The 288358-nt window shown below is 39.1% G+C and overlaps 2 protein-coding genes across 2 annotated transcripts; one reads left to right on the top strand and one right to left on the bottom strand.

Moving 5' to 3' along the window:
- Positions 1-89301: 89301 nt before the first annotated feature.
- On the bottom strand, positions 89302-93333 carry LOC149181895 (uncharacterized). The gene is made up of 2 exons (XM_089414364.1): positions 91970-93333; positions 89302-91222 (listed from the first exon to the last, which is right to left on the bottom strand). The coding sequence occupies exons 1-2, from the start codon at positions 93331-93333 to the stop codon at positions 89302-89304; spliced, it is 3285 nt and encodes a 1094-aa protein (XP_089270490.1).
- A 13374-nt stretch (positions 93334-106707) lies between these two features.
- On the top strand, positions 106708-276700 carry SIS3 (SUGAR-INSENSITIVE 3). Its single transcript, XM_089416711.1, has 10 exons — positions 106708-107113; positions 108258-108296; positions 111330-111396; positions 111560-111633; positions 167591-167729; positions 167929-168021; positions 215341-215403; positions 216002-216121; positions 275511-275624; positions 275766-276700. Exons 1-10 carry the CDS (start codon positions 107085-107087, stop codon positions 276318-276320), a joined length of 1293 nt encoding a protein of 430 aa, XP_089272837.1. The 5' UTR covers positions 106708-107084; the 3' UTR covers positions 276321-276700.
- The last annotated feature ends 11658 nt before the right edge of the window (positions 276701-288358 follow it).

The raw sequence follows: 288358 nt of genomic DNA, 5'->3' as shown, positions 1-288358 counted from the left end.
TTCTAGCAAGAAATATGAGATTGAAATCAAACATAGGCCAGCCATTCCTGATAACATAAAAAGTTGCTTGGTATTTGACAATGATAAACAAGTCAATAATTTCCTGGAATTGAAAGAAGAGTTTGAAACTACTCAAGTTGACCAGCAGGATATGTTTGTTGAAACCAAAGCCAGTACAGAAGTCATCCAACTGAAAAACTATTGTATTCCTAAGGGATTGATTCCTCTTGAAAAATTGTTTGACGAGAATGATGTAGCCAGGAATCCTAAGCTAAAATCTAATGATGAAGAGGTCAAAACTTGTAATCCTAGTATTGAATAAAATCCTAAGTGTGTCAAGCTATTAAAGTACCTTTCTTCTGAGGTAAAACAGAAATATGTTGATTTGATGAAAAGATACATAGATGTCTTTGCATGGAGTTATGTAGATTTGAAAAGTTATGATCCTACTATCATCCAACATACAATACCAATAAAGCAAAATGAAAATTCTTTCAAACAAAAGCTGAGGAGGATTAATCCACTACTTTTGCCATTGATTGAAAGGGAGATTAAAAATTTGTTTGAAGCAAAGATCATAGTTCCATTGAGGTTTCCAATTGGTTGGCTAACTTGGTACCTGTAAGGAAGAAAAATGGAGAGATCGAGATATGTATTGATTTCATAAACTTGAATAAAGACTCACTAAAGGATAATTATCCTCTTCCCAAGATGGATCACATACTGCAAAACATTGTATGATCACAAAGGATGTCAATGTTAGATGGTTTCTCATGTTATAATCAGATATTGGTGCATCCTGATGACCAAGAGAAGACAACTTTTACCACACCCTGGGGAACATTTATGTATGCCAAGATTCCCTTTGGACTCATGAATGCAGGAGAAACCTTTTAGAGGGCCATGGATATTGCATTTGCAGAAGAAAAAGACAAATTTGTGGTTGTATATTTGGATGACATCACTGTGTTCTCAAAGAAAGAAGAGGAACATCTCAAGCACTTGGAAAAGATTCTTCAAAAATGCAGAAAATTTGGTATTTCTTTGAACCCCACGAAAAGTGTTTTTTCTTTGACAACTGGAAAGTTATTGGGTCATATAATATCAAAGGAAGAGATTAAAATTGATCCAAGTAGAGTTGTTGTTATTCAAAAGCTAGACTTGCCCAGAAACAGAAAAGAAATTCAATCTTTTTTAGGCAAGCTGGATTTTGTTAGATTATTTATTCCTAACTTTGCATAAATTGCGAAGCATATCACCAAGATGCTTAAGAAGGACTATAATATTAAGTGGACAACAAAAGCTAAACATTCTTTTGAAGAGATCAAGAAGGATATTAATCAAGCTCCAGTACTCATAAACCCTGATTTTTCAAAAGAATTTTTGGTTTTTACATTTGCTTCAGAACATACAATTGGAGGAGTATTGTTGTAGAGAAAACAACAAGGTAATGAACAACCTATTTTCTTTTTCAGTAGGACACTTGGAAATTTTGAATTGAAGTACAACATTCTGGAAAAAAAAGCTTATGCTTTGGTAAAGGCACTCAAAGATTTTAGGGTATATGTCATCCATTCACACATCGTTGGTTTCGTAGCTAATGTTGTAGTAAAAGATATATTAATCCAAGATGATCTAGATGGTAAGAGGAGTAAGTGGATTGCCACTTTGTTGGAGTATGATTTGGGGATCATGCCTACAAAATTGGTGAAAGGACAAGGATTGGAAAAGCTGATGACTCAATCAAATTTTGATTGTCTATACATTAATTTTATAGTAGAAATTTCAGATGTGATTGCAGATGAAGAGCTGATACCTGTTGAAGAAAAATTCATTATGTCAGACTGGTATAAGAATGTCATTTTTGTTTTACAGCATCATAGAGCTCCTCCTGAATTATCAAAATCAAAAGCCAGATTTGTCAAGCTGAAATCTATGAGGTATTGTATCTTGAACAAAAGTCTGTATTGGAAAGACACAGGTGGAATACTTCTTAACTGTCTACTAGAAGATGAAGTTGAGAAAGTGATTGAAGAGTTTCATAAGGGTGATTGTGGGGGTCATCATTATTGGAAAGCAATAGTGAATAAAATACTCAGAGCAGGATTTTATTGGCCTTCAATGTTCCAAGATATATATAAGAAGATTGTTGCTTTTCATGAATGTCAAATATTTGATGGAAAGAGAAAGTTGCTCCCATTACCTCTGAAACCCATATTTGTAGAAGCTCCTTTCCACTGTGGGGGTTGGATTTTATAGGTGAGATACATCCTGCATCTTTAGGCCAGCATCGGTGGATCCTAATAGCTACTAATTATTTTACAAAGTGGATTGAAGTAGTTCCTATAAGACAAGTCACAAACTCAGTAATCATACAATTTATGGAAAATAACATCTTTTCTAGATTTGGTTGTCCAATGAAGATCATCACTCCCAATGCTCAGGCTTTCAAATCAAAGAAGCTGGTAAGTTTTTGCAACCAGTACAATATCACCCTTGGTCACTCTACAGCCTATTACCCTCAAGGTAATGGCCTAGCTGAGTCATCAAACAAGAGTCTAGTCAGAATTATCAAGAGAATTTTGCAGGAAAACAAGAGGTCATGGCACTTGAAACTTAATTTTTTTTTATGGGATGACAAAATTTGTACTAAAATATCCATAGGGGTTTCTCCTTATTAATTGGTTTATGGAACTAAAGTTGTGTTTCCTAGCTCTCTTGGAGTTCTAGTGATGAAATTATTACAAGGATTGGAGGAAGAACCAAATGCAATTCAAAGGAGGATCAATCAGTTGATTGTTTTGCAGGAAAAAAGAGAAGAAGTATACACCAATTATCAACAATCTCAAAACAAAGTTAAAAGGACATTTGACAGAAAGACAAAAGAAGAAAATTTCAATATTCATGATGTGGTTTTGAAGTGGGAGGCTCGGATTGAAGACAAAGGAAAACATGGAAAGTTTGAGAACCTCTGGAAAGGGCCATATAAGATCTCAGCTTACCATGGGAATAACACATTTATACTGTAAGAGATGGATGGTCAACTGTGTAGTGGAGGACTTGCCAATGGAAGGTTTCTCAAGCATTATTGCCATTGTATATATTCCATTTTCCATTTTCAAATTTGCAGGTGTGGATGATCTCTTCAACAAGTTTGAGCCCGAAGTGAAGGCCATAAAAACTTGGAAATGATATCATCAGTTTTGAGTTTTCAATAAGGCAACTGGTTTGTTGGTTCTTTGTTACACCATAGGGGCATAGCATCCCCATTGGAGCCACTGTTATCCACTATAACACTTAGGAATACTTTTTGAAGTCTGTTGGTCAAATTAACTTGGGTTTTCAAGTTTTTTAAAAATAAAGTTCATTATCTTATGCCCTTTTTGGTCATCATGTCATGATGTGGGGTCCATATAAGTTCAGACAGGGCCAATCATAAAAGTTCAATTCCAAACTTCCATGTGTGTTAGACTTATTTGTTCATGATTATAATTTTGTTAGTTTACAAAAATCCATAGCAACTCCAGTTAGGTAAACCGAGGGTTTGCTACGAAAGTTCCTGACACTTCCATAGCGAATCTATCTCTTCGAATACCTATCCCACTATGGAATTGCGATGAAGTACACAGTTGTGCTTAACGGTGAAGTAACGGTTCTTTTTGTTTAAAAAGTGTGATTGGTCAGTCTTATGGTGGGTCACGAATGCACTTTACCAGTCTTTTGTCCATTTTCCCTACATATTGACACCACGTAGCTTCTTGCTGCTAACTTGTTCTTTTGTATTTAGCTTTGCTGCCATAAGCTTCACACTGTCATAGGAGTTGGTTTTTTGTCTCTCACATAGGTCTTGTTGTCTCTAGGTTAGAGTCCACTGTTGTCTAGTTGTCTCTAGGTTGATTTATAGGTGGCAAGAAGGTGACAAGGAGGAGCTCTACGCGTTGCAGCTATGGCACACAGAAAACAATATAAAGGATGTTCAGTGCTGCGTTATGAGCCCATTTACATGAAATTGCTGGAAGAAGACCCTACCTTTGTTCAAGTGTTTGCCAACGTGGGATGTCTGCACTTTTGCCAAAAGATACAGGGTTTCCATGCGTACATTGTCAAATACTTTGCTGTAAAATTCACTGAACATAAACAAAAGTTGGTCTTCCTAACTTTGCAATGTCCCCTGACACAATTGCCCATGCTACAAAGATCCCTAAGTCAGGAGAAATGTGGTTTAAAGTCCAGAATATCAAGCTGTAAAATTGTGATGAATTTCACAATGGGGAACAAAAAAGGATTGACATGATTGCAACCATTCCTAGAACTTGCCTTAAAGAACATTTTTCCAATCTCTTAATGGTCATCCATAAATATTTCACATGTGAAGGCAGATTTAACATGGTGTATGAGTATCATTTTAGATTGCTACTTAATTTCACAGGTAAGAAGCCTCTAGACATTCCTTTTTATTTGTTTAGAAGTTTGAGAAAGATGGCAAACAAGGTCCAAGCCAAACCTGATGCAAGTGACACCTATGTTTTTCACCATGGCCTCATTAAACTACTGGTTGTAAAAGAGCTAAATAGTTTAAACAAAGATTAGATTACTTTCTTATTCTTGAGTGGCTATGAGTTGGATATTGCCACCCACTCTAGGAGAACTCCAAAGTCTAAATCAATAACCCCTAGAGAAGAGCAGCAACCAAAGGCAGAGCAACAACTAGAGATAGAGCAACCTATAGTAGAGGCTTCCACAAGAACCAAAAGGAGGATGACCAAAAGATAGAGTAAATAATAGAGTAAAAGGAAGGGTAAGCTAGCTGATATCCTAGAGGTTATTGAGATTGAAGAAAACCCAATTGAGCAGCCTACAGAAGTGACTAAGATTGAAACTAAGAAGAAGAGCAAGAGGGCTAAGAAGATAGAATTCTCACAAGAAAAACATAGTTTCATCTTTAGGCCAAGGAAACTTGTTACAAGGTCAATGCAACAAGCTAAAAAGATGCCAGAAGTGCCTTTGGAAAAAACAAAGCCAGCAAAGAAAAAGAAAGGCAAGGAGGTTGTACAAGGAAAAAGTGAAATAGAAGTTTTGCAAGAACAATTGAGAAAGGTTAGACAAGAAGTCATTAATTCCAAACTTGAGTTTGAGGAGTGGCAAAGGGACGTGTCAAAGCAAATAGATTTCAATGATGAAACTGCAAATAAATCCAAAAAGATGATAAAGACGACTTTGCCTTTGCACAGGATGTTGAAACACATGTATAGAAGGAACAAATGGCTACAAGCAGACATGAAGAACTTACAGGGACAAGTCATAGCATTCGAAACTCAAATTGAAATGATCAAAACTGAACTCAAAGAGAGAAATCTCAAGATTATTGTTCAAACAAATGCTACTCCTTGAATATGGTAAAACTTTCAATTTTGTCTTTACTATGCTTAACCAGTAAATTTATCCTTATGTATAGTTGAACAAGGTATTAGGAGTAATAAGGAAGCACTAGAAACCATGAAAAATAAAAAAAACTCGGAATTTTGAAATTTCGTAGTAACTCCCCATAGTGAAGCTGAAAATTTGCTATGAAACTGTTGTAGCTTTTCATGGAGGAGAAGGCAAACTAAAAACACAGCAAAGGGAGTTCTAAGGGCATGTATTTAGCTTAAAAACATCAAGGAAAACCTCAGAACTTGCAAAAAGAACAAAGGGGTAGCAAAAAGGTGTTTTTTGAATTTTTAATGAAGTTTGCTACGAAACTGTTAAAGACTCTGTTTTTTCTGCTACGAAACTGTCAAAAATCTGTTTGTTTGCGTTTTTGAAGTTTTTGGACATCAAACATCGAGGCAGCTAGATGGATTACAGGTCATGAAAGGTGTCCACATCAACTCCTATATTTCAGGGAGACAGGTCAACAAGTCAACCAGGTCAACATCCACGTGGCATGAGACACATCATCAACTTGAACGCATTTAGAAAATAAGTTTTGTTCAATAAGCTTTATCAACACAATTCAGTGGAGTTCATTAATGTTGGAAGAGTCCTACTTGTATTCAAATTGTTCAAAAAATAAAACCCTAGATTTCTTAATAGGTGACAAGTAGGATAAGGTCTTTAAACTGTTTGATTAAATCTAGCCCCAAGTGGATTTTTTTTGTAATTAATGATATAATGATGGTCTTAGTCTATATATTGGTAGTTTCTTGACTCATGAAGGGGTTGATCCATAATGTGAGAAGTTGATCGTATGTAATAATTTAATCCAGTTAATATATATATGTTGCAACTCTGTTTTTATACCTAAGATTCATGTTATGGCTTTATGTGTTTTTACCATGTTTTCTATGTTGCTATCAGTGTTCATAGTATTTTGATTACTTGGAATTCCTGTCAAGTGCTCCAATTTCCTTCACTTACTATGTATGACTGTGAATGTTTATTTGATATTAGTTTTAAAGCTAGAAATGCCTCAGCTTCCATTAAACATTGTTGTTTTCCATGATTTTCTTTTATTTGACTCCGTGCCTAATGGTGGCAGCCATCACATTTTCCTTCACCTGTAAAACCACATAAAAAGAAATCAGAGTTAGTCATTTGTAGTAGTTTGAGTTGATTAAATTGAACTTGATAAGTGTTTTGAGAGAGCCCTCTCAGATTGGAAGGGCTAACTTCCAGTCAAAGTGGTTTGAAATAGTTATGTTGGGCTGAAGTTTGACAAAACCCAACTCTTTTAGCTCAGTGATAACAGTTATTATGTCCCTATTATGTTGGTTACGTATATGTTTTATGACAACAACTATGTATGCCTCTCATCATGTTTTTACTTATATGTGAATGAACAATGTATCTCTGGTCTAATGGATGAAACTGCAACTAAAGTGATAAGGAAACAAGGCCTCATAATGAATCTCAGATAAGTATTTGACCCCTATGTTCATATCTGTTATTTACACCTATAGATTACATATTCGTGATATATTTGGTAAAATGCCTGTCATGGCTCGTACGTGTCGAGTTAAGATATTATTGAAGTGATGGCATTAGTACTGCTATTTCCATGTTATCTTATTGTTCTAAAGGTGTCACTCAATTTTGGGTAGTGACCTGGGCTCTGGGCCTGAAAATGTGGCTTAATTCATGGGGACACTAGCACATAACTCACAAAAAGAGTCCCTGAACTCTAGCAGGCAAGCCTGTGGGAGCGTCTAGAGGTCCCTAGACGTTATCATGCCCATATCATGAGAGAGACTGGGGGTTAAGTTGTCCAAAAGTTCAGTGGGACCCAAGGGAAAGTTGCTTGAATTGTTGGATTGGTTCCTGATGATCCTGAGGCTAATGTTGAATGTTTGTATGGTGTTTTTCCGTCAGTTCCACTTCCTTAACATGAATTAGGAGGTTGAATCATATCAAAGTGGCCTCTCGCCACATGTTTACATCAGATAGTCGGTTGCTTTGGTAGATGTGGGAGGAGGGGGTTACAGAGTGGTATCAGAGCGTGGTTACGCTCTCCATGGACTGTGTGTTGATCATGCTTTCATGTTGGTTGCATGTGTGTTCCTTATGCATGTAGTCCATGTGATTGTTGCATTTGCATGGTGTTGATCATGGTTGTGGTGATGTCGCCATGTGAAGGTTGAAGGTGTTGTCGTGGAGTATGCCTTCATGTGTGTATGGTTGATTATGCATTGTTATGCACGTTAGTGTTCACATGTTATCAAGTGCACGTGATGTGGTTGTCATTGTCATGCATGAGGTCATGGCTTGTGTAGTTGATCTAGTCATGCATTGATGACTGGACTCTCTTGAATGATGTGTATATGGTTTTGTACTCATGTGTTACATGTCTATATGCAATTGTTATGCATGTGTGGTCTTGGTTATAGTTTTGTATGAATAGTACGTTAAACATTCCTTGTGAAGTCATTGTATGCAATTTGGGCATCATGGTGCTATTGGTTTTATGATGCTAATGTGTTGGCTGAGATAGAGTAGAAGATGCAAATCATCGTAATGAGGTTGCAACATTAGAATTTGGGATAAGAGCAGATTGTCATACAAGTATTGTATGTTTGGCATGCAGGTATGTAAGTTAAGGATTGTTATATGCATTAGGTTTATATACATTATGGTTATGTGTTTGCCTTTCATTATATTGATGTTATGGTTACATACATGATACATGCTAGTTGATTACTGTAGTTATATGCACATGTGTTAGATAGTCATGAATGATAGTAACTTGTGATGGTATGCATTAGTATTGTTGTTTTATGTTAGATAACTTGATGATAATGTTATATGTTGTTGTTGAGTATGTTATAGGTTAACTTTTTGATGTTTTATGATAGTTAGCTTGATGAGTAGGGTTATTAAAATAAGATATTGATGTTATATGTATCATACTAAGTTGGATTGGCCTATGCAGATGGCTATGGTTACGATATTCAGGTATGAGTTGACATATTTGTAATATGGTGTTGTACCAATATAGATTGATTATGCATATGTGTGAATGATAATTGTGTGTGAGTTATGATGCAAATATGTTAGCTAGTGACTATTTTGAATATAATGACCTTATTTATGTTGAGTTGATATATTGTGAAGTTATATCATGCTAACTAGATTGATTATGCAGACAATATAGCCTCCTCTGAGATACACTAAGGTATGATTTTTCTTACGTAGTTTACTTGCTGCTTCATTGTTTATTATGTCCTCTATTTGGTGTTTGAGTGTTTGGTGCCTATTATGTTGTATAGTTGATTTATCTGACATGGTATGTTTATATTTTGTTGAATGTTTGATTTATTACATGATATGAGTATGTGTCTGTAAGGTTGCATGAAGAAATGATCTTGTTTTAAGATGATTGTACTAATACATATGTGTTGAGACAATTGATATGTACTTGAGTGTAGTAGGTGACAGTTGTAGCATTATGTCTAATGTCTATGAGTTGACTATGGATTATGAAATGATTGTTAGTCTTTGTAAAGGTTGATTTCAAATTGACTGATATGATTGTCTTGATGTTTGGAACATGTGGTTGACATGTGTGAGCAACTGCAGGATAACATGTTCGATATTAGAATTACAAGGTAATAATTGATGTGTTTATATAACTAACAGCTAGGTGATGTGACAATGCATAGTAAGACTCAACTACAACGAGGTAAAAATGTAACAGAAAGGAATTGGGCAAGAATTCCTTTGACTATGTTTGGAAACCCTAATTCCAAACGAATGAGTGTTTTGCATACAAGAAGTATTCTTAACCTTAATCTTGTCTAACATTATGTGGATATGTGCTAGATTCATGAACATGTACTTGGACAAGTATATTAGTTAGTCTTTAGTTATAGGTAGATCTATCAAGGGAGTTAGAGCCCCTTGAGAGATGGCATGGATGTGTTTAGTTGCAAGGCAGCTTGCTAGGCACAACAAGATGAGGTAATTGATGTATTGTTATGCTTATTTATGCATTGACAATTATGCCTTCATGGCAAAATTATGCAAGGGATTGCATGGCAAAGAGACTACGATGAAATCTTGAAGAAGGCTCAGGTTGAGCTTTCCCTTGGAAGCACTGCGAACCATGGGGATTGATTCATGGTTTCTGTTGTTCGTCTTGTGCTTTTGGTCTTTTGTGATTTGCTTGCACTTGATTGCAATTTTGTTATGTCTAGTGCATGATCATGTTACTTTGTTTGTGGGGTCGTATTGTTGTTGGTTTTCTCTTGCTCACTTCTTGGTATTGCCATTGATTGTCTTGAGGGTCTTTAGAATTGGTTGGGGAAAAAGGAAGTTAATGGATATCGGGAAGAGATGTGTGGTACACAACAGGTAATGTAAGACACCGATGGAGCTCAGTGCATGAATAAGCACATCAGAAGGTAAGACTATGATAGTTGGTTGTAATGGTTGGGTCCATTATGGTAAATGGATGGAGGCAGTACAAACATGAGAAAGGTAACTAGAAAAAGTAAAGTAAATGGGTCTAAGGTGTCAGATGCCTTGGCTATGTTGGGAACTCTTGTTCTCAATGTTGTGCATATTGTGCATGAATAAAGGAAGTTCTCTTAACCTAGACCTTATGATATATGGCAATTATGTTGTGATCGTGATTATACTAATGTTTATATGGATACATGTATGTATGTATGTATATCGTTGTTTGGTAGGATCATGATTGTTTTATGCTAATATTTATGTATATGTATCTATGTATCTATGTCGCTGTCCGACAGGGTTGTCAGGGATCATTCTTGTGGAGGAATGATTGCTTATGCAGGTGAATGGCATGAAGAGGTTCCTAGCTATGAGGAATCAAGTGGGCAGAGCAGTCATTACAAATATATGAGGTCAGTATCATGTGGATATGAATTGATATTATATGATTGTATTATGCCTATGCTTATATTTGACAGGTAATTCTTAGGGATACATCAACGAAATGAAGCAGTGTGGTTTACGACATGCTGGAATAAGCATGGGTAAGACACTGGAAGCAAGATTACCTTGTAAAGACATTGTGGTTATGGATGTGTGGTACTATTGTTGTGCATATGTTGTACATGTTGCATCTGTGAGACTGTGTGCATACAGTGTGGGGTACATATTGTATATTTTCCTATAGATTCACAACACATGTAATGTACTAAAACACAAGAGAAGAATCTACTCTACCTTCAAACAACGAAAACCAATAGACTAGTGAAAACAATAATCGACAAGAGGAAAATAATCAATGACACATAACACAATATTTCTCTGGGGAAAGCCACTGCACAAAACCCCAACTATCTGTATTGCATTAATTAGAAATATGAATGAAAATACAAAACTTGTCCTCACTAGAACAATTCTTGCATAAGTATGATCAACTCTCTGCCTCACAAGCTCGCTCTAGCCAACATTTAGCCAATTATGTTGCCTGCCAAGCCCCTATTTCCTTGTGCAATTCCTGTAAGGATCAACCCATATTTAATTGGGAAATCCTTCCTCCATAACTGCACAATCCAAAACTAGGTCCTTCTCTCATTACATGCATGATTTGTACAACTCGGAAAATCATATAACTGATAGTACATTGTCCCTGCACTCTAGACCCAACTGCTCTTTCTTTGAAATAACATGCATGAGTTTCTCATGATTGAATCTTCAGTTAGCTGGAGTAACACTGAGGATGCATGAGTGCACCAACTCACTACTAGACCTCTATTAGTTCCTCCAACACTTAGAACTAGTTTAACTGTCTATAACTAAGTCAAACCAAGTTATCTAGTTACAACTCAAATAAAGTCATCCTGGAGCCCTAAAATTTAGCGATCACACATACATGACTATAGAAAGACTTCCAACTCGAAATTCCTAAGTTAATTAAGCCAATTAAACTTAATTAACTATTTCCAAGTTTCTTTGAGAATAGAATTCGATTTTAATTCACAGTTTAAATTCAAGGACAGATTAAACTGGAATTTATTGTTGCCATTTCTCAACACTCCCTCTTAATAAGAAAGGGATTATCAGATACCCTGATATTGTCTTTGTGAAACTCGAATTTATATCTTGACAATTCATGTGTCAAAATGTCAACATCTTTCTTCTATGTGGGAATGTACTCCAACAACATAATCTGCCTCAATACACAATCTCAAAGATGATGATATCGAATAACAATATGCTTGGACCGATCATGAAAAACTAGATTTTCAGAGAGTTTGATACAACTATGATTATCACAGTAAATCACATTTAGATCCATCTGCTGACCAAACAAACCAACCAAAATTTTCCTCATCCATATGGCCTCACATACTACTTGACTTGAAACCATGTACTCTGCTTCTCCCGAACTGAGTGCAACTGAACTTTGTTTCCTATTGTAAAAAGAAACAATTGTTGACCCAATACTGAAGATCCCTCCTGATGTTCTCTTCCTATCAGATGGACTCCCTTCCCAATCTGCATCGATGAAGCCATGAAGCTCCACTCCCTCTGTCTGTATGTACCACAGTCCATATTGAGTAGTGCATATGAGGTATCTCAACACATGCTTTGTCGCCTTCCAATACAGCTTGGTAGGCCTAATCATCGCTTGACTAAGTTGGTTAATTGCATAGCACATATCTGGTCGTGTGTTCACCAAATACATGAGTGAACCCACAAGTTGTCTGTAAATAGTAGCTTCCACTACTTCCCCTGAAGTAACATCCTCCTTCCTCCAATTTCTTGCTAGAGGAGTCTCCATGGGTTTGTTGCTCTCCATGCAGAACCTCCTGAGTATCTCATTGGCATACTTTCCTTGAGACACAAACAGTTCCCCATCACCTTTCCATACTTCCATGCCCAAAAAGTAATGCATGAGCCCCATGTCCTTCATCTCAAACTCTCTTGCAAGATCCTCCTTGCAAGACTTGATCAACTAATAATCACATGTCAGAATCAACTCGTTGACATATAAAACAATGATCAACAATTTACCTTCCACCACTATGTGGTACAAGTTTGCATCCACTTCATTTTTGGTGAAGTCCAACTCGGTGAAGTGGTTATTGATCCTAGTGTACAAGCACGGGGTGCTTGCTTCAGCCCATACAATTCTCTCTTGAGTTGGCACACATGCAACTCACGGTCAAAGGTCTCAAAACCTTCAAAATAATCAATATACACCTCTTCCTCAATGATGCCATTAAGGAAGGTTGTATTTACATCCATCTGATGTATCTTCAAACCCATCTGCACTAACAGTGCCAATATGGATCTAATCAATGAGTACCTTGCAACAGGAGAAAAGGTCTCATCATAGTCAATCCCCTCTACCTGTGAAAAGACACGGGCCAAAAACCTCGCCTTATGCTTCTCCACACTACCATCTACAGCTTGCTTTACCTTGTAAATCCATTGGGAGCTCACCACTGACTTGTTTGTCGGTCTTGGGACCACATCCCAAACATTGTTACGAACTATGGAGTCATACTCCTCCACCATGGCATCAACCCAAACTAGTTGTTGTATTGCCTCCTCAAAGGAAGATGGTTTTTTCTCAACACATCTACTCATAAGAGCCATGTATCTAATGTACCTCTCATGTGACCTCCTATGCCTACGTTGTGATGTGGGTGCTCCCACATTATCTCTCGCATCATGCAATAACTTGTTAGCCTCTCTGGTGTGCTTTCTCCCATATCTGGAAGACTTTGCCTAAGTGGATGTCTCCACTCCCAGATCCTCTGCATGTGGCTACTCCAGATCAATCTGAGGCTCCTCAACCTTAGTAGCTAAAATCTCCTGAGCCGCATGTAGTTGAAGCTCCTTCTCAAGGGAACATCGCATGGCCTTCTCCTCATCGAACATGACATCCCTACGAACCACTATCATCTTGTTGGTCGGCAGGTACAACCGATAGTTGTGAGGTGTATCAGTGTACCCCACAAATATCCCCAACTCTGTTGTTGTCTCAAGCTTCTTCTGTGCATCTTTGGTCAATATACCGACAACCCAAAAATCTGGAAGTGAGCAACATCTGGCCTCTTTCCGAAGAAATCCTCCTCTGGTGTACTCATGCCAAGTATCTTATGCAAGCTTCTATTATGCAAATAAACAGTTGTGTTGCATGACTCGACCCATGAGCGTAGTGTTATGCCCTAATCATGCAACATTTCTCGTGTTGTCCCTACTATGCTTATGTTCTTCCTTTCAACTACCCCATTATGCTATGGGTTATGGGGTGTCATCAACTCTTGTTTAATCCCTTCTCCCACACAGAAGTTCTTAAACTCATTTGAGACATATTCACCACCATTATCATTCTACAGAGCTTTAAGCTTCTTACCAGGCTCTTTCTCGACCAATGCTTTAAATTCACAATTTTTTTTGCTTAAGTTTGATCTTTCTTCTGCATGAAAAAAGATCCAACATTTACGAGAAAAATTGTCAACAAATATAATATAATACATGTGTTTGGCGATGGATGCTGTCGAGAATGGTCCACACAATCTGAATGGACTCGCTCTAGAATCGCCTCTACTCGACTGTCTCTGTTTTTAAAGGAAGCCTTGGTGTATTTTTCCAAAGTACACCCCTTCCATGTATCAACTTGCTCTATCGTACCTTTGGGAAGACTGGTAGAAATATGTTGCATGATTTTCAAAGCCCCATGATTCAAGTGACCCAATCGCATGTGCCACAACTTGCCAACATCTTAGCTCTACACCACCTTTGCTTTTGTGCTCAAAGCAACACAATCCTCTACCTCCAACTTATAGAGATTCTTCACTCGAATCCCTATCTTCATTACCTAACCCATTGTTATGTGTTGAAGGAACGCCTTTCCTTTGTTAAAGGCCACATCATAGCCTTTATCCTCCAAAATGGCCATCGATACCAAGTTCTTCTTCAATCCTGTAACATACATAAGATCTCTCAAGGTGAGAGGAGCACCCTACTCCCTCTGAAAGGTAACCATACCCAATCCAGTAGCAATATACTTCACGTCGCCACCCATCTCGATATGCATATGGAAATCCTTCTCCTAAGGTCACTGAACAACTCCTTGTCACCAGTCATGTGGAATGAAGCTCCACTGCCTAAGTACCATACATTACCCATCATTGATGACACCATGCATGCAATGAGGGTAAATTTCAATTCGAATTGAGAGGCAAGAGCCTCACCCGCCGCTCCTCCTAAGGACTTCTTCTTAGACTTCTTGAGCGGAAAATTTGTAGCAAAATGTCTAAGCTCGTGACAATCAAAGCACTTAACTTTCGACATGTCTTTCTTCTTTCCTCCACGACAAGAATCCAATTTGGAATGGGATGCCTTCCCTTTCCATTTCTTTGCCTTACTTGCTAAGGCACAATTTTCCTCATCATCAGTCTTTGATGAGGAACCGTCTCTGGTGTTCCTTCTGATCTCCTCTTGCATCAAATCCGATGACATTCGTTTCCAATCTGGTAGCTTCTCCCTCCCATTGAAAAAGTCCTCATAACTATTCCAACTCTTGGGAAGGCCTAAAAGAGTTAGTCTCACCATATTATCCTCTACAACGGTTATTCCAACACTTCCAAGCTCATCACGACAGTGAGTGAACTTGGTTAAGTATTTCGAAATTGTGTCGCCCTTCTCCATCTTGATTTTTCGAAGTTTGTCTTTCAGTGCTAACTTCCTATTGTCACTGTTGTTCTGAAACAGGTCCATCAATGCTTTCCACATAGCATACAGAGTTTCCTTGCCATGGAGACTCAAGACAATGTGGTCTCAAACTCCCTAAAGGATTATCTGCCTCACCTTCACCACACACTTCTTCCATTCAGCCAGATTCTGAGCATCCGATGCTGGTGGCTTAGGAATGTCTTGATCAATGAATTCCTTGAGGCCATTATCCTCCATCTTGTCCTTCAATACTATGTAATTCGAGTTGCCCTCCAAGGCATACTCAAGTCTCAAACCATAGAAATCCATTTTTCGATCCTAAAGTATGAATTACAAATTCAAATTTCACTTGTAACCCCAAACTCAAACTAGAAGTCTCCTCTAGCATATTGTCTTCAACTCCAATACCATGTAGATTTTCTTGTAGATTCACAACTCATGTAATGTACTAAAACACAAGACAATAATCTACTCCACCTTCAAACAACAGAAACTAATAGATCGATGAAAACAATAATTGACAAGAGGAAGATAATAAATGACACATAACACAATATTTCTCTAGGGAAAGCCACAGCTCAAAACCCTAACTATCTATATTGAAGTAATCATAAATCTGAGTGAAAATACAAAGCTTGTTCCCACTAAAACAATTCCTGCACAAATATTATCAACTCTCTGCCTGACAAGCCCATTCTAGCCAACATGTAGCCAATTTTGTTGCCTACCAAGCCCCTATTTTCTTGCGCAATTCCTATCAGGATCAACCCATATTTAATTGGGAAATCATTTCTCCATAACTACGCAATCCAAAACAAGGTCCTTCTTTGATTGCATGCATGATCTGTACAACTAAGAAAATCATACAACTAAAAATACATTGTCCCTGCACTCTAGACTCAACTGGGTCTTTCTCCAAACTGACATGCACGAGTTTCTCATGAGTGAATATTCAGTTAGCTGGAGTAGCACTGAGGGTGCACCAGTGCACCAACTCACCACTAGACCTCTACTAGTTCCTCCAACAGTTTGAACTAGTTTAATTGTCTATAACTCAGTCACACTGAGTTATCTAATTACAACTCAACTAAACTCATCCTGGACTACTAAAATTTAGGGATCACACATACATGATTACAGAAAGACTTCCAACTCAAAATTCCTAAACTAATTAAGTCAATTAAACTTAATTGACTATTTACAAGTTGTTATGAGAATAGAATTCAATTTTAATTGACAGTTTAAATTCAAGGGAAAATTAAACTGGAATTTCTTGTTGCCATTTCTCAACATATACAGTGTGTGTACATGTTGTTTACACAATGTTATGTACAGGGTGGTACATATAGTGTTGTGCCAATATTACATATGCAGTGCATGGGTATAGATGGTGCTATAAACATGTTGGATATGTAGTGGTGTGTACAGATGATGCTATGTACATATTGGATATGCAATGCTATGTACCTATGGTGTTGCGTGCATGTTGCACATGTGTTGCTAGGTACATATGGTGTTGTGTGCATGATTGTACAATTGGTGTTGTGTGCATGTAGGGTTGTGTACATGTTGTACAAATGGCGTTGTGTGTAGGTAGTGTTGTGTACATGTCGTGTGTGTGGCGTTGTGTACATGTTATGGCGTGTACATGACGTGGATGTGGTATTGTGTACAAGTGATATTGTGTACATATTGTACAGGTGGTGCCATGTACATGTGATGTTGTGCACGTGTTGCACAGGTGGTGCGGTATATAGGTGCAGATACAACAATTTTGCTTGTAGGTACCAAGTTTGTATGTTTTCCTCACTAGTTCCAGCATGCAAGGCATATGCATGTGGTATTTTGTCATGATTTGTCACTGGCATGGAGGATTTCCTGGATTGACAGTGGATTTACCTAGCCTTGCCATTTCTTAGATAGCCATTTCCTTTAGCTTGGGTTGAGTAATTAGTTCTTGGAGCCTTGGTTGGAAAAATGCTCTGGAAGCCCTGTAACATCTTGGGTTGAGTTACTAGTCCCGTAGCCTTGGTTGGAAAAATGCTCTAGAAGCCCTTAGAGGGTTGAGTTACTAGTCCTGGAAGCCTTGGTTGGACAAAGGCTATGGAAGCTCGGAAAATGATGGGGGTTGAGTTGCTAGTCCTCGAGCCTTGGTTGGAAAAACGCTTTGGAGCCCAGTGGCAACCGTGGGTTGAGTTACTAGTCCTAGAAGCTGGGTTGGAACAAACGCTCCGGAGCCCTAGAAGGCTTGACATAGAGACCGATCTAATGATGGTTTTGGTGATGTCTGATCGTGAGATGGAATCATTGTTTGATGGGTTAAGGTGGATGGTCTTTGGAAGCCTTGTATGAGCCTTGATTGATATGTTCTATGAGATCCCACATTCATGCTTGGAATATGGCACAAAGGTGAATTGATGAAGAGAGATTTGGCTCAGCCATTCTATGGTCGGGTGGAATGTGGAAGTCCCATCCCGGGTTTGGATTCTACATCATCAATAAGAGGCTATTACTCCTTGTATTTTTATGATATTATACTAGATTATATGTGGTTTATATGGTTGTGATTTCATTGGTATTATGTCCCTATTATGTTGGTTATGTATATTTTTATGACAAACAAGATCATCACTTAATAATAATAAGAATTGGGGGTTGTGCTTGGTCTTAGTGAAACATGCATGCAAAGTTTCTTCCCAGTTCTCTTTATAGTAGCTCGTTGTTAAGCAGCCCAACAACTATGTATGCCTCTCATCATGTTTTATTTTGTATGTGAATGAACAATGTATCTATGGTCTAGTGGATGAAACAACAACTAAAGTGATAAGGAAACAAGGCCTCATAGCGAATCTTAGATAAGTATGAGACCATTATGCTTAGATCTATTATTTACACCTGTAGATTACATATTCATGATATGTTTGACAAAATACCTGTCATGGCTAATAGGGGTCCAGTCAAGGTCTTATTGAATTGATGGAATTAGTATTGTTATTTCCATGCTATCTTATCATTCTAAAGGTGTCACTCAATTTTGGGCAGTGACCTGGGTTCTGGTCCTGAAAATGTGGGTTAATTCCTAAGGACGTTGGCATAGAACTGACAAAAAGAATCCTTGGACGCTAGTAGGTAGTCCTATGAGAGCGTCCAGAGTCCCTGGACGTTGTTATGCCCATAGCATGAGAGCGACTGGGGATTAAGTTGTCCAAAAGTTCAGTGGAACCCAAGGGCAAGTTGCCTGAAGTGTTGGATTGGTTCCTGAGGTTGATGTTGAATGTATGTATGGTGTGTTTCCGTCGGTTCCACTTCCTTGACATGAATTAGGATGTCAAATCATATCATAGTGGCCTCTTGACGCATGTTTACCTCGGCTGGCCAATTGCTTGCGTAGATGTGGGAGGAGGGGGTTACAAAGTGGTATCAGAGCATGGTTGTGCTCTCCTTGGGTTGTGTGTTTATCATGCATTCATGTTGGTTGCAAGTGTGTTCCTTATGCATGTAGTCAATGTGCTTGTTGCATTTGCATGGTGTTGATCATGGTTGTAGTGATGTCGCCATGTGAAGGTTGAAGGTGTTTTCATGGAGTATGTCTTCATGTGTGTAAGATTGATTATGCATTGTTATGCACGTCAGTGTTCACATGTTATCAAGTGCACGTGATGTGGTTGTCGTTGTCATGCATCAGGTCATGGTTTGTGTAGTTGATATGGTCATGCATTGATGATTGGACTCTCTAGAATGATGTGTATATGGTTTTGTACTCATGTGTTAAATGTATATATGCAATTGTTATGCACGTGTGATTTTGGTTATAGTTATGCATGAATAGTAGGTCAAACGTGTCATGTGAAGTCATTGTATACAATTTAGGTCATCATGGTGTTATTGGTTGTTATGATGCTAATGTGTTGACCAAGATAGAGCAGGAGATGCAAATCACCATAATGAGGTTGCAACATTAGACTTTGGGATACGAGAAGATCGTCATATAGGTATTCTATGTTCGGCATGTAGGTATGTAAGTTAAGAATTGTTATATGCATTAGGTTTATATACATTATGGTTATGTGTATGCCTTTCATTCTATTATTGTTATGGTTACATACATGATACATGCCAGTTGATTACTGTAGTTACATGCACATGTGTCGAATAACCATGAATGATAGTAACATGTGATGGTATGCATTGTTATTGTTGTTTTATGTTATATAACTTGGTGATTATGTTATATGTTGTTGTTGAGTATGTTATAGGTTATCTTGTTGTTGTATGTAGGTTAACTTGTTGTTCTTAATGTTGTGCATGTTGTGCATGAATAAAGGAATCTTTCTTAAACTAAACCCTATGATATCTGGCAATAATGTTGTGATCATGATTATACTAATCTTTATATGCATACATGTATGTATTCATGTATATCATTTTCTAAGAGGATCATGATTGTTTTATGCTAGTATTTATGTATATGTATCTATGTATCTATTACATTGGTTGTTAGGGATCATTCTTGTGGAGGAATGATTGCTTATGTAGGTAAATGGCATGAAGAGGTTTCTGGCTATGTGGAATCAAGTGGGAAGAGTAGTCATGACAAATGTATGAGGTCAGTATCATGTGGATATGAATTGATATTGTATGCTTGTATTATGCCTATGTTTATATTATGACAGGTAATGTTGAGGGATACATCAATGAAATGAAGCAGTGTGGTTTGCGGCATGCTAGGACAAGCATTGGTAAGACACTGGAAGCAAGGTTGCCTTGTAAAGATAGTGTGATTTTGGATGTGTGGTACTACTGTTGTGCATATGTTGTATATTTTGTACATGTTTCATCTGAGAGGTTGTGAGCATGCGGCGTGGTGTATATATAGTGTGTGAACACGTTATTTATGCAATGTTATGTACAAGGTGGTACACATAGTGTTGTGTCAATATTACATATGTAGTGCATGGGTATAGATGGTGCTATGTACATGTTGGATATGCATTGTTGTGTATAGATGATCTTATGTACATGTTGGATATGCAATGTTATGTATCTATGGTGTTGCGTGCATGTTGTAAATGTGGTGCTAGGTACATATGGTGTTGTGTGCATGTAGTGTTGTGTACACGTTGTACAAGTGGCACTGTGTGCAGGTAGTGATGTGTACATGTCGTGCATGTGGCACTGTGTACATGTCGTGCATGTGGTACAATGTACATGTGGTATTGTGTACAATTGGTGTGGTGTACATGTGGCATTGTGTACACGTTGTGCAGGAGGTTCCGTGTACATGTGATGTTGTGCACGTGTTGCGTAGGTGGTGCGGTGTATAGCTGGTATTGTGTACATGTACGTATAGTATTGGTATACATGTGGTATTGCGTGCATGTCATACATGTTGTGTTGAGGGCATGCAATACTATGTATGTGCATTATGAAGTTGTGGTAGCATGACATGTGTACTCGTTGTGTTGTACTCTTTGTAGTACATCTATTGTGTTGTGTTGCACACAAGGTGTAGGTACATGCATTGTGTGGTGTCGCACGTTGTGTGCGGATGTATGTCTTATGATGTACATCATGTTGTGTTGTACACTAGGTGTAAGTGTATGTATTATGTTGTGGTGTACACTAGGTGCAGGTGTATGTGTGTTATGTCAAGTGTAGGTGCATGTATTGCATGGTGTTGTACGTCGTGTGTGTTTATATGTGTGTGATGCACACTATGTGTATGTGCACATGGTTGAGGAAAAGGCATTGCGTGTTTTTCGGGCGTGGCAACCTATCTAAAGTACGTACGAAATAAAGACAAAGGTAGAAGCTAAGGATTGAATGAAGGATAAGTATCAATATTTTATTTCAGTTCTATTATGCATGTGATTTATGATACCGGTCTATAATGATTACATGTGATCTATTATTCTAGTTTATGATGGTTACATGTGAGTTATGTTATTGATCTATGATGGTTATGTTTTGAGCTAACATGATGTGATATGTTTATACATGATGGTTTGGACAAAGATGTTAGTCTGACTTGTTGTGACAGGAAGCGAACAAGATTGCAAGTGTACCTTATTAATGACCTACCAATGAGGAATGATGTGAATTTAATTCAATTTATTTAAATCTAATGGAAGGTATGTACTTGGTACAGGAAGCAATAAATTGCTCGGTTGGGTGGTTGAAATCGATTGCAAGAATTAGCAACAACAACAAAAGAAATTGGAACAAACACTTTGGAGCCCTAGAATTCTTGGGATAGAGACTGATTTGATGATGGTTTTGGTGATGTCAAACCATGAGGTGGAATAACTGTCTGATGGGTTGAGGTGGATGGGCTTTGGAAGCCCTGGATGAGTTATTATTGATGTGTTCTATGAGATCCCACATTTATGCTTGGAATATGGCATGGGGGTGAATGGCTGAAGAGAGATTTAGCTCAACCATTCTACGATCAGGTGGAACATGGAAGTCCCATCCTAGTTTTGGATTCTGCGTCATCAATAAGAGGTTATTACTCCTTTTATTTCTGAGTATTATACTGGATTATATGTGTGATTTCATTGGTATTCTGTCCCTATTATGTTGGTTATGTATATGTTTTATGACAACAATTATGTATGCCTCTCATCATGTTTTTACTTGTATGTGAATGAATAATGTATCTATGGTCTAATGAATGAAACTGTAGCTAAAGTGATAAGGAAACAAGGCCTCATAGCAAATCTCAAATAAGTATGAGACCCTTGTGCTCAGATATGTTATTTACACCTGTAGATTACATATTCATGATATGTTTGACAAAATGCCTGTCATGTCTAGTAGGGGTCCAGTCAAGGTCTTATTGAAGTGATGGAATTAGTAATGTTATTTCCTTTTTATCTTACAGTTCTAAAGGTGTCACTCAATTCTGGTCTATGGGCCTCAAAATATGGCTTAATTCCCGAGGATGCTGGAACAGAACTAACAAAAAGAGTTATTGGACGCTTGTAGGTAGGCCTGTGAGAGCGTCCAAAGGTCCCTGGATGCTATCATGGCCATAGCATGAGAGCGATTGGGGTTAAGTTGTCCAAAAGTTCAGCGAGACCCAAGGGCAAGCCGCCTGAAGTGTTGGATTGGTTCTCAATAGTTTTGAGGCTGATGTTGAATGTCTGTATGGTGTGTTTCTGTCGGTTCCACTTCCTTAACATGACTTAGGAGGTTGAATCATATGATAGTGGCCTCTCGCCACATGCTTACCACAACTGGTTGGTTGCTTGGGTTGATGTAGGAGCAGGGGGTTACACTCCCTATCCCCTTGCCCCCATCTTGATTCAGGCCTAGAATGATGCCCCGAAGGTTGAAGCAGCTAAAAGAAAAAATAAATAGCATAATTGGCCACATTTAACAAGAAATTGTACCACAAAATGCAAAATATGGTCGGGAAAAAAATAATTAGCACGTGGGAAAAAAACATACATGAGCTCTACCCCAACCCATGGTCATCACCCTGGCTCCATAGGCCCTAGATGAGCCTCGTTTATCATTCAAAAACACATTATTGTACCAACCCTTGGATGGTAATTAACTGTCCTACCTAAAAGGGGGTAATCAATGTTATATCTTACACATCATGATATTGTCCTTTGAGCCCCGACAAGAATTAATAAAAGGAAAAAGGCATATAAAGGAGGGTGGAAAATTCAAGGTCGGGACACCTCATGTACCACAATTTCTCCTTCCTACACATTACATAGAGAGGTGTGGGCTTCCCCTTATCAAGCTACCCCTATGCCCCAATATGTGTCCCAGGATTGCCCGTCAATCCCTATTCCATTCCACGTATTTATCACTCTCCACCCCCATTAGAGGGATGCACCTTGGACATACTATCCCCTTTAAGGGTTGAAACCACCTAATAAGGTACTTGGTTAACCCCCTTTGGAGCTTGGAGACATTAGCACATGCCAAATCCCACTACGGAAGGGCATGCCATTATGAAGTGCCCACTTTGTTATCCATGGTTTGTAAACTCTTTTACACGATTATTTTAATGACTGGTTGTATTGGAATCCTAGGGGACACATTGGATATTATGCAAGATTACAGGTGCTTTCCATTTGGGTTTGGTCTCCCTACACGAGATCCTTACCCCCAAAGTTCTACATTGGCACATATAGGGTGTGAATAGAGAGCCATTGGCCTCCACAACAATAGACAACACTCCATGGATCCTCATTGATGCTCAGAGACTAATAATGTTCCACTTTTGGGATGATGGTGACATGATTGGTACATTATGCCCAGTAGGGCCCCACATGAGCCCCACACTCTTGGAAAGTGTCCCAGGACTTGTACGATGTCGTGGTAGCATTCATTCCACCACTTGGACCCTTGTAGAGGATGCACATGCATCTCTGATTCGTATGGAGACCTATGGGGTCATTTATGTGCCCTCAGACCCACTGGGAGAACCAGAGGTCTACTACTTGGAGAACAAGGGTCCACCCCCTTGTCCATCATATTCCAAGGAATTTATTCCTTAGTATGGCACTTCATGACATTATTAGGCCTTTGGAGGGCTCCACAACATGTACATATTATTATTTGGCCCCTTGTGAGGCTTATTTTTCCACTTGTGAGCTAGTTTGGTGGTCTTGTCCCCAATAGGGGTTTTATTTGCACATTATTTATCATTAGGGGCTAATGTAGGCCCATAAGCTAATTCAAAATCCTTAGGAGGATATATATTGATGTTAGATACATTCATTTGGATCATCACTTGAATTGGGATCTCTCTAATCATAGAGAACTTCACATTTTTTCCTTGGAGAATATTTTTGGAGATGGATGAATTTTGATGTATGCATTTAGCCTATTTTTCTTGTCTTAGAGCTTTTTCTTGAAAATGAAATGTTGGTTGGATATACTATATAATGTTGTAAGTAAATTGTAACGTTGTTATTCTTGTTGTTGCATACTATTAAAATTAGGGCTAGTTGCTGCATAATTTAAATGTGGAATTAAGCATGTTTTAGCTAATTTAATGTATGGGCCAATGCTATATGAATAAAATATCCTAGAGATTAGTTTTATTGATAAGCTTGCATAATTTTATTTCAATTATGAATGCTTGAAAGTCACTTTTATTTTCTTTCTCTCAACATTGAATCAAGCTGACTTTCTGGGCCTCCTTAATCAAGAAACCAAGTTCTTACTCATCATCATCCTTGACTCCATATCCCCAAGTGAATTAGGTGTTGATCCCTAAAAAGGGTGGTCATATCCTTCACATTTTTCACCTTTTACCACCTTTTTCCTATGTCTAGCCTTTAAAGATCACCTAGCGCATCAATATCCCGAGAATTGACCCAAGGAAAAACTCTGATGTCCTACAGGCCACTGCGTTGGTGGGTCCCCTCCCTCCTCCAAATTTGAGGCAAATCTAATGGTGGAATCTTTGGGAATCCTAAGCCCTAGATTTCAAATCAAATTCTTCCTAGGCATCCCCAAGGCTAGACCTCAATAAGATCAATTCAACCTTTTGAAGTAAATATTCGTGTTTGGCCCTTTCCCTTCACCTTGTCTAGGATAGGAACATCATTGGTTGTTTCATTCCATCCCTGAACTTGGGTTGGATCCACTTAGCCCCGTGTGGTCCCTCTTCTCAATCAAGACTATTTGTCAAGGACCATTTGGGAACCCAAGCTTCCCAAGGATTGTAGGGATTGAGAACCTCATCTACAAACTTATTCCTTATCCCTCAACCCTCCAATCCTCACCACTTACCCCTGGAGGACCAAGTCCCTTTCTTAAAGAGAAATCAAGTTCCACTCTTCACTCCATCCTTGGGAAAGGGTTTCCAGGGTCACTTTCCACCTATCCATTGACATATACTTTACAAGTGATCCCTACACTATCGGGATTCCTCCCATTAGTGAAAGTTCGTAAAGAGTAGGGAGACTTAGCTGTGGTGACAATGGGCTAAGCCTACCTTGACCTAGCATTTTCCTCTTAGGAACCCCTTTTAGGTCCCCTGCTGGTTTGAGTGGTAACATTTCTAGCGCTATTGCTGAGGAGGAAGCAGGTCTTCCTCCCTAGTGAATCATTGAGGAATTGATTCATTGACGACATTCTCATTATTCCTCTGGCGACTCCACTCATTTTCAAAACCCATAGGTTGCTTGAAGGCGACAACATTCCTCCTTTAACTAGGGTTTATGCAAGAAGGAATTGTGAGCCATCACCTATTGGCACCACTCTCTTTCCTCAATTTTAAAAGTCAGTGACCCCACTCCGAAAATGACGGATACTTCTGGCACTGACAACAACAAGATTACCAAAAGTGAAAGACATTTGGTTACTGTATTTGCCCCTTTGAAGCTGAGTGATGATCCCAAGCCATTACATGAAAAATACAACTAATGATTACCCAGGTTCAAAGGAGATTCCACTATGAGTGCCCGTGATTTGTTGAAAAAATTTATTGGCAACTGTCCCCTAGGATGATCTTTGATGAAGATAGAATGATGATGTTGTTTTCTTTATCATTTGAGGGACAAGCTAGAGAATAGTACCTTAGTCTCCCCCCTGGATGCATTCGTGACTCTGATGAGTTTGAATACCTGTTCATGAAAAGGCGGTCTTGCAATGCCCAGGGAACCTTCAACATCAAGAAGTTTTATCAAATATCCAAGGGAAGGGAAGACCTCCAAGAATTCATTCAAATGTTTTATAGGGTCATACGGGATATCCCTGATCACCTAAAGCCTTCCAATGCCAACATCCTTGATAATTTTGTCAAAGTTGTTGGGGTCCACCTAACCTATGCCTTAAGAGACAAGAAACATTCCACATTGGCTGAAGCTAAAGAGATGAGAATGCAGGTTGAGGAAAACCTTCGTATCTCAAAAATGAATGTTGATGACCTCCCTAAAGCCGAAACTGAGACTAAGAAGGAGGAATCAAAGGGTCAACATGAGGAAACCCGTCTAGCTATCCTCAAGAAAATGGAAAAGCTTACCGAGGAATCGCATTCATGAGATCGAATTGTTATGAACAAGATCATTGCTTTGGAGAAAGCCCAAAAATACCTTCGCTCCAACCAATATTCATCCTTTGAAGATGAGCCTAGTGAGAGAACCAACTAAAATACAAAGAAAAAGCATAATTGGCCACATTTAACAGGAAATTGTACCACAAAATGCAAAAGATGGTGGGGACAAAAATAATTAGCACGTGGGCAAAATCCATACATGAGCTCTACCCCAAACCATGGTCATAACCCTAGTTCCATAGGCCCTAGATGAACCTCCTTTATCATTTAATAACCCATGATTGTCCCAACCCCTGGAGGGCAATGAACCGCCCTTCCTAAAAGGGGGTAATCACTGATATATCTTACACATCATGCTCTTGTCCTTTGAGCCCCAAGAAGTTAATTAAAGAAAATTCATAAAAGGAAAAAGGCATATAAAGAAGGGTGGAAAAATCAAGGTCGGGGCACCTCGTATACCACGATTGCTCCCTCTTACACATTACATACCTAGGTGTGGGCTTCCCCTTATCTAGCTACCTCTATGCCCCAATATGTGGCCCAGGATTTCCCCTCTCATTTCCTACTCCATTCCATTTATTTATTACTTGCCACCTCCATTAGATGGATGCACCTTGGACATATTATCCCCTTTAAGAGCTGAAACCACCTAATAAGGTACTTGGTTAACCCCCTTTGGAGCTTGGAGACACTAGCACATGCCAAAGCCCACTATGGAAGGGCATGCCATTATGAAGTGCCCACCTTGTTATCCATGGTTTGTAAACTCTTTTATACAATTATTTTAATGAGTTGTTGTACTCAAAGCCTAGGGGACACATTGGATCTTATGAAGGATTACATGTGGTTTCCATTTTGGTTTGGTCTCCCTATATGGGATCCTAACCCCCAGAGGTCTACATTAACACATATAAGGTGTGCATAAAGAGCCATTGGCCTCCACAGCAATAGACAACACTCCACGGATCTTCATCGATGCTCAAAGACCACTAGTGATCCACTTTTGGGATGATGGTGATATGTTTGGTACATTATGCCCAACAAGCCTCCATAGGAGCCCCACACTCTTGGAAGGTGTCCCAAGACCTATACGATGTCATGGAAACATTCATTCCACCACTTGGACCTTTGCAAAGGATCTACAGGTATCTCCGATTCATATGGAGACCCATGGGGTCATTTATGTGCCCTTGGACCCACTGGGAGCGCCACAGGTCTACTACTTGGAGAGCAAGGAGCAACCCCCTTGTCCATCATATTCCAAGGAATTCATTCCTCGATATGGCACTTCAGGACATTATTAGGCCTTTGGAGGGCCCCACGACATTTACATATTATTATTTGGCCCCTTGTGAGGCTTATTTTTCTACTTGTGAGCTAGTTTGGTAGGCTTGTCACCAATAGGGGTTTTATTTGCACATTATTTTATCATTTTGGCTAATGTAGGCCCACAGGCTAATTCGAACTCCTTAGGAGGCTATATATTGATGTTCGATACGTTCATTTTGATTATCACTTGACTTAGGATCTCTCTAATCATAGAGAACTTCACATTTTTTCCTTGGAGGATATCTTTGGAGATGGATGAATTTTGATGTATGGATTTGGGATATTTTTCTTGTCTTGGATCTTTGTCTTGTAAATGAAATGCTGGTTGGATATACTCTATGACATTGTAAGTAAATTTTAACGTTGTTATTCTTATTGCTGCATACTGCTAAAATTAGGGCTAGTTGTTGCATAATTTGAATGTGGAATTAAGCATGCTTTACCAGTTTCAATGTATGGGCCAATGTTATATGAATGAAATGTCCTAGAGATTATTTGTCTAGATAAGTTTGCATCATTTGCACAAAGGAAAATCTTTAGGCTCTATGCGGCACGCTTTATATTAATTAATAGAACCATTGTAATAAATCCTTTTGAATATAATTATTTTTAGTATAAATAAAATAAATGAATAAAGTCCATTGAAGAACTTTAAGAACCATCACATCCAAGACTGTATTGATTCATGCTTTTGAGGTTTTCTTTTATATAAACTATGGTTGGCTTATGCGTATGTATATATATATACTAAGTATTAAATAATGTGAACGAACGTGTGTGTGTGTGTATATACATATATATATATATATGTATATATATACATATATATATATATATGTATATGTATATACATCTATATATATATATATATATATATATATATATATATATATATATATAGATGTATATGTATATATATAATATATATATATTATATATCTATACATATATACATATTATATATATGTACATATACATCTATATATATATATATATATATATATATATATAATATATATATATATATATATATATATATGTACATATACATATATATGTATGTATATAGATATATATATATATATATATATTATATATATATATATATATATATATATATACATATACATATATATATATATATATATATATATATATATATATATATATATGTATATATACATATATATATATATATATATATATATATATATATATATATATATATATATATATATATATATACATATATATATATACACACACACACACACACGTTCGTTCACATTCTTTTAATACTTAGCTTGGTACATAAATCTCGGTCATTCCCTTTGTGCAAACTTTGTTTGCCATCTGGCTTCTCTTAGTGAGATGATGTGTTCATGGCCAACACATAAGACACATATCCTGAATACTTATTTGTCATAAACACCCCGTCATATAATGAGTTATCCCGCCTCATAGAGCCCGAAGATTTTCCTTTCCTTCCTTTCAACATTGGATGAAGTTGACTTTCTGGGCCTCCTTGATCAAGAAACCAAGTCCTTATTCATCATCATCCTTGAATCCATATCCCCAAGTGAATTAGGCACTGATCCCTAAAAAGAGTGGTCATATCCTTCACAATTTACCACCTTTTTTCCTAGGTCTATTCCTCAAAGGTCACCTAAGAATAAATTTCCCAAGAATTGACCCAAGGAAAAAATTGATCTGCTACAGGCTACTGGGCTGGTGGGTCCCCTTCCTCTCCTCTAAGTTTGAGAAAATTTTAACGATGGAATCTTTGTGAATCCCAAGCCCTAGCTCTCAGATAGAATTCTTCCTAGACGTCCCCAAGTCTAGACCTCACCAGGATCAATTCAACCTTTTGAAGTAAATATTCTTGTTTGGTCCTTTCCCTTCAGCTTGTCCAGGATAGGAACATCATTGATTGTTGCATTCCATCCCTGAACCTGGGCTAGGTCCACTTGGCCCCGTGTGGTCCCACTTCTCAATAAAGATTATTTGTCAAGGATCATTTGCGAATCCAAGTTTCCCAAGGATTATATGGATTGAGAACATTGTCTACAAACCTATTCCTTCTCCCTCAATCCTCCAATCCTCACCCCATACCTCTGGAGGACCAAGTCCCTGGCTTAAAGAGCAAGCAAGTTCCATTCTTGACTCCATCCTGTGGAAAGGGCTTTGAGGGCAACTTTCCACCTATCCATTGACATATACTTTACAAGTGATCCTTACACTATCGGGACTCCTCCCATTGGTGAATGTCCTTAAAGAGCAGTGAGACTTAGCTATGATGACAGTGGGCTAAGCATCCACCGTTGCCCTAAACCTAGCAGTTGCCCTCTTAGGAACCCCTTTTAAGTCCCCTATTGGTTTGAGTGGTAACAGGTTTTACTAACACATATTATGATATGCTTGTGCATGATTATGGAATCTTAGATGTATGAGTTGACCTTATTGTTAATGGTCATGAGTCCTAGGGTTTGGAACTAAGCCCTAGTCGAAGTTTGATTATCTAGGATGATAATATTTGTGAATTCTAAGGTTTTTTTAACTAAACCTTAGTAGAAGTTAAAATCTCTTATATATGATGACAGTGTGATAATCTCAAATTTACGAAAAGTTGATAAAATCTAAAATTGTATTGTGGTTGTTGAGATTTAGTAAAATCTAGGGTTTACAACATATCCTAGTGGAAGCTAGTCATGTTATTACTTTGAGCTGTGATTGATTTTCATTGTTAAAGCTCATGAAATCTATGGTTTCGTGCTAAATCCTAGTAGGAAGTCTAACATATGAATTATAAATTTGTTAGATATATTGTAGATCTATATTTGTTTGAATTGTTTATAGGGTTTGAAATATGTTGTAGTAGAGTATGACATACCTCTAGAGGAAACATTGAAACTCTAGGTTTAATGAAAGTTGTTATGAAATAATCAAATTCTTGATGATATATTCTAGGGTTCATGACAAAAACCCTAGCAAGAAGTTGAAGAAATAGGTCTCTCTTGTTTGTAACCAAATTTGGGTATTTGATGTATAAAGTTGAATGCTTCAATTATTATATGATTATGATATGGTTAACTTCATGCTTCTATAGATTTGGTTGTACTTGCAATCTAAATTGTGCAGGTACATAATCTTCAAGATGGTGAAGATGTTCGTAAAGTAAAATTCATATGATAAGCATGAAGTGAATGATGATGGTCATGATAACTTTGATAAGAAGGATGGAAGCCATGAAAGATTCTTTGATGTCATAGAAACGAAGTTGAGCCCCCTAAGTTAAGAGGGAGCTTGGATGAAAGGAATCTCCCTAGTTGAGAGGAAGGTCATATCATAGTCACGATAGACACCTTGAAATAAGTAAATTGGAGAAATGTATTTTAAGGGGCTACTAAAAGAAGGAAAGCAGGATTCGGTTGTAGAATATGTTTTTGCATGAAAAGTAGGAAAGGAAGTTGTATGGTTTAGGAATCTTCAATCAAGTTTAATTTGGAAAGCTTTAAGTCATACTATGAAAAGTGTAGAAGCAACATGAAGTTGTCTGAAAGATTCCATAGGTTTGTGTTTATTTATGTACATTTGAAAGTTTGTTACTGATTGGGGTTGTTTTTGTATAAGTAAATCTCTCAGAAGTTCGATAACATGTTTTACATACTTAGTGTTATCAATTAGTTTGATTGGGAGATATTTGTTATTACTGATTTGGTTGATTGGGGATGATTTGTTACTGATTGTAATAATCAAGAAAGTTGAGGCTTTGTGTGTGAGACACATTGTTTGGGAGGACATCTGGCTAGTACAGTTCCCAAAGTAGGGAGGGTGGCATTGGTCATAAAGCTCTGACCTTGAATATGCACTTAGATCCTTGGGTTGATGGTTAGTAAGTAAGCCTAATGGAACCTAGAGAGGTTGAAATCTTTAGTCCATCCTATTCCCACCTAGATAGATTTCCATGTTCAGGAATCTAGTCCATGGCATTGCGGTGCCTAAACTATTGGAGAACCTTGGATAGATTTCCCTAGTTAGGAACCTAGTCCATGGCATTGCAGTGCCTAAACTGTTCATGGTTCATGTGTTCTAAGATCTTCCTTGTACTTGTGAATACCTCCCTAGTTAAGAGGGCGTGTTGAATATGTAACTAGGTTAGGCCTTCATAAATGTATTTAAGTCACAATGAAATGTACTTATCAAAGAATGAATAAAATATTTGTATTATTATTATTATGACTTATTAAAGCATGGGTTTCATGCTTGGGTCATCTTGTTTTAGGTCAAAGTCCCCATTGAGGACTTCTAGGATTTATTCTGAGTCTTTAGAGTCATTGTCCATTAAAAGAGACCCTTCTTGGGCCTTAGAATCATGTAAAAAGAATTATTTTTTTAGTCAAAAATGAATTTAGTCTTCTGCCCACCAAGTCGGCCTCAAGAAGGGAAATTCAAATTCACTGGAAAGCTATATATACAAGGAAATTCAAATTCATTGGAGCAATTCATTCTCTCTCACATAGTTCAATATCCTGAAGTTGGAAGTTGGGTAGTGTAAAATTGGAAAAGAGCTAGAAGGAAGTTTTAAAGGAGTGTGAGTTTTTGGAGGAAGATAGAACACGCCACGATAGAAATTTTGGGCCTTCTCTCTCTCTCTCTTCTGAGGTGTATCAAGCGAGATCGAAGTTTTTCTAGTATAGTAAAAGTTGTTGTTGTTGCTGCTATTGGGTCAAAGCTACTATTCAATGTTGATGCTGCTAGGTCGAAGTTGCTTTTGAAGGGTTATCATCTGCAAGAAGGAATAGGGGATGACTTAGTGTGGAGGAAGTCTTTTTCTAGGTCAAGAGTATTGGATTATCTCGAGAAACTATTGAAGGAAGAATTGTTAACTGTGTTTTCCCTTAGATAGGGGTTTTGCCCTGGTTGTCTACCTACATATGTTTTCATTGTGCTATTGTTTTGGTAATTGCTTGATGAACTAAAAGATAAAAGAAGAACATAAAGATAAAAGAATCAAAAGTAATTATCTATATAAGAAAATATTTATGCTTTTTTGATTTTCTAATATTAGGAAGGCCCAAAAGGGCTAGAGCTACCGAGTCTTCTTCAGGGAAATTAACAATCACCTCACCAAGTTCATCATGGCACTATGTAAATCTACTCAGATATTGCAAAATTGTGTCATTCTTCTGCATCTTGATACTTCGAAGCTTGTACTTGAGTACCAGCTTCCAGTGGTCACTATTATTCTCGAACAATTCTGTCAGTGTTTTCCACATCGCAAACAAAGTCTCTTTTTTGTGGAGGTTTGAGACAAAATGATCATGTACTCCCTCCAATATGATTCTCCTCTCTTTGGCCACATCTTTCTTCCATTGAGCAAGATTTTGGGCATCAAATGCTTGGGGTTTTGCTACATCTGTCTTGATGTATTCTAGTAGCCCATTGTCATCCAATACTCCCTCCATTTGGTCCTTCCATGCAACAAAGTTTGAGGTGCCTTCCTAGGCATACTCTGTTAGATGATCCAAGATACATAAACTATAGTTTAATTATTTAGAGTCTAATATTCAATTATCTAGAATATTTAATTAGATATTGAACACATTTTAGAATAGCTAATTGTTGTAAAAGATATGACATCTAGAAAGGTGTCGTTTCTTAGGAACTATTTGAGGAAAATAATTAGGAGTGTTGTTATGAGAGCATCAAATGTAAATGGACACTTGTAAATGAAATAAGTGATCCATAATAAAACTAGTTTACGACACAAGCTTATTTAAAGCTTGTTTCTCTCTACTTGCAAGAGTGTTGAGTGATCATGTGTAAGCTCTTGTAGATTTCATGTAAGTTTTATTTTCCTTATTAATAAAATTTATGTGTCTAAGGACACTTTTGCTATTATTGTGGTATCAGAGCTTCAATGATGCAGACGATGTGAAGAGGAGATTCCATCTCCGCAAGCTCTTGGAAAGCTCCACGAAATTGTTAAGTGGTTGAATGGTATGAAAAATTCTAAATTTTATTAAGGAAAAGAAATTTTATATTCGGAATTAGTGACATTTAATTTTTTAATTAGCAAATTTTTATTCCCCAAATTGGAGAAGAAATTTATATTTGTGAAGTAAGGCAACACCATAATTTCTCATCGGAAATCCCCCCCCCCCCTTCTGCTCGGGACTTCATCTTTAAAAAAAAGACGACTTTCTGGACGGAAATTGCTTCCCTCCATTCCCTTGGAGTAGTGGTTTTGGTATCGATTCTTGGAGCAGTGGTTTTGGTATCGTTTGTTGGAGCAATGGTTTTGGTATTGTTTGTTGGAGCAACAGTTTTGGTATCCTTTGTTGGAGTAGCGATTTTGGTATCGATTACTGGAGCAACGATTTTGGTATTTATTGAGAGTCTTGTAACAAATACGTTTAAAACTGACAAATTTGTTCCTTTGATTGAAGCTCCTACAAGTTATCTGACAACTTACAAGCATTCTCTCTTTGTTCATTTATTGGATAAAGTGCTCCACAACAGATCTCTAGCCTTAATGTTTGGCCAATTATCTTAGTTGTGTCTACGTTCTCAAATTCATGCAGCCATAAATGGAATTAGTTAAATCATAATAAATAAAAAAATTGTTTATATTGTTGTTGACACGCAACATTGATGTCGTGGATGGCTTATTGGGCCACGGTGGAATTTCCATGTAAGCGTAGAGAGGATTCAAATCCAAAAGAGGAGATTGTGGAGCGTGAAGGGGATCAGAGAAGAATTTTATTTGCAAAATCGAATTCAAATAGGGGAGCATTTCTTCGATAGGGAGATCAAATTCACACTTTTGTGATTCGATTTTTCATCCTTGCTATATTTTTTGAAGGAGAGATAGATATATTTTTTTTTGTAACAACAAAGTTTTTTTTATAGTTTGTTGAAGCATCCAAATAAAATTTAGAGAGAAGTGCTCGAGAGGAATGAAAAATACAGTTCAGGGGGGCGTCCAGGCTTGAGAAGAGATGAGCTAATGTGACAAGTAGGCACACCAAGTGATTTATTATCTTTATAAATCACTTTTATAAAGTGAAAAAGTGATTTTTAAAATGGTATTAAATTGTTTTAAATAGAGAGTATGGAGATAAGTGATTTTTTGTAATATTTTGTTGGAGTGATAAGTTGAATTTTGGGAATTTTTGTAACTTTGGAATGATAAGGTGTAATTTTTTATTTGAGGGAAACAAATTGTAACTCAAAGTAACTTTCACTTTGAGGGGGGTTAGAGTCAAAGAAGTCAAAATTGCAAGAGCGTTGTAAAAAGTCAGATTTTGAAAGTTTCATTGTAAAATTTCAGAGAAATTGATTAGAGCCAAGTGCAAAGCTCAGTCACTTTTATTTCAAAACGACTATACGAGGGCTAAGGCCAAGCCCTGATAGATCATTTTTTAGTGTCTGGTGTGTTGTCCATATATTTTTTTTTGTGGTGCATGATCCATCTTGGTGCATACATTTACTTTTACAATGTCCAAGACGATAATTTTTTTTTTCTAAATCTGACAAACTTGAAGGCTCAAAGAATTACAAGACATGGAAAAGGCACATAGAAAGCACTTTGATTTACAATGAAATTTGGAAAGATATATGTTATGGTGATGTTAAATCAAACAAACCTACATATGCAGACTCAATAGCTAAATGGGAGATCAAAAATGCCAAAGCATTAGCATTAATCAAATCTTCAGTTAATGATGAAATGTATATTCACATTGAAAATGTTTTTGATGCATGGTCTACCTGGAGAACATTTAAAGATTTATTTAATACACAACCTGAATCTAAGAAAGTTGATCTTCAATTGAAGTCGCTTCAATAAAAATTAATAGAAGGGGGAGATGTACTTGAATACATTTCCAGACTTAAGAACAATAAGTAGAAAATAGTAAAGGCTGAATTTCAACTAGTGGATGATAGTTTCATGACTACTATTTTGATTGTTGGTTTGCCTTCTTCATACACACATTTCTTGGAAAATTTACAAGTAACTGGAAACTAGAAAAGTTAAAATTTGACGAGTTAAGTGAAATGCTAGCTCAACATGACAAAACTTTTGGAAAGAAGAAACGGGTTGGAGAATATGTCTTCTTTACAGGAGCTAGCACTAGTAAATCTTCAACTGGTAGTTCTAGAGGTAGAGAAAGAGGGCACAACAATTAAAATCAAGGTAGAGGATGAGTTCAAGATAGAAGTCAAGGTAGAGGGAACAACTTTAGTAGAGGCAACAGTTCGGGCAAAGGCAACATTCAAGGCAGAGGCAATAGTAAAGGTAGAGGCAACAATCAAGGAAGAGGACAAAGTCAAGGCACATGAAAAGATAAATGCATAGGACAAAGCAGAGGCATAGGAAAAAGTAAAGGTAGAGGAAAATATTTCAATCAAGTTGTTTGTAGAAGATGTAACAAAGTTGGTCATTATGCTAAAGATTGTCGAACTTCTATTGAAAAAATTCCAAAGCTTCAAGAACACTTGGCACAATTTGCTAATGATCAAGAAGTATACATGACTAAACTTCCAGGTTTTGAGATTAAAGGACAGGAACACAGAATATCCAAACTGATCAAGGCTTTATACATATTGAAACAAGCTCCACAATCTTGGTATGCCAAAATGGAAAAGTAGCTTCACAAGGTTGGCTTTAAGCGAAGTGAATTTGATGATACTTTATATGCATGCAACCAGGGTAAAAATATGGTGATTCTAGTTATGTATGCGGATGACTTGATCATTACTTAGAATAATAATGATCATATTTTGCAGGTAAAGAAGGAATTGCAGGCTGGATTTAAGATGACTGATTTGGGATTACTTCACTACTATCTCGGTGTTGAAGTATTCCAACATCCAAACAATATTTTCATTTGTCAAAGCAAGTATGCATTTGAACTTATTCAAATATTTGGAATGCAAGATTGTAAGCCCATTCTCACTTAAAACTTTCAAAATTTGAAGGGGGGAATTGGTGAACAATACTACTTATAGAAAGTTGAATGGAAACTTCATCTATCTGACAACCACTCATCTAAACTTATCTTATGCAATCAATATTTTATCATGCTTTATGCATGAACCAATTGAAAGCCATTGGAATGTAGCAAAAAGGGTCCTTAGATATATCCAAGGGAGGTAATATTTTGGTCTTTTTATAAAAAGATTGAGAACTTTGTACTTGGTGGATATTCAGATGCAGATTTTTCTAGAAGTATTGATGATCAAGCATCAACATTAGGTTATTTGATGAACATGGGGTAAGCTGCAGTTTCTTGGAGTTGCAAGAAGCAAGCTATAATGACCACTTATTCGGCAAAAGTATCATATATATTAGCATGGGAAGCAGCATGTGAAATTGTTTGGTTGTGCAACATTTTGCAGGATTTAAGCATTCCTCAAGCATAAGCCACATCTTTATTCATCAACAACCAACCAACCATAAAGCTTGCCAAAAATATAGTTTTCCATTCCAAAACAAAGTATGTGGACACAAATTATCATTACATCAGGACACTCATCGCAAAGGGCATCATCAAACCAATATATTGTCCTTACGAAGATTAAATCTTTGATATTTCCACAAAACCACTTGGCAAGAACAAATTTACTAAGTTTCGGGAATTGCTTGGTATCTAGTATAATGCACTTTTGGATCAAAGGGGGGAATGTTAGATGATCCGAACACATAAACTATAGTTTAATTATTTAGGGTCTAATATTTAATTAGATATTGGAGAAATTTTAGAATAGCTAATTGTTGTAAAAGATATGACATCTAGAAAGGTGTCATTTCTTAGGAATTATTTTAGGAAAATAGTTAGGAGTGCTATTATAAGAACATTAAATGTAAATGGACGCTTGTGTTGAAAAGTGTGCAACAAGAAATGCTAAATTTAGAAAGTGCTAAAAATAGAAATTGCTAAAAATAACACTTCTAAAAATAGTAGTTTGGCCAATGAGAATTTTGGCCACCTTGGGTGAGAGGTGAAACTGCTAAAAATAGAATCTTCTAAAAATAACATTTTTGGGTCCCTTCCTATTTTTAGCAGTCCCCGGTCTAACTATAGGAAGTAAAAATGAATTTTGTCTTAACAACAGTTTAAAATATTAATTAATTAATCTCCATGAGTTAATTAGTTAAGGAAAAGCAAACTTGAAGTCTTTGTGAGAACATGCAATTATTTCTCCACTAATTAGGGAATTCCTTAATTTGCTCCACTCATTGAGGAATTAAGGATGAGTTCTATATTGAAAGGATTAGTTGACTTAGTTTAACTTAGTCAAGTTCAGTTAGATTAATTTAACAAGTTGTTAAATTAATGAGATATAGTTTGTTGATGCTTGCATGCATGTGACAACTGTTATTTTCAGATAACTGTGTATTCACTCATGGATAATTGATGCATGTCAGTTCAGACAAAGACACAGTTGAGATCAGAGAAGGGACAATGTACTATCAGTTGGATGAATATTTTTCCTATAAAGGAAGCTCATCCATGATGAGGATTTATCTCCTTCAAGTTTGTGCAGTTATTTCGGAGGTCAGTGTTGTGTGTGAGGTGAGAATCACACAAGTTGCAACTAGAGGACCCAGGAAAAACTGTGCATAGAAATAGGAGGCTTGGAGGGCAGAGGAGAAGGTTTGTGAGAAGCCTTTGACTGTCTATGAGTAGCATAAGGACTGTAATGAGAGCTGGATAGCTTCCGAGCTAAGGCTTTGTGTAATCCGGACTATATTTCCACTTGTATGATAATACAGAGATGGGGTTTTAGGCTGAGGCTTTCTGCGGATAAATTCTTCTTTGTTATGTGTGATTGATTTCTCCATATCAGTTATATGTGTTCTTATTGATGTTGCTCATGTTCGATTAAGCTTCTGCTAAATTGTTTGTAGAAGTAGATCAAGTGTTTTGCTTTAGTACATTGCATTACGAGGTGATCTACAAGTGGGAAATTTCTACATGGTATCGGAGCTAGCTGATTTGTAGAAAAAGTTCTACATGGTATCAGAGCACAGGTGATCAAGGAAGAACAATATATTAGAGAAGATTTCAAAGTTTTGAGTTTTGGGCCGAGAGTTTACAGAGCAGATCTGAATTTTTTTGTACATAATTTTCATAAACAAATAGGAGATTTGGATTCCTTGCGGAAAAATACCCAAAATCAAAAAAAAAAAAAAATTGGCTGAATCGAAGTTCAGATGAGGGAGATATCATTGATTTAAAATCAACTCTTTTTCTAGAAAATTTCATGACGACGGGAAAGTGGAAATAGATTGGTGTGCTAGCCAAAAACCTGTATGCACTTGAGGTACAAGATGCATGCAAAGCCTTGAGAAGCAAGGAAAAGGTTAGATACTTGGTGGTTAAGAGGGAGAGTAAATTACCTCTCAACATGCAGTACCAGAAGAAGTCTCAGACAATTGTGGAGGAGCCACGATTGGTGCAGCAGCTTCAGGAGGTTGTGGAGCAGCCACAACAGGGGAAGTTGAGAGGAGATCGAGTAGAGACATCTACTCATGCAGAGAACTCCAATAGGGGGAAACTTCGAGCCAGGTGGGCAGAGGGATCACATGCATCCATACCTCCAGGTAGGAGGTGGGGCGATATAGAGTGATCAACCCAAGGAGGAGGGGCAGGATCCTTGAGGTACCCAACATCTTGGATGAGACCTTGCTACGGGAGCCCCGATGTGGAGTAGCAGAAACTGACTGATTGGATAGAGACAGATGCGGATGGAGCGGCAGAGAGAGCTACAGTGCAGGGAATCCCAGGACAACGTAGAGCATGCACGCTGCAGCAATGCGAGAGGCACAAGTGTGTTGCACAGTGCAGGGTAGCATAGAGAAGGGTGCAACGATGTGAGATGCATGGAGATGTTGCAGTAGCGCAGAGGTCAGAGAGGGAGCACTTCTCAGCAACAGGTAGAGCTTCAGCATCAGAGTATGTTTCTAGCCCAACAGAGAGGTCAGTTGGGATTTTTTTTGTTCTGATTGTTGTTGGAGCAACCACACTTGGTAGATGTGTTGCATGTAGAACATTCTATAGTTACAGGATCGGGTTTGAGAGGAAGCATTTCTTGTTGAGAGGGAGTGTTGAAAAGTGTGCAACAAGAAATGCTAAATTTAGAAAGTGCTAAAAATAGAACTGCTAAAAATAACACTTCTAAAAATAGCAGTTTGGCCAATGAGAATTTTGGCCACCATGGGTGAGAGGTGAAACTGCTAAAAATAAAATCTTTTAAAAATAGCATTTATGGGTCCTTTCCTATTTTTAGCAGTCCCTGGTCTAACTATGGGAAGTAAAAACGAATTTGGTCTTAACATTAGTTTAAAATATTAATTAATTAATCTCCGTGAGTTAATTAGTTAAGGAAAAGCAAACTTGAAGTCTTTGTGAGAACATGCAATTATTTCTCCACTAATTGGGGAATGTGTCCTTGATTTTCTCCACTGACTGATTGATATTCTAGGATTTTGGTAAAATTCTAGAATATTCTAACCCTAGATATTATTTTCCTTTTGGTATTAATAGTCCCTAGGTTAAAATCTATTTCTTATAAAAATTTCCCCTGGGTATAACATTAATCTCACTTTAGAATTAATATTATATATAAAAACAAATTAATATTAATAATAACACTATTAATAAGAATTATTATTAATAATATTATAATTAATAAATAATATAATTAATATAAATAAATAAATAATTAATATTAATTAATATATTAATAATCATAATATAATTAATAATATATTAATAATAATTTAATTAATATATTGAGGAATTATTTTATAATTATAAATAATAATATAATTAATATAATTAAATAATTAATAATAATAATAATTAATATAATCAATATAATTAATATAATTAACATTAATAATAATAATATATTAATATTAATATTATTATTAATATAATTAATAATATTATTACCCTAGGTTTATATCAATTTCTCATTAGAATTATTCCTTCCTAGGTATAAAATTAAATTAATTTCATAACAAATTTAATACTTAAACAAATTAAAAATTTATTTAATATTAATAATATAAGTAATATGATTAGTTTTATAATTAATAATATGATTAATATAATTAAATATTAATTAATTAATATATTAATAATAATAATATATAATTAATATAATTAATAATAATTAGTATTAATAATATATTAATAATATTTTAATTAATATATTTAGGATTAATAATATATTCAATAACAATAAATAATTAATAACAATAATTAATATTATTAACATAATTATTATTAATTAATTAATTAATATAATAATATTAATATTAATATAATCAATTTAATTAATATTAATAATATAATTAATTAGTATTATTAATATTATTAATAATTTAATTAAATTATTTAGATATTATTTTCTTATTAAGATTAATATTAATTATCATATCAAAATAAATATTTTAAAATTTTTTATAACATATTAATATTATAAAAATTAAAAATAAAAATAAAAATAAAAATTAAATAAAAATAATAAAATTATTAATTTAGCCGACTTGTTTGTTTTTCCTAAATGTTTCATCCTCATCACTATTTATTACTTCTCAGCTGCTCTTCTGTCATCATCATTCTCTCATCCTGAAGATGGATCCCACTTGGGATTCGAAACGTCGATTCAAAAATGATAAAACTGTGGATTCTCCGGTCAATTATTCAAAAGATTCAACCCACAGATCTCTAAAATCCATAATCTTATCCCAGTACGGAGGGGATACTTGGAGTGATATCCTTTTACTCGAAAAATCGAGAGTGAGGATAGCAAGAAGAGCAGCAGATTTACATTTTCTCAAAAAGTGTAGGGATAACAAGATCATTCCTCCATTCGCTCAGGTTAAGCATAAACTTCAGAACAAATTTAATAATAAAGCGTTTCTTCAACTTAGCTTCTCTCTAGTTCGGTCTGAAATCAGAAGGGTTAGATTGGCTCTGGAAAACCTGGGTCGTTTGGCTCTTTCCTCCCACCTTAAGCTTGCTAATAACCTCAATAAGAATCTCTGGGCTATTATTGATGTAAGAACTGCACTCAAAGCCGATAATGAAAGAAGGATTGCTCTAGTAAGGCAAGATAAGAAATTGACTAGACTTTTAAATAAGTCTCAGGAATTTGGATCCCTGGACCCGGCCTCTATAAACCAGAAAGCTCATTGCTCAGGAACCAGCCATTCGGAAGAAGACAGCCTCGCAGGATTGAAGTCATGTCCATTTGAGAACGCTGCAGGTATTAAGACGGGTATAAATCCCATCTGCGGATTTATTAAAAATCACAAAGACTGCGGTGAATTCAAACCAGAACACGCAGAATGTGGCAGCAGTAACGCAGCAAAGGGTGACAATCACGTAGCAGATATCTCAGCATTTAATTCAAGCAATGTTTACGCACCATATGGGGACAATCACGCAGCAGATAGGCACATTAACGCAGCAACTGAGGACAGTAACGCAGCAGGTAACACATCAAATAAGTCAATCAGCGTCAACGCAGCAGTTGGGATCATTAACGCAGAAGATAGGGACAATAACACAGCAGGTAACGCAACAAATGGGTCAATCAATGTCAACGCAGCAGCTAGGAACATTAACGCAGCAAATGGGGACAATAACGTAGCAGATAATGAGTCAATCAAGGTAAACGCAGCTGAGGGTGTCATTAAATCAGCGGATGGAGACATTAATGCAGTAGTTGGAAACAGTAACACAGTAGATGGTGAGATTATCGCTTCAGACGGTGGCCACGCAGTGAGTAGAGACTGCGCAGAGACCCTAATGAATATCAATAGCTGTGTGGTCAGCACTCAAGGTTTCAATGCAGATAATAATAATAATAACAATGAAGTAAATAGCAGATGGGAGAAGGGTTCTATTGATGAAAGCACTCTGGTTAGGAATCATAATAATGGAGCCAATAGAAAACAGAATGATAAATCAAAAAGAAAAGTAGTTAACCTGTCCTCTTTGGAATTGGATCCTGTTGTCACTAATATCCTCAGCAAAGGTTTGGGGTTTGCAGTGACACCTAAAAACCTTCCCCTTGAAAAGATGATTTGTAACATAGAGGAAGGGATCAGCAACCTTAATGTGGAGGATAAAGAAACATTGAGGCAAGAATGCTCTCTAATCATGAGGAAAACCAAAATCCCCAAAAGCAACCTCACCAAAGAAGAACAAAAAGCCTTCAATTCCTTGCGAAACAATGACAAGGTCGTGGTTCTTAGAGCTGACAAAGGAGGAGCTACGGTCATTCTCGACAAAGAAGATTATGTTTGTAAGATGAATGATCACCTAAGCTGTGGCAGTTATAAGAAGCTAAGCAGCAATCCCATCCCTAAAATCGTGAAGGATGTAAAAAAGATTATCTCTAGTTCAAACCTTGACGAAAAGTTAAAAAAGAAGTTGACCCCCTCCTGTGAAATTGTTCCCAGAATCTATGGATTACCCAAAATCCATAAGGAAGGAGTCCCCCTTAGACCAATAGTTAATACTATTGGTTCCCCAACCTATGAGCTTGCGAAATATGTTGTAAAAATTCTCAAACGCCTTGTTGGAAACACTGATTCCTTCATCAAGGACTCCCAAGACTTTGTGAACCTGATTAAGAATGAAAAATTGGAACATGATGATATCCTTGTAAGCTTCGACGTGGTATCCTTATTCACTAAGATCCCTCTTGATGAAGCCATTCAGGTTATAAATGAAGTTGCTGATCCAGGGACTGCAAAGCTAGCTGAGATCTGCCTAAGGTCGACCGTGTTCACCTTCCAAGGAGTATTTTATGAACAGACATCCGGTGTGGCAATGGGGTCCCCCCTTTCGCCAATAGTGGCCAACCTTTACATGGAATACTTTGAAAAGAAGGCCCTGAATTCATATCCCTTGAAACCAGCCTGGTGGAAGCGATTTGTCGATGACACCAATATAAAATGGACTCATGGTAAAGCAGAGCTCGAAAAGTTTTTCACTCACTTAAATTCGATCTCTCCAGACATAAAATTTACAATGGAACTTGAAGAAAGCAAGAGCATTCCGTTTTTAGACGTCCTAATCATCAGAAAAGAAGATGGCTCTTTGGGCCACAAGGTTTTCAGGAAATCAACCCACACAGAGAGTTACCTCCATGCCGATTCCCACCATCACCCTGCGCAAAAGATTGGTGTTCTAAACACGCTGGCCATCAGAGCCCTTCGAATTTCCGACTCAGAGCACCTAGAGGAAGAGAAGAAGCACCTAATCCTAACTTTTAAAAGTATAGGCTACAAGGAGCAGGAAATTAATAAGGCCATAAAGAAAGCTGAAAGGAAGTTGTTGTCCCTTGAACCTAAGGCTCAAGACCAGCTTAACTGTGGTATTGTTTTTCTTCCGTATATCCATGGGGTTACGGACAAAATCGCCAAAGTCCTAAAAAAGAAAAACATTATCACTCATTTCTCTGCCCCAGGTACTATCAGACAAAGTTTGAGGTCCGTTAAAGATGATATCGACAAGCAGCAGCTTAAAGGAGTTTATAAAATAGAGTGTTCCTGTGGAAAATGCTACATTGGTGAAACAGGTCGCTCCCTCCAGACAAGACTCAAAGAACATGGCGCGGATATTAAAAAAGAAAGATCTCATACTTCAGCCCTGGCAGAGCACTCCTTAAAGACAAAGCACCATATCTGTCTCGAAAGCGCATCAATTATTGCTAGGGAAGAGCAACATCAGAGACGAAAGATCAGAGAAGCGCTTGAAATCATCAAACATCCTCATAATCTGAACAGAGATAATGGCGTGGAGATTAGCGGGAGCTGGCTTCCCTTGATCAAGGAAATAAAAAGCGTAAGCACTTCCCCTGGTAATAGGTAAAGGCCTCAAGCAGGTAAGTTATCCCTCTCCTTTCTTGTGTCTTTAGTCTTTGTTTTCAATTAAATCTAGGTATAGGGTTTTGGTAAAATTCTAGAATATTCTAACCCTAGATATTATTTTCCTTTTGGTATTAATAGTCCCTAGGTTAAAATCTATTTCTTATAAAAATTTCCCCTGGGTATAACATTAATCTCACTTTAGAATTAATATTATATATAAAAACAAATTAATATTAATAATAACATTATTAATAAGAATTATTATTAATAATATTATAATTAATAAATAATATAATTAATATAAATAATTAATTAATTAATATTAATTAATATATTAATAACCATAATATAATTAATAATATATTAATAATAATTTAATTAATATATTGAGGAATTATTTTATAATTATAAATAATAATATAATTAAATAATTAATAATAATAATTAATATAATCAATATAATTAATATTAACTAATATATTAACAATAATATAATTAATTAATATTAATAATAATAATATATTATATAATTAAAATAATTAACATTAATAATAATAATATATTAATATTAATATTATTATTAATATAATTAATAATATTATTACCCTAGGTTTATATCAATTTCTCATTAGAATTATTCCTTCCTAGGTATAAAATTAAATTAATTTCATAACAAATTTAATACTTAAACAAATTAAAAATTTATTTAATATTAATAATATAAGTAATATGATTAGTTTTATAATTAATAATATGATTAATATAGTTGTTTAGAAAATCTTTGGCAAAATCACATAACCAAACTTTTGACAAAAGTTTGGTTATGTGATTTTGCCGAAGATTTTCTAAACAATGTTATGGATCACAGAAGTCTAAATTCCTTAATGATTAATATAATTAAATATTAATTAATTAATATATTAATAATAATAATATATAATTAATATAATTAATAATAATTAGTATTAATAATATATTAATAATATTTTAATTAATATATTTAGGATTAATAATATATTCAATAACAATAAATAATTAATAACAATAATTAATATTATTAACATAATTATTATTAATTACTTAATTAATATAATAATAATAATATTAATATAATCAATTTAATTAATATTAATAATATAATTAATTAGTATTATTAATATTATTAATAATTTAATTAAATTATTTAGATATTATTTTCTTATTAAGATTAATATTAATTATCATATCAAAATAAATATTTTAAAATTTTTTATAACATATTAATATTATAAAAATTAAAAATAAAAATAAAAATAAAAATTAAATAAAAATAATAAAATTATTAATTTAGCCGACTTGTTTGTTTTTCCTAAATGTTTCATCCTCATCACTATTTATTACTTCTTCGCTGCTCTTCTGTCATCATCATTCTCTCATCCTGAAGATGGATCCCACTTGGGATTCGAAACGTCGATTCAAAAATGATAAAACTGTGGATTCTCCGGTCAATTATTCAAAGGATGAGTTCTATATTGAGAGGATCAGTTGACTTAGTTTAACTTAGTCAAGTTCAGTTAGATTAATTTAACAAGTTGTTAAATTAATGAGATATAGTTTGTTGTTGCTTGCATGCATGTGACAACTGTTATTTTCATATAACTGTGTATTCACTCAGGGATAATTGATGCATGTCAGTTCAGACAGAGACCCAGTTGAGATCAAAGAAGGGAAAATGTACTATCAGTTGGATGAATATTTTTCCTATAAAGGAAGCTCATCCATGATGAGGATTTATCTCCTTCAGGTTTGAGCAGTTATTTCAGAGGTCAGTGTTGTGTGTGAGGTGAGAATCACACAGGTTGCAGCTGGGGGACCCAAGAAAAACTGTGCATAGAAATAGGAGGCTTGGAGGGCAGAGGAGAAGGTTTGTGAGAAGCCTTTGACTGTCTATGAGCAGCAAAGGGATTGTACTAAGAGTTGGATAGCTTCCAAGCTAAGGCTTTGTGTAATCCGGACTATATTTCCACTTGTATGATAATACAGAGATGGGGTTTTAGGTTGAGGCTTTCCCCGGGTAAATTCTTCTGTGTTATGTGTGATTGATTTCTCCTTATCAGTTATATGTGTTCTTATTGATGTTGCTCATGGTTGATTAAGCTTCCGCTAAATTGTTTGTAGAAGTAGGTCAAGTGTTTTTCTTTAGTACATTGCATTACCAGGTTGATCTACAGGTGGGAAATTTCTACATGGTATCAGAGCTAGTTGATTTGTAGAAAAAGTTCTACATGGTATCAAAGCTAGCTAATTTGTACGAAAAATTCTACAAAATTTTACAACTTGTAAATGAAATAAGTGATCCATAACAAAATTAGTTTAGGGCACAAGCTTATTTAAAGCTTGTTTCTCTCTACTTGCAAGAGTGTTGAGTGATCGTGTGTAAGTTCTTCCAGATTTCATGTAATTTTTCTTTTCCTTATTAATAAATTTTGTGTGTCTGAGGACACTTTTGCTATTATACTCGAGCCAAAGTCCATTGAAAGCCATCTTCTCAGTCCTTAGAAAAACCCGCAACACTAATCTCCAAATTCGAACTTCCTACAATGACAACTTCAAAATCTATGTTATATATTGATTCTAACTTTGATGCCATGTAGAAATTAATGTGTAGATTCAATACTACTCATGAAATTTACTAAATCACAATACTTGAAGCTACTTTATTGATCTACGGAAGTTAATTCACCATCTAGAACAAGAATCATAGACATGCAAAAGGAAATATCACACATGCACAGAGATTTATCTAGGTGAAAGAAACTGACCAAAACCCCTTACTATCTATATTGTATTAATCAGAGAATATAAGTGAAATACATATGCTTACTCAAGCCTGAGCACAACCTGCAAGTGTATAGTCTATCCCTCTGCTTGACTGACTGACTTTGGCCAACATTTAGCCAATTTGTAAGCCTTCAAAGCTCTTATTTCGTTCTGCTCTTCCCTTGGGAAATTGGGCTCTATTATTTAGGAATTTCCCACTATTGAATTACGTAATTCCCTAGGGTACTTCCTTTGACAACATGCACCACCTGTACACATTGGAATATGCTACAACTGATAGTACACTACTTTGGAATCTCGATCTCAACTGGGTAACTTGAATTCTCTGCATGAAGCAATTAATTTGGGTTGATCACTGAGCATGGTTGAAGTTCCACTTCCACAACTTGACCTCCATTAGTTCTTCTGATAGTTAAAACTAGTTAAAGTGACAATAACTCAATTTAACTAAAAATAAATTGCTACAAATCAGCAATCACACATGCTAAATTGAACTCAAGCTTCCCCAAATCGAATTAACTGAGTTAACTAAATGACAAGTACCATGTCACCTTAGTTAACTACCTCCAAGATCTATGCTGCAATAGAAATTCGAATTTTCTTTAGTTTGACGGAGGCAAAGTCAAATTGAGATTTTCTTGTTGCATTTTCAACAGTCGATCTTTGTGGCTTGAACAGTGTCAAGGTGGTTGGTTCATAGGTCGATTCTCCATATGGTTACTTTTGCCACAGAAAGGTCAACGCTCGCAAGGTAATTTTGAATTCCCTTTATTAATAATCTTGTTACTAGTGTTGTGCTTGATGTTTGTGTTTTACGTTTGGGCTTGTTTTCTGGTAGGGAATTTGAGTGTGGGTATCTTGTGCTGGCATTGTTCTCAAATTTCCTGGCGATTTGTAACTTGAGGGTTTTGTTTAAACCCTGGGTGTAACAACCCTAGTGAAAATTCCATGTAATAAAAGTTAAAAACAATAACCGCGGTCGTGGGACACTTATTCCAGGCTGAATGTTGGGTAAGGCATCCTAGGGGGTGTTCATTTGGTTGTTTACGACTAAGGAAATTGGAAAAGGCAATGGCTAAGGCATTAAAAGGCAAAAAGGCATTTTTGGCACATTTATTTATGAAAATAATGGAAATTAGGAGAAAAAGGAGTTGAAAGGTCACGGGTTGCATGTGAGGAGGAAAATGAAGGAAAATAATGGAAAATGAAAAAAATTGAAGCCTCATTCATAAAAAGGCTTATGAGGATCAGTTGGTAACCTTTTTTCAATTCAGTGTTGGAGCTCTCTCTCATTACTCTCTCTCTCTCTCATACTCTTAGATACTTAGAGTTTTATTCAAGCACTCTTGGAAGGTGTGGCATACTTGGATTATTGGAGCAAGAAGGCAAAGGAAGAGCAGGAAAGTGCAAGGAGGCATCGACATCAGAAACTACATCAAATTTGCTTGCAGGTACTGAGTTTCATGTATACTTTCTTCACTAGTTTTGGCATGCATGGCATATGCATGTAGATTCTTGGTCATGGTCTGTTATTGGCATGGAGGAGTGCCTGGATTGACAATGGATTTCCTAGCCTTGCTTTTTCCTAAATAGCCATGGTGATTGTGGGTTTACTTGCATTGTTTGTTTTTAGTTGGTTCTCATGTTTCCTTAGCTTGAGTTGAGTTACTAGTCTCGTAGCTTTGGTTGGAGAAACATTCTAGAGCCCTGTATCAGCATGGGTTTAGTTACTAGTCTTGTAGCCTCGGTTGGACAAATGCTCTGGAGCCCTTGGTGGGTTGAGTTACTAGTCCTAGAGCCTTGGTTGGACAAATGCTCTGGAGCCCATTAAAATATGTGGGTTGAGTTACTAGTCCTAGAATCTTGGTTGGAAAAATTCCCTGGAGCCCTGGATCGCTGGGATAGAGACTAATCTGATGATGGTTTTGTGATGTCTGATTGTGAGGTGGAATCACTATTGATGGGTTGAGGTGGATGGCTGTTGGGCGAAAGTGATTGCCTGTCATTTAATTTGTCAACCCGAGGGTTTTGTAAACTTGTGAAGCATGTGTGCATTGTGTGTGCTAGAAATTGTCTTTCAGTTTAAATCAATCTAATTACAAAATAACGAAAACCAATTCATCTAATCTATGAAATCAAATAACGAAAATGAAATTCAACTAACCTGTGAAATAAAAAACAACTAATGTATACTTAGTTACTCCAACATTCAATTATGAAGTGTTACCTTCTTGAGATAATGTGTAAGCAACTATCTATACTTTGACTTCTAATGTCCTAGAAAAGCAAGTAAAGTGTGCAGAAAATAACTCAGTAATTGCATGTATTAAATATTCAACCATTCAATCTTGAAATATGATTAAATCAATTTCTTAGAATGATCTTTAGGAATATCAGTTAATGCAATTAAATGAGGATCTTAAAAGCAAATATAAAAGCACGAAAAAGTAAAGCTCAATGATTGCATAGGTCGAACATTTAATCACCCAATTTGAAGTCACCTTCTTGGCCTAATCTTTTATTCAATTATACAATGAATTGATAGTTTGATCTAAGAAAATAAATAACAGAACATGAAAGGAAACTAAATAACTATGAGCTGTTGCCTCAAACTTAATCCAATTGGAAAATACATAAATATTTCCTATTGAAATGTTTTTAGAAAAGCAAAGATTACACATTCATTCTAAAACTAATACTAAGAAAGCAAATGAACTTTAATCTATAAAAGCAATTAAATCTCACACATTTTAGGTAGTTGATCTAAAAGTGTGAGAGATGGTAAATCGAGATGCTCAATATGTAAGCAAAACCAAGTCAAAACGAAGGAACATTCATGAGTTAGGTGCCACAATCTAATTCTGTATTCAAAGCTTGAGCATAACTCCAATTTTACACATGAAAATGATAGGAGAAAACTTCCCCTATTTATACAAAATTATGAGAAGCTATCTCATTAATGAGAGTCCATGAATCTCTCCCCATATCTCTAGAGTTACAATCAAAATAGGAAATGATAAGGCACATGTCTTCTTAGAGTTTCAATACAAATAGGAAATGAGACACATATCCTCATGATCCCATGATCTTATACACTCAAATTCGAATTTGGTTTTGGGAGGCCACATAAGGGTCTTTTAGAAGCTTCCTGTTGACCTACACATGTTAACAATCTCATCCCACTTGTTAGGTACAAGCATATGCACATTATTTTCTATTTTTTAACCATAAATTCACTTAAAAATGCTAAGAATTAATAAAGTTTGGAAAAACATAAATGTGACCCAATAATTATAATGGTAAAGTAAATATAATGAAATGGAGGTAAATGTAATGAAATAGAGGTGGAGTGAAAGTGACAATATGGAAATATAAGTGAAAATCTAATGGAAGTGAATGACAATTTCAATGCCCAACAATGGTCTCAGAAAGCCCTGCATGAGTGTTGATTGATGTGTTCTATGATATCCCACATTCATTCTTGGAATATGGCACCAGGGTGAATGACTGAAGAGATATTTGGCTCAACCATTCTATGTTCAGGTGGAACATGGTAGTCCCATCCCTGGTTGGTCCATTGCATTCATTAATGAGAAAACCATTCCCTTGATTTTCATGTGTAAATGTATTGATGTATATATGGATTTGGATGGCTGATATGTCTATTGTATTTTTGTTCCTATTATGTTGGTTATATGTATATTTAATGACAACGACTATTTATGGCTCTCAGCATGTTTTTACTTGTACGTGAATGGATAATGTGTCTATTCCCTAATAGATGATAATGCAACAAATGGCACGAGGGAATAATGGTTCATAGCGATTCTTAGATAAGTATGAAATCCCTACACTTAATTTTGCTATTTACACATGTAGGTTACATGTTGATGATATGTTTGATGAAATGATTGTCATGGCTAGTAGGGGTCTGGTTAAGGTCTTGATCAACTTGTTGCTTTTGCATCATTGTTTCCCTGTACATTTCCTGATTCTAGGCTATCATTCCATTATGGGTAGTGGCCCGAGCTTTGGGCCTAAAAGTGGCCTAAATCCTAGGGTCGATGGCACTGAATTGGCAATTTTGGTCCATAGTCCCTAGAAGGCAGGCCTATGAGAGCGAATTTGGGTTTTTGGTCGCTCCCTTGACCATAGCATGAGAGCGACCATGGAATAAGAGGTCCTGAACAAAAGGGGGACCCAGTGGCAGGTTGTTTGAGTGGCTAACTTGTCTTTTAAGGGTTCTGTTGATGTTGTTGGATGAATGTGTGTGATGTTCCATCAATTCCACTTCCTTAAGGTCACATAGGAGGTCGAATCTGATCACAGTAGCCTCTCGTCTCATGTTTACCCTGTTAGCATGGTCACTTTGGGTAGACCTGGGAGGAGGGTGTTACAAAGTGGTATCACAGCATGGTTCAACTATCGGACTAGATGGGATGAAGGTGTTGGTCATGCATGCATATCAGTTGCATGTGTGTCTCTTATACTTACATACCATGTACTTGCTGCATTGTTTTATGCTTGAGTATGGTTGTAGTATGGTTATCATGGAGAATTTGATATTGATTTCATGAAGAGTAATTGTCATGAGCATGTGATTAGTTGCATATGGATTATATGTCGCTTACATGTTGATTTTATGGCGCCTACTTACATCCTTGTATGTTAGGTTACATTCTTGAATATTCGAATTACATGTATCAATCTTATAGGTTGATTGCAAGAACTAATCGATTATGTTCGGCTACATGCATTTATGTGTATTGGTAGTTGGTTAGGCATTGCTTATGGATATTGTCAGTTGCATGTAGTAATGTGTATAATAGAGTAATGGTTGTTGTCATGCATGAGGTCATAGCATGCATTATTGATATGGCCCTTCATTGATGACCAGACCCTAGTTAGAATGATGTTTATGAGTTGATACATTTACTTGCATATGTCAATATGATGTTATGATTATGTTATACATGTATCACGCTGATTTGGTGATCTTGCAGACAAGGTATCCTCCCCGAGCTATGCTAAGGTACGTTGATTTATTGTGATTTGGTTTATCTGACATATTATGCCTTGCAGGAAGAAATATCAAATGGCTAGCAAGATGGTTGACTACAAAGACTCTCCCTATGAATCTGAAGAACAGTATGGTGTTGGGAACTCTTCCAATTTAGCAGTAACGTTGAGAAGTTTAAAGGAAGAGATAAGGAGTTGTAAGGCAGATAATGACAAAATCATACAGACACATGAAAAGCTAGCAGAGGTAAATGCAGTGATACTCCAGAGCTTGTCATATTTGCACTGACAGGGACCACTTTGAATCAGTTATGAGGAGAAGGAAAAAAATAATAGGGCATATGGCAGTAGATCGCATGGCAGTCACCGATCAGATAGAGACGACAAAATCAAAGATGGCAAATTTTTGGACACTCCGGAGAGGAGAAGGGATCGACACAGGTATGATTCTAGTTCTGATTCAGAAAGGCACTATGATTGCCACCGTTATCATTGTTATAGGAGGAGTGATAGGGGATACTTGTCAGGTGAGTTTAAGAAAGCAAACCCACCTACTTTTGATGGAGAGGTAAAGAGATCACAAGATGCAGCAGTATGAAGAAGTTCTTCAGGTTGCATGACTACTCAGAGAACATGAAAGCTAGAGTGGCTATTTTCAGTCTTAAAGGTAAAGCAGACATCTAGTGGGAAGATGTGAAGAATGTCAGGGACATAAATGAGGAAGATCTGACTTGGAGTGAATTTGAGCAGCTATTCAAGAAAAAGTATCCATCGGAGAGATACTTTGATGATAAGGCAAAATAATTCTATGAACTAAAGATGGGATCCATGACAGATGATGAGTACACCAGTAAGTTTTTGGAACTGTTGAGGTATGTGCCTTACATCAAGGAGGAGAAGGCTAAGATTCAAAGATTCATTAGTGGAATATCAGTTGCATTTAAAGATAGGATTGAATTCGGTGAACCTAGATCATTGGAGAAGGCCATTCTAAAGCTAAAGAATTATTATGAGTAATTGAAGCGCGAGACTGAGACTAAGCCAGATTAGAGAGGTAATGTAAAGAACAAAGGAAAATGGGATAAAAAGTGAGCAAGGCCACATAGTATAGATAACAAGGAGAATGTTGCACCACCTAAGAAGTTCAATGCATCAGATAGAGGATAGGGACATCGGCCTGAGGAGCAGAGTAAGGAGCTCGTGCGTTGTTGGACTTGTGGAGGAGATCATCGCAGGAGAGATTGTCCACAGTATCAGAGTGGTAGACCTCAGATATACAGTGCACGGGAGGTGCAGACTATTGGATATGTAGGTCGGAGTATTACTCATATCTGTGCAGTCGTGGACAACAGGCAGGAAGAACATCAGGCATCTATCATTAAGATGGACGGTAAGCTTTGTGATCAAGTTATTTCTATTTTGATTGACCCTTGATCTAATTATAGCTATGTTAGTCATGACTTCGTGGATAAGTGTGGTTTGAGTAAGGAAATGCATGCAAAGTCTTGGGTAGTGCAGTTGGATACATGTATGAAGAAGTGAGTTCATCATTAGGTAAGAGAATGCGCATTTGACTTAAATGGTATGCCTACCGCAACACATTTGAATGTGTTACCGTTGCTATCATACAGTATGTTGTTGGTCATGGATTGGTTGTATCTTCATAGAACTAAGATTGACTGTTATGACAAAGATATTGAGTGTGTTGATGACAATGGAGAATCAAGAGTCTTGTAAGGTAAGAAGAAAGCCACATCAGTTAGGACGGTGACAATTATGCAAGAAAAGTGTAGCCACGTGAAAAGGTGCAAGTTATTTGCAATACACATTTTAGTGATAAGGATAAGGAGGCTGAGGATGCGGATGTGTTGAACAAGTACCCAATTTTGCAGCAATTTCAGGATGTATTTCCTGAGGACATTATAGAGTTGCCACCTCACAGGGGGGTAGACTTTTCTATTGAGTTAGTGTCAGGGGTAGCTCCAACTTCGAAAGCACCTTACAGGATGATCACACATGAGTTGGTTGAGATAAAGTTGAAGCTGAAGGAAATGTTGGACAAAGGATATATTAGGCCAAGTGTATCACCATGGGGCGCACCAATATTGTTTGTGAGGAAGAAGGATGGTACTCTCATATTATGCATTGATTACAGATAGTTGAACAAAGTGAATATCAAGAATAGGTACCCTTTGTCGAGGATTGATGACTTGTTCGATCAGTTGAAGGGAGAAGAAGTGTTCTCGAAGATTGACTTGAGATCCAGATATCATCAGGTACGCATCAAAGAGGAGGACATTTACAAGATTGAGTTCAGGACCAGGTATGGGCATTATGAGTTTGTTATTGTTCCATTTGGCTTAACTAATGCTCCGACTGCATTCATGTGTTTGATGAATAGTGTGTTGCGTCCATATTTGGATAAGCTTTTATTGTTTTCATTAATGATATACTGGTATATTCTAAAAATGAGGAAGGGCACATGTTGACTATTTAATAGCAGTGTTGAGGTTGTCGAGGGAGAATCAATTGTATGCTAATCTCAACAAGTGTAGTTTCTTTTAGACTGAGGTACGCTACTTGGGGAATGTGGTCTCAAAGGAGGGCATTGCAGTAGACCTAGAGAAGATAAGGGTCATCATGGAGTGGGTAGCTTCGAAGAATGTGGATTAGGTGAGATCTTTCATGGTTCTGGCAAGCTATTATAGGAGGTTAATCAGGAACTTCTCACAGATTTCTTATCCCATTACATCATTTCAAAATAAAGGCAATACGTTCAAATGGACAAAAGAGTGTGAAGCTAGCTTTGATCAACTTAAGCAGTTGTTGACGCATGCACCAGTTCTACAGATTGAAGATCCTGACAAAGAGTTTGTAGTGTGCACATATGCTTGCAAGGGAGGGCTTGTTGGAGTCCTTATGTAGTATGGACAAGTGGTATGTTATGAGTCTCAGAAACTAAACGAGCACGAGCAGAACTACCCGACACATGACCTTGAGTTAGCAGCGATTATATATGCACTGAAGATGTGGAGGCAATATCTTCTTGGCAGGCGGTTTGTGCTTATGAGTGATCACATTGGTTTGAGTTATTTGTTTGACCAACTTAATTTGAATGCCAGGTAGGCTAGATGGTTGGCCACGAACAACAGGTTTGATTTCGAGATCAGGTACATCAAAGGTAAAGAGAACAAGGTGGCAGATGCTCTCAGCAGACGAGTACAAGTACATCACTTGGCAGTTGTGAGCTCCTATGGGATAGACTTACAGGATAGGAACTTACAGGCAAGACAACAAGATGTCAGGTATGTGGAGATTATGAATAGGTTGCAGAAAAGTGATAGTACAGGTCATGGTACAGGTACAGGGACAACTGCAGGTGCAAGTGCATAGGTTATGGATTATTGTCTTACAACTGATGGATTGGTCATGTTCTGAGACAGGATATATGTGCCAGATAACAGTGAGCTCAAGAAGGTGATCTTGAGGGAATTTCATGCGAAATTATATTCAGGTCACCCAGGTATCAGAAGACACTGACAGCGGTGAAGAAATATTATTATTGGTTGAATTTGAAGAGGAATGTAGTAGAGTTTGTGGCGAGATGTTTTGATTGTCATTGAGTGAAAGCAGAGTGTAAACATCCAAGTGGACTACTACAACCGATCACGATTCCGGAATGGAAATGGGAAGTTATTTCCATGGATTTCATCATAGGGTTTCCAAAGATAGTGCAACAACATGATTCCATCATCGTCATTGTGGAGAGGTTAACAAAGGTTGCACACTTTATTCTGGTGAAATCTACGTTCTCAACTAGTAATGTGACAAGGTATTCAACAGAGATGTGGTTAGACTACATGATGTTCCAAAGAAGATTGTATCAGACAAGGATGTGAAGTTCACTTCCAAGTTTTGGAAGCAGTTATTTGTAGGTTTGGGCACAGAGTTGGCCTTCAACACAACTTATCATCTACAGGCAGATGGACAGACATAAAGGGTTGATAGGATATTAGACGACATGTTGAGGATGTATGTGATGCATCAACAATGGAAGTGGGAAGAGTATCTCCCTTTGGTAGAGTTTGAATACAGCAATGATTATCAAAAGATTAACGATGAGTCCTTTTGAGGCATTGTATGGGTGGAGTTGTAACACTCCTATCAATTAGAGTGATCTGGTTAGAAGGGTATTGATTGGACCAGATATGTTGGAAGACACGGAACAAGAAATGCAGGTTGTCAAGAAGAAGCTAAAGGCAACACAGGATAGGCAGAAAAGTTATGCAGACAAAAACATGTTGTTCAAGGAGTTATACATTGGGGAATAGGTGTACTTGCATATCAAAATGAAGAAGAGCTCCTTGCGGATTGGCTCATGTGCCAAACTTGCACCATGGTTTTGTGGACCCTTCAACATCATTGAGAGGATTGGGCCAGTAACCTATCGACTTGCACTACCTCCGATAATGAAAGTCCATGATGTTTTCCATGTATCTTTGCTTAAGAAGTATGTTAAGGATGTTGATCATGTGATTGACTGGTCTGTATTGCAGGTGGAACCAAATGGAGAATTCCAGTCGGAGCCTCAGTCTATATTGTGGAAAAAGGTGCTCATGCTTAGGAACCAAGCAATCGAGCAAGTTAAAGTGCAATGGAAGCACTTTGGGCATGATGAAGCTACATAGGAGATGGCAGATTAGATGTGGGCCATGTATCCTTCCTTGTTTGCAGGTTGAGGCAAAGCAACTTGATATGGTGGTGTGGTATATGCTATATGGTTGTTTGTTATATGCTTTATGGTGGTTTGGTATTTTCTTTATGGTGGTTTGGTCTATGATTTATGATGGTTTGGTATTTGCTTTATGGTGGTTGATATATGCTTTATGATGGTTTTATATATGCTATATGATGTTCTAATATGTGCTTAGATATGATGACTAGTATATGTTTGATATATGTTTTGGTATATGATTTGGCATATGTTTTAGTATATGTTTTGGCATATGTTTTGGTATATATATTGATGGTGATGCTGTTATATGTACCCATGTGTATGGATGTAAATATTGTAACGAGTTGTGTTATAAAGCTCCATTATGCGGTATGGGTATCATGTCATTATGGTTATGTTATCATGTGACGTTATCATGATGTTATGATGTCATGTGGATTGGCAATCAACATGACGATAATTGTAAATATCGTAATGAGTTGTGATATAAAGCTCCATTATGTGGTATGTTGTCATGATGTTTTTCTCTTGAACATATCCTTCATTGTAAATACTGCATCAAGCTGTGTTATAAAACTCCGTGAGCAAAATGTCTTCTTTCAGCAGGTTGCTGAGGTATATGTGTGATTGAACACCGAGGACGGTGTCCCCCAAAGGGGAGGGTTCTCTAACAACCATAGTTGAAATTCCATGCAATAAAATTTAAAAACAATAACCACAGTTCATGGGACACTTGTTCCAAGCTGAATGTTGGGCAAGGCATCCTTTGGGCAGTTCATTTGGTTGGACAAACGCTTTGGAGCCCTTGGTGGGTTGAGTTACTAGTCTTGGAGTCTTGGTTGGAAAAATGCTTTGGAGCCTGTAAAATTTGTGGGTTGAGTTACTAGTCCTAGAGCCTTGGTTGGACAAATGCTTAAAGCCCTTGATGGCTGGGATAGAGACCAATCTGATGATGGTTTTGTGATGTCTGACCGTGAGGTGGAATCATTATTGATGGGTTGAGGTGGATGGCCTCTGGAAGCCCTATATGAGTTTTTATTGATGTGTTCTATGAGATCCCACATTCATGCTTGGAATATGGCATGGGGGTGAATGGCTGAAGAGAGATTTGGCTCAACCATCCCATCCATCCCCGATTGGTTCATTCTCCTCATTAATGAGAAATCCATTCCCTTGATTTTCATGTGTAAATGTACAGATGTATTTATGGATTTGGATGGCTAATATGTCTATTGTATTTTTGTTCTTATTATGTTGGTTATATGTATATTTTATGACAGCAATTATGTATGGCTCTCAACATGTTTTTACTTGTACATGAATGGATAATGTGTCTATGCCCTAATAGATAATAATGCAACAAATGGCATGAGGGAACAATGGTTCATAGCGATTCTCATATAAGTATAAGATCCCTACACTTAATTATGTTGTTTACATATACAGGTTACATGTTGATGATATGTCTAATGAAATGCATGTCATTGCTAGTAGGGGTCTGGTTAAGGTCTTGATCAACTTGTTGCTTTTGCATCATTGTTTCCCTGGTCATTTCATCATTCTAATCTATCATTCGATTATGGGAAATAGCCTCGGCTTTGGGCATGAAAAGTGGCTTAAATCCCAATGTCGTCGGTAAAAAATCGGCAATTTTGGTCCACAGTCGCTGGTAGGTAGGCCTATGAGAGTGCCTTTGGGTTTCTAGTCACTCCCTTAACCATAACATGAGAGCGACTATGGCATAAGAGGTCCAGAACAATAGTGGGACCCAAGGACAGGTTGTCTGAGTGGCTGAATTGTCTCCAGAGGGTTCTGTTGATGATGTTGGATGACTGTGTGCGATATTTCGTTGATTCCACTTCCTTAAGGTAACATAGAAGGTCGAATCTGATCATAGTAGCCTCTCGTCTCATGTTTACCTCAGTTGGCATGGTGTTGACATGGCAAATGTGCACAATGCCAACAAGGGGAACTAACCCAATCGCAAGCCCCAATTAGACCTGCTTTCGTTTGGAATGGCTAACTTCGACGGGTTTAAAGGGACCTCGTAAACTATTTGAACATGTCGAAAGATTGCTTCCGGGAGGAAGACTTCAATTAAATCAACAAAACGAAACAGCTAACCTCTATGTATTAAATCCTATCTATAATATTTCTAACTACTCTAATCTAGTCCTAGCTAATCTAATCTATCATGCAAGAGAATGATACAGAGGTTTAAACATCATATATATCTTCAGCGGGAGCATGATAAAGAAGGTTAAACATCATGCATAGATTCAAGTCCAAATGAATCAATCATTGAATTCACAACTGGACAAGACTGTATTAAAGCTAAATTACAATCCAATCACTCATATAGGAATCCACATTCTTCTATGGAATTAAAACTACAAGTGATGTTTAATTTAGTTTCAAATCAGAGACCATTCACAAGTTAACCATGAAACTGAATCACATTCAATTTAACAAGACTAATAGTGAACTGTAAGTCATCAATATTCATAAATATAAATCACATTTACATTCATGCCAGTAACAACACTCTGATCCGAAACAATACAATGAGTCTGAAACTAATGGCTCATTCTTCCCTAAAAAATAGTCCTCCTCATTCACAATAAAGCAACATTGTTCTTCACGAAAATCAAAAGCCCCTTCTCCTCTTCAGAGGCAATATTTATGCTAAAAGCCTCTCGCTCTCAGTCTTCCCTGCCTCTTCACCTTCCCTCTCCTTCCTTCATTATGTCGATCAGAAGAAACAAGTGAAAATAGTCGGTGTCACTTCTGACACGTAAAGGGAATTTCTTGTCATTAGGGCGCTTCATTTCCTGGGCACTGAATGGTTATTGATTAGAGAGGATGATTGTGTGTCCTGTTCATGATGTGATCTAGAGCGGTTTCGTCTTCATAACACGCAAGCAACGCTTGGAAACCAAATGAAAATGTCAAAGTCCGACTCTTTCGACCGAACACCTTTGCATATAAGGGTTTTTCGGATCTGCTTGTGCATTCGTTACTCCTAGCCTACAGAAATAAGAGACACCAGTCACGCTTATAAAAAAAACATAAATGATTTAAAACATGAATATTGCCTCTATCGAGCATTTATCTCATCAAACGCGAAAGAATTGGCCCCTAGTTTTTAGCTTTATGCATAGATTAAGCCTAGCAAGCCAAACTCGGTTTACACTAAAAACTATCGCAAAACACACAGCCGAATCCAAATTGCGGACTTGAAAATTTATATGCTAGGCTTTGTAATCATCGGCGGGTCCGGGAGGTTATGGTGCGCTATATATGAAACTTTGGACCAGGCCAATTGCGATATGCAAAATGCTCCAGACCCGATATATATATATATATATATATATATATATATATATATATATATATATCATGGTTGATAAAACCATCGGGTCCGGTAGATGGTAGCACGCCATATATATAAGCCCTGTGCCTCCCGATAGCGATAAGCGATTAACTCCGGACCCGATATATTATATGATATGCTTAATAGGATCGGCGGGTCCGCCACATCGTTGCGCACCTTATGTTCAAGCCTTGGGACCCCGCCGATTGCGATATGCGAAATGCTCCAGACCTGAAAATATATGTATTCTGGTTGATAAGGCCATCGGGTCCGGAGGGTAGCGGCACGCCATGTATGCATATGCCTTGGACTTAGGCCGATTGCGATATGCGACGGGGTTTTCAGACCCAAAAATATATATATATATATTGTGGTTTAACGCCGTCGGGTCCGGAGCCCTTGTGGCATGTGTTATGCACCCATATTGAGTGTGATAAGCGAAAGAGGGATGGTTTATGTGTTTTGCAAAGGGTTTCCTTTGTAAAGGGATTATAACATGACAATGATGCGATGAAGGGTTTTGCGAGTTAAACCAACAAACGATTATGATAAGGGTAGGGGTGATGGTTTGTGCGGGCGCCAATGCACCATGCATGTTTGGGAGGATCGAAAGATCTCGATGAAGGGAGAGGATAAAGGGATAGGCTGTGTCATGAATGATCCATGTAGTAGAGGTATATTTAATGGCTTAGCCATCAGGCCTTGAAAATTTGACTCGGCAAGAAGTTGACATCCATGTGATAAAACAGATCATTCTGAAAGATGAAAAATCAAACTTCTAGGGGACCCATTGGAAATTTGTTGCAGAAGCATGTTTCAATAGGGTGGTAGTTGTGGCCACAACAAATGGCGAACCGCTGGGCGAACCAGTTATCTCTACTTCCAAATAACCTTCAGATCAATAGAACATCAGGATGTTAAAATAAACTTGAAATGCAAACTATATAGATGGACAAGCATGGGTTCCACTTAAACATTATTGCTTCAGAGGGGATAGAGACAAATAGCTTCTACTTGCTGATATGATTTTGACAGGCATTCTCCAATGGCAGTATTATGGGGTTTATTGACCTTCCTCTACCTGTTTCCCACTTTCAAAAATCCCTTTGGGGCCATCACTGGTCTGTCCATACCTGTTTAGGTGTGTACCTCAACTCTTTATTTCTCATCAAGCTTGATGTAGACATGTTTTTCTTGCACTTTATATGAGAATTTCAGTGCTATATTTATTGATTGAATGGGGTGCAGTCATGGATCATGCCATATTTTTAAACCGCTTAAGCAAGGTTGGGCTTGCTATGTCAACCGGTACTCTGAGCCCAACAACAGTCCTTACTCTAACCGGCTTCCCAAACAACTTGTCCTTCCAGATTGGCACAAGGACTTGACATTTCATTTCTTTTTAGATAAGTCCTTCCAGTTTCAGGCACAAGGACTAGAGCACAATTAGATTTGCCACAGGGTATGAGACAGTGAGCTTAGCCCATGAAAGGAGGTTTACTTGTGAGTAACAAGTATTGGACCATTTAATGTGGTGGATGGGACCAATGGAGAATGACTGTAAACCTTACAAGCAAGTATAGGCTAGGTCTGAGTGGGATTTATTTAAATGCAACATTCCTCCATGCTAGTCCAGCTGTAGTTACACATTTTTTTGTTTTATAAAGATGCCCCTACATGCTCCAGATGTTCAAGTTATCAACAGATCTCACACAGTTCCCAACAGATGCCAATGAGGGGTTTCGGTTTGCATTCCACTGCTGATTCTCAAGTGCTCATGGGCTGATAGAAGGTTTGTTTGATTTGTGGGGAAATGATGGATTCAGGAACAACATAATCATCAGCAAGCTAATGAGGCAGGGAAAGGTCGAGAGTAGCGAATGAGGGCAAATCTGAAAGGTAGAACGAGACCGGAGGACTACAATTAGCTGGCTGAAAAGGAATGTAATTAAAAACAGTAGGAGAACATGCTTGGCAGAAAACAAAGGAAAGGACAGAAATACAACTAAACTAACAGCAAAAAAAGAAATGAACTCTAACCTACTCAGGAGGCAACCACCAATGCGGTGGCTACTGGAAGTATCTCTTCAAATGCTAGCCATTAATAGGGAGCTTTTCAGTCTCCCCCTGAAATGTTTTCAACCTATAAGTCCCTTGACCAATCTTTTCAACGACTTGGAATGGGCCCAACCATAGGTGTTGGAATTTTGTGTGTTTACCCTTTGGCTCACTCAACTTGTCCCATTTCAGAACTAGTTCCCCCACTTGGAAATCTTTATCTCCCGCCAGATGGTGATCAAACCATCTTTTTACAATCATTTGGTGATTTTTTAATTTAATTCTGGCTCTATCCGTTAATTCCTCTAGCTTCATTAGTTGGTTGATCCTTTCTTGAAGCGAGGTTGAAGGGGTTCCTCTTGAAGCTTGGGAGAGCTGTAAGGATGGAAGGGCAACGTTTAGGGGCAAGATGGCTTCCTGTCAATAGACTAGGAAGTATGGAGAGTTTCCCAAGGCCACTTTAGGGGTGACCCTATTGGCTCAAAGGGCATTTTTCAATGCGTTTTGCTAGTTCCTCTGGTTATCAGTGACTGTCTTGCAGATTATGCAGATAAGGTTCTTATTGGAAGACTCTGCAACTCCGTTTCCCTGGGGATAACAGTTTGCTGCATATTTTATGTGGATTGACTTATCAATGGCAAACTCAGTAAGTCTCAGAGATGAAAAATAAGAAGCGTTATCAAAGATGAGAGCGTCAAGGATGCCATACCTGTTGATAATGAATTTCTCAATGAATGATATTACCTCATCTTCGTTCACCTTCCAGAGCGAATTGGCTTCGGTCCATCTGGTGAAGTAATCAGTCATTGTGAGTATGTACTTGTGTTGCTGTGAGGAGTTTGGAGTGATCTCGCCTATGACGTCTAGGCCCCATTGCTAGAACGGTATGTAAATCATGACAGGCCTGAGGGGAACAACGGGCTTTCTTTCTCGTCCTGCGGCGGTTTGGCACACCTTGCATTTGTGAGCATAGGCATGTGAGTCTCTGAACACTGTGGGCCAATAATATCTGGCTCTCAATATTTTGTGAGCAGTGGTCTCTCTACCATAATGACCACCTGCTGGGCCGTCGTGCATTTCTTTCAATACATGGTTGGCATCATCTTTCTCCAAACACCTCAGCCAGATTCCATCATGATTTTTTCTGTACAAGATGTTGTCAGCCAAATGATACAGATTGGATTTTAATCTGAGAGCTCTCCTTTGTGATGCATCCATGTGTTCAGGACACAAACTCGCACTAGATAGAAAAGCGTATGTCGTGGTACCACGACTCTGGGTCCAAAAAGGTTTCTGATGCTTCTTGCTCATACATCAGCGCTTCATTACTCCATAAGGTCTCCTCCCTAAGTTCCCTTTGTGCACATTGCAAGCTCAATGTTCCTAATTTTTCAGATGCCTCCTTTTGGTCCGCTAAGGCTTCTGCCGCTAGCCTGCAAAGTCCCTGCCCTCGAACTATCAGTGCTGGCTTTATCTCCAGGTCGAACTCTTGAAGGGCGGTTATCCAGTTCCCTCTTTGTTCACCCATTTCTTTCTCCACGAAGAGGGCTCTTACAGTAGGATGGGGCACGATGACTTTGGTCCCTGCCTTCAGTAAGTAAGGGTGGAAATGTTTAACGGCCTTGAAAACTACATAGCCCTATTTCTCCACGTCTGGGTAATTCAGTTCCGCTCCTTGGAGATTCGAACTCATGTAGGAAATGGGGACTTCATTGCCACCATCACTTTTTTGAGTGAGAATTGCGGCATATGAAAGGTCAGAAGCAAAGGTGTATAAGGAGAATCCTTTGCCGAAATCAAGGTTGACCAACACAGGAGCTTGAGCAATGGCTTCCTCGATTCGCCGAAACGCTTAGTGGGCTTCATTGCTCCATTTATACACAATGTCTTTCTTCATCAACAACTACAAGGCGCGTACTATTTCGGTGAAGCTTGAGACAAATTTTCTAACGAAATTAATCTTCCTGAAGAAAGATTGCATGGCCTTTTTATTGGCAGGAGGCTGTATTCTCATGATAGTTTGTATTCTTTCAGGATCAATCACAATTTTGTCTTTAGAAAGGATATGACCTAGTAGTTTCCCCTCTATGGCTACAAAGATGATCTTCTTGGGATTCAAATAAATTCCATACCTTCAGCATCTTTCAAAAATCTGCATCAAGTGATAAATGTGATCCCTTATGTGATATGAATACACAGTGATGTCATCCATGTACACCACTACCGATCTGTTTATCAACCCTCGAAAGGCTATGTCCACCGCACTCTGGAATGTGGCACCCGCGTTAATGAGCCCAAAATTTATTTTACGGTATGCGCAGGTACCCCATTTGGTGTTGAAGGCTATCTTAAGCTGATCCCCGTGAGATACCAGTACCTGATTATATCCTGAAAACCCATCTAATAGGGACAACATTTCAGACCCAGAAACGCACTGAAGGATGTGTTCCATAGAAGGGACAGGATAGTTATCCTTTTGGGATGCCTTGTTCAGGTTTCTGAAATCAATACACAGCTTGATGTCTCCATTTTTCTTTCTCACTGGCACAAGATTGGCTACCCAACGGGTGTGTCTAACCAGGAATATAATTTTAGCATCTAGCGTCTTGTTCAGTTCTTTATTGAGCAATGGTTCTAGGATTGGATGCACCTTACGTAGCTTTTGTTGGTAGGGCTTGGTCTCCTTTTCCAAAGGGATCACATGCTGCATAATTCTTGTATCAAAGGTCTTTAGGTATTCATATGTCCATGCAAAGACATCCTTGTATTCTTTAAATAGTTTGACAAATGCATCCCTTTCTTGCGGAGAGCACCCCAGGCCCAAATTGACCCTTTTTGGGTCTTTTTCGGTCCTAAGGTTGACCGTTTCATACTTCATGGACAAGCTGTGTGTTTTGCAGTTAGTAGGTTTCTTGAATTTATCATGCAAGTCATACAAGTGCTCCATCCTAACCACTGATTTTGGAATCACATAGGGCTGATCATTTTCCTCATCTTCCCTCTCATTCATAAGCTTGTCATGCTCCCTTTCGTCAATTACTGCACTCTTGAATGTCTTCTCGCAGTGTAGGAACTCAAGGATTTGCTCATCATCTTCAAAAACCTGCCAATTCGAGATGTTATCAGGCACGGACGGTCTGAAAATCAATTCAACAGAACATTTATTTTTCTTCAATCTAAAATCAGGCAAAAGTTTAGCATCCATATTAGCCATCAGATCAGCATCTTGGTTTTGGCCTCGAGGTATGTATGTAATATTAAAGGAATCAAAACTATCAATTAAATCCCATACCTCATGCTGGTACCTCACCAAGTGTGGAGAATTGCAATGTATCCTTTTCCTTACCTGATCTATGATTATCTGTGAGTCACCAAAAACTTTAAGATTTTTCACATTCATACCAATGGCTTTCTTCAGGCCTTGCAGCAGGCCCTCATATTCCGCTATGTTGTTGGTGCATGCGAACTCCAACCGGCTGGCCATTAGATGTTGGTTCCCTTGCGGGTCAATGAGAATACTTCCAGCACCTGCACCTTCAAAGCAATTAGAGCCATCAAAATAGAGTGTCCAGAATACTACGTCTAATGTTATATCAATTGAACTACTATATAAGAAATTGGCCCTATCATCTACTATAATACAGGATAGCTCATCAGTTGGATTATGGGAGGGAATTTCCAACTGTGTGTGTCAAAGTTTCTTGAACGATTTCTGCATGAAACTCTCCAAAACAGGTTTATGTATTATAAACATTGAAACTATAGTTCCCAAGGATGGAGTTGGTAAACATTACAGGTTCATTGGGACCATTTAGTTCCGTTACCACATACTTCATGTATCTTTCCCTATCGACTCTCAGCATATCACCCTTTCCCTTCTGAGGCAACAAGAGATGGGACCAATCAGTCGAGAAGTATCCGTTCAATTTTGCTGACCAGTCCCTGCTAAGCAGCATTCCATAGGCCTCAGGTATATCAACTACCACTATATCAATGACCTGTGTGTACTGTGGTTTAGCAGCCATCCGAATCAACACATCCTTCAATTCTCCAATTACTGTCACATTTGTCCTATCTAATTGCATGATTCGAGTTCTAGTTTTTTCATGTATGACCTGAAGTATTTTAGCCATAGCATAAGGCATGACAGTGGATGAGGCGCAGGAATCTACCAAGCAATTGTGGACATTCATGTTGAAAATTTCAAATGTAATGAGGAACGGTGGGGTCATAGATTTCGATTTCCTCGTTATCATGGCTGTGCTGAAATCTTGGGGTTTTCGATTCATTTTAGATAACGTGGCCTCCATAGTTGAGGGTATTTGGGCTACAATAGTGGTACTAACAGGTTTGGACATTGGCTTCTTGGTTTGGGTGCTTGAGGTGGTGGGGGTTTTGCAATTCCGCTCATTCATAGCTTTCAGCAGCAAATCTTTCTGTTGCGTTAATTTTAACAAGCCAAAATATGTGATATTGGCCCTAGACTTCTTGAGCTCATCCACAATATTATAATCAATGTTATAGATGGGATAGGGCAGAGTAAACATACCTGTTTTGCCATTTTTAAGTGGGAGTTTACCAGTTGAGTAGCCTTTGTTGCAGTGGGAGATGCATTTTCTTTCTCTGGGTGACTTGCAATAGGGGTATTCTTGGATTGATCGCTAGGCCCACTCTTCTGAACAGGAACTCTGGGAGCGAATGCTTTCATAGGGCGAACATCTTTCTTTGTTTGGTCTAAGGGCTTTATCACACCTGGAAGCGGCCCTTTACTTCGCATGTGGATTTCATTAGCGTTACTTTCTGCAGTGTCATCTCCCTTGTCGTCATTCTCATCATTATGGAAATCCCACCTATACAATCCATATAATCAATACATTAATCCTTTTGAATCCATGCGTGGCACTTATAGATGAAATCTTGAAAAGCTGGAGAGGGCGGTTGAGGCCCTCCTTCTAGCGCCAATTTGTTGACATGGTGAACCTGCACAATGACAACAAGGGGAACTAACCCGATCGCAAACCCCAATTAGACCGGCTTTCATATGGAATGGCTAACTCCGACAGGTTTAAAGGGACCCCATAAACTGTTTGAACATGTCGAAAGATTGCTTCCGGGAGAAAGACATCAATTAAATCAACAAAATGAAATAGCGAACCTCTATGTATTAAATCCTATCTATACTACTTCTAACTACTATAATCTAGTCCTAGCTACTCTAATCTATCCTGCAAGAGCATGATACAAAGGTTTAAACATCATATATATGTTCAGCAGGAGCATGATAAAGAAGGTTAAACATCATGCATAGATTCAAGTCCAAATGAATCAATCACTGAATTCACGGCTGGACAAGACTGTATTAAAGCTAAATTGCAATCCAATCACTCATATAGGAATCCACATTCTTTTATGGAATTAAAACTGCAACTCATGTTTAATTTAGCTTCAAATCAGAGGCCATTCACAAGTTAACCATGAAACTGAATCACATTCAATTTAACAAGATTAATAGTGAACTGCAAGTCATCAATATGCATAAATATAAATCACATTTACATTCATGCCAGTAACAACACTCTGATCCGAAACAATACAATGAGTCCCAAACTAATGGCTCCTTCTTCCCTAAAAAACAATCCTCCTCATTCACAATAAAGCAACACTGTTCTTCACAAAAATCAAAAGCCCCTTCTCCTCTTCAGAGGTAATATTTATGCTAAAAGCCTCTCACTCTCGGTTTTCCCTGACTCTTCGCCTTCCCTCTCCTTCCTTCATTATGACGATCAGAAGAAATAGGTGAAAACAGTCGGTGTCACTGCTCACACGTAAAGGGCGTTTCTTGTCATTAGGGCGCTTCATTTCCTAGGCACTGAATGGTTATTGATTAGAGAGGATGATTATGTGTCATGTTCATGATGCGATCTGGAGCGGTTTCGTTTTCGTAACACGCAAAAATCTATGGCTCTCCAAAGCTCCATATGACTTTGGTTGTTAATTATCCTACAAATTTGACCAATAGTCTAACTTTCCTACAAATTCACCCTTTTTTTCGCTAACAAACCAACATTTTCGCCATCCGCTGTTGCATTTTGTAGGAACATTATTTTGCTCAATGACCCCTTAACTTCAAAAATCATGGTCATATAAGCCACATGGGGCCGAGGGCTAGGCCTTAACGCCCGCCCCCACCGTTTAAGCCCTTAAATCTCGGGCACGTGGTCATGTGGGGTGCCATGGATCCAAGGTTGGGCTAACCGCCCACCGTTACCACCAGGACCCTTAAACTTTGGCGCACGGTCACGTTGGGGTCCAAAGGACCTGGGGCTAGCCCCCACTTCGTAGCACCTCCACCTTCTGCTCAAAGCCATGGTCATGTGGGTAGTGGGTGTGACCAAGGGCCGACGCTAGCAGCTGGGCCCCTTCCTCCAAAAAGGCGTCGAAATAAAACTTTAAATAGAAGTTCGATCCATTTGATATTAAGAACCACTACTAGGGCTTGTTGGTAAAGCGCTCTGCTGTTGGATTAGAGGTTAGGGGTTTGAATCCCTCGGGCCTCACCTGAACCCATAATAAAAATTTTGTTCTACTGTTGGGGTGCCATGTGGCAGCCCATGACTAGGCCACGTGGCACCATATTACTGGTCCACCTCAAACGACCACGAAGCAATAAAATGTGCCCAACTACCAACGAATCGAATGATGCCACTTGTCCACTTCTGGTTGGCTCGTACCTGTACGGTAACCCTGCTAAATCAATAGTACAGTCAACCCAGTCAGCGGCCCAGTCAACAGACCTCCCCAAATTTTACCTGTTTGGGAAAACGACTAGAACGCGATAACTTGAACATACGATTTCGAATTGAGATGGAACAAACATTGTTGGATTCAGAATGAGAGCACTTTTATTTGGCGTTGGTTTCAAGACCTTTTGGGCCTTTCATTTTTGAGCTAAAAATTGATCACCTGATCACAAGTACAAAGAGACATTTAATACTATTTTTCAATGATAAATAAGAAACGTTGTGCTTTATTTAAAAATTTATATCAACCTAAAGAAAGAGTGGAAAGTTATAATTTAAAAAATAAAAACAATATCTAAGAAACAATGTCAAAATCTTCAACATAATTGTAAAAAAAAAATAGAGAAAAACCAAGCTAAAAAACTGTACACTAAATAAACCAATAATTGGGTGTTGATTCTTAAAAAAAAAAAAAAAATGAAAAAGTCAAAAAAGTGTACACTACAAAAAACAATAATTGAATGTTGAGCCTCAATGAAATAATAACATACATTGTATACAAAATGCAAAGCACCCAAAGTATTTAAATCAACAAAAAATAATATTCATTATTCAACATTATGAAAGTTATATATCAACAAAAAGTAATATTCACTATGGAACACCATGAAAGCCTTTAACAAACAATCACTTTTAGGAGACAAAGAATCACTTTCAGGAGATCAGTTTCCACCATATTTATAGGGAGCTCAATACAATAACAAACCAACTTTCAAAAAACTCTATCATTGGATCTTGAATATATTCATTATGAACAACTTAAATAATGCTACAATCTAAAGTGTACATTTGTTCCCAATAGACTATATGGTTATCTCTAAACTCTCCGACATTTCTAAAAGACAATTCATACTACTGTGTCAACTTTCTAGTTCATCAGATAAAAGTGATACCATTATTCTTTGCAAAGTAGACTTCAAATCTTAGTTGTTAGATTTTTCTCTAGTTTCCATAACTTTTGAAACACTTCATGTGTATTTTATCACTTTTTATTATATCAATTTTGTTCTAGTATATCCATTTGATATCAGTTCCTGCACCAATATATCAATTATATACTAAGTTTTATGGAACTAGTTATCAACTTAATTATTATAGTGAAATATGAACTTTTTGATCAATGTTGCCCTCTTTAACAACAATTGAAAAGGTTTGGAAAACTCAGTTTTATCTACTCAACCATGTACTTTTTTATTCAAATGAATAGCAAAAAAATATCTCTTTTCTCTAAAAAGAAAACAATTACTTCCTTAAATAACCGAGGTAGCATATCAAAATTCAATAATTGACAAGTCAAAGCGAATGAGCAAAACCTTCTAGATGTGAACTTTTGAAAATCAATAGTCTAGAACCCTTATAAAACCCTTGGCACATCCTTAATCTTCCATTATTGTGACAATAGGAAAAAACAGACAATTTTCTACAAATGTATCCACAAAAGAAGTTGCAATAATGAAGAGAGGAGGAATTTGTGAGTGAAATTGAAAAGTGAGAGAATGCCATACTTGTCCTTGGCATCCTATCCTTCAAAATTAAACTAATTTATTTGCTTTGCCATCTTCTCTTATACATAATACTCAAAATAAATTTAGTTTTAATTAAAGGAAGCAACTCAACACATGAATGTAGAGAGAATAAATCTAAATGGGATGAGAAAGTCAGGATAGATATTTAAACGGGCAATTACAATGGGTGCATTTGGAGGAGAAGTTGGAAAATTTCATGGCATAACTTCTAAAAATTGGTGGAAGCTTTCACGTCAACATGTACATGTGTGTAGCAATTGGGAGTGACCAATAGTTTAGATAGCCAACCCATAATATAAAAATCACTCCAAAAACAAATAAGCTAAATCCCCAAGGAACAATTTGGTAACGCGACAACATAAAACAAGTTTCTTCACCACATGGTAGGCAAGTGTTATTGTTATTAGTCTCAATAAAACAATGTGTTAAAAAAATGTATGGTGAAACAAACATAAGTTAGTAGGCAAAAAGTCTAGGCGTTGTGCGATAATTACGATAGGTGGTGGGGGGCAGTTACAAATTGGATCAATTGCCCAGTCTAGGACCACTCAACCTTACCCTGCAAACTCCAACTTTAATGTCGACAACAAACAAATATATGTGAAGCGATTATACAAATTGCTTTATTTTAAAAAAAATAACAATCAGATTACAAACTTATTACCCATGAGGTGTAGATCACTTGGTTTGAGCGGGATTTAGTCCCCACCAAGTCTCAGTTTCAAATCACTTGGGAGAATTAAACTATGGGGTGATGACATCCCATTGTGTGATATTATTCTTCCATCCAAAAAACAGGCTACCTCTAGCTTAAGTTTAATATAATTAAACAAAAAATATAAATTTATTGTCCAATAAAAATTGTAATTATTTTAAATTATATTAAAAATATATTTTTATTTTCAAAATTGAACATTATATATTATATTAATAAAAAACAAACAAATAAAAATCAAAGAATAAATTGATCGTTATTATCGTAAAACAAAACTGATAATAACAAGGATTACATAGTAGCTAGTATACGCCACTTAGTTTAAATATATTTTCATTAAACTAAAAAATAATAGAGACAAAGATTTCATCACAAAAATAAAACAACTAATAAAACGTTGGATTGTTGAATTTCATCACAAAAAATTAAGAAATATGATTAACTAATATTGTTTTTATATATATTTATATATTTGTGTTTTATTTTTTATTAATATATATAAATTTTTATAATTAAATTTATTAAAATATGTTTTTAATATAATAACAAAGGCTACATAGTAGCTAGTACTGCTTAGCATAAATATAACAAAAAAATAACAAAGACAAAGATTTCATTAAAAAAAAAAAAAAAGGTAATAAAATATTGTATTGTTAGATGTCATCACCAAAAATTAAGAAATATAATTAACTAATATTGTTTATATAAACATATATCTGTGTGTGTGTGTGTGTGTGTGTGTGTGTGTGTGTGTGTGTTTTATTTTTTTAAATATATGTAATTGTTTATAATTAAATTTATTAAACTATGCTTTTAATATAATAATAAGTCACCTTAAATTGAAAGTATTGTGAAAAAATTATAATTCATGAAAATAGAAAGAAAGAAAGAAATTATTTTAACATCCACGAGGTTAAAGATGGCCTATGAGACAGACTGCTTGTTCATCTGCTTGATGTATTCGACCATTTTTTTGTGAAACTTCACAATAAATGCTCCGAGCTTCTTGGCAAACCCCTCGCTAAATAGATTATCCCAAGAGCTAGCTGCCAGCGTATCTGCATACCTTTCCTTGTTGTCTTTGAAGGCCTAACATTCTAAAATTAAATGTTTTTTCTGTTTCCACTTTTCCAGAAGAAAAAAGAAAAAAAAAAATCAAAACTCAAAAAGTCAAAGAAAAAAGAAAGACAACAAAAAAACAAAAAATTAGTAATTAATAGAAATGAAAGTTACTAAAAAACTCACAATAAGACCTCAACTAATCACCTTATACATAAATAAATTTAAATGAGAATAAACAATAACAAAAACTCAATTTTTTCGGTTCCTCTAAGGCAGCAAACTTGTTATATAATCAAAGAGGGTCGATTATGAGGGCATTGAGCGAGCTCATAATCTGGGCAAGAACTGAGGGTTCCATTGAACGGCAGAAGAGAATTACGATTAATCTTGGCAAGCAGAGAGCAAGGAGTATCAGACACCCGGGCAGAATGGAAACAAGACAGAAGATGCGGCAAGCGACGGAACAACAGGGTGTAAGAGAGGAGGATAGTAATCGAAAAGGCAAAGATTTTATGCAGAAGGAGCCTCCTTTCTCAGTGTGGGAGGTAGAAGAGGACTCGGAAGAAGACGTGACCCCTGGCGCCGTAAAGGAACGAGGGTGCCACCAGGAGCACCTGGCTGAGGAAGGAAACGAGCAGGTGAAGGCGGACCATCCTGGTTCTCGGGACATGAAGATCCGTCGCTATGGTATGAGGAAACGCAGTGCTACTCCTGATCAGGAAACGGACCGGGATGGTAAGAGAGTCAAAGGCTGGAAGGGGCACGAGAAGGAGGAAGGGGAGACTTCCAGGCGTGGTCAGGGGAAAAGCAGGAAGCCGAAGGAGACGGTTAACCATCGCGCTCGGAAGGCTGAGCAGGCTTTCCTCCGTTTCTCCAATCAGGCTGTGCGCAAGGTGATGCAGCGGCTTGAAGAGGAAGCGCTTCAGGATCAATCCGACGAGGAAATTGAAGACTGGACCTTTCTCCTCCACGACCCGGGGCACACCAGAGGGCGTATGTCCTTATTTAAACAATCCCTTCACATCTACTGGGTGATGAAGGGGATTATGGCTAAGGCGCTAACTCAAGTGGCGAAAGAAATGGTCAATTTAGCCAAGGGAGAGCCTGACATTCGTCGTGAACTGAGCTTCCTTCGCGTAGCCTTGACGAAGCAGGAGGAGAAACTGGATGCTATCCAGCAAACGTTGAATGGGGACCAGCCAGCAAACGCGGAAGCAGCGCACCAACAACCTGAGGGAGACAATGACTGATACGAGATATATTTAGAACCAACAAGAATTTTTTTGGTTACTGCTTTGTATATGTCAAAAATAGGAAAAATCATGCAATACAGAGTAGTAGTTTTAGCAATAGTTTTAGTAAATTACAGGATTGCATAGCCTATCTAGCAAAAACTGCCAGACTGTGGACCTACTTTTTTTGGGCTGCTATTAAGAATTATAGGTGGTGTCATGGCCCGGTTTCCCCTAGAGGGCGGGCAGAATCTGTTTTTTGAATGCTGTAATGTTCTGATTGATCAAGTAATAGAATGAGCACCATCTTAGCTTACAAAAAAAAAAAACAAAAACTGAATTTTGTTAAACTATGGATAAAGGTCATAAATTTTTTGTCAAAGACAAACTAATACCAAGTCAAACTCAAATTGAATGCAAACCATATTAAATTTAAAATATGGACAAAAAATTATAATTCATGAAAATGGAAATAATAGAAAAATGAAAAATAAATAAAAAAGGAATAAAACTAAAAACAAAATATTAGTAACTCATAGAAATGAAAGTTACTAAACAATTCATGATAAGATGTCAATCAATTACCTTACAAATAAATAAATTTAAATAATAATAGAAAATAACAAAAAATGAATTTCCAATGTTAAAATATGGATACGCGGCATATTTTTTTTTTATCAAAGACAAATTAATACATAGTCAAAGCAAAACTAGAGCAAATATAAGAAGTGCTACATAGTAGCTAACTGTATCATCACGCAGGATGTTCTTTGTTATCAGTTATATATATACATATTGCCACGCAGGGCTTCAGTTTTGTAATTTTTATCATCTATGTACAAAAAAGTTCCAAAAAAGTATCATTTTCAGATCTGTATCTCATGGGCTGACTGCCCTGTGATAATGTGCATCTATGTATGGGCGGTGGTAGTATTGGTATGCATTTGTTCTTCGTTGCTCCTGTATCATCCACTCTCCTTTGGGAAGTGTCGTGGCCTCCTTGGATAGTTGGTCGGCACTGCTATTGTGTTCCCTGTAGATATGTTGACAAGTGATGTCAATAAATTGTGCCTTCAGTAAATTAATATCATCCAAAATGTTGCTGAGAGTGTGTGTGTGGCAAACAGTAATATTGTTGAACCAATCAATGACAATCTTCGAATCTCCATATATTTGAATATGCATGCAATTGTGCCCCAATGCAAAATGCAAGAGATGACAGAGGGTGATAATCTCAGCAAAATTATTTGTGCCAACTCCCAACCCCAGTTTTGCTTTGTAGAAATGCTGATCATTGATGAACAGTAGAAAACCTCCCCCACATCCCTGTTGTTGGGCTGCGCCATCGAAGAAAGCCCATGGGGTGCTATGATCTATATGTGGAGGGTCACGGGGTCTTCGAACCTTAGGCTGCGGCGGCTCAGGCGTCTCATTATAGGCCGATATGATTTTGGCAGTAAGATGCGGCCAGTGCACAGGTTTATCTTCGAAGATCATTCGGTTTCGTGCAAGCCATAGGTACCAACAAATAATGATAGGCAGGCTTTGGAGTTTGGAGTTTTTGTGATGGTAAAACCAAGTTTCCCAGGTTCGATTAATATCATCGCCCTCCCATTTGCCGGTGTGTTGTATAGTGGATGATATAGATTGCCATAAAGACGTTAACGCAGAATAATTTAAGAACAAATGAACGCTCGTTTCGGAGGTATGTTTGCACAGGGTGCACCAGGTCGGTCCATAGACTGCACGATGCATGAGATATTCCCCAGTAGGGACAACACCCTTTAAGATACACCAGAAAAATAGCTTCTGCCTGGGGGGAGCGGTGAGTTTCCAAATAGAGTTCCACCAAAAAGAGATTGTGTCCGGAACCTTATGCGATATCAGAGTGTGGTAGCCAGCCTTTGGGGTGTATGCTCCGTTCTCCGAATGATACCATACGAGCTCGTCCTGCCCTTGTTTGATCCTTATATGCGATTTTGATAAAGCATTGATATATGCCAACCAATCCTGATGCCAGAGTGGTGGTATATTGATCTGAATTGCATTTTTCCAACACTGTTCAAAAATGGAAGTTTTTTGTGGATCAGCAATGTCAGCCAGAACTTTAATCCCCTGTGAGTGAATATGTCGGATGAGGCCTTCAGGAAGAATGTGCCTACCGCCGCTTCCATTCCAAGGATCCAGACCAATACGAGCTTGTGTTCCATCATTGATTTTCCATACCAGGTTATCCCTGATAAGTGTCATAGAGTTAAGAAGCGCTTTCCAAACGGATGATATACTAGATTTAGGCCAGGTAGGGAGGCGAATCCAATCCAAGATATGGAGAGGCCAGATATATTTGTGATAAGAGATATTGGTCCAGAGGTTGTTCCCAGTGAGTAAGGTCCACCCCATTTTAGCCGCAAGGGCTTGCGCGAAAGTAGGGAGATCTTTTAGACCCCATCCACCCCATTTCTTTGGAGTAGCGATCTTCTTCCATCCAACCCAAGCAAATATGCGCTTTTCCTGATTCCCATTCCACAGGTATCTATTGCAAGTTTGTTGTAGCCTGGCCAAGATGCTGCGCGAGATCCAGGCTAATGCCATCCAAAAGACCGGCGTAGCTTCCAGGACAACTTTTACCAGAACGAGTATGCTTGCTCTTGAGAGATATCGATGGCTCCAGATATTGAGGCGTTTCTCCAATTTTGCGACTAGCCAGACCCAATCCGCAATCTTTGAGCTGATAGGCTTGATCCAGAAACCCAAATATTTGAGGCCGAGGTCTAAGGGATGGATGTTGTATGGAAACAGCTGTTGGGCCAGGTGGGATTCATGGATAGAAGTTATGGAGAGAATAATGGAGGATTTTGAATGGTTGGCAAGCATCCCCGTGGCGGATGAGAAAAGAGTGATAATGTTCGAGAAAGAACGGGAGTCTCGAATACTACCATCAAGGAAGATCATAACGTCATCCACAAAAAGAAGGTGGGTGAGGAAGCAATCGTTTGTAATCTTGAGTCCACTAAAATCCCCATTTCTCTTAGTAGAGTTTATTAGGCGGCTCAGTCCATCCATGACAATTAGGAAAAGAAGGGGAGACAAAGGACAACCCTGTCTAAGACCACGTTCAGAATGAAAAAACTGGGATGCAGATCCATTAATCAAAACACTGAAGGTGGGAGTGGTGATGCAAGCCATAATCCAAGTGATGAAATTATGAGGGAACCCCAGCTGGATGAGAAGCATCTTGAGATAGAGCCAACTGACCCGGTCAAATGCCTTGGCTAAATCAATCTTTAAGATGATGGCTTTGTGATGCTTGGTCCAGATAGTGTGAAAGGCTTCTTGTGTAGCACCAATGGCTTCATGAATCTGACGTTGTTCCAGGAAAGCAAATTGTTGAGGAGCGATATGACGGGACATAATAGGACGGATGCGATTTGCAATGATTTTGGAAATGATCTTGTAGAGCACGTTGCAGAGGGAGATGGGGCGGTAATCATCAAATGAGGAAGGAGTATCAGACTTGGGGATCAGAGCTATGAAAGTTGAATTGATGGCATTGTACAGGGTCCCGGACACCCGACATTCCTCTACAACCCTTAGTAGATCATTGCTGATAAGCTCATAGAAGGTAATGTAAAAGTTGATGGTCCATCCGTCCGGCCTCGGGCTGCGATCCTTCTTGAACCATTTTATGGTGTTTTCAAGTTCCTTAGGAGTCACTGGATCGAAAAGGTTCTCCACTTCTTCTTCATTTACAAACCTGGGGAAATGACCAGCAATGTTGATGATATCTGCAATAGTAGAGCCCAGGGGTTGCTTGTAGAGGTTCCTGAAGTGGGATGATCCCAGCTGTGAGAGCTTGGAGAAAGTGTCTGCCACTCCACCCTCTGGTAGAGGGAGGTTCCATATAGTATTTTCAACCTTCCTGCCTTTAGCATAATTGTGAAAGAAGCGGGTATTGTCATCTCCGGCCTTGAGCCATGTTGCTCTGCTGCGAAGTCGAATAGATTCTTCTCGCTCCCTTAATATATTTTGCTTCTGATTTTCAAGTTCCACCAAGTGGGCTTTATCTTCAGCTGTGGTAAAGCCCAGACCTCTTTCATCTGAAAGTGAGGATAGTTCGGATTCTATGAGCATAAGAGCTGAGTTCTCCTTTTGGTGTTTTTCTCTAGCCCATTCGATAGTGTGATGTTTGAGCTGCGATAGGTTCATGCAGAAGCCTTTTGCCAGAGTGTCTGTTCTATCAATTGGATTGTGGATCTAGAAGTCCTTAACGAGCTTGATGTAGGAGGGATCCTGTAACCAGCCATGGTTGAACTTGAAGGGGGCTTTTGGTTTTTTGTTTGGCCCTGTAATCTCCAGATAGATTGGATAGTGGTCAGATATTCCCCCGGAACCTACCCATTGTTTGTAGTGATGAAGCTGTTGAAATAGAGTGCCTTTCATAATGAATCTATCGAGTCTGCGCGCCAGGGCAGCTTCACCAATTCTTTTGTTCCTCCAGGTTGGGAGAGGTTTGTTTATGGGAACATCGATCATATCATGACGTTCCAGGAGGTCGGTCATAAACCCGGTGATTGAGTCAATTTGTGCCGTGGATCCCCAGGATTCGCTATAACCCAGGGAGAAATTTAGATCGCCCCCTAGAATGGTATTCTTGGCTGCGAGGATAGATAAGCTCAGAAGGTGATTCCAGAAGGATTCTCTTTGATGGCAGGGTCCATATATGTTGATAACCCTGAGATTCATACCCAGATCAGCCGAGAAGAGGTCAAGTCCCAAGAATCCAGGTCCCCCCCCATGAACCATGAGCCCTAATAGAAGCAGGGTTAAAACCAATCGCTAGGCCCCCCGATCTACCCGAGGAGTCCATCGCCGTGAAATGCCATCCCGGGGTGATGGAGGATAGAGAGGCAGATATGGAGTCCGCAGGGCCAAGGGTTTCCTGGAGGAGAATAATGTCAACAGGAGATGATTCAATCAGTCTTTTCAGGGCTAGTTTCTTGGAGGCACTAGCCAAGCCTCTGCAGTTGAAAGAGAGGCACTTCATGGAGGAAGATTGCCAGGGGTATTCTTCGCTCTAAGTACCCCAACAATGGTGGATTGTCGCCCAGAAGCAACCTCAGCTTCCGCTCTCCTGATAGCTTTTGTAAGGTCTGATTTTCTCCCTCGAGCAGACAAGGGGGTCAACCCGGATGATGTGATACCCAGACGGGCGATTTTCAGATGAGTTCCCAGCGTGTGTGTACGAGGACGCAGATTATAGGTGTGTTTAGAGCCTCGGGATGATGAGGGAGAAGAAGATGGCAACGGGAGCTTATGAGATGATGGAGCGGAAGGAGCAATAACAGGGGAGGAGGGCATAGTGCAGTATGCAACAGACAATGAGGGAGAGAGTGAAGTGGGAGCAGAAGTGAAAATAGACAAAGGAGGGAAAAGTGATGTACCCGGAGTGGATGTAGCTGCTGAGGCTGCCCAAGATTTGGTGACCGGAGTAGATGCATGACATGGAGCAGCTCCCGGTGCCTGTAGTGGAGTGCTGAAGGGAATGCCCGAGTCCGGAATGCGTTGAGCGGCCGGTGATATAGTCCTCGATGGAATGGTAGAAGGCACAGGTGCTTCATCTGTTCTCTTGTTGAGAGGGAAATCCTTGAATATATGACCCACCCTATGACAGCGGCGGCATCTGAAAGGTACCCCTTCGTAGTCTAGGATCTGTACCCGAGTGAATTTGCCCCAGTGTAGTGTGATCTTTTCCTCCAGGCCTTCACAAGTGTCTAGGTGTACAAGGATGCGAGCAAGCGTTCTGTTCCTGGATTCCACGAAGGTACGATCATGGTCGAGGTATGTTCCCAGGGCGTTCCCGATGTGAATGAAGACTTCTTCGCTCCAGTATTGGAGGGGGAGCCCAGGTAGACGAACCCACAATGGCCCTGCCCCAATCTGTTCTCGTTCAGGGTCGAAGAGAGGGCTCCATCTTTTTAACAGCACCGGCGCCATCTCGATGTGCCAGTATCTAGCTAATACCAGGTCCGTGTAGTTTTCCTTAGCAAAGTGTAGGGCGAACCAGCCTCGGGGTAGAACTTGTACTTCAGGGAGTTCTTTCAGAACCCCTCCCCAAATCTCCTTCACCCAAAGGGTGAGCTGGGTCGCTGAATAAGCACGCCCTCAAACATGTCCAATGAGAATGGTATTCGCCATTTTGGCTGCCTCCCCAATAGTCGATGTCTCTCCAAACCAAATAGAAATGTCCCTGGATGTAGCTTTGACACACTTAGTTCTTTTCTTACCCGAACGCGGAGCTGAAGGGTGATCCACCAAGGGGTCCGGGGAGCGTTCCAGGGGAGTCGCCTTTGATGAACTGACTCTGACTGCAGGGGTCTCAAAGCAACCCGAGGGTGAGTGGAGGAGAGCAGAGGGCCCGGCCACTGACGAAAGAGGCAGTCCAGCAGATGTTGAAGCCGGGTACGAGGAGGACGGAGGGTGCGAATCAAAGGGAGGCGATGGTGGGATGACAGTCGACAGGAAACGGAGGGTCCCCGGTGACAGAGGAGGGAGATCCAAGCCAGGGGGCTCGAGAGGGGAGGTTCCTTCAGGCAGGCAAGAGGGGGGGGGGGGGGGGGGGGGGGGGGCCGGGATAGTAACCACCGGAGAGGGATGCGGCGCAGAATGCGGTGAATGGCTAGGGCCAGCAGACAACGAAATGAAAGAAGGGCGATCAAAAATTACCTGTGAAGAAAGCGGGTCTTCTGAATAGTCAACCTCCTCCTCCGTTTCCATTACATCACCGACAATATCTGGGGCCATTTTGAAAACGACAGATGGGGCCTGAAAAGTCGGGCCAGGTAACAGGCAGATCAGTTGCGCGGTTAGTCTTCGGGCGATAGAGGAAGGGTTTTCAGAAAGCCCTAACCGAAACCCTCGCGGGCAGCTGCAGAGCGCGCCATCCTGCCTAGAATTTCATCTCATCTCAGATTGAGTATGACCTTTCCACTATAATATGTTATACTTGCATTTACATTTGAACTACGTTAGTCATCCAAATCAAGGTTGTCACTTCAAGTCAATAATTATATATTTTATTTCTTAAAATTTGAACTAAAATATTCAATAAAAAATTCTTTAAATATAATTATTAATTTATTACTAGCAATTGCCCCCAAAGGTGAAAAAGTATGTAGGAGGAATAGAAGATTTTGGAAGATTATCTTGCCACTCACTCCAATGCAAGCATTGTTAATCGTTTCTATGAGTGCAACAAAATTGCTTCTCGACAAGAATATGTAGATTACAGATATCTAAAACCACTCAGAGTCGTTAGAAAGGGGCATACAAATCTCTAAAGAGGACTCCACCTGTTAGATTTTAACGATCAATGAGCATAATTAGGCTTCTATTAGGATTGAAGAAGGCATTTTCAGTATTGAGAAAGATGTCAATGTCAGTTCCTTCGGTATAGTTCAATGTCAGAGCAAGAGGAATGGGAATCACAACATAAGAGGTGGAACTGGAGTAGAGTGACACTCTTCCAAAGGTGGAAAGAGAGACACTCTTCCAAGAAAAACAATCTAGTTTCATTAATCATTTTCTCGTTAAGTTCATTTTTGTGCTAGTTTTGAGCTTATAGGTCCTAAGTTTTGTAAATGTGGGAACCATGATAATATAAAAATCAATTAAACAAAGTCTTTCGGTAGAAATCACATGAGAAAATTTTTTGGCTGACGTCTTTCGAACTAATAGGTGTGGTACATCATTAGGACCAGATGAAGAGGCAAACCATGGCAAAGGCTTAAATAGAGAGCAATGTAGAGACATAATTTCAAGTAACAGCTATATTTGAACAATAATGTTTAAATTATAATATTAATATATTGATATATTAAAAACAAATATTATTAAGTAACGGCTATATTAAACGGCTAGTTTTTGAAAAATAATATCTAAATTAATTTATTAAAACCAAATATATTTTTTTGTAAGCTAAAGAAGGACCTTTGTTTTTCTATTTAACCAGGTTGAAATAAGTACAAGCATTTGGTGGCCTCAACCCGCCCAGAAGGGAAACCGGGTTTGTTGGCCACCTTAAGTCTTTATAAGCCGACCAGTAGCAAAAAATACAAAGTCTGCATATCCATGCCAAGTAAACTTCACTATCAAAATTACTAATCTGGTATCCTATCGACATTAGCAACTAAAACAAAAAAAGAGAGCTTGTTCTTAGAGAACGAACAAGGAAAACCATTGGAACAACTAGAAGGATTAATCTACCATGATTTCAGGTTGAGTATCTTCGTCTCTTGTCGCTGGAGCTATCTTCTTCAGCTATTGTTGAATTTCCTCCAGCTTACTGTCCTGCATGAGCAAAGTAATTTGGAGATTTTTCATTTCTCGCCTTAAATTTGGTATGCCCTGAGCCATCTCTGCCATTTCCACTGCAACCTGCTCCATTGCCTTTGCCAATAGTCGCTTCAACACCCAATATACATGTAAGGCCTGCTTGTATAAGGACAGACAGCCCCTGGTATTGCCCGGGTCAGGGATCAGGTTACCCCAGTCTTCCATTTTCGATTCCGAGTCTTCCTGCATTGCATTTGTTTCTAGTTCTTGAATAAGCCTGTGGATATCGGCGTTTGTTCCTTCGTTGTAGGCTTTTTCTGCCTCCTGCACCATATGTTTCATAGTTTTCCGACCTCGTCTCTGACATACTGGCGAGGGGGTTCTAAAATCTTGTCTGCCAGATTGTCGAGCTCTCCCTCTGCCCCTGCGCCCTCTTCCGCGACCTGGGCGAGCTGGTTTGTTCCTGGTAGTTGCCTGACTCCCTTGCCCAACATCGAAGGATGCGTTCCCTGTGAGTTCCTCTCTTCCGGGCTCCTTGGCTTTCTTATCCAAATTCGTTCCCTCCCCTTGCTGCTCTTTCTCAGACATTTTGACCTTCCCCGCCTCTCCTTTCCTGGAATGACATTGGTCTTTGTACTCAGGGGTCTTCTCTTCCTCCCAAGCCATCTGTTTTTTTGTCTCCGGCTGTCCCTACTCAGTATCTAACTGTGATCTTGCATGCCTTTGTCCCGACCTGTCCGGCTTCCTGCCTTGCTAATTTCGACTCCAACCTTTCTCATTCTTCCTATCGTTGTCTTCTGCCCCTTTCCGAGACGAATTGCAAAAAATATCAGCCAGCTTCTAGCTCCCTTCGTCTCCTTCCTTAGCATTATACTATCTTCGGCTCTGCCCGACGTCCCATCGTCCCTTCGTCGTCGTTCCTTCCTCCTTCTTCCTCCACTACTCTGTCGTCTCCGCGCCTCGGGTTTCTACTGTGCTTGTAGGCCGTCTCAACGTCTTGTGGGATAATTATATTGAGTGGTGGCCTGCATTGCCACCTTCCCACCTTCATCATATTCCCACACGTCGCCACCTCGTCCACCCCAATCGGGGGCTTATTAAAACCAAATATTACCAGTTCTTCAAAAATAATATTTAAATAATGATATTAGTTTATTAATTTATCAAAATATTAATATGTAACAGCTAGTTTTTGAAAAAAATATTTAAATAATGATATTATTTCATTAATGATTAAAAATATTATTAGGTAATGGCTATATCAAACGGTTAGTTTTTGAAAAATAATATTTAAATTAATTTATTAAAACCAAATATTACTAGTTCTTGAAAAATAATATTTAAATAATAATATTAGTTTATTAATTTATTAAAATATTAATATGTAATGCCTATATTAAATGGCTAGTTTTTGGAAAATAATATTTAAATTAATTTATTAAAACCAAATATTACTGGTTTTCGAAAAATTATATTTAAATTGTGATATTAGTTTATTAATTTATTAAAAACAAATATTAATAAGTAAACACTATATTAAACAACTAGTTTTTAAAATAAATAAATAATCAAAGTCAAACTTTAAAGGAGGGGAGTCAAAATTTATAAAAATGAGTGAAGACCCTGATGGAAACAAGATCATAAAAAAAAAAAAAAAAAAAACAACAACAACAACAACATATATATATAGAGAAAAAACAATCAATAAATAAAACGGGGTCAACAATAAAATATGGGGCTCAGACCCATTAAACAAATAATAAAAATACTAAAAGGAGTTAAGAACGAATAGGATGATAAAATACCTAAAAAACAAGAAGGATTAAGAAAATAAACTCTAATGAAGAATAAATCAACAACAAATACTATAAAAAGGATGTCAATACCTACATAGATAGATTAAAAAAAAGAAAAAAAAAAGGACAAGATAGGGACCCAACTTCTACTAATATTCCAACCATCATTTCTATTCAAATTATTGCTTCTTTTTTCAAATTCTAGGGCCTCCCTCAATTTACGATGATGGAACTGACTAACCTTAGCAATGACTCGGGCCTCCTCAATGCAGATGTGATGCTTAGATTTATCTGCATGCTCTGCCAAAGTAGAGGAGCGGGTCCAACCATACTTGATGTCAGTAGCATGCTCACGAATCCTTTGATTAATCGAGCGACCAGTCTCACCAATGTAGGGAGTCCCACAAGAGCATAGGATAACGTAAGCACCCTTCATATTCTTGGGGTCCACTGGGTCTTTTACAGATCTAAGGGAGCTCTGGATGGTATTTAAAGGCCGAAAGGTTGAAGCCACCTTATGCTTCCTTACGATCCTTGCAATCTTGTCAGTGGTCCCTTGGATAAAAGGAAGATGAACATCAGAAAATCGATCCTTGGTATCTTTCTTAGCACTAGGACCTTTTTCAGCTCTAAGGAAAGCCTTAGTACGTTGGTGTCTACTGTGCCCATTATTAAAGAAAACACTTAGGAGATGTGCTTTCTCTTCCTTGAGATGGTTCTCATCAGATACTCTTAAAGCTCTAGTCGCTAAGGTGTTGAGAACACCAAGCTTTTGAGCTGGGAAATGATGAGAATTAGCATGAAGATATTGTTTCGTAAGAGTTTTCTTACGATATACTTGATGAGAGAAAGAGCCATTATCAATCCTTGAGAGGAGGACGTCAAGGAAGGGAAGACTATCATTACATTCAAATTCCATGGTGAACTTTATAGAACTAGATTGATTGTTAAGATGGAGGAAAAAAAACAGTTCCAACTTTTCTTTACCATGGGACCAAATGACACAAGTGTCATCCACAAACCTCTTCCACAACTTAGGTAGAAGACGAGAAGAGACTAAGGCCTTTGATTCAAAATCCTCCATGAATAGATTAGCTACCACAGGGGAGAGGGGGGAACCCATGGCGACACCGCAAGTTTGCTCATAGAATTCCCCATCGAATGAAAATAAAGTAGAAGTAAGACAAATACCAACTAAATAAGTCGTATCAAGATCTGTGATGCGCTTGATGACTTCGTTGGTCTTGTTGATAGGGATATTAGTGTAGAGAGAGACCACATCGAAGCTCACAAGCTTGTCATCTGGATCAAGCTTGAAACTCTTTAACTCATTAACAAACGATGCAGAGTCCTCGACGAAGGATTCTATATGGCCAACAAGGGGCTTAAGATTTTGGGCTAAACATTTAGCAAGAAGATAAGTTGGCCCTCCTATCGTGTTGGCAATGGTCTCAAATTGTTAAACGATAATAAGAATATTTCAAGCTTGATCCAGATGACAAGCTTGTGAGCTTCAATGTGGTCTATCTCTACACTAATATCCCTATCAACGAGGCCATTGAAATCATCAAGCGCATCATAGATCTTAATACAACTTATTTAGTTGGTATTTATCTTACTTCTACTTTCTATTCCTTCGATGGGGAATTCTATGAGGAAACTTGCGGTGTCGCCATGGGTTCCCCCCTCTCCCCTGTGGTAGCTAATCTATTCATGGAGGATTTTGAAACAAAGGCCTTAGCCTCTTCTCGTCTTCTACCTAAGTTGTGGAAGAGGTTTGTGGATGACACTTGTGTCATCTGGTCCCATGGTAAAGAAAAGTTGGAACTGTTTTTCTTCCATCTTAACAATCAATCTAGTTCTATAAAGTTCACCATGGAATTTGAATGTAATGGTAGTCTTCCCTTCCTTGACATCCTCCTCTCAAGGAATGATAATGACTCTCTCTCATCAGGTATATCGTAAGAAAACTCATACGGAACAATATCTTCATGCTAATTCTCATCATTTCCCAGCTCAAAAGCTTGGTGTTCTCAACATCTTAGCCGCTAGAGCTTTAAGAGTTTCCGATGAAAACCATCTCAAGGAAGAGAAAGCACATCTCCTAAGTGTTTTCTTTAATAATGGGTATAGTAGACACCAATGTACTAAGGCTTTCCTTAGAGCTGAAAAAGGTCCTAGTGCTAAGAAAGACACCAAGGATCGATTTTCTAGTGTTCATCTTCCTTTTATCCATCCAAGGGACCACTGACAAGATTGCAAGGATCCTAAGGAAGCATAAGGTGGCTTCAAAGTTTCGGCCTTTAAATACCATCAGGAGCTCCCTTAGATCTGTAAAAGACCTAGTGGATCCCAAGAATATGAAGGGTGTTTGCCATCCCATGCTCTTGTGGGACTCCCTACATTGGTGAGACTGGTCGCTCGATTAATCAAAGGATTCATCAGCATGCTGCTGACATCAAGCATGGCAGGACCTGCTCCTCTGCTTTGGCGGAGCATGTAGATAAATCTAAGCATCGCATCTGCATTGAGGAGGCCCAAGTCGTTGTTAAGGTTAGTCATTTCCATCATCGTAAATTGAGGGAGACCCTAAAAATTGAAAAAAGACCCAATAATTTGAATAGAGATAATGGTTGGAATATTAGTAGAAGTTGGGTCCCTGTCTTGCCCTTTTTCTTTTTCTTTTTTGTTTTTTTATCTATTTATGTAGGTATTGACATCTTTTTTATAGTATTTGTTGTTGATTTATTCTTCATTAGAGTTTATTTTCTTAATCCTTCATGGTTTTTTTTTTTTTTTATCATCCTATTCGTTCTTAACTCCTTTTAGTATTTTTGTTATTTGTTTAATGGGCCCGAGCCCCATATTTTATTGTTGACCCCGTTTTATTTATTGATTGTTTTTTCTTTAGATATATATATGTGTTTCTGTTTTTATATATATATTTATTTTGACTTGTGTATATTTTTATTTTATTTATTTTTTCATTAATTATTTTTAATTTATTTTATTTTATTTCCATTAGTTATTTTATTTATCAAATGGTATTGTCTCGATTAGGGTCTTCACTCATTTTATAATTTTTTACTCCCCTCCTTTAAAGTTTGACTTTGATTATTTATTTTAAAAATTCTCTGTTTAATATTGCGTTTACTTATTAATATTTGTTTTTAATAAATTAATAAACTAATATCACAACTTAAATATTATTTTTCAAAAGCTAGGCGTTTAATATAGCCGTTACATATTAATATTTTAATAAATTAATAAACTAATATCATTATTTAAATATTATTTTCAAGAACTAGTAACATTTGGTTTTAATAAATTAATTTAAATATTATTTTTCAAGAACTAGTAATATTTGGTTTTAATAAATTAATTTAAATATTATTTTTCAAAAACCAGCCGTTTAATATAGCCATTACTTATTAATATTTTTAATAAATTAATGAAATAATATCAATATTTAAATATTTTTTCAAAAACTAGCCATTTAATATAGTCGTTACTTAATAATATTTGTTTTTAATATATTAATAAATTAATATTATAATTTAAACATTATTGTTCAAATATAGCCGTTACTTGAAATTATATCTCTACATTGCTCTCTATTTAAGCCTTTGCCATGGTTTGCCTCTTCATCTGGTCTTGATGATGAACCACACTTGTTGGTTCAAAATGCGTCAACCAAAAAGAAAAAATCTCTCATGTGATTTCTACAGAAAGACTTTGTTTAATTCATTATGGATCACAGAAACTTGAATACAGAAAATATAAAAGTCATTTCAGAAGAAAAAAAAGAAATTTAAGCAAAATGGGTAGCACATCTCACCTCTAGTGACTGCAATTACATAATTACTTTTTGGAATAGGAGTTATTTTTTAAAGTAGACAATCTTGAATTCACCCACCAATTTCTACGTTGTCCCTGTAAAATCCCAAGCACACCGTTTGTGATCTCACGCTTGGGCTTGCGAATAAGATTATCAATCCTTGAATGCTTCAAATAACTGTCCAAGTCCACATAATTTTCCATTTTGGGGTAAAAGCAACACAAATGGCATTGATTTTAGCCAAAGCTTTGATAGATTATAGGCACATCCAATTCATCAAATTGATTAAAAGAAGGCAACATAAAAACGACTTTACTCCATGATTAATCTATAAGAATTAAATATTTCCTTACACTCTAGTTGAAGGGAATTAGGTTGCTATTAGGATTGAAAAAGACATTTTCGGTATTCAAAAATACGTCATTGTCAATTCCTTCGGTATAGTCCAGTGTCAGAGAAAGAGGAATGGGAATGGAAGCAAAGGAGGTGGAACTGGAGTAGAGTGACACTCTTCCAGAGGTGGAAAGAGAGACACTCTTCTAGGAAAAATAATATAATTTCGTTAATCATTTTATCGTTGAGTTAATTTATGTGCTAGTTTTGAACTTCTAGGTTCTAAGTTTTGTAGATATGAGAACCATGAAAATATAAAAGTCCTTTTAGAAGGGAAAAAGAAAAATAAAGAAATTTAAGTGAAATGGGTAGCACATCTCACTTGTGGTGACTACAATTACATAATTTTTTTAGAATATGAGTTATCTTCTAAAGTAGACAATCTTGAATTCACCAACCAATTTATAGGTCATGCTTGTGAAATCCCAAGCACATCGTATGTGATCTCAAGCTTGGGCTTGCGACTAAAACTATCAATCCTTGAATGCTTTAAGTCACCCTCCAAGTCCCCATAATTTGCCATTTTTGGGCAAAAGCAACACCAATGACATTGATTTTGGCCAAAGCTTTGATAGATTAAAGGCACATCCAATCCATCAGATTGATTAAAAGAAGGCGGCACAAAAGCGACATTACTCTATAATTAATCTATAATAATTAAATATTTCCTTACACTCTAATTGAAGCTCCATCACATCTATGCGTCGTTCTTCACTGTTGCTAAATTTGTATGTTCCCTGTTTTACAATATCATCTTTTTTCCCCTCGGAAAAAGTCGTAATTTCTATTATGAGTTAAGAAATTACATTTTGCAGATGCCATAGCATATTCATATGTAGGCATCACTGCCTATCAGAGTTCAAAAAATAACTGTAGAGCAGTCCATGATGACTCCACGCAGGGAGCATTTCCAAAATAATAAAACTGTTATGTTTATCAGAGAATCAAAATTTGACTGTGCTCTTTGCAGAGATCAATATATATACTGTGTATAAACAAAATAAAGTGTGTTGTAGACATATCTGGATAGTGTCTATGTACATATTATAAACAAAACTGTGCTGATATAATGTGGGCTTCACAGCCCCGCGTCCAAGATGTCGTCAAAAGGTCTGTGGTAATGCTGGTAGTATGTGCCATCGATCTCCTCCTGTATCAACCAGTCTTCTCCATCTCTATGCGCGGCCTCTTTGGAGAGCTAGTCGGCAATGGTGTTATGCTCCCTGTATACATGTTGGCAGACAAAGGATTCAAAAGCAGCTGTTAATCTCTTTGCTTCATCAAGTATATGCCTCAAAGTAAATGCATAACAATGGGATGCATCATTCAGCCAATTACAAACAATTTTAGAGTCTCCAAATAGCTGAAGGTGTCTGCAATGCTTATGAAGTGCAAAGTGAATGATGTGTTTGGCGGTGCATAGCTCAGCAAAATTATTAGTGCCTCTCCCAAGGTTGATTTGAATCTTATAACAATGCCTTTCATTTAGGTGGAGGATAGATCCTCCCCCACAGCCCGCTTCTTGAGCCGAGCCACCAAAGAAAGCCCAAGGTTTGGATGTGTCAATGGGTACAGGTCTGAGAATGCGGGGCGGGGTTGGGGGATCCTCATCAGGTAGCATATTGTAGTCTGCAACAGTGTGGAGAATGATAGTAGGCCAATGAGGGGCTTTAAGATTGAAAATAGACTGATTCCGAGCGATCCAAATGGCCCAACATGCCAGCAGTGGCATGTTAATAGCTTTCCCAGAGTGATTTTGACACCAGGCAGTCCAGGCATCCATGAGGTTGTTGCCTTGCCAGTCTTTTAATAGCGGGATCTGCGATGTAAGAGATTGCCAGAATTGCTGTGAAGATCTGCAAGAGAGGAATAAGTGCTCGGTGCTTTCCTCTGCGTTATGGCAGAGGTGACATCGGAAGGGTCCATAAAAGGACCGCTTCATGAGATTGGTGCCAGTGGGAATTTTATCAAATAGGATGTTCCACATCAGCAGTCTCGTCCGGGGGGCTGATTTAAGTTTCCAGAGAGCCTTCCAGGTGGGTTGAATTTCCGGGGGCTTATAAGGTTCCATGAGTTTTAGATATCCAAGCTTCAGTGTATAGACACCATGCTTGGAAAAAGCCCATATGATTTCATCCGGACCATCAGTGAGCCTGATATGTGCTTGAGATAGTGCGTTTGTATACTCTGTCCATTCGTTTGTCCATTGAGCAGGTACTTCCAGAGCTTGAGCGGTCAACCAAGCTTGATGTAGGAACGATGAATTTGCATTGTCCCCAATATGCTTGATGTGTGTAATGCCTCTGACCTGAAGGTGTCGAATTAATTCAGCAGGTAATCTGTGGGCATTTCCACATCCCACCCATGGGTCCAGCCCGATGCGTACCGCGTTACCTTCCTTTATGCGCCAGGTGATGCCTTCTCGCAGAAGTGGCAAGGTACCCAAGACCGCTTTCCAGATATTTGAGATTGAATGATTGGTGCCATGGTGGGTACAAATCCAATCCAATACGGATTGGGGCTTGATGTATTTAGCGTAAGCCACTTGTGACCAGAGGCCATCTGAGGTGAGTAGCCTCCAGCCAAGCTTAGCAGCCAGAGCTTTGGAGAAGGAATCCAATCTCTTGATGCCCCATCCGCCCCAACGCTTTGGCTTGGCAATGGTGTCCCATTTGACCCAAGCAAAAAGTCTCCCCTGTTGATTTCCTTTCCAAAGGAATCTGCAGCAAATACTTTGTAGTCTATTCAGAATGCCTTTTGGAATCCAGGCTAGGGCCATCCAATAGACTGGCGTAGCTTCAATGACAGCTTTGATGAGAACTAATCTGCCTGCGCGTGAGAGGTATCGATGGTACCATACCTGGAGCCTCTTTTCCACTTTTGCAATTAGCCATAACCAATCTGCAATCTTATATCCGGATGGTTTTAATCTGAAGCCCAGATACTTTATCCCATCCTTCAGATTCATAAGAACAAAGGGAAAACGCTGAGAGATATAGGCAGATTCCTGTATGGAGCAGCCCACCATGGTGATCGTGGATTTGTTTTCATTAATCTTCATTCCCGTGGCTTGCTGAAATAGAAGGAAAGAGTTGTGAAGCGATGTGGAGTCACCAATGCTGCCGTTTAGGAAAATCAAGATGTCATCAACAAATAACAGGTGCGTGAGGAAGAAGTTATCCACCATTTTGATGCTTGTTAATTGATGTCTCTCCCTGGCTGAAGTGATAATTCTGCTTAATCCTTCCATGATTAGCAGGAACAGCAAAGGCAAGAGGGGACATCCTTGTCTAAGCCCTCTCTCAGAAGTGAAGAAAGGGGTGGCTTCCCCGTTGAGTAAAACACTGTAAGATACATCAGTGATGCAGCTCATTGTCCATTTGATGAAGTCATAGGGGAAGCCAAGATGAGTAAGTAGCAGCCTCAAATACAGCCAGTTTACTATGTCAAATGCCTTCGAGAGATCCACTTTAAGGATCATTCCTTTTTGTTTTTTGATCTGCAGGGTGTGCATGAGCTCTTGGGCCGTGGCGATGGCTTCATGAATCTGTCTGTGGTGTAAGAAAGCGAACTGTTCAGGGGAGATGTGTTGCGAGAGGATGGGCTTGAGGCGGTTAGCGATTATCTTGGCAATGATTTTATAGAGGCAGTTGCAGAGTGAGATGGGCCGGAAATCATCGAAGGAAGACGGATCATCGGATTTAGGGATAAGGGCGATGAATGTGGTCTTGATGGCTGCGGATATCCTGCCTCGTCGCCTACTATCCTCCACAATCTTCAGAAGGTCATTCCCCATGATGTCAAGAAAAGCAATGTAGAATTCAATGGTCCATCCATCTGGGCCCGGGCTCTTATCTTTCTTAAACCATTTGAGAGTTGCTTCCAATTCCTCCATGGATACTTCCTTCTGCAGCTCATCCAATGCATCTTGATCAACATATCTGGGAAAGAGTTCAGCAACTCTCATGATTTCCAAGATATTTATATCCCCAGGAGCAGAGTATATACCTCGAAAGTGTTCAGTGGCCAATCTTGCCAGGTTCGGTTGTGATGTAACAGTATGGCCTTGGTTATCCTTAAGCTCCCAAATTGTATTGATGGCTTTGCGACCATTGGCGAATTTGTGATAGAATTTAGAGTTATTGTCTCCCTCAGTGAGCCAGATAGCCCTGCTCCTAAGCCTCCAGCTCTCTTCCCTTTCCTTCAGAATTTGAGTGCGTTTTGCAATAAGTGAAGCGTACAGTTCTTTCCTCTCCTGTGAGGGGAAAGTCCCAGAGGATGCATTTTCAAACTCCTCAATAACCTGTTCTGCCTCTTTCAGAATAAGGTTATCTTGTATACGCTTCTGGTGGGCCCAGGTTTTGGAGATATGTTTTAGCTCCCTGAGCTTTTTGACAAAGCCTGCTGCTAGGTCCTCCTCTTCCCTGATGGGATTGTTCTGCCAGAAATTTTTGACCAGCTGAAGATACGAATGGTCCTGGAGCCAAGAGGTGTTAAATTTAAAGGGGCTCTTGATTTTGTGATTAAGGTCCTCAGCCTCCAGGAAGATAGGTCTGTGATCGGATATGCCACCTGATCCGACCCACTGTCGTATTCTGGGGAGGCTGTTGTACAGGGTTTCCTTGATGAGAAAACGATCGAGTCTCCTGGCTAAACTCTGCTCCCCACTCCTATTATTCGACCAGGTGTATTGTAAACGAGCAGAAGGGATGTCCACCCATTTATGGTCCTCTAATAAGGAGGAGAGGGTTTCAGAGAGGGAGTCGATCTGAGCCATATGCCCCCATGATTCACAATAACCCAAGGAAAAATTCAAATCCCCTCCCAGTATGATGTTATCAGCTTGGAGTAGTTCAGATGCCAATAATGATCTCCAAAAATTTACCCGATCAGTGCAGGGGCCATAGATGTTGATAATGCGAAGGTCTCGTTCGATAGAGTGAACAAAAATGTCAAGACCTATGAATCCCCTCCCACCCCAGAGGTTCCGAATATCCACAGCCCGGTTTGAGACCCCAATAGCCAATCCTCCAGATCGTCCAGCTGCATCCAGTGCGTGGAAGGTCCAGTTAGGGAGCCAAGAGGAGAGGGTGAGAGTGAGGGGTTCAGCCAGGCAAAGTGTCTCTTGCAGGAAAATAATGTCAAACTGAGTCGAAGTAAGCAGCCTCCTGAGCGCTAGTTTTTTTGGTGAACTAGCAAAACCACGGCAATTAAAGGATAAAACTTTCATGGGGGAAGGGGAAGAGGGCCATCCTTTGCTCTAAGCGCCCCAAAAATTTTCTGTTGTCGCCCAAGGGCAACCTCTTCGTCAGCTGTATGCCTAGCTTTAGTGATACGGGAAGGTCGACCTCGGGAGGTCCTCAGAGAGGAGGGGATGCTCATAGGGTCAAGGCCAACCGCATCAGGACCCTTGTCCCTCATCCGAGATCGCAGAGCGTATCGAGGAGATGACTGAGTTGATCGGATAGAGAGGGAAGCCAGCGTCGATGTGATCAAAAGTGGGGGGGCCAGTGGCGGAGGGAGCGGGAGGGAGCAAGTAAGGGGAGAGTGTGAGGAAGTGAGCGGATCGGGCTGAGATAATGAGGGAAGGGGAGAGGAGCATGAAGGGGGAGAAGATATGCCCAATGCAGTGCAAGATGCATGAGATATCAAAGAAGGGGGAGATGGAGACATACCCGAGTTCGCTGCGTCCTCCGGCTGAACTGAATGAACAGGTGTTGTTGAAGTAGGAGGTGCCTCAGGGGCAGTGACAGTATCAGCAGCCGCAGGAGAGTTCTGTGGAACATCACCATCTTGTGCTTGCATCTGAGGCTCCGATTGCTGTAAGGGTTGCTGATTTGGGGAGGTGTCCAGGGGAGGGACCACCCCAGCTTCTTTGCCTTTCCCAGCACCTTTCCGGAGGAGAGGGCAATCCCTATAGAGATGCCCTACTTTGTGGCACCTGCGGCAGCGGTAGGGAATGCCCTCATAATCGATGATCTGTCTGCGGGCAGAGTCTCTCCATTGAATTGTAATGTGCTCATATAACCCTCCTCTGGTATCCATATTTACTAAAATTCTAGCATAAGCCATCATGCCAGTCTGATGATAAGATTTATCATAGCCCATGAAAGTGCCCAGTGCATTTCCAATGCGCTTGAATATATCCTCGGACCAGTATTGAAGAGGTAAACCCGGAAGCCGAATCCAAACTGGTCCAATGCCTATCTGCTCCGTCTCAGGGTCGAATAAGGGTGTCCATCTCTTTAGGAGCACAGGGGCGTGCTCAAAATGCCAGTAGGAGGACAAAACCCAGTTTGTGTGGTCGGCACGCGCGAACCTCAGTGCGAACCATCCCTGCACGAAAGTCTGCACATGAGGGATGTTCACCAAATGATGTCCCCATACTTCAGTTGCCCAGGTTTTCAATTGTGCCGCTGAGTAGCTACGTCCCCTGATGCGGCCGACCAAGACCCGATCTGCAAAGTCCATCGATTCTCCCCACCGAATATCCTCTTCGAGTCTGAGAAAAATGTCGTCCTCCTTGGATTTGAAACACTTATACTTCCGCTTAGAGCCGCGAGCAGGTGGAGGGTTCAGAGACTGTCCCGGAGGCGGGGCCGTAACATTCAAAGGGGCCGCGGGCTGGTGGGAGATAGGAATGTCAAAACCAGTTGTAAAAGGGGGGCCCGAAAGCGGGGGTACGGCATTGAAACTGCCAGAAAGGTGACCAAAGGAAGCAGCGAGACCGGCGGAGGATGAAAGCAGGGGAGGGTTAAACAGCGGATGTGATAAGGAGCTGGATACCGGGGGAACCGACCCAGGGTTAGGGTTAAGGCATCCGGAGACAAAACCGAGGGTAGCCGGAGAGTAAGGCGGCGTGGAAAGGGCAGGCCATGTTGGGGGCTCATCCGGGAGGACCACAGGCTGTGCCCTAGACGATTCACCGGGTGAAAACTGTGAGAAATTTCCGGGAAAATCAGGATTAAACATACCTTCTGATGTGGCATATGGGGTGCGCCAGATGGAGACCCCTTCCAATGGGTCCGCGGAATAATCTACGGCCTCCAAGTCCTCCATGGCCAGCTGCACCTCGGGACGGCGGACACCTAATTGGAGTAAAAAAACCCGGGGAAAATGACAGGTTGCAGTAACAGCTAACGGATCGTGCCAGGTTAAGAATGTAAACCGCCACAGATAAGTAAACGGAGGTCACGGAGGTCACGGCGAGAAGAGTCCCACAACGCGAATACTTTGAAGTCTACAGCGGCCTCGTGACGGAGAAGGGGGCGCGGGGTCTGCAGTAGCGGCGAGAGCGGAACGGAGATTCGAGCGCGATGACTGCAGCTCCAAGGCTCATAACGAAACCCTAACCTAACCCGTCGCGTGCGCTAACCTGACCCGGCGATTTCAGAGCCATCTTTTGAAGACTCTTTTACGATATCATAATATAGTATAATCATTATAAAAGAAAAAAAATACTTATATATTAATAACATATATTAATTTTTTTATTATAAATTGACTTTACTTTTTTTTTCTTTTCTTTGTAAGCTTGGTACGACTACATCTTCATCATGTCCAACTTCTAACCCTAATCGGCGAGATAGCACAAGATTTCAACCCAAGAGTTATGGGTTAGTGAGACTTCATTTCCACGGCCATTGCCAATTGAGTTACCCCAAACAGACTAACTTTAAAATATTTAAATATAAAAACAAATAAAACATTATTTTAATATATTTATAGATTTATTTTTTAAAACCCAATAAAACTTAATTTTATAATAAATTAACTTAGAAACCAATGAAAAATCAAAATATCTCAAGATTTAGGGATTAAAATCTTTCTTTTTTCATTTATAATGAGATTTAGAAAACTTTAAGCACTTCGCATCGAATTCCATGGTTGCAGTGCCACATGTCAAAAATACTTATATATTAAGCAAAGGTTTTTGGTAGAAATCACATAAGAGAAATTTTTGGCCGACGCGTTTCGAACCAACAAGTGTGGTTCATCATCAGGACCATATGATATTAAGATTTGTACAATAAATATTTTTTTCAATTATAAATTGATTTTAAAACATTTAAATATAAAATAAATATATATATATATATATATATATATATATATAAATTGTTATTCTAATATTTTTATAGATTTATTTTTCAAAATCCAATTAAACTTAATTTTATGATAAATTAATTTAAAAACCAATGAAAAATCAAAATATCTTAAAATGTAGAGATTATAATCTTTCTTTTTTCATTTAGGATGAGATTTAGAAAATTTTAAAGGACAATACACTTCCTAGCTAATTCCATGATGGTTGCAGTGCCACGTGTCAATTTTTTTTATTTAGAGGGAGGAGGACGAAAATACACGGATCTTGATCAAATTTAGGCTTCTATGATCCACAATGGTTGTTTTGAAACGTGTCGACAAATGAATCTTTATGTGATTTTCACCAAAATAGATTTATCAGAAAATACAGAGATTTTATTAGTCAGATTTACCCAACCAAACCCATGGTAGGAACACCTTCGGTGTAAGAATAAATATATTTTATTAAAAAAAATGAATTTATACTTGAAAAAAATAATAATAATACTGATTTATTATTTGGTTTATAAAAATGCGTATGCTTTATTTTTTATTAAAATTTGAATTTAGATTTTAACCAAAATAATGATTTTCTCTAATAAAAGGAAGTAGAGCCAACATACGTCCTTCTTTGAAGGCAACATTTTTGAAGAAGCAAATGAGTATTAAAATTTGAATTTAGATTTTAACCAAAATAATGATTTTCTCTAATAAAAGGAAGTAGAGTCAACATACGTTCTTCTTTGAAGGCAACATTCTTGAAGAAGTAAATAAGTACAAGTATATTGAGATTGATTTCAACAACAAACTTAATTGGGAGGACTGCAGAAAGAAGAGAATTTTAGGAGGGTGGAAAGCATTATATGCTCTTCAAAACAAATGTAGAGAGACAAAGTTATGGGATTGGAAAATAATTAAAGTGCTTTTTGGACTTCTAGTTTTTCCATATGATGTCATATGGGTGTGAATTGTGGGCTAGCAGCACCCCATTTCTAAATAGAAACAAATTAAAAAATGCAAAAACGCATGATCATGAGCAAGTTCAAAATAAAGAGTTCGGTATCTTATGAGATAATGTTGAGTGAAATAGGAGCAACTCCCATCAAAGCAATTGCTATATATATAAAAAAATTAGTAAATGAGAGTATGTAGATGACCTAATGTTATCTTCAATGAAGGCATGAGTGAAAGAAAGAAAACACAGATGAGACAAAACTACACATGGATGCAAAAATTGAATATCTACCTCAATGTATGTCCCACAAATAGCAAGGAGCTAAAGAATTTTGTTATGGACAAATTTCGTAAACAGGTATGGAGAAAAGAGTTGGGTAGAAAGAAGAAGTACTACATTCATTAAGGAATTCAACCCTGTGTGTGATCTACAACCAAAAGAGTTCATTGGAGCTAACATTCGTTTGAGGGCAAAGGTTCTTATTGCTCAATTAAGAACCAAATCGCACCAACTTCGGTGTGAAACAAGACAATGGAAAATGCCTAAAGAAGCTTGGGAAGAACATGTGTGTATATTTTGCACGACTCGAGCAATGAAATTGGAAAAACATTTCATTTTGGAATGCGATGCTTTCAAAGACATCATAGAAAGTTATGGGAATATGTTAGCATTGGTTTCTTGGCATTTTCTTTTCAACCAGGGGATTGTTGGAAGGTGGGCCAGGTCATCATCAATTTGAATAAAAAAATGATTGGATTGAAAAAGGCGAAAAACAGGGAACTGATGGTCCCATAAACTATTTTTAGTCTCGTGGATGTTAAAATATAATTTCTCTTTTTTTTTTGGTTGATAAGTGGGTGAATCCTGAAAATCACTCTTACCCTGTGGCTGAGAGGCCACGACTCAGGGGCGTCTAAGCCATCAAAGTCACCCGGGGATCGCACTCGGCCTGAGCTGCACCAGCGGAAACCATGCTAGATTTTTTGGTATCGGCGAGATTAGAACCGGTGACCTTTTCTTATGGAGTGCCTTAACAGTGCACTCCTTCACCAATTGTTCTAAATCTCTTCGACAACGTTAAAATATCATTTCAACACACACACACATATAATTTTTTTTTATTAAAATTTGAATTAAAACATTCAATTAATTTTTTTTAATATAATTCTTTTTTTTTTTTACAAGATCAGATACTGATATATTATAAAACAACAACAGGGGGACTAGGTCCCAGTACATATGGAGAAGGAAGGTCAGTGAGGTTGGAGCAAACTAGGAACGCAGTCCCGTCTTCCAAATCACTGTTCAAGCTTCTTAAAATTTGAAATACATAACAACTATATTGTCGTACGAACTGCCCTAACAGTGAACAAAAACCACATAGCATAGGAAATTATCAAAGGGGTCACCAAAACTGATTAACAGAATCCTCTGGAGGCTTGTCTTTCTTGTTGCTAAGCAAGGCGAGGCTCGCTTTGATTCAATGTCTTTATGTATCTTACTGCTTCTTCCAGATGTTGACATTTTTCTTTTAGTCCTTCAATTTCTGTTTTCTGCTTCTTGAATTTCTTCTTTTTGGATTTATTTTCAGACTCCATTTCAGCCTTGAGCTCATTGAAATTTTTGATGAAGCTTCCGATCATGAAGCAGTTTGCCTTGCAGAGCGCACAGTTACTGTTGCTCTCGATCTGATCCAAAGGATTGCCAGACATGTTGAAAGCAGGGGGGGAGCTCTTCTTATCCTCGATGGAGTTCTGTGCTCGAGATCTTCTGAATGTGAGAGGGCGAAAGGCAACGATTTTGAAGTTGTTGGACGAAATTTTTCTCTTGATCAGAAGTCTGGTGCAGCTTGAGTAATGCTTGGAGTGTAGATCATCACTAATGGCTGACTGTTGCTGATACCTGTAGGTGAGAGTGCTTTTTAGGGGAAGGATGAGGCAGCGGGGAAGGGTCAGCCTGATAGGGGGATCAGATTTACTTATGGGGCCCACAGTAACTTTTGTCGATGAGGTAGGGAAGAAACTGGGAGGATGTGAAAAGATCTGGGGGCAAGGGGAGGGATTGGACCGCGTAGAACAGTGAGACACCATTGAAATAACTTGAGAAGCGTTGAGCTCAGTACTAAACGGGACCATAAGAACAAATAGGGCGTTAGCAAAAATATTGCACAGACAAATAACTAAAACAACAATATCTCTGCCAATGCACAAGAGGAAAAAAGAGTAGCTGATGATGCTCCTCGGACACCTCCAGAAACAGACACTGCGACCTGAACTTCTGCAAGCGCTGTTGAGAGGCTTCTTCATATGAGGAAACCTGATCCCGAGCTGCCTCTTATAGAAGAAGCTGGGAGGTTCCTCGTGATCCTTCCTGGTAGCTGATACATTTCCATCTGTGACAAAGCTGAATCCCCTGCGTTCGAAAAGACTTTTGCCCACTTCTGTCATGTCTTGAGGACGATATTTTTTTCCATGAGGATCCTCTGCTTACTGCTATGAACGGGGAAGATTTTCCGCGCTGCTCTAGGTGGATTTCCTTGATTTTTGAGTCTGTCATATGCTAGAAAATCATGGTCTGGGTCTGCATAGTACTGAGATCCTTTTTTTCTACCATGAGTGATGCTTTTTCCCAGGATTTTTATTATGGGCCATATCACCCCAAAGGACTGGTTATGGTATTGGTTTTTCGTAGACAACATTATTTTCTTTTGTTGTCCCAACCTCTCTGTCCACCGCCTTGTTGGCTAAGGCATCCGCTGCTTTGTTATGAACTCTTAGCACATGTTTATAGACCACTTTCCCTAATAGGTTGACATTATCATTGATTCTCTGCTTTATCTTATTCAAGGCTAGATTTTTAAAGTCTCTTCTAGAATCCATTGCTGCTATTATAATAGCAGAGTCTCCTATAATAACTGGATCTTTGGCTTGGAGCTTTGTGAGGAGACTGGTTCCCATTAACAAACCATAAGCCTCTGCTCTATTGTTTGACAGAGTCCCAAGCCCCCACTCGAACGTTGATATTGTTTCACCTTGCTGATCCAGAATTAGCCCACCCGCCCCAGCTCTTCCGGGGTTGTTCTTTGACACTCCAACAAAGAAGAGTATGAAGTTTTTTTGATTATTGATCCATTCCTCTACTTCCCTTTCATTTCCTCGCAGCTTCCAATTTTCTTGTTTGTTTCCAACATTCTTTGGAATATAAATCTTGGCTATGCCATCCGATGGAATCCTATTGAACCAAACCTTTTCTGCATGTGTTGATTTGATCTGGAGGAGGCATACCTTTGTTGTTGATCATTTCCACAATTTGAGCCCAAGTTTTGGAAAGAATAGTCCCTGAATTTGGTTTTTTTCCCTTGAAGATACACTTGTTTCTGGCCAACCAGATGTGCCAGCAAAGTGTGGAGGGGAGACATTTCCAAACACTTATGATGGCAGCCTTGTTTCGCTTTGCATGGGGATAGCTGTGAGCCCAATTTTTGAATAACGAAGACAGTTGCACAATTGGCTCAATATTCAATTCGAGGGGGCTGATAACCTGTTTCCAACATTGTCTGGCTATGGGATAGTTCAAGAAGAGATGCTGGGAGCTCTCTTCTTCAGAATGGCAAAGAACACACATTGACGGCCCATGAATGCCCTTTTTCCTCAAATTCTCAGCAGTAAGAATCCTCCCTTTTAACAGGGTCCACACAAAGAACTTGACTTTAGGAAGGCAAGCATTCTTCCACACAGCAGGCCAGAGGCTCCAATTATCGAAGTTGTTGTAATTGCGAAGGAAGTTGTAACCAGATTTGACAGTGTAGTCTCCTCTGCTGGGATCCCAAATATAGATATCCTTCTTCTGTTTGTTTATTGGCGCTGAGCCATATAGAAGTGCCTTCAAATCTTCCCACTGATCAGAGAGGCAATTTGGGAGAGATGGCCTTTTCCAAGCAATCCATCTATTTTGATCCCATTCCGAAATGGAGTATAAGGAAGATATGCCCTTCTCCTCCTTCCAGTCATGAAGATATTTTAGATTGTGGTGTCCTTTTAACGGGGCTACTCCCATAATTCTGTCGTTCCAGATGGAGGTGTTTTCTCCATTTCCAGGATTTTTTGAGAGTTGATCTTGGATGTGGGGGATGGATTTTTTTTTATAAGTCTCCAAATTTGAGTACAAGGGCGGTCCGAGATCAGCCCATTGATCAGCGAAGACCTCTGTTCGTTGAGGTATTTCCTGGCCAAGGCTTCTCCCCACCACTAATCCTGACCAATAAGCATGCGCCAGACTAATTTTATACCAAGAGCTTTGTTTGTTAAATTTGGGAGACGGATGGAGATACCTCCATATTCGAAAGGAAGAGTGACTTGATCCCACCGAACCAAACTGAACTTCTTGGAGTCCTGTCTCCCCCCTCGCCAAAGGAAGCCTCTGATTATGAGCTCCATTTGTTTATGGATGCTAGCTGGAGCCAAAATTAAAGCAAACTGGTAGATAGGCAAAGCCGAAAGGAGCGCTTTGATTAAGATAGTTCTACCAGCCAAGTTTAACCACATCATTCCCCAGCTTTGGATTTTCCCTCTTACTTTCTCAATTTGTTTATTCCAAGTCTCTGTCTTAATCCCTTCTTTGGCCAATGGTAAACCCAAATATATGAAGTGGCTCCAATTTTGCTGAACTGGGATTTCCAGAATTTGGGAAATCCTTTGCATGATGTTGTTTGGCACATTCTAGGTGTATATTCTGCATTTTTTATTGTTCAAAAGACCTCCAAAGACAACTAGGAAGTCATCCAACACCTTTTTGAACCTTTTAGCAATTATACTGGATACTCCCCCAATCAATAGGGTGTCGTCTGCAAAGAGAGAGTGATTAATTTCCTTGACACCTTGAGCAATTCTTATGCCTGTGATCTCCCTTCTCAAACGCTGATTTTCCAGTTGTATGCTAAGAGTTTCTGCCATAATGATAAACAGAAAAGGAGAAAGCGGGCATCCCTGCCTCAATCCTCTAGAGCTATGAAAGTATCTAGTGGGTCTTCCATTAATCAGAGGTGCGATCCATGGCTTGGAGATGCATGCTTCGATGATCCTAATAAACTTGCTTGAAATGCCAAACTTTTTTAGAACTACAGCAAGAAAACGATGGCAAACACGGTCAAAAGCGTTAGCCATATCCAACTTTATAACCATTCCTCTTTCATTGTTTTGGACGTTGCTGTGTATGGCTTCTTGAATGAGGATTACATTGTCAGTAATTTGCCTTTTTGGGACGAAGCCCCCTTGATTCTCCGAAATGATACAAGGGAGGATTTTTTTTAGACAGTTTGCCAAGATCTTGGTGATGATTTTATAAGAAGAGTTACAAAGAGAAATTGGCCTGAATCTATGAAAGGAGACAGGATTTGGCTCCTTGGGGATAAGGGCCAGGTGAGAAGTTTTCGTATTTTCCCCCACTTTGTGCTTTTTGAAGATATTCTTGATCATACGTATCGGATCTTTTTGGATTGTCTCCCAATGGCTCTTGTAGAAGGCGATGGTGAATCCATCAGGGCCTGGAGCTTTTTCCGGGTGCATGCTCCAAACTGCTTCCCTTATTTCTTCCGCTGTTACCTCCTTCTCGAGCTCACTATTTTGCTGATCACTGACTTTGCTGCTAATTTGATGAAGAAAATCAACGCTATCCACTTGCTGATCCTTAACTGTGAGGAGGGATTTAAAGTGGTGAAATGCTGCTTCTTTTATTTCCTCTTTCCCCTTGATTTCCTACCCTACCACATGGATTTTGTCAATTTGGTTGCCTGCACGGCGAATCTTGAGGTTGTTGTGGAAAAAGGTTGTGTTCTTGTCCCCAGCTTGGATCCATAGACATCTGGATTTTTGTCTAAGTTCCTCCTCTTCGTTTCTATTTTGCTGATAGAGGGCCGCAAACATTTCTGCTTCGTGAGCTTTGTCTTGATCAGTAACTTGCTGACTTTCCTTTTCTTTGTTCCACTTCTCCAGCTTGTCTTGCAATTCTGATCTTCATTGCTTGTCCCTTAAAGCTTCTTCTCTGGCCCATGTTTTAATTTTCCTCTCACATTTTTGAGCTTAGTCTCCCAAACATACTGTGGGGAGCCCATAACCTCTTCTTCCCAGCTCTCTTTGATCAAATTTATGAAGCTGTCCTTGTTGTCCCACATTTTGCTGTTCTTAAATGGAATCGGACCCTGATTTTCCCACTTGTCCAAAATGAGCGCAACCGGCTTATGGTCGGAAGCCGAGGCATGCACGATTTTACTCTTTATGGACGAAAAACTTGTGGCAATATCCTCTTGGATCAGGATTCTATCAAGCCTTTCTTTTATGCTATGAATGCCCGTTCTTTTGTTGCTCCATGTGAATTTTCCGTTGTTGGGATGGATATCAAGCAACTTTGTTCAACAATAAGGGCAGCTCTTGATGGATCTCCTATGAATCTGCCTCCCAGCTTTTCCTCTATATTCTCGATCAGATTTAGATCCCCTCCCATTATTAGGTTGTCAATCTGAGCATCTTGTAACTCTTCTTTTAAAGACTCCCAACATAAGGCTTTGTCTTTACAATGATTCAGTGAATATATATTTATAACCGTATATGTGATGTTTGAATTCTTATTTATTAGATCTGTCCTAACCCAGCTGTTGTTGAGTTTTTGGCTGATAGTTTTCCAGTTCCATTTATTCCACAACGTACCTATGCCTCTTGATGCCCCATTTGAATCTGTCGCTATTCCTTCATAATTTTTTTGGGTTGCTATCCAATTTTTAAATTCTCGGTTATTAATTTTGGTCTTTTGGATCATTAAAATATTTGGTTGTTCCTGCTTTATTAGATCTCTTGTTGCGTTGAGTTTTAAGGTAGAACCCAACCCCCTACTGTTCCAAGAGACCAAGATCATTATTTACTTGGTTTATGGTGGTTCCCAGCCTTGTCCTTTGGCTGCGTTTTCTCCCCACTCCCTTTCTGTTTGCCCAAGAAGGTATCCATAGGTTGTTGAGTTCCGATAGCCATGTCCTCTGCTGCAGCCTCATCTCGAAGTTCCTTATTGGATTTCCTCCCGGCTTTTTTTGGTTGTTCCAATGCATTGGTTGTTTCTTTGACTTTGTTTCTGGTGAGGATTCTATCGATTGAGGGGGGGGAGGCGAGAAGCTGGGGGGTGGGGAGGAAGCACTGGCATTAGCATTTAGCTGGGGATGGGAGTGAGGATATGGAGGGTCATCTTCGAGGAGTTCGAAGGGATTAGAAGATGGTTCGACCAGAGGAGCTGGGATGATGAGGGGGTGAGAGGAAGTAGCAATATTTTCATTTGCTTGAGGAGGATTCTGGGCATTTTGTTTATTACTAGTTTTCTTCCTTTTCACTTGTTCCCAATTATTTTCTTGGGTTTCTGCATTCTCCACTGTCTCTACTTCCTTTAGCTTACTACATCTATTAGAGAAATGACCATACTCGTGACATACCTTGCATTTGAAAGGGATTTGCTCGTAATCCAGCAGCTGGATGTGTGTCCACTGGTCCACCCTAAGTTTGATTGCCTCCGGGAGCCCTTTTCCCTAGTCTACTTCCACGCAGATCCTGGCGCAAACGTGCATGTTGTCTTTTGGTTCACATCTATCAATATACTTGCCCACTGCGTTCCCTATAGCTTTGACTGATTCGTCCCCCCAACAGTGAAGTGGGAGATGCGGCAACCTAACCCAAACCGGCACTGCGTTTGGGATGTCCATCTCAGGGTCAAAGTTCGGAGACCACCTGTTCAAGTATAGGCCTCTCGAATCCATGAAATATGGTCCATTCCTGAAAATAAGGTTCCTATCTTCTTTAGATTCAAATAAAAATGTGTAGTAGCCCCTTCCACAAAACTTGATAGCAATTTTCCTTTGTATATTAGCGCTCCAGTTTCTCTCCACCCATTTTTGTACTGCTCTGGGGGAGGGCCACAGACTTGTGAACTGCCCAAACGGTCCCCGTTCGACCAGAGAAATGGTTGCTTTTCGAGGTAAAGTAGGGGGTAAGGCTATTTCAGGGATTTCATCTAATTTTTTAACAAATTTACTAGCAACTGGTCTGGCTTTTGGAACTCCCTGATCAACTATTAAGGAGGTGAAAGCTGCTTCTTGGTTTGATTCGCTATTCGGAGAAGAAGGGCCATTCCTTGACTGATGTGACATTGGGCAGAGGAAAGCTCAGCAGCAGAAGGTTTCCAAGCCTGGAAAAAGAGACGTCAGAGCGAAAGGAACCCGCTAGCAGGAGGCCAGAGGGGAGAAAGGAAGCCTGACATCAGCAGGCTGCGAGGCAGGGCAGCTGCAGGAGGCAAGGGCACAGGCTAGGTTGCGGGAGCGCAGCTTGATCCCTCTTCAATCCAAGAACAGAAGTTTTTTTAATATAATTATTAGTTTATAAAAAGTATTGATATGAGAAGAATGAGTATATTGTATTAATAAAAGGTAATGATTGCAAAATCACATTTTACTTTGTATTATGGAATAATATGTTCAAATTCTCAGCCAATAGCAGTAGAGATGAATACTAATAATATTTTCATATAGTTAAACTTTGTTAAATCAAAACAAATTTCATATATTTGACCTAACTAATTGAGACAATGCAATATCTATTGCGTTATACTCCCCGACAACAGGATAATAATAAAAAATTATCTAATTGAGAAATTTTTTTTTGACAATAATCACATAAGAAGAACCACCTTGAATGGTTCGAAACACGTCAACAAAGCTATTCTTATGTGATTATTATCTAAAGTTTTTTCTCAATTGTCAAATATGGCTCACAAAAGCCACATTTGGAAATTTATCTAACTATTTTATTTTTAAACTTCATTTTCATCATACATATATCCAAATCGAAGGATAAATTAATTGTTATAGTCCCGTGACAATGGTGACCAAAAAATTATCTATCTACTTTATTTTTATTTTCATCATATGTCCATTGATCTTGATTAATTATTATTTATTTTTTTTACTTTATTTTCACCATATATTTATTAATTTTAATTATGATTTATTTTGTCCCATTAATTTCAATTATGATTTATTTTGTTTTCGGTGAAGGAAAAAAATAAAGCATGGTTTACCAATATTCCAAATTGGCCATGATGATTTTTTTTTTAAAGAATTTAGCAATTTTCTTTTTCACAGAGTTAGAATAATGAATTCTTTGAATTATTTTTCATTGTAGAAATAGATTCAACGCCATCAAAAACTCTAAAAACACCCAAAACATGAATTTTGATAACTATAATCTAGATTTTCAAAAATTTTATCCAATTTAATCACAATTTTACCCAAATTTCCATTATTTTTCAAGCAAATTTATAAATTTTCGACAGCTACGCAATTTTTTTTTAATAATAATTAACACTACAAACGTCAAAAACACTCGTCAATGGGCACATTAAATGCCGTCTGTCCGCGATGATTTCAGTCTCCATCGTGGTCTCGTCAGTTCCTTACGAAACGACTTTATTCGACGACACGTGTCAGGCAACGGCCGCACGTTATCGCAGCCGTCAAGTACGCGACGGCGTCGGGGGCGTTTTGAGCGACGCCCGTCCATCTCCGTCAGAGTCCGCCTGACTTTTCCATTTCCTTGCAGCAAGGTTCGATTTCAGACAAAAGTCTGCTGCCATAAAATGCGTTAGCTCTGTCACCTGCGTGTCGCTCGGAACCAGAATTCAAGTCTGGATTGTCCGTGGCCGATCTCTGCTACTGTACGAGGGATTTGATGTTTTCCCGGCGAAATTTGGGTTGAAATTGGCACCATTTCGGAGACGGAGCCCGTCACTAGGGTTTTTCTTGTGCTAAAGACGGCGGAAAACCTCAGCTACAAGGGGCACGGCTTATTTTTCAGGAGCATTTGGGGCAATGGCACGCTGAAGATTTGATGCGTCGAAGAATTTAACTCTTAACGATGTCAAGGCGAGGAATCGACTTTAAATGGTATGTGTTGTCGTCTGTTCTTGCTGAATTTTGTTGAAAGACCCCGCAATGATGATTTTGTCGAGCTAGATGTGAATTTAGAGCTTGATTTTCTATGGGGTCGTATTTTCTTATTTAGCGAATATCCAGTTGTGTGCTGTCAGCTCAGGAGGCGAGCCTCGTGCAATTGTTTTAAATCTTAGCTTTAGGGTTTGGTTTGGTAGCAAGGATTGAAGTTTCTTTTCTAGTCTGCTTATAATTTATTTATGCGGGCCTACATGATATTGCATTTGTTTCTTTAATGAATTTCTTAGTATAAATCTTTCTTGTGTTCTGGTGGCAGGGAGTAAAGTTTTCTTTACTAGTCTGCTTATAATTTATTTATGCGGTTCTAAATGATATTGCATTTGTTTCTTTCATGAATACTCCCAGTATAAATCTTCTGTGTACATCAAGAAAATCAATTTCTTTATTTCTCAAGCAAGATTTGGTGGAATTTAAAGAAACAGAATACTTAGTGCATAATGAGTTTAAAATAATTCAAACTATAGCAAGAGAGCCAGAGCTAGGCAGAAATTATCCATTGGCCTGACAGAAAAGATCATTTACTGCCAACTGTGACGACACTTATTTCTTTCTTTCGATGTTGTGTGAAATCTTGGTTCACATTTTGTCATCTGAAGAGTCGATCGTTGATTCCACTCCACACGGTTACTAATTCCAATTCTAACGCGGTGTGTGCATGTAGACACCCTGATACCTTTTTGTCATTGCAGCTGCGCTTAAATGTGGCAAATGCTGAAAACGACTGTTTACTCGAACCTTAACTATAGCCCAGCATTTTGGAGTTCTAACACCCCAGCATTTGTTCCCAGATTTGATGGAACAAGCATGAACATATAGGATCCTATGACTATCGGTGGTTACACCGTAGGAGCTGCGCCCATCAGTTTTTAGATTTATGTTTTTTTTTGGGTTAATCTAGGAACAATAACTTGGCGGGATGTTATATGCCCTGCTAAGAAATTATACTGTATATTTTAAGGTAGGATTCTTCATAAGTGGCCCTGAGTGATTATAATTTAGCTTTAGATTTTTAAATTTACGGAGAAATTAAGCAATCTAGCGTGTGAAGTGATTTAACCTTTCCCTTTTCATGTTTCAGGTATGATGGATTCTTTCTATCAATGCTTGCTACCAGTGCGTATCCTTTTTATTATTTCAATTGTTCATTTTATTAAAGGGGATTTCATATTTATAGTTGCATATTTTGTATAGAGTTACACGCAAATGTGAATATTAGAATTTCTGGTGCTATTTGATTTTTTAAATGAAGATTGGAACTTTAGTAATGCCATTATATTAAAATCTCTGTTCTCGACCAAGGATATGAAGTGTCATATTTTCTCAGTAAAAGCAATGCATCCTGATAGAAGAGTGTTTCCCTTAGAGGCTTTATGGGATTTGAATTAATGACCCTTGATGTCAAAACTTTATGCTGAGTGACTAAAAGAGATAAGCCTTCTAGTGAGCTTATGTGGTGTATGTTTTTCACGTTGCATGCTGCATATATATTAGACGAAACTTTGTGCCTCTAATTTTTAGAACTAGGTAGATATGTCATGAAAGAGGCTAGAGCCAGTCAACGGTATATACTCGAGCCATTTCTGCAAACTAAAGAGGAAAAGATGAACAAATGATTGGGGTTGAGTTTAGTGCTAGCCTCAACTTCAATAATTGCATCCAACAAACTAAATATCTCTAAACAGAATTTGAATTACAAAAGAAGCCAGTCCTGTCCATTGATTCCAAATTTAAATTCAAGTTGGTCTTTCTGATTACGGAGGTGGAAGGTTTACAATTGCATGAATACATATCAAAAAGGTTCCCAGGATATACTTATTGTATGACTGGTTATCCTTTTAGCAGTTGTCATTATTGAGCTAGGGCTAATTCTTCTAACCATCTGAACTTGGCATTCGAAGACAGAGATATTTTCATGTCCGATGAGCAACTCACAGAATGCAGTTTCTCAACCTAAATGGGTTGGGGTTAATTCCCTAAATTACAGATGACAGTGACATTCTTAAAAACCTCTTTTCTTTGGTATTCTCTCGGGCCAAACATTTTAAAGTTAGTTAACTGCTACAACAGCTTTTGCTTTTATCGCTGTAGTAAATATATACATTCTTGGGAGTGCTGCTTAGGAAAAGTCTTGACAAGGTTGTTGGATGCATTATCATAAGCAACTGCCTGGAGGACTTATGCCAGTTCTTCATTTTGCACAAGCCCAACCCTTGATTATTTGTTACTTTTGGTAAATTTAGTTGTGAGCTTGACTTTTCTAGTCATTTTCTAAAGCATTTTAGGCTGATATTTTTTCCAAAGAAAAATTGCCGTTTATATTCAAGTGAAATAACACTTTTTATGTGCCGTAGCACTTACTGCACCAAAATTGAGGAGTTTAAAAGCCTCCTATCCTAGAAATATTTCTAGAGATTTTCTGAAAAGATCATTATTGTCAAAAGCAGAAAAAAACTTTGCAGTACTACTTGTCTGGTATGAAGATAAATTATAAAGAGTTCTGAAATCATTTATTTTGATACAAGAAGGAATGACATCATCACTGATAGGAAACCAGAATATATGACTTCTGACAGCTTCAATTTAACAAGTTATTAACCCAGAAAAATAAACAGAATGGAAGGTAGGTTTCAACAAAAGGCCTCTTGAGAGACAGTTGATAACCCATCTCTGCTTTCTTCAACTATAGTTTTTCTTTCTGCTGCCTGCTGACCCTCCTTAGAAATCCTGTGAGCTTCCATGTTCATATGAAGAAAAAAACAACAAAGGAAAGCCTCAAAGATTATATAATGGCTTTAGATTCCAACTGGACTTGATGATATTCAGATATTGGATTTTGTCTGTTTTGCATGCCACAGTATTTAGGATTCAAGCACAAGTTGCTCAAGATGCTGCATAACAAATTCATTGTTTCTGCCCTTTAAAGACCTTCTCTTAGTTTAAGCACATCTCATTCTCCACATGGAATGCAAACTCAAATCTGTTGTATAGTAAGAATTGAACCTATTAATCATGGAATTGGCGTGGTTATAATTCTTTGACAAGCAAGAGAAATTTTGTATACGCATAGCAGACTATGTTATATGTGGAAAGTCTTCATCAACATCTATATTGCCATTGTAGTATGATACGTAGAAGAATATTATCTTCATGATGCCAACAAGAAGCAATATCAGTGACATATAGGGTTCTTGTCCCCTGCCTAACCAATGGAGAAGAATGAATTATAAAGCAAACAATTTTTTTATGGAGGTGCAACAACTCTATCTCTCTATGCAAGTGGTAAATGGCTTCTTATGCATGTATTAGCAGAATGTTCATTTGATGTGCATTGCTTTATTATGTGCCATCAAATTTGCACACGAAAGTTATGGGTGGCACATTCCATAGTTTCTTATTAAATGGTTTAAGCGGAGCATGAAGTTCCTACCTGCTCTAAGTGCTTTGTGGTGCCTGCTGTCATCTTGTTCAGAGCTTTTTTTCTATTCTTTTTACATGTAACCAAGCACCCTGCCCTTCAAACTGTAAGCAAGGGTGAGATATTCCTTATGGCTCACGAGGAGCCTCAGTTGACACTTGGCTGATGGAGAGCGAAACATATCCCAAGCGGGATTTCTGAAACTGAGTGTGGACTCCGCACCTGTGGAGGACAACAATTCTTCCTCTCAGTCACCTGAGCTAGTCCAAACTGATGTGTTCAGAGCTTCCTATATGTAATGTACTTGCCTTTTCGAGGCCTACCATTCATATGCTGCCATATTGAATATTCTGAATCTACATAGCAGCATTTGGCTATGGCAAGTTTCAACCTCCCTTATGTCTGCATTTGCAATTTCTAAATACTGATTGTTGGGTTATCTTTTATAAATTTATATGAGATATTTCAGGAAGCCATAACCCATGAGATTCCCTGGAGATACAATTTTTTTGGGGAGGGTGATAATGATGAGAAGCTAGGTTTTCATGATTCATTTGTATTATTAGTGATCAATGATCATATAGCTGGAACAGATCGAACTTAAGAAATATAAATATAAAAAATCTATTTGAAATATGTTTAACCATAGTAATAAGCAATCACTGTCACTAAGTTTGAATTTATATGTCAAGTGGTTCTGTGGCTTCTTTGATGTTCCTTAACTGTAACTGACAGAATTATTGTCTCAATCAATTGGAAGCGATACCATTCTTGTACATACCCTCTGCATATATGGATTCTGGTAACCTATTTGTTTCCTTAAGATTTCTTCTTTGCTAGTATGTAATTCTTTAAAATTAAGTTTGTTCATTGCTTTATAACTTGTGAAATACATATAAAGCTCTTCAGGATAGGATATTACTTCAACATAATTTTCTTTCAATTATTCTTTTTTTGGTTTTCAGGTGGACTACACAACTGTCTTTGTATTCCGAGTTTTAATGTTTGTGGACAATGGGTTGGCAGCAGGAATGGGATTGTAAGTTCAAGTTACACGTTGTTCCAAGTAACTCAATAATTCTGATGAGTTCATCTTATGTGTGTAATTAATGAAATTCTGGATTTCCACTAGTGGTTGGGAGACAATTAGTGTCAGAATGAATTAATGCATGTAACTGAGCCTGTATATTCACCTGGCAGATCTGCATGAAAATGAATCAATGCTTGCAGGTGATCCTTTAGATTCATTTGGTACCCTCATAGTGCCATTGTTGCCTTGCTCCGTTGTGAATAAGTCTCCTGGTTTGTGTTTGAATTTGGCGATGAAATTAAAAAGAAAAATAGTTACTGCCAACATCATGATAAAATTCACCATTATATTCAACGAGCAAATTTCATTTTAACTTTGTATTTTCAAACAGAAACACATAGAAATATTTTTTCTATAATTAAAAAAATGAAGAAAAATATTGGAAAGATCTATTGGGAATGGATGCTTGGGAATTTTGGACCTTGCCAGCAGGAATGCGAGTGAAATTATGTGATTAAAATTTTAGGGTAACCATAGTCTACATAGAAATGTTAACTTGACTGAATCCTTAGACTGTAACTACTTTAGCATTCACTTTACTAGGTCTCAGCATTAAACTGACTGTGCAGGGAACCAGAGTTTATGAAATTAATGGTTTTGAACTAAGTCATAGGGTTTGCTGACACTGAAGGTTCAGGTTTAAAATTCAGTGAACCCAAAAAAAAATTAGGTTCGTCCAGTTTCGCTGAACCTAAAAGAAGAACCTCAGGTCGAACCGAACTGAATCAAATCGATTCAAACTGAATCATGAATTTCAATAGAAAAAAATCAATCAGGATCTACTTAAGGTTCAATTCAAGGTTTTTAAAATTTGTTAAAAAGATTAAAAAAATGGGACCCATGGCATGATTATCAAATTTTGGCATGCTGGAACCCTTTGCTGCAAGTGCATTTCTCCATCATGCTTCTCGGCTGTGTGTCAGTGTAACAGTTTCTTCATATATATTTTATATTTAGTAATCAAAATTCCTATTCACATGTGTTTATTAGAAAAATATATACAGTTGAACATAAAGCCGAATCTCATCGGAAAATTTGAACCTGTCGATCTTAATCATTGCCAAAGCCAAACTTGAACCTGGACCATGTGACTTAGGTTTTGAAGGCCAGTATGAGGCTTTCTGAATCAAGATGCCAGAAATGGCTGCCTTCCGAGTATACAAAATGGATTTCCCTAACAACCACTGATCAAAAGCATAAATAAAAGTTAAAACATTAAGAGCAGAGGCTTGAAAGTTTGTAATTATCATGGTGTTGGTTGTCTTGGAATTTGGGTTGGTGCCGGTACTGGCTTTGGCTCTTCTTTGATGACTACAATACCTTCTTGAATCGAGCTTATCTCTATCTTAATATTCCTTAGCAAATCCAATGCTTTTTGTTCAAACATGGCTCTAGCACTATGATTATTCTCCTCTTTCTTCTCATACAATTTGACGAAGTCCTTGATGGGCATCATGTGTTTTTCTAGTTCCATAATTCTAAATTGATTCCTAGGTTGCTTTGTGTTGGAGGGTTACTGAATGACGTTGTGCTGCTCTAGAATGTCTTCTTATAACCCTTTTGCTTAAGTGCTGATCAGAGGCTCCTGCTTCTTACAAGTTTGGCGTTGCTATCTTGTGATTGTGTGTTTGCTATTATGGGAAAGTTGGAATCACCTTTAGTCTCCATCAAACCCTTCTTGGGGGTTCGATTCCATGCTCCCATAAGGATCTTTTTCTAATCACCATCTTCCATGATACCAGTGTACTCCACATCAGCTGAGCCATGACATCATGGTTTTTATTTGCCGTCCAATCAGCCGTTTGATTGGCTGATCTTTTAATTTGTCAAAATTCCACTTCCTCAAATATTTCTTTAATATTCTAGGCCCAATTGAGTTTTCTTTGGAGCTCCCAGGACTTACTGGCAGATATTCTGTTTGGACTCTGGAGTCCTCTTTGGAGATCACCTTGGCATCCCTCATCTTTGATGCTGCTTCAGTGGTCCCTGCTATCACACTGTGACATTCTACTAAATTGCTTGTACTTTTTCCTAGGAGTTGGTAATATACTTTCTGCACCTGCCCAATATGATCACCTGTCTAGCTTGGCGTTCACTTTGGACACTCCATCAAAGTTAACTTTTATCTGGCTATATTTTGGAGGGGACCACGTCAATTCTCTCTTCTGTTTTTCACCATTCTGTCCTTTATAAGGGACACACACACAGAGATATTAAAGTTTAACAAAAAAATCACAAATCTGAATGGGTTGTTGTAATTCAAATTGTCACAACTAAATTCTCTGAACCTAGTGAATTTATCTAAGTTACCAGGATTCGGATACGGATACAGATACGGATCCGGATCCGGATACGGATCCTTTGCATTTTTGAAAAGGCAGGATCCGGATACGAGGAGCATACGGCAAGTACAAAAATATATAATAATATTTTTTAAAATTTTAGAAAATACATTTGATGTTTAAAATCAAAACCATTCATGAATCACAACATTAGAACTAAAATTATTAGATAATTTATGAATTTGAACACTGAAATGATGAAATTTAAAAACTAACAAACAAATAAACATATAAATATTAATGCTAACATATTGATATAATTGTTAAAATAAAGTTATTACATAAAATATATATTTTTTTTAATTTATAAAAATTAAAAAATATTTTGATTTTTAACAACCTAACATAAAGTTATATAAGTTATGATTTATAAAAATAAAAAATTTAAAATAAAATACAAAACATACGGTTTATTAAACATAAATATATTGATTTAAAATAAAAAAATTAAAATAACTTTATTATATATATTAACATCCAAATAAACTTTTTAATTAAATCAGAAATCTTTATATTATAAACTTATTTAAAAAACATATTGATTTAAAATAAATAAATTAAAATAACTTTATTATACATATATATTAACCTCAAAATAAACTTTTTAATTAAACCAGAAATCTTTATATTGAAAGGTTATTGAAAGGTTATTAACAAAACTTGAAGCATATTTTTATTGAAATCTTTATCTATATATATACGGGAAGATGGTATTAAAAACTTCACCCGTAATCTTAATAAAATCTTTATATATATATGCCAGATGGTATTAAAAAGCATATATAATATATAATATATATATATATATATATATATATATATATATATATATATCAATCAGATGGTATTAAAAACTATGATATGTAAATAAATTAAAATAACTTTATTATATATATATATATATCAATCAGATGGTATTAAAAACTAAAAACTATGATACGTAGATAAATTAAAATAACTTTATTATATATATATATATCAATCAGATCAGTATTAAAAACTATGATACGTAAATAAATTAAAATAACTTTATTATATATATATTAACATCAAAATAAACCAAAAAGCATATATATATATATATATATATATATATATATATATATCAATCAGATGGTATTAAAAACTATGATACGTAAATAAATTAAAATAACTTTATCATATATATATTAACATCAAAATAAACCTTTTAATTAAATCGGAAATCTTTATATTGAAAGCTTATTAAAAAAACAAATTGATTTAAAATAACTTTATTATTCATATATATAAATCAAAGATCTTTATGATTGAAAGTTTATTTAAAATAAATAAACTTTTTAATTAAATCAGAGATCTTTATATTGAAAGGTTATTAAAAAAATGTTGATGCATAATTTTATTGAAATCTATATATATATATAAAAGCCGGCAGATGGTATTAAAAAACCACGCGTAATTTTATTTAAATCTTTAGATATATACATTGGCAGATAGTCATTAACTAAGTCACTAATTGACCGTACACGGATCCTAGCGTATCTGTATCTGTACCAGTTTCGGATTCGGGGATCCGCGGTTCCACCTCTTGCCTTCAGCGGATCCGGTAACGTAGGAATTTATTTGCCATTTCTTAAAAATGGCAGAATGCCAAACCTTTCAGAAAAAAATCTGTGAACTTGGTGATGGTTGTGAATATTAACTTTGGGCTGGTCCTTGAGGCTGCTCCGCTGTTGTAGGACTTGAAATAGAAATCTCAAAATATGCTGTTCTGAATAGCTGCCAAACAAATGGGTTTATGCTCTGTATTGTTGAAGTTTCTAAGTTTACTTAATTTAGAAACCCTTCATGCACTTTTCCTGATTTATTCCTACCTACTTGTTAATTTTTCTTTAACAAGTTATTTACAAAGTAAATACTGAAAATAAACACCAGTGCATGCTCAACATATTACAGATCAGCGACTAAAAGAAACAAGAACAAACACACCACATGACACCATTATTTTTGGACCAATGTCCCCGGAAAAACCCAATGCGGGAAAACTGGTGCAGCTATCTGAGGGTTTTCTTATTAAGCAATATCAGAGTACAATCTGGGTGCCGTAACTGGCCTACCCAACAGAGAATTTCCTTAGCAGCTATACCTCACAGTTTGAGAGAAATCTCCTGGCTGAAACCCCAGAAAACCCTTCCGGTAGCTCCTCAGCACAAAACTGCTCCTGCAACCCCAACGTCTGCCCAATCTGGACTGCGTCAGCCCCTCTCTGTCTCACGCTGGCCCTGCGTCAGCCCCAGGAGGCCCTGCGTCAGCTTTGGGAGCCTCTGCGTCAGCTACGCTGGCCCCTCTGGTGCTCTGTGCAACACTTGGCTGCCTTTGCGTGGCCCTGCGTGAGCCCCTGCTGGCTCTGCGTCACCCTCCTTGGCTGCTGCGCTGCTCTCCCGACACAATCTCTGCCTTCTCTGTTCCTCTGTACTCAATGCCCTTCAGTTGCTCTCCCGATCACTGATTCTACTTCTCTTAGCAACCCCGCTCTAGAGAATAGAATGACTGATCATTTGGTGTGATCTCCAAGTGACTCTCAAGCCTCTTCTTATACTTTTCCTGTTGACGATTCAATGGCCGAGATTAAGTCCCTAATCAACGGCTAAGATTAGATCTGGCTTGATCCATGTCTTTTGGACTACTCTAACACAGATTCATATTAATATTCATTAATATTTTATTTTCCCTAAGTTTAAACTTAGGGACTCCATTAAAAATATTAATTATTTTAATATCTCTTGAACTGTTTAGAATCTGCCCAAACCCTTTCTGGGTATTGGAGATCTCATGTGCCCTAACCTCTCCACCAAATTTCGTGGCTAGAGCACATCCAATGCTACCCCAAATCAACATGTATTGTGAAATAGTGAGAATCTAAAGTTTACCCTAATCACTAAAGTTTTACACCTCCGAAGAGAGCATTTTATGAGAGCCATGTTGATTTCAGGCTCATTGAAAATATGCAATCACAGTATTGCATGTTAACCATACAATGCTTATATTGGCCAAATGCATTTTTTTCATTTAATTATTGTCTCAGCGGAAGAGTTAACTAGGGAGGTTGCCTGAAATCTTGAAGTGTAGTTATGTGAATGTTTGCTATGGAAATATTTCTTGCAATTTGCTTGCTTTCTTATAGTGGTTTGTGGAATGTTCTTTCTTATGTCTAATTAAAATGAAGAGCTCATTGTTTTAAAATTAAAAATTTATTTAAACAAACCCAAATCCTGAGGTGTTGTATTTTTGTATTTCTCATTTGCATGGTTGTTTCCAGGAAATTGTTGAAGTATCTTATTTTTTCATGTCATATGTCACTGCTGGGAGGGCTCACCTTCCAAATTGGATCAAGTTGACTTGGGCATATTAAATACTAAATAGAACTCCTTAATGATGCAAATGCTCATTTCAAATCATTTTATTACAGTTTGCTATCAGAGTGTGGTGTCAAATTACTGAAACTTGACCTTATTTCTTCCTGATTGAGCCCTTCCCTCTTAAGCTCTTCATTTTGTTTGCATGTTTAGGTCTTCATTTTTAATTTTGCTTGAACATTGGAATAAAACATATTCATTTTGACTTCTCATATTGAATGTTTGATGGAGCCTGGTTACATCCTTGTTTTCTTTATTCACTTGGCTATTATTTTTGTAGTGCTACACATCTCCTACACGTCCATAATTTCTATCATAAAATTCTGCCCTCTTCAATATCTTATATTGTAACGTCCTCTTGAAATTTCTTCTCATGCATCAGCTTTTGAAGCTTACCTTTTAAAAAAAAGTTCATGGGAGATAGCTATACTTATATATAAGTCCAAAAATGGTCTACTAGACAAGGAAAAAGTGGCCAAAAAACTGTGCATGTTGCCTTGTACATCTTCTGAACCATGGAATTAAAAAATGAGTGTTAAATGAAAATTATATATATGTGTGTGTGTGTGTGTGTGAAGGCCTCGTTATATAAACTCTGCAAAGGAATTGAGGCCCACATGTCATATATTCAAAAAGACCAAAGGATGGGTAAATTACCAAATTTTCATGTAAAACTTCTGAGGTCCTTTAGCACAGCTCTTTCCCAATCTTATGTTCGAAGTTCTCTATTTATTCAATTTCTGGCTATAATGGAACTTCTTAATATATTTTTATTTTTATGCTGTCAGAAAAGACCTACATTTCTTACCTATATCTCAGTTATATTAAATGCATACTTTGCTATATCTCTGGTGAAGTGGTTATAACACAAGGTGTTTTTTGGTTTCCCAAGAGGGACTCATTCTTTCATTCACCCTCTTACCTGTCCGTGCTGTTTGCTATCCTGTAAGCAAGTACTAAGAATTTTTCTTCTGCAAGTTTGTATTTTAATTCCTGTGGTGCCTATATACTATGCTGGGATGCCCAATGGAAATTGAATATATATTTATAATGAGAAATAACTCTTAAAAATTTAAGCTATCTCAAAGTGATTACACAATTCCACTAAAAATAATGATATCAAATCAAGTTTCCCCGAGTATTGTTAAGCATTCCATCCTTCCATTTGTTGAAAATTTGATACCCCACAATCCTCTGCTGGCAGATGCTCACAATCATATTGACATCCTTTTTTTATATTGTAAAATAATTAAAAAATAATAAGAGGGTTTTCATCCTTTCATATGTGTACACTGTACAGCATATACTTTCCCTTCTTGGCAAGCACGTTTGTGTTGATCTATGTGTGTATAGTCATTTATTCACACGTTTATAAAAAAAATTACTTTCCATTCATCCACCCATTCATATGCACACCACTTAGCCTGCTTCTGTGAATTCATGTGTATTTGCTTGCATGTGTGCATATTTTTTTCCACACAAAAAATCGTATTTCATTAACAAAATCAAGATTGTATACCTTCTGTTCTTCTCAGCGTGTCTTGATTCCTTCAACAGTATCCCTAATATCAGAATTCTAAGTAATCGTATTGATATTTCTGTCCCCATCACCAGAAGCTTCTGTACATATTTGTCTTGAAAAGACAATCCCAGAAAATAAACTCACATTACAGTCCCATAAAAACCACATTACAGTGCCAGGAAACTCATAGTACAGTCCCCAAAAGAGTCTCATATGAGCACCAACAGCAGGGCATATATCGTCACGTTTCAACATAGAAGCACCGTATATTGACCTGAAAATCCCCAATAAGAACATAACATATCTCTATCACAAAAAAATCAAAATTGGAGGACCGTCCATCCTCATATTCTCAGATGTTCCATTGGTCTGCAGCCAACATGAGACCAGCCTTGGATAGTCCATCTGCAAATTCATTCCTTTCCCTATAAACATGGTGAAAATAAATATGATAAAAACTGGAAATGAGATTTTGAATCTCCTCAAAGATGGGCCTTAATAAGATTTTTTTCAAAAGAGTTTAACCACTGCATACAATTTATCGCCACAAGAATCACCAAATATTTGAATTTTGGGGACACCTTAATCTGCTGCAAGGGTTAGAATTAATTTCAGAGCCATAAGTTCTGCAAAGTCATTGGAACATTTGCCTCGAGTACAAAACTACATCCGCTCCGCTGACCTGTGGATCTCCTTGAAGCACTATTGAAAACAGCTGAATCTTCCGATCTATCCACCTCTTCCACGGCAGTTTGTCTTTGAGGTTTCTCACTTTTACTTTCTTTAAAGCCGTTAAGAATATTCAGTCCTTGAGAAGCACATTTTATAGCTGGAATGAGCTTGTCAACAAACTAGCATTTCTCGCCAGCTAAATACCCCATGCGATAAATTGACAAAGCTTTATATCTCTTTAAATTTATGTTTGCACACCAATTTCTCATACAGCCCTCCAGTGAAGCCCCCAACCTCCTCCCCACCCAAACGTCCTTCATCCCAGTCAGAATCTACACTTCTTTCCATACCTGAACAACCAAGGGGCATAATAAAAACATATGCTGAATAGTCTCCTTATCGTCCTTGCAGAGTGAACAGTAACAACTTTTGGGTCCATGCCTGCTTCTCTTCTGCATATTGTCGCAAGAAACTTGTGTTTGAATGGCCAACCACATAAAAATCCTTGACTTGAGGGGGCATTTAAATTTGTAAATAATCTTACACCACCACTCCAGATTCCCCAAAGCATAACGTTCACAGAGAACCTTATAGCTAATCCTAGGGGTGTAATTTCCACCAGCTGGATTCTTTGACCAAATCAATTCATCCTCAGATTCTTTTATTCAAACATGAGTAGACCTTAAAGAGGCAATGTACCCTTCCTAAGCTAGAGCGTCCTCATCATTTAACCCAATCATCTGTTTTTTTCCACACTTGCTTCCAAATCAGAATGAGATCAGGGTCTGTCATCTGGTTGAGAGCGAAGTAGCCCTTTTCAGGCAATGTAGTTGCCAAATTTCACGAAATCTGTAATTTTCACCACATCCTATCCATGGATCTTTTCCCAAGCCATCTTCCAAGTTCCAATTACAGAAAATTCCAATACCACTTCCTTCCATAGTATACAGGCATCATGATAAAACTTTATAGGTTTCCTAATCCAGTCTTCTACATTGTCAGGCTCCACATATTTTTTAATGACAACCTGACCCCAAAGGCCCTTGCGTGTAATCAATCTCCACCCACATTTTGCATCCAAGTCTTTTGCAAATTGATGGATATTTCGAAGTCCCCATCCACCAAATTCCTTGGGAATTACAATTTCCCATCATTTTATGCACACAATGGCTTGCCTTTCTTTATCGCCTAACTAGAGCAATCTAAAGCCAATTCTCCTTATCTTTTCAAGTATAGCTTTTGGGATGAATGATAAAGACATCCAATAAATTGGGATGGCTTCTAAGATTGAGTTGGCTATCACAAGCCTTCCCCTGCTTTATAACCATTTGTTGCAACTTGCACCATACAACAAGCCTTTTGTCTACCTTAACTGCAAGCCGATCCTAGTCCTCTTTAACATAGTCATTAGGTTTTCATATAAAACCCAAGATGCTTTAAACTGTTTTGTAAGTTTCATTGAAAAGGGAACAACTGAGAAAGGGCCTTTATATTATCTTCATTAACCCTCAAAAAAGAGATTGTTGACTTATCTCCATCTTGGAAAAGTAAAATATCATCCGAAAATAGCAGATGTTGATAGATATAAGGTTCTCCCTATTTTTATACATTAAAAAGAACCTGTTCTCTTTGCCTTTGGTAAAGCCCTGGTTAAGCCTTCTTCAATAACATGGACTAACAGAGGTGATAGAGGGCAACTCCCATTTCAGCCCCTTACCTTGTTTGAAGAATATTGATGTTGATCCATTTATTAAAACAAGAAAACCATCGAGGTGACACAACTCATCAGTCAGTCAACAAAATGAACATTGAACCCCAGATAGATCAAAATCGTCCTTAAGAATAGCTAACCAGCCCTATCATAAGCATTCAATAGATCCAATATAACAACCATGGCTTGTAAATGTTTTGTCTAAATAGAGTGGAGGCCCTCCTAGGCTGTGTGCCTATAGCTTCATGAATCTGTTTGCCCAATAGGAAATCAGACTGTTTACTAGAAGTGGAGGTAGATAACAAATTCTTTACTCTCATAGCTATGATTTTTGCCACAATTTTATAAATACAAGTACACAATGGAAAGGGCTAAAATCTTAAAATGAAGAGGGATTATCAGATTCAGGAATACGGGCTATAAAAGTAGCATTGTAGGAACAAACATTTTACCAAAAGTGTTGGACTCTTCAACTCTCAACAAATCCTCCTTGATAGTCTTAAAAGAAACTTAAGAAAAACTCCACAGGTCAGTCATCATTTCTTGGGATTTTTCCTTTTGGAATGAATGTAACACTGTTTGTAACTCCGATTTGGAAATCATTCTCCTCCATCCAATTATGACTGAACTTAAAAGGACTTGGAGGCTTCCTCCCTAATGTTGCCATTTCAAGAAAGATAGGAAATTGATCTAACTCTGCATCTGTATCATCTTGTTAATGTTTTTGACAAAAGGAATCTATCTAGCATTTTTTCAATTCTCTCCTCCCTCACCCTCCTGTTCCTCTAGCTAAGTCCGAACTTGGTAAGCTCTATATCATAAAGACCCAACTCCTCCAATCTCTTCAAGAAAAAAATAGGCAAAGGATCAACTTGAGTTCTGGGACCCTAGATTTCTGCTTTGCCAATAGGAAAGTTGAGATCCCCCTCAAGATGACATCATTGTGTCTAATAAATTCCATACTGAAAATCTTCACCCAATTGGTGACCCTATTTGCCTAAAGACCATAAACATTCAAAACTTTGATCTCTTTAACCACATCCTAGGGGTATAAAGTTGCCCCCAATCTTGAATCAAAAGACTAGAAGTTAAAGCATGCTAAAATCGTTGCCCTCCATCCCATGATCAAAAATCCTGAATGATCTTCTAGCATCTGCAAGAATGAATTTTAAACTCCCAAACAACTTTTCTAGATCACAATTTACTAAATTTACCCATGGATTTTTGAACTAACAATATATGTATTTTGTGAGACTCTATTGAACACACACAAAAACAATAGACCAATTTAGATATGTTGTGTGATACGTATTATTCACAGGATATGCATGTTAATACACAATTTGTTGACCCTTGGTTTCATATTCCAAGATGTCTCTTGGGCTTCTCACGACTATTGGCCCTCACTTGAGGCTTCTCGCTTTCTACTCAAGTGAATGTGCCAAATTGACATAATCCTTTGGGAATATGTTTCCAACATTTCCCCCCTTTTTTGAAGGGGTGTATGTAAGTCCAAGAAGAGAGTTCAAATACAAAAGTATATGGAAGCCAATGTCTGGATGTGATCAAATGAGGTCGTAGAAGCCAAATTCTTCTACTGGTGGTGGTTTAAGGATGTCCACCGACTTTGGAAACTTGGTTCGAAGCAGTTCTTGAAATAATTTTGAGTCTGGTTAGCTGAAGTCTTCTGCAAAATGGAAGTGCTCATTGATGATGGTTTAAAGATGACCATAAACTAATGAAATGGGTAGTAGAAGCTGAAGTCTTCTACTGACGGTGGTTTAAGGCTGGCCACCAACCAAATCATGCTCATGAATTTGTTTCTGGCTACAACTTTGACTTTGGCACTGTTTGACTCTGACTCTAAGCTCTGGCTTTGGCTCAAGCTCATTTGATATATCTTTAAAGCTGGTAGTTGACTATTAATTCCCCCTCCTGTTAGATACAGGGTGAGAAGATACACATTTCTCCATTGCAAGACATGTCAATACACAAGAATGAACTCTGTGGTATGGCTGATATATATTCTTGGCTGCTGAAGACCATTGCAAAGAAGTGATCCATCCAAGGTGAATCTTTGCTCTTGCAAGATTCTTGTGTGTTGAACATCTGTCTAAATCATGAGTATGTTTTCCACAATGCTTACAAGGGCGAAGAGCCAAACACTGATCTTTCATATGGCCAACTCGATCACAATGTTAGCATTTGATAATTTGATGTGGACGTGGAAGTCGAGAAGGTGATGATGAATTATCCTGAAGAAACCCAACACTTTGAAACTCGATTGGTTTGGAGTAGTATGGAATGTGAAAGGACATGTTGTAGTGGCTACAACCACCCTCCAAAATTTTGCCTTAGCTTCCTTTTGGAGCCTCCCTTCCAACCTTCATAGTAGCTTGTCTTGCTTCGTCAAGTACACAAGCTTCAATGTTTTTCTTGCACAAAGGTAGCCTGTCGATCACAGCTCGATGCATTCCCCTCACAGGTTGATCACCCGGACTTGGTCCAGTTGCAGGCTGAGCAGCTCCCCCAAGAAATTGCGCAATTCTGGAGGGCAACCAACCTTCCCTGCAGAAATTGCGCAATCCTGATTGGCAACCTGCAGGGGTCCAGAATTGCGCAATTCTGGCAGTCAACACTCGGTGAAAATTGTGCAATTCTGGCAGTCAACACTTAGTGAAAGTTGCACAATTTTCCCCAGCAGGGTTGCTCAGCCCAGAATTTGCGCAAATCAGGGCAGCAGGCAGCTGCTCTGCCTAGAAATTGTGCAAATCCCCGGGGCAGCCAAACCAGCTCCCAGCGACAAATGCACATTTTCTCCAGTAGTCTAGTATTCTCTTGCATGTGAGGCTGAGTTGACTGGTTCCCTCCGGGATCGAGGCATCCCTTGTTTCAAGGATCTATTTTTAGCAGTTGGAGATTACATGTAAGGATCATTTCAGAAACCTCCCACCAAGTGTCGCTTTCCCTAGATTTGTGGCATGCGCGTCACAACCTCGATGTTATCAAAACTCATCAACCGGACATCGCAGAGCTCATTCCGCACATCAACCTTGTAGCGTTGACATCCCACATCACATCTAGGGGTTGTTGGCACACTTAGCTCAACTGTTTTGGGGTAAGACCGCTTTCAATGATTTGTGTTGCATTTCTGGCGCTTTTTGTATTTTTCTTCGTATGAATGCTGTCTGCTTGATTTCAGTGAGCGCTTGCTGTCGTTTTGATACATTCTAGATTTTACAAGCATTGTTTCAGTTTTTGTCAACATCTCACCACTGTCGCATGCATGAAACTGTTTTTCACGAACGGTCGTTGATTTGGTGACTTGCCTCACCCACATGCATGTTGTTCCGTTCTTTGAATCTGTCATTCACCGTTTGCATGCACGATCATTCAATCATGCTTACACTCAGTATCGCCATGCATCCATATTCACATTCACTTTCAGTTGCCTGTTGGCGAGTTTGACCAACCTTGGCCCGGACTTTGCCTTCACTGAGGCAACATTGCGCAATCTGGTGAAGGAAGGCTCTGTCTTCCTCTCCAGAAATGCGCATTTTTGCCCAGCCACTGTCCTCTAGGATTGTTTTGCGCATTTCAGAGGGACAGTGATTGCTGGCCCAGAAAATTGCGCAATGCAGTCACTGAGCCTATAACCATTGTCAGCTGAGATTGCGCATTGCACAATTCCAACAGTTAGTAGCTAGTCTAGACTGTGGATTGCGCAATTCCAGTAGTCAGCCGACCTCCCAGCTGCCCAGACTGTGCCTTGCGTAGTCTTGACACTCAGTCTCCTGACCTACTGGCCGAAATTGCGCGACCTTCATGATCAGTCACACAGGTATGTTGCAAATCAGTTCGCAAGTTCAGTTTGGTTTTCGAATGACATATTACTTGCCATGAGTGCTGTCATGTCTCCAGGTATCATAGGTGTTCATCTGCCTCTCAACAACACAAGTACAATGGTTTCCAGGAGAGCAGAGTCGAAGACACTGTTCATACCACATTTGGGGATGCAGTGAATCAAGTGTCTATGAATTTGCCTACTCACGAAGACATCAAACTGTTCATAGGCAAGGACATCAAGATATGACAATAGCAGCATCATGAACGACAGTTGAAGGTACCATATCAGATGCAACGAATATGAGAGGAAGGTTGTTGACAAAACACAGGCGGAACAAAGTTGTAAGCTCAAGCAGATCCATTGGTGATGATAGCAACTTTGGAGACTCAGGCTATGAGGTGACGGTGAACATGAAGCTGCACAAACAAGCGAATAAGTGCAGCAGGAACAAGAACAATAGGGGGCGCAACATACATTCACGGATGAAACTGCGCCCGTACAAGTTAAAGATCCATCCCAACAGCTGGCACGGAGCAGACATGGTGAGCAGTGTTGTTGGTCGCATGCAAGGGATTCAACAGTATGCATGTCATTGTGCGCACGCCTGCTATCCAACCCATTTAGCACACTCACCGAGGCGAAGACAATAAGCAAGTCCAAATGGAGCTAAACATGTACTTCGACAAGTTGATGCGCATGTACTTCAACAAGTTGATGGAGTTGGTGCTATGCAGCCAATCTGCGCCATCATTCATGATGAGTGAGTGTGGGAATCTAAAGAAGAACCCGCAGTGAAGGATGACTCCCTTCCAACCGTGCCTCATCTGCTTCATCTTGACATCCCTTGTGATTCTACTACTGTTGATTTCCCCTGTGAAATTCCATTTTTGGATGTTTCTACTTTTGATCATTCAGTGTTCAGAGGACACGTCGGATGTCAGTCTATCATCACAGCGCGAAGATGACACATCTTACTTTGGAAATCCGTCCAATCTGTCATCTTTCATTTCTGAAAACACAGAGGGTGAACATCTTTGCTTCTCATCTACCCCTCTGTCCGATTCATCAAATCATGTGGATGCTGACAAACATCCTAAATTTTTTGATCTTCGCTATCATGATCTCTCTACTTTGTCATCTGATCATGATGTTGATTCAATCGTTGTTAATCTGTCTAAGACACCGGTCTACGATGATCTATCTGTCAATGAGTGCTAAGTGAACTATTCAAAAATCATGAGAAATTAGTCAGTTACGACTACCTCTCATGGAAATGGTCATACGTGAATGACTTACTTAACGCAGTTGAATCCCAAAAATGATATCTAATATAATGCACTGCGTAAACCCCCTAATACTTAAAACCTTGTAGACTGTCGAGGCACTTCAGCCCGAGCTGATGGTTATGTCAGGCACTCGCTGTCCTGAGGTTGGTTTCACTTCTGGTCAAGAAATTGTTGAAACACTCAAGGCTCCTCATCACTCTCTGCTTTGCATTGAAGATCAACCAAACACCTAGATTTCGCTTTCTCCACTCGGACGACACGATTCCATCGCTCATGTGTTGGAGGAATCTTACACAGCAAGCACACATGCACAACATATGTGGTCTACCTTTCTCATGTTTGCTTGCATGTCACAGTCAAGAGAATGCACACCCTCAACATCTGCATGCAGTGTAACACAACACCATGGCAGCTCCACAGAGTGCATGTCATGCGCTTCACTCATCTCTGTTTTGTGGTCGCTTGTGAACACGGAGTGTGTTCGTCTTCGCTGTTATATCTTTCTTGTTTGCTGTTTCGCATAGTTGTCTTGTTCGCGAACCATGCCTTCACCAACATGGGTCAACCAATGCGCCGGTGGCTGCATTGGAAAAATCACTTAGTGAGATGGTCCATGCACCGTTAGCTTAGGAGTAGGAGTAGTGTTTGTTTTCAGTCTGTTTTCTTACTTGCTTTGTTGGTCTGTTCGCTTACTCGCTTTGCTTTCACTTTTGCTTCTGCTTTGTTTTGTTGTTTATTTGCTTTTTTTGTTTGTAGGTTAGTTTCGCATGAAACCATGTATGACTCTTGAAACAAGTTGGGTAAAGTACGAGAGGACTTGTACAACTATCAACATTTGGTTATCTGTTGTCCGCTCTCTTATGTAAGAACTTGTTGTCTTCAGTCCATGATACATCAATGGAAAATATGTGCTGTTTGAAGTGAACCTTGGTGAAAACACAACGCTTGTGGCGTTCACTAGTATCACCTACTCTAGTCGTTTGTTTTTGGGTTAATTCTTGTCAGCTTAGTCAAGTAGAGTAAGGTGAGAGGGAAAACCTTAACAAGCACGTTAGAGGTATAATAAACTACTTCTCTGCAGGAACAACCTCTTCTGCTCTCAATAAGTCGGGATCCCTCTTCCGCCTCTGGAATGAATAAGTGCTATGCACAATTACGAAGATGAAAAATGAAAAAGTGAAAAAAGTTTGAAAAAATGAAAATGAATAAGGCGAAAGAAGAGAAAGGCTTCTTGTGTAGAGAGGTGATCCAAGTAACTTTGTCGGGGCACTGACTAGACTCGCTGGTAGTGGAGCCATGCTTGTGTTTGTATGTGACTCCGTTGGGGTACTGTCTAGGCTTGCTGGGAGCGGAGCAACACTAGAGATGAAATTAAGACTCTGACGACTATACTGCTTGTGCACCAATATACCCCTCAACCCCAATCGAAAAAACTGTGTTGCCTTGGCTTGGAATGTGTGTCAATCGACCAAGAGCTTGGCAGATGCTACATCTTGCAATCAAGCTAGTGTGGAAACCAAGAGGAGCTGAGAACTAAACAATACTTCTTGAGGTGTTAGACTTCTACTAGTCCATTTGGAGAGCTGGGTTCTACTAGTGTGTCGCCAAGTGTTGTAGCAGCTACAAACACCCTACAAAATTTTGCCTCAGCTTCGTTTTGGAGCCTCCTTTCCAACCTTCACAGCAACATGTCCTGCTGTGTCAAGTATGCAAGCTTCAGTGTTTTTAAGGCAGCCTGTCGATCATAACTCGATGCATTCCCCTCACTGGCCAATCACTCCTACTTGGTCCAACTGCAGGCTGAGCAACTCCCCCAAGAAATTGTGCAATTCTAGAGGGCAGCCAACCTTCCCTGCAGAAATTGCAATCATGACTGGCAGCCTGCTGGGCTCCAGAATTGCGCAATTCTGGCAGTCAACACTCATAGGGAAAATTGCGCAATTTTCCCCAGCAGGGCTGCTCAGCCCAGAATTTGCGCAAATCTGGGTAGCAGTCAGCTGTTCTACCCAGAAATTGCGTAAATCCCCTAGGCAACCAACCTAGCTCCTAGCCAGAAATGCGCATTTTCTCCCAGCAGTCGAGCAATCTCTTGCATGTGCGGCTGAGTTGACTAGTTCCCTCTGGGACTGAGCAAAACTGACTTGCATGCATGGGCTGCTTCTCCCAAGGCAGCATGCAAATGCATCCCTTGTTTCAAGGATATATTTTTAGCAGTTGGAGGTTACATGCAAGGATCATTTCAGAAACCTCTCACCAAGTGTCGCTTTTCCAAGATTTGTGGCATGCGCAACACAACCTCGATGTTATCAAAACTTATCAACCGTACGCCGCAAAGCTCATTCCTCACATCAACCTTGCGGCTCTGACATCCCACAACACATCTAGGAGCTGTCGATACACTCAACTCAGCTGTTTTGGGGTAAGCCCGCTTTCAATGACTTGTGTTGCATTTCTGACGCTTTTTGTATTTCGCTTCGTATGAATGCTGTCTGTTTGATTGCAGTGAGCGCTTGCTGTCGTTTTGATACATTCTAGCTTGTACTAGCATTATTTTAGTTTTCATCAAAATCTCACTGCTGCCGCATGCATGAAACTGTTTTTCACGAACAGTCGCCGATTTGGCGCTCGCCTCACCCACGTGCATGTTGTTCCGTTCTCTGAATCTGTCATTCATCGTTTGCATGCACGATCATTCAATCATGCTTACACTCAGTATCACCATGCATTCGTATTCACATTCACTTTCAGTTGCTCGTCAGCGAGTCTGGCCAACCTTGGCTCGGACTCTGCCTTCACTGAGACAACATTGCGCAATTTGGGGAAGGAAGGCTCTGTCTTCCTCTCCAGAAATGCACATTTTTTCCCAACCACTGTTCTCTAGGATTGCTTTGTGCATTTCCGAGGGATAGTGACTGTTGGTCCAAAAATTGCGCAATGCAGTCACTGAGCTTGCAACCATTGCCAGTTGAGATTGCGCATTTCTAGCAGTCAGCAGCCAGATTGGATTGTGCATTGCGTAGTTGCAGTAGTCAGTCAACCTCCTAGCGGCCTAGACTGTACCTTGCGCAGTCTTGACACTTAGTCTCCCGACCTCCCGACCGAAATTGTGCGACCTTCATGATTAGTCACACAGGTATGTTGCAAATCAGTTCTCAAGTTCAGTTTGGTTTTCGACTGACAGATTACTTGCCATGAGTGTTGCCATGTCTCTAGGTATCACAGGTGTTCATCTGCCTCTCAACAACACAAGTACAATGGTTTCTAGGAGAGCAGAGTTGAAGACATCGTTCAGACCACACTTGGGGATGCAGTCGATCAAGTGTCTATGAGTTTGCCTACTCACGAAGACATCAAGCTGTTCATAGGCAAGGACATCAAGATATGACAATAGCAACATCATGTATGACAGTTGAAGGCAGCATACGAGATGCAGTGAATACGAGAGGAAGGTTATTGACAACACAGAGGCGGAACAAAGTTGCAAGCTCAAGAAGATCCATTGGTGATGATAACAACTTTGGTGACTCAAGCTATGGGGTGACGACGAACATGAAGCTGCACAGACAAGCGAATGACTGCAACAGGGACAGGAACAACAGGGGGCGCAACATACATTCACGGATGAAATTGCACTCGTACAAGTTAAAGATCCATCCTAGCAGCTGGCACAGAGCAGACATGGTGAGCAGTGTTGTTGGTCGCATGCAAGGGATTCAACAGTATGCATGTCATTGTGTGCACGCATGCGATCCAACCCATTCAGCACACTCACCAAGGCGAAGACAATAAGCAAGTCCAACTGGAGCTGAACATGTACTTCGGCAAGTTGATGCGCATGACCACCAGCACACACTTGAAGATCAACACGGACACTATGCATCAGTGTGTTGCCGGTTCAGCCGCACCCAAGAAGACCATGTGCATGTTAGCGGACGAGTTGGACGAAGGAGCCATACCAATGCACTGGATGCAACGGAGGCAAGAGTTTGCTTCGACAAGATGTCACCATGGGGTGCATGCACACCATCACAGACGACCAAGCTTGGCATCAACTCACCACCTTCACCATCACAAGCATGTCAAAGAGTTGGTCTCACCTCAACGGACCGAGTGTTAGTGATGTCTTACATGGCTTGCTCAGGTCCTTTTGTCTCCCATGAGCACATGTGCATTGTAATGTAACGTCATGTCAAGTGGAAGGTCAAGTGTCAATAGTTGGATGTAACAGTCATAAAGTAGATGAAGAGTCATGATGGTATATGAACTGTCATAAAGGGGAATGTGAAGGGTCACCCCACCCTTTGCTATAAATAGAACCTCAAACTCATTGTAAAGGCTTTTGGTCAGCGAAGCTTCCGATAAGACGATCTTGGAGAGAGCTTGGACAGTATTGTAATGTGCCTTGGCTTTTCTAGCACGAGCTAGTGCATCTCTTTGGAGGAGCAGATGGATGTGGCTGTAACTTTCCACTATTGGAGCCAGTGGTTGGACATGGATGTATTGTATGATTGGAACTTACACTTCTTTATAGAATAAGAGCCAATACGTTTCATGCATATGTTGTATTGTATTCCAACTATCTTGTTTATTCTGTATGAGTATGTATGAATCTTTCTGAAATGTGTTTTTGGTTTAACCATCACTTTGGATTGCCAGCTAACTTGCTTTCCAGCTTGTGATGCATCTTCGCTCATGTGTTCCCTTCCCATCCGAGTACTATTACAGGTTGCCAAGGGGCGCACTCATCTCAACCCCCATGTGTTAGAACCTCTCATGCACCTTCCTTGACTCACTACAGTTGTCACACCCTTGCTACCAACAAAGTCATCTTACTTGCCTCTATGCGAAATCACGGTCAAGGCATTACCATACGACCCACTGCTGGGACTCCTACACCAAACGGTCTGAGGTCTAATTGGGAATTCTTACCGTGGAGATCCCTTTACATGTTGGCAGGTGCAGCACCGTCAACAGGTTACTTTTTTGATATCCATGACTGGTTCTGTGTTTATTGTTAAGTACTTCTTCCCAAGGTTTGTTGATGGGCTTGGGAAGTGGAAGCAAAACCTTTACATCTTCATGTGAATTTGTTCTTGAAGTTTGATCATGTGCTGAATTGATAAGAGTCTCTCTCAAACTCAAAAAGAGAATTGTTCTGAACAAGAACCAATTCAGAGTGTTGATTGTTTTGCTGTAATTCATCTCACTGGAGTTACGACTCGAGTTGAAGAAACTCAATCTTCTCCTATGCATGTTGTAAACATATTTTAATATTAACGATAATGGCTTTACATATTTCGACTGTGTTGTGGACAATAGACAGGATTAGAGTGCTCAATAACTCTAATAAATTATCAATTATGGCCATTGTTTTGAATAGATGCGAAATGAAATCAATAGGCTATAGGGCCCCTCAAATTGGAAAAATGTCAATTGTTGTTCCAAGGCTATAAATTGAAATTTGGGCAACATTGAAAATTGCTTTGACAGGAGTTAAAGGACTCCATATTACTTAGACTCAACAGAAGGTAAAGTAACGACTACCAACTTGCACTCTTAACATGTCAAGAAGAAGAGAAGAATCCAGGTATCAAAAAGGGTTCTGGAGTTGGATTGAATTAAGTAATGATCACCACAAGGTTTCCCAATAATAAGAACAGATATTCTTTTTTTAGATAGATTATAAACATGCTTCAACCTACCAAAAAAGGCTATTCAACTGTTTGTTTGAATATGACTAAAGCCAAATCAACAATGAGCTCAAAGAAATTGGCTTTCATTGTCTCAAAGAACTCGTCCGAATTTTACCTCAAATGGCATCTAAATGAACCTATAATAATTTGATGTTCCAATAATAAAAGCCTCACAATATTTTGATCTAGTCTACATACTGCTTGTCGTGTAGATGGGATAGAACAGGAAATAGAGCCTTGTTATACAGGATTGCTAGTGCGGGCTCCACTAGATTTTGAGGTCAAATATGTCGATTTTCAAAGAGGAGGCTACTGTAGTTGAGGCTTTAAAAAAGGCAGGACCCCATCTCCAAGGCCCCACTTTCTTTGTAGATAATATAGGAAGCTAAGTTGCTCTTGGATCAATAAATGTACACTAAATTAGTTTCTTTGACTAGTTGACTTGCTCCCACTAAGTAGTGAATAGTGAGTTGCTTGGGATTTGTTAGAAATGATTCACTTTGCCTATAAAAGCAACATTGGCTTGTTGCAATTTCTAGGTCAATACAAAGTAATAGAAAATATGGTGCTAGCGTGCTACACAAATTGCCTTGCTGAAAAGACTAATCGATCAGGGGACCTAGATAAACATAGTTGCAATTTCTAGGTCAATACAAAGTAATAGAAAATATGGTGCTAGCGTGCTACACAAATTGCCTCACCGAAAAGACTAATCGATCAGGGGACCTAGATAAACATACTCAAATTTCTTTGACATAGAACTAGTTCCTGTCTCCATATACATAGCTCAAGTGATGTTGGGAGAGTAGTTCCAATAATAGCATGCCATAGGCCAACAATCCTGTGCATTGTGTTAAAGTCATCACACGAACTTGATATGTAGAGGGAGGAGGAGCGCTACGCGACTTGCTTGACTAGAGCTATGAGCATGTTGAAGATGTCGTGGCAAATAGTGGGTCCCTGTTTAGACCTTGAGTGCAAAAACACCCTTCATAATGTGGTGCTCAATTATCATTCCTTTTCACTTGTTCAATGCTCGAACATATGATGATCGATCGGTGGAGCAACCTAGTCAGTGTGAGAGGAACATTCATGTTCTTTAGTGTTTGGCTAAAACGATTGGAATCCTATCACAATCCGAGAGTGAAAGATGACCCCAAATCTCCCAACAGATATATTTGCTCACAAAGATAACCTTAGAAGCTTGACAGGCCGAAAAACCTATTGAAGTTCACAATCAACCCTCGTGAGCTTCAAATCGCAATAGAAAGAACTCATGATTGAGTATGTATGACCCGACAAATTGCATACCCTTGTAAACATCCATGAAATATAAATTAAGCAGTAATCACAGGCTTCTAAGAGACAAAATTCTTCATATATAAAAATTGATAGAATAAAAAAAGGGCAATGCTTCGAACTATGGATTCAAAACTTCCATCCCGCCATTCACACAACAAATATTAAGTAGTCCCAATTTTGCTAGATATTAAAGAAAACACAATAAGCCATTGTGCACAAAAAGCTTCAAACATAACAAGACTATGAGAGCGATTACTATAGCATACAATTGTTCGATCTTTCAAGTGGACACCTTGTTCTCTGTCAAAGTAATCAACTCAGACAACATTAATTGGGATACCAAGCTATTATGAGGAGAAGCTCCATATGGGTGTCAAAGAAATGCATCAATAGAAAGTGAGTTGCATGAGGGCAAAATGGCCCGTGAGTTTTAGAGGATGAGCAAACCACAACTAGGCCATGATGAGAGTGCCAAATAGAGAGGGAAACAACATTGAATTCGAATGTTGCTTTGCATGGTAGAGCAGAGTGCAGGACTAGAATAGGTGTTACTACACATAAGTATTGAATGGCGGGTAAATAGAGGGACAGGTTGAAAGGATCAGTCAGACTGTAGATAAGAGTAAGATGCATTTCTGGGATGGTAGGATTGACAGTCTTCTAGCTACTCAGGCTAATTCTCAAGCTGTTAGTGAAGCAAGATGGGGTGACACTGATTCACATACCAACATACCAATGCCCTGACTGTTCACGAGGAGCAACCAGGTCTAGTAAAGCTCAAGATTTGTGGCAATGAATCCTAGGGCTAGAAAACTTTTGTGGTGGCTCTGATACCATTGTCAAACACACACAAAGACAATAAACCAATTTAGATAAATCTTGTAATACATATTTTGTACAAGATATACTGATCAATGTGAAAATTTCTAAATAGAAATCCTACTGCAGTGATTAATATTATTTTTTCTACTTATTATCTTAGAAATAAGTTATTCATAGTGTTCTTACAACAAATATTGAAATATATTCTACTGTAGCCTTCACAATTAAAACATTGCAGAAAGTAAATGTAAAGAAAAATATTGGCACAAATACAATCACAATGACAGTTATTTTTGGACAATAATCTTGGAAAAACCCAATGTGAGAAAATCGGTGCAGTAGATGAGGGTTTTATTATTCTTCAGTAAATTCTCATGTACAAATTACAACCAACAAAACAGGAATGAGAAATTTTACAGACGCTTCCTGACAAATTTCTGACCCAGGTGAAGTACTTCCTCTTCCTTGGAATCCTTTTGCGTCCCTCTGCGTCAAACTTCTCACATTGGCCCAACGTCAAGCTGCCCACGCAGGCTCTGCGTCAATCTGCCTCTGTTCTGCCTCTTTCTACGTCACCCTGTTCCTGCTCTGTGTCTTGCTGCCTTGCACTCTCTGAAGATGCTGATGCCCTCTCTTCCTTTCTCACTTGCAACTCTCCCTCTGATTCAATTTTCTCTTGCTGAACTTCAACCAGTGAGAAAATCGATCTTACTCGGGTAACTGAGTATCTGCCTCTGGTGTGTTCTCCAAGTACCCATCAAGTCTCCTCTTATAATCCTCTCATTGATCAATCAACGACCCAAATTAGATTCTAATCAATGGCTAGGATCATTTGACTTGATCTCTGCCTTCTTCTAGAAGTTTCACCCACAGTTTAGATTAATACCCATTAATTATTTTAATTTCCTAGGTTTAGACTTAAGGTCCCATTAAAAATAATCAATTATTTTAATAAAACTGTCAACGGGTGGAATTTCCCAAAACGATTTCTGGTATTGTAAAATGCATGTGTTTAAGCCTTCCTGCAAATTTTGAGGCCTAGAGCACATCCGATGCTACCCCAAATCAACACTCCCTTTTAGCAAGGAATGTGCTCTAGCAATATGCAGCTGCTGCATACTGCATTGACTTTAAAGCATCGTCCTCTGCGCTGCTGATGTCTGACATGCTGTCCACCAACTAATGCGCTGCTGTTGTAACTGTACTGCTGCTGACGCTGCCACTACCAACGCTGCATCCATACTACAACTCCCTTTGAACTTCTACATCTGTGTTGCTGCTGGTACTGCCACTGCCACTGCGAACTGCTCCTGCACTGCAAACTACTGCTGCCATTGAAACAAATTTTCTACAATACCCATCTACTCTCTGAATTGAGTGAACTTAGCTCTTTTGAGAGCCTTTGTGAGTATATCGGCTACCTGCGCTCCTGTGGGGACATATTGTAGCTATATTGCCCCACGTTGAATACAATCTCTGATAAAGTGACAACGGATATTTGTGTGTTTCTACCGATCATGAAATATTGGCTTCTCAGAAAGTTTGATACACGTCTGATTATCACAGTAAACCTTGGTCGCTTCCATCCTTTTTCTGAACAAGCTCACAAACAATTTTCTGAGCCATATAGCTTCGCATGTAGCTGTGCTAGCTACCATATATTCTACTTCTGCTGAGCTCAGAGCTACCAATTTCTTCTTCTTGCTGCACCAAGATATCATCCCTGATCCAACACTAAAGCAATACCTTGAGGTACTTTTTCGGTCTACTGAACTACCTGGCCAATCTGCATCTGTGAACCCATTCAATCTGACGTTCTCCCCTTGGGAGTATTTCAACCCATATTTGACTGTTCACCGTAGATACATAAGAATGTGCCTAGATGGTTCCCAATGCACCCTTTTTGGTTCCACCATGAACTGACTAAGAGTGTTGACAACAAAGCAAATGTCTGGCCTAGTGTTGACCATATACATGAGCGACCCAATGAGCTGCTTGTACAAGGTGGGATCTACTTCCTTGTCTCTTGATGCATCTATTTTCTTCCAGTTGGTGATCATGGGAGTAACCATGGGTCGACAATCTTGCATTCTGAATCTCTTTAGAATATCTGTAGCATATCTTCCTTGTCCAAGGAAGATCTCCCCATTTTTCTGCTAAACTTCAAACCCCAGAAAATAATGCATCAACCCCATGTCCTTGATGTCGAATTCAACTTCAAGATTCTTCTTGTAATCCTGGATGAGCTTGGATGACCCAGTTAGGAACAGGTCATCTACATATAATACTAGAATAAGTGGCTCATTCTCTACCATCAAATAGTAGAGATTGGGATCAACATCACTCTTGACAAGTCCCAACTGTTGCAAGTAACTATCAATGTGACCATACCATGCTCTGGGTGCTTGTTTGAGCCCATTCAAGGCCTTCTTTAATATGAAAACATGAGTTCTCTTCTCATGAGTTTCGAAGCCTTCGGGCTATTCTATATACACCTCCTCTTCTATCACCCTATTCAAGAATGCGGTCTTGACATCCATCTGGTGAATCTCCCATCCCATTTGAGTTGCTAGGGATATAACATATTTGAGAGAGGTGTATCGAGCAACTGGGGCGACGGTCTCTTCATAGTCTATTCCTTCTTTCTGAGCATACCCCTTTGCCACAAACCTTGCCTTGTACTTCTCTATACAACCATCTGCAGCGTACTTGATCTTGTAGGATGCATCGTGATCCTACAACTGATCTATCTTCTGGTCTAGGTACTACTTCCCAGACATCATTCGTCATGATGGAGTTGTATTCTTCCACCATGGCATCCACCCATACTTGGTGTTGAACAACTTCCTGAAAGCTAGAGGGTTCTTCAACCTGAGTTACCAATGCTTGGTATCTGTCAGATTGTTTACATTGCCTTTTCTCGGTTCTAGGAGCTCCAACAAACTCCTCTGTGTCCCTCAGTGTCTGCCGTACTTCTTTGCTGGTTCTACCACTGGTGGTGGGAAGCTCAACCAACTGCTCTTGATCCTATCGTTCCATCTGCTGAGAACTATCTGCATTTCCTCCTTCTGAGGACATACTGATTCTGGTCATTGTACTCGATCCAGGTGTCTGTCCTCTTGCTTGCCCTCCTTACTGCCCTTGCCACTCTTGGACTAATGAAACATCTCCTAACTGATCCTCTGCAGGCATCTCACGAGATTTCCTGAAATCTCTGTCCTCCATGAACTTTGCATCCCGTCTCACTACAATCTTCCTGCTGCTATGAATGTAGATTCTGTATGCCTTTGAGTTCTTGCTATGTCCTACGAGATACCCTTTTTCTGCAGTCTGTTCCAGTTTATTACGCTTCTCGTCTGGAATGTGACAATAAGCCACGCTTCCGAATATCCTGAGATGACTGACTTCTGACTTTTTCCCTGTAGAGACCCCTTCGGGGGTTTTCTTCTCCAATGATCTATGGGGATTTCTATTCTGGATATACATTGTTGTGTTGCAAGCTTCTGCCCATAGATACCTAGGTAGATCCTGATCATACAACATAGTTTTGGCTGCCCCAACAATAGTTCTGTTTATCTGTTCTACTACTCCATTCTGCTCCGGATTATATGGAGCTGTCCACTCTTTTGATGCCCTCTTTTACACAGAAATCCGTGAAGTCTTTGTCCGTATATTCTCCACCATTATCTGAACGGAATACCTTCAACTTTTTCCCTGTCATATTTTCAACAAGAGCTTTAAAATCTTGGAAACGATCAAAGACCTCATATTTGGTCTTTAAGAAGTAGATCTAGGTTTTTCTGGAGTGATCATTGATAAAGGTGACGAAGTATTCGCCACCACTAAGAGCTCTGCTGGACATAGGACCACAAATATCTGAGTGTATCAATCCTAATACACATTCTTCTCTATTGTTACTTTTGGAAAACGCTGCTTTAGCGCACTTCCCTAGCACACATCCTCTGCATAAGCCATCATGTTCACTACTAAGAATTGGTACACCTGTAACAGTCTCTCTGAGCATCCTCAGTGTACCATGGTGTGAATGCCCCATTTGCCTGTGCCATAATTCATTTTGCTCCTTCTCACCATTATAGTTGTTGCCTATCAGTGCCATTGGTGATTCAAGCTGCAATCTATAAAACTTATTGCTTCGAATCCCAATTTGCCTTTTCTTCTTCCAGCGTGGATGGTTGATGTATATTTTCTTTCCCATGAAGTATACATCGTATCCGTTGTTGTTAATTTTAGGATAACAATGGTATGTTCTATGCTTAGAGCAATTTTACTTGCCCAAGTACAGTTTACAATATTCACTTGCCCAAACTGATCAGTGAAAACAAAAGAAAAAGAAAGCCCTAACGAAAAAGTTAACTCTGGTCAACAAGCTGAAATTGAGCTCCAAAACAACTCGATCAACCTTAGTCAACTCGGCCTTCAACAACAAGATAATGCGGCCCAAAACAGTATGAAAATAACCAGTCAAATCTGGTCAACAAAAGTCAACACAACAACCTGAATTAGGGTAGTCAACGTTGGTCAAAGTCGGCCTCTTGAAATTTCAGTCAAATCTGGTCAACGCAACAACTAGAAAAATGAGAGAGAGAAAGATGAATGAGATGAGATGCCAAAATGAGGAGGAGGCACCTTGTATTTATATGCAACGTTGAAGGCTGGAGGAGGCACCTTGTATTTATATGCAACGTTGAAGGCTGGAGGAGGCTAATTTGATGGCTGGCCGACCTTGACAATTTGTCCATAATCAAAATAAATTCATAACTTCATTTGTACATGTCAGAATGGGATGATCTTTAGATGAATCCTACACCTCTCGGAAAGAGGAATCCAAGAAAAATATCAGTTGCCTCATAAGAATTGTCCAAAGTGATGTTTGGCCCTATTTGCTAAATTTAACACTTGTCCTGTAATCAAGACACTGAAATCAAGTTCATTCCTAATCTTGGCACATGTAGAACATTGGTGGCTCGAATATTGGTCCTCGCTTCCGTCTGAAATGCTATGGTACCTCTCCCTACTGGAGTACATTTCGTTCTGTTTCCCATAGTAATTTGGAAGTCCATTTGTTCTTCTTGATAGCTCAAGAAATGTTCTTGTACTCAAGTCATATGAGCTGAAGCCCCTCTATCAATGTACCAAACATTTGTTGACGTTGAATTTGCTAGGCATGCGAATTCTTCATCTAATCTGGTAGATAAAGCTGAGACACTTTGAGTATCCATATTGTGCCAATTTCTGACTCTAACTTATCTCAGCAACCACTGTAGGAAAAACTACGTCCCACCTGAGACAACCCTTCTTGTTGAATCTTCTTCTGCGCTGTTCCTTCTACCACTGACAAATTTCGATTGGAAAGACTTACCTCTCTGTCGACTCACTCAGAGAGAGTTTTCCCACGAAATCCAATCCTCTTGGCTTTGAACTGCGCAAGCCCCTTGGAGATTCGAATTACTGCCCTTGCAGGAATTTCGAATTCCTTTCTCCTTTCAACGCTGGATCTTCCGACTTCTTCTTTCTGCTTTCCCTTAGCTCCGATACCATGTGAAAATTTCTAAATAGAAATCCTACTGTGGTGATTAATATTATTTCCTCTACTTATTATCTCAGAAATAAGTTATTCTCAGTGTTCTTACAACAAATATTGAAATATATTCTACTGCAACCTTCACAATTAAAACATTGCAGAAAGTAAATGTAAAGAAAAACACTGGCACAAATACAATCACAATAATCGTCCTCAGAAAAACCCAATGTGGGAAAGCGGTGTAGCAGATGAGGGTTTTATTATTCTTTAGCAAATTCTCATGTACAAATTACAACCAGCAAAACAGGAATGAGAAATTTTACAGACGCTTCTTGACAAATTTTTGACCCAGGTGAAATACTTCCTCTTCCCCAGAATCCTTTTACGTCCCTTTGCGTCAAACTTCTCACGCTGGCCCAACGTCAAGCTGCCCACACAGGCTCTGCGTCAATCTGCCTCCGCGCTGCCTCTTACTGTGTCACCCTATTCCTGCTCCGCGTCTTGCTGCCTTGCACTCTTTGAAGATGCTGATGCCCTCTCTTCCTTTCTCACCTGCAACTCTCCCTCTGATTCGATTTTCTCTTGCCGAACTTTAACCAGTGAGAAAACTGATCTTACTCGGGTAACTAAGTATGTGCCTCTGCTGTGTTCTCCAAGTGCCCATTAAGTCTCCTCTTATAATCCTCTCGTTGATCAACCAACTACCCAGATTAGATTCTAATCAATGGCTAGGATCATTTGACTTGAACTCCGCCTTCTTCTAGAAATTTCGTCCACAATTTAGATTAATACCCATTAATTATTTTAATTTCCTAAGTTTAGACTTAGGGTCCCATTAAAAATAATTAATTATTTTAATAAAACTCTCTTCAGGTGGAATTTTCGAAAACTATTTTTGTGCATTGGAGAATGCATGTGTCTAAGCCTTCCTGCAAATTTTGAGGCCTAGAGCACATCTGATGCTACCCCAAATCAACAATCAATACACAATCTTCTGACCCTTGGTTTCATATTCCAAGAGGTCTCTTGGACTTCTCATGACTATTTGCCTTCACTTGGGGCTTTTCGCCTTCCACTCTAGTGAATGTGCCAAATTCACATGACCCCGAAGAATTATGTTTCCAACAAATTCAGTAAGCCTTTTTAGGGTTTGTTTTTTGACAAGGCTACCCAAGCCTATATAGTGGAAGAATAAACAAATCATGGATCACCCATTGCTAGGTATTATTTCCTCTAAGAACCCCTAAGATGGAATGTTGTTTACTATCCAACGCTTTTTAATGACCCTCTTCTTGTCTAGTGCAAAAGTTAGATTTTCTACCTCTTCCAAGCCCCTATGGCCCTTTCCCTTCAAAATTACTAAAACCTTCCTCAACTTTCCCCCTTTGGGTTTTGATATATATTTTGTTGCGGAAAATAATCCAAAGGTTGATTTAAGCCTAAGGCTCCTCTTTTTTCTATTAGTGTGCCTAGTCTTACTAGGCCAACTATGGGATGGAACAACTGTACTATATCTTTGTTTGATTAAGAAGACTTGAAAGTTCGTTAGTGAGGGGAGACTTTTTTTCCTCTATAGATAAGCCCGAAGGTTGGCCTATTTGTTTGTAAGAAATGGAGTTGAAGTGTGATGTTTGTGGCTCAAAAGAGTGAGAGAATATCCTTTTAGTTAAGTGAAGTTGAGAGGGTTTGGCCATTGATCATTTTATGCCCATCCTATGGTGGATATGGTATGATGAAGACAATTTTTGGGATGCCTCTATAGGCTGGAGAAGATTTATGAGCCTTTAAATGTCTTTGGGTAAAGTTTTTGCCCATCGAAGTCGATTTTAATCCTATGAACTTGATTGGGAAGCTTAGCGAAAGTTTTTGGATTTCAAGGTTGATAGTGGAAGTTTAGAAATTTGGGAATTGGAGGCTTTAGGCCCATCACCTCGTCACATGGTCCATTAGGGGGCTGTGTTGAAGGATTGGAGGCTTTAGCCCCAACCCCTGGTCGCTTGGTCTGTTAGGGGGCTATGACCAAGTGCAAGCCCAAAGGAGTTAAGTCTGGAGCACAAGATATTAGAGTATCGGGTTATCAAGTGTTGGGTATTGAGTAATCTTTCGAGTAACCCTCATCATAGTCCCCAGATGTCGATGGATCTCGATAAGTCTGTTGATTAATGTGGATTATTCTCGTTCGTTGATGTCTGTATATCGAGTTAGGCGAGCATTGTGAGTGGGGTTTTATTATTGTTTGGTGGCTTGGGGACTCGATGTGCTGGAATGTCAATGGATGAAAGAAGTGGAGTGGCAATAGTTGATGGTCCGTTATCGAACTGAGCAAAATGTCGTGAGTGAAGTTTTATTAACTTTTGGAAGGCTCAAGATGATGTGTCAAGATGACATGGCACAAAGGTAGGCCTAGGGTGATGTGGCACGCTAATGTGGTGTTGATGTGGCACGAAGGCAAGTCTAGGGTGACCTGTGATGTTGACGTGGCAAGGTAATGTGGTAGTGGATGACGTGGATTAGAGTGAACTGCAATGTTGAGGTGGAAGCCAAGTAGAAGATGTGGAGGTGACGTGGATGGCATAAAATTTCGATAATAGAGGTTTGTATATTAGATTATTGGATGTCGAGGGATCAATCATTGAGTAACCCATTAAGCAACCATCGACACAAGTCTTTGGTACTAACAAATTCCAATAACGTTTGTTGACCGATGGTGAAATGCCTATCTAATAACTATCTATTTATTGGCCTTTCGAGTGATTGGGTATTGGGGTACGCCTATTGGGATATTTGCGAGGTTGGGTATCGAGAGGTTGGGATACCGACGTTTGACTTCTTCTCTTGATACTTGCAGAACCTGATAATGCTTCAACATGAGTTAGGTAGGCTAACGTGTTTGATTGTGGACGTGGAATTATGTGATGGAGATAGGTGGATGGGGTTACCATTTGTCATCTATGTGGCAACTCATATGGCTTGATATGATGGTGACATGTGGAATAAAGGACCACCATGTGTCTGCCATGTGGTAGTGGTACGGACGCTAACATGGAATCTAAAAGACTAATTTTCAAATAGACATAACTTTAGATCGAGAGCTCTAATTTGGATGAAACTTATATCATTGGAAAGCTCTCAATGAGTAGAAGAAGATTGAGGTCTCAGAAAGGAGTTTAGAGGTGGTTGAATAAAGAGAAAATTTGATAGCCACATGTTCATAAAGTAGCCTTGGAGGTCAGGTTTGGATGCCATGTATCTTTAAGGATTAATTAGACGTTAAGGGGTTGGGTATGTTACAACACATGACACTTTGATAGAGGACGTTGAGCACTTGTTAAGGAGTGTTGATTGTCGAATGAATTGGCATAATTGATGACACCCTATCCCACCTCTAGGACCTGGGATACTAACTATCAGAGACAGGATCTAACCTTGAGAGAAGATGTACACTTGAGATGGCAAGACACCCCTAGGTTAGCATTGCACCTACTTGATGGACATTACCTTGCTCTTGAGGATGATTGATGATGATGGTGATGACATGGGATCCCACTAGAGGGGAATGCACATTGTTTACCATGATGATGTCCTCAATTTGATGCTTTGGACGATGACATGGTTGCCCTTATGGATGGCATTGGGCTTGAGATGCTTTTGTTAATGATTAGGTATCTTTTGATGAGGATATGTGACTTTGGCATGAGGTGCACCCCTCGGAGCCATTTAATAAACATTTCATGGAGAGACACACTTTTTGAAGGGTGACATCATCCTTGGAGGAAACCTAGCTCACACGTGTGGCTCGAGGCATAGTTTTATATTATCTGATTGATTTAGCTATCTTTGGGGGTTGCCTTGTGACCTATCCAACTTGTATCATGGATTATTTTCATTTTAGGTCTTTTAAGTTTAATTTTAGGGAAATCAACCTAGTAACTCCTATATAAATAGGAGGTCGATCTACCCTTGGATTCATTGTCACATTTGGAGCTCATTTCATACTAGCTACTTGTCTATTTCTCTCTTGTGCACAATGGAGCACTAATGAAGTGAACTTCTCTCGGATGATATTTCGTGGATGTTCCCTCTCTTCGATGATTATTTGTGATCTTTGATGATATGTACTATGCAAATGTGAGCTCTCTTCTTCCAATCTTGCTCTCGTTGATTAATTAGGGTTTATTAAAATTTTCGCCAAGGTTTTGTTCATGTTTTATGGCTCCAAAATTTCCTTCAACAAGATTTAGGTGACCTAAGTTTAGTTCTCTCCATTTGAATATTCCAAGAAGATAAAAGTACTCTAGGGTTAAAGGATTGAGGGACACTAGGTTGTCTCCCTTGATTTCTGTTAATTTTAGATAACAATGATATGTTCAATGCTTAGGAGCAATTTACTTCAATTTTTCTTATTAGCCCAATATCAATTTCCAGATTAGCAATCACACTAACATTGATAGTAAATGCAGATAGAACATAAACAATAACCAGAAGACAAGCCAAGACAAGAGGACACAATATTTGGCGGATGCCAGGGAAAAACCCCAATGTGGGGAAACCCTTTGATCAAATTTTCTTATTATTTTTCAAAAGTTTAGCAGAGAGAGTACAATATATACAAAATTTACTTGCCTAATCACAGTCAGATCTGTCCAATCAAACTGTAGTCAACAGGATACCCTAACCAAAAAGTCGACGCTCGTCAAATCAACATAATTACTCCTCCAAATCAGCTCGATCAAACCCAGTCAATTCGTCCTCCAAAAATAGTGCAAATCAGTGCAAAACAGTCCTGAAGGAATTGGTAAAACTTGGTCAATGCACAGTCAAACATGCGGTCAACTCTGGTCAACCTGCACATAAATCCTTGAAATCTGTGCCAAAGAATGCAGCCTACCCAAAGAGAAATTCTCCCAAGAAAAATGCAAACAAGTTCAAATGCTGCCTGGTCAAAGCTGGTCAAATTTGTTGCAACTTGGTCAATGCAGGAAAACAAAAAACGCAGTCAACCCTTTGTATGTGTGGAGGAGAAGAAGGTTGCCTTGAAATTCGTATGACCCAATCAGATGAGGGGAGAGAGATATGTGTGAGATGATGAATGTCCAAATGAGGTAGATGCTCCTTCTATTTATATGCAACGTTGAGGGTGAAAAAACATGACCTTTGGCCTTGTGAGGAATCCAACAAAAATATCATCTCCATCATATGCGCTGTCCAAGGTGGAGTTTGGCCCTAGTTGCAAAATTTAACAATTTCTTTGAACCATGTCCATCTCTTTTCTTCTAATTACTTTTACGTCTACACCCCATCAACATTAGATTGTGAAAGGCAGTAGTCTTGTCTCTTGTGCCAATCCTTCAAAACCCTAATTTGATTTTTCCTATTTTATTTGTTTTAGGGTAAATTAGTGTTGATTTACAATGAAATCATACATTTTCAGCATTATTTGTCTTGGATGTCATTGTCCAAGGGTTAGTTTTTGTTTGCAATTCATTAGAAAAGCAAAAGTATCCATTTACATGCATTTTTCAACCATAATTTACGGTTGTCGTCTAGGGATTATTATGGTGTTATACATATGTGCACTGCAGAAAATTTACTGTAATATATTATTTTGTTTACTCTTTATGTAGCCCTATTTTTACACTTCTTTATCATAGATTTTGGGGCTTTTTCTTATTGTTGTTATTAATTATTTTTGTTGTTGCAATTTCTAGTTAAAAATCTTGGTTTATGGTAGCCAAATATAGTTTTTTTTGTTGTTTCATAAATTAAAGATTCTATTGATAAGTCATCAAATAACAAAAGAGTTCATCTTGGTTTGCTCCACTAGGTAAACCAAAGTAGTGGCAAAACCTTAAGTTTTTCAAAAACCATATGTGAGTTGAAAATTATATCAAAATGTGTTGAAAGTTTGGTCCAAAGACTTGCACTAACTAGCTTGGCACCTAAACTAGAAAAATTCACAGAAAATCCAACGATTGAACTAGAAAAAGACAACCAAATCATGTCGATGGGGATTAGTTAGATGGGACCATTTTGATGGGCTCTTTGCCTCTTGCCAAGAAGCTTCCAAAGCCATACTGCTTCCTAACTTGTGGCACTGGTTGCAACATACTCTGCTTCTATTATACTAAGTGTGACAAATGTCTACTTCCTGCTAAACCAGGATATCGTAGCTGATTTCAAGCATCTCGAGGTGCTCATTCTGTCCGCTGCACTCTTGCCCTAGTCAACATCAATATATCCTTGTAGCCTCACTTCACCACCTAAGACATATCTTAGATCATATCTATTTGTACCATGTAGGTACTTCAAAGTTCAAACACATGCTTTGCTGCAACCAAATGTACATGCCTTGGCCCAACCATAAACTGGTTTAGGGTGTTGTTAAAATTGACAACTAGGGCCAAACTCCATGTGGGTCATCTTATTTATGGCAGTTGATATTTTTCTTGGATCCCTCTCATCGAGGGGTGTAGGATTGATCTAAAGATCATCCGATTCAGATAAGTATTCATGGAGTTATGAATTTATTTGTGTTATAAGACAATTCGTCAAGGTCGGCCAACAACCAAATAACCCACACATGTGCTCAACGTTTTAGTATAAAAAGAGGTGACTTGATAGTCATTTCTACACACTTCTATCTTGATGTCTCTCCACTTGTCTTGGGTTTTGGTGGAAGAGAAATCTAGGAGTGGAAGCCCTAGACATTGGAGGAAAAGTGACTGCCCTAGCCGCAACAAAGAAGGTAGGCTAGCGAAGCGATGGAAGGGTTCTATGCATTGACCTAAAGGAGCTTAAGGAAGAAGCCCAACGCAGTCCTAGAAGGCAGCCCTAACGCTATTCTAAACATACCTATGGTGCCCTAGGCGCAGGCATATAGTGCCCTAAACGCTGGTCTAATCTAGACCTAACAACATGTGGTGCAGGTAAATTTTCAGTGTGGACACAAACAATTCCTCTAGTCCGAGAGAGCGGGTCTAGCCACAAACAAACAATCTATGGAAAATCTCCTTAAGCTAGAATCAATTAAAAGGGCCTACCTCTTAGAACACTATTCCGCTTGGTGATGATTTTGATCCCTCACTCTAGTTATCTTCTGTTTCCTTCCTTCGAAAACCTGAAACAAGCAAACGACAAAAACAAATGTGATAGCATACAATATTGTATTCAACCTACTTAATAGGTCAAGGAACATTAAGCCATAAAGATGTAAAATAACACTTCATGTAGGAAATCAATTAATAGGTGCATTTATATAAATCAGAAAGAGATTACAACTGGTGCCTTGATGTTTCTTGTCTCCTTCGACGTATCCGGGTTCCCACACTTCTGCTAGCACTTCATGATAGCGTCAACAATGAAAGTTTTAAGGCCTCTTTCCCTCTAGTTTCAAACCAAACCAAAACCACACTATTCTCCCTCAAATGTACACTAGAAAGCTACAAGCTATAGATGACTTGCTGATTATTCAAACTTACTCCAAAACTCCAACTAGCTTTTGCTTGGGAAAAAGAGAGGTTTATATAGCTTGGATGGATGGGAGATGGTTCCTCTCATCATGGGAGAAGGTCTTATCTCTTGAGTTTGTTCCATCCTAATAGGGGAAAGGAGCCCAAACTGACTTCCTTGGCTCCATCCGGCCCAACCATCTACTAGACTTTTGTTACGAAGCTTCTAGACATGGAAGCTTCGGCTCCTTATTTAAAAAACCTTCCAAAAGAGGATCGACGTGACTGGAAAAGGGCTCAGTCGCTCCGTACGACGCGAGGGCTAGTTTTAATCTCTGCAAATTGGTGCGAGGAGGAAACTGGTTAGTAGCACCGGTCTTGTAAACTGGGATAAAAGGAAGATTCTTGGGAAATGATGCAAAGGGGAATCATTCTGCTCATGAAGAGGGACATATTGGGAGTATTTCATGATGGGAAAACTTGTCGGGTTCATTGTAGAGGTCCTCCAAGATCGTGGACGAGGAGTACAGGGACAGTGACAAAATGCTGTGTAACAGATGCCCCCTAAAGCATGAGGGCCGAACTAGAGTGGGGTGAAATGCTTTATAAGTGGAAGCGGGGAACCATAGTCCGCCATCAGAAAACCTGCAAGCAAGCACAAATACATATACATCACTGAAAATTCTGAATAATGATACATTAATCGCGGTATGGACGCAACCATCCAGAGAATGATCATGTAAATGGATCCAAAGCATGGGCGCAGCGATCCAATAGAAAGGATCATAATGAAACCAAGGTATGTTCGCATCCATCCACTAATGATATGGATCACATATAATAATTCATGGTATGGTCACAACCATCCATCTGAAAGAGACATGTATATCAACATGATCATGTCACATCGCCTCGCAACTTGGACTTGTGTAATCTTAGCCCAGGGTCTTGCGCTCCAAATGACCCGATCAAAGTACAAATCCTAACATGTGAATGAATGTGTTGAAGTCGAACATGCTAGAAAGTCGCTTGATTACCGGTCAATGATGTGAACCGTTAACAAGCGTGAGAGAAACCACCAATAATGACAATGGCTCTCAAGGTACTAGCAGCACAGTTCACGGAATGTGAATAAAGGAACTGATGTCGAACACCCGTGAAATCACCCGATCGAAAGCCAATGATGTGAGCTTGTCGTCGAGTGCGAAGAACTTGCCATTAGGGCATGCAAGCTCTAAGGTACTGGAAGGGAGTCCCTCGGTTAACTTCCTGGATAATGAGCTAAAGTCGACAGGAAGCGACTGTGTTGACGGAGAGCCATGATGTATCCCACATCATCGACACGAGACAAAGGGATGCAAATGATTTCAGATGATACAGAGAATCAAGAGTAAGTGTAATTGTAGAGGGACTAACTCTTGAACATATCAGTGACACGATTCTGGAGTTTGGCAGCGTTTGGATCCATAGGATCAGTGGTCACGATGACGTGGCAGAGATAAAATGGAAGGCAAAACAAACGACCCAACTCAGGAAGGTCAATGATGAAAAGGAGGATATCCCAACTCGACACGAAGGAGAAAGTGTCATGTTCAAGTGTGAGCTGTCGACACGACTGATAGAATTTCCAATTTTCCCCACTATTTCTGGTAGGTACCCCAATTATTTTTTGATCGCAAGCTTGAAGGGGATAACATGTGCTTGCACTGTAAGTTCATCCTTCGCATGAATCCGACCTAGTAAGTTTAATGAGCTCTAGGAAGGAGAAGCTCATGATCGTCATGGCGACAAATCCAATGTCGTTTAATGTTTTAACGAGTCCGACAAAGGTGTAACTCAGTGTCTTTTCATGTTTAGAGAGATTGAAAATGACACGGAAAAAAAACTCCACATGGTCCCTTTTCGTACATTTGTGTCTCTCGAGCCCGAAAAGGTAGAAAACGATACTTGAGAGAATCCCTTCTTTGTAAGACCTGCATAGAAATATGCTACTGACGTAAGTAAAGCTAGAGCAACCACTTGACCATTTCATTCAAGGAGTACCTTTTTCGTAAATAGTTCACCCCAGCCCGTAAAAGGGGTAAACGTATACTGGGTAAACGACGACGTTTCACAACCTTTAACGAGTTCAAAACGACAAGTGTTCGTCAATCTTTTCGTGTTTAAAGAGTCGAAAAAGAGCTTGAAAGCAGATCCCGCATTTTTATTCTCTTTTACGAGTCAAAAAGGGAAAAATACCCGGTAATCTTTTCATTTGAGTCTTATGAGTCGAGAAAAGAGCTGAAATGTGAATCTAGTACCATCATCGACAATCCGTCACATGTCGTTGCACAAAAAGGTAAATGCATTATCCAGTTCTAAGGCAAAATATGTCAAAAATACTCAAAACCCTAATATTTCATGAAAAAATGAATAAAATGAGGCAAAACTAATTATTTTTTACCATTTACCATTTTACCTTTGTGTCAAGAGCTTTTAACCCACTTGTGCGCTAATTTTTCTAGAGCAAATTGCGGGCGATTCAGGAGGTCATTTGCTGAGTCGTCCATTGCAGGTAAGAGACAAGATTTTAAGCTCCATTTTCATACTTATTTCACTTGTTTTTATCCATTTTTTGGATTCCATGAGGAGGTTTTGGCAAAAAAATTTCGCCCTAGGTCGGGGCGATTTATGGGCACGGAATAGCGCCAATCGGGGGTTGCTAAAATTGTCAATCGTGCTGTCGGCGCTACTATTTTTAAAACAGTCGCACCGACGCTGTGAACAAATTTTTTCCTTGTTTTTGCTCAATTCGTCTGTTTGAATCCAAATTTCTCTGGCCAAAGATGATTATTGACTTGATTATATGGTTTTTGTAGGGAAAAAATCGTGAAAAATGGTGGATTGGAAAGAACACGAGCATAAGGATATTTACACTCAAGCAATGGCTGACGCAAATTGCTTGGATGCTTTGAGGAATTGTGGGCTCCTCAAATTCTTCTTTACGCCAGGTCTACGGGCCCAACCCGAATTGCTACGGTATCTGATTAGTCTCTGAGACGCGAATCGGGAAATTTTCATCATTGGTGACCAAGAATTGGAGTTGGAAACTTCAGACATTTTTTTCATCACAGGACTGTCCTGGAGAGGGGAGCCAATCAATCTATATGGGTCAAGGCATTGGGGCAACTGTGACCATGCTACTTGCCGAACATTGCCCAGAAGCACTCAAATCAAAAAGTGGCAAGATTGAGATTATGATTGTTCGAGATCTTGTGTTGAGAGTGTTATTGTTGACCATCAACAAAGTGGTTGGGCCCCAAGCGCAACATGAGACCAACAAGTCGAAGTTTCAGTATGCTATTGAGTGTACAACGCTGGGCGGAAGCTATGAAAGTCAACATGAAGCGCCAACTATCAAAATCTAAGGTGGGAAACCTGAAGCAATTTTGCTACGGGTCTGTGTTAGTGACCTTCTTCTTGAAGCGGGTTCCGTTGTTCCACTACTAGCTCGCAGAGGTGGAACTGCTGATGCCACGAGACCCACGGATGGTCCGTTGGAGTGCGTTAATGCCTAGGATTACTGGGGCCCAACAGATGTCCTATAACTCCGCCTTTATCTCGTGGCTGCGATGATAGCTGATCGTAGTGGAGGATTGGCCTTATTGCGGTACCAACTTCCATGGAGTTCTGAATATGTTGCTTCCAGAGGGGGAGGATTATGATGATGGAGGTAAAAAACAAACAATTTTTAATTTATGACGTTTTTATTGTTTTTGAGATATATGTGTTCATGACATTTTGATTTTATGAATGCAGATGTTGGACCAGAACGCCCTGCCGGGATGTCCCCGATCGCCAGGCACGTTGCTCGACAGTTCGAGGTCGCTCCTTATCAGGAGGGAAGCGACAATGAAGAGGAGATTGCGCGAAATCTCGAGGGTTTGACCCATGGGATCCCAAAGTATGCTCGAATGGGTTATTTCCCACGCCAGTACCAAAGGCATACAGTGGGGGTATCAAATCGGATTCGTCGACTGCTGACTTGCGTAGTCCGAGAAGTTGCATGTTACCATGAGCATCATGCTGTTTAGTGCATAGGTCATTCGACATTTTTGAGGTCTGCGAGCCACGAATGTATAAGGCTTGCGAGCCACCAATGTATTTTGAACACATTATTTTTTGAGGTTTTGATGTATGACAAACATTACCGACACACACACACACACATATATATGCTGTACTTCCTTGCTTACTATGGTACAATTGTTTTTGTTTTTTTGAGTTTTTACATGTTTCGCAAATGTCTATCTAGCACATAATTAGCTAATGTATCTGTCAAAGTATTCATGTGTCTAGGAATATGATGATATGTAATCAAATCTCTCTCTAGTAGACGAATACGTAGATACATTCTCAATATTTGAGGGTTTCTGACAGAGTATTGCCTGTTGAGTTGAAGGACGACAGGCTGTGAATCAAGGTTGACAACCAATTCTCGGATGCCAAGAGCAATGGCTTTTGATAACAATTCGATAACTGCGCTATACTCAACGATGTTATTAGTTGTTCGACCTAGACATATACCTTGAAGATCAATTAACTCACCATGGGGGTCATAAATGGCCCATGTCGCGGATGATAGATTCCGGGTACTACGATAAGCACCATCAGTGAAATCGATGTGAGGAGATACCGACATCTGCAAAGCAGGCAAAAACATAATAAATAGGAAAACTGCTTGCAAAACAACACACCCAAACCACGTTGTACAAATATGAATAACTCACTATTGTACAAAAGTGACCATGCAAGATGACCTAAGCATAGTACTTTTTGAGAGAATCCATGGTCGGATTCGAGCAATCAATCAACACAGACGAAAACATGAGTTTTTCCGTTGTTATGACGAGTAAGCATTGGCTCGACCAAATAATAGAGTAGAACTCATATAAGGCTATGCCCCTGTGCCCCTTGGGCGAGGGAGGGTTACGAGTCATAGGATGGCAACCCCATCGCAATAATGGGCAATTGGTAAAAGCTCGGGGAGGGAGAAAAAACCTGAATTGATGAAGAGACAAAGGTGACCTTAGTTGAAAGATCTTGACAATGTTAGGAGAAACTAACATGTCAATAGGCAGTGGAGAAGAGAACTTCTCAAGACACATAGACATGACCGCGGGCCAGGCAAGAATGAGGAACGATGATGAGTGTCGTTCCAAGGTACTTCCTCCAGAGACATTACTTCCATGATACTCTTGTTAGAAAGAAAAGTCTTGGCTAAGGGATCGGGAGATTCCGAAGAACCAAGCCACGGGGATTGAGAATACGCATCAAGAGATGTTCTCGAAACAGGATGATCAGAGGATACCGAAGGTGAAGCCGAAACAATTTCCACGTAATCAATTTCAGCGGGACTTAACGGCATAACCTCGCCCCATGTATCAACAAGATTCGGTGAAGGAATGACCCAAGGATCAGACTTGACCGAAATCATGTTGACAGAGGCAACATGAGGAGGTGGGAGCAGAAAGATGCCCATCAAGGCAGGATCTTTAAAAAGTCTTGCCCCACACTCTCATAAGGAGCACCGGTGTGCTTGACATACAGAACATTGCCATTTGAGGAGGAAGAGGCAAAGAAGGACAGTTGGTCGACTGTGACTATCTTCCCTTGATGGGGGAAACAAATCATATGGAAGAGGGAGGAGGCTATAGCATGCATGGCATGGGTCTAGCTCCGTCTGAGTAGAAGATTGTAGTTAAGATTAACGCAACGATTTCTACTTCGATGTGTACTGTCTTGCCCTCCAAAGTAATGGCAAGGTTGGGAAGGACATTGAATGGTCGCGAATCGCGCCCGTCAAAAGCTTCCAGAGTGTTAGGGGATTGGTTCAGAGTAGGAGAACCAATTGCCTTCCAACAAGCGACAAACGTGATGCAGGTAGAAGCACCTTCATCGATGACGGTCATATGAATGGTTTTCTCATTTATGATCACCTAAATGAGAAAGGCAATTTGATGAGGTAAACACAAAATGTGGTTTTCCAGGTCAAAACAGATGAGATTAGAGTTAGCTGGATCAATACCCCCAATAGCTGACAATAATGATTTCCGCTGAGAAGGACAGCTTTGAAGGACCTCGAGAGCAGACATAACTGATGGCGCTTGAGCCAAATCTTCAACAATGTTATAATTTTGAGCAGCTCGAGTGTTAGGATTGTACGAGGACTTTCGAAGCACACCTTGAGAAGGTGGTCGAATGGCAGAATTAGGATTAGGTTGCTCTATATGGAGAGGACCAGAACTGGACGGGGCAAAAGAAGAAGGGGTACCTTCTTTTTCTTTCCCTGCTGACGGGGTAGGAGTTTGATAATCTTTTGACCTGGTAGCCACGTTGATCGGGGTACTCATCATGAACACTTGTGAACCCGAGGAAGCAGATGACTGAGGCTGGTCTACCATTTGAGTTTGCTGGGACAGAAAGGGCTCTTTCAGGATAGCTGGGGTCCCTTTGAGCAAACGACTAACTTTGGACTGTCTGGGACAATCCTTAGTATAGTGATCCTCCTCACAGATGAGGCATGGATACTTGGGTTTCCGTTGGGAAGCATCACCAGCAGACGATTTAGGAGGACCCTGTTTTGGGGCATCGACTTTACCCTTGCCTTTGCCTTTCTTCTTACCTTTAGAGGATTTATTTGTTGCAGTAGACTGGACAGTGTGAACCTTTGAGGTTTTACTAGGGCCGGATGAATTGTGAGAGGAGTCACTGGGAGCAGTGTTGGAGACCGAGTTCTGTTTGGAAGAAGATTTTACAGGGGTCTGAGTCACTGAACTAATTACTCCATCGATAGGAGGGTTTGCTGGAGACTTAGATGTCACCAGATCAGACGATGTTCTGGGCGCATCGGGTAACACATCATATAACGTGCTGGACTGTGAATAGACAAGGTCTAGATACTGGGCACGCGTGATGGCTTGTTCCTCAGTGATGCATCCACCCATAGCAATGTCCTCAGCAATTTTGTTGACAAATGATTTGGTGAACCACTCGATCAACAACTGATCAACAATTTCAAACTTAATTAGATGGCGCCTACGTCTCCATTCATGGATGTGATCGGAGATGTGAGTTGTAGTGTCTTGCTTGAGCGATGTTAACAGATGGGTGCTAATTTCATAGCGAACCGACAGCTGGAAATGTGTGAGAAAGGCCATGGCGAGAGTGTTAAAGTCATGATAGGTATTTCGAGGTAGCTCGATATACCATTTGGCTGCAGCCCCTGTAAGAGTTTGTTGGAAAAGACGAAGACGAATGGAATCATCAACGTAGGAATTCGAGGAGCACCAGAGGTGATATGTCATCACGTGGGCTTGAGGATCCTCTTTCGCTTTTCCTTCAAACTTTGGACAATCGCTCAGAATCTTGGACGGAATTGGAGGCCAGTATGGCGAATGAAGAATCGGGTCATTCGTGAGTCTAGACACATTTGGCAATTCCAGCATAGCCAAGAATGAAAATTGGGTATTGAAAGGCATTTGAGGTCGATAAGGGGGCCCAACTGGCGGGGCCCATCCCTGCTGGTAAGGATTTTGTCCCCAAAGTGGAGGATTTTGTCCATATGGCATTTGATTTTGCCCCCACTGTAGGTTACCTTGCCCGTAGGGAGGATTTTGACCTTGAAAGCCTTGAAACTGTCCGACCAGAGGCTGTTGATAAGCAACATACTAGTTAAAAGGCTGTTGAGCCTGCTGGCCTTGGACATATGGATTTTGCACTTGATGTCCCTAAGCATAAGGATTTTGGACCTGCTGCCCCTGGACGAAAGGGTTTTGGACTTGCTGCCCTTGGATGTAAGGATTCTGCACTGGTTGTACTTGGACATAAGGAGGCTGAACCTGTTGCCCTTGGACATAAGGATTCTGCCCTTACTGCTGTAGGACTTGACCCTGGCTTTGCCCTTGCAAGGGTTGACCCTGTTGATATGAGTATAAGGGTTACTACTGTTCGGGTTGACCTTGTTGCTGCAAGGGTTGACCTTGCGAAGCCATGGGCTAGGAGGATTGCGGTGCATACTACATTTGCGACTGCATGGTTTGCTGCAACTGTTGTGAGGGTTGCCCCTGCATTTGTTGCAGTTGTCCTTGCTGCAACATCATCTGGCCTTGTTGCGGCATAGATGGCCCATGCTGCAACGAAGGTTGGCCTTGCTGCGGCATGGACGACCCTTGCTGCAACGAAGGTTGCCCTTGCTGCTGCAGGAGTTGTCCCTGTTGCTGCAAAGGTACTTGAACAGTTCCTGGAATGACAGCTTGAAAGTTCCCAAACTGTATCTGGCCATACCCACCGGGTGCGGCGGATGGACCAGGCTGGACATAAGGTCCAGGTTGAGGGATGTATGGCGGATTAACCATCGCTTGTGAACCATATGGAACATAAGGAGGTTGGTATCGACCTTGAGCCATATTGGGTTGCCGGTACTGGACATGACTTGATTTAGACGGACCAACATTGGGCTGTTGGTACTGGACATGACTTGACCCAGACGGACCAACATTGGGTTGTTGGTACTAGACATTACTTGATCCAGTAGGACCAATAGGATTTGAAATGGCACCTGAAGAGGGTTGGTTCATCCCAACCATGTGAGGTTGTGAGCCACTCACATTGGTTGTGCCAGACATCATAGAAACATTCGGACTTTGCCCCCCAGGCGGTGGGATAGCCTGCCCACTTACTGGAGGGATCGAAGAACTGACAGTGACATGACTCGAGATCGTCGGTTGAACTGGACGAGTTACTTGAACCGATGAAACATGAGGATTTGGAATGGTGGGTTGCACCGAGACCGAAGTAACTGCAGAAATCACCGTCTGATGCGAGGTCAGGTTCTGTATGAACGGACCTGTGGTAGGCATAGCGCCAAATGCCCAAATAGGGTTATCATATAATGATGAGGAAGTAGGCATGCTTGAAACCAACTGAGCTAAAGTCACGTAATTACGCGGTAACTCAGGATGAACACTAGTCGGAATGCTTCCTGTGTAAGGGAAACCTTTAGGAGGGAAAGGATATTCCTGCTCCTCGACTGTGCATGGAGTGGAAACCTCCAAGTGACCCGGAGAGGAGACTGGGATTTCGCCTTCTGATTCCATGGGTGAAAACAGACGACGACGGACTACTGAAGATGTTCGAGGGGATAATTCCAAAGGAATACCCGGCTGATCGTACAGACTGTACAGACGCTGCGGTGATATCACAACAGGATCGAACAAAGGATTCAGAGGATAAACAACCAGTCCAAGCTGACCTTTAGAAGTCGGTGGATTCTTGGGAGTCTGGATAGGGTTATCTGGAGATTCTGGGCTAATGTCAGAAAGTGACCCAGTGTCTGAAGGGGGAGGACGAGATGACAAAGTTTGAATACTCAAAACAATTCCAAGCTCAACACCTTGGTCCTCAAGTGACTGTGGTAATTCAGGAAAAGGCTCCTCAGACAATCTTTCATATGGAGGAGAGGAAGAGGGACTAGGCGAACCAGCTGGTTCAACCATGATGATTTTGTTTCAAATAACCAGAAAAGAGATTGATTGCAAGGGCTTTAAAATGTATTTAAAGGTATACTCATGATGTGGTCTAAAAAGATTAACATGGATGTTATAAGATCGTGGGCAACAATTTTTTAAGACGCAAAAACAAACTGGTGCTCTTTCATGTTTTAAGAGTCGAGAAAGAAGCAAAGGTGACTCTATCACTTTCGGTTTGAAATGAGCTCGAACGGACAAACGCTCGGGTGATTTTATATATTTAAGGAGTCAAAAAGATCAAAATGACTACTTAGGATGATCTAGGTAAAAAGGATTACGAGGTAACCGTGAACTACAGAATACCTCCCGGCGAACCGAGAAGTACGGGCAAGCAATCTCCCCGAATGCTGTGTTCGGTGTATCACATTTATAAGGCGACAAACTCGGCTTCCTATGGATAAAGGATTGCAACTTAGTGGGGTCTCCCTTTATAAACTTGACGGTACGGGAAGCACAAGTCCGTATTAGCGTTGTCTAGTGCCGAAGCGAACAACAATTGCTAGGTTTTAAGACGTTGGAACACGTCTCTAGCCTAGACCTTCTAAAATGTGATTGTTAGATTTCAAATGCGCCTTAGGTTCATTGAGTACATTTTAAAGTTGATCTTGAAACTATGTCTCGGTTTTCAAGCCTTATTGGTGTGACTCGAAAAACACCTATATGCAGCTAAATGAGACAAGACCCTTTCAATTCGATGAATTGTCTACACTAATGAGAGTAGAAAACACACTCAAATGCAACAAAACAAGAAATTGAAAGCAAAATGACTTTTTCACTATTTCGCTTTTGAAAACAAAATGATGAAAAAAACTCTTTCCAATTCCTAACTTTCCTATCAAATGCACTTCAAGTAGCCCTTTCACTAGTAAAGAGAATTCATTTCTTTTCCAATGCAAGTGATGATGCCAACTAACGTAACATATTGATTCAACAAACTAGAATTATGTATTTTTCAATGAAATGACGGAATGAATCTTTCACAAACACTTCAATGAAATATTTCCAATACAATCAATCACAAGCAAACACAAAGCACAAAAGAGAATTCCTTTCAAACTAATGAAGCAAAGACTGAACCAAAAACAAGATGAGCAATGTGATCTATGCCCGAAAAGAGACGTTCAAACACCAAACGAAACTTTTCAAATTGGTTAAATGGAAATCAAAGCAACAAAAGGACTAATCAGATGAAATGCAAGTAGCAACTTTGATTATCTACTTGACTTGCTAAGCATGTAAACAAGTGAATGGGGGACGATCTACATGCACTAGGGTTATACACCATCCAAGAACTCAAGAAACCAAGTGAAGAAAATGCAAATCAACCAAGCATACAAACCAAGCTAAAAGAGCTTTCCAGCCAGGGAGAACACAGTTAAAACAAGCTGAGAGACAGAAATCAAAAGGGCAAGACACACTAGCTATGATCTAGAGTAAACCCTTATCTTCACTTGTAGGAATCGACGCGATTGCCTAACTGACAACACGCGCTAGAAGGGGGTCGGCGCGACTGTTTTTGAGAAACTCGCGTTGATTGGCGCGACTGTCAGAAAAATAAACGCGCTGACCGAGGATTCAAGGAAAAAAATAAAAATTTTCAAAGGCTAAGACCAGACTTGCCACTGTAAATTTTAGGCTCAGAGCAGTAAACCAGGCAAAGCAGAGAACACTAAAGGGAAATGGTGATACTAGAAAAGTTCACACAAAACCATAAAATGACAATCAATCAAACAGAAGGATTGGTTCCCCAGTGGAGTCGCCAATTTGTGGTGCAGGTAAATTCTCAGTGCAGACACAAACAATTCCTCTAGCCCGAGAGAGCGGGTCTAGCCACAAACAAACAATCTATGAAAAATCTCCTTAAGCTAGAATCAATTAAAAGGGCCTACCTCTTAGAACGCTATTTTGCTTGGCGATGATCCTGCTTCCTCACTCAAGCTATCTTTCGTTTCCTTCCTTCGAATACCTGAAATAAGCAAACAACAATAACAACAAATGTGATAGCATACAATACTGTATTCAACCTACTTAATAGGTCAAGAAACATTAAGCCATAAAGATGTAAAATGACACTTCATGTAGGAAATCAATCAATAGTTGCATTTATATAAATCAAAAAGAGATTACATCCGGTGCCTTGACGTTGCTGGTCTCCTTCGACGTATCCGGGTTCCCACACTTCTTCTAGCACTTCATGGATAGCCTCAACAATGAAAGTTTTAAGGCCTCTTTCCCTCTAGTTTCAAACCCAAACCAAAACCACACTATTCTCCCTCAAACATACACTAGAAAGCTACAAGCTATAGATGACTTGCTGATTATTCAATCTTACTCCAAAACTCAAACTAGCTTTTGCTTGGGAAAAAGAGAGGTTTATATAGCTTGGATGGATTGGAGAGGGTTCCTCTCATCATGGGAGAAAGTCTTATCTCTTGAGTTTGTTCCATCCTAATAGGGGAAAGGAGCCCAAACTGACTTCATTGGTTCCATCCGGCCTAACTATCTACTAGACTTTTGTTATGAAGCTTCTAAACATGGAAGCTTCGGCTCTTTATTTAAAAAACCTTCCAAAAGAGGATCGACGCAACTGGAAAAGGGCTCAGTCGCTTCATACCGCGCGAGGACTAGTTTTAATCTCTACAAATCGGCGCGAGGAGGAAACTGGTTAGTAGCGCCTATCTTGTAAACTGGGATAAAAGGAAGATTCTTGGGAAATGATGTAAAAGGGAATCATTCTGTTCATGAAGAGGGACATATTGGGAGTTTCTTCATGATGGGAAAGCATGTCGGGTTTACTGTAGAGGTCCTCCAGGATCGTGGATGGGGAGTACAGGGACAGTGACAAAATGCTGTATAACGCCGCAGTCAAACAAGGTGGTCTTAGCCGCAACAAATGGAGGGTCGAGTTGCTGTAAAAGAGGCCAGTGTAGGGCAGACTGTTACAAGGTTGCATAGAGGTGTCTTGAGTGCAAGAAAGGGTTGCTTATGATGCTATATTGAGAGGCCTAAACAGAGGTCCTATGCTATTGTTCTAAAGATCTCTAGCCGCAATGAATAAGTGGAGATCTACTGCCGCAACCCTAATTCTAGCCTCGCCCTAACTGCTGGTCAAGGAAAGCTGGCTGCAGTCCTTATGGGGTTGATTGTTAGGGACAACAATTACAACAATATAACTAGGCAGCAACTAGCATGGAGCTGCATGGGACAATTGCATTGTAAATGGGACAACAAAGGAATGCTAAGGCAAACATGGGACAACAACAAGCATGGACAACAAGGCAAACATTGGACAACAACAAGTGTGGACAACATGGCAAGCATGGACATCATGGACAACATGGCACACATGACAAGCATGGAAAGCATGGACAACATGGCAAACATGGACAACATGCCAAGCATGGCAAGCATGACAGCATAGCAAGCATGGACAACATGGCAAGCATGGTGCTGCAAGCACATGAGACAAGCTGTATGACAACATGGTTCAGCATACCACATGGGACAATAGTGTGGCAACATGATGCAGCTAGGGCACATGGGACAATTGTGGCAGCACGGTGCAACAATGGCACATGGGACAACAGTGGCAACACCAGGTGCAACAGTATGATGTGTGCAGCATAGTCATGAGGTCCAACTTAGTGATGATGGGTGCAGCATGGTGCAACACGGTGAGGTGCAGCATGATGACGAGGTGCAACAAAATGATAGGTGAAGGAGTCACCTTGGAGAATCAGTTGAAGCAACATGTCTTCAACTGAGTTCAACTATCTCATGTGTCATACTCTTAGAGATGATCTATGCTCTTATTTAGATAAGTCAAAGTGTTGACTTCTGTTGTATATGTACTATCTCTCTCTCTTTGCTGAACTATTGAAGAACATATAAGAAGAATTGATCAAGGGTTTCCCCACATTGGGGTTTGTCCCTGCCTAGCGCCGCATCTTGTGTCCTCTTGTCTTGGCTTGTCTTCTGTGATTTATGTTTATGTTCTATCTGCAGTTTACTTTAATGCTGATGTGATTTCTAATCTGGAAAAGATATTGAGCTAACTGTGAAAATTGAAATAAATTCCTCTAAGCATAGAACATACCTAAAATTAACGGGTGTTCACAAAAAAGCAAATATTTGGCCTGGTGTTAAACGAGTTACATCAAGGATCCAATCAACTGCCTGTATGTAGTGGGATCCACCAAATTTGAATCTCAAGTGAAATTGCTCAGCTTCTTCAGATTTGTCACCATAGGTGTAGCTGTGGACTCGCAGTTCATCATACCAAATCTCCTCAAGATTTGCATTATATACTTCCCTTGTCCAAGGAAGATCTCACCTGCATTCTGCCACACCTCCAATCACAAGAAATAATGCATCAAGCCATGATCCTTCATATCAAACTCCAGAGCCAACTCCTTCTTGCACCTGACAATGAGCCTCTTTGCCCCAGTAAGGAACAAATCATCGACACACAACACCAAGATTAAATGATCTCCATCAATATTTGGTGAGGACTCTTGTTTTGAACGTACGTTGCTGTGCTAGATGCCTCTAACCATAAGAACATGGGTAAATCCTGATCATGAATCATTGCCTTGACAACCTCTACAACAGACCTGTTCTTCCTTTTCACAACCCCAATTTGCTAAGGGTTGTAAGGGACTATCCACTCCCTCTTAATCCTTGCCTCCATGGAGAAATCACTAAAGTACTTGGAAGTATACTCTCCTTCATTGTTTGACCTCAAAACATTTATCTTCTTCCTTGTCAAGTTCTCTACCCTAGCCTTGAACTCCTAGAACTTGTTGAAGACTTCATCCTTGGTCTTCATGAAGTAGATCCATGTCTTCTGGGAGAAGTGATCAATGAATGTCACGTAGTACAAGAAACTGCCCAAAGATGAAACTGTCATTGGCGTGCATACATTTGAATTTACTACATCCAAGATCCCCTTGGACCTACTATCACTGCTCAGAAAAGATCCCTTGGCATTCTTGCGAAGTGCACAGCCCCAACAAACACCCCCATGCTCTTCTTGGAGCTTTGGAAGACCTGTAAACATCCTCCTCAATGCTGGAAAAGCCTTGTAATGCAAGTGGGCAAATCTTTGATGCCATAACTCACATAAACTAATATTGTCATGTACCAATGCCTGGGTTGGACGTGCTAACATTTTGTATAGTCCTCCCTCTTGAACACCAATAACTCTTGCGAAGTCTATGCTCGAGCCCTTAGGCCATACAAAAACTTGGGCATCTAAAAATGCAACTCTGTAACCTCTATCCTCCAACACTGAAATAGAGAGTAGGTTCTTCTTCAATCCTAGTACAAACAATACATCTCTCATGTGTAGAGAATCTCCAGATTCTAGTTGAAACGACACTGTCCCAACTCCTTTCACTGCATACTTGGCATTATCTCCAAGTTTCATCTACAATGCTGAATCCTTCTTTGTCAAATTCATGAGAGAATCTTGAGAATTTGTCATGTGCCTGGAAGCACCACTTTCCACCAACCAAATATCACTACTATCTGTAATAGTGCCTGTAAGAGTGGAGACAAAGAAATATTCTTTCCAAAATCCATTTGCAATCTCATTAGGTTTAGATTCTTTTATCTTCTTTTGTGGTAGATGCTCATAATCATCATCAACATCGGCTGTTGATGCATGCTGCTTTCCCTTCCTTTTCTTCTGAGGACACTGGGAGGCATAGTGACCAAATGTATGACATTTGAAGCACCTGATCTTTGAAAGATCCTTCTTCTTTTGATCCTGAATTAGAGCTGATTTTCCACCTGTATTTTTCTTATCAATGTTTCTTCTTTCTTTTCCTTGCATGAGCTGCAAGGGCTTGAGTTTTGTCATGCCGAGGTCTTTGCAAGCTATTTTTGGACAACAATTTGGCCTCCTCTTGAACACAATTAGTCTAAAGTTGATTAAAGTTCGGTAGCTCAACTTGTACACAAATAACCTGTACAAATGGATCCCATGGAGAAGGAAATCCATTAAGAGTCATTGTAACAACTCAACATCATCAATGTATCTCCAATGGTATCTCCAATGGCTATAAGTTTATCTGTCAACTAGGAGACTCATGAGATAAGTGGCAACTAAATCTGATCTGGATGTCATAATCCTATGGAGATGATACCTCAAGGCTAATTTCCTGCTAGTATTCTTACTCTTGAACAATCTGACCAAGGCATCTTACATCCCTTTGGCAGTCTTGAACTCAACAACATGTGGAATCGAGTGGTCCTTTATGGAAGCTATCAAGATCCTCTAAGCCATTGCTTCATTCTTTTTATGCTTGGTTTTCTCCTCAACATCTTGTGGTTTTGAGACATTTTCCTTCACATAATTTTGAAGCTCATTTTCATCGAAGACAAGGAGCACCATCCAACCTGTCTTCTACTGTGAGACTCGACACCATTTTGACTAGTGAATTGAAATCTGAGCAAGATGTTGGATATTGGTCTCTTGAGGCTAAAATCAATGGCTGATATTCAACAAAGCTCTGATACCATGTTGAAATTCTTTAGCATATGCAATAGAATACAATTTTCTGCTTTGATAATGACTTCCTAGTGATTTTCAAACAATATTTCTCATGCCACTAATATCATTAAATAATTACACACAAAAAATATCCACTGTAATTGCAGTGGAAACAACAAATATCATAGAAAGACAACCATGCACAATAGACACAATATTTTTACCCTGGAAACCCAACCTTGGGAGAAAACCAAACAATCTTTTCTCGAGGAGAAATTGTCTTTTCAACAAGGTTTACAAATCAGAAATTTGTCTAGAAATTGTTGAAGAATCTAGGGCAATGGGTGTAGAGTGATTCTTCGTGACAAGATAACAATTTGTGAAGTCTTTTTACAATATGTCTTTGTTAGCTTAATCTTCTTCTTTGCTTATTAATGCATGTGTGTGTGTGCTTCATCAAACTGCGATCAAAACATAAAAGAAGAACACAAGATGTTAGCTCTTTTCCAGGGCCAAAACCTCTCTTCTCTTGAGAGGAAAACCCTTCGGTAAGTTTTCTCTTATGGAAGCTTGTTTTTTGATCAATGCCAAACCCTGGACCCTTGACTAGAAGATCCTCCAAGCAGAAGTCAAGTCCTTCCTTTTCTCTGCACCATGTCTTCCCGGCTCTTTGTCCACCTTCTTCCGGCACTTTGTTCCCCGACACTTCGTCCTCCTTTTGGCACTTCGTTTTTCCTTCCACTATTAGTAGTCTTTCTAGAAGAGATACTTATCTTTAGTGATCTCCTTTAACTAAGAATACTCCTTCCTTCTCTTGATCAACCGAGTCCCTTCTTGATGTATAATGGTAGGCTTAGTGTGACAGCACTATAGCCCTAATACTTGCACGTGTGAGAGTTCTTGTTGATGTTCTATGGTTTCTTTTCCCTTCGCTTGAGGTCCTTCCTTCTTCGCTTGTGTAGGAAGCCTAGTAGGCCTAGTTTGAAGCCCAAACAATGGTAGATGAACAACTTTAATGTTGCTGCTATAGTGACCGCAATTAGCCCTTCTATTCCTCGCACGTGTGGCTGCAATTCACCCTAAAACAATCCTTTATACTTTGGTTATATTTCCTCTTTCGCTGCTCTAGAGGCTCCCTTAAACTCAACTTTTCCACCTTTTATTTCACTGCACTTGCCCGTTGATTTCAGAGGTGATCTTCACTATCTTTAAAGGAGTGGACAAGCTCTATATATAGAGGGCTGTCCCTCCTTTAGGCCGACTTGTAGGCTGACTTGCTGCTTTGAGGCCGACTTGACTTTCTTTGTTGCGATAGGTGCTTTTAATGGTGCCATTGCTTCTTTTGATGGTGTCTTTGCTTGGAGGTGTCTTCTTTGACTTTTATACACAAATATACATAATGTAACATACCCTTAAGGTCTTCAACATAATTCTTTTGACTCTTTGACTCACCCAATGCACTTTAACATGTGCTAGACCTACTTCAATGAGCAAGAAACTCATTGACATATATTATAAAAATAATATCTCTTTTTTTGAATAAATACAAATATCGAATTACATTTATGAAGACCGAACCTAGTTACATTTCCTTCAACAAAAATCTGTGCCAATATTACAAATCAAATCACCAGTGAAACTTGGTCAAACAAATGCTAGTCAACACTAGTCAAACCAATCAAAAGTCAAATGTGGTCATATTTATTGTAGTCAAACCCGCGCATGTGCGACCTGAGGTCAAATTTGCACATGCGAACCTACGGTCAAGCTTTGCAGTTTGCAGTCAACACTTCGCACATGCAATTGTGGTCAGAATTTTGGTCAAACCTTGTAGATAAACCCTCACACATGCAGTTGTGGTCAAACTTGCTACGATCCACTGTTCACTCATGCCACTGTGATCAAACTTGCTGTGATCAATTGTTCACACATGCGACTGCGATCAAAGCTGGTCAAACTGTTGTAATTGTGGTGTGGTCTCAGTTAATGTGGCCTGGTCAAACTCATCCTCCTCACATGTGCGACATCCAAGAGAGACAAAAATGATGAAGAAAAGATAAAAGATGATCTCCAACAACAAATTTCTCCTTGGCCGAATTTTTCCTCCACTAGAAAAGATTAAATGAGATTGCTATGTTGATAATTTGTCTTCTCACATGCTTGTCTATTTATATAGAGCTCTAATGTTGAGTGGAGACCCAGTAGGTGGCTCCTCATCACAAGGAATCCCCTCACTTATGGAACCTACATTACAACTCAACATTAGACTAGAATTATTTATTCCACTAATGGGTAAAAACCCCATTAAATAAACAAATAAAACCCACTCTATAAAAAATAGATCACTCCATCTTGGAGCAAGCAATGTGAGCATCAAGGGCTAATCTCCCCTAGCGAAATTATCTTGGCCCCATGGGAGAAATACTGCCCCTGGGCCATTCACCCCTAACCAAATCAGCATGGCCCCATGTGAATGTATCATTCTCCCCTAATTAAATCAGCATGACCCCATAGGAGAATGTCCACCCGAGGTTGCAAAAACATCAACACCACCAACGTCTTCATCTACCAATAGAGGTTGATCGTTTGCATTTATTGGTTACGTCTTACCACCAAATGTCTTGTATCAGGGACCCATTTTACCACTTCTATAATATTTGTCTGTGATAAACAATCACGTTCTACTCTAATATTTCTCTTTGCCTCGATTGTCTTAGCTTGAATTGAAGGCAGGCAATGTTTGCGCATGAAATTGGTTGGTTGAAGCTTCATGCCATTGGCAAGCTCGCAAGCTCACCCAGGCTTCATAGCAGGGTGCACCTCTATGGCATCTAGCCCACTGTCTTGGCGTGGTGAGCTCCTAGAGGCATGGACAGGACTTGCAGTAGCGACAGGGGGATAGCAAAGGTAGCGAGATAGAGACAGAGAAGACTAGCAAAAATGCTACAGTAACGAAAAAGCAGACTAAACAGGGGTGGCTCCATTGAAGATAGTTAGAAGACTTAGGAGCTCTTGTAGAGGAAGGGGTGCGTGAGGAAAAATACTAATTAGGAGAGCCCACAAAATCTCTAGCAGCTACAACCTAATTGCCAAGAGAATTCGAGAAGAAACAACTAGGTTGGATGGAATTCTAGGTGGTAGAGCCTAGAGGCCTTGTTGTCGAGGTAGACCATTCAAGCAACATAACCGTGACAGAGCCAAGAACTTGAAGGTCAAAAAGACCAGGAAAAATCATGAAATCGGACTGGGGTGGGGTAGGAGTTAAATTCATAGCATGGAGAAAGCAATGCCTGCGTAGGAGATGATTGCCCTTCATCATGAGCCAAGTATAATTTCTTGTTTGTATGTGTTTGACAACTTTTTTGAGCTTCTATTGGTTGACCTAAGCCTTTAGAGTGAGCCGTAGGAACTCTTGAACTCATATTCTCATAATTATACTTTAATCCACCCAAAACCCTAATTGTTATATCCTTATTTGTAGGTGAAGCCTTGTTGTACAATCCTTAGGGGTTATTTAGCCTAAGTTAAATTGTGATACTTGATCCCTAATGCCTACCGGGGAAGCATTCCTTGTGTTGGATGGTGTCAATCACTAAAGCAAGGGAAGTTGTTGTGGAGGTGATAGTCATAGCACTTCCATTGTTGCACTCTATTTAGGTTGCATTAGTGAAGCTTTGCAGTAATTGGAACCAGTGGGACAGTTGTGGGTGCCATCCAGATGTAATTTTTTTGTGCTATCTCTTGGTTCTCTAAAAGGCATTTTCTCCAAGAGTGCTCAAATTTTAGGAGATTAGCTTTCACATAAATTTTTTCATGATGATCTTGTATATGCTGTTTGCTTGACACCGGATAGAAATTGGCTTCTTGGAGACAGCAGGATGGGCCGGTGATTCATAACTTAGAATTTGTATTTATAGAGGAGACCATTTGCATTCAGGTTCCTGGAAGAACTTAATTTTTTCTATTTATTTCTTGAAGGCTACACTTCAAGAATGAATAGGTTTACACAACTGGAGAGTTACATTTCTTTTTGCATGCATCTACAGGGTTTTGCCAATATACCTGTATTGCTTTAGATTCTAATATCATAACAAAGGAAAGTGAAGATACAAGTTTAATTTCTTTGGCAATTGTAATCATCAAAATAAACGAAGTTGTGGTGTCTAGTCTGGATTCTGTTTGGTATTGTAATAAATGTGTAGGTTATCCTCTAAAGAGCTTCTTTGGATTTTTTATTTGATGTTTGTTGAATGTTTTAGGGATCTAGGTCGCCAACAAAGGTTTGTGCGATTCTGTGGGAGAATTGTGGTTCTTTCAATCCTTGTCCTAATTCTCTATCCATTTCTATGGGCTTGGACTGTAATTGGAAGCATATGGTTCACCAGTGCAAGAAATTGTGTAAGTCCTACACCTTTCATATGTGTTTGTGGTTGTAATTCTGAATCTTAAATGATGTATATGTTTCCATAGTTTCAGTATGTGATCACTGATTATGTATTGATAGGATTGACGTTTTCATTGTCTTGATACTTTCTGTTATACAACTTGGCTATGAGTCATAACTGATGTGATGTGATTGCTGATGTGACTTGTGCAGTTACCTGAAAATGGTCAGAAATGGGGCTTCTTAATCTGGTTACTTTTTAGTTTCTGTGGACTTATTTGTATTGCCTGCATGTCTACTGGGAAGGTTTGTCAATCACTTTTACTGTGTGCAATCATCTTGCTATGTATGTCCTTTAGGGGATATGATATTTCTTAGGGTATGATTCACGGTGTTTGATCTATAGTTTTTGTATGTCCTGTAAATTTTCTCTGTGATCATGTTGATGTAGTTTTTGTTATTAGTTGATCAACAAGTTCTTCTATGTAATGATTAGATATATATATTACAGCTCGGATTTCCATCAATATGGACATGAATAATAATTTAAGCTCTGTTGATCATGCTATTAGATAGGGAATGGAGAATTAATTGGAGCGGAGGGCTAATCATTTGGTACATTGGAGAACTTACAAATAAAGTCTTAACAGTCATTCATCTATTGTCACTTAGAATGGCAAAGGAAGTCTAGATTTCCGTGGATATTCTATTATACAACATGAAAGGCCAACTATTAGGTTTGCTGCTATTTTGAAATGTGAGTCTGCATGACAGAATGCTTCAAACATAAAATTTGACATCCACCATGTTTCATGTGACTTGTGGCACTGTGTGAAAACTGTCATTAGCTGCTAGCTTGCATTTGAGCTATTTTTTTTCTAGAAATTTGTGACAGGACATTTTTGAAGTCATTATGCTGCTCATTTGCATTATTTCTAGAGTCCAATGCATCTTTTAAGGACGCTATTTTGCTGCATGTTATGTTGACAGGACCATTTTTAGCAAAATACCATCAATTCACTTTTGCGACTTATGTGTTCTTGCTTCGCATGAACTGCACTTTTTAGCTCATGTTACATTACTTATCCGTTTATAAGTGAATCTATACCCGGCTTGCTTGTTTTCAGGTGCATATTTTAGATTAAAGTAGCATACACAGTATATTAACTGTGATTGCCTAAGTTTTCTTGTTTTATGTTGCTGCTTTACTGCCTCTGCACATGTAGCTGTTAATTTCCAGACCATGTTATGCAGATTCTGGACTCAGAAACTAAACCCTAAAGCCTAGGTAGATTAAAACTATAAACGTCAATCAAAACAATAGGCCTGAAATACACTCTGAAATTAAACCCTAAAGGCTAGGTAAATTAAAACTATAAACGTCAATCAAAACAATAGACCTGAACTGTTGTAGTCTGCTAAAACATACTGCTGAAAATAAGATCAGGGGAAATACACTAGATGGAACCATTCAAAGCCGCATCTGTATTCTATTACTGCAAAGAGGAAATAGATGGCACATAAGCTTAAAACAAAATTTCATTAACAGTTGTGGTGGTGTGCCCATTATCCTTCATATACTGAGGAGTAAGAAATAAATACAGTGAATCTATACACATGCAAACACGCCCCTTCTGGCGGAGTCAAATCCTAACCCCAGTCACATCAGCTAGTGCGCTCTCCTTGCATGGATAAGTGAGCTAGGTGAAATGTGACTGAACTGGAAGATGAAATGGAGCATGCAAACATTTATCCCCACCTAGAGATCGTCACCCTCTACCTAAGACTGAAAACTTCCCTTGCATAAGTGTCCACTCACCTAAGGATCTGTGTTCTCTATCTAACAATAGATCACGCATGCTGGATACTAGAAAAAGCAAACTCTGAAAATAAAAGCTTCTATTGAATATTGGAACTGCGAAATCTGGAACAACATTTAAACTGGAATTAATTGAAGATGTAATATCATCTAAATTGGAACTAACAGATGGTGTACATGCATGCACCCTCTACCACTGTGCAGTCTATATTACTGTAACCTGCACCCTCATTCAGTCTGTTCATCACTGCTGTAAGGAAAGGTTGAAAAGTGCCGTCTCTGCTGTGCCAACACTGGGAGAATTGCTAGCTAAGCAACAAGTACAAAATCTAGCAACTGCTCTAAAAAAGGTGCCAAAAACTGCTAACAAATACCACAGATTTGAAGTTCAAATCCTTGAGGTCTGCTACGAATCATCTCAACCAGCTGCTCCATGCAAGATGCTGACAGCCAACAAGATGCCAAGTTCAACTTCACAAAAATCCTTCTTGAGTAGCTCGGTCAAAGTCTGTAATGAAGGCAGAGTTTCGGTCTTCTTTTTCCACAGAAAAACACAGGCTTGATCACATTATTACTTCACATGAAACTAGGATTTGATGACAGGCTTTACTCCACCAGAAACTCGGGCTAGATCACAGGAATATCTCACATAAAAGTCGGGTTCTGTCACAACAATTATGTCATAGGGAACTCGGCCCCTTCTGTTTTGTCCACAAAATACACCACAGGGAACTCGATCCTCCTATCACTGGTCTTCAAAATTCTTGTCACTACAAACTCGGGTTCTGTCCACCACAGGGAACTTAACCCTGGAGGATGGAGATTGCCTTGATGTACTTCTAAGGTCATTTTGCCTTAAAATCCTTTGATCAAATTTATTGCCTCTTGCATTCTTGACACCATTTGCATATCTTCTTGGAGTAGGGTTTCTTCCAATGTCATCTTGACTCTTCTCCTTGCTTTTGCTGGAACTGGGGGCATCAATATTTCTTCCAAGCTTCTCCACATCCTTGTTGTTTGAAGCATTAGGGTTTACATCATTTCTGTTTGAGGGTTCACTTGCATAACCAAGACTTGATTTATCAAGGGGAGATCCTCGACAACTTAGGATGTCATCTAGGATTTGAGAGCTCTTTAGAGTCTTGTTCGGATGATCAACTTCTTTCCTTAGGAGATCAATTTCTTCTTTCATCATCTTGCATTCTTCATCCTTCTTTGCTAGATGGTTCTCCATTTCTTCCTTCATCCTTGGTCTTTCACATGATTCGGCCTTGAGAGAGGTGATATCTGATTTTAATTTGAAGTTCTCTTCATATTTTTCTTCAAGTTTGTAGGCCATGGAATTTTTTTCCTTTTCTGCTTCACCTACTTGTCCTTCCAAGAGGGCCAAAGATTCCATTACCTTTTCAGCTCCTTGTGCTTATTTCTTTGCTTCTTCCAACTGAGATTTAAGGGAGGAGACTTCTTCTTTGTATTGACCAATTTTTGCTACAAATTTGTTCAAGTCCTCTTGTCTTTGTTCAAGATGGCTTGACTGTTCAAGATGGCTTGACAAAATGTCTTCCCTTTTCTTTGCTTTATCCAATTGATTTGTCATGGATATGACTGCTTCATGATGCCTTTTCTTGTTTTGCTACAATTCCTCCTTTATCTTGCTCTTTCTTATACTTGAAGCTTGAAAATGTCAACTTCCTTCCTTGTCTTGTCAAGATCATGGTCACCATCTTGCCTTTGCTTTTTGAGCTCCTTATTTTCCTTTTTCAAACTGCTTATCTCTTCTAGGGCAGCTACAAGTTTTGCCTTAAAATCTATTTCAACCTCTACTTAAAGAATTTCTTCATCATCATCTTCCTTTATACAACTGGTCCCTTCATTTTTGCTTTCATTTGTCTTCTTTGGTTCATCTTGATGCTCTTTGTCATTATCTTCAACTTCCTTAATCGGTTCTAGATTTCCTTCTTGCTTTCCATCATCTTCTTGATTAGAGATCATGGTCAATGCTCCTTTTGAGTGAAGATCTTGAAGTTTGTCCTACGTTACCGGATCTGGCAGCCGAAGGTCACAGATCTCCGTATCCTCGAATCTGATCCGGATCCGGATCCGGATACGGAGAAATACGTGGAAAATACGTCACGTGGCGGATGGCAATTTTTGGAGACGGCTCCTCCTGGCCAGAAACGTATGCCTAATAGAATGCCGGAACCCGCATAACTTTTGCCTAAATTTTGAAACCCGAAAAAGCGAAAAAGCGTTTGGCGTTTACGGTTTAGCTTTCAGTTTTTTGGCGTTTAGCTTCAGGGGGCCCAGCGTTCAGATTCAAGTTTCAACGTCTGTCGGCTGGACCAAAAAACCGCGCAAGGTATTTTAAGTTTTTTATGGAATGTGCCCTGAAATCTTTCCCAGGCCGCATTGTTTTTATATAAACACAGCCGCATTGTTATTACCAGAACAATAAAATATTAAAACCTCCCTGTAGCAGTTCGAGGGTTCCAAGCGACAGTTCGAGGGTTATTACCAGCACTGCGATAGACGCATTATTTAAAATAACCATAGTTATTAACTTATCAGCATTATTACGGTTTACGACAGCCGCGTTATTTTTTTTTAATTATCAGCGTGTACAACTTTACGGTTTACCCATAGATTTTATAATATATATATTATTATTATCAGCGTTTAGTAGTTTACCCTCAGCGTTTGCGTTTATTATAAAATATATATTATCAGCGTTTATAAATTATTACTATCAGTTTGATAAATTATTAAATTATCAGCGTTTAGTTTAAACTTATCAGCGTTTATATAATTTGAAATATATATATATAAAATTAATTTAAATACCAGCATTAACTTTGGCTTTGTAGGTTAACCATTGTTTCTCGGATGAGATTTATTTCTTCACAAACAGCACGCCCCATCCGCTTTGTTGGTTTGTCAACTGCTTTAGCCAATGCTCAGTAAGGGTTACTTATAAAATATAATCCCTGTTTGACTTTTCAATAATTTGAGTCTTTGTCATATGATTATTAAAATTTATGTGATATTGGATAGCAAATCCTGCTTTGAGGTTTTACCAGCCTAAAAGTGTTTGATGGTTCAATGGAGTATTTGATTTTTTAACTCTAAAGTGTTTTTTAAAATTTTAAAAATATTATTATATTTTATTTTTTTGTACGTGACGTATCCTTGCCGTATCCGGATCTTGGATTTTCAAAAAACTAGAGAATCCGGATCCGTATCCGTATCTGTATCCGTATCCGAATCTTGGTAACATAGAGTTTGTCCCACATATCTTTTGCTGATGAACATTTTTCAATTTTGGCCATTGTAGGATCTGGTAGCCCACTCAAGATTGTTTTTATTGCTATTGTACTATGTTTCTTGGATTCCCCATCTTCTATTGTACAACCAAAAATCACTGATTCCCAGAATTCAAAACTTTGAGTCATTAAGAAATTCTTCTTTATTGCCTTCCATATTTCAAAGTTTCCATTGGACAATGGAGCTTTCCCAATTTGATTATCCACTGAGGAGGTGACACCTTCAACGGGTTTGTCCTTCCTTGATTTTTCCATTTGTGTTCTAAGGATCTACCTTCTAGCTGTAAGGCTGAGACTAAAGGCACTTGCTTTGATACCAATTGTTGGAAATATTGAAGGGGGGATGGGGTGAATCAATATTTCTTTACAATTGTCATTTTTTTCCAGTTAAGATCACTTATAATTAGAACACAGAAAGAACAATGATAGAATAATAATTTTATTAATCAGAAATGGCGAGGACTCCAATCCTTTTTACAATGAATTAAGTACAATAATAGGTCAGGGATCCAACCCTAGCTCAAGACTCCAATCTTCAAAGCACCAGGCTCCAACCCGTATTCTGCCAAGCATCAACTTGGGCTTCACGAGGCTCTAATCTCTGGGGCTCCAACCCTTTCCACTGGCACAGGCTTCAACCTAATCTTCTTGAGGACTCCTATCCTTTAGTGCCCCAACCCTCTCTAATTTGCTTCAACACTTCAATGTAGGTTGAATGGTTCTTCAAGGCTTCCAAAATCATCTACACAAGCCTTGATGATGTCTTCGAGATTGTCTTCAATCAATGCCTTCAAATATTCTTCATAGCACTATCTTATCAATGACAACTTCATGATCCACGACAGGTTTCTCCAAGGCTCTTCATGTTCCCCAACCAACTTTCTTCAAAATTATTCCATTAGGGCTTTTAGTCATGCATCAAGGTCTCCAAAAATGACTTCAGGATCTGCTTATACAAGAGGTATTCAACAAAGCTTCACAACGAGATGTCCCAACAAGATGTCTTCAATAGGCTTTAAACACTTAAGGGCTACTTTCAATAGTGCTTCAACAAATCTTCATTGAATGCTCCTACAATTATATCAATGGAGAGCTGCAATAGTCTTCTCAAATTTAGCTCAAAAACAAATCCGAACTTTGTTATAGCTTCAGGAAGGTTCACAAAAGGATGTCATCAAGTCTTTTTAGAAACTCACCCTAACCCCTAAAAGAACACGGTTTCGAGCATGATTTGGACTGAGATTCTTGGCCTACTGTAGGTTGGACATGCTTCTGTTAGCATAGTCACAAAACAAATCCTTCAATTTTGTGTTAAGTTACCCTCCATCCACTTTAATTATCTGTTACTAGAGAGAACTTAGCCTTGACTCAGTCTTGTATTCCAACAACTGCTCTAAAAAAGGTGCCAAAAACTGCTAACAAATACCACAGGTTTGAAGTTCAAATCCTTGAGGTCTGCTACAAATCTGCTCAACCAACTGCTCTAAGCAAGACACTGACAACCAACAAGATGCCAAGTTCAACCTCACAAAAAATCCTTCTTGAGTAGCTCGGTCAAAGTCTATAACGAAAGCAGAGTTTCGGTCTTCTTTTTCCACAAAAAAACACAGGCTTGATCACATCATTACTCTACATGAAACTTGGATTTGATGACAGGCTTTACTCCACCAGAAACTCGGGCTAGATCACAGGAATATCTCATAGAAAAGTTGCATACTGTCACAACAATTATGTCATAGGGAACTCAGCCCTTATGTTTTGTCCACAGAGTACACCACAGGGAACTCGATCCTCCTATCACATGTCTCCAAAATTCTTGTCACAACAAATTCGGGTTTTGTCCACCACATGGAACTTGACCCTCTTGTTCTGTCCACAGAATACTACAGAGAACTCGGCCCTCCTGTCACAGGTCTCCAAAGCTCTTGCCACAAGAAACTCGGGTTCTGCCCATCAAAGGGAACTCGACCCTCCTATTAGTTCACGAGTTGTGAACTACTCCTCGGTCTCCCTTTTTTCTGTCTCTTATCCTTGTCTTCACTGAGTTAAATGCATAGAATGATGAGTTCAATCTTATATTTATACACATTTTGACCTTTTGCAAAGAGACACATCTTTTGGAGGAGGGGTTGACTTGCATATGTAGTCTTATGTTTACTACGTTAAAATTGTAAAATCATTTTATCTCAGCCTATGAGGAGTTAGAATGCGTGTAAGTGCTCGTTGGAAAGAGCTTCATGTCTTCTACGAGCCTATGCCAATTCCATCCTTAATTAAGGTCTTTTCACCATCAATAAAAATATAATTTGTGAACTGCCATTATTATTTTATCCATGGCAACCTTTAGGGTTTCATCATATGTTCTTCCATAAGAATGTCTTCCATGGTAGCCTTTAGGGTATCATCATATGTTTTGGATAATGCTAGGGCTCCTTCTTCATAGACTTAGGGCTCCAAGTTTAGGACCTGCAAGATAAGGGCTCCTTCACAGGTGTTCTTCATTTTAGGATTAGGGCATTTTCAACAATGCCTTATTGACATCAATGACAACTTTTACCAACACATCTTCTTCGATTTATTGTTCATTTGTTGTGACTTGTTTCTTGAAAATGCTAAATCAAAGTTTACTTGAAGACTTGAAGGAAGTGCATTGTTAAACATGTGTAAAAAAATTTCAGTTGTTTGGAGTGGAAATTCATATGTGATATGAGCCAGAGATGGAGCAAGGTTGGAAAACACTTAGAGACTTTCCATAGTGGATGAATCATGAAGCACCTGCTTGCTCCAGAATACATGTAGAATTCTAGATGATTGTATATGGGAGAGGAGGTCCTGTAAAGGATAACTTTGCTAGTGACTGCCATGCACCTTTTTTTCCAATTTACACTTATTATTTGCAATCAATCACATTTTGGGATTAGACACCTACTTTACTTTTCCCTTGTTTATAACAGTGATTAGTGTTATCGGCTTAATCCACACCTAGGATTATGGTGGAGAAAATATCTAACTCCATTTGGTGTGGCCTTGGGGGCAAGTCTCGAGTTGAGGCTGTCACTCAGTTCTCAACTCATTTGTCTAGGCTTACTCCTAGTCAAAGCCAAGGGGGTGGACCCTACAAAATATCTAAGGCTGAACTAATTAATGTTAATTTGTTAAAAAAGGTAATCAATATACAATCCAACCATGTAAAAGCAACATAAGAACTCAAGACATAATCGTTGATTCCATGAACATAAACATCCACAAGTATAAATATCGCAAGATAAGAAAAATAGACAAATGCCAAATGATAAGTACTTGTAAGCAAATGATCCAAGTGCAAAAGATAAAGTTGAAAGTAAAGCTTGGAAAGTAAATTGGTTAAGAAATAGATACCCCACAAGATAAATACTTTGGAAAGATAAACATGCACAATAATGAAAATACTTGGAAATGTAAGAACTTGGAATCAAGGTGTTCAATAAATGATATATGCTTGCGTGACCTCACTTTGAATTCCATGCCATTTTCTCGACTTTGTAAATTGGAAAACATTTTAATTTGTCGACCATTTATTTAATTTTTTGCGCTTTCTTGTCATTTTTCGCCACTGACATTGGAGAAAGTGGGTTTTGATGGGGAGATAGTCATTTTTGACCCTCAAAGTGGGTCTTGGGATAATGTTAGCATTTTCAGCATAAATTTTGAGCTCTCATATGCCACCAACAATTTCTAGTGTCACTTATTTACAACATTACATAGGAAATTAATTAAAAATTCTGTCCTGCAGGAAATTTTATTTAATTAAATAATCCTAGAAAAACTTAGTCAAATTCCGTGAGACTCTAGATATGACCTAGCATGGTAATATACATTGACCTTAGACATTAGGATAGACCCAAGGCCCAGTTATTAAGCCGCACTCCAGCTTTAGAGGTATTGAGTGAAAAAACTAAACTAATTAATTATCATTGAAAAGCGAAAATAATTGGTCAACTGAAAAAATAGTTTAGAGTGGACTCACTTAGTAGTTGGGCCCCATGCCCACTAAGCCTCTTACATATGTTCATCATGCTAACAACATATATTACAAATTCCCCATAGGGGTGCGAAATTTAATAGAAGTAGAGTGAGAGGAGAGAGAAAGGGGCACCAATGCCATGTTAGACTTCTGATATTCTGAAATTTTTTCTTGGTGTCCATGTTCATTGGGAAATGGGGTCCCTGTTTGAGTGGGTAACTTCTTGAAGTTTGTTGCCAGGGCATCATATTTCGACCTCCTTAGAACCAAGGTTAGCTAATCTAAGACATCCTTGACCCATATGCCCAAAGGGCAAGGCACTAATCCAAATTGTTGGTGATCAATGTCACTTTTCCTCCATATTTTCTCCCTCTTAAATTTCGGTCCTTCCAAGGCTAGAGGAGGAGGTAGGGCTTGGTACGAATTTCTAGGGAGAGGGGATTTTGATGGTTGGAGAGCCTAAACATCATGTATATATGGTTTACCACAAAACCTATCAATTTGGTGGACATCCACCCATAAATTCTCTTGCCCTAGGTGTTTTCCCTAAGAGGGGAACCTTAGTTTTTCTTCCCACCACTTAAGGTCTTTCTTGTAGTTTTCATGATCCTTGGCTTAGCTAATATACATTGCAAGAAGCCTTTTCTCCTTGCCTTGACCTTGAGTTACTCCAACACTCGTGAAATCAATCATACCCTAGGCCTCATGCCTCCATTTCTAGGTATCTTCATAAAAAGTGAATTGCTTCTTTGTGAAGCCTTGATCCAAAATTGTGTCTTTCTCGAAGGTCTGCTAGCGAGATCATTTTATATTTTAACCCTAAAACATCTATTATAAGTGATCTCTTTCGTACGAAGACTCCTTCCATCGGTGAAAGCCCGTAAAGAGCATGGGGTTTTCGCTGAGGTGACAGTGGGCCACTACCCCATTGTTGCTTCGTGGTCTAGTTTATACCTTGTAGGGTTTCCCTCTCTAAGCCCTGCGAGATTTTGTGACATCATGGCCAACTAGATTTTGCGACAACATGGCCCACTGTCACCACAAACACCACTCCTGCTCTTTAGTGGGATTTCACTAGAGGGGAGGCTTCGCTATATTAGGTCACCTAAAAGATTTATCAAGTACTAGGAATAGAGGTGACAAGGATCAACTAAGGAGGGATTAGCTAGCACAATAAGGTAATTCACATCCTCCAATTGGCTTAATTAGGGCACAACGTGACCTAGGGCTTGAGAATAATCAAGGTTAACAAAGCTTATCTAGGATCAAAAGGCGAAGAAAAGACTTACAATAGATGTAGATCTTCTTAAGTTCAGGGCTTAGCTAGCACAACAAGGCAATTCATATCTTCCAACAGGCCTAATTAGGGCACAATGACCTAGGGTTTGAGTATAAGTAAGGTTAATAGCCTTATCTAGGATCATTAGGCCAAGAAAAGGCTTACAATAGATGTAGATCTTCAGTTTATGGAACAAGAAACATTTAATATACCCCAAGTTGAAGCCTAGGGAAAACTAGGGCTTTTCTAGGGCACAACCTACCTAGGGCAAGGGATGTTAGCCTTAAAATGGAGAAATTAGCCATGAGAATGATTCGATGTTGAGGCAAATACCTCACCTCCATGTGTTGAATCCCTCCACAATGTAATATTTTCAACCCTAGTTGAAATTGATGCCCTAGCCCTAGCTAGTGACTTTCCTTAAGAGGTTGAAATTAGGTTTGAGAGAAGAGAAACGAGATTTAAGGTGAATTTTCAATGTGATCAACAATTTGACCAAGTCCAGTCCCTTGATGTTGGTTGATGGAGTCTATGGGATAATTAACTTAGGAGAAAAAATGACTAAACCTTGGCAAAATCGTAAGGCAATTATCGAGCCCTAGGTTTGAAAACCCTAGCTATCACTTTTGTGAGGGAGCGAATGGGGAGAGCTAGTTGAAGGATTCACTCATGGGATTGTCATACAAATTCTATAAGTGGGTAATGCATGCAATACTATTACCAAGATTCCTTAGAATATTTTTCAACAATAACTTGCGTATAGAAACCTTAGATAATTAACCATTCCATACAATAGCCACAAAATGGAAGGATTTATCAATTACAAGGTACACTTACAAGATGGAATGCATGAATAAATCCTTTATTGCTCCAAAATGACATCTCTAAAGCCAAAGAATAACTTGATGGACAAAAATCCTTAATAGATCACATCTCCGCAAGATACAAGTGACAATTCAGCTAGGCTGAATTAACTTATAAGTGATGATGAAAATGATTTGAGCCTATCCTCTAAATGGACAAATGGAATATGTTTTATTACGAGGAACGAAGGACAATGAAGGATAAAGAGGAAGATCCCATTGAAGATTGTAAATGGCTGATAAGGCTTGCCATTCCCACTAATGCATTCCCCATGGAGCAAACTGTTTGAAGGTGGAATTCTAAGCAATGATATGCTTGGATAGGAGCGCATCATCTATAGTAAAATAGTTTTCAGAAAGCCAATATGTATATGCTGTGAAGTTACCATAGGGAATAAGGCTAAAAAAATAAAGGATAGTGAGTGTAAAGATTGCGAAAGCATGAGATATAAAAAACAAGACATTGAGCGTAATTATTGGAATATAGAGCATTAGAAATAAAAGAATTGGTGGTTCAAATTTTATCTTATCTTATTTATATGAGGCTTAGGTCCCCTAATTTAGCCTACAAAGCCCCTAAAAACAAGTTTGATCATTGAATAAACTTGGGTTACAAGCCAACTCGTTAGCTAACAACAAAAAAAGCCTAATTATTCCACACATGTGATTCGTAGCCTCTTTAATTACTGACATCGTGCCTAAGTTAGGCTCCAAATGCCATGTTAAAGTGTGTTGAGGTGTCAAAGAGTGTGTAGACGCTTGAATGATCCAAAATTTGAGTTTTGGCCCTCAAATTCACCTCAATCTCTCTTGTGGGGTCCCAAGATCTAGTTGGGGTGCCGTAAAGTGGTCTCCAACTATTAAATAAGGCCTCCTCCTCTCCAATGTTAGGGCTTCCTCTGGTGGAACAAACCCTCCCTAGTCTCTCAGTGGGATACCATCCTCATTTTAGCTCTGAATCAACTCTTGGCTATCAAGTTGTGTTAAGGCTAGGTCGGGGGCATAATGGGTCTAGTGTTGTCATCATGTTGAATCTTCAAAATTGAGTCAAAGTTTACCAACATCCGGGATCCTGGATCCTGGAGGTATTTTGGGACATGTGTCATTTGCTAGTGCTATCTATAGGTTGTGGTATCTCAATGCTACCTCTGCTTAGGCCAATGTACTTCTCTGAAGGGCTTGGGGACATGTGTAGTGGGTGCCCAAGGCCTAGGCTACTAAACCACCTGACAAAAAACAACATGAATTGTAGTGAAAACAACCATCCATTAGAGACTAAGATCAATAATGCATCTAAGTGAACCAAACGTGAATGCTAAGGGCATACTAATACTTCAAACAAAGATCACCTTCCAAAATCAGGACCGAGTTATTGCAAAAGTGTTTTCTCCCTTGGTAGGGGTGGATAATGGTCATCCCTATTAGGTGCTTCCAGCCCCCAGGGGTAAGTAACATTTCCTTGGCCCCCCCCATCAATTGATAGGTGTTAGTGCATAAAAATATGGTAATGGAAGGGAAATGATTTCATGGTCAAGTGTCATTGTTGAAGGGACTAGCTGATAGGGGTGTCCACATCCTAAGTTTATATATATGAGGAGGGAGCATTTCTAGATGGATAAATTACCAGCTTGGCTGGGATTTTCCATCCCTCTTATGCGCAATTTACTTCTTCTTGACTATTCTTTGTATTACTGCTTATAGCTTAAGGGTCAGAGATTGCTTTGTATGATGTAGTAGTTTTATTACCCCTTTAGGATGAGTCAGTTTATCGCCCATTTGGGTTGGGACATGCAAGGGTTTCTTTTTGATGTAATGGAGCATCATGTGCTCAGGAACTGGGTGATGGCCATAGGAGGTAGGTAGAGGTCATGCTAGGCTTTTTCCCATGTGCTAATTTTATTTCCCAACGATCTTTTGCATTTTAATTTTCTTTCTTTTATTTCATTGTGGACATGATATGATTTTTCCTTTTAGTTGCATCAAATTCCCTGGCAAAGTTTCTGGGCCCTACTCAAGGTATGTGAACATACGAGTGCCAAATCCCCAAGAACTCATGACAAATTGAACTTTTGAAGATTGGAGGTGAGATATGGGGCTTGTAATGTGGCATGAAATGTGTTGAGTGTGATATAGGGATAATGGAACATGCCATTTCAATCATGGCTTTCGAGTAGTGCCCCTCCTATAACACAAAGGGCCATAAGGGAGGTTCCAGTGGACAAGGTTTAATGATTAGCCCCCCTTGGTAAGGTGAGAGAACAAAATTGTGGTCAAGATTTGTTAATCTTCCAGATCAACCCATCATCCATATTAAATGCCCAAAACAAGCAAGTATAAGCACTCAATTGAAAAATGATCAAAGTACCTTTTAATTAGCAATCCACCTTCATCCAAGTGTCAATGTTGGATGGTGAGATGCACACGGTTGATGCAAATGGCATAGGCACATGGCATATCATCATTTAATGGTGGCTGGCAGGGGCTGCTGCCTATTTCGCTGATCGATTGGTTGTCAAATGTAGAAGAAAAAACTGCCCTTCTACAGTGTTACCCATTTTGGTGGGTAATAGGGCCCACAAGGTGAGGGCCAAACATTGTAGCAATAATGAGGCAAATTGCCACTGTCACCTCAACAATCTTCCTCCTGTTGTTTAGTGGAGTTTTACCACAAGGGAGGCTTCCCTGTATTCACCTATAAGGATAATATAGTTATAAGGTTTAGGTGATGCAAATAAGCTAGGTAAAGATACCTTATGTTGGACAAGGCTCAATTCTTCTTGCTAAGGGAGCAACATATCATGCACCTAGACTAGATAAAGACCTCTACACACTAAGGTTTATTGATATGCAATGATAATGGAATACCTAGACATATAGAAGTCAAGGAAAGAGTTTACTTAAAGATTAGATCAACAAAGCAATAATGTAAACCCTCAAACAGGCCTCAAGTTGATGCTCAACTAGGGTTTAGGGTTTCAAAGGCACAAAATTGATTTAGGAAAGATGACACCAACCTTATTAAGGGAAATTTTACCACAATAAAGTCTGGATTTTGCATTTTAAAGGTGTCGGGAAGTAAACCCTTAATTCTTATCCACAAACATTCATCCACACTATCCTATAAGCAATTTGGCTCTAGAGAAAGCCCTATTGGCTTGCCTTTAAAAGCCTAGGAGATATAAAAAGAGAGAAAATATTTTAGTTTTGAAGATTTTTTATTAACACAAATTTACTAGTGCCTAATCCTACTTGGGTTGATGGAGTTTTAGGGCAAATTTTGGAGAAAAAAGACAATTAATTGGAGCAAAGGGGGCAAACATTCTATCCACTTGGAAAACCATCACTAATTTTTTTTTGTGAGGGGAGAAATTAAATAGAAGATGCACACTAGGAGTTCTTCTATGGATTTCAAGGAAGAATATATTTAACATGCAAAATTTAACCAATATTTCCAATAAATATAATGCTTTTAGTCATGGAACATAGAGAAACCCTAACATTAATTTATTCACATGTAAAATAATGAAAAAATTAACAATAAACATACAAATTCTTCCAAGAAAAGACCTTCGTCCAATCCCAAAAAGACATCTCCAATGCAAATGCTCCATAAAATCACATCTCTACAAAGTAGCGATACAGACAAATGTGATTTGCCCTCTTCTAAGAGAGGCCGAAATCTCAAGTGCAATTTCCAATAGCAAATGCTCCATAAAATCACATCTCTACAAAGTAGCGAAATAGACAATTGTGATTTGCCCTCTTCTAAGAGAGGCCGAAATCTCAAGTGTGATGATGAATAAGAGTAAGTGAGGGATCCTCTATTTATATGAGGTCTATCCCTTCACTTTACAAAATAATATTAGCCTACAAGCCCTAAAACAAGTTTGACTTTGAGTGTTTGACAAGACAAGGGGTTACAAGCCAACCCCATAGCTCAAAACAATAAAGTAATGCCATAAAATCCCACATGTGTGGGTCGATATCTTCCAAATGCATGACATCATGCCCCTTTTGGGCCAACTACAAAAAATGCACGGGATGGTCTTGTGAGATGTCCCATCATCATAATCAACTCTAAGTCTTGAGGGAGACCTCAAGAAATTCCTAAAAATGTCTCCATGTGTCAAAACCATGATTTGCGTGCCCTATGTCACCCTATCAAAGGCTATATGGGTGACATGGCATCATCTTTTTCCAGCATTTGGGTTCCAAGTGTGAGTAGAAGCCCTCATTGTCATCCTAGAAAAGACCATCAAAATTTGGACTCCAGATCAAGTAACACTCATCAAGTAGTGCCAAGGCTAGCTTGGGGGCATGTTGGGTCCACTTGGTACAACATCAAGAAATTCAACACCAAGCAATAGGATTTGAATGTTTTAGCATCTGGGGATGCAACATGCCTTGAGGTGTCAATTATAAGTTGGAATCATCAAACTGCCCAATGCTTTGCTTTGGAGGGGTAATATTACATCGACAAGGTCAACACTACTCTCTGGAAGGTGCAAAATGGCCTCGACAAGCTGTGTAGCGGAGAGATGTAATGTGCACTCAAAGCCTTCAACTATTGTGTGAAGAACCACCTGGAAAAACCATCTCCAGATCAAGGGAAAGCCATAATCATTATGGACAGTGACTATAGATGCATCATAGTGGACCATACATAGTTGTTAAAGGCAAAATAACACTTCAAACTGAGATCGCCTTCAAATATCTAACTAGACCAAATCCCGTAAAAGTGTTCCCCACCCGTGTTAGGGATGGATGGATGGTCAACATTATTAGTTTTTTCATGCCCTTAAGGAGAGGTGGCATGTCCTAGGTCAACCCTTCAATGCACAGGTGCTTGTGATAATAATGGAAATGGAGGGGAAGGACTTCAAGGCAAGGTGCCATATTCATGCGACCAACTAATGGAGGTCCACCATCCTGAGTGTATAAATGTAAGAAGGGAGCAACTGTGAAGGCACGAGTTACCCTTTAACTTGACTTGCATTTTCCACCCCTTAGGTCATCAAAATACCATGGATCTATACCATGGGTTTGTTGAGTTATAGTAGCTTGAGAGGTATTCTTCACTGGCTTGGTGCCTTAGCTTGTGGAGAACATTGATCAACCTTATGGATGCTTGCTTGTGGAGTAAGTGATTATTAGTGTAATATCCTCGTTTAATTATTGCACTAAATTCCCCAACAATTTGTTTCAAAAAAAATACACCATACTAACATTGCGCAATCTTGCTAAAAAAAATTACCAGCACAAATAATATTGTAGATGTAAAAACCCAGAAATGCAGCAACTCAAAATAAACACGAGAAATAGCCAAAATTTCAGCCTTATTATATTAAATATGATCTGGAAATACATGCCAAATATGGTTAAGAGGACCTGTAAAAACACCAACAAGGTATTTGAATGGCTAACAATAGCTCCTCAAACGTTATGCCCCTGCGAGAGATCTGATTGTCCTCTCCTCACAATCCCTACGTGAAGCCCAGAGTGGATTTGATTTGATCCCTCCTTTTTGAGTGGCTAGGGTATATTTCTTAATACCAAAACCCCTCCTCACTAGATCAGCTAGGGTGGACCACTGACCATCGAAACTAACCCTCGACATAATGTGGGTTCTAACCTAGAGAAGCTCCAAGAGCTCAACTCAACAACAACAAAACAACAATTCCCAAATGCATGCATAGGGAGTGAGCTTTCACCTCCTTTCATAATCATGGACTATTGAAATACCATGAGTAAATACCTTGGGTCATTCGAATACGATGTGTATTTTTCTTCTTTTATTAAAGTGACTTATAATATTTCTTTTTCATTAGTCACTTTTAATTAATTAATTCTCTCATAGCCTATAATTAATTTTAATTTGTAAACCGGGCTAATGAGATACTTTCGTTTCCCAATGTTCGGAAAAAGGGACATTACAGTCCTTCCTTGACTTTGACATAGAGTATAAGTTTGGAAAAGATAATTGCAGCGGATCTTTTAACCAGGGAAGGAAGCAAAGTCCAAGAAATAAAAGTCTTAACTAGAGGAGATTACGTTATAACACCCCCTTCTAATGCTCCACCAGGATATAGATGGGTCCTCATCTGCAATTCTTGTACATATTGTTTATGTTGGTCATGCCTTGTACAAGCCCTTTATTGTCTACCTTCATTAGTCCTTCATAAAATCTTTAGTTACTGGGTCAGTAAGCAAAATTATGATTGGTATTATAGATCCCTCAGGTTGATATGTAGTCATACCCATAATCCTTATATTTGCTATATCCTTATCCTTGACCCATACCTTAGTCATATGGATTATTGTTCATTATTTAAATATGTAAAAAGACATAAAAGTGTTCTAATAGTGATGAACTGTAATAACCAGTCCCTATAATCTGTGGAGTCCATGGTTTTAAATCCTTATGTATAAGTTTTGTCTTAGAGATGAGTCTATCATAAAACTCACAGGGCCTCAGTTCGCTTATCTACTATACCAGGATATGGAAGAAGCTGCAAGATCAAAAGCATGGTTCCAGTTTCAATTGAATTTTCTTACGTTAGAATTGGAGCTCACACATGAAAATCCTCTTGGTATTCCACATTTTGAAATATGTAGTTATTTCTATGGTGGAAAAGCAATACCATATGATGAGTTGGTTCCTAACATGTATTTTGTCACCATTCTTCTAATTTCAATATGTATGGTCCACACTGGGTTCATGATGTCAATGACTCACGAGGTTATCTTGTTACCTATTTTGATGAAGAAGCATGATGGACCCTCCATTGTAAAAAAAAAGAAGAAGCAGACTAGAAAATCCTATAAGTATTCTATTACATGGTTTTGTGGGTGATCAATATCACTCCATTATGTACTATCCGGTTTTTGTCGGTTGTATAGTCTGCTATTTGACAATATTCACTATGTAATATCCTTTTGGTACAAGATTCTCTTAAATAGTAATTTGAGAGGCTTGATCCACTGCCTCATGTCTTGTATAAATAAGGGACTTGCCATGCCATTTGGGCATCACAACCCAAGAGTATTTAAGAGTCTGTGCATTTGCAATATGTCCAAGCTTTGTATCCCTCGTGTCCTAGAGTCTTTTATGTTCAGAAGTGTATGTTGTCTTCTTGCCTCATAAAAGGATCCCGAGGAACAAAAGCTTTCTAAACTTTTGAAGTTCTAAAGGTCTTGTATTTTGAAAAGTGCATGCTTTCTTCTTGCCTCATTAGAGGATCTCGAGCAGCAGAAGCTTTATGAACTTCTGTAATGTTCAGATAATCATAGTAAGAATATTCATTCTGATATAATATCCTTGCATATTTATCATTTATGTTCCTATGACTAGTTCTATGATCTATGCCCTGTGACTTGTGTACCATTGATATTTGTTATCCGTTTATGCTATGTCCAAGGTCTTGGTAAATTTCATAGCAATGGATGATGGGGGAGCTACACACAACTTCATTTATGTAGAATTAGTAGCAAAAAGAGGGCTTCCCACAGAAGAGTTCAAAGGTCTTGATGTGATAGTAGTGAATGGGTACAACTTGGATTGCACACGGATGATTCCAGGCTTGGTAATTATACTTTCACTAGTGATTTTAATGTAATAGATCTTGCAGATATCAATATGATATGGGGTTCAATGGTTGTATTCGTTGGGAAAGCACAGTATGGACTACCAAGCAATGGAGATGGAATTTAAAGTGCCTAATGGCAGTAAAGTAGTTTTGAGAGGCATGGCAAATGGTAGCCCACAAGTTGTTTCTGCCAGAAGAATGGAGGACATATTTAGGCATGGAGATGTAGCATATACTGCAAAATGCATGATTACAAGACAAAGCCACCCAATAGTAGAAGCCTGCAGCACAAAACAAACATTCAACGAGTGATGGACAAGCATGCCATGTATTGGTGATATTCCCCCAGGATTGTCTCCTCATGGAGGATTTGAACATACTACAAAGTTGGAAGAAGGGGTCAAGCTCGTAATCATTACACCATATCGGTACCCAAAGAAATTTAAGGATGACATAGAAAAGGCCATACAAGAATTGCTAGTGATGGGCCATGTTACCCACCACCTGTTGGTAGTATATATAAGAGATTTTTTTTTTTTCTCCTAGATAGTCCTCAGCCAACAGCCAACAACGCTTTACAACCACCAGATAGCCTGATGTGCCATTATCTCTGCCACTTGAGCCAGCCATGTGGTCCCTCACCCACTTGTTATGATTGTATGTTTGAAGGTGGGCCTCCCAATCCCGAATGTATAAATTTTCATTGCTATAGTTGACTAATTTTACTTACTTATCATGGGCAATTTGGGCATGGATTGGTGAGGGGATTCAGCAAAAAGAGGGGGCTAGGTTTGTACTCTTGTTTCCAATGCTCAATTTCGTGGTTAACCTTGTATCCTAGTACCATGGGATCTTTACTGGCCCCTGGCTTTAGGGTTGGCAGTACTTGCGAAATCTCGACTTTGGTTGTGTGGTCTCGCCCCCCGACACCACATACATCACCCTCTTCCACTCATTTTGGGTCTATTCATCTTTTTTTCCATTGGGTCCACATATCTCCACTGGGTCCACATAGGGTTAACCTCCTCCTCCCCTTCTCCACACCTTGGGTCGGGCCTGAAATGATGCCCCAGAGGTTGAAGCAGCTAAAAGAAAAGAAAAAGCTTAATTTGGCCACTCTCAACAAGGAATGTACCACGAAATGCAAAAGATAGTAGAAACATACAAATTTAGCACATGGGCAAAAGCCAAACATGAGCTCTACACCTTATCCATGGCCATCACCCTTGTTCCTATGGGCCCTAGATGAGCCCCCTACATCATTAAGGAACCCATAATTGTCCCAACCCCTCGTGGGCGATGAACTGCCCCACCTTAAGGGGGTATCCACTGTTATCATGTTCTCATCCCCTGGAGCCCCCGAGCAGTTATGAAGGAAAATCAGTCAAAGGCAAAAGGCATATGAAGAAGGGTGGAAAAACAAAGGCTGGGGTAACTCATGTACCACAATTTGCTCCCTCCTACACTCATATACTCAGTTGTGGGTTTCCCTTATTTTAGCTACCCTTGTATCATGGCATGTGGTCTGGATGTTTGCCCCGATCTCCACTCTGTTCCATTACTATGTCATTAGCCGCCTACCACTTGGAGGATGTACCATGGGCATGTCACCCCCTTTAGAGGTTGAAACCACCTAATAGGGTCCTTGATTAAACCCCTCACTGAGCTTGGAGAGATTTGTACATATCAAAGGCCACTATGGAAGGGCATGCCACCATGAAGTGCCCCGTTGGTTCCATGACTTGTAATCTCTTTTACTTGATTATTTTGATGATTTGTTGTATCAGGGGACACATTGGATCTTATGGAGGATTGTAGGTGGGTCTCCATCTAGGGCTTGGCCTCCCTATACGGGGTCCTGGTGTTGGAAAATCAAAGTACATATATTAGGGTTTGATTTTCCTTTCCTCATAATTACTTGCGAGTGTGTTGGCTTCTTTTTTCAAACAATTACCATATTATGTGTGTATGAAGATCACAAAACAAGAGACACAAGATATAGGCACTATGCCAGGGCAAACCCCCCTCAAGGGGAAAACCCATTCAAGGTAATTCTTCCTTTCAATAGTATTCTTTGAGACTCTTCACCCTAGACCGAGACTAGACTTTCCCTCCACATCAAGTCAGCCTCCCAGTTCTTTGATCCCTTCCAGCAACTTCGACTAGGTAGTAGCTTCTGGCAACAGGTAACTTCCGACAACAGTGAAACCTTAGGAGATTTCGATCTCCCAATCCAGACCACGAGACAGAGAGACAGGCACCAAAAGTTCGATTTTTTTCCTCTCTATAGACTTCCCCAAACTCGCACTTCTTTCGACCTCCCAGCGACAGAGTTCGCACTTCTCCAGCTCTTCTTGAGATATCGAACTAGCTTGAGAGTTGATGCACCAAATGACTTCGACCTCCTTGTATATAAAGGCTTCTTGTGGGTCGAGTTAGGGTCCTTAGGCCGACTTGATGTGAGGGTACATAAATCATAATTTATTCAATACTAAAACTTTTTACATGATTCAAAAGCCCAAGAAGGGTCTCTTTGAATGTAAAATGACTCTATAAACTCAATATTAATCATAGGAGTCCACAATGGGGATTTTGACTAATATAATGATGACCCAAGCATGAAACCCATGCTTTAACAAGTCTTTGTTACAATAATAAAAATTCTTTTGTTTATTCTTTTGACAAGTACATTACATAATGACTCAAGTACATTAATGAAGACCGAACATAGTTACATTTTCTAACGCTCCCTCTTAACTAGGGAGGTATTCATGATGTACTATTGTTTTAAAAAACGACTGAGTTGACTCCAACTCGGCGGAGTCAGACCGAGCCAATGCCTGGTTGGGTCGGCTCGGTGGCTGAAACGAAACGGCTAGCCGGGTTGTTACCGAGCCAGTCATTGAATTGGTCAATTCGGTCGACTTGGTAACAATTCGACTGACTCTATAATTGTTAGTTTATGGTATGTTCTATGCTTAGAGTAGTTTACTTCTTTTTATTATTATTATCCACAGATTAGAAATCACCTGTACAGTAAGTAAAGTGCAGATAAAACATTAAACGATCGACAGAAAACAAGCCAAGACAAGAGACACAAGATGTGGTGGCTAGCTTGGGACAAACCCCAATATGGGGAAACCCTTTGATCAAATCTTCTTTTATCTTCAATAATTCAGCAGAGAGAAATAATACATAAATCTGATTTACATCAGCAGCAGCAAACCCTAGATCAGCGACATCAGCGGCGTCAGCAACATCAGCGGCATCTGTCAATATCTGTCAGATCATCTAGATCAGCGACATCAGTCAATATCTATCAGATCATCTAGATCAGCGACATCAGTCAATATCTGTCAGATCATCTAGATTATCGACATCAGTCAATATTTGTCAGCATCATTGGCATCACCGGCATCAACATCATCGACATCAACGTCATCGACATTAGCACTAAACTAGGGCAAACAATATCTTGCAAATCGACCGTCGGATCGGCTTGATTCCTTCACCAAAAAATGCGGCCTTCTGAGGAGAGTCAGATCCACCTACAATGCAGTTCAGAGAGGGAGAAAGATGGTTAACGCTGGTCAAACTTCCGATCTGCAGTTGCAGCCCTAAATCTGCGTCCTTCCTTCCACACGTGAGAGAAGAGTCTCTTTCTGTGCAGTAGGAGAAGAGCCACTTTTCTGGGCAGGAGAGAGAGAGATGTGATGAGTTGAGTGAGTCCAAATGAGGAAAAGACCTCCTTTATTTATACACAACTGTTGATGATTGAATAGATGCGATTGTTGGGCTTCTGAGCCTACATGAGTTGCTGGTAGGCTTGATAATTATTCCATAATCAAAATAAATTCATATCTCCATAAATACTTATCGGAATCAGATGATCTTTAGATCAATCCTACACCTCTTGACGAGTGGAATCTAATAAAATTTTTATCAGTCATGAATAAGATGACCCAGATGGAGTTTGCCCCTAGTTGCCAATTTTAGCACTCCCTCTCAACTAGGGAGAACTCCATCTTCAATCTGTCTGTCGGTCGCTACTATTCATCCATCAAATGCACTGCCCTGTATAGCTTGACCCTTGCCTTGCTCTGCTCTGTCTTGTTCTGCCCTGTACTAATCTGCACTGCTTTGTTCTGTTCTGCTTTGTTTTGTTATGCTCTGCGTTTGTCCGAATTATGAAGAAGAAGAAATGATCGAGGATGTATCATATTGACTCAAAGTCAGTCTCAGAGTATGTACCACTGGTCCCAGACCAGTCTCAACCGACCCAAAGTAAGCGTCATAGTGGGTACAACTCCTACCACTGGTCCCAGACCAGTATCATCCTCCACTGACTCAAAGTTAGTCTCAGAGTCCGTACCACTGGTCCCAGACCAGTCTCAACCGACCCGAAGTCAGCGTCATAGTAGGTACCACTCCTACCACTGGTCCCAGACCAGTATCATTGATCCCAGATCAATGAAGGTCATCCTAGCATAGGGAGTACGGTAGATTCGACGGTGCGTCAATTGATACTACTATGGTCCCTATCTTCATTTCCTTGCTCATTGATCAGATGAGAGGTACTTCCCATGAGTCCTGGACTGCATGGGTAGGATGCCTCGACAAGAGAACTTAATCAATCCTGCCCTCACAGGAGAACTAATCATCTAGCTACAATTGTCATGGAGAACACATAATCCAGAACTCATAGGAGAACTAATCATCCTACTACATTTGTCATGGAGAACACATCATCCAGACCTCACAGGAGATCTAATCATCCTGCTACACAAGAGAGCGAATCATCTTGTCCACAGGAGAGCGAATCATCCTGTCCACAGGAGAGCGAATCATCCTGTCCACATCATCCTGTCTCACAAGAGAGCGAATTATCTTGTCCCAGTGCGCACCACCAGGGGAGGGTGAGTCACCCTGTGGTCGTATGTTGCTCCAGTAAGAACCACAAGCCCCTAGAGCTCCCAGAGCTCAATGTATGCAACATGCAGGACCCTTTTACAAGGGTCTCTCGACGAGTCCAAGTCGTTTGGGAAAATCACAGATTTGATCTTTCCCCGGGGCCTTGTCAAAATGTCAGTGACCTATACATCAGTGTCAATGCGTTGGAGCCTCCTTGCTCATCGACTTACCATATCCCAGATAAGGCAACATCTGATGTTTATCTGTTGGAGCAATCATCGAATACGAGATTCCTTTATAATAGAATCCCACCTTTGGTTGTCACAGAGAATCACAGTGGTATTCATCATGTGTACAAACAGCTCACTGAAGAGCTTCCGCAACCAGACTGCCTCACAGGAGGCCATGCTAGTAGCAATGTATTCTACCTTGGCGGTGCTCAGAGCCACTGACTTCTGCTTCCTGCTCATCTAGGATATCGAGGCAGATTACAAAGAGAACCAGCACTGAGAAGTGCTCTCCACACTGCCTGTTCACTTAGCATTCGAATAATCATGCAGTTTCATATTCTGGCAGTGTATCTCAATCCATGAGAGATTGTGCCTGAAGACATCTCAGAAGATTCTTGGCATCAATCCCGTGAGGCTCAACCAAATATGAGCTCACCATGCTCACTGTAAAACATATGTTCCAATGGAGGTTCACCAAGAACATCAACGCGAATGAGTTTATGAAACTCAGAGGCATTTCTCAAATTTGGTCCGACATCACTACCATATAACTTCTGAAAGTTAAGATCCTCGAGATAGTCACACGCTTGCGGTCCACCATACCGAATCTTTCCAATATCTTCACCACATATTTTCCTTTAGATAGGAAAATTTCCCTTGGCTTCTGCCAGACTTTAAGTCCTAGGAAATAGTGCATTAGTCCTAGGCCCTTCATTTCAAATTCAGAAGCCAACTCCCTCTTACATTTGTGAATGAGAGGGTCTGCACCTGTTAGAAATAGGTCATCCACATGCAGCACTAGTATGAGAGGTTTTGTCATCTTCAACCTTAGAGTAAAGGTTAGGATCGGCTTCACTCCTAGTGAATCCCAACTTCATCAAGTAGCTATCGATCCTCTCATACTATGCTTGGGTTGCTTGCTTCAGCCCATAGAGGGCCTTCTTCAACCTGCATACATGAGATTTTCGATCATGAATCTCAAATCCTTCAGGCTGCTCCACGTAGACCTCTTCTTTGATCGAACCATGTATGAACGCTATCTTGACATCCATCTGATGTAGGTTCCATCCTTGTGAAGCCGCAAGGGCTATGATCGAGCAGTTTGTGGTATATTTGGCAACAGGTGCAAATATCTCGTCATAGTCTATACCTTCCTTTTGGGAGAAGCCACAAGCAACAAAATGAACCTTATATTTTCCCATACTTCCATCTGCTGCATGCTTTATCTTGTAAAGCCATTTAGAAGTGACAACTGTCTTGTCCTGGGGTCTGGGAACTGCTTCCCAGACATCATTCTTCATAATAGACTCATATTCTTTGGTCATAGCATCCTTCCATACTTGATGCTTGACGGCATCTGAGAATGATGAAGGCTCATTTTATATGATCGTGCTCATGATGGTCATGTATCCCTGATACCTGTTGGGTTTCTTACTTTCACGGAAGGTTCTTCGGGGTGCAGTGTGTCCTTCAGCATCATCGAGTAGCCCCCTATGCCAAGAGGGCCTCTTCCTGGAAGAGGAGGGTTCAGGTGGATCAATAGGATCCATGTGTTCTTCCACATCAGACATTGTTTCATCATCCTTTTCTTTTGGTTCCCTGGTGTCCGCTTCTTGAGAGCTCCTCAAGGTCGTAAGATTGGCCACCTTGCTGAGGGCCATATCTTCGTCAAAGGTGACATCATGACTAATCATGACTTCCCTTTGACCGACAATATAGATTCTATAGCCCTTAGTATTTTCACCATAGCCCATGAAGATTCCTTTCATTCCAGATGCACCCAATTTATTCCTTTTCTCTTTCGGCACATGAAAATATATAGAGCTTCCAAAAATTCTAAAATGAGATACGTCAGGGTTCTTACCGGTGAAAATTTCTTCAGGAGTCTTGGACCCAATGCTTGATGAGGGCATCGGTTTTGTACATATACGCGGTGTTTGCAGCTTCGACCCATAGAAACTTCGGAAGTCTTTGATCATGGAGCATGGCAGGGACAACTTCCATAATCGTACGATTCTTCCTTTCCGCCACAAAATTCTGTTAAGGAGTATATGGTGTAGTAGTCTCCCTCTTGATGCCAACCTCTTTACAAAAGTCATGAAACTCGTTAGACTCATATTCAGTCCCATTATCAGTCCTTATAATCTTGATCTTCTTTTCGGTTTGATTCTCGATTAGGGCTTTGAAGTGTCGAAACCAAGAGAACACTTACATCCTTCTTTTTCAAGAAGTATATCCAAGTCTTTCAAGAATAGTCATCTGTAAAAGTAAGGTAATATAAATATCCTTCCAAGGAGTTCACAGGTATCATACCGGATGCATCTGAGTGAACCAACTGTAATATATCGGAGGTCTTGCTTTGGCTTGAGGGGAATGGTCCCCTTTTGAGCTTTCCTTCGGCACATCCTGGACATACACCTTCTTTCCCTACTCGGAATTCGGGCATCCCTGTCACCCTTTGTCTTACATCGGCTAGAGGTTTATAATGAAGGTGGGCAAACCTCCGATGCCAAAGTTCGGACTGAAGAGATGTGTCACATGACACCTAGCGGACTTCCACCGACTTGATATAATGAATCAACTAAAACCCAAGAGTAAAGGCATCTTTAACATTGTTTTTCCATACACGTACCTTGCCATCGCTGAAGGTCACCCTGTAGCCCTTGTCTTCCATTACCAAGATGGACACTAGGTTCTTCTTGAGGTTAGGTACATATAATACATCCTGGAATTTCTAGCCTTCTTGAATGGAGGCCACCAAGCACTTGTCGATAGACTCCTAGATGATCTTCTCTATTTTGACTTCATTGGTTTTCCATTTGTTCCTGGCAGCAACGGGTGCATTTGATGGTGGTTCAACAATATTGCCTCTCACATGGTCCAACACTCCTTGATCTTCTAAGGTTAGATCAACAAACATCTTCCATCTATGATAGTCAGCTTTCTCACAAAGCTTGTCTTTGGCAGGGAAGAGTGTTGAGGACCCCATAGTTCTTTAGGATAGCCTTGCCAATCTTCTCTTCGGTGATTGTTCTTGCTCGTGCTCGGGCTTTGTCTTCACCTCAGCTCTGATACCATGTTAGTTTATGGTATGTTATATGCTTAGAGCTCTTTACTTCTTTTTATTATTATTATCCACAGATTAGCAATCACCTGTACAGTAAGTAAAGTGCAGATAGAACATTAAACGATCGACAGAAAACAAGCCAAGACAAGAGACACAAGATGTGGCGGCTAGCTAGGGAAAAACCCCAATATGGGGAATCCTTTGATCAAATCTTCTTTTATCTTCAATAATTCAGTAGAGAAATAATACATAAATCTGATTTACATCAGCAACAACAAACCCTAAATCAGCGGCATCATCGACATCAGTGGCATCTGTCAATATCTGTCAGATCATCTAGATCAGCGACATTGATCAATATTTGTCAGATCATCTAGATCAACGACATCAGTCAATATTTGTCAGATCATCTAGATTAGCGGCATTAGCCAATATCTGTCAGATCATCTAGATCAACGGCATCAACGACATCAGTCAATATCTGTTAGATCATCTAGATCAGCGACATCAGCATCAGCGGCATCACCGACATCAACATCATCGACATCAACACTAAACTAGGGTAGACAATATCTTGCAAACTGATCGTCGGATTGGCTTGATTCCTTCACCAAAAAATGCGGCTTTTTGAGGAGAGTCAGATCCACCTACAACATAGTTCAGAGAGGGAGAAAGATGGTCAACCCTGGTCAAACTTTCGATCCGCAGTTGCAGCCCTAAATCTGCGTCCTTCATTGCACACATGTGAGAGAAGAGCCTCTTTCTGCGCAGTAGGAGAAGAGCCTCTTTTCTGCGCAGGAGAGAGAGATGTTATGAGTTGAGTGAGTCCAAATGAGGAAAATACCTCCTGTATTTATACACAAATGTTGATGATTGAATAGATGCCATTGTTGGGCTTCTAAGGCTACATGAGTTGCTGGTAGGCTTGATAACTATTCCATTATCAAAATAAATTCACATCTCCATAAATACTTATCGGAATCGGATGATCTTTAGATCAATCCTACACCTCTCGACGAGAGGAATCTAATAAAAATATTATCAGCCATGAATAAGATGACCCACATGGAGTTTGGCCCTAGTTGCCAATTTTAACAATAATGACTCGGCTGGCTCGGTAACAACTCGACCGACTGGGCTCTTGACAAAAATCCTGAAGCACATTTGTCAAAAGTTGTTCCGCCTCCTACATATCAATGGTTGGGTTGTTGTTTATTGCATATTTATAGTCCTAAAGTAATCTATCACTGTGAGAAGGTTTTGAAAATTACAAGGCCGAAGTATGGTTATCCTAGTGGCATGAATTAGGAAACTGAAACAATGCATTGAGCCATACAATGTTTTTAAAAGGCAAACGTTCTGGCAATGGACTAATAAATACATATTTACCTTTGATTGTTCTGGAGCTTGACCATAATTAAATCAAGGGTTTTGAGACTTCATTAGGGGCAGATAATTAGTATTATTGTTGTTGTAGTCTAGTGATTGTCCTTATGCTGAGGCAGAAAAGAATCCTGGCATTGGTGGCTAAGTATGAACTTTGTATTGGACAATGCACTGGGTGCCATTTTGATATAATGAATATATTCATGAGCCTACTTTGATCATATGTTGTCTTCTTTCTATATTCTAAAGCTTTGTGTTTGGAAACATGAATGAAAATCTTCAAAATTATGTTTTTATAAAAAAAATATTTAATGTATTTTTTACAATGACCGAGTCATTGAGATCAAATCAGCTTAGTCAATACCGAGTCGGAGTCGGAGTCAACCCTCAGCTGTTTTCGAGTCAGAGTCGATGTCGGAGTTTTAAAACATTGTAATGTACAAATACAATGGAAGATCTCAAACTATATGAACCATGAAGAACTTTTAGGCACCGCAATGCCATGGACTAGATTCATAACCAGGGCAATCTATCCAACATGTCACTCAACAATTTAGGCATCGGAGTGCCCCATAATAGATTTCCGACTAGGGCAGTCTATCTAATCAGTCACTCAACTATTTAGGCACCGGAATGCCACAGACTAGATTCCTGACCAAGGCAATCTATCCAAGTGGGAATAAGGTGGGCTCATGCTTTCAACCCCTCTAGGTACCATTAGGCTTACTTTCTAACCACCAACCCAAACATACAAGTGTGTATCCAAAAACAAAGCTTAATAACCAACGCCACCTTTTCAACGTCGGGACCCAAACATCAACACAAAGTGCCGACCAAATGTCTCCTCAGGCAATGCTTCACTCGCAAAGCCTCAACAAATCTCTTCTGCTTTCTTATCATCAATACAATCAATAATATCTACCAAACCAAGCAGGTTCCTTAGATATTGAAACTTCTTATTAGGAAGAGCCTTTGTTAGTAAGTCTGCTACTTGTTCATCTGTCGAGACATAGTCCAACTTCACGATCGCATTCTGCACCAAGTTCCTAATAAAGTGGAACTTATTATTAAAATGTTTCATCCTTGAATGAAAACATCTCGATACAACTTTGATTGTCACAATTAATCATAGTCGGACCCAGAGACTTCTCGAACAAATTTGTTAGAAGCTTCCTCAATGAAACAACCTCTTTTCCTACTTCACATGCAACCACATATTCTGCCTCGACACTGCTCAATGCAACATGATCTTGCTGCCTACTCATCCATGAGATCATAGTAGCTTCCATACTAAAGCATCCTCCAGTAGTGCTCCTTCCATCGGTCTCATTGCCACCCTAATCAGAGTCTGTGAAGTCAATTAGCTTGAATTCCTTACTATTATACTTTAGGCATTGATGTATAGTGCCACAGAGATACCTCAAGATATGTTTGGCAGCTATCTAGTGATCATGACGAGGCTCCAATAGAAACTGAGTAACAATGTTCACTGCAAAACATATATGGCCTAGTGTTTACCAAATACATTAGGGAACCTACCAACTGCCGATATTAGGTAGGATCCACGAGATTAGAGTCAAAACCCTTCAACTTCTTGAGGTTGGTTATCATAGGAGTAGTCATCGGCTTGGAATCTATCATCCCAAATTTCTGCAATAACTTGATGATGTACTTTCCTTGCACCAAATATATCTCCCTAGGTCTCTGCCATACTTCTAGACCTAGGTAATAGTGTATCAGTCCTAGATCCTTCATTTCAAATTCAACTGTGAACATCTTCTTGCATTCTTGAATTCTTCACTCTACACCTGTGATGAATAGATTATCCACATATAGTAGATTAATGACGAGCTCATTATTCACGACATTGACGTAGTGATTCGAATCAACAGAACTCTTCACGAACCCAATTCTAAATAGATATGCATCCATCCTTGCATACCATGCCCTAGGTGCTTGCTTCAAGCCATATAGGGCCTTCTTAAGTCTGCAAATATGAGAGTCCCTGCGATGCACTTCAAAGGCCCCTCGGGTTGTTTGATGTACACTTCCTCATCAATGGTCCCATTCAAAAATGTGGTCTTAACATCCATTTGATGGATATTCCACCACATTGTAGCAGCCAATGAAAGCAACGATCTAATGGTAGTGTACCTTGCTATAGGTGCAAAGGTTTCTTCATAATCAATGCCTTCCTTTGAGAGAAACCCCTTGTAACAAATCTTGCTTTGTACTTATCTATACTTCCATCAACAACATGTTTGATCTTATTAATCCATTTCGATGTGACAACCGATTTATCACTAGATGATCTCCCAAACCCCATTCTTCATGATGGATTGATATTCTTCGTGCATAGCTTTTTTCCAAATCTCTTCATGCTTAGCTTCCTTGAAAGTAGATGGTATTCAATTAACTTTGTCATATATGCATCATAAGTAGAATATCTCTTTGGTTTCTTACTTTTCCTAAAGGAGCCTTTCGCAACTTCATGTCTTTCAACATATTCTAATGTAGATTTCAACCAATTTGGCCTCTTCCTTGTGGTTGGGAGAACCACCTACTGAATAGGCTCACTTGGTCCTTCTTCTTTGATATTTGTAGTAGAGATTTCATCATGAACTTTGTCTTCTTCAAATATGGGAACTTCTTCGTCATCAAAATCAATAGGAATATCCTTTGATTTCTTGTATGCTTGATTTTCATCGAATATGACATCCTTGCTTACTTCAATGTGTCTTCCTTCCTTTATGTAGATTCTATATGCTTTTGAGGAAAGATTATAACCAACGAATATTCCCTTGATACTTGTCGAGTCCAACTTCTTTCGCTTGTCTTTCGGAACATGGATATATGCTGGACTTCCAAAGATTCGGAGGTGATCCACACTCGACTTCTTCCCTGTGAATACTTCTTCGGGTGTAGTATTATCAAGACTCTTATGAGGACTTCTATTTTGAATGTATACAACAATCATCACTGTTTCTCTCCATAAGAACTTCGGTAGATCTTGATCAAGGAGCATAGTTCGAATGCCTTCTTCAATTGACCTATTCTTCCTTTCGGCCAATCCATTTTGTTCAGGATAGTAGGGAACAATGAGCTCCCGCTTAATACCTACTTCCCTACAATATGCAATCAACTCGTTAGTATTGTATTCCCCACCATTGTTAGACCTCAAAGTTTTTATCTTTCTTTTGGTTAGGGTTTCCACTTTAGCCCTAAACTCCTTGAACTTATCAAATACTTCATCTTTAGTTTTGAGGAGGTAGAGCCATGTCTTCCTAGAATGGTCATCAATGAAAGTCACATAGTAAAGATGATCTCCAAGTGATTTGTCAGACATGGGCTAACACACATCGGAATGGATGAGGTCTAATATCTCTTTAGACCTAGTTTCACTATTATGAAATGTCTTTCTAATATGTTTCTCCAAAGAGCATCCCTTGCACACACCTTCATGATCTAACTTCATATTAAGAATACCATGAACCAATTGACTAAGAGTAGGGATGACCTTGTAATGTAGATGACAATACCTCCTATGCCATAGCTCAATGGGACTTATTTCCATATGAACCAAAGCTTGAGGAGGTGGTGTAATGATCAGATAAAGACTTCCTTCACGAACTCCAATAACCCTAGCTTTATCAATTCTAGACTCTTTTCCCAAAACCAATACTTTTCCATCAACAAAAGCAACTCTTTCCCGTTTATCTTCTAAACAAAAATAGAAAACAAATTCTTTTTCAAACATGAAACATCGAGAATGTTGTTGAGATGCAACTTCGATCCATTATCCATCTTCAACGATGTAGATCCTAGGCCTCTAACATCATAGCTTTTGTTGTCACATAATTCCACTGCATGAGAGTATGTCTCCTTTGATAGTGTATGAAGTTGCTTACCTTCACTTGTCATGTGTCTTGATGCTCCATTATCAATGATCCTTGCATTGTCATGTGTAAGGGCTCCTTGACTCTTGACCTCCAGTAGTCAGAAGAGAAGATTGTAACTAGGAATTCTTGTCCCTATTATTCACCGTAGACGTTCCATGCCTACAAAGTGATCTTCGATTCTTCTTGACCTTAACTCTGAAACCATGTTGGAAAATCAAAGTAAATATATTAGGGTTTGATTCTTCGTTCTTGATAATTACTTGTGAGTGTGTAGGCTTCTTTTACTTCTTTATTAGCTTATCTTTCATCAAGCAATTACCATATTATGTGTATATGAAGATCACAAAACAAGAGACACAAGATATAGGCACTATGCCAGGCAAAACCCCCCTTGAGGGGAAAACCCAATCAAGATAATTCTTCGTTTCAATAGTATTCTTTGAGACTCTTCACCCTAGACCAAGACCAAACTTTCCCTCCACATCAAGTCAGCTTCCCAGATCTTCGACCCCTTCCAACAACTTCGACTAGGCAACAACGAAATCTTAGGAGACTTCGATCTCCCAATCCAGACCACGAAACAGAGAGAGAGAGGCACCAAAAGTTTGATTTTCTTCCTCTCTATAGACTTCCCCAAACTCGCACTTATTTCAACCTCCCGACAACAAAATTGACACTTCTCTAGCTCTTCTTGAGATATCAAACTAGCTTGAGAGTTGATGCACCAAATGACTTCAACCTCCTTGTATATATAGGCTTCTCATGGGTCGAATTAGGGTTCTTATGCTGACTTGATCTCTCTTAGGTTGACTTGATATGGAGGGTACATAAATCATAATTGACTCAATACTAAACCTTTTTACATGATTTAAAAGCCCAAGAAGGGTCTCTTTGAATGTACAATGACTCTATAAACTCAATATTAATCCTAGGAGTCCAGAATGGAGACTTTGACTAATATAATGATGACCCAAGCATGAAACCCATGCTTTAATAATTCATTGTTACAATAAGAAAAAATATTTTCTTTATTCTTTTGACAAGTACATTACATAATGACTTAAGTACATTAATGAAGACCGAACATAGTTACATTTTCTAACACTTAGCCCTCTAGAGGGCCACATTTTCACTTGTAGAGTGAGTATTGAGAGCCATGGGCCTCCATCATAACAGAGAGCACTTCAGGGATCCCCAACACCACTTATTGATTGCTCGTGTTCCACCTTTTGGATGAGGATGATGCACCTAGTTCACCTTGCCCAACTAGCTCCACACTTGCACCATACACTTGGCAGATGAGTCGAGGTCCAGATGAGGGTTATGTCATCATCCTAGCCCTTACAGATGGTCTACAGGCGTTTTTCGGTCCATTTGGAGACCCATGAGGTGTCCTTGTGCCCCTCACACCCACTTGGGGGCACCACAAGGGTTTGCTTGGAAAACAGGAGGCCAACCCCTTGTCTACTATGCTTGAGGTCCATTTTTGCATCATGGCACACTCATAACTCCATTAGGCCTCCTCAAAGGCCCAACGACTCACTTTATTGATCATTCTACCCTCTTGAGAGGCCTTTTATTATGTTTTTGAGCTATCTTGGTGGGCTTGTCACCAAGGGATGGTATTATTACACATTATTTTACTATTTGGGGCTTAATTAGGTCAAATTAGGCAAATCAAACTCATTAATGATTGTATAAATAGAAGTGAGGTGATTCATTTTGATCATCATCACTTGGACTTGGATTAGTATCTCTTATGATATTTTCGCAATTTTTGCTGGGATTAATTTTTGGAGCTTTTCTTGATGCACTATGATGTTTGGATTTCGCTATTGTCTTTGGAGCTTCTCTAATGCGAAGTTGATAAATGGTTATACTCTCTCTCTCTCTCATGGATTGGGTGAATGTTCCTAGAGGCACCTCTTAGGTTAAAGACCTCAAAATTTTGTGTCCTTCACAAATTTGAAGTATAAATCTGTTTTGATCTAGTTGCTGCTCTTGGAGAGGCTAGCAAAGATCAATTAGGGCTCCTTAGCTCACGAAATTTCATGATCTATGTGTATCTTGACTCCATTAAGCCCAAGCAATAAGGCATTGATCCTCGTATCGCTTTGGTGGTCAAAATAACATTTCTTCTCTCCATTTCTTCTAATTCTAGGCCTAACCCCGAGTAGGTCTCCTAGGGCAGCAAACAAAATCATTTGTAGCCATCCAAAACCCTTGAAAATTGGTCCACTACTGCATTGTAGTTTGCTAAAAAGGTCTTCCATATTTCAAGCAATTTCGACTGTGGAATTCCTAGATATAGCAAGCCCTAGCCACAAGACGATTTCTTGCCCCAAGTTGATTAACTCCTCACCTTTGACCTAATTCTGGCTCCACTTGGTCCTGTTTGGTCTCGCGACTTTACAACTCAAATTCCACAAAGATCACATAAAGACCAACTCTCCATAAGGATTTCTAGGCGTAGGAATCATCTTTACAAGATATACTCTCAAACCATAGCCTCGAGAATCCTCTTAGCCCTTCCTAGAGAGCATATCACCTTGCTTCTCGAGCAAGAAAGCCATACAATTGAGTCTCTTGCTCCATTGTTGCCCTTGACTTAGTAGTTGCTCTATAGGATCCCCTCCTAGGACCCCTGCGAGTTTGAGCAGTAATAGGGCACATCAGACCCAACTTGAGTTCGTTCCCCTCATCAGTGGTTTTAGTGAAAAAGAAGGATGGCACGTGGAGATGTGTATTGGTTACTGAGCACTCAACAAAAAGACCATCAAGAACAAGTATCCTATTCTAGGATCGATGAGTTACTGGATGTGTTACATGGAGTAGTTTACTTTTTAAAGATTGACGTACGGTTAGGATATCATCAAATCCGAGTTCGAGAGCAAGATGTGCTGAAGACTATTGGAAAATTGGGAGGCTTATGGTTTAGTGTGATTTGCCTTTTATTTGATAACTTTTTGTGAAATTATTTGGCTTCTTATTAATCATTGTTATGATCTTTTCATCAAAAAATTACCAAAATGTAAACATGAAGATTACATAGGACAAATGAACACAAGATATAGGCTCCAAGCTAGGGAAAAACCAATCCAAGGGGAAAACCCAGAAAATTCTCTTCTTATAAATCTATGACTAACCCTCTAGATGCCAATTCACACCCTCCTTCCTTGTAGCAATTCATCAACAACAAGAGACTAACAATATGTACAACATAAAAAATAATCTTCCAAGAAAATGTATCAAGGCAGAAATTCCATAAGTCAAGCTTCAAGAAAAACACTTCTCTTGAATTTGAAATTTCGGTCCTCTTCTTCTTCTACAAAATTTCAAATCAAATCCAATGAATTGTGTCCAAATGAGCTCCATCTTCCCTCTATTTATACTTGTCCATAGGGGTGTGAATAGACATGTCCATTGGGGAGGAGGGGTGCTAATAGACATGTTCATTGGTGAGGGCCTACATGACAAGTAGGGTCGACTTGACATCTAGAGGGGTTTTTGACCTGAATTACATATTAATAGTTATTTTTCCTTCTTTACAATAGGTCCAAATAGGACTTTGACCCTTTGAATCAAGAAAAACCTAGAAGCATGAAGAACATGCTTATCTAAATAAAATAATGACTCTTGAGCATGAAAACCATGCTTGAAAAATAATATTTCTTTTTCTTCTTTTGCATTTTACGTAAAATATATAATGACATAAATATGATGACAATTATGAACACTGAATCTAGTTATAGTTAACAACACTCACTCTTACCTAGAGATATATTCATAATTACATAATCGGTACAAGGATACTTCTCAAATTGAAATATTCTTATAAGAAGAGTTGGATCAACATCATAACCAACATATACTATTCCAGGGATCTTGATACCATCTAGGCTACTGCTAAGGTATTAACCCAATATCTTTCAGGGATTGAGGTACCATGTAGGCTATTGCCAAGGTACCAACCCAAGAATTTTCAGGGATCTATGTACCATCAAGGCTACTACGAAGGTACCAATCCAACATCTCACAAGGATCTAGGTACCATCTAGGCTACTGCCAAGGTACCAACCCATCTTATAGGGATCTAGGTATCATCTAGGCTACTGCCAAGGTACCAACCCTAATACCATCATACAAGTTATTCAAGCCAAAGTACAATAATTCGATGTACCATCCTATAGGCTGCCTAGCCTAAGGTACAACAACTAGTCACCATGATCTGGTCGACACCTCAACCTCATGGTATACATACTAGTGGCAACAAAGTGGAAAGACTTCATGGCTAGGTGCCATGAACATGGGACCTCCTGATGGAGGTCCATCATCCTTATCGTATAGATGTATGAATGGAGCAATCATAGAGGCATGGGTTACCCCTTTCCTTGACTTGCTTTTTCCACCCATCTAGTGCACTTTTTATTTCTTTTTGATAAATGTTTTGATAAGGAGCATAACTTAGCTCATCCGGGTTGGGACATGCAAGGATTCCTTTATTATATGAAGGAACATCTAGTGCTCCGGAACTAGATGATGGCTAACGAGAGGGTAGAGTTCATTCTAGGCTTTTGCCCACACACTAATCAATGTCTCAACCATCTTTTGCATTTTATCTTCCTTTTTTCTTTTGTTGTGGCCATCTTATGCTTTTATCTTTCTTTTAGCTGCATCAACCTCTAGCGCAAAGTTTTCCAGTCCTAATTCGAGGATGTGGATATGAGGGTGCCAAATCCTAATGAAACAGTGATTGTGTACTCGAATGATGGATGTGAAATCAAGGGAATGGAAAAGAGTGGTAAATATGGAATGTTTATGGACACACTACTTCACTAAATTTCCCAAGCAGTGCCCCTTCTATAACCCGAAGGCTTTAGAGGAGGTCCCATTGGACTAGGACAAAGACTAACCCCTTGGTCAAGTGAGAGAACAAGTTTACAATCAAGATCGGTCAATTATCTAAATCACTCCTTTATCCATATTAGAATGCCCAAAACATAGTCAAAGAACTTGATTGCAAATGGTTAAAGTACTTGCCGAATGGTAACCCACCTTCCTTCAAGAGGAATGCTAGATGGTGAGAGTGTATGACCGGCGTAGATGGCTAGAATGTGGCATATCATCGTATACTAAGCAAATATAGGGTTGTTTGCTAGTTTAGGATTTTTTTTTTTTCGTCTCGTATGGGGTTACCCACTTTTTCAAGCAAATTAAATAGTTGCCCCATTTCTTCATAGGTTTTACTCATTATATCATTGTAAATGTAGCAAAACCATTTTATTTTTGTTTTTAATTAGCTAATGTCTAGAAGTGAGACTAGATATAGCTTTTTTAGACTAGGTCAAATGAACTCCATAAAAAATATTATTTTAATATATAGGAAATTCCTCTCCTCATCTATATAAAGGAAGGATTTCCTCATTTGCAATCATCTTTAGATAGTAGAGGTATTCCTCTCATAGGGTCTTATTAAAAAATTCATTGTGCCATTGGGTTTTAGGGTTTATTATGTGATGCATGTTTCAATCTAGTAGGCTTTGTTTTCTTGGTTCTCTTTGTAACAATTTTTAAGAGTTTAAAATGTTACAGATTCATGACAACCACAAGGCGTAGTGAGATAGATCCACTAAGGGATAACAATCACTTGGAAGGGGTTGTCACAGACATAGGTTTTCACATCCCCTTTGTTGGTGTGAAATAGTTGTTGAGCCTATTTGCTAGGCAGAGCCTTGATGGGTTGGCTAGGCAGAGCCTTGATGGGCTATTATTAGGAGCCCTTGATGTTGTCTAGGTGGTCTCCACATGAATCACTACTCCAATGGAAACTATATCCAATGTCATATGGTTTGGGTCGAAATTTGAGTTTGACAATGATTAAGTTCAATTCGAACTCTAATTTTGTAATAAAATTCAATTGAGGTTTAGGATTAGTTTCAAATATCTATCTATCTATCTATCTATATATATATATATATATATATATATATATTTATATATTTTAATTTATTATGTGTTATACATGAATAATTTTAATAGTATTAAAATTTGAATTTTGTAATAAAATTCAGTTGAAGTTCGAGATTAGGTTCGAATATGAATATATATATATATATATGACTTTTATTAATTTATTATATGAACTATACATGAATAATTTTGATAATAATTTTATTGTATATATATATATTTTTAATAAATATCATTATTCATTTATAACATGCATTGTAATGTATATTATTATCTTTTTAATAAATATCATTATTCATTTATAATATGCATTATATGTGAGTGATGATATTAATAAATTTATGGACAATGTAATTTGCAACTTGTCTACCAAATATTTGTCATAACTTTGGTGGAATATGTTTAAATGTTTTATCTTTTCATATTAAATATAATAAAATGTTAAAACATAATTTATTATATTGTTAAACCTAAACCATCCCAACAAGTTCAACTTGCTTGGGTCGTCTCCCGAGCAATGATAAGCCTGCCAGTTGGCTTCACAAGTTATTGTCTATGTGGAAGCCAAAATGATACGCAGGGTTCTAACCCTCCCTTATAATTTTTCAACTCACGCGAATTTGTAGGGCGCACGTTTAACAGTTGTATGGAGGTTCAAGGGCACATGTCTAAACATTTCTTTTGACTGCACACTTGATCGCTGTACGGAGGTCCGAAGGTCTAATGGTAAAACTGAAAATTGAACAATGTGATTTTGAATCGAAACAACTGAACCTATCAAACTTGAGCCGAACTCGAGCTGAATTTAAAATTTGTTTTTGGGTTCGTCAAACTTCGAACCTTGTGACTTAGACTATATCTATAGTACTAGAAATTATGTAATCAATGAGTGAGTTACTATTATTGTACTTGGAGCTTTGAATAGTTGGAGGTTGCCCTCTCTAGTAGGCAAGTGAATATGTTGACTCTGAATATCAATAAAGTTTGCTTATTGTTGCTATTTCCATACTTTGGTTCTATTTTTTTGCTTTCCGTAGTTATATTTTTATTTATCTTGTTTTGAATATTTTGTTTCAGTTTTCAAGGAACACCACATTTTTTGAACTCATATCATATATTAGAAATCTACCCGATACATGAAATTATAGACATTTGTTGATATGATGCATTGTATGGACATGGCGTTATTGGATCTCAATGAATTTTTTTTCATTGAAATATGTATATATCTTTATATTTTTGTATTTGTTGAGTTTTCCATATTCGAGTCAACTCTTGGCTATTTTATGTCATCAAGTTTTTAATAGTTCTTGGTTGGGTAACCTTGTTTTGTTTTCCAAACTGGGTATTTTAAAACACTTATTGGACATGGCGTTATTGGATATCAATGATTTTTTTCATTGAAATATGTATATATCTTTATATTTTTGTATTTGTTGAGTTTTCCCTATTCGAGTCAAACTCTTGGCTATTCTATGTCATCGAGTTTTTAATAGTTCTTAGTTGGGTAACCTTGTTTTGTTTTCCAAACTAGGTATGTTAAAACACTTATTGCAAAAAATTAGGATGATTGATTGTATGGAGGTTGCATTGAAGCTTTCGGCCACATTTGAATCAAAACAGGTCTACATGTTAGTGTATAGACAGATAGTGGTGACTCTAATCCGCCTCATAGCTACCAACATGGACTTGAGCTTCACTATTAGTGACATTTCCAGGTTTATGATGTTGATTTTGGGTAGCATCAGATGTGCTCTAGCTCAGAAATTTGGTGGAGGGGCGAGAACACATGAGATCTCCAAGACCCATAAATCGTTTGGAGAAATTCCACCCAGATGAGGTGTTATTGAAATAATTAATAACTCTAATGGGTTCCCAAGTCTAAACTTAGAAAATAAAAATATTAATGTTTATTAATAAGAATATGGGTGAGAAAGTTCTAAGTGGCAAGGATCAAGCTAGTTCTAATCTTAGCCGTTGATTAGGGACTTAATCTTGACTGTTGATTCATCAACAGGAAAAGTATAAGAGGAGGCTTGAGGGTTAGTGGGAGATACACTGAATTGATCAAAGAGTTCGATTTTTCTAGGGCGAGGTTTGCTGAGAAAATCGAGCTAGTGATCTGAGTTGTAGTGAGGGGCATTTCGACAAAGGAATTTCTGTCCAAGGCCGAAGAATACATAACAGAGAGGTAGAGAAGCACTGAGAGAGATAGCGCAGTCCCAAAGAGGGTGACGCAGAAGCCGAAGGGGCTGATGTAGGTGACACAGAAGCCGAAGGGGCTGACGCAGGCCCTTAGAGGTAGCGCTGGGGAGATTCTGTGGGGCATATAAGTAGTAGTTCAGCAAATCAACTTTTTGAGCAAGGGAGGCTCAATATGGGGGTGACGCAGCTCCTACAGGAGGTGACGTAGTTCCAACGTAGAGCTTGGAGCAACGATCACTGCACAACACTGGGAATAGTCAGGTCATCTGTGGGGTTTGATCATCTAGTTGTTGAATTTGCCGGAATATCTGTCTTCGGATAGAGGTGTACTTCTCTAAGATTTTTCTGTGTTGGGTGAGCCATATCTGGCACCTTAGTTGTATTCAAGAAACTGCTTAATAATACAAACCCTCTCTATGTTGCACTGATTTTCCCGAATTGGGTTTTTCTGGGGACGATTGTCCAAAAATAATGGTGTCCCTTGTGTGATTGTCTCAGTTTATTTCATTTCATGATCTGTATGTATGTGTAGGCAGCAATAATGTTTTACATCGATGTTTATGTAATTAAATAACTTGTTAATGCAAAGAACAAGTAGGAGATGTTAAATCAATAATTGCAGTAGGGGTTTTTGATGTGTAGATTTAGAAATTTTCACATGGTATCAGAGCATTGCAGATCATAGAAGACTGAAGACACCAGCAAAGAAATCCGGGGAATCCACAGCAGAAAAGCAGCTGTCCCGAGTGACAACGCTTTTCCAGAGCCAAAGACGCAGAAAGAGGAGTGACACAGTGTAGAAAAGGTGATACAGAGGCTCATACAGTGCGTGCCTCAACACTCTGAGCCAGGTGAGGGTGACGCAGTAGCTGGGAGGAGCCCACGTAGTAGCTGCGTCATCGATCTAGGCCAGCGCAGAAGCAGAGGGGGGCATATCATGCTCATGCAGTGCCACATCATCTTTTTGAGCCAGGAAGGATTGATGCAGTGGCCAAGAGAAGGATTGACGCAGTGATTGTGCAGAGCCAGAGGGGCTCAGATTCTTCAATTGCCGAGGCTAAGGGAGCATAACAAATTTCGATTTGAGCTGGTGGGACGCTTTTTCTGTTGGTGCAGAACAATGTCTAAGGACACTAAACCAAGGTAAAGGGAATCACTGCCTTAACATATTTCTAGCTAAGAAATCTAGATTCGGGTTGCAGCAGCAAAGGAGGATTGGAGAGGGTGATTTGACATTTGGCTGGAGGATTTCAGAGAGAGAAATCAGGACTCAGAGGGAGTCTAGAGAGGAGTTGTTCCTTAGAGGGTTTCTTGCGCCAAAGAAATCCAGATCCAAGTCTTGCTAGATTGACAACAGGAAAGGGAGAAGAGAACCAATCCTATTTTTTGAGCAGAGATGGCAATGAATGGGTTGAGGGATCTTGACAGACTGGACGGAGCATCCAATTTTGTCATTTGGACGACCAAGATCCTGGCAATCCTAAATAAACATCACATCAAGGACTATGTCTTGAAAGTGGTTGTTGTTCCAGTTGATGCTGATGTAGCAAAGAAGTACAAGGAGGCCCAGGTGAAGGCAAAATGCATGATACTAGATGGGGTCAAAGATCATGTAGTACCACACATTGCTGAGAAGGACACAACAAGGGAGATGTGGGAGACCCTGACCACCTTGTACCAGGGATCTTTCGTGCTACGAAAGATGTTATTAGAAAATCAGCTGAGACAATACCAGATGTAGAAAGGAGAGGAGATAGATCCCTTCCTTCTCAGGTTGCAAGGGATTCGCAACCAGCTGACTTCCGTGGGGTCTACACCAGATCCAGAGTTCATGGTCAGGACTGCCCTGAATGCAGTCACTGAGATTGGGATACATTTGTCCAAAGTATTTTGGGTAGAGCGACTCTCCCCAGTTGGGAGGAGATGTGGGCAACTCTTCGACAAGAACAGCTTAGGAGGTTGACAAAGGCAGGAAGTAGCGGTAAGGGAGCCCAGGTCAAGAAGGAGGAGGAGGATGCATCTCTCGCATCAACGGGACAATAGGGGCAACAAAAGAGGAAGAAGGACATCTCCAAGGTCAGGTGCTTCAACTGTGGGGAACTGGGACATTATGCCATTTAGTGCCCTAGGAAGAAAGGCAAGGGGGAGGCTTCTGACTCAAAGGTTGCTCCAACAAAGGCGGAAAAGGATGTCGAGGATGACGATTGTGCCATGAGTGCTCATGTGCCTATGGAGAAGAGGTGGGGCGACATGGAGTTGTAGTCGAGAGGACTACAGCGAGCAGGATCCTTGAGGTGGCCAAACTCTTGGATAACATATGGCTACGGGAGCCCTTAACGACAGTAACAAAATGACAGGTTTCGATTGGAGCGAGGTGTGATGGAGCGACAATGGCAGAGCTAGAGTGCTAAAGTCTGAAGTAGCACAATGGATGTTGTAGCAGTGTGAGAGGCAATAGGCAGTTTGTAGCAACGCAGTAGCAACAAAGGGTTAGCACAGATTAGCAGCAGAGGTAGCTTCAACATCACTAGGCATCTAGACTGACCAACATGTCAGTATTTGGGTGAAGTTTCAGTTGCTTACTTCTCAGCAACTGAGTTGCAGTGCAGTTGTTAGCAGTGGCAGTGCTATGGGCAACATGAGACAACACTTTGAGAGGGAGCTGTAGTACAGATGTAGCAGTGGCAGTGGCAGAGTCATGGGCAACAGTACAGGAAGCAACAATGCAGTGGATGAAGGGTATCAAGCCAAGCATCATATGCATAGAAGACCGATGCAGTGGATCAATGTGATGCTTCTATGGTGAAGTATTGCTAGAGCACATTCCTTGCCAAGAGGGAGTGTTGATTTTGGTTAGCATCAGATGTGCTCTAGCTCCGAAATTTGGTGGAGGGGCTAGAACACAAGAGATCTCCAAGACCCAGAAATCATTTGGAGAAATTCCACCCGGATGAGGAGTTATTAAAATAATTAATATTTTTAATGGGTTCCTAAGTCTAAACTTAGGAAAATAAAATATTGATGTGTATTAATAAGAATATGGGTGAGAAAGTTCTAAGTGACGAGTATCAAGCCAGTTGTAATCTTAGCCATTGATTAGGGACTTAATCTCAGCCGTTGATTCATCAACATAAAAAGTATAAGAGGAGGCTTGAAGGTCAGTTGGAGATACACCAAATTGATCAAAGAGTTCGATTTTTTGGGGCAAGGTTTGCTGAGAAAATCGAGCTAGTGATCTGAGTTGCAGTGAGGGGCAATTCGGCAAGGGAATTTCTGTCCAAGGCCGAAGAATACATAGCAGAGAGGCAGAGATTCGAGAAGCGCTGGGAGAGACAACGCAGTCCCAGAGAGGGTGACGCAGAAGCCACGGGGGCTGATGCAGGTGACGTAGAAGCCATAGGGGTTGACGCAGGCCCTTAGAGGTAGCGCTGGGGAGATTCTGTGGGGCAGAGAAGGAGTAGTTCAACAAATCAACTTTCTGAGCAAGGGAGGCTCATTGTGGAGGTGACGCAGTTCCAGCGCAGAGCTTGGAGCAACCATCGCTGCCCAACACTGGGAACAATCGGGTCATCTGTGGGGTTTGATCATCCAGTTGCTAAATTTGCCGGAATATCTGTCTCTGGATAGAGGTACTTTTGCCCACGTGTTAAATTTTATTGTCCCGACCATATTTTGTACTTTGGGGTATTATTTCCCATTGTATGTGGCCATCTTATGCTTTTATCCTTTTTTTAGCTGTATTAACCTTCGGGGCATTGTTCTAGGCCTGACCCAAACATGTGGACTCAAAGACAGAATATTATGGACCCAATGGTCATGTGGAATCAAAGAGGGAAGATGATGAAATAGGGCATGTAATGTGTGAAGGGGAGTGGAAAATGTGGAACAGGAAAATGGGACCATGCTACCAAAATCGGGGTTTCCCTAGTAGTGCCCATCCTAAAACTGTAAGCTAGTAGGGGAGATCCCATGGGACTAGGAATGAGGATTGACCCCCCAGTTAAGGTGAGGGAACAAAACTACTGTCGAAACCCTTCCTTCTTCCAAGTTACCCAATAATCCATACCTAAGTGTGCCCAAGAAAAACAAGCATAAACACTTCATTGCATAATGAAAGATTGTACCTTTAGGATTGGATGGCCCACCTTTAAACATATGATCTCGACAGATGGGCGATACGACATATGACTGGCTTAGGGAGCGGAGACATCTGGCACAACATCAACTACACTAGTGGCTGTCAAGGGCTACAGGTTTCCTGTTGAAGACAAATCTAGGAGAAAAATCCTCCTATGGGGTCACCCACTAGTGGTGGGTAACATGGCACTTTCCCCTTTTGAAGAAGATTACAAGGTATTGACTATATGAGCTTGTGAGGCAGGTGGGTTGAGGAGATTACTTGTTGATTTGGGTGTAGAGCAGGTAGATCCCCTGCACTTCACTGCAATAATCAATATGGTTGGAAACTTGTAAAGGATCCAGTCTGCCATGAGCATGGAAGGCATATGGATGTGCATTGTCACTATATTTGGCAATTGGTGGGGGATGAAGAGATTTGAGTTGCAGTATTGTGCAATCCAAGAGCTTACTAGTTTCACCAAGCCGTTTTGTTCATTTAGGTTTTATAAATTCAATTATAGTTTTGGTGTATATTCTAGAATCACCATTAAAGGAGGCTGGAATGATAGTCTTTAAAGTACACAAATACATGACATGAAATAATAATCTTAAAGTTCACAACCAATTCATGTACGTGGCTATCGAATATATGTTTTTACTAGTTTTGCATATGTTTGTAACTTAACACATATTATATTATTTATGAACATTCATTTGTCATATTTCGTAGGAACAATTGTTCTCTTGGGCCACTTTTTGTGGCAGAGGAAAAACTGATTGCATAGTTGTTAAGGTTCAACAGAGCAGAGTAGGTTGGACTGTGCGGGGTTTAGGACCACATGCAGAACATGCACACAAAACCACATTAGAAAACCCACACACAGGTTTGCAAGATTGGAGGACTCTGGTGAGACAAAAAGCTCCTCTCCTTTGACAGATTTACTATCAGGGAGCCTCAAAAGTTAATTCCCTCTGAGTTTTTATTTAAATTGAAGTTTTAGCAGAAGGGGCTGGTATGGAGATGTTGGCATTGATTATTTGATAGATTGATTCAGATTTATGAATCTAAAACGTTGCATAAAAACACTCGTGTGGGTTCTACATTGACTGCAGGTTGGAATGCCCTAGCTGGAGGACAGATGGATTCAGAGACTCCATAGTGTTTTGCCTTTGTGTATCTCTTGTAAGCTTTGATTCTGTACATGGCTTGTCATCTACCAAGGATTGCTAATGGAAGTGTGCTTATCCAAGAGTGGAATCATCCATGATCAGTGCATGGTTTGTGGAAGGAATGAAAATATTAAACATGTTTTTTAGGACTGGAAGATTGGCAAAAGTTGTTTGCAGCAGGTTCAACAACGTTTCCCCTCCATCTTCTAGGGTAACATACAATGGAGAGCAGCTTTGGTAGGAACTCTAAAAAAATGTGTTGTAAGTTAAAATGGTTGTTTGGAATTGGATTCAAGTATCTACTATTATTTGATATGGGGAACGAGATTTAAGCCCATTTTGATAATTATAATAGTTCTGTTCCCTGTTTCCAGCACACTCTCAGTTACTAGCCAAAGGTTACTCAATGATCTGGGAAGCTAATTGCTAAGAATGCTAATATCTGTACAAAATTAGATCTTGTCTAGAGAGCCAGGAATCAATTTTCACTATTTATGGTTGGATATCCCAAATATTGGTTTGACCTTTGAAATGAATTTCTCCTGGTGTTTGTCTCATAATTTTTACTTGTTCGATACTGTGATTATGCAAAGTGAATAGGTATGTTGTATTATCAAGTGCTATTTTGACAATAGAGAAAATTTATATACTTGGAAATACATGTGCAGACATATAATCTTTCAAAAGAAAAATGACAGAAATGTTGAAATACAAGTGAATTTAGAGTATTGCTTTTATTATTAAGAGCACAGAAGGATTTGTTAAAGTAAAAACATGTTTCTGCCTATTGCTACCTGTTTGTAGGCTAAACATAATGAGCTTTAGAGTCTGTTGGCTTCATGGGATGGTAGAAAAAGCCTTAAGGTTTTGTGTGGAATCAAGGATATCTTTCTCTTTAGATTCTAGAATGCTATTTGAGCATAAACTCACCTCCTCATCTTTCTTATTCTACAATATTAATATCACCATACAAGATATGAGAGAGTGATGGTAGTATGTAGCTAATCCATCCCAATAAGATGCCTTTTGTGAAGTTAATAAGATACACTGAATACTTCTCCAAGAGAGATCAGACTGCTTAGAAACAACTATTTGTCAAGGGAATGTGTTATGAGGTTGCAATGTCACCTCTTCCTCTTTGCTATATCTTATAAGGAGAAAGCTAGGTCCCTACTAGATGATGGGAAAGGAAATGAAAATTGTGTCCATATCCACAAATTACTAGCACACACACACACACACTCAAAATGTCAGCGATGGCAGTGCATAAGTCATGACTCATCTCCATTCTACCTCTAAGAGTAATCTTGAAAATGTTGGTCATTCTCTAATATAAGATTTTAAATTACAAATTAGCTTATTGCGTGGTGTTAATGGTGTGGCTACTGTTTACAATCTCACAATGCAACTACTAACACTTATCATGCATAATCATGTGTGATATACATCACCTCTGAAAGTAAAGTGCCCACTGTCCTCTACTCTGATTTGGAGAGGGATCTAGATCATAACGTCAGTGAATGACTTGTGGCTATTAAAATAGGACCTGATTAAAGCGAAGCACATGGAGATGGATTTGATGGAAACTGGAATGGGTTGGGGATTTATATGTTTTTGCCACTTATAGTTCTTAGCTGTTTGTGACATTATCTGTGTGTGCATTTTTTCCTCTTTTGGTGCGTGTAAATATCAACATGGGTGCCTTTGCAGAAACTTTACTGTTTGTAAATTTTAAATGTAAAATGTAATTTAGAAAATGGAACTTTAAATACTAATTCAATTTCTGGATGTGTTGCAGTGGTTGATGCGGAGGCAGGCACATCTACAACGGGCACAAGGGTTTCCTATTTCTGAATTTGGGGTGTGTTCCAGGCTCCAGCTCCATCACATTTTTTGAGGAAGTGTAGTGGGTATCAAGTTTTGATTGTCTATCGCATGCTAAATTCCAGTATTTCTAATTCAAAAGCTTTTTGTTTAGACTTTGGTTCATCATTCCTGGAGTTTTGTGTGACACTGAAATGCCTGGGTTTGAAACTTTGAGCATCACCTTCGTTGTCTGTGAATGTCTAATTAATATGTTACTGAATAGATTTGTTTCATTCTGTCCCTCTTGCGCTCCAAGCAAAGTCTACAAATCTGTGTGGAGAGGTCCTAGAATGCCAATGATCAAATGATCAAATGATCAATCTTTCTATTCTCGTTAGCTGTATCACTTGGATTTGAGGTTGCAAATGTTCAATCTTTCTATTCTCGTTAGCTGTATCACTTGGATTTGAGGTGCAAATTGCAATAATGTCTAGAGAGCATGTTTTTGGAGCTATTATATCTAATTTTTTTGATTGCTTGGGCTATAATTTGTATTTGTAATTTTCGGGAGAACATGGATATAGGAACCACTTGTGTGAATGCATATTTTTTTCCTGTAAAATTCACCTTCTATGTTTGCCTTTATATTTCAGGTTTTGGTTGATCTTATCAGAGTGCCTGAATGGGCATTTGAAGCTGCTGGGCAGGAGTTGCGGGGCATGGGACAAGATACTGCGACATACCACCCTGGCCTTTACTTGACACCGGCACAGGTTTGTTTATTAACTTGTAATTGCGTGCTAGAATGGAAAACTAGCTGGTTGTGAAAAAATAAGAGGTCCAAATCATTTATGCATATTTTTTTCTCTCTTTCTGCACGCCCGCCCTTCATTTGTTTAAATAGCCTCATTATATTCATAATTTATAATATATATGCATCTGCAACAGTAAGAATTTATGGATCCTTTGTATGTATACTGATACAAGAAAATAGTGTTTGCTGTGGTTTGTAGCATCAGTTCATATATACAATAAAGAACTTCTCTGATGGAGCTATGGGGTACTTAATGATAGATGGGTAAGCAAGACAGATAAACAAAACAATGATCTGCCCTTTGATGTTTCAACCACTTCATGTGGAATTTATTTCCATGTCATAGGCTGAGTATTTTTTTTTCCTATATCACAGGCTGAGAGGTACAAGGGTGTGAAGTACCTGTCCATCATCCGTGGTATAACATACCCACTACCCTCTGTCAACCATTGAGAGTATGGGGCTCTCGTAAATTCCATGAATTTTCCCTTTTCCTGTGCTTTGATACCATAATATATCAGACCCAGGCATCTGTCTAGGATTTGACACCAATTTGTAATACAGCTATACTCCATGCTGAGCCACATTACTACATCTCTGGCTATGTGTACTATGCACATTTAAAATTCTTTCAACATGGCTCATGTTTCCATGAATTAACAACTCTAATACCATATTGTAATTATTCCTTGCATATGATACACATGTAGGCCTAATAACATGCAGAACCATGAATAAGGACATAACATGTAGCATATTCATTAAGCTAACGACAGCAATTAACACATATAATATAATGAACAACATTAAAGCACTCATATCATAAAGAACACTGATTTTTAATGAAAGCACCAATTGGCTATGAATCTCAGAAGTTCCACCTAGCAATAGATGATGTTGCTCCAGCTCTCTCAATAGCAGACCACCCCCAAGTTAAGGCTATGGCTACTGTTGCACAGATTTTGTCAAAGTTCCAAGGAAACGAAAATGCCATATTTTTTCAACGAGATCGGGTCATCTATCAGCCGTCTACATGTCACTATAAACCCATTCTGCAAGTTATGTAATGTAAATGATCCTAGTAAGACCTTGAGTATATGTAACAACCTAGGTAAGCCTGTAATTTTGATGACGAATTTCATCCTAAGAGGTTTTCTAACCTCACTGATTACCTGTGTTTCTAGACACAGCTAATCAGAAGAGTTTTTTCCCTCCAGCTTAAACCCCAAAGCTAGGGTGAAATTTATTGTTGAAATCTTAGGTGAGTCTTAGTGTTTTTAGTCGACTCTGATGCAAAAGTGTTTTGGGAATAATTTAAGCTAGTTGGCTTAATTATTTTATTACAAATCACTTGGTCTACTATATCATATTGTGTCGCCGATGGGTTATGTGTCTTGAGGGTCTAACCAAATGTGTATTCTCCCTTCGAGGGTTATAAATGTAAAATCTTATGTATTAGAGGGTGGAAAAATAATTAAATCCCCTCCTGTGTAAATCAAATAATTTTTCTGGCAAAATAAATTTAAATCCTAAGCCAAAAAATTAATTAATTAGAGTCAAATTAAGTTGTCTTAGGAAACTTAATTCTCCAAGTGGAAAAATTCGTGGGTCTTAAAGGAATCAGTTTTTAAAAGTCCTCCACCAAGGGAATATTTTATATTTCAAGAAAATTTGGACTCTTGGACTTTGATGGTTAAGTAAAAGTCAAAATTGTGAAGAAATTAGCTCAAAATAATTAATTTTGAGCTAATAAAAATGTAATTAAAAGATAAATTCGAAAATTCCTCAAAAATAAAAAATCAAAGGCCAAGATTAAAAAATCTTGAAGTGTTTATCAACGACTGAGATTATTTTGACAAGGATCAAAGAAAATAGCCATTATTTTTCCACTTGGAGGATAAATCTATAAATTAGAGTCGTTTGAGTCTCTAACATCTTGATCTCTGATTAAGAAATTGTTGCTGAAGCATCTTTGTAATCTTGCCCCTCTGAGAACCATTTTTTCTACCACAATAAAGACTTTGGGGTGCAATTCAAGGTGTTCTTGCTTATTGATTTGTGGTATGTGCTAACTACGAACATCTCTATGTTGTGCTGAATATTGGTAAGATCTGTTTTTCAGTAGATGGAGATAAAATCATACTATTGATAGTTTTGGGCTAACCTTAGGTGGTTTGATTCCCCATGTGATCTAATAGATTATTTTTGAGATAGATGCATAGTGCTTGCAGGTACTTCAGCCTTGGCCTCCAAGTTCACAAACTTGGGCAGGAACCACTATTGTTTGGATTCCAAATATTTGCATGGTAGATTAAATTTTTGCTAAGGCTATAGTATACATTAGGGTTTCTAATCTGTTTTTAGCAATTCATCAAAGGAAAAAACTCCATAAAAATATTTTTCTAAAAAATTCAAAATTTTTAAAACCCTTGTATATTTGTAGATCTTGTGAATAATTTTGTAAATTTAATTTGTAAATTATTTTTTCTAACTTGGCGTTTGGGGTTTTAAGTATTTGTATTTTGTATATATTTGGGGTTTGGGTGTTTTCTTTTCATTTGTGCAGGTTGGATAAAGGGATCAAGTGGAAGAAGAGCTAGATCTAGGCCCTTGAGGGTAAGATTTAGTCTCTAGGAAATTTTGCAGGGCTATTCACTAAAGATTTTGCAACAGAATTCAGATCTAAAAGATATTTTTTCTTTCTTTTTCGAAACAAGGGTTTTAGTTTTTGGGCCTCTCGAGACTGAATATGACCTCTCCAAGCCCAACGTCAGCCTCTAAGGCCCCAACATCATCCTTTTAGCCCCTGCGTCATCCTTTTTTGGCTCTTTTAGGGTAGGCCATGAGCCCTAGAGGCCTCAACCTCCTCTCCAGGCCCCTGCGCAGAAGGTTTAAGCCCTTTTGAGGGCTTGCCGTGGCCTTTTGGGGCCTCAACCTCTCTTTGGAAGCCTAGACGACAACCCTAGAGGGCTTTCCGTGGCCTTTTAGGCCCTTAAACCCCCAATGTCTAGCTTTAGGGTCTCCATTGCCCATGGGTCAAGCCTTTAGAGGCTTTTCTCCTCTAGCGTTAGCCCTTTTGAGCCTTCTCTCACCTCAGGTTTTGATCTACCTTGTTAGCCTTGTTAGCCCCCAACGTTGGCTTTCCTTGGCCTAGCGTTGGATTTTCATGGCCTCTTTCTGCCTTAAATTGCCCTAAAGCCTCCTCAGAATGTTTAATGTTGATTTCTTGGTGGTTTTGCAAGTTTTGGGTCTCCAAAATCTTCATTTTTAGGTGGCATCTTCGTCCTAAAATTTTGGGTCACTTGGGCAAGTGCATCTACAAGGCGTTTGGCCTAAAATTTGACCTCTAAACCTTCAGTTTCTCTTTGTTTTATTACAATAGTTAAATCAGTGATAATTATGCCCTAAAATCTTATTTAGCTTGGTCAAAATTGTTCAAAATTGCAAAATTTTCATTTTCCCAAATTTTGGCCACTTGGGCACCTTAGATGTAGCCTAGATCTATTTTTATGCTCGCTGGAATTTACTGCATAAATTTGGGCATTTTGGGCACTATTTCTAACATCATTAGCTTGCGGATGTGTGACTTATTTATTGCTATAATAATTGATCAAATCTGAAATATCTCTGAAAAATACATTTTAAAAGGGCTAATTCATCTAATTTTTCAGTTAGCTATGTTTGCTTGGCAGTTCTTTTGATTTTGGGCAAGCATAGGCATTGTGGAATTTCTATTTACCTAAGTCACCTAACACGAGGACATGGGACATGAAGGACACGGGGATTCAAGTGTCGGACACAGACACATTAACCCCTTAAAACAGGGCACATGGATTCGAGTGTCAGACACAGACATGTTGACCCCTCAAAACATGACACGTTATATATTATTTTATATCTATATCTCTCTCTCTCTCTCTATATATATATATATATTAAAAATTAGATATTTCTTGTATGAATTCTCATTCATGATACGAATCCATTGATTCAAACAGAGATCTTCATCTAGATGTGAGTTTTACAAAATAACATTATGCATACAAATACAATTGTGACATAAATGATAAATTATAATACATATTCATCAATGATCCAATAGGAGAAAGACAAGATACTGTAGTTTTCTGATTAAGTCATCAAAATCAAAATGTGTACAATGTTACATACGTAGGAGCAATGCCAATGGCAATTGGAAATAGCAAATATAAAACAACGAGCCTAAAGGTAGTAGCCTGTAGGTAGCTCATGAGTTATCAATCCTCATAATCAAAATCAACATCACTCTCATGAGTCATCAATCCTCATAATCAAAACCATCATCACTGTACTCATCATCATGGTCACCACTGCTCTCCATTGCTGCATCCTCCTCCTTTGTATCCAATGTCATCTCTACATTTGCTGGTGTAGAGGATGACCCCTCTACAGTATCACCATCATCAAAAGTGACAGGCTCCAACACTGGCTCATTAAGATCCATGTTGGCCAATGGCAACTCAACACTATTGTCCAAACCCATAACATCAGCAAAGACATCTTTGTCTTTCCCTTCAACCAGTCATCCCTTTGCCTGTAAATAAGACGAAGGTTGGTGTGCACATACACCATTGTTTCTGCCCTGGATTGCTCAAGCCTACTCTTTTTGACACTGTACAATTTCCATATGTGCTCCAATTCCTCTCACAACAAGAGGATGAAGTCACATGAGAAAGGAGCCTCATGTCTAGCTACTGTAGAGGAGGTCTTGTTGCCCCATGAGTTGCCCACCAAGAATAGGGCTTCTTAGCCCCGTTGTATCTAATCACATCATAGCTTGCAAATCGAGCAGTGCCAGTGGAAAACTCTACAAAGGCATCTGCACCTCATTAAGGGATACTCACCCTTTGCTCTTAACTCTCACACACCCACAACAAACCCACAATGACTTTGGTGAAGTTAGAATTGCCAAATCGCACTTTTATAGCCGCTTGGTGGGCAAAAATGCGTGACATGTGTCTTGAAATCAGGACACAATCATGTCCCAATGGGATACGATCCGGAGGACATGTGTCCCACCAAATTGTGTCCGATTCATTTGATTCAGGGCACGTGGGGCCAAGGGAGCGAATTCAGTTTCTTAGCTATTTACTTACTGCTGTCATAATAGTCACTTACTCTATTTACATACTGCTGTCATAAGTGTCTTCATAGCTCTATATTTTGGTGTTACTTGCTCCTAACATTTACATGGTGAAAGTGGCTAACATTGTGTTGTTCTTGTGAGTTTATGTGTTAAAAGAATTTATATTTCACATTTAAATAAACTGACTCACCTAAAAGCACTTCAATCATATTATCTTGGTGATAAGTCTCTTGATCATATTGGTATTTTGTGGATTTGATTGCGTTCCTCTTCATAATTGCCATTAAAGTGATAAGATCATTCTCAATCTTGTTTTGGGCATCTAAGTTTTCATTGGTTATCTTGATAGTGATATTTGGCTCATCTTAAGTATTGAATATTGGCACCGTATAGATTTGTGGTTAATTGATAAAGGATCTAACATCTTGAGGAATTTCTTGTGAAGTTTTAACTTGTATCTTTCGACATTTATCTTGTTTAAGTTTGTTATCTCAATATTGTTAAGTACTCTTGCTTTAAGATAATTCACACTAAGTACTTAAGTAACATAAACAATATTAAATCAAGATAATTCCGCTCATCATCTTGCATAAGCATTCTAGGATTTAGCCCGCATTAAGAATTTACCTCCTAGCATAAGCTAGGTTGATAGACTCTTAGGGAAACCCTTTTCAAACTAGCTTGAGAGATTCAACTCTTCCTAATAGTTAACACAGTGACCTTGCAGTTGTCAGAGCCACAGTTTCTGTAGTGCCAGAGGCACTGGGTGAGTGGAACACTGGGTTAATCAGGTCCTTGCCTGATTCCTGTTGGCTTCCATTTCACAACTTATTTTGAGGATTGCTTCTCAAAATAGTTAGGGGAAACGTTCCACTTAGACTAGGAATATAGTTAAAATTAACCAAGTGCACTGCATCTCACATAGGTCCTAAGACTTGCACATCATATAGGTTAGTCAATCATTCAAGCAACTGGGGTCCATCCGGTCACTTGGTTTCAATTTACCATAAGCAAAAATTGTGATTCCATAAAGGCACTGGTCTCCTATACGGAAATCCAACCTAATTAATATTCTTGCTCAAATGCAACTTAGTGGCTAGGCCACTCATCCGTGTCTCTCAAACAAGTTGGTTTCCAACTTGTTTTCCTTCATCTCATTGCATAGGGACTACCCCCCATAGGCTGCTGTTGGGAGACAAATAGAACGGAGTGGGTGGGGATCAGAGTGACAACACCTGCTCTGAGCGACCTGTACAATCCGGGCGACAACATTTTCTGGCGCCATTGTTGGGGACAATTTTTGTTGGACCTTAGCTTTATGACAATTTCTCATAATCTTCTAAGCACCTTCCATCTCTCACCATTCTTCATCTTCATCTTCTCATCACCTTTTCCTTTTCCTCTCACTAATCCTCTCACCTTGTTCATTCTCACATTTAGCACCTAGACATTTAGGTTGGTTTCCTGTTTGGGTGGCGACTCCACTTACTTATCCATTCACAAGAACGTACTCTAGAAGGAATCCCGGTAGCTTGGTTAACCCCTCTCCTGATCCTGAAAAGGTTCTAAGAGCTCGATTAAACACGTTACATTCTAGAGATCGTTTAAATTTTCTCGGACAAGAAGCCCTCCTTGACCTCCATTTGCTTTTCATCTAAGTCACAGGACACGTCCCTCAAGGTCCTGTGTCCCATATTTTACGTGTCGGACACAAAACGTGCCCTAAAACGTGTCGAAAACGTTTTTCTTCGTGTCCTCCAATCGAGACACGTGTTTTGGACGTGGCAAAAACGTGCCCTAACGTTTTTGGCTCTTAGGACACGTGTCCCATGAAAAGTGACATTTAAAACCTGCAACATGGTTTATTTTTGGGTTTTTTTTGTCATTGTTCGTCGCCGAAGTCGAGTTTGCTTGCTGCCGAAATCAAATTTGTTGTGCAATGTGAGGAATTCCATCATATTCGAGCGAAATGCTCACAACTTCACATTGAGAGCACAATTCACAACTTCACATCAACTTGGACCTAGAGATGTAGGAGACGAGCGTTCGCGTGCTTTGCTGAGAGTTTGGAGCACTTAAATTTCCTGTAAGTTGTGTTATAGCCTATGGAACTTAACTTTATTATACACTAGTGACCACCTCCCCGTCATGTGCTCACTGCTCACTACATGTTCAAGGTCTAAAGGGAGATAAAACTCGATTAACACTCTGGTCAACAATGAAGCTTGAACACATAAATTTATAATTTATAAACTACCTTATGTGAAATTTGAACATGATTGAAGTTTTGAACCTATTTGAAGTTAATAACATAAGTTATAACATGAACAATGAACATTGAAATGTGAACATCATTGATGTAGTAAATTAATAAAAAATTACTAAATACTAAATAGTAAATAGTGTAGACTAAATACTAAATAGATATCATCATGACTCAAATCTATATGGATCAGGCACTATATTTCAGTGTTTTTTAATATATATATATATATATATAAATGTGGCCCTTATGTCCTGTTTCTGGGGTTGCTGTGTCTCGTGTCGAATACTTGTATTTACGTGTCCTCTGTGTCTCGTGTCGTCGTGTCATGTTACTTAGCTTTTCATCAATCATCCTATAAGTCTTGACATCATGGGTGACTTTTACAGGCCTTGCAACTTCACAAATATCCAAGGATATCCGTATGATCTGCCAAACGAATCTACTATGAGCAAGCTATCGCTTTTCTAGGGGAACAATGCTAAAAATGCCGAAGCACATATAAAGAAATTCAACGACTTCATCTACAAATTTTCTCATGCTACTGACTATAATCATGAAGATGTTCGAATGGCTTTCTATAGAAGATGATGCTCTGGATTGGCTTCAAGACAAGGCTGATAATGCTTTTGATTCTTTGAAGACTCTCCTTGATGCTTTCAGAGATAAATATGGGGACAAAAGAAGGAAAATATTTGGTTAAAGAATTCAACACTATAAAGAAAAGAGAAAATGAAATGGTGGAAGAATTTAACCAAAGATTCAATAAGCTTCTAAGGGATATGACTCAGGATTACAAGCCTCCTAACAAGACTATTCTAGAACAATACCTTGAAGCTTATCCCGTGGAAACCTAGTATGAAATCAGAGGTGCTCATCCCAACACTCTAGCAATTGCCCAAAGCATGACCGAGGAATTGGAAAAGGATAAGAAAGTCTTTGGAAATTAGAAATCCCTGGTTTTGAAAGAATCCAAATTAAGTCCAAGGGAAAATAAGTTAAAGAAGAGAAATCCGACACTATTAAGGAGTTAACCCGATTGGTAAGAGAAATAAAGATTGAACATGCCATACAAATAGGTGAAATGCAGAATCAATTAATACAGATAGAAAGAACGCGAATGCAAAGTGTGCCAACTAGGAATAACAATAATAACAGGAGTAATAATAATAACCCATGGCCAAGAAGGAATCCCCCGAGTGATCAGAGGCCCCCTACACTGCTTGAGTCTGCCAACATGGTTGATGAGCCTGTCCCTTTCTATAGACCTTGTGAGAGTTTCCATGAAGAAAGTACATGTGCATTTGCTAGAAGAATCTTGGAAGAAAGTAAGAATCAACAGGATAACAAAGCAAATCAAGAAAACTCTAAGGAAGGCTGATGTGCAAATATGATTTCTTCATCCTTCACAATTAATACCTTCAATGAAGAAAATGACCCCATTACTTAGGCATATGGTGAAAAACCATTTTAGGAACAAATTCTAGAGCTTGCCAAAAGTAAAGGTTACACTTATCAACGAAAAGGTAAAGGGCAAAGTCAAGATAAGCGAGTTCCTTTTGAAAGATATAAACCCGCTTTAAAGGTAGATTAGGTAGCATGGATAAATAACATCAAGATGTCTGTTCCAGTACTTGAATTGTTAAAAATTCAAGTACTGTTATATGACTAATGAAAATCATGAGCCGTTCTTTCTTACTTGTGACATAAATGACATAGTACTTCACAATTGCATGCTAGATTCTGGTGCATCTAAGAATGTTATGACCAAGAAGGTCATGGAACAATTAAACTTAAGGATCTCTAGACCATACCATAACATTTGTTCAATGGACTCTAGAAAGGTTGAAGTCCTTGGTGTGGTTAAAGATTTACAGGTTGCCTTAGTTGATTATCCGTACAGAATCATTACCATGGATATAGCAGTCATTGATGTACCAAATGTATGGGGAATGCTTCTCTCCAGGAAGTTTGCAGCTGATTTAGGTGGGTACATTCAGATGGATTTATCTTATGCCACTATTCCCGCAGCAACAGGTGGAATGGTCAGACTGTACAAAGAGGTTGAAAGAAGGTACCACGTGGAAGTCCCAAAGAAGTTGGAAAATGGTGAACAAGTTGTGCCACAGGAGCATCCGCCTCATTTTGAATCAGAGTTTGTCCAATCAGTATGCCATTTCTTCCATCGCTCAGCCCCTCCACCAAGCAAAAAAAGAGGAAGATTTCAGATGGACAGAAATATGCGGCACAATGATGAGCAGTCACACCGACCTAAGAGGGTCAAATTTCAGCACGAGACATTTGAGAAACAAACCATGATCTACTTGTTAGCGGATAGATGCCCGAGATTATTCCTCATCGATGGCATTTGCTGCCATGGGGCATAGTTTTGTATAATACCTCTAACCCTTCTCCTTTTTATTTCATGTCGTTAGATAGTTTTATTTCAAGTGTTTATATTATGTCTTTTGTATTTCAGTTTGTTAGAGTATATTTTATATTCCAGTGATATTTTCTATATACGCATGATGATTTCGATTTTTGTTAATTTTCGGTATGTTCTATGCTTAGAGCAATTTATTTCAATTTTCATAGTTAGCTCCATATCTTTTCCAGATTAGCAATCACATTAGCGTTAAAGTAAACTGCAGATAGAACATAAACATAAATCGCAGAAGACAATCCAAGATAAGAGGACACAAGATGTGGCGCTAGTTAGGGACAAACTCCAATGTGGGGAAACCCTTGATCAATTCTTCTTATATGTTCTTCAATAGTTTAGCACAGAGAGAGAGAGAGATAGTAAGTTTACAACAGAAGTCAACACTTTGACTTATCTAGATAAAAGCATAGATCATCTCTAAGAAGATGATACATGAGATCAGTTAAAGACATGCTGCTTCAACTAATTCTCCAAGGTGACTCCTTCACCTATCGTTGTGCTGCATTTCGTCATCGTGCTGCACCTCACTGCACTGCACCATGCTGCACCCATCATCACTATGCTGCATCTCATCACGCTTCATTAATCATGACTTTACCCATCATTGTACTGCATTATGTGCAATCGCTGCACCATGTTGCCATCTTGAACTATGTGTTTGCTGCACCTTGCTTGCTTGTTGTCCCTTGCTTGCTTGTTGTCCCTAGCATGCTTTTTGTCCTTAGCATGCTTGTTGTTGCATGCTAGTTGTCCCTTGCATGCTAGCTGTAACATTGCATGCTTGGTGTATTTGCTGCTAAGTACCATACAACTGTCCCAATGTTAGTTAGCTGTCCCTTGCATGCTGCTCTACTTTGGAGACAGATGCTCCCACTGTTTCGGTAGTTCCCGGCAGTTCTGGCAGTTCCGGCTGTTCCCGGCAGTTCTGGTTGTTCCCCACAGTTCTGGTAGTCTCGGCTTTTCCGGCAGTTCCAACTTTTTTGGTAGTTTTGGCTTTTCTGGCATTTCCGGCTTTTCCGGTAGTTCTGGCTTTTTTGGCTTTTCGGTAGTTTTGGCTTTTTTGGCTTTTCCAACTTTTTCGGCATTTCCGACAGTTTTTGCTTTTCTAGCTTTTTCGAAAGTTTCGACAGTTCCAACAATTTTGACTTTTCTGGCGGTTCCGGTAGTTCCGACTTTTCGAGTAGTTCCAACTTTTCCGGCTTTTCTGGCAGTTCCGGCTTTTCTGGCAATTCTGGCTTTTCCGGCAGTTCTGACTCTTCCAGCTTTTCCAGATTTTCCGGCTTTTCCTTTTTTTTCCGACTTTTTGAGCAACGTAAAACTTATTCTCTCATGACTGCATTTAGATCTAGGGCATGTTATCTACGGTAGCGTATACCCTAGGGCACTCTCTAGCTCTCATCTTCATCAAACCCAAAACAGGATGAAGTGAGATCACAAGAGTGAGTGTGTGTGTGACAAATGACTTCAAGTCCTCTTCTATTTATACTAAAACGTAGAGGTTGAACATACATGACTGTTGGGCTTCTGAGCCTACATCAGTTGCTGGTCGACTTGACAATTTGTCCATAATCAAAATAAATTCATATCTTCATAAATACTTTATCAGAATCAGATGATCTTTAGATAAATCCTACACCTGTAGAGTTGAGGCTTCTGTGATCCATATCAAGTTTACAAAAGATTTTTCGGCGAAAATCACATGAAATATCATTTGTCGACGCGTTTCGAACCAACCAGTGTGGTTCATCGTCAGGACAAGTTGAAGAAACAGATCCAGCTTAGCATGTTAAATAGACCGAGCAGAGCCTCCAACGGCTAATTTGACCAACAGCTAATATTGACTATTGGACCGGGATCAAAACTTTTTTAATAATAAAAAGGAGATAAGTTATACAGGGGACCAATCCCTTAATAAATAAATAAAATAATTTAAATTAGTGATAATAGTTAGTTAAAAGTTATTAATAAATAGTTAAAAATTATAGGTTAATTATTATTTAAAAGGAAATAAATAATAATAATAATAATAATAAAAATAAAATAAATAACAATAAAAATAAATAAATAAATAAAAAAATAAAATAAAATAATAATAATAATAATAATAAAATAAATAACAATAAAAATAAAAAAAATAAAAAAATAAAAATAAAAATAATAATATTAATAAAAATAAAAATAAAATAAATAACAATAAAAATAAATAATAAATAAATAGATAAATAGATAAATAGATAAATAAATAAATAAAAACAAATGGATAAGAAAAAATAAAATTAGAAACTAACATACAAGAAAAAATAAAATTAGAAACTAACATATAAAAAAAAAGGAGGAAGGAGGCGGAAAAATGACTAGGAAAGGAGTGCTGGGACCCAACACCTACTGATTTTCCAGCCATCTTCTCTATTGAGATTGTTCGACCTCTTTTCAATCTCAAGCACTTCCCTAAATTTCCGATGATGGAAGTGTGAAACCTTAGCAATAACACTAGCCTCCTCAATACAAACATGATGATTGGTTTTCTCAGCATGCTCAGCTAAAGCGGAAGACTTACTTCGCCTATGTTTAAGGTCCGCTAAATGCTCACTAATCCTTTGATTAATGGAGCGACCAGTCTCCCCAATATAGGGGGTTCCACAGGAACAAGGGATCAAATACACACCTTTCATATCTTTAGGGTCGATAGGATCCTTCACTGATCTGAGGGACGCACGAATGGTGTTCAAGGGCCTAAAGGTCACAGGGACATTATGCCTCCTGAGAATCCTTCCAATCTTATTAGTAGTCCCCTGAACATACGGAATATGGACACCTGGAACACGTTCCTTTGGTTCCCTTTTAGACAGAGAATTCTTGGAAGCTTTAAGGAAAGCCTTCTGACCCATGTATCTACTATAACCATTCTCAACAAAGACATCAAGGAGATGGGATTTCTCTTTCTCAAAACTTTGCTTATCCGAGATCCTTAGGGCTCTAGTAGCAAGGGTATTGAGAACACCCATCTTTTGAGCCGGGAAATGGTGGGAACTGGCATGAAGATACTGCTCAGTATGGGTTTTCTTTCGAAAAACCTGGTGGGCGAGGGAACCATCACTATTCTTAGAAATAAGAATATCGAGGAATGGAAGGCAACCATCAACTTCCTGCTCTTTGATCCTGGTCCAATAGTCAATATTAGCTGTTGGTCAAATTAGCCGTTGGAGGCTCTGCTCGGTCTATTTAACATGCTAAGATGGATCTGTTTCTTCAACTTGTCCTGATGATGAACCACACTGGTTGGTTCGAAACGCGTCGATAAATGATATTTCATGTGATCTTCACCGAAAAATCTTTTGTAAATCCTACACCTCTCGATGAGAGGGATCGAAGAAAAATATTAGCTGCCATAAATAAGATGACCCACATGGAGTTTGGCCCTAGTTGCCAATTTTAACACTCCCTCTCAACTAGGGAGAACTCCATCGCTGATCCATATGTCCAACTGTACTATCTCTGCCATCAGTGCCCTGCACTACTCTGCTCTGCTCTGATCTGTTGAGCTCTGCTTTGCTCTGCTCCGCTGAACCATGAAGAAGAAGAATTAATCGAGAATGTCTGATACCATTCTCTACTGACCCGAAGTCAGTTTCATTTGAAGAGAGTGTGTCACATCACTCTTGCTGACCCGAGGTCAGTTTTATTGATCCTAGATCAATATCACAAGAGAGTGTCTCAAATCACTCATACTGATCCCAGATTAATGGAGGTCAGCCTAGCATAGGGAGTAGGTAGATACAACGATGCGTCCATCGATAGAACTACTATGGTCCCTATCCTCATTTCCCTACTCATTGATTAGATGAGAGGTATTTCCCATAAGTCCCAGACTGCATGGGTAGGATACCTCGACAAGAGAACTAATCATCATGTCCACAGGAGAACGAATCACCTTGTCAGTCGATGCCACAGAGAATGAATCATCGTGGCCCATAGGAGAACGAATCATCCCGTTCCACAGTCGCCACAGTGAACGAATCATCCTCGTCCGTAGGAGAACAAATCATCTTGTTCCATAGTTGCCACAAAGAATGAATCATCTTGGCCCACAGGAGAACGAATCATCCCGTTCCATAGTCGCCATGGAGAACGAATCATCCTGGCCCACAGGAGAACGAATCATCTTGGCCCACAAGAGAACGAATTATCCTGTTCCACAGTCGCCACGGAGAATGAATTATCTTGGCCCACAGGAGAACGAATCATCCTGTTCCACAGTCGCCACGGAGAACGAATCATCCTGGCCCACAGGAGAACGAATCATCCTGTTCCATAGGGCACCACCAGGGGAGGGTGAGTCGCCTTGTGGTCGTATGTTGCTCCAGTAAGTACCCCAAGCCCCCTAGAGCTCCCAGAGCTCAATGCATGCAACATGTAGGACCCTTATAAGAAGGTCTCTCAACGACTCCAAGTTGTTCGAGAAAGTTACAGATTTGACCTTTCCCCGGGGCTTTGACAAAAAATGTTTGCAACCTGTACATCAGTCTCAATGTGATGGAGCCTTCTCGCTCATCAACTTACCATATCCTAGATAAGGCAATATCTGATGTCTATCTGCTGGAGCAATCATCAAATACGGGATTCCTCAATAATCGAATCCCACCTTTGGTTGTCATAAAGAATCACAGTGGTATTCATCATGTGTACAAACAACTCACTTAAGAGCTTCTGCAACCATGCAGCTTCACACGAGATCATAATTGTCGCTGTGTATTCAGTCTCCGCGGTGCTTATAGCAACCGATTTCTGCTTCCTGCTCATCCATGATATCGAAGCAGAATCTTAAGAGAACCAGCATTGAGAAGTGCTCTAATGATCCTCCACATTGCCTGTACACTCAACATTCGAATAATCATGCAGTTTCATATTTCCGGCGGTGTATCTCAATCCATGAGAGATTGTGCCCCGAAGATACTTCAGAAGATTCTTGGCACCAATCCAGTGAGGCTCAACCAAATATGAGCTCACTATGCTAACTGCAAAACATATGTCCGGACGGAAATTCATCAAGAACATCAACGCGAATGAGCTTATGAAACTCAGAGGCATTTCCCAAATCTAGTCCGACATCACTACCATATAACTTCTGAAAGTTAATATCCTCGAGGTAGTCACAGGCTTGTAGTTTATCATTCCACATTCAAAATCCAACTCCCTCTTACTTCTGCAAATAGTTCAGTAGAGAGAGAGAGATATAGTACGTTTACAACAGAAGTCAACACTTTGAATTATCTAGATAAGAGCATAGATCATCTCTAAGAAGATGATACATGAGATCAGTTGAAGACATGCTGCTTCAACTAATTCTCCAAGGTGACTCCTTCACCTATCGTTGTGTTGCATTTCATCATCATGCTGCACCTCACTGCGCTGCACCATGCTGCACCCATCATCACTATGCTGCATCTCATCACGCTTCATTAATCATGACTGTAACCATCATTATACTGCATTATGTGCAATTGTTGCACCATGTTTCCATCTTGAACTATGTGTTGGCTGCACCTTGCTTGGTTGTTGTCCCTAGCATGCTTGTTGTCCTTAGCATGCTTGTTGTTTCATGCTAGTCGTCCCGTGCATGCGAGCTGTAACATTGCATGGTTGGTGTATTTGCTGCTAAGTACCATACAACTGTGCCCATGTTAGTTAGCTATCCCTTGCATACTGCTATACTTCGGAGACAGATGCTTTGGCTGTTTCAGCAGTTCCCGACAGTTTTGGCAGTTTCGGATGTTCCTGGCAGTTCATTGTTTTCGGCAGTTCTGGCAGTCCTGGCAGTGCCGGCTTTTATGGCAGTTCCGACTTTTTTGGCAGTTCCAGCTTTTCCAGCTTTTCCAGATTTTTTGGCAGTTCTGGCTTTTCCGGCATTTCCAACTTTTCTGGCTTTTTCGACAGTTTCAGCTTTTCTGGTAGTTCCGGCTTTTCTGGCATTTCCGGCAGTTTCGGCTTTTCCGGAAGTTACGACAGTTCTGGATTTTCTGGCAGTTCCGGCTTTTCCGGCAGTTCCAGCTTTTTTTTTGGCTTTTTTGGTAGTTTCGGCTTTTCCAGCAGTTTCGACTTTTCCGGCTTTTCGGACAGTTTCGACTTTTCCAAATTTTTCGGCATTTTGAGCAACTTAGAGCTTATTCTCCCATGACTGCATTTAGATCTAGGGCATGTTATCTAGGGCAGCATATACCCTAGGGCGCTCCCTCTAGCTCTCATCTTCATCAAACCCAAAACAGGATGAAGTGAGATCACAAGAATGAGTGTGTGTGTGACAAATGACTTCAAGTCCTTTTCTATTTATACTAAAACGTAGAGGTTGAATAGACATGACTGTTGGGCTTCTGAGCCTACATAAGTTGCTGCCCGACTTGACAATTTATCCATAATCAAAATAAATTCATATCTTCATAAATACTTATCGGAATCGGATAGATCAATCCTACACCTCTCGATGAGAGGGATCCAAGAAAAATATCAGCGGCCATAAATAAGATGACCCACATGGAGTTTGGCCCTAGTTGCCAATTTTAACAATTTTCCCCCAATCTCACAACAAATGATAGAGTTGTTTTTTCTTAATTAAACTAAGTTACCAACAAGCTTTTTTTGGTCATGCACAAGGATCATGCTAGGTCTGCAATGGCGGAGAGCATGATAGAGATTGATGGGGTTCAGTGCTTTGCAAAATTGAAATCTAATCTAACAATATAAAATGAAATCTCATCTATGAAATCGAAATCTACTCTAATGCTTTTCAGTGCATGGTTAATTTTAATCCCATTGAAAGCAAACCACAAAAGATGAGACACAACCACAAGAGGCCCTTGCTAGTTGGGGGGGATGCCTAGGAGACTCTCCTAGCTCCCAAAATATTACAATGTCTTGTTAGATGATGATATCCCTTATGAATAAAGGGTGAAAAATGGTTTTTTCTTGAAGTACAATGGTGGTAAAGATGGTGATTTTACAAAGGTAAACTGTATGAGGTTCTTTCCAGGTGCTTGGATTTTTCAGTTTGACCAAATTTTGGTAGCACCTCCCCTTGTAAATCACTGAGCTGCTAACAACCAGCAAACGAATTCATGTAAAAAGTGCCAAAAATGCTTTTGGAGCACTCAAAAAATTTTAGTATAGGAAATCCAAAAATTTTAAAATACCAAGTGAAATGCTAAAATTAAAACTATGAATTTCTACTCTATACAACTAAGCAAAAGCCAAAGTACTTGGTTTTTTCTTAGCTGGTTTGATTGCGGTTAGGACAACTGTCAATTTGGGCTTCACAATGCTAGATATATCAGTGAAGCACTTAGAAATTTAACCAAGAAATATTGAGGAAAATTTTAAAACTTTGTATGAGGAAAGAATAGAGAGATTTGGGGTCTTTGAAGCACTTGGAGGCACTTGATGTCAAGTGGGAATAACACTTTGTGTTTGAAGATGGATGCTCCAACCAAGGAGGTCTCCAATCTTCAGAACTTGAGTAGCCTGTAAAACTTAAGATCTTGCCAAGAGATTAGTAATCATAGGTGTAGCTTGCATAATGAAAATGAGTAAACATGCTATTCAACCAAGAAACACATGTAAATTTCAATTCAAGAATGCAAACTATCAAGAAGACAAACAAACAATTGTTTGTCTTCTCCTTTGGACAACAATGCCCCTATTAAGGCCTAAAATACAAACTCAAAAGCAATGCAATGAAATAATACAAGGTTACCTAAGGAAAAGCTCCAAAAAACCACATAAGTCACAACACCATAAGCCTCCAAAGCCTTTTTTTATTAATCAATGATGGAATAATTACAAAACAGTGGCACATCCCCAAGCTCTCAAGCTTTCATACTAGCTTGCACTAGAGGCAAGCTTCTCAATTTATAAAAAAATAAGGCGATAATCCCAAGGTTTTGATGATCCGAAGGTAATCACGAGTTGATCAAATTGTCAAGATGACGATCCCAAGAGGGGCAACGTATTCCCCAAGTGGCCATGCCTATCCCAAGAGGTGGGCAACGTATCACATGAAGGAGAGAGAAGTGAAGAGGTGGTGGTTCCCCCATATGCTCCACTGAACTTGGCCACCTCATCACCTAACTCAGCCCAACTATAGTGTAGAAATCGACTTCCCATTGCGTGGGTATTAATGAGAGAGAACTCAACCTCCCCATGGGCCTCTAACTGGCAACAAACTCTGCCCTCTTAGTTGGCCTCAATATCATCACTTAACTCACTCTTTTTGTGCTTGGTCACTTTACTTCACAGCGTGAGAGGCTCAGTTGATTGGAAACTATTGAGAAATCAATGCAATTAGATTAGGGTTTGATTCCTCTTTCTTGATAATTACTTGTGAGTTAATTTGGCTTCTTTTACTTCTTTTTTATCTGATATTTCATCAAACAATTACCATATTATGTGTGTATGAAGATCACAAAACAAAAGACACAAGATGTAGGAACTATGCTAGGGCAAAACCGCCCTCAAGGGGAAAACCCTGTAAAAAATTCTCTTCTTTCAATAGTATTCTTCGAGACTCCTCAACTTGGACAAAGACCAGACCTTCCCTCCACACCAAGTTAGCCTTCCAGAACTTCGACCCCTTTGCAGCAACACTTCCTTCCCAATAGCTTCGACTATGTAGCAACTTACAACATTAGGTAGCAATTAACAACAACAATACTTGGAAGGCTTTGATCTCCCAAACTAGGGCACGAAATAGAGAGAGAGTAGCTCCAAAACTTCGATTTTCTTCTTATTGTTAGACTTGACCCAACTCACACTTCCTTTAGGTTTCTTCTTCCTACTTCACATTTCTCCAATTTCCTTAGAGATATCGAACTAGCTTGAGATGAGATGCTCCAAATGAATTCGACTTCCTTCTATTTATACGCTTCAAGTGAGGTCGAATTGGTGTTCTTAGGCCGACTTGATTTCTTCTAATTCGACTTGGTGTGGAGGTTACATAAATTATATTTGACTCAATACTAAACCTTTTTACATGATTCGAAAGCCCAAGAAGGGTCTCTTTAAATGTACAATGTCTCTATAGACTCAATATTAATCCTAGGAGTCCACAATGGGGACTTTGACTAATATAATGATGACCCAAGCATAAAACCCATGCTTTAATAAGTCATTTATACAATAATAAAATTTCTTTATTTATTCTTTTGACAAGGACATTACATGATGACTCAAATACATTAATGAAGACCAAACCTAGTTACATTTTCCAACACTCCCTCTTAACTAGGGAGGTATTCATAATATGCAAATACAATGGAAGATCTCAAACTATATGAACAATGAAGAGTTTAGGCACTGCAATGCCATGGACTAGATTTCTGACCAGGGCAATCTATCCATTGGTCTCTCAATAGTTTGGCACTGCAATGCTACAAACTAGATTCCTGGCTTGGGAAAACTATCCAAGTGGGAAGAAGTTGGACTCAAGCTTTCAGCCTCTCTAGGTACCATCAGGCTTACTTTCTAACGACCAACTCAAGGACCTAGGTGCGTATCCATGGTCAGAGCTCTACGACCGACGCCCTCCCTACTTTGGGACCTAGACATCAACACAAACTGCCGACCAAATGTCCTCCCAGGCTATGTTTCACTCGCAAAGCCTCAACAAATCTCTTCCAATCTCTTATCATCATTACAATCAACAACATTTTCCAAACCAAACATGCTTCTTAAATACTCAAACTTCTTATTAGGAAGAGCCTTTGTTAGTATGTATGCTACCTGTTCATCTGTCGAGACATACTCCAACTTCACGATCCCATCTTGCACCGAGTTCTTAATAAAGTGGAACTTATTGTTGATATGCTTCGTTCTAGCATGAAACACGAGATCTCCGAACATCTTGATACAACTTTGATTTAAGTATTGGGGTTTTCGCAGTGCATTATATTAGATATTATTTTTGGGATTTAATTGCATTAAGTCATTCATCTATGACCATTTCCATGAGAGGTAGTCGTAATTGACTAATTTCTCATGATTTTTGAATAGTCCACTCAACACTCATTGCATCGGGTGATGCTCATAGGGGTGAAAAAGTGGGATTGCAACTAGGGCCCAAAGACTTCTCGAACAAATATGTCAGAAGCTTTCTTAATCAAACTACCTCCTTTCCTACTTCACATGCAACCACATATTCTGCCTCAGCTCTACTTAAAGCAACGAGATCTTGCTTCCTACTCATCCATGAAATCATAATAACTCCTAGACTAAAACATCCTCCGGTAGAGCTCCTTTCATTAGTCTCACTGCCACCCCAATCAGAATCTGTATAACCAATCAACTTAGCTTCCTTACTATCATACTTTAGGAAATGATGTATAGTGCCACGAAGATACCTCAATATGTGTTTGGCAGCTATCCAGTGATCATAACGAGGCTCCAACTGAAACTAACTAAGAATGTTTACTGCAAAACATATATTCGGCCTAGTATTTACCAGATACATTGGGGAGCCCACCAATTGACGATAGGAGGTAGGATCCACGAGACTAGAGTCAGAGCCTCTCAACGTCTTGAGATTGGTAATCATAGGAGTAGTCATCGGCTTGGAATCCATCATCCCGAATGTCTACAAAACTTGATAATGTACTTTCGTTTCCCCAAGTATATCTCCCCAAGTTTCTGCCATACTTGTAGACCCAGGTAATAGTGCATCAGTCCTAGATCCTTCATTTCAATTTCAACTGCCAATGTCGTCTTGCATTCTTGAATTCTTCTTTCCACACTTGTAATGAATAGATCATCCACATATAGTAAAATAATGACAAACTCATTATTCATGACTTAGTAGAACTCTTTACGAACCCAAGTCTAAGTAGATATGCATTCATCCTTGCTTACCATGCCCTAGGTACTTGCTTCAAACCATATAGGGCCTTCTTAAGTCTGCAAACATGAGAGTACCTGCTATTAACTTCAAAGCCTTCGGGTTGTTCGATATACACTTCCTCATCAATGGTCCCATTCAAAAATGGAGTCTTCACATCCATTTGATGAATATTCCAACCCATTGTAGCAGCCAATGAAACCATAGATCTAATGGTAGTGTATCTTGGTGTGGGTGCAAAGGTTTCTTCATAATCAATTCCTTCCTTTTGAGAGAAACCCCTTGCAAGAAATCTAGCTTTATACTAGTCTATACTTCCATCGACAACATGCTTGATCTTATAGATCCATTTGGAGGTGACAACCGATTTGTCATTAGGTCTAGGAATGATTTCCCAAACCCCATTCTTCATAATGGATTCATATTCTTCCTGCATCGCTTTCTTTCAAACTTCTTGATGAGCAACTTCCTTGAATGTAGATGGTTCGACTTCAACCAAATTCTTCATATATGCAACATAACCAAAGTATCTTTTTGGTCTCTTACTTTCCCTGAAGGTTCCTTTTGCAACTTCATGTCCTTCAACATCCTCTAATGTTTCTTCTAACCAATTTGGCCTTTTACTAGTGGTTGGGATGACCACAGATTGAATAGACTCACTTGGTCCTTCTTCTTCTTCTTGATTTGTAGTAGGGTTTTCATGAATGGTCATCAGGGAAAGTTACATAGTAGAGATGACCTCCAAGTGATTTGTCAGACATGGGCCCAAACACATCAAAATGAATGAGGTCTAGTATCTCTTTAGACCTAGTTTCACTATTTGGAAATGGCTTTCTTGTATGCTTTCCCAAAGAGCATCCCTTGCACACACATTCATGATCTAACTTCATATTGGGGATGGCATGAACCAATTGACTAAGAGTAGGGATGAACTTATAACATAGATGACCATATCTCCTATGCCATAGCTCAATGGGATTGATTTCCATATGAACCAAAGCTTGAGGAGGTGGTGTAATAACTCCATAAAGGCTTCCTTCACGAACTCCAATAACCCTAGCTTTTTCAATTGTAGTCTTTTCCCCAAACTAATACTTTTCCATCAACAAAAGAAACTCTTTCCTCTTTATCTGTAAAAATTTCTCATTTCCCACCCCGGTTTTCAGTTTCACCTTATTTCTCCAAAATAGTTAAATGCCCATTCCCATATCCATACATTCAACAACTGAAAAATAAATTTTGCTGAAAACACAAATTCTGGAAATTTTATAGAATGTTGGAAAATGCAGAAATATAAAAATCAGCACATATAAACAACGATTCAACACATTTAGACAGTGATTTTTGGTCAAGGTGACCCTGGAAAAACCCCTTACAACTCTTGGGGAAAACCAGTTCGAGAGCTTTTTCTTATTTCTGGAAAATGCTCTTTACAGTGAGAAATATTCAGCAAAAAATCAGCGAGTAAATTTTTACAACTTATCTCGTTTTCCGTGCCTCACAGCCAACTGGAAAAACTTGCAAACAACAAAATCTGAACAACAATAAATGCTGTACGTCCTCCTCGATTTCTGTGCCAATTTTCAGCCTTAAATTTTGCTGTACGACCTGCCTAGAAAATCGTGCCAGCAAACTCAGATTTCTACTCCTCGATTTCTGTGCAAACTACTGTACGACCTCTTTGAAAATCGTGCCCAAAAAATCTGCCTTTCACTGTATGCTAACTCAGTTGTACGGACTTGCTGGAATGCTCTTGGAACGTGTGCCAAATTGCTGTCTCCTTCTCCTCCCTGTCCAGAAATCTCCCTAGCTCTCTTGCTCTCCTTCTCTCAATCTGCTCATGAAAGAATGAATGATCTTTTCCTCATTTTCCTCCTTTAATCTAACCCTAAGTGACTTTTGGGTGATCCCTAAATCCAATGGCTGAAATAGATTGAGATCTAGGGCTGAGATTAAATGCTCATTTAAATCTCACTTTCTATTTTTTAATTCACCCCACTTTAATAAAGACCCACTTAGTCATTTATTTCCAAAGTCACTTTTCCTTTCTAATTTTACATTGAATTTATTAAAGTCACTTTAAAATTAGACTTTAGTAACTTTATCACTTAAAGTCACTTTTAAATTAGATTTGACTTTATAAAAATTATAAAGTCACTTTAGGAGAAAAATTAAATTCTTTTGGACACTTTTCCCTAGGCCAAAGATCAAAGCCTTAGGGAACCACCTGTCCTCCGATACCAAATTTCAACATTATCTTCTAAACACGAAATAGAAAGCAAATTCTTGTTCAAACCTGGAACATATAAAATGTTGTCGAGGTGCAACTTCGATCCATTTTCCAGTTTCAATGATGTTGATTTCAGGCCTCTAATGTTGAAAAGTGTAACTAGGTTCGGTCTTCATAATGACATGTAAATATGATTTTATGTAATGAGATGTAAATAAGAAAAATAAAATTATTTTATTGACTTGCTTCATGGGTTTCATGAGCAAGGGATTTTTTTTTTGAGTCAGGACTCCCATTGAGAGTTTTTTGGATTTATTTGTCATCTTGTCATAAAATGTTAGTCATTGTCATGTAATGAAGTCATATTACACTTTGTAAAATAGTCTACCTTGTCTATGTAAAGTATCCTTCAAGACCTTGTCACCTATCCTCTTCAAGTCGACCTACAAGACTATAACTTAAGAAGTAAAAGTACATCACAAGACTAAAAACCCAAACAAGTGGAGAGTGAGATCACAAGAGATGACATCAAATGACTTGAAGTCCTCCTTTATTTATACTAAAACGTTGAGCACAAGTGGGGTATATTTGGTTGGTGGCCGACCTTGACAAATTGCCCATAACACAAATAAATTCATATCTCCATGAATACTTATCGGAATCGGATGATCTTTAGATCAATCCTACACCTCTCGATGAGAGGGATCCAAGAAAAATATCAGCCATTACTAAGATGGCCCACATGGAGTTTGGCCCTAGTTGCCAATTTTAATAATCTTCGACTAAGAGGTACTACTGCCGGGTGAGCCATTTCTGGCACCCTGGTTGTATTTTGAAATTGCATAATAATAAAACCCTTTGAATAGTTGCACTGGTTTTCCCACATTGGGTTTTTTCGGGGACATGAGTCCAAAAGCAACAATGTCACTTTTGGGTTTGTTTCTTTCAGTTGATGATCTGTATGTGTTGATATTGTACTTGTATTTATTTTCAGTATTTACATGGTAAATAACTTCTTAAGTAAATGAACAAGTAAGAAGAAATAAATCAGATAGTACCGGAAGAATTTCTAATGGTTAAACTTAGAAATTCCAACACTTGACTTCAAGAAAAACAGTGATTATCAAGCAGAGAAATCTCTTAACTCTGAATGCCCTAGATTTCTCAACATGGTATCAAAGCTAAGGTGCTCAAGTCAAGAAGGACATTCAAGCAAGTAGACACACGAGGATCAAGCTTCAAAGAAGGATCATAGATCATTCAAAGGCTACCAAAGTCAAGATCTTCAAAACCTTAGATCGAAGAAATCTACAAGAATCTTGAAGCCATCTTCAAGGAAGAAGGGAGAAGAGAACATTCAAGAAGGATCATAAATCAAGCTCTCTCTCATCAATCGCTCAAGGAAGCAAATCCTCCATCATCATGAAGATTATGAGGAAGCAAGCAACAATCATTCAATTAAGTCTATGAATCTATCTGATAATATAAAAATGTCTTTTTGCAAAGAAAGCAATGGATTGGTTGGGGCAACAGTTTTCCTTGCATGGAAGAAAAGGACAGACCTAAATCTTATTGAGAATGAGGTCATAGATCACATCAAGGGGTCAGTGACTCAACCTCCAAAGGAAGATACTCAAGCACATGCTAGATTCATGAAAGGAGAAGTGAAAGGCCAAGGGATTCTTACAGAATCTATAAAAGACTCTGCAATCCCATATGTATCAAAATATGAGACTGCAAAAGCTATATATGACAAATTGGTAGAGTTGTTTTCTGTAAGTACCGTAGGAGAAGTAATATCATTAAGGCAAGAACTCTACAAACTGAAGATATCCAAGGAAGAGGGAATAACCTCATACTTTATGAGAATATCAGAAATTCGAGATCAACTTCAAGAGCTAGGAGAAGTCATGTTTGATAGAGAAATGACCACAGTGGTACTGAATGCACTACTAGAAGAATGGGGTAACTTCACTTCAAGTTTATATGGGAAGAAAGAGACTACTCCATTTCAAGATCTATGGTCACTTTGTAAGATCGAAGAAACCAGATTGAAGGCAAAGGTTGATGTTGGACCAAATGTACAGAATCAAGCATACGCTGCTATGGCAAGAAGAAAAGGAAAATTTGGAAAGTTCGGTCCTCAAACAAAAAGGAAGAACATGGATAAGATAAGATGATATGGATGTCATGAACTTGGGTACTATAGAAGATACTGTCCTAATCGTAGTAAGGACGAGAGGAATAGGGAAGAAGCACACATTATTGAAGAAGTGAAAGAACTTGAATCAAAGAAGCCTAAGAATGAAGAAATAAGAGATCTCTATTATGATTGAGGTAATGTTCTTCTCCAAAAGGTACTTTTCACTTGTAAGTTATAAATAGGATGCATCAGATTAGAAAATAACATCATGATAGAAGCATTAGAAGTAAGAGCTTATGACATGGAAGCAGAAAGAATGTTTGGAATAAATTCTATTGGTTATAAAGAATAAAGGGCTCTTGGAAACCTCATTGAACTATCAAGTAATACTTATAGAAAGTAACACTTATAAAAAGTAGTAGAGGTCATCATTGACGAGGAACATCATACATTAATCATCAAGGAAACATCTGCTGCTTGGGGATATGAAACATCCTTAAGTTTCTCCAATGGAATCCTTATCAAAGAGGATTCACCAATCTAGAAAGGAAGCAAAATGTTTCATCAAGAATGCCAACACGTGGGATTCAAGGATGGTGGTATGATGACATAACTATGGAGTAGGTCTAAAGGATAAAACTCTTTCATTCAAAGGTAGTTGTTGCAGAAAGTCCAGATGATCCGAAGGAAAGATGAGGTATGTATGCTTTACATAGATTATTATGAATGTCATATGGTTGCAGATAATGTGGATCACTAGTTCCATCTTGGGAAACATGATCAAAAGAAGAAGGGATCTCCTCCTCCTACAGAGTGCAACAAAGCATAAATCACACTAGATGAAATCAACATAATATGTTCTCATATGAATCATGAAGGAGCTGAATCAAGGAACTCTAATTGGAAGTTCTTGGGAATGAAGTGTGTGAGAAAAGAAAGGAAGAGATCATGAGATATGCAACAAAGGTAGAAGGCATTCAACATCCAAGACCAAGAAGAGTTTATTGGAATATCTCCTAGAAAGATATGAAGGCTCTGATTAGAGTCGGGAAAAAGTAAAGACCCTTGACTATGAATATGTTTAGGACGTGTCAATCTGCATGCAGGATGTTGATACCTATAGGAAGATGTCATGGTGAAAGATCATGACAAAGGTAATTTTGATTTAAAGTGTTAATTGATTATTTTCGAACTAATATTTGGATGGGTTTATGTAGGACTGCCAAAGGGAAATCCGTGGATGACTTCCAAAAGGACCATATTGAAGGATGTAAGATCCTTCCGAAAAATATGGCATGAAAGCAGAATGACATGAAGCAAAGCCAGATGGAAAATTTGATAAATCACTTTATGATGAGTTGAGGACATGACTAACTCATGGATAAAAGTGATGGATGATTTGTGCCCTATGAAGAAGCTTGTTGAAGAATCAAGGGAAGTTATGTATAGTAGGATTCTTCTAGACTTGATAACAATTTGTGAAAACACTTTTCCAATTTATCTTTGTTAGCTTGATCTTCTTCTTATTATTAGTGTTTGTTTACTTCATCAAACTGCTACCAAAACACAAGAAGCAAGAACACAAGATTTTGGCTCTCTGCTAGAGCAAAACCTCTTTCTCTTAGAGAGGAAAACCCTTTTGTAAATTTCTCTTATTGAAGCTTCTATTGGTCAATGCCAAACTCTAGACCCTTGACAAGAAGATCATCCAAGCACAAGTCAAGCCCTTTTAAGATCACTTCCTCTTGCAACATTTTTTCCTCCCTCTTCCGACACTTCATCTTCCTCTTTTCGACACTTTGTTTTTCTTCTTCCAACAACTGTAGAAACCCTAGATGGTATGCCTTAGGGTGATCCTTGTCCTTTTTCTTCCTTCGCTTGAGATGGAGTCTTTCTAACTTAAGAAGATGAACTTGTCACCTCCCAACCGGGCCTTCTTTTCTTCATGAAGATTGCAGACTTAGAGCAATAGTAATACAACCCTAATTCTTTGCACGTGTGAAGGGATACCTTCATAAAAACTATGTTCGATTCCTTCTTCTTCCTTCCCGTGGGTAGCCTTCTTTCTCGCTTGAGAGGCCTTATAGGCACTCTTTTCTAGCCCAAACACTTCTCCTTTATGACTGCAATAGGAGAGCTTGATATGACAACGAAATAGCCTTCTTGCCTTCGCACATGTGGCTGCAATTAGCCCTAGAACAGTTCCCAAAAACTCGTTTTACTTCTTTCCTTCTTCGCTGCACTTGGAGACCTCTTTCCTTGACTTCTTCATACCCTTTACTTGTCCTCTTTCTCGCTGATTTTAGAGATGATAGGATAATACTTTGAGGAGGTTGAATGGCTCCTTATATAGGACTTTGTCTCCTTCTTTTAGGCTGACATGAAGACTTGAAGCCGACTTGCTCTATATAATTCAGATTGCTTCTTTTGAGGGTGCCAATGCTTGGATGAGGCTTATGACTTTGCTTGGAGGTCTTCTTATGAGTCTAATACATGTTATTAACAAGCCCATAAGGGTCTTTAATAAATACATTGACTCTTTGACTTCCTAGAAGCACTTAAATATGTGCTTGACCTAATCAATGAGCGAAAAACTCATTTTTATAAATAACAAAAATAATATTTCTTTTTCTTTACAAGTACAAAGATCAAAATTACATTTATGAAGGCTGAACCTAGTTACACTTTCTTCAACAAAGTCTCCGAAAGATGAAGACTCCTTGACGAAGAAGAAATTCATGACATAGAAGGGAGGAGCTCTTCAAGAAGCTGGTTGTTCTAGGATCTCCACATGAGGAGCTGCTACAGGCCCCTAGTTAAGAGGGAGCCTGAAAAGAAGTTTCTTACTTGGAAGAAACTTGGAAATTCCTAAACCAAGAGGAAGCTTAGGTACATTCCTTTTGTAGGAATGAGTACATTCCTTATTGGAATATGGCCTCCCTATTTGAGGGGGAGAGATAGACATGACATTTTGGTCTTCACCTGGGAAGACAAAATGGAGGATTGGGTAATCATTTGGCAACCGATGCTCTTTGAGGATGAGATAGGGCATCCAACTGAAAGAGTAATCACAGAGGACCGATATTCTTTGAGGGCTGGGGAGTCCAAGATAAGAATAGTCCTCATGTGACATATCCTTAGTACCCGGGTAGGGTATGTTTCGAGAGAGACAATGATGAGTATGTCTATAAATCATTGGTCTCGCTAGCATTGAGCTCAGATCCTATGGAGAGATGGAGCTGCTAGTCAAGGCCTTGCTATGTAAAATACTGGTTGATATGATGCTATTAAAATGAGTTACCAATATGAAAATTCTTCTTATGAGAAATTCTTCAAATTGAGAAAGTACAAGTACCATTATGAATACCTCCCTAGTTAAGAGGGAGTGTTGAAAAGTGTAACTAGGTTCGGTCTTCATAATGACATGTAAATATGATTTTATGCAATGAGATGTAAATAAGAAAAATAAAATTATTTTATTGACTTGCTTCATGGGTTTCATGAGCAAGGGATTTTGTTTTTGAGTCAAGACTCCCGTTGAGAGTCTTTAGGATTTATTTGTCATCTAGTCATAAAATGTTGTCATTGTCATGTAATGAAGTCATGTTACACTTTCTAAAATAGTCTACCTTGTCTATGTAAAGTATCCTTGTCACCTATCCTCTTCAAGTCGACCTACAACGATGAAGGAACTCTCTAGAAGAAATCGGCCTAACCTCTAGTAGTCATATCGACCTAAAGGACATGTGGAAAGGTGTATATATAGTCACAATCGACCTCCATTATGAGAAAACAACTCGACAAGCATTCGTTGAAGAAGAAGTGTGAAGAGGAGATCAAGTAGTAGTGCGAAATAGTAATAAAACATAAGTGCGAAGAAGAGGTTGAAAGGAAGTGCGAAGAAGTGATAAGGGAAGGGTTAATTTAGGCATGCGAAAGGGCTTTCTTCTAGGACAATGAAGATAAGTTTCTTTTGGGTAGTGCGAATAAGGTTTTCTTCTGGGCAAATAGAGGAAAGGTTTCTTCTGGGGCAGCAAAGGAAGGATTCCTTTGGGAGGCCGAGAAATGAATCTAGAGACCGAGTTTCTCTAGAGAAGACCAGTGAAAGCTTAGAGACCGAGATTCCCTAGAGGAGGTCGAAAAGAAGTAGTGTGAAGGATAGAGACTGAGTTTCTTTAGATGGAGCCAAGGAGAACAATTCAAGATCAAGAAGAAAGGCGAGGAAGAGAAGAGGCAGAGCATCAAGGTTCTTGGGAGGATACTAGAGTCAAGTGTCTGTGTCATGGTCTTGGTACTTATCAATTGAAGATCTAGAAGAAGAATTTTGATCGGGTTTTCCTCTCAAGAGGTGAGAGGTTTTGGCCCTGGATGAGAAGCCTATATACTGTGTCACTTTTCTTTTATTGTGTATATTAATAATTGTCTTGATGAGAAGATTATTAAATTTTCTAATTTTCGATGCTGTATCAGTTACTTTAGCCCAATTTAAATTTTCATTAACATTGCATCCAATTATTAGCAGTATAATCAATCATAAATGTAACTGAAGAAAGAACAATATATGCAGTGATAGAGAAGAAAACAACACAACCATAAGAGACAATAGATTGGTCCAAGACCAGGGAAAAACCCCACAATGGGGAAACCCTTTCAAATCTTCTTCTTTAGTAGATCGTCATAAAAAGATTTCAGTAGTGAGTACAATGAGCCCAATACATATGATTTGCAACGGATAACAATAAATCAAATCTACAAATCTGTTATAACAACAGAGAAAACCCAGATCCACCAGATCACTGAAGCCAACTGAAGCCAAGATGTCAAAACCCTAGATCTGAACTGGGTCGCCCTCGTCAACACTGTCTGTGAGCGATTGAAACTTCTGGGTCGCTCTCACAAAAAATCAATGGCATACCTTGGACTACCTTGAAGTAGAGTTTGGGATCGACATTGCTCGTGAATCCCAACTTCAGTAAGTAACTGTCAATACGTGCATACCAAGCTCGGGGAGCTTACTTCAAACCATACAATGCCTTCTTCAACCTGCAAACATGTGTTCTTCAATCTACCACTTCGAATCTTTGTGTTTGTTCAACATATACCTCTTCCTGTAACATGCCATGAAGGAATGCGGTCTTTACATCCATTTGATGAAGAGTCCATCCCTGACTTGCAGCAAGGGAAACTATAGAATGGATGGTTGTATATCGAGCTACAGGAGCAAATATGTCATCATAATCTTCTCCCTCTTTTTGAGAGAAGCCTCGAGCCATGAACCTTGCTTTATATTTCTCAATGCTGCCATCAATTCCATGTTTGATTTTAAATAGCCATTTTGAAGTCACAACAGACTTCCCTTTCGGTCTAGGTACAACGTCCCATACATCATTTTTCATAATTGATTCATATTCTTCAGCCATAGCATCCTTCCAAACTTGTTCTTTTACTGCTTCTTCGAATGTGGACAGTTTAGTGTGAATCATAGTACTCATAACAGTAACATATCCCTGATACCTGCATGGTTGTTTCCTTTCTCTGAATGATCTGCGAATGGGGACATTTCTTTCAGTATCCTGTAAAGTATCGCGGATCCAAAGTGGTCTTTTCTTAGAGGGAGGATCACTTGAAGGAGGATCTAATAGATCCATAGGTTCTATGGGATCATTAGCCATATCGGACTCAGGTGCAAACAGATCATCCAGAATATCCCAATCATCATTCTCTTCCTTGGGAGGAGGAGGTGGAGGAAGATCTCTTGCTTTTCTAAGAGTTGCATCTTCATCAAATGTTATGTCCCGACTAATTTGGACCTTCCTCTGACCAAGAATATAAATTTTATATGCTTTAGAATTTTCACACAACCCAAAAAGGTATCGTTTTTGCTAGTAGCTTCCAATTTGTTCCTTTTGTCTTTCGGCATATGAAAATATACCGGGCGTCCAAATACACGAAGATGGCTAATATTAGGCTTAATTCTTGTGAATATTTCTTCCAAAGTCTTGTTTTCTAATGCTTGATGAGGCAACCTATTCTGAACATATATAGCAGTAGATGTAGGGTCGCCCCAAAGGAACTTTAGCATCTTTTGATCATGAAGCATAACACATACAACTTCTAATATAGACATGTTCTTTCTTTCGGCTAGACCATTCTGTTCAGGCATATATGACAGAATTGTTTCCTTCTTGATTCCATCTTTCTTGCAAAATGCTATGAATTCTTTTGACATGTATTCTCCTCCATTGTCGGACCTGAAGACTTTGATTCTCTTTCTTGATTGATTTTCGATCAAGGCTTTGAATTCCTTGAATGTTTCAAAGGCTTCATCCTTGTGCTTAAGATAGTATATCCATGTCTTTCTTGAGAAGTCGTCGATAAAGGTAATGTAGTAGAGATGACCACCAATAGAATGTACAGGCATCAAGCAACATATATTAGAATGAATGAGATGGAGGATGTCATGAGTTTTGTTCTTACTAGAGGGAAATGGTCCCCTTGTTTTCTTTCCACTTGCACAACCTGGACAAACTCCATCATGATGAGCTTGAACATCGGGAATACCAGAGACCAATTTCTTCAATTTCGAAAGTGCATCATAGTGAAGATGAGCCTTCTGCGATGCCATAATTCACTCAAATGATTGGTATTATGAACCCAGTGCAAGGAGAGGTCTTCCAGTGACCCTATAGAGTCCTTCAAATCTTGATCCTAGTGTGAAGGCATCCCTCATAGGTGAATCAGCGGGCCAAGTTAGAACTTTACCTTTGATGAAGGCAACCCTCATCCCTTTGTCTTCCAATGTAGATACAGATACCCGATTCTTCATTAATCCTGGTACATACATGACATCATGTAGTAGAACTGATTCCCCAGAATTTATCTGAAATTTGATGGAGCCAAATACTTTCATGGGATGAGTAGATTTGTCTCCAAGAGTGATCTTTAGCTTAGTTTCCCTCTCTACCAGATTAGAGGACTTCTTTATAACCAGAGAAAGGATTAGTGGCCCCACTATCAACTAGCCAACTACCCCACGAATCCGGTGGAGAATAACTAGTAAGAGCAGAAATGAGAATGTATTTAGATTTATTTACAACATTACTTTCATACTTGGGAGCCCTTGACTTCTTTTGAGGAGGATGATCTTCTTCACGGTCGCTTGAGGAGTCTCTTCTTCTTCTATCATCTCTTCTGTCACGGTTATTTCTTTGATTGTCTTTTCTTCTTTTGTTATTGTAGTTGCCTCTAGTGTTGTAGCGTGGCCTCTTTCCTTTCTTAAGACAGTCTCGTGCATAATGACCCTTCTTATGACAATTGAAGCATTCAACATGAGATGTCGATCTGTCATTCCTTCTTTTTGTATTTTGAGAAGGAGGCTTCCTTGATGAACCTCCTCTTGTCTTCTTTCTTTTACCATGAGTGATGTATGCAACGAGCTCTCCCTCTTCATGCTTTTGAATCCTTCCTCTTGATATCATTCTAGATTCTTCTTGAGTGAGTTTTCCAACAATCTCATCATATGATGGAAGGACATTGCTGTTGCTAATAGTAGTAATGAAGGTTTCCCAAATAGAGGGGAGACCTCTAAGAGTCACAACTACTAGCTCCCTGTCAGGTACATTTTCTCCAACCCTTTGTAATTGATCTCTAAGACGAGAGATCCTCATAATGTAAGATTGAACAACTTCCCCTTTGTTCATCTTGACTTCCTTGAGTTGATCTTTCAAGGTGATGATCTCATTTAGGTTGTTGACTTCATACATGCCAGTTATCTTGTCATACATATCTTTAGACTTTCTTAAATTCCCAACATAAGCAAGTAAATGATCTTGTAAACCATCAGCTATAATTTGCTTTGCTTTAGACTCACCTTTCTTGTACCTGTTCTTGAGAGAAGCAGAAGCATTTTCTAGAGGCTCAGGCATCCTTCCTTGAATGTATTCCAACACATCATTGTTGTCAGCTATGATCTCCAATCTGACTTTCCATGCAACAAAATTTGATGCATCACCCAACTTTTCATGCTCCTTGAAGGTAGAGGACGACATCTTGACCTTGAATAGGTGATCTGCTTTCTGAAGGAGAGGGCTTCAAAGCTTGTCTTCTCTTGGGCTTGAATTTCACCTTAGCTCTGATTCCATGTTAAATTTTCTGATTGTTCAATGTTGTATCAGTTACTTTAGCCTAATTTATCTTTTCATTAACAATGCATCCAATTATTAGTAGTATAATCAATCATAAATGTAATTGAAGAAAGAACAATATATGCAGTGATAGAGAAGACAACAACACAACCATAAGAGACAACAGATTGGTCCAAGACCAGGGAAAAACCCCACAAGGGGGAAACCCTTTCAAATCTTCTTCTTTAGTAGATCGTCATAAAAAGATTTCAGTAGTGAGTACAATGAGCCCAATACATATGATTTGCAACAGATAACAATAAATCAGATCTACAAATCTGTTATAACATCAGAGAAAACTTAGATCTACCAAATCACTAAATCCAGCTGAAGCCAAGATGTCAAAACCCTAGATCTGAACTGGGTCGCCCTCATCAACACTGTCTGTGACTAAAACTTTTGGGTCGCTCTCACGAATATAGTATGCGAGCGATTGTGACTGTAGAGTCGCTCCCAAGAGGTCTCTATGTGTGCGAATCTGACACTGAACTGCAAAGACCCAAAGTCGCTCCCTTGTCGAGCTATGGGAGTGACCGACAAGCCAAAGTTGCACCCTTGCCGAGCTGTTCGAGCGACCGAGATGACAGGGTCGCTCCTAGGGCTACGTAGTGTGAGCGACTGGGGACCAGAACCTTTCGATCTGCCTCTGAACCGAGCTGTCTTTGAGTGACCAGAGAGCCAAAATCGCTCTCTTGCCTACTCTATGCCCATGACCGAGGACGAAAAACTTTTGATCTATGCCCGCGACCGAGGACAAAAAACCTCTGTTCTGTGCTAGCGAACGAGATTCAGAAAACCCTAACCCTAATTTCAGACCTTGTGTGAATTTTTTTCCAACGAACCTATGCGAGCCAAAACAATATAGAAGAATAGAAACATGTCTTGATCAAGTGTGTTGAAATGAGCTTGAGGTCACTTCCTTTTATAGGCTTTGTTGAGGGTTTACTTGGGGTTGAGGATGACCCAAGCAGTTATCCAAGTGGTTAGGGCCGACCCATTCCATTATGAATGAATGAATAAAATAATTCAAAGCATAACTTCTGCTTAACCAAATCGGGATATTTCGGTCGATTTTGGTCCTCTCGAAAAGAGGAGTTTAATGTAATCATCATCTTGGTCATCAGAGTCGTTCAATGTGGAATTGACCCTAGTTGCAAAAATGTGGAATTTGTCTTTTATTGGGCATATTATTAATTGTCTTGGTGAGAAGATCACATAAATAAGCTAACAAAGAGAAGACTATAAGTTAAGAAGTAAAAGTACATCACAAGCAATTATCAAGCAGAGAAATCTCTTAACTCTGAATGCCCTAGATTTCTCAACATTTAACAACACAACTTTTGTTGTCACCCAATTCCACTGCATGAGAAGATGGCTCCTTTGATAGTGTATGAAGTTGTTTACTTTCTCCTGTCATGTGTCTTGATGCTCCACTATCAATGATCCATGCATTGTCATCACTAAGAGAACCTGTAAGAGCAGCCAAGAATCCTTGACTTTTGACCTTGTTGAATAAGTAGTGGATGACCTTCTTGATCCAACTTCCAGCAGTGTTGATACCCATTGTTATGTAGTTCATCAAAGAGGGAGAATCCATGCCAACAAAGTGATCTTCAACTCTTCTTGACCTTAGCTCTGATAGCATGTTGAGAAATCAATGCAATTAGATTAGGGTTTGATTCCTCTTTCTTGATAATTACTTGTGAGTTATGTTGACTTCTTTACTTTTTTATTATGTTATCTTTCATCAAGCAATTGTTATATTATGTGTGTATGAGATCACAAAACAAAAGACACAAGATGTAGGCACTATGCCAGGGAAAAACCCCCTCGAGGGGAAAACCCAGTAAAAAATTCTCTTCCTTCAATAGTATTCTTTGAGACTCTTCAACCTAGATAAAGACCAGACCTTCCCTCCACACCAAGTCAGCCTTCCAGAACTTCAACCCTTTGTAGCATCACTTCATTCCCAAAAACTTCGACTATGCAACAACTTACGACATCAGGCAACAACTTGCAGCAACAATACTTGGAAGAATTCGATCTCCCAAACTAGGGCACAAAACAGAGAGAGAGTAGCTCCAAAACTTAGAGATTTTCTTCTTCTCCTTAAACTTGACCCAACTCACTCTTCCTTTAGGCTTCTTCTTCCTACTTCACACTTCTCTAGCTTCCTGAGAGATATCGGACTAGCTTGAGATGAGATGCTCCAAATGAATTCAACTTCCTTCTATTTATAGGCTTCAAGTGAGGTCGAATTGGTGTCCTTAGGCCAACTTGATTTCTTCTAGGCCAACTTGGTTTGGAGGTTACATAAATTATATTTGACTCAATACTAAACCTTTTTACATGATTCAAAATCCCAAGAAGGGTCTCTTTAAATGTACAATGACTCTATAGACTCAATATTAATCCTAGGAGTCCACAATGGGGACTTTGACTACTATAATGATGACCCAAGCATGAAACCATGCTTTAATAAGTCATTGATACAATAATAAAGATTATTTTCTTTATTCTTTTAACAAGTACATTACATGATGACAAAAATACATTAATGAAGACTGAACCTAGTTACATTTTCAAACAAAAACATGTTTTTAATATGTTTTGAATTATTTAATTTCTGATTTTTCATGTCTTTTTCTCACTTTTATGATTAAAAGTGATTTTTCATGGGGGAAAATTAATAATTTCGACCCCAAAGTAGGTACTAGGATAATGTTGGTATTTTGAGCATGAAAATCGAGTACTCACATGCCATACAAGTCTTCCTAGTGCAATTTTTTTATTTGTTACATAAAAATTAATTAAACATTCTTGTTTTGCGGGAAATTTTTAATTATGAAAAAAATCCTATTAGAACCAAATGCAATTCCGTGAGACTCAAGATAATGCCTAGCATGGTAAACACACTCGAGGCCTAATTATTAAGATGCACTCTAGCTTTGGAGGTTGTGAGTGAAAAACTCGATTAATTATTTATCGCTAAAAGGCAAAAATAATTAATTAAGTGATAGAAGCACTCTCAAGCAACTTCCTTATTAACCAGGTCCCAAGGGTCTAAGCCTTTTACATGAGTTCAACATGCTAGTGACATTTTCTATTTCTATTTGCCATTGGCATTGCACCATCACTACCTATGTAACATCAGTGTTGTTAAAATCACGATAATATCGCGATATTATCGTTTTATCGCGATAATTTCCTGCTGCTGATATTATCGCGAGTAATATCCGAAATTATCGCCAGTTTTTTTATACCTGATTTTTTGGAAAAGATCGTGATTTTTTCCATTTTTATTGCGGGCAATCGGGGCAGCGAGGTTTTATAAGGGATGCTAAATGTTCGAAATGCAATTTTTTTGAAAGAAACAAATAATTTTTGAGTGGGGCAGCTTAATGATCAAGTCTAGGCCCTAGTATTGATATGCTATTCATGGTAATGTTAAATTCTTAAAGTAAAAGTGACATTCTCCTTAATCTTCATTTTCATCCGTTTACTTAAATTTTTAACATTACCATGAAATGACTCAGGATGTTTGAGAGTGGTTCCGGCCTCATTGGATTTCGTATGGAGAAAGTAGAATTTTAGATTTCACTTCAAAATCCAGCAGACTCATCAGTTTTTCAGGATTTCAGGATTGGGAGATTGTAATGTTTCCAGGTGACACCACTTGCCAGGGCTACCCCTGCCACTAGTGGAGGACGTGTTCTACCTCCTATAGCTCCTACTTCTAGTTCTTCAGCTTCTAGAGCATAGCAAACTCCACTGCCAACTCCACCAGCACCAGCATTTACATCTAGAGGGAAAGGGAAAGCTGTGGCATTTTCTCGCAAGAGGGGCAGAGGAAATCAATAGGATTAGACTTTAGTTATTTTCTTCATTTTATTGTATATGACATTATGACATGATGAGATACATTATTATATTTTTTGTTGATATTTTGAGGCTGAGTTGGGACTTACTATTCATGACATGATTCAATGTTATGTGTGATTTTAGCACTAGAAATGATATTGAACATCTTATATATTAGTTCTTTTATCATATTTATGTGTCAATGTATTTATTTTATGTTGTAGATGGTTTAGATAATAAAAAAATTGAAAAAAATGAATATTTTTGTACCAAACAATTTTTTCCCGATTATTTCGGATTATTTCCCGATAATTACGATTTTTTTCTGGTTTTTTTCCTTGCGCTGATAGTATCCCGATAACGATTAATGCAACATTGCATTTTATACAATTACCCCATGGGGGAATGAGATTTGCATGAAGAAAGAGGAGAGAGAAGAAGGGGCAAAATTTCCCTGCTGGTCTTCTGAACTCGAAAAATTTGATTGGTGCCTTGTCCATAAGTTCATGGAATCTTCATTTCTTGCTAGGTACATATGGTAGGTAAGAATACTCATCCTCCAGTCTCATGCATTCCCTTCACTGCTACATAGTCCCTTGGGTGATCCATCATTTTCCAAGTTTTTCATTTGCAAGGAGAGTGCCAATTTCCTACAAGAAATCCACTGGTAGCCATCACTCAACAATTCATGGGAATCATAGGGTTCAGTGTCATCATTGTGGCCTTTTTCCTGAACTTTAGTTCATTTTAGCTGTCATTATTTTTCATAGTTTTGTTTCCCTGACAGATCTTTCACATAGTCCATTTTCATGTGATTATTTTTATATGCAACTCATTCCTTGCAATATCCAATTGCTCCTAAAATCTTTTCAACTTAAATGAGTTAGCAAGAGTTATGTCATTTCAGCTGTTACATATTAATTTCAATGGAAATGAACATAAAATGCATTCAATAATACCTTCAAGCATATATATATCAACTTGTATGTGTGCATATTTGCTACTTGCACTCTTTTATAATTTACTCATGCGTATCCCACTTAACACATTTCTGCATTGATTTCAGAATACCATTTTCTAGGTCATGCATTCCACATTGGTGAAGTGGAAGGTCTAGCCAATGCCTCAACACATCATCCAAACACCTCCCTATTTTACTTGTTTGTCCATTTGGATACATTCCTTTTCAACCCAAACACATCACCAGAAATATAATCCTTTAGTGCTCTTCAGTGTTGGCAAAAAGGTTGCAATCCAGTTCATCAATTATAAGTAGGAACTCCATTGGTTCCTTATTTAGTGCTGTAGCCTTTCTAGATCCAACTACATTATGGCCTCACACATGGCTAGCTTTGCTGGCATCCATCCCTATAAAAGGAGTACATTGCCTGACTTGCCATGGTCATGAACTCATAACCAATATAACATGACATGACATTATATTTCAAATGATTGCATTCAAAGCATTAGATAACATTTGTATATTCAAAGCCCTCTGCCGTACCCAATTCTAGTGGAGTCTTATAATACACATGAATTCAAATATTGAATTTTGACAGAGGGACTCTTACCTCCATTTCCTTCAATATTTATGCATCACAAGCCATCAAATTTCTACCTACATGGCTGCCATCAATTTACTTGATGTTACCTGTTAGCATAATTTTCTATAGCCCTTGTGAATAATATGGCCTTTGAAAAGCAACAATAGAAATCAATGAACAAATACGAACATCTTTCTTACGTGTCACTAGCAACTCTCCCTCTTTGTTTGGGCTAGTGTTTCCCAACCTTCTGGGGTGTCCCTAGTTCTATTACCTATTGTTTTCACTAATTTTGTGATAATTGCGATCGAGATTAAATCGACGAGGGTCCGAAAAAGGAAAAAATCGTAAAATTTGTAATAAAATCTGTAAAATCGGCAAAATTAAAAAATAACAGTTTTTTTTTTCAAAATTTTTAGTATATAAAGCATCCACAACATAAAATAAATGCATTGACACACAAATATGAAAAGTGAACAAATATATAAGATGTGTAAAATGTCTAGTGCTACATCACACATAACAGTGAATCATGTCTTGAATCCTGAGTCCTAACTTAACTTTAGAATATCAACAAAAAATATAATAATGTATCTCATATCATGGGTCTTATACAATGAAATAAACCAACTAATTGATGATTTCCTCTGCCCCTTCTTGCGATAAAATGTAACAACTTTCCCTCTAGATGAAGAAGGCCCTGGGGTTAGCATTTGACTCTGATGTCATCTAGAAGGTAAAGAACTAGGAACCATAGGAGGTAGACCATGTCCTCTACTGGTGACCATGGTAGGTGGTGTCACCTCCTCCTGTTGCTCCTCCTCCTATGTAGTTGACCCCCTCCACTACCTCCTTTTGTAACCAATCAGGGGCCGATTCCAAGAATGGCCTCTCAGCCTCAACCCTCCATCCAAAAGTGGTCTCAATCCCTATCCAATGAGACGGCTTCCACATCAGGTGTCCTCTCAGTTGCCTCACCCACAATCGAAGATTGTAGTAGACGTAGACCATGTCCTTAAGGCGCTGAGACTTCGACCTGTACGAGGGTCATAAATTATAAATTAATAATTATAAAAATAATCAATTATATATTTTTATTATTTAATGAATTCAAAAAATGAATTTGAATTTTTTTTAACCTGTTGCGCTTCTTGGTGTGTATTTTTTCAAATACACTCTAGTTGCACTCACATTCAGAGGAGCTACATGTTTGGCTGAGCACTCAAATGGCAAGCTTTTGGAGATTGGGTACTCTGCCACCATAGCTTCTCCACCACGCATCTACAACAAATAAGAGAAACATAAGAAAAATATTGAAATTTGAAAGTTGAAGCAAAGTATGAAGAGAATGAAATTTGAAAATTGAAACAAACTAAAGCTTACCTGGCATTTTGGTTTTCCTATCATGGATAGCCATGTCAAAGCTAAATGTGCCACTTGCCATCTTGTATATCTCCATTTCTTTAGAAATTTCTGCACGTTCTGCTGGAGATGACACCATCTTTTGAACACAAGTGAAGAATCCATCCATGACCTCAGCATCAAATATGAAACCACAGGAGTAAGAAAATGCATGGCTTAGGTAGATCCCTACAACATGACTAGGACAATGGACTGTATTGTTCCTTCGCTCATCAATCACTACCCATATCAGTTGTGTTTCCTCAAACCCCTCATCCCCCTTATCATCATAATAGCTACTAATGGATTCTTTGGCCCTATCCATGGCCTGATACAAGTAGCCCATTGTGGGTTTGTTTCCATCAATTAAAGGTGCAGTTATGCTACACGCTCCCTGCACTCTCGCCTAAAAGTTTCCCTGATATGAAACTAGCTTGCATTTGTCCTCTCCCTTTGGTTTGCGGTGAAATGACAAAGCACACCACTCCTCTGAAAGAAACATTCTCTTCACATCCCACATAGATTTGAAGAGAGATTAAAGAGGTATGAGGCTAGTGGAAAACCGTGTAATAGTAGGGTGCACCAACTCTTTGTTGTCGGTGAATGTTCTCATCGAATGAAGCACAAATGCATGATTATATATTAATTTTGCAATGCTTTTTGATGATTCAACAATATCGTTGACAAAAGGAATTTTTCCTATGTCCTCCAACATCAAGTCAATGCAGTGTGCAGCACAAGGTGTCCAAAATAAGTTAGGATGCCTCTCCATAAGCATCCCGCCAGCAACAATATAATTTGCAACATTGTCCATTATGGCCTAGACAACATGTTGTGGACCCACCTCTTGAATGAACACGTCCAACAAATATAATAACCATGCATCTTTGATATGTGCCGATGCATCAACAAATTTCATAAACGTTGTCATCTTGGGACAATTAACCAAGAAGTTAACAAGGGTTCTATCCTTTTGATGAGTGCAAGTATCTAACATCACAGTTCATCTCGTTTGTGCCCATGATGTCTTGAACTCCAATCTTTTAGTGCATTCAACCTTTTCATTCTGAAGGATACGTCCTCTAAAGTCATCATAGGAAGGGGCTTGGTACCCCGGGCCAAGAATAGCAATAACATCAATCGCGGGGTGGAAAGATGGATTGTTCTTGGCAATGTTGAAGGGAACATCACTACAAAGAAGACACTTGCCCAACAAATTGTTAGCTTCTTCATTTTTTTTTTTAAGGGCTGACCTGATAGATGGTTGTGCACCAGGTGTGGTTATAGGAACACAAAATGATGAGGCAGTTGTGGGGTTGACTGTTGAAATTGATGCTGAAGAAGAACCACTCTCACGGTCATCTCCCATCACTCCACCCCTTGCCATTTGATTCTTTAGAGCTGCCTTGGTCAGTTTGGTTTTCTCTATAATCTTCCAATGATTTGAAGTCTCTAAAAATGATTTTTGGATTTGAATTTGTGGAAAGCCTTACTACATGTCCAGGAATTTGTGCAAGGTGGAATTTCAATCGATATACTCTCCCTATCATAAATTGCCCACATAACTTGCAAGTCAAATTTAATCTGTCACAACCCACCATCAGGGTCACCAAATTGCCACATAGTGTCCAATTTTCTTGGCATGTTTGAAACTTTGTTGAACTCTTGAGTCTTAATGTATGGTTGGAGTTTGAACCTAGGGCACAAAAATAATTTAAAGTTAAACAAATGAAATTAACAATCTACATTTGAATTTTTGACTAAAAAAACCTCCACTCAATGCAACAATAATGGCAAAAAAACAGATTCAAATCCAAGCAAAAATCATGGAAAATTTTAAAAAACTAGGCAGCAAGAAGAATTTAAACAAATAAAATTAACAAACAACATCTTCAATTTTTGAGAAAAAACCCTTTCCACTAAATGCAACAAAAATGACAAAAAGACACTCAAATCCAACCAAAAATCATAGAAAATATATGGGTGATTGAAACCCAAGGAAAAACAAGGAGAAAACAAAAAAAATAGGGCTAAATTTGATGCCCATACCTGAAATCCACGCCCTGCTGAAAATACTTGGTCTAAAATTTAAATTCGATTTTTTGTTTTTTTCTGGGGATCCTAAATTCCTTTGGTTTTCTCCTCTCTCCCCCTTGTAGATTAGTTTTCCTCCTCTTTAGCGCTCACCCTTGCCCTCTGATTGCAAAATTAAACAAAAAAACTCAATTTCACCCTTAAAAAGTCACTGTTTCCATGATCGACAATTTTTACCTAGCAGATTGTGATTTTTTTCGAAAAAATCATGATTTTATCAAAATGAAAAATATCGTCGATTTAGTCGGGTTATTTTATCGTTTCAATGAAAAAATCACGATTTAAAAAAAAAATCGCGATTTTCGCAACATTAGTTTTCACTTATAAATCTGCAACATAACATAGAGAAAACAACAAACTAATGGCTGTCTGGCCAACGAATTTGTGGCCAAGCAAGTTTGTAAAATTCTTAAGTTTAATATGTGGAATAATCTTTGTATAGAAAAAAAGTAGATAGAACGCATATTTAAATGGCAGATTTTACCAAAGAAAATAGGTTAAAATATTTTACTAAATTGTGTAAGATACCATTGAAACATCAAATAGACTTAGAGAGATTGAGTGGATCAAAACTGAGCTTTATTTTGCAAGAGTTGAGAGGTTGACTGCACCAAGATGACTGTTACAGAATTGAAGGCAATGATATTCAGACACAAGAAAGTAAGAGCTAGAAGAGAGAAGAAAAAAGTAATGTGGAGACAAGAGAATATTGTTGATGCTTGATCTAGACAATTCAAATTGTATGCTTGGCCTTCTCCTTGTATTTATAATGTTAATATTCCCCTTCAATTCATACTAGTGAGAAGAGGAGGTTGAATTCTTCATAGTTGGTAATCAATATGCGTTGGAGAAACGCTTGCTGAGTCAACTAAGCTTGAATTGAAGTAAAAGTTGTCATGAGATAAAAAATCCTTGAGCCTAACTGTAGCTAATTCGACTTGGTAAAAAGCTTCTTGGAATATTTCAAGAAAATTCCACTGTGATAAAAATATCCTCCAAGCAATTTTGGCATAGGTCGAGCTGTCTAGTATTATCTAAAGTAATTTGGGCTAGCTTATTTTCCTCAATCAAATTTTAGCAAATTCGATTTGGTATAATTTTAGGAGTTCAAGTTGTTGAGGGAAAAACATGTTTTTTAGGAAAGGGTGGAGTGAAGCAGTTCCCCTTCTTCTTCCTCTATTGTGAAGGGTTTGAAAGGATGCCATCCTTTTGTTTTGCGGTGTTGCCCCTTTTTCTTTTTTGGGCGTTTTTTTGCTTGGGGGCATGTGTCATGTAGATGTCCTGTTTGGTAAGAAGAGTAACATCCCAATGTTGTGTTTTCATAATCCAAAAGTTGAATCCACTAGAAGGTTTTATGCTTCAGTTGAATGTGATCAGGTAGACCTTTACTTAGGTCTATTTCTACACAGATTTAGGCAAAAGTAAATAGCCCTTTCTCCATTCTTTTGGAGTCCATCTTTTTAAATGACCCCAAAGTGTTTCCAATATCCTCGAGAACCTTGTGATGCCAGAAAGGAAGGGGAAGATTTGGTAGCCTCACCCATACTAGCATTGTTGAGACCACCATTTTTGTGGAATCAAAATTTGGGAACCAATGGGTGATGAAAAGCCCTGCACTTCCCCAAAACCAGAGCCCTTCTTTCAAAACTCTCTCCGGGTATTGAATTGAGCAATGAAAAAACCTTTGGAGCATAGGTATATTTCATAGTTGTTGGTCTAGGTTGTAAAAACCCAACAATGGAAAGCATCAGATCTGGGCCAAAATCCATTAAATCTGCAAATCATTACCTTGGATTGAAGAACAAAAAAAAGCTGATTTACCTCTGTTAGGTTTACCTCCATGGCGGGCGCCGGTTGCTGTTGTTCGTCAATGCAAGGCCCATAATTGTATTGTGGCAGGCCCGTTGGATTAGAACCCTTGCCTCGCATCACATCCTTATAGGAGACTGAACCTCTTAGGTTCTTGGATCCCAAAGCACCCCCTTGTAGCCTTAAATTCAAGACAATGGTGGAGTTTCTTGAAATGTTGTAATCATATAATTGAAATTGATTTTTAAGCTGCTTCCCTTCATGAAGAAGACGCTATAAGTCTGTAGGAAAACCCATCCAATTCTCTATATTTTGCTTGAGATTCCCTACATGATCCAAACTGAGACCCAAAAAAGGAAGGACATTTCATTAAGGGTCTTAATAATAATCTGAAAGTCCTCCCCTTGTTCCAACTCTTCTAGCTGTCCACCTAGCTTAGATTGGTAAGGATAGGGGGTTTTTTCTGGTGGATTTGGATTCTGTACCATTCCGAGAGTTGTCGGGGTTGTGTAAGCGTGGATCTAAGCTTGCATAAGAAATTACTAGATCTCGATGTAGATCTAGTTTCTTTAGGCCCTCCTCTGTAAGAAAGATTCATGGGCCTGGAGCGGAAGGTGCCGCCTTGTTCAAAACCCTAGCAATGCCATTCACTAAATAGTGCTTAACGGTGTTGGTGTAGTCCTTGGAAACACTAGCGACGATGACCGTAAACGTCACGAGGCTTATGTGGCAAACGAACCTTACGGTGAAGACAGTGGGGTGACTGTGCACCTTGTTAGATTTTGTAGCTCAGCCAGGTGTTCTAGTCTTAGGAGGTGTTATTGAGGTTAAGAGCACAAGAGAATAAATTATCTCCAAGCCCAAGAATTTTTTCTAAGGGAAAATGTCTTAATTGGATCATTAACCAATTTTAATGTTTTTCCTAAGTATAACTTAGGGAAAAAGGTTAATTAATCAGTATTAATTGAGACAAGTCGCTTTCTCTCTAGTGACTTCTAGAATTGGCACTCGATCTTAGCCATCTTCAAGATTATCTTAGCCATCGATCGAAATCAGATCTTGGCCATTGAATTCTAATTGAGGGATTATAAGAGGAAATCGATGGGCATCTTCGAGACCAACAAATTGAGGCGCAATGTTAGCGTGGGGTTTGATACCAAGAGGGTTTCAGCAGTAGCGATTGGGAAGGAATTTTTCGGAGTTTATTCTTCTGGCTTCTGAGTTTTAGAGGGAGATTCTGCAAGGGCTGAATTATTTTGCAGAAGTTTTCTCTAGTGGTGTGAATTGCCAAAGGGAGGTTGATTTTCCAGGAGGAGGCTGAGTTTTTCTCTTGTAGTGCAAGTTGCCAATGGAGGCCGAATTCCTCCAGGTGGCATGTGTGGTATGAGAGTGTGTCATACAGGAGGGCTGATTTGCTTCCAAAGGGGTTGAAGGATTATTTCCCTAGCCAATTTGATCAACAAAGGAGAAGATAGAAATATTTTACAGAAGCTTAGCCATTCTAGGAGAAGCAATTGTAATATCTATCAACTATAGATTTGTTGAAGAAATAATAAAACCCTCATGTGTAGAACTGGTTTTCCCCACATTGGGGTTTATCCAGGCCCCAGGGACATTTGTCCAAAAATATCGATTGTTAAATATCCATGGAACTTTACAACTATTTAGATGAATAACTAAAAACAAGACTACTAAATACTTAAACCAAATTTACTTTCACCAAAATATATAGTTTCTTAACAATTCATAAGCAGAATAAGAACACAAAGATAAAACACATCACACAAATTGACACACTTGTTTCATTAGGAAACCCAACAAGGAAAACCTGCTTCCTTGATGTGGTATTTGATTGATTATTCTTGAGTAATTTGATCTATTACAAAGAAATCTCTCTCTAAGAAAGCATTCTGCTTCTTCTCACAAATTTCAGCTCATACAATTGATCTCGGCTTGCCTTGATCACTGCTTGATCTCGACCCTCTAGCACGCAATTTGTTCCTTTGCTACCTCCTTGACTTGCTCTACAAATCCTACTTGTTCTCCTTGATCTTTGCGCACTAGGAGCTATTGCCACACAATCTAACAGGGGTCCTAGGAGGGGTAACTATGAGACAACTACTAGACCAAATGACAACAATGGGACAAAGACTCACTGCCACCTTAGTTAGTGTCCGCTGTTCTTTACGGACTTTCACCGATGGGAGTAGTCTAAGTATGAGGGAAATCACTTTTAATGATAGGATCAATGAAAAGGTATAATGTGATTTCCAAGGCCCATTTAAAGGGGAGGCTGAAAAAAAAAGGCTCAATGCTTGATAGAAGCTAAAGGCTCTTCAAGAATGACATATGAGGAGACCTAGACCTAGGGTTAATGATATTCAATGATTACAAGGAGACCTAAAGTCAAGGCTCCAAAGATGATTAGGGCTACTCAAGAAGCTTTGTATGATGATTGTATATCTTTATATAAGCTTTCACTATTCTTGAGAAGCCTAGAATGGGACCACATGAGACCTAGGGTTTATGAATAACCGTGGGAGGAGACCCTCCAAGGAGCTCACTAGGTCAAGGTAGTGTAGAGAAAATGGTTTTAAATGATTTATTCCACTAAATACTATGTGTAAAAACCCTCAAGAAGACCTCTCACTAAGATGTTCAAGATGATTTTAAGAAATGTGGATAGGGCTTGAGTTTTCTCATAAACCGACCGTGGGAATTGCTCCAAAACTGAAGTTTCACTAGAGGAAACACCAGTGCAAAGTCTATCTAGAAAGAATCAAAAGATCACTCTAATGCAATTCACAGGGAGCCCTAGCTAGCCATCTAGGGTAGGGGCCGAAATTTTGAAGAGGGAGAAAAAGAGAAGGGAAAAAGGGGTGATCACCAAATTTTCTTGGATCAGTGCCTTACCATTGGGCTACAGAGTCTATGTGATTCGAAATTTGGCCAAAATTGTCTTCAAGGAGGCTAAAATGTGATGCTCTAGCAAGCACTCTTTAACAAGAGAAAAGTGTGAAATTCCTCAAGAGAATTAGATCCAGGAAGTGATGATGATGTTTGATACAAATGAGGCTCTACTCTATTTATATGAGCCTCTAAGAGTTCGAATTAGCCTAAGATGCCCCTAAAAATATTTTATTGTGCAAAATAACATCACTTTGGTGACAAGCCCACCAAATACCCATAAAATGTAAGATAAGCCATCCAAAATGAAGTTGAAATGATATAGCAATGGTGTAGGAGGGTTGTTGGAAGGACTAATCGAGCCGTCAAGTGCCACGATGAAGAAGAGGGCTCCATGAATGATGATCAAAGGGGGTGGCCCCTTGATCCCCAAGTAAAGCATCGTGTGGTGCTCAAAGTGGCTCAGGGGCACGAAGAATGGTCTCATGGGTCTCTTGATGAAGAATAAGCTTGTAGACAACTCCAAATGAGGGCACGGAAGATGGTGCTTGCCCTCCCATGACTCAATGATAGACAAACCTCCTTTGGGCCTCATATTAGCTGCCAAACCTTGTACAAAATGCTAAGCCGGTTGGGGGCACTGCTGGTCCAAGTGCATCATCTCGCATATAATATGTGGCAATGAACAAGCTGCTGAAGGCTCTTAGGTTGCCCATGGCATGAGATAATGCTCTGTCACATGATGGAGACCCATGGATCTCAATGCTTCCCCTACAAGTGTCAATATGATCCTCTGGTGGGCTTGGATCCTGTATAAGGAGGCCAAGCCCAAAGTTAAACCATTTGGCAATCCTATATAAGATCCACTTCGTCTCCTCACCTTTAGATACAATAATCATTAGTGCAATTGAGTAAATAAGCTTGTTAATCAAGGGCAGAAATGGACACTTCATATTGGGTTTCCCTTCCAGATTTGGGGCTTTGAGCATGTAATGGTGTTACCTCCCTTGGTAGGAGTAGTTAATAAACCACCCTATTAGGTGTTCCCAGCCCCTAAAGGGAAGGACATGTCCAAGGTACATCCTTCAAGTGGTAGGTGTCATGTGGATAATGATGAGGTGGATGGGGACACAGGGGTCTCAAGGCCAAATGACATGGGCTCAAGGGTGGTAATGATGAGGGATGTCCACATATTTGGGTGTATGAATGTAGGAGGGAGCAATCGTGGTACATGAGTTACCCCGACCTTTATTTTCCTCCCTTCTTCATTTTCCTTTTGCTTTTTACTATTTTTTATTTTATTTTATTGCTCGGGGCTTCAGGGGATGAGAGCATGATGTGTGTGATATGGCAGTGATTACTTAAGGTGGGGTAGTTCATCGCCCACTAGGGGTTGGGACATACGTGAGTTCCTTAATGATGCAGGGGGCACTCATAGGGGCCCTAGGAACTAGGGTGATGGCCATAATGGTAGGGGGTGGAGCTCATGTTTGGCTTTTTGCCACGAGCTAAATTTTATTGTCTCGACCATCTTTTGGATTTTGTGCTACATTTCCTGTGGTATGTGGCCATGTTATGTTTTTTTAATTTTTTTAATTTCGAGCTGCATCAACCTTTGGGGTATCGTTCTAGGCCCAACCCAGACATGTGGACAAGGGGAGGGGTATACCAGAACCTTGTTGATCCAAAGAGGGAAGATGACGAAATGGCAAATAGAATGTGCGGAGGAAAGTGAAAAATGTGGAACAGGAAAACGAGACCATGCTACCAAAATCAGGGTTTCCCAAGTAGTGCCCATCCAAAGCTGTAAGCCAGTAGGGGAGATCCCACGGGACTAGGGTGGAGGATTAACCCACCAGTTCAGGTAAGGGAACAAGACTATGGTCAAAGCCCTTCCTCCTTACAAGTCACCTAGTAATCCACACCCAAGTTTGCCCAAGAAAAACAAGCATAACCACCCAATTACATAATGAAAAATTGTAACTTTAGGATTGGATGGCCCACCTTGAAACATATGATCTCGACAGACAAGCGAGGGGACATATCACTGTCCCAGGGAATGGAGACATCTAGCACGACATCGACTACAGTAGTGGTTGTCGATTGAAGACAAATCTAGGATAAAAATTCTCCTATGGGGTCACCCATAGGTGTTAGGTAACAGGAGCCTCCTAAATCCTTGTGCTCCAGGTCCTTATTTCCTAGCGCACATGAGGTCCCTAAATACTAGCACAGATTTGCCTATTTCCTTGCGCACTTATTGCCTCCTATTTCTTAGGACGCCAACTCCTTAAGATTGTGCGCAACCAAACTCCTAGTTCCAGCGCGCTTATGATCTCCTATTTCGTAGGACACAAGGCATGCGCTCTCCAGAACCAAGTATATTCTCACAATCTCGTGAAATTTCTTGTCTCACAAACCTTGTGCACAAAACTTATGGTTTCCTCTGCCTTCATCCTCCTCTTTATAGACCCAATTCGAACATGCAACCCAACTCTATTTTAGAAATTGAGTTCTGATTGAGAGCTTCAACTAACTAAGAGTTCTTCCCGTCCTTTCTACGATCAACCTGGAGTTCTTAACTCTTTCCCTCTCCAATCAACCTGGAGTTCTTAACTCTTTCGCTCTCCAATCAACACTGCTGACTAACTTGCTCTAACTGAACTTGTAATTGCCACCTCATTATGTAGTTAAATTGATGAAGACTCCGCTTAACTGAAGCTCTAACTCTACACATGGTAACTTGATGATTATTCGAGTAAACTGGAAATAACTCATCCTAACTGAAGTCTAACTCATGAGTTCGCACTCATACTGGGAAAAGGACAATTCAAGGTCTTCATTGGCTTATGCAAAAGCCTGAAGACCTTTACTCGCTATATTTTGAACACAAGTGCCCATTTTTATGTGTGTGGTTTCTCAGTTCCTGTGAAATTTTAATTGGTGAATATTGTAGTAGTGTTTTTATTTAGTATTTGCAGTGAATATTTTGCTGAGACAAATAATCTTTAATAAAAGATAGGTTGGATAATTACTAGATAATTTCAATAAGTTCTTAGATCAGAGTTAGATCTGGAATTTTCACACATCTCCTTTTTGTAAATTTTGCCAGACATATTTCATACTCTTCTTGTAACAAGAAAGCCTTTTGAAAAAAGCTTCCAACTCAAAAATCTCTGCATCGAGATGTTTTCGCTTAAGTTCTTTTGCTCTCGCCCTAATGACCAACGAAAGATGAATACAATTGAGTAGCTCCTGGAGCTTTTAGCCCTTGACTGGGCTGCAGACTCCCATATCATTGCCTTAGCAAAACCCTGAGATGTGCTGCAGTGTTCCATCGCGGTTCCAATCCCAAATAACAATCTCCTATTGATACCCTTTTGTAGATCATAGTTATACATGAGAGAGTACACTAAATATAATGCAAAAATAGAATATTCAAATATAACGAAATATATTATGCAATCACGATCAATTATCTTATTGATCTGAAAATCACCCTTGAGTGACCTCAGTTAAGTTATTAATGAATGAAGGTATTGCAGACTCATGTGCTGGTGTGTGTCTATGTTATTTTAGGCAACAGATCGATCAAATTGCAAAATACACAGACACTGGAAAATGGAAAACTGTAAAAGAAACACAGTAAGCAAATACAAGAACACAACAATTAATAAGGAGTTCACCCTATTCTCTAGGGCTACATCTCCGGTCCAACTTTCAGTGGTGGCCTTCTTTTATTGTGTCTTTAAAGCAGAGTTTTTACAGTGAGAAGCTCAATTTGAGTCTCCTGAAACAGATAATGTTTGGTAGGGTGGTTCTTGGATCCCCCAAGCCACTTAGAGTGCACAGACTCTTTTCCTTACCAGATCTTGACCTCTCTGGTCTTTAATGGGAGGAGCCCAATGTGGTATTCAATTCTCGACAAATCCTCTCAGGGATTGCTTGAACCTCTCAAGCTTTCTGTCTGCTCGATGTTGCCTTATGTTGCAGGTCAGCTCGGCCTTCTGTCTTTCTGCTTCTTGCTTTACTGTCTCTTCTTTTCTCTGTCTTCGTTCTCTTCTCCTCTCGATGTCCTTTGTCCTCTGTCTGTTCATGGCTTTAAGCCAATCTGTCTTTGACTGTTCACTTCCTATTTTGCCCCTGTCAGATCGCCTGTTGCTGCTCTCTTGGAGTTCCCTGTCTCTGCGTCACTGCCAACGACTCACAGGGAGTGGCCACTTGTCCTCTCGCGAACTGTGCCAGCTCTTCCTCGTTAGTTCAGTTTTCCAGTTACACTGTGGAATGACTCATCTGCCATCTCAGCGTCAAATCGGACTTCAAACTCCTTTATGCCGCGGCTTAATCCCCTGTCAAATCCGGTTCCTCCATGGGGCACAATCTCCGTCGTCAGATCTGGAGCCCCCAGATCCTACGACATTCGCTCATTTCGCACGGTTGACTCGCTCGACCGTTAGTGCGCGATGAGTGGTGATTTTCTCTCTCATGCGCCTACCACGCGTTGGGCGCTGAATGGAATCGCTCACTTTTCTCCAAATCCGCTTGCCGCCCAAGGGTGCTCCCAATTTACGCCTGTTTTGGAGCGCGGGACCCGCCTTTCACCTTAGCGCTTTCCCCACGGTTTCCCAGCTTCCATATGACCGCTTTGGGGCTTTTTCCTTCTCGAGGGGTTTTGTCCAGCGATGCGCGATTAGCGCTAATCGCGCATCAGAAATGCCCTCTGTTTCCCGATCCAGGCTTCCCAATGGCCAGTTTTGCCTCCTGCGCGGACTCCATGGGCCTCATTCAGCGCGCTTTGATCGAGGTCCTCGTTGCTCCTTGCTGGCTACAATTTGCCACTGTCCAAAGGTCTTCCTGATCGCTCTGTGTTTATAAATTCGAAGTCTGTCCTGTCTTAATACAGTGATGGTTCTTTGATAATCTTCATGGATCAAATTCGGATCACGGCTTTCCCACTGAAAAAGCTTTTGGACCACGAAAAGTTGGTTTTCAAGCATCGACTAAGTGAGGGTACAATTGTCTCACTTGTCCAATCTATATCCACTTTGCACTGCTCGGATTTGAAACCTTGAGCCCTACTCTGAGGTATTCAATATCTCCTCTGCGCATCGTCCTCACCTTCTTGTCCAGAACGATGTCTTCCTGCAATTCATTAAGATATTCAGGTAGCAGGTCATCAATAGAAGGCAATTGACTCTGCTCTTCGAGATCCTCAATTAGAGAGGGTTCAAACAATTTCAAGCAATCTGCATTTACAACTGAGTAGATGTGCATGTAAGCTGGTAGATCAAGGTGAAAAGCATTTTCACCAATCTTCTCAAGTATCTTGAAGGGTCCATACCTGATAGGCTTTAGCTTTTTACCTTCACCTTGCATCCTATCTTTGCTGATATACAACCAAACTTGGTCACCAACTTGAAAACTATGCTCCATCTGATGCTTGTCATACCTTGCCTTGTATTTGGCTTGGCTCCTTTCCAGCTGTTCCTGTACTGCCTGGTGGATCTCTTGGATTTGTTCAATGAACCTAGTTGCCCTGTCCACATCACTGTGTCCATCAACTGTGGTATCTTTACCAAAGACAAAATCCAAAGGAGACTTTGGGGTGAAACCAAAACAGGTCTCAAAAGGAGATTTCTGTGTAGAAGAATGTTTTTCTCTGTTGTAAGCATGCTGCACATAACACAAATGTTCATCCCAAAGCTTAGGATGTTTGCTGCAATATCCTCTAAGCAACTGGATCACTATCCTATTGACTACTTCTGTCTGGCGATCAATTTGTGGATGAAAAACTGTGCTTTTCTTCAGTTTGGTGTTCATCAGTTCCCACAGACTTGACCAAAACTTCCCCACAAATTGGGTGCCTCGATCAGATACAATGGAAATGGGTAATCCAAAATGAACCCATACATGTTCAAAAAATAGTTTTGCAGTTTGTTCAGCTGTAATTTGTTTATTACAAGGTATCAAAATGCACATTTTGCTGAACCTATCCACAACAACATATAGATAATCATGACCCTTCATAGATTTAGGCAGTCCTCCAACAAAATCCATGTAAACACTTTCCCAAGGGTGAGAAGGAACTAGTAATGGAGTGTACAAGCCTAGTTTTCTGTTGCTGGGCTTGCTTTTAGCACACATAGTACACCCTCTTACATATCTGGAAACTGCCTCATTCATTTTTGGTTAATAACAAAATCTTTGCAGGTGTGCAACTGTTTTACTTACCCCAAAGTGACCTGATATCAGAGAAGTGTGTGCTTCTCTAATTATCTTTACTCTTTCAGTTTGTGGAATGCATAACTTTCCACAATGATATAAGAGTCGGTCCTTTACATGATAATCCAATTCTTCTACTCGTTTGCCTTGACTTAAAGTTGCATATACATCTTTAAAGTCTATATCTTGAGCATATTGTTCAATGTAGCTTTTATGTAGCACAAAATTATGCTTAAGTATAGTAGATGCATTTATAATAGGTCTAGATAACATGTCTGCAACTTTATTGTGTATGCCCTTCTTATATTTGATGACTAAATGAAACTGTTGTAGAAAACCCATCCATCTATAGTGCCTTGATTGCTGCAACTTAGTTTGGAAGTGTAGATACTAAAGTGGTTGATGATCAATATGTATTACTGTCTCTTTGCCCATTAAGTCATGTTTCCACTTTTTCACACTCTGAGCTAATGCATACAATTCTTTATCATATGTAGGATAGTTAACTACTGCAGGATTAAAAGTCTCAAAATGATAACATATGGGTTTACCATGCTATGTCAACACTGCTCCCATGGCATAGTCATCGGCATCTGTTTGGATTTCAAATGGTCTTTGGAGATCAGGCAGTGCTAGTGCAGGTGCTGTACTAATCTTTTCTTTCAAGGTGTTTGAAGGCTTTTTGCTGTTTGCCTCCCCACTGAAACACCTTGTTCAATCCTGTTAAAGCATGTAAGGGAGCTGCAATTAAGGAAAAGTTAGAAATGAACTTCCTCCAATATTGTGCTGCTCCTAAGAAGCTTCTAACTTCTGTAGCAAATTTGGGTTTAGGCCAGTTTACAATGACTGCCACTTTAGAGGGATCTATCTTCAATTCACCACCCCCTACTATATGACCCAAATAATTTAGAGATGTTTTGCCAAATTCACATTTTGAGAGTTTAACATGAAGTTTTTCTCTTTTCAAAACATCTAATGTTTGCTTAACATGCTTTAAGTGTTCTTCCCATGTTTTGTTAAAAATCAGAATGTCATCCAGATACACAATAACAAAATCATCAAGAAAAGGTCTGAGTACATCATTCATTAGTCTTATGAAAGTAGCAGGAGCATTAGTTAGGCCAAAAGGCATAACCAACCACTCATACAATCCTTGCTTTGTTTTGAAAGCAGTCTTCCATGCATCTTGTTCTGCAACTCTGACCTGATGGTATCTACTGTGCAAGTCTAGCTTGGAGAAATAAACAGCTCCTTTCAATTGATCTAAAAGATCATCTATGCGAGGAAGGGGTTAACAATTTTTGATTGTTATGTTATCCAGTGCTCGGTAATCAATGCACATTCTCCACGAGCCATCTTTCTTTTTCACCAAAACGATTGGTGACCCACATGGTGATGTGCTAGGTCCGATGAACCCTTTCTCGAGCAACTCCTGCACCTGCTTCTTGATTTCAACATTTTCTAAAGCAGACAACTTGTACATTCCAATGTTAGGCAATGGAACATCTTGTTGCAAAATAATATCATGCACTATTTCCTTTTTGGGTGGCAGACCTTTAGGTTCTTGAAACAAGATATCATACTCTGAAACATCTTTTCTAAATCAGCGTGCTGTTTAGCGTTACAACCCTCAAATACATTGGTTTTATCAGGTTTCTTTTCCTTTACAACCATCAGTAAGAATTGTTTGCATGAATTTATTATTCTTTTCATCTGCCCTGAGTTTATGAGAGTATAGTTATTCTTGAGCTTATGAGCTTTTACAAAGTATTCGATTCCATCTTTAACAAGTAGATACTTGTTCTCAGCTCTATAGAAAATAGCTTTCCTATCATACAAGTAAGGACTTCCTAAAACAATTCCACATATATCCAAAGGAATTATGTCTAACTCAAGCTCATCTACAAATGCTGACCCAAAAGAAAACTTGAGTTTGCACAGTCTAGTCACTTGTAGTTGTGCTTTATCATTCAACCATCCTAATGGGTATGGTTTCTTGTGAGGTGTAGTTGCTAATCCCAACTTCTTTACAATTGCTTCAGAAATTAAATTTACTTGTGAGCCACTATCAAACAAAGTATCAATCTTTTGATGTTTGAAAATAACTTGAATATGGAAAAGCTCATGTCTTTTTCTCTCATTTTCTTCATCAATAGTAGATTGTGTAGAATTACTAGTAGATGCTTCAGAATTCTTACCTCTTATACCTGTGGCTGCAATGGTTGTTTCATCTCCCGAGTCTGACCCCAAATCTTTCTGAATAGCTGTAGCAGTTTTCTTCTTCTTGCCCTCTAACTTCTTAGGTCTCAGCTCTAGATGCGGAATCCAACAATTCTCATCATCATGCCCATCCTTTTTACAGTGAGTGCATGAAGCCTTGCTTTTCTATGCAGTGTTAGCCTTCCTTGCCTTCCACTTCTGCTTTCTTTTCTCCTTATTCTTGCTTGCAGTGGGTTGGGGCGGTCCCCCAACTTTTGGACTTCCATTCTTTCCTCTAGCTTCTAGATGAGTAGCTTGTACTAATACTTCATCTATACTAGTGGGATTAAACATGAGGATAGTTTGCCCCATGTAGCTGTGTAGACCACCAATGTACTTCAACAGAGTCTCTGGTGAGTCTAATGAGATTCCTAGAATCAATGCTCTCTTTCTAAATTCTTGAGTGTACCCTTGCACACTTTGCCCTTTCAACTATCGAAGAGTTTGCCAACTCATCATGGCTTGCTGCATGTAGGCCAATGGATAGAACTGCTTTTTGATTGCAGAAACAAATTCACTCCAGACAGAGATGGTCTTACCATGTCTTTTCATGTCAGCTTGGGTTCTGCCTTCCCACCAAACCAAGGCAGTGCCTCCAAGGCGTAGGCTTGCCAGCTGAATCTTGCTCTTGTCTGAGTCGATATTCTGCACTTTGCAATACACATCAATTTGTCTAATCCAATTGTCCAGCTTTTCTGCATTCAACTCTCCATCATATATAGGTAGATCAAATTTAACATCTAGTTTGATCAAAGATGCTTTCTTTTTAGGGCTATCAGGAGGTGTGAGAAAGCTTTCCTCTTTCCCTTTGCCTTTTGAGTGGTCATGGGAATGTGACTCATCTTCTCCTTTGTCTTGCTTAGAGCCTGATGAATTTTCATCCTTATGTTTTCTAAAGTCCCTATACATTTCTTCTACCATGGACTTTATGGCTAGGAAACTATCTATGAATCGAGGGTCTGGCCCCATAGGACCTTCCCCTGACATTGTCTTCCGAGGGTAGACTTTCCCAATTTCAGGATTAGTTTCGACCAATTCTCCTTCTCCTAATTTGAGCTTTGATCTAGTTAGCATCCAACAGCTAAATCAACAAAAGCTTGTCTAACCTTAATATCCTAAAGCTCTCATACCACTTGATCTGAAAATCACCCTTGAGTGACCTCAGTTAAGTTATTAATGAATGAAGGTATTACAAACTCATGTGCTGGTGTGTGTCTATGTTATTTTAGGCAACGGATCGATCAGATTGCAAAATACATAGACACTGGAAAATGGAAAAAAGTAAAAGAAACACAGTAAGCAAATACAAGAACACAACAATTAATAAGGAGTTCACCCTATTCTCCAGGGCTACATCTCTGGTCCAGCTTTCAATGGTGGCCTTCTTTTATTGTGTTTTTAAAGCAGAGTTTTTACAGCGAGAAGCTCAATTTGAGTCCATTGAAATAGATAATGTTTGGTAGGGTGGTTCTTGGATCCCCCAAGCCACTTAGAGTGCACAGATTCTTTTCCTTACCAGATCTTGACCTCTCTGGTCTTTAATGGGAGGAGCCCACTGTGGTACTCAATTCCCGACAGATCCTTTCAGGGATTGCTTGAACCTCTCAAGCTTTCTGTCTGCTCGAAGTGCCCGCTGTTTCCCGATCCAGGCTTCCCAATGGCCAGTTTTGCCTCCTGCGCAGACTCCATGGGCCTCGGTCAACGTGCTTTGACCGAGGTCTTCATTGCTCCTTGTTGGCTGCAATCTGCCATTGTCCAGAGGTCTTCCTGATCGCTCTGTGTTCATAAATTTGAAGTCTGTCCTGTCTTAATACAGTCATGGTTCTTTGATAATCTTCATGGATCCAATTCGTATCACTTATCATCATTTATCCATCAAGATTTAAACGAATGATGTGCAGTGGCATGGAATTATGATTCATGAACCAAAATGAACAAAGGTTTTCGAATAGTAAATTGTCCAATGTAATAGTAACTCTAAATTAGATCACTGGATGGTTTTATGTTGACTCAACTAATCCTACTAAAACGTGTCAATTCTCCGCCTATAGAGTCCTGTGCAGTGTTGCATGAAATGCCCCCCCCCCCCCCCCAAGGATCCAAACCAGGAATCACATCTTGTACGGATCCGTGGGGGATTTGCTGTTGGATCCACAATTCGGAATTTCGGAACTGCGAATTGGGCCATGAAAACGGTTCTTGGAAATTTAGAACCATGCCGGCCTGATCCATGGTTCGAGATTTCCAAACGCGGATCCGACGATGGATCCTCCTTGGATTTGCGGCAGATCCGTACAGATTCCTAGCGGATTCGAATGGAGATGGGCGGTTCCACAGGGTTCTAAATATATTTTTATTTTTTCTTTGACGTAAGTTGGGTTGGGGGCTTCTCGGACACTCCCAAGGTGCTCCCTTCATGCTCCTTAGATGCTTCCTAGATGCTCCCTCGTGGTAATGTTTAAGAATTTTTCATTTTTCATCCTTTTACTAATTTTTTTTAACATTACCATGAAATGACTCAGGATGTTTGAGAGTGGTTCCAGCCTCATTAGACTTCATATGGAGAAAATAGAATTTCATACCCTATTCAAAATTCAATAGACTTAATAGAAAATAGAGAGTATGTGATTAGCATTTAATCAAGAGCACCAAGCCCTATATGTACCCTAGTGTTAACAATGTTAATTGTTGAACTCCTTTGTCATGCCCTTAGCAAAATATTACCTTTCAATCAAAGTCAAAATCATCAATCAAGCGTGTTAAGCTTTTTCTACCATATTTTAAGGCTTGGATTAGGTAGTTTGATCAAAATTGGGCAATGTTGACTAATATCCCAAGACAATCGAGGTAGAGGTAAAGGCTAGACAAGAGGAGAAGTATCTCGATTCTTGATGGTTGATGCATTGAAATGGTTGATGCTCGAATAATTAGTCATTAATGTTCAATGGATGCCATATCTGTCTTGATTTATATACAAATATGCATGCTTCTATATCTTCTACAACTGATTTGGTATTTTGGATGTTTTTTAATATAAATGCAAAAATACACACACACACACACACACATGTAGTAGACGCTTCCAGGACGCTTCGCTTCCTAAATTTTTGGGAAATGACGCTTCTGCGTCCCCACTTCCAAAAAACGTCCCCGCTTCGTGCAACATTGGTCCTGTGACTATGGTACTACCCAAGTTGGCACAACTCGGAGTGTTTTACCATTTGATCACAATATCCATAAATTACATGTTTTGAAGTTATAACTTATGACCTTGCAGATGTAGCTGCCAGCCTAGCAATCAGCCTGTCATTGGTTAATTCTATTTGTTCATGTTATTTTATGCTTGATTGGTTTTATCTGCTTACTTTTTGGTCATCTATCAGTGTGCTGCCATCACTTGTACCGTAGCTGTCTTGAGTTGCCTTTTGGTTTAAGGTGTCACTTCCAGTTGCACCATTGGCTATATTCTAGTTTAACTCCCTAGAACTGCTTTAATATTAAACTGCTTTATCCCAGACCTTGGCCATCATCTCCTTTCCTTTTTGTAGTCATTATGCCAAGAAAAAATATTGCAAATTTAGATGCTTGAGATTTGCAATGACCAGTCTTTTCATGTGTGGCCTTGGTCGAGTTAACAGTTGCCAATTGAATAACTCCAGAGTTTTTTAATGCTACTGTATATGTCACCCCTTTTTCAGTTCCTCTGGTTTTGCTGCCCAACCTTGGACACCAGTGCTGGATTTTTAGATTTGTGCATATTTCTGCTATTAAAAAGTTTTGATATTGCTTACATCTTAACTGAATAACCACGAATGAGCAAATCAGAAATAAATTATCTTTTTGAATGATGCATGGAAAGTACATGACTGGGTTGGAAAGTGTGGTTACAAAAGTGGCTTGTAATTCTCCAGTGTATTTGAAGTGTTTCATAGTCACAATAATTTTTTTTCATTATTCAAACTTTTCTGTGAAAATAAATAACATGCAGAGGGAAGCAGTCGAAGCACTTATTCAGGAGCTTCCAAAATTCCGTATGAAGGCAGTGCCTACAGACTGCAGTGAGTGCCCTATCTGCCTTGAGGAGTTCCGTGTTGGGAATGAGGTAAGCAATTTGTTTCTGTTAGTAGTAAGATTTATCTTTCAAAGGGCACATCTTTTAAATATTGAATACATTATTCTGGGGTATAGTTGTGCTTTACCTGTAAATTCTTAGTCTTGTGCTCTGATAGTTTTGTAATTACAGGTACGTGGGCTCCCATGTGCACATAATTTTCATGTAGAATGCATTGATGAATGGCTGCGTCTGAACATAAAATGCCCTCGTTGCCGCTGTTCTGTGTTTCCTAATCTGGACCTTAGTGCTCTGGCAAACACACAGCGGCCTCAAACTGGGGACTCTAGTAGATCTTCTCAGGCCTCGGCAAGCAGTTTCACAAGTATGCCCAGCAGTCGTTACATAAGAGCTCAACCCATGGGGCAAAGCAACCTCCTGCGTTTACAGGATCTGCTCCGTACTATTAGGGTGGAGAACTCAGTTCACAGTGAAATGAGTATAGGTGAAAGGGGGGCAACTAACCTTGCAGAGGGTTCAGTTACAGCTAATTTGGAGTCCAACCAATTAGAGAATTCAAGACACCTTTCAAATGAAATTCATGTAAGCATACCAAATGGATATGCTGCAGGGAATCCAAATACCACTGATCCACCTACGAGAAATGGTGTGCACAGACAAGTTCCATACAATGTCGCAGAAACAGTAACTGTGGTAGTTGATAGGTCTCCACCAGCTCGTTTTTGAGAAATTACTTCAGCCGAGCTCAGAAGTTCTTGGAGGATGTTTTGTTTTCCCTCATCAGCACTGTCAATGACCTTGTATATGCTTCTCTTTTCTTGGTGTATTTTAGAGGGAATGGCTTGGTTTTTGTGATATGTGAATCTCTGATGGAAAAATGTCCATTGGAGTAAAGGGGTCATTTAATTCAAGATCGCTACTTTTGAACATCAGTCTGTTCAGTGTATTTAAAGGACAACTCATTCAAAATGCATATGATACAAAACCATAATGAGAAAGTAACCTCACAGAAGAATAATTTCGTTGATGTAATTCATATTCTTGATCTTTGGTCTCAGAAATTTGTGTTCTGCATTTATCTATCCAATTTACGTCTTTTAGTTGCAGAGTTGGAATCTATGACATTAAATATATCGCTTGGCATGTAAAGCATGACTGTTTGTTGTATTACAGGGACTGCCTTTTTCCATCATCATAGATTTTTGCACCAGTTTCAAGTACTATAATGTGATTCACTAAGGTCAATTTTGGGCTTCTCTCATGGAACAAGTTGGACAATGAGACTTTTTTGGAACGGTTAAAAGCTCCTAGAGTAACAGTGTTTGGAAATGGACTCTTCAAAATGTATTTTTTGCCCTGAAGTTTGTCTTTCAGCAGCCGTAACTATGCAAAATATGTTGCTGGTTGCTTGTTTTGGAAATGCACTCTTCAGAATGTATTTTGTGCCCTGAAGTTCGTCTTTCAGCAGGCATAACTATGCAAAATATGTTGCTGTTTGCTTGTTTTTAATTTTTCACAAAACATAGTTTTTTTAGTTGCCATAGCTGTAGTGTTCACATTTTTCGAACATATAATAGTACTTTAAGCCTTTTGCCCAAGAGAGATTCAGTAAGTTGCCATAAAGTATTTTGCAGTGGTTAACTGTGAAAATTCAGTCTTTTTCCGATTTCTGATTTTATCTTCACTTTGCGTGTTTATCTATGGCATCAACTTCTTGTTTCAAATTCAATATATCATTACTTATTACCTGCAATCGTTCATATATATATATATAACACATCGCAAAACCATATTAGGTGACTAATGACATACTGAATTTGAAACTTATATTCGATACTACAGATGGGAGAACAACATACAAGAAAACAAAAATGTCCATATTATATGATGGTTTTGCAATATTATTAATATATTTATGTAATGCATATTGTGTTCTCTATGGGATTTCTGACTGGTTTTCTGTAGTAAAAATACGTTTACCATGTATTTTTGTCTTGGTATTTTATTCCATATATTTTTGGTTATGCAATGAACCACTGGCAAGAAAGCTGACCAAAGCAAGATTTGGTAAATGCGCTTCTATCTTTTTATATCTTTTATATAAATATGGTAGGAATATTGAATCATAAATTGATTTCAAATCTAGTTAAGTAGCAAAGAGAAGGGATTGCTTTGCCCATTGTGTGAGGACGTTTCTTCTAAATTGGAACTTTGACGCTGTGTTGTATTAATCTAGTTCTCTGCTCCAGCTACTCTCTTATAGTGTTAATTTAGTTCTCTGCTCCAGCTATTCTGTTATTGTGTACACTATATACAGTTGCTATTTAACTTCTGCTCAATTCGAGGATGGTATCTAGAGTAAACTCTATGTTTTTTAGGCACAAGGCTAGTTCAGCAACTCATGAATAGATCATTTACAGATCATCAACATTTGGCTCACTATGTGAAAACACGCCAGAAAGTGGAATTTAGATCCACAGCTGGGAAGGTAATAACTATTCCTCAACCATTTGTGTTACACCCAATTGACTTTTTGTTAATTTTAGATAACAAAGGTATGTTCTATGTTTAAGAGCAATTTACTTCAATTTTCTTATTTGCCCAATATCAATTTTTAGATTATCGATCACATTAACATGACAATAAATGCAGATAGAACATAAATAAAACAGTAGAAGACAAGCCAAGACAAGAGGACACAAGATATGACACCACCCAAGGGACAAACCCCAATGTGGGGAAATCCTTTGATCAATTCTTCTTATTATTCTTCAAAAGTTCAACAGAGAGAGTACAATATGCAATATTTACTTGTGCAATCAAAGTGAATATGTCCAAACAAATAACAACGACAGAAAGCCCTAACCAGAAAGTCAACGCTGGTCAACATGGCAGAATTGACCTCCAAAACATTTCGGTCAAACCCAGTCAACTCAGCCTCCAACAATCATTCGAATCAGCCCAAAACAGTTCCGAAAAACTCCGTCAAACTTGGTCAACACAGGTCAATGCTGCAATCAAACCCTTCTGCAGTCAACACTAGACAAATAGTATAGATTGCTTCGATTTCTGTGCCCAGAAATGTGGCCTGCCCAATCAGAAATTATCCCACCAAAATCACAGTCAAACAAGGTCAATGCTGCTGGTCAAACTTCCCCGAAACTCTATCAACGCCGAAATAGAAAATCTGTCTTCTTCGCACGTGGAGAGAGAGACGAGCCCAGAAATCCGTACTCAATCAGGTGAGGAGAGAGATGTATGAAAAGATGAGTGATGTCCAAATGAGGCAAAGGCACTTTCTATTTATATGCAAATGTTGAGGATGAATAGAAGTCATAGTTGGGCTTCTAAGCCTACATTAGTTTGTTGGCCGATCTTGACAATTTGTTCATAAATAAAATAAATTCATAATTCCATTTGTACATGTCAGAATGAGATGATCTTTAGATCAATCCTACACTTCTTGGAGAGAGGAATCCAATAAAAATATCAGTGGCATCATATGCGCTGTCTAAGGTGGAGTTTGGCACTAGTTGCGAAATTTAACTCCCTCTCAACTAGGAAGAACTCCCTTGCCAAACTATCTGACAATAAGTGCCATCCTTGTCATCCTTGCTCTGCTCTGCCGAACCATGAAGAAATAATGAAGAAGAAATGATCGAGAATGTATCATACCATTCTCCACTGACCCTAAGCCAATCTCTAATAACCGAGAGTGTATCATACTACTCTCCATTGATCCGAAGTTAGTTTCCATTGATCCCAGATCAATATAAAACATCCTAGCATAGGGAGTATGGTAGTACACGATGCGTCCATCGGTAGTACTATGGTCCCTATCCTCATTTCCTTACTCATTGGCCAGATGAGAAGTACTTCCCATGAGTCTGAGACCGCATGGGTAGGATGTATCGGCATGAGAAGGTGAACCACTCATCTTGCTCATATGCCATAAGAGAAGGTGAACCACTCATCCCATGCATATCTCAACATGGGGTATCACAGCGGAAGGTGAACCACTCACACTGTACACCACGCACAACTAAGGGAAGGTGAACCACTCACCCTATGGTTGCTCATTGCTCCAAGAAGTACCCCAAGTCCCCCGAAGCTCTGAGAGCTCAACATCTATCTCATATGGGACCCTCATAAGAAGGTCTCTCCACGGCTCCAAGTCGTTCACGAAAAATTAAGAATTCGACCTTCCTCTGGGGCTTCATAAGAATATCTGCGAATTGATCATTAGTCCCAATATGACAAAGCCTTATTGCTCCTCGTTGTACTATATCCCGGATAAAGTGGTACCTAATATCAATATGCCTAGAGCGTCATGAAACACATGATTATTAGAAAGACGAATCCTACTTTGGTTGTATCCAACACATGTCCAAACAACTCACTAAAGAGCTTCCTCAACCAAACAACTTCTCAAGAGGCCATACTAGAGCAATGTATTCAGCTTCAGCAGTGCTTAAAGCAACTGACTTCTGCTTCCTACTCATCCAGGCTATCGAAGCAAAATCTAGAGAGAAGCAACATCTAGATGTGCTTTTACGATCCACCACACTGCCAGCCCAGTCAACATCAAAATAATCATGGAGCCTTACATTCTCGACAATGTATCTAAGTCCATAGGTGATTGTGCCTCAGAGATATCTCAAGAGATTCATGGCAGCAATCTAGTGTATGTGATGAGGCTTGACCATAAACTGATTCAATGTGTTCACTGCGAAACATATTTCTGGACGGAAGTTCACCAAGAACATCAGGGCCCCCACGAGTTGACGATACTTAGAAGGATTTCCCAAATCGGGCCCAACAACACTTCCGCATAACTTCTTGAAGTTAAGTTCCATCGGAGTAGTCACAGACTTGCAGCCCGCCATCCCAAATGTTTCAAGTAGCTTCACAATGTATTTTCCTTGAGAAAGGAAAATCTCACTTGGCTTTTGCCAGACTTCCAACTCTAGGAAGTAATGCATCAATCCTAGGTCCTTTATTTTGAATTCAGAAGCCAACCCGCTCTTACATTGATGAATAAGAGGGTCTGCACCTGTCAGAAAGAGATCGTCCACATAAAGTACCAAGATGAGAGGTCTGTCATTCTCAACCTTAAAATAAAGGTTCGGATCAACTTCACTTCTCGTAAATCCCGACTTTATCAGATAGCTGTCGATCCTCTCATACCAAGCTCGGGGAGATTGCTTCAATCCATAGAGGGCTTTTTTCAACCTGCATACATGTGTTTGATGATCTTGAACTTTGAACCCCTCGGGTTGTTCTACATAGACTTCCTCCTTAATTGAACCATGTAAGAAGGCGGTCTTGACATCCATCTGGTGTAGATTCCATCCTTGCAATCTTTATTCTTTCCATCTTTCAACTATTTATTTCGGCTAGCGAGAAGCGGGCTGCTATTAGCTAGTGTGTTTATACTATTGTAGAGCTGTGTTTGGTTGTCTACTGGGAACTTGCGAGGTTGCAAGGGCTATAATCAAACGAATGGTGGTATATCAGGCAATAGGTGTAAATATCTCATCATAGTCCACATCTTCCTTTTGAGAGAAGCCTTGAACTTTTCAACACTTCCATCAGCTCCATGCTTGATCTTGTAGAGCCATTTCGAGGTGACAACGGGTTTTTTCTTGGGTCTAGGGACCACATCCCAAACATTATTCTTCATAATCGACTCATACTTTTCGTTCATAGCATCCTTCCAAATTTGGTGCTTTACAACTTCTTCGAATGTGCAAAGCTCAGATTGAACAATAGTACTCATTGAAGTTAAGTACCCTTGGTACTTATTCGACTTCTTACTTTCACGAAATGCCCCCTAGGTGCAACGTCTCTTAGCATCTTCGAGAGTTTCCTTAAGCCATGAGGGTCTCCTTTACGAGGAGGAGGGATCATGATGGGGTGGATCTATGGGATCCATCGGTTCTTCAACATTGGGCATCGACTCATCTTGCGGTTCTTCCTATTTTCTTGAATTTGCTTCTTTGTCCTTCCTTGGAATATGAAGGTTACTAATCTTCCCAAAGGCAGAATCCTCATCGAAGGTGACATCATGACTTAGTTCCATTTATCTTTAACCAAGCACATGGATTCTATCTGCCTTAGAAGTTTCACTGTAGTTCACAAATGTTCCTTTCTTCTTAGATGCATCCAATTTGCTTCTCTTTTCATTAGGCACATGAAAATACATTGGGCCACCAAAAATTCTAAAGTGAGAAACATAAGGTTTCTTACTGGTGAAAACTTCTTCGGGAGTTATGGAGTCCAACGCTTGATGAGGGCATCTATTTTGAACGTACACGACAGTGTTGGCAGCGTCAACCCATAAGAATTTCGAAAGGATTTGATCATGAAGCATGACACGAGTGGTTTCTATGATAGAATGGTTCTTCCTTTCAGCAACACCATTTTGCTTCGGAGTATATGCAGAAGTAGTCTCCCTCTCAATGCCAACTTCTCTATAATAGTTATTGAACTCGTTTGATTCATGTTCGGTTCCATTATCGATCCTCAATATTTTGATTTTCTTCCCTGTTTGATTTTCGACCAAAGCTTTGAAAGAACGGAACCATGAGAATACTTCGTCCTTCTTTAAGAAATATATCCAAGTTTTGCGAGAGAAATCATCCACAAAGATAGCATAATATAAATATCATCCCAGAGAGTTCACAGACATCATACCAGATAGTTTAGAATGAACCAATTGCCATATGTTGATAGTCTTTCTATCATTGGAGGGGAATGGTCCCCTTGTATGCTTTCTTTCGGCACACCCCTGACAAACACCTTCATGTTCTACTTTAAATTCGGGCATACCTGTCACCATCTTCCTCACATCGAGTAGAGCCTTATAATGTAGATGAGCAAACCTTCGGTGCCATAATTCAGATTGAAGTGATGTGTCACAAGACATAGCTCCCAATGGACTTCCTCCAACTTGATATAGGGTATCAACCCTGAATCCAAGTGTAAATGCATCTTTGAAATTTTTATTCTACACACGTACCTTTCCATCGATGAATGCCACCTTGAATCCTTTGTCCTCCATCGCCGAGATAGATACCAGGTTTTTTAGATCGGGTACATATAGTACTTATTGTAGATGAATGGTGTTACCTTAATTCAATTGAAGAGTAACATTCCCAATTCCCTTCATGGGATAAGTGGCATTGTCTCCAAAGATAATTTCCAAATTTGTATCATTTTCAATCAGATTTGAAATAGCTTCCTTATACCCAGTGAAGTGTGTTGAGGCACCATTATCAATCAATCAATTTCCCAAGGTATCCGAAGGAGAGGCAGTGGAGAGGGTAGATATAAGATAAAAATCGTTTTGCTTGTTATGAACAACATTAGATTCATCATACTTGGTGTTTCTTGATCTCTTGCGGGGGGCGACTATTTCCATGTTGAGTAGCGGGAGCATTCCTTTTTCCTCTATTGTTGAACCTGCTATTCTTTTGATTGTTGTTGCCCCTGAAATTGTTGTAGTTGTCATCATCATGAGATGTATCCATTCTATTAGGACACTCCTTAGCATAGTGGCCAAACTTGTTGCAAATGAAACATCCTCCCTTCTTTCCATTCTTGAAACCCGGTCTTCCTTGAGATTGCGTCTTTGAATCTGCATTGTTTTTATGTTTTAGCATGAGCGGAGAATGCAGTAGGATCATTCCTATTTGAAGACATATCTAGTTCCGTCATCCTTGTTTCTTCTTGAGAACATCTAGTCAGCTATTCTTCAAAACCTGGAATCTGTTGTTGTTAAGAATAGTGTTGTTGAACACGTGCCATTCACTAGGGAGTCCTCCAAGGGAAATGGGAGTGAGCTCTTTATCAGCAATAGCTTCTCCAATTGAAAGAAGATCATTTTTGATTTCGCTAATCCTCATGAAGTGGGATTGAATGTCTTCACCTCTTCCCTTCTTTATATCCTTCAGCTTGTTCTTGAGAAAGAGAACTTGGTTTGCATTGCTAGCTTTGAACATGCCAACCAACTTGTCATATATTTCCTTAGATGTGTTCAAATCGGAGATGTATGCAACCAAATGCTTGCTAATGGAATCCTTGATAATCTTCTTTGATTTGACTTCACCCTTCTTGTACTTTGTTTTAGCGGTAGCTGGTGCATTTGAAGGAGGCTCAAAAATCTATCCGTTCCTGCACATAATCCATAACATCTTGCTCTTCCAAAGTCAAATCAAGAGACATCTTCCATGCATGATAATCAAACTTATCATTGAGCTTGTCATCAGGCTTGAAGTAAGATGTGAAGGCCATTGACTCTTGTCCTTGTCCAACAAATCTTAATGATTGCACTTTTCACTCGTGCTTAGGCTTTGTCTTCACCTCAACTCCTATAACATGTTAATTTTATATAACAATTGTATGTTCTATGCTTAAGAGCAATTTACTTCAATTTTCTTATATGCCCAATATCAATTTCCAGATTAGCAATCACATTAACATGACGGTAAATGAAGATAGAACATAAATAAAACAGTGGAAGACAAGCCAAGACAAGAGGACATAAGATATGGTGCCAGCCAGGGACAAACACCAATGTGGGGAAACCCTTTGATCAATTTTTCTTATTATTCTTCAAAATTTTAGCACAGAGAGAGAGTACAATATGCAATATTCATTTGCCCAATCAAAGTGAAATTTGTCCAAACAAACAACAACCATAGAAAGCCCTAACCAAAAAGTCAATGCTAGTCAACAGGTCAAAATTTGACCTCCAAAATAGCGTGGTCAAACCCAGTCAACTTGACCTCTAACAGTCATTTGAATCAGTCCAAAATAGTCCCGAAAAACTCAGTCAAACTTGGTCAACGCTGGTCAAACAATACAAATTGCTTCGATTTATGTGCCCAAAAATGCGCCCTGCCCAAACATCAATTATAGCACCAAAATCGTAGTTAAACAAGGTCAACGCTGAAACAAAAAATCTGTGTGCTTCTTCGCACGTGTGGAGAGAGAGAGAAGCCCATATGTCCATACCCAATTAGATGAAGAGAGAGTGTGGAGAGAGAGAGAGGAGCCCATAAGTCCGTACCCAATCAGATGAAGAGAGAGACATGTATGAGAAGATGAGTGATGTCCAAATGAGGCAAAACCACCTTTTATTTATATGCAAATATTGAGGATGAATAAACGTGACTGTTGGGCTTTTGAGCCTACATTAGTTTGTTGGCTGACCTTGACAATTTGTCCATAAACAAAATAAATTCATAATTCCATTTGTACATGTCAAAATGAAATGATCTTTAGATCAATCCTACACCTCTCGGAGAGAGGAATCCAATAAAAATATCAACTACATCATATAAGCTGTCCAATGTGGACTTTGGCCCTAGTTGCCAAATTTAACACTTTTTTATCCATCTCTAGGAAACCCATTGAGCAATTCCCTCTATTCTAAGATGGTATCCAGTGTAAACTGGATTCTTCAGGTCGCAAGGACAGGTCAACATATTAACAACACTCAAGTTATTAAGAGCAAACAAAACATGTTATCTAGAATGCTACACCCAATTGACTTTTTTTATCCATCTATTGCATCTCTAGGAAACCCATTTAGCAATCCCCTCATTCTAAGGATGGTAGCTGGGGTAATCTTGATTCTTCCGGACTCAATGATGGGTCAACATATTAACAATACTCAGGTGAAGAAGAAAAAATACTCAGGTGAAGAAGAGAAAACGTGTTAGAAAGTGAGATTTCAACTTGAACAAGAAGCGAAACAACTTGCCGTCTCATCTACTCGAGCTATGCCCAATTGACAACATTAGGACTGTGTGTTAATATGATATTCGTGGTGTATAAACGACATTAGATATGAACTTATACCATAATTTGCAATGTTAATTTTATGCAAATAATTAGAATCAAGAATGCGTAAATGGCGATTCATGTAGGTAGTAACTAATTTGCAATGCCAATTTTATGTATGTAGTTACAATCAAGGATGTGTAAATGGAAATCTGTCAGTAGTACCTAATGACACTTTCATCCTTCTATTTGATCAAGTTATATTCAATTTTGAATATTATAATTTATTAATATTTGCGCTTATTTATAAAAGCACAAACATAAATGCATGGTGCTATAAGACGCTGAAAGCAATAGTATGTTTAGGTGACAGCGGCATAGGCAGATAATTCATTCCAATACTTTTAACCAATTGTTTTTGTGGGCAAAAACACCAAATATATGCTTTTATGCTATTCCACATTTTCTTCCATAGTGTGTAATTCAATGTGTTCGTGTGTGCTCCAATATGTTCCTCATAGGGAAAATGTTTGAGAATTAGTATTTGAAGAAAAAATAGAAACTCGGAAAAATGAAACGACACATGTTAGTTGCATATTCTTTCATAGATTTGTAACAAGTGTGCATTTTTATGTGAACATTACCTTCGCTAACTTCACAAGTCTTCCATTTAGTTTATCCTATGTGCATGGAAAAACATGTATCATATCAATTGGAGGCTATGAAACCGGATTCATTAGAAATGGGTTACGTGTCTAAATCTCACGAATCAGACACGATTCGGTGGAGATTCGAATTCCAGAATGGGATACGTCATGTCTTAACGGGACACGATCGAATCGTACGTGTCCCATTAGGACACAACACGTCATGATTTTGGGATTTGAATTCCAAAAAAGGGAAACCCGCGGGCATAAAAGAGCGCTTTTCTATCAATTATTTACCATTTCTCTCTTTCAGTTTTGCATACATTGAGCTGTGGGCAAGGAGATAAGGGTTTGGAGCAAGGAGCTAAGGGTGTGGAGCATTTGGCAAGGAGATTCAAGCACTAGGTAAATGCATTTCATCTCTATTATAGCAATTTGTATATGATTTTTTTTACAAATTTGTGCATGTTTTGTTTATTTTTTTACAGTATTCATGGCTCAATCAAGGGAAACAGTTAGGGGGACAAAGAAAGGGGAAAAATGTCTCCATTGGAGATGCCCTTCCTCCCCCAATATCATCAGAGTCTGCTGCAAGTAATGTTGAGGGAAGAGGAAGACCTAAAGACAACATTGAGAAATATACCTTGTGGAAATATGTCACAAGAGAGGATGGGACAAGCACCAAGGAGAAGGGATGAGGCAATGTGCAATGAAGATGCAACTTTTGACACATTTCTTTCAAAAGCATATATTACCGTGTGAAAGGCCAATTGTTGGCTTTACTAGGTTGTGGAATTGGAGCTTGTAAAATTGTTCCTTTACAAAAGAATAAAGAAATGGAAAAGGAGTTCACTGTTGGTATGGCAAATGTGGCTGCAAAATCAAGAAAAACCAAGAATGAAGACCTCTTTCCATATTTGAGGAAAGGCACCACCAAATTTCCATTTGAGAATTCTATTGGGGGACAAACAACAAAAAGAAGCACAATTTCACTTGGTCCAATGGACAAGATTTTTCAAAAAGAGAAACGGGAAGAGCTTAATCTCACCATTGCCTTCTTTTTCTATCAAAACTTCATATCATTTAATGTTGCATGCTCACCTCTATTTATTGAGTCGTGTCGAGCTCTAACTCACGGGTCTCCATCATGGTATGTGCTTCTTGGTTTAGAGAAGCTTAGAACCACGTTGTTGACAAAGGCAAAAAAAGAGGTGCAAAAAATTCTTGAGCCTATTAAAGCATCATGGCCAACATCTGGGGTTAGCATTGTTTCTGATGGATGGACAGATCCAGCATGACACCCAACCATCAACTTCATAATGTCTTCCTTCAATGGTCCAGTTTTCTTGAGAGCAGTGGATACACTTGGAGAATACAAGGATGCACAATCTATGGGTGAAATATTTATTAAAGTTATTGAAGATGTAGGTGTTGATTATTGTGTGCAAATCATTACAGATAATGCACCTGTTTGCAAGGCTATTGGGATGGTTGTGGAAGCTAAATATCCACAAGTGTTTTTGACACCTTACATTGTCCATTCATTGAACTTAGCACTGAAATCCATTGCTTCTGATGTGCTTTGGATTGGTAACATTATTGAAGATGCACGACATATCCGTAACTTTGTGCAAAATCATACAAGTGCCCTCACTATGTACAAGGAGTACAACAATTTATCATTGTTGAAGATTGTTGATATACGGTTTGCCTCTTCATTCATGATGTTGAAGAGGTTGACGGAGGTCAAGACCGCTCTTGGGGCCATGGTTATTTATGGGTTTTGATCTTTTTGGAGAAAGATATATCAAGTAGCCTCTAAAAGAGTGAAGGACACAATGTTAGATGATGCTTGGTGGGAGAGGGTAGATCTAATTATTCAGATCATGAACCCTATCATTTCTTTGCTTCGATTTGTAGATACAGACAAACCCGTCCTAAGAGAGGTTTATGAGGGATGGAATTCCATGATTGAGTCTGTGAGGAGCATTATTCTATAGAGTGAGTGCCCCGAGTATGAGACATCACCAGAGGCCTTCTATGGTACTATACAGGATATTCTTGTCAGCGGATGGGATAAGAATTGCACACCTTTACATTGTTTGGCTCACTCATTGAACCCAAAATACTACAACCATGAGTGGTTGAATGGTGGACCTTCTCGCAGATTCCCTCCTCCCATGGATGGTGAAATCTCATAGGGGAGGAAAGATGCATTTAGGCGGGTTTTCCAGGATAGAGCATCCCTTGATGAGGTGGAGGATGCCTTTGCAGAGTTTTCCACTAGCATTGGTCGATTTGCAGGATATGATGTGATTAGAGACAGGG

This window comes from Pinus tabuliformis, chromosome 3_2 (genome assembly GCF_031772625.1).
Source record: "Pinus tabuliformis cultivar Carrire ecotype Pingquan chromosome 3_2, CPIR1, whole genome shotgun sequence".
In the NCBI taxonomy this organism is placed as follows: Eukaryota; Viridiplantae; Streptophyta; class Pinopsida; order Pinales; family Pinaceae; genus Pinus; species Pinus tabuliformis.
This window is presented reverse-complemented; position numbering and strand designations above follow the sequence as displayed.

What these genes read in the sequence shown, in the direction of transcription:
- LOC149181895 (XM_089414364.1), bottom strand. Translation starts at nt 93,333, where the DNA reads ATGAAAGTTTTATCCTTTAATTGCCGTGGTTTTGCTAGTTCACCAAAA. An exon ending in TTGGAAGCAACTCTCAAATG is followed by an intron (nt 91,223 to 91,969) that starts GTTTAAGAAAGA and finishes CCTAAACGGCAG; the next exon opens with CATTGGTGACTCCACATCGC.
- SIS3 (XM_089416711.1), top strand. Translation starts at nt 107,085, where the DNA reads ATGTCAAGGCGAGGAATCGACTTTAAATG. An exon ending in CCTGCATGTCTACTGGGAAG is followed by an intron (nt 168,022 to 215,340) that starts GTTTGTCAATCA and finishes GATGTGTTGCAG; the next exon opens with TGGTTGATGCGGAGGCAGGC. An exon ending in AGTTCCGTGTTGGGAATGAG is followed by an intron (nt 275,625 to 275,765) that starts GTAAGCAATTTG and finishes TTGTAATTACAG; the next exon opens with GTACGTGGGCTCCCATGTGC.